Below are 273,944 nucleotides of genomic sequence, written 5' to 3'. Positions count from 1 at the left end.
GCAGGTAAGCGCGTCACGTTGCAGGTCTAATTACACAGGTAATATTAGGTGTTCACCTTGAATTAATTAATTGTCAAGATATTTTTCTGTGGGGGAATTCATTGACATCGTGCATGCTGTCATTGCATGCTGTAACATCGTGTATTTTGTGTTGTCGTTTTTGTGTTCGGCTTTGTCAATCTCTCTATGAGTCGTCAGTTGTTGACCGCGTTGTCGATTGCACAGCTGGTCGGACCGTCCAGATCAGTCCGGGGTTAAACTGGGTCGCTGTGCACACAGACCACCGGGCGGCATAAGTCATGACCGTACAACGTGGCCGACGGCTTCACAGCTGGCCGTGTGCCTCATACCGAAGAACATTCACGTATATAACATGTAAAATGCAGGCCTGTTTTACATGTACATACCAATACCATTGCTCCCTAGCACACATGTAGGCCTGCATGTTTGTACAACAAGCGTAGTATAACAAGGCCTTGCTTTACAGTGTTTAACTTTACTCATATGTACAGTAGGCCGACAACAAAATACAGCTACTGTATATTACACTGGAATGAATGTAAGTTTTTCTTACTTTTATTTTTCAATACAACCTATTTATATTAACGGCAACACATTATAGGGTGACTGGGAAGATATATAAGTCCTGCTAGATGGGCTCAAGTCCTGTTGGATGGGCTCGAGTTCTGCTAGATGGGCTCAAGTCCTGTTGGATGGGCTCAAGTCCTGCTAGATGGGCTCAAGTTCTGGATGGGCTCAAGTCCTGCTAGATGGACTCAAGTTCTGCTGGATGGGCTCAAGTCTTGCTAGATGGGCTCATGTCCTGCTAGATGGTCTTGTGTGCTATTTTAAAATTCTTACATTCACACTAGTTGATTCAATACATGGACTAATGTTATATAGACTACATGTATATATTTGATTTACATGTACATATTTTTGGAGTGTATTTTTCTTCTGTATTTTATTTATTTTTGTATTATCCAATTTTTAAAATTATCATTACATGTTTTATTTGGGTGGTGGGGCACATATTTTCTTTAGTCCGATTAAACTAACCTGCATTTCATGTATGCCAATAGGAAATACCTATATACATGTACCAAGCTGTACCCTGTAGCCAAGCAACCATTTAGTCTATGTATGCTGTAAAGCCTTAATATACTAACTCCTAATCCACATATTTTACAGTATGAAGGTCACGCTGACTTCATAGTTAGTCATCAGAAAATCTATTGTACATATACATGTCGTGACTAGGATTAAACTTAAATCAATATCTGTGTTAAATGTAAACAGTTTGGGCCTGGCAGATAAAGATCATACACAATGTTTCAGGCATGGTAAGTAAACTGATATATGAGAACAGTTGATTACTATAATGTAATTTAATTGGAGGTAAGCATTTTCTGACTTTTTTGAGAAACTTGACTTCCACCAGTATGGCAAGCAATTAAGTCTGTCAGTAACTTTCCTAAGGCCAGTGGTTTACTCCAAGCACTCTGGTTTCTTCCACCCATAAAACTGACCGCAATGGTGTTAATAAAAATTGTTTGATTGTGGCAATTAATTAAGCAATGAAGAAAAAAAAAACAGTTTACCTAGTATAGTACTGGTAACTTACAGGCTTTATATCACCTTGTTTTACATACTAGATCTACAGTACACGTACTTGTATGCGGACATCTGTGCGTATGTCTATTAAATCCATAAGCCGTTCTAATTCTGCTGACCATGCCTAGCTTATCTCATACTTACACATTTGTGATGTGTAAATGTGAGAATCTGCAGTGTTTGTAAATGTACGTAATGTATAAGGCTGCTCCAGACACCGGTAAGTGAAGTTATCAGCCCCTAGCCCCGATCCCTGGCCAGTTATTCTGGTCACTCACTTGACCACTCTCAGTCTCACTGTGGTTTAAAATCAGGAAGTTTGTCTGTCTCTATAAGGAGACATATCACCTTTGAATGTTGGAGCTTTGTTTTTATTTAAAGACACTAGTATACAGTTTATAGCACATTCAATTCTTTTCTGATTTTATGATTTTTAAGACCAATGCTCATCAGTTCAAATTCATATGCAACTTTAAGAGGCTAATGTCTGGTAACTGACAAGGGGCAGCTGGTTTCCTCCAGGTACTCTGGTTTGTACCAGGTACTCTGGTTTCCTTCAGACATAATTTTGGCCGTCATCTGAATGAAAAGTTATTCAGTAGGGCATTTAACGTCTCTGAGATAGGCGATAAAGTGAAGATCAGTGTAGCCTACTGTAGTTCTAAAGCCTTTTTACATGTTTGCAAGGTATTCATTTCAAACATATTCAGAATTCATTATTCTGTGTGTAGACTGATACAATTATACTTTGTGTGAAGCCCTAAAATTGACCAGTTTTGTCTCCAAATTAAAAATGTGCAAAAATTGAACTGAAAGTTGCCCTTTCATATGCAAAATAGTTGAGGAATTAGCATCATTAGAGTAGTTAGGTTAGATACACAAGTATAGATATACATTTTTTATGAGCTGTTGTTTGTTTCTGTTTCAGGTTACTATGTGAATATAGCTAAAAAGTGAATGGAGAAGAACTAACGACAGTCCCGCTAAAACATACCAGAGTCCCACTTAGGCCACACTGAGGTTGTCCTGGATACAAGCATGCTGCACTTTATTACCTGTATTCTTTAGCAACAGTTCTATATAAACAGCACCGGGACAAACTCTGACAAGCAACATGGCCACAGTTTCACAGACAGCTCTAAGTATCGAGAAAAGACGCCGCATTAAGTCCTTCCAGCAACATGCCTGCTACGTCCTGAGTGAGGCAGAGAGAGAGAGGTTGTACAAGGCCCTGAAGGAGTATCAGAAATATCGGCGTGTAGATAAACTGGTTCACAGCCTCAAGGTGCTGCTCAACACACCCGAAAAACAAGATCTGACGCTAAAGATCCGTGAACTGATTCCACCTAGTCACCTGGGGCAGTTTGACCACTGGGTGGGAAAATCTCACCTGGCTAACATCAACCCAGGAGCCCTGCATTACCGCAGCACTGAGAGCATCAGCAAGCCAAGGGTGCTGATGTCCAGCAAATCCTCCACCCTTCCACGGAAACAGACGAGACAGGTGGCTAGCCTCAACAGACACAAGTACTTTCAACATCCAGGTATTAAATTTATTAATCAGTGGTATGGTGATCTATTTGCTAGCCATTCTGTCTGTACATAGATCTGTGTGTCTGTTTGTCTGGTTGCACTGTTTGACAGATAGGCTTATTCGCAATCTTGAAAGCCCAGAATTGATTTCTTAAATGTGGGTGCAATATGTGCCCAATAAAGACAGTATACCCACAAACTGGAACCATACATGTGATTGCCTTGTTCCACATGGCATTCAAGGTTGCTCTGACATGTTTTACACGAAGACCTGTCTGTATGTAACATGTAGAAAAGTTTGTCAGTAACTGCTCAAAGTTCAGTGGTTTACACCAGGCACCCCGATTTCCATAAAACCATAAAAGAACAACAGTAACAACAGTAGAGTGTTAAACAGTGGGTTGATTATTCCACATTTTATTTCTGTGGGTTTTGAAGCGGGGTACAAGATAAATTGTAAACATCTGTAACAAGTATTAATTATGTGTCGTGAATATCGTATTCCAAGATATCAAATTTCTGTTTTCATTTCTTGACAGGAGGAAAACAAGAAGAAGTGGAAGATGTGAGAGTGATAACTATAACCAAGAGCGATGATGAGAGTCTGGGGTTCAGTGTGAGGGGTGGGTCAGAACATGGTCTGGGGATATATGTCAGTGAGGTGGATGAGGACTCTGTGGCAGGTAAGGAACAGAGGTAGATATTAAACCCGACAGTTGAAAAATTCTTGAGTACTTCATTCAACTCTAAACTGGTGAGAAGCTCCTTAGGATTCTCAGGCATTGAGGCCCAATTAAAGGAATATTATTCGGTTTTTGTAAAGTGTTTTGTACATTTTGTGTTGAAAATCTGTATTGGATGACGCCTGTGACGTCTTTTTTTCCAGTATGGAATTTCAACACACATGGACATACAATACCACCCCATATGTACAAAACACTTCACACTGACCTATTTATTAGATCACCTACTCTGTGATCTCTCACCTACTTTCTCTTTTTGTCCGCTTCGGGACCGGTAGATCCAGGATCAATCCTTGGTCGAGTCACACCTAAGACTTTAAAAGAGGAAGTTGTAACTTCCTCGCTTGGCGTTCAGCATGAAGGGGATAGTGCAACGACTGGTTGACCCGTATCAGTATAATGGCTCGGGTGGGGCGGCTTACTTGCCTTCGGTAATTCGTCTCAGTGATGCAGCACTAAATAAAAGAGCGGTGGAAATCCGTCCTGCACAAGGAGGCACATTACACGTGCATGCACCCTAATGATTCCTTCGTCGTCATATGACTGAAAAATTGTTGAGTACGACGTTAAACCCCAAGCACTCACTCACTCACTTTCTCTTTTCGTACAAATAACAATCACAGGTATGCATACAGATTCAGCTGGCCCAGAGAAAGTTTTTCAATCTCAAGGTTCTCATCTGGCAATGCACTCTGAATATTACTTTTGATCTTTGCTTTATTATTTTGCGGAATTTGGAAATTTCCTTATCGGTGCTTATACAGAAATGCGGAGAGCAAATGATAAACACCACAGTGTTCATGAATGCTTTTAGGTCATAAAGTTACATGTATATCCGTTTGCTTCCATATAAGTTGAAAAAATTATGGCTTTGAAGGATCCAATATCACTCCAAGTACCGGGCACTAATAGGGTACAATTTAACTGATTTCATTTGTAGGTATATAATTTAAAAAAAAAGCATTTACACCATGTAGCCATCATTATATACATCAGACTGCTTCTATTTGCAGATTTTGCTGGTGTGCAGCCAGGAGATCAGATACTGGAGGTCAATAACATAGCAATGGATGGTCTACCATCCAGTAGCGCTGTCAAGATGCTGACTGATAACAACCATCTTAAACTGCTGATTAAACGGACGGGGAAAGTACCTGGCTGGAGATACTCATGTGAACAGATCTCATGGTAACTATTGGAGACTTCATGGACCGATTACTCCAAACCATTCAGTATTTAGGATACTGAACTCCTTAGACCGTAGTCCGCTTCGGTAACGGTAGATCCAGGGTAAATCCTGGGTAGAGTCACACCTTTAGACTTTAAAAGAGGAAGTTGTAATTTCCTAGCTTGACGTTCAGCATGAAAGGGATAGTGCAACCACTAGTTGATGTGTATCAGTATAATGGCTTGGGCGGGGCATCTCAGTGAAGCAGCACTAGATAAAAGAGTGATGGAAATGGCTTGGGCGGAACGTCTCAGTGAAGCAGCACTAGATAAAAGAGCGATGGAAATCTGTCCTGCAACAAGGAGACACATTACATGCACTCTAAGGATTCCTTCATCGTCAAAAATGAAATTGTTAAGTACGACCTTAAACCCCAATCAGTCACTCCAAGTACAGAGCAGTAACATGATACAATTTAACTGATTTCATTTATAGGTATACAATAAAAAAAATTCAGGGGCCTCCGTGGCTCAGTTGGTTAGTGAGCTAGCGCAGCGTAATGACCCAGGAGCCTCTCACCAATGCGGTGTACACCAGACAGTACAGTGTTGTGTTGATTCAGTTCTGTCTGTCTTTGTCAGCCTACAGTACATGTGTCACAGCCTGTCTCCAAATTCCAAGCGCCATGATGAAGTTTTATATTAAGTCCTTTATGTTGAACATTGTGGCATGAAGTACAGAAGTAGTGGGGAAATACAACAGGAACTGTCCAATCCTTTGGTTTGTTCATTTTGTTCAAGTAAATGCTGTGAAAGGACTACTTATAAAATTACAGATAAATGCACGTGCATGTCATTTGATCATGTTTCCCTATTATCCTTTAGCTGGTATGTGGCAAAGGTCAGTGTTTTTTTCAGGCACATTGGTTTCTCCAGGCACATTGGTTTCTCCAGGCACATTGGTTTCCTCACCCATTGACCTGACCATTAATTATATTAAGAGAAATAATCGTGTATACAACATTAGAAATAATCAAGATGTCGTCTTCTTTCCTAAATGTCACCTTTTGTCGCGATATATTCTTATGACATATAAAACTGCAAGGAAATTCATATATACATATGATGGTTATTATAAAATTCATTATTGTTACCTAGGTATGATACGGAGCAGCAGAAGATTGTAACAGGGGACATGCAAGAGTATAACTCCCCTGTTTCCAGCCTGGGGCCATTCCTAAACGGGATATCAGAGCGCAGAGTCAATTTGAGTGTGAAGAGGAAGGAACTGAGGGATGGGCTTGGCTTTAACATCCGTGGGGGCAGCGAGTTTGGACTGGGCATCTTCGTCTCCAGGTATAATATACTGTGCCTAACAGTCATGAATTATTCCTGTATCATATCTATGTTTGAATAACAAATGATTTATTATATGTTATATATGGTACATAGGCCTACATACATGTAGTAGGGGTTTTTTTTAATTTGTGTTTTAATCTCTTTATTTTTATTTCATAGTAAGAAACCATATCAAATAACACTTGTTTCTTTATATTTACTGAGCATTAACTCGTTGAAAGTTGTCACCCATTCAAAATGAAATCTGGAATTTAAAAGGAGAGATGCCGCATATGTACACAACACCTCTGAACGACCCACAGTTTATAAGGAAATTTTTTTTTTGTAATTTAATACTTGTAAACATTTGCATCTTGGTCCTCAGAATTAATATTTTTCATCAAAATCATTAAAAAATCTAAGGTATTTGAAACTTTGACACTAATTCCGTTGCTCCGACAGAATTGACAAGGGTGGCCTAGCTCAGCAGAAGGGTGTGAGGGTGGGGGATCAGATCCTCAGCGTGAATGGGACATCATTTGAGGGCCTGACCCACAGTGGGGCTGTCAATTTCCTCAAGACTCAGTCGCAGCTTATTCTGACTGTCAGGGTAAGAGTGGCATTTCATAAAAACCACATTTATATAGTACTTGTAGGTGTTAACATGTGTTCTCTTTTAAAACTGAGATAGTGGTTTGGTTATTTTAATGACATCACCAGATTATAACAAGAACCATGTTCAGCTTTTATTAGAACATTTTACTCTTGCATTTTTCTGTGTATTTTCATGTCTAGTGAACATTTAGGTAGATGTTTTGGGATTTTAACTGAATCAATGCCCCTGTAGCATGGGGCATTCCAAACGTTTTATTGTTTTTTGTTTGATGTCAAACCACAAGAAAATTATTCCTTCTGTTTTTATTTTGAAAATAAATTTTGCTTGTATGTGTGTCAGTCACTGATGGGTGAATGTTAATCTGGTGTTTTTCTTTCATATTTTTTGGGGGTGAATTTTTTGTGATTTAGTGTCATAAAATCGTCACGAAGTAAAAGTCACGGTCCTCAAAAACTTATAATGTTTTTCATAGGATTCAGTTACAAAGCAGGGTATAAAAAAACTTGCTTTTGCAGAACGGTTAAACTTAAATGTTGAATTCATTGGTTGCAGTATATGGGTCGGTTCCCAGTGTTTAAGGAGATGTATGCAGAGTACAAATGGTTAAATGGTTACAAAGGATCAAGGTCAAGTAAGTTCATTATGTGCATGTACAGATATAGTTATAGTTATGTGTTGGAATAGTACCAACATTACTTGTACACAGAGCTATATTTATCAGGAATGACACAGCATTGAGAAATAGTTGTAGAACTTGGTTAAAATATTTATACGACATACTCCATATGACCATATAAAATTTCGTCCATGATTAACTTTTTTTGCCTGATTCTGAGATCTTGATTTTAGAAAGGTGTTTTGAGGTTTGCTTGGAACATAGGACGATATTCTGCTCGAAGATAGAAAGTTTCAGCACCAAAAATAATATTTGGTGACATTTATTTGCCTGTAAAAATGCTCTTTAGGTCATGTAAACCACCATCGTCTGAGTGAAGATTCCTGAGTTTATCATTAAAAAACAAAACAGTCATGATTCTAAAACAACACGTCGTAGTGTACCTGTACACATACATATTTGTCCGAAACCTATGTATAGGTAATGTTAGACTTGTGTCACAAAACTATTCATCAATTTTCAGGGCCTCAGAGTCGTGCTGCCTCATACAGCGAGTTCCCCATGGGGCGTGTGAGGCGGGTGCCGCTGGAGAGTAAGATTGAGGTGTACACCCAGACAGATGACGAGGATTCAAGTCAGTTGAGCCTGGACATCCACACTGAGCAAGTGTTACCTTTACAGACAGAGATCCTCATGCCCAGGGACTCCTCCCAGTTCATCCTCAGACACTCCACACTCAACAACAAACTCAACTCCTCCGGATCCGATCTCGAGGATCTCATCCTTGATGATTTCGAAAATGAAAATGAAAACTCTTTGTACGGAGAGCAAAATTTAGATGTTTCTGTGGCCAGGTCATCAGAGACCGAAAACAACAGGGATGTGTCACTGGACCTAGGTATGATACATGTATATCTCAATACCCTTGTGCTTCAATACACGGCCTCTGTGTCCAAGTTGTTACAGTGTTAGCGCAGCACAATGACTCAGGAGCCTTACACAAATGCTATTTGTTTGATTTATTTTTTTGATTGGTGTTTTACGCCGTACTCAAGAATATTTCACTTATATGACGGCGGCCAGCATTATGGTGGGAGGAAACCGGGCAGACCTCAGGAGAAACCCACAACCACCCGTAGGTTGCTGCAGGACCTTCCCACGTACGGTCGGAGAGGAAGCCAGCATGAGCTGGATTTGAACTCACAGCGACAGCATTGCACAAATGCTATTGCCTTGAGTTGTAGTCCATTTCATCTCATGTTCTGTAACAGAACATATATATATATATTCCATGTTTTCTTCTCCTTATAGGACACATTCAAAATATTATTTTCAATTATCAAGCTATATAAAGATAAACATTTGTTCTGTTTTTTGTAATGAATATTTCTTTATTTTTTTCAGAATTTCCTATTGAGAGAAGGGAGAGAAAACCATCCAGTTAGTATTCATGTTGATATGTGTTTGTATGCAGCATTAAAAAAACACATTCTTATTATGAAATTGTGCATGTAGGTGAACATTAATATTTGCCCCAGTCTGTAGTAAAGAAACAATGAACAACACTTGATTCTGGAAAAAGGATTCTTTTTCAAGTATCGTGTTTGTAGTAAACTATCAGTTCTTGTTCTAGAATCGTGCGATATCTTCTCAAATATAAAAAAAATGTTACATCATAATTAGTGTCAAGGAATGCTCTTTTATACTGGCTTAGCCGCATTATTTCCCTATTTGAAAATAATGCATAGCATGGTTGATCTTTCGTGATGGTGTTACATGAAGTTTTAGTACAACAGTGATAGAGCTTTTAGCGGATGAGAGTTCAGGCGGTTGCACTCTATATATTAAGTGCATACACTGTGTGTGTAAGATTATGGAGAGTGACTCGGTCTATGATTAGTTATGCGGGAAAGTAGATCTGAATTGATTGAAGCTTAGATATAATCTGGAAAAGTCTGATAGTAGATTATACAATTTCTGTAACATTGACAGAACCAAGCCTCGAGGTATCCAAAATGTTCGTGATTAGGATGCCACAAATTAGACCCCCAGTTCATCTTAGTACAAACTTTGTTTTGCTGTTCATATTTGTGTCTAAGAGAATTTTATTTATTTATTTATTTATTTAATTGGTATTTTACACCGTGCTCAAGAATATTTCACTTATACGGCGGCGGCCAGCATTATGGTCTCTATGAGAATTGATGACACCACTATGCCTTTTCTCACATTGATGACACCACTATGCCTTTTCTCACATTGATGACACCACTATGCCTTTTCTCACATTGATGACACCACTATGCCTTTTCTCACATTGATGACACCACTATGCCTTTTCTCACATTGATGACACCACTATGCCTTTTCTCACATTGATGACACCACTATGCCTTTTCTCACACTGGCCACGTTTAGTGTATTTGAAGTGAAGCCATAGAATGAAATTGTTAGAAAATAAGGTTCACATTGATCAGAAACCAAAAGACCCTTCATATATAACATTCTTTTGATCGGTTAGACAAAGGATTGACGTCACAACAAATGTTTAAAGTCGTCTGAAAGGAGAAGGTTGTATGGTCTTCCCTGACAGCTCATTGGGATATTGGAATGTTTTAAAGCCTTATGTGCATGGGTTTGGATCCCAATCTACCTTACACAAATCAGAGGCGGGCTCAGGTGGTACAAGCCGTCGCCCATCACCACTCAAACCACAAACTCACAAGTGCAGATTCTTGAAAAATAATCAACTGCGGAGACAATAGTGTGTGTGTGCACATGTGTGCGGTATTTTAAAGGAAGCTTTGAATGCTTCCAGTTTACCATAATAGTGTAACCAAAATCACAATAAGTCAAATCCTGCACTTCGTTGTGTAATTTCAAATTCAAATCTACTCCAGTTAAGCACACCTTATAACTGTATAAATTTTTCTGTTTGTAGCATCAAGTCGAAAATCTCGAAGCAAGAAAGGATCCACAGGAAAGAAGAAAAGCACAAAACATGAGGACACAGCATGTAAGAGTTGAACTGTGTATTAATCCATGGGTAATACATGTGATAAAGCATCGAGAACATTGAGAAAAATTATTTCAAAGATGATAAACTGATAAGTTCTTGACTGCTTGGTGCTAGTGTTAGGTGTAGTGCCAGGTCTGAGTATCTCCAGTATGTCATTCCAGTTTCTCACACCAAAGTAAAAAAGAAAAAAACCATGTGCTTTTTTCTTTATGCATGTAAAATATAGTGCAGTATTTTAATTTTTTGCTGTGGCTTGTACACTAGATGTGCTGGTATCCACATGCATCTCTGGCTCTATGGTATATACCTATACTATTAATTTACATCCTAAAAAATTTATTTATTGTATTGTTTTTTTATTTTTTGCAGCTTCCTATTCCGGGTCGATCAGAAAAAGAGGAGTATTTGAGAAGTCTTTTGGCTCTCAGATTATGCACCGTGGCTCCATTGGGGGATCCAGTATGATGGAGGTAGAGAACCGTGCCAGATCTACGCTGTCAGAGGATGAGGCTACTGCAGTTATCAGACACATACGCACCGTGAGTACTGTCAGTATCAGACATACATACACACTCTGATCAGATGTGTTCTGTGAGTATACTGTCATTATCAGGCAGAACGTATGTGTATTCTGTAATTATCAGACACATACGCACTGTGAGTACTATCAGTATCAGACATACATACACACTCTGATCAGATGTGTTCTGTGAGTATACTGTCATTACCAGGCAGAACGTATGTGTATTCTGTAATTATCAAACACATACGCACCGTGAGTACTGTCAGTATCAGACATAAATACACACTCTGATCAGATGTGTTCTGTGAGTATACTGTCATTACTAGGCAGAACGTATGTGTATTCTGTAATTATCAGACACATACGCACTGTGAGTACTATCAGTATCAGACATACATACATACTCTGATCAGATGTGTTCTGTGAGTATACTGTCATTATCAGGCAGAACGTATGTGTATTCTGTAATTATCAGACACATATGTTCTGTGGGTATATCGTCATTGTCAGACGGAACTTATGCGTTTTCTGTCATTGTTACATACATTCTGTGAGTATACTGTCATTATCAGACAACGTGTGTGTATTCTGTCATTATCAGACTCATACATTCTGTGTATTTACTGTGATAATCAGACAGAACAAATGTGTATTCTGTCATTTTGAGACACATAAGTTCTGTGAGTATATTATCATTATCAGACAGAACTTAGGTGTATACTGTCATTATCAGACACATACATTCTGTGAGTGTACTGTGATTATTGGATAGAACATGTGTATACTGTCATTATCAGATACGTATGTTCTGTGAGTATACTGTCATTATCGGACACATATACTGTGAGTATACTGTCATTATCAGACACATACATTCTGTGAGTATATTGTCGGACATGTCTGGGTTTATCATACTGTAGTTTGTTCCCACTTTTTCAAAAGCAGCCAATTTTTGTCGGGCAAACCTCTGAATAATTGCCTAATTTGAATCTCAACACCTTAGTATGGAACTTTCTCTGATGTCCCCGTACTGCTTTAACTGTCATTATCAGACCAATCCCGTAAGGAGTCATTATCATAAATATCCGTACTGTATGTACTGAGACAGTACAAACTGTACGTATGGTCATTATCAATCATGTCTGGTCTAATATAGTTTATTGGATGTGCTGCATGCATATCAGTTATCATGCAGAGTTTTGTGACAGATGTCGAACAATGCTTTTTGAATGGTATTCGATAAGTTTGTTGTTTACACAAACATATGTCGGCATTGTGAGCCACAGTTTATGTGAACCAGACGTACACTGTGCTCATGTGACAAAGTTAATTGGTGCGTTAGGCAGGCTGGGTAGTATTGATCTTTCTCAGGTAACAGTAGATGTACAGGTCAGTGGTATATGTAAATACAGACTGCACACGTCACTCTACGTTGTTATGGGTACATGTTTATATTCTCATTTATAGGCAGTGAAAATGTAAAACTCACACAATCAACACTGCATAAACCTTTGTCTGCAATAACTTTATTAGTTATCTTTTTTTTATCTTTTGACAAAATCTTAATAAATGCAGGTAAATGTTGAAATTTCTAAAATGAGTTTTATGGAACATGCTGACATTATTTCTTTATAATCATTTCTTTGCCTTAGTCTTTATAATTCAGAAGCTTTTTGTATTTTATTAAAACATTGTACTATAGCAGCAATAATGAGATTATAGTTCTCTTTGTGGATATGATAAAAAACACATGCGGGTGTGAAGCTTGTGTTACATGCACCATTTACAAGAAAGAGACAACAGCATCATGAAAGTGCCATAAAGCGCAGTGTCTTTTTGGCAACTGATGCATTATCTATTCATATATTATAGACAGTATTAGAGATAGTTTGTCGTCATATGACTGAAAAATTGTATAATGTAAAACCCCAAGCATACATGTGTAGGCAGATGGTACGGTGACATCATGGTATAAGCATTCTATGGGTTAAGGTATGTAAGCTGCATTTGAGGCTGTAGAAAAAACACTTAACCAAACTATGTCTGAAAGAATGAAATGGAGAAATAAACTGGTATGTTTTAATCCTACTTCTGAAGCCTGTGAATTCATGTAGATATCAGCGATTGTAGTCTTTATGAGGTAAAGTATGACCTACAAGTGTTTGAGTCTGACCTACAAGTGTTTGAGTCTGACCTACAAGTGTTTGAGTCTTACGGTTTGCGTCCTTTTCGGTGTTTTAGTACAAAGAGACAAAGGATATAGAGAGACTGGTACAGGTATTACTGGTGATCCTGGACAAGCCAGAGAAAATCCTGCTGTTCACACATATCAGGTAGGTGCTATAAGTGTGTTGTAATCAGCAGTGCTGGATGGACGCAGTTCAATCAAGCTTTTTTAAGTGTGCGTTAGATAGTACACCAGAGATGTGAAAATAGACAGTGTAAATGTACATGTATATGTACTTCCCGAACTTGAGACTTACTACCACTATGGATTGGTCAATATATTGTGACTTGATGGATGGTCATTTCTGGTGTCTTGCACTATGGCATTTCAGTGAGACAGCACTGTAAGATGCCAGACATTGAACCAGACTGTTCCAAGGATAGACCTCTGTGTGGCAGTTGAAATGTTGAAACTGAAAGCAAGTCAATCAACAATATTGCATGTATATGTGAAAATGTTGTCAGCTGGTTGATAACATTTTTACACAGTAAATAAATAAATAAATAAAAAAAAAAAATGTTTGTCTAACTGCCCACCATCATGAGAGTGAAACATTCTTGAGTAAAGCATAGAACAAAATTCAGGTAAATACATAAAATATTCCTGATGTAAATTTGATGGAGTATATTCAACATTAAACATTGGATTTTTTTCTACAGGCAAATTTATGACATAAGAAGCATGAGAAGATGAGTTACAACAGTTTCTTTTCTTTCCATTTGTAATTGGCATAATTTATTTCTACCTGTAGAAGAACTGATCAAATCACACCTATGACACTATTAAAAAAGTAGATCAAAAAGTAGATGGGCTCGAGAACTACACCAGAATTACTGACCTGACTGTTAATGATCTGAGGGGAGAGGGGATGGGGGGGCCTCCGTGGCTCAGTTGGTTAGCGCGCTAGTGCAGCGTAATGACCCAGGAATCTCTCACCAATGCGGTCGCTATGAGTTCAAGTCCAGCTCATGCTGGCTTCCTCTCCGGCTGTACGTGGGAAGGTGTTCCAGCAACCTGCAGATGGTCGTGGGTTTCCCCCCAGGCTCTGCCCGGTTTCCTCCCACCAAATGCTGGCCGCCGTCGTATAAGTGAAATATTCTTGATTACGCCATAAAACACCAATCATATAAATAAATAAAAACTGATGATCTGTATGTGTTGTTGTCATCGATGCTGTTACAGAACGGTGGTACATCCGACAGATATCGGCAGGTTTGACAGTATGGTATCCCGATACGAAGATCAGGCTCGTAATGAGCTGAAAACCAGTTCTGCAAAGTCTTCACCTGTCCGTCACATCAAGGAGGACCCACCTGGCAGAAAAGTCCTTATGGATCCAGTCATGGGTAAACTTTCTCTTGTTATCTGTAAAATCTCCTGAGAATAGAAATGGTTTGAATGATACAAAATTGAGCCAAAAAAAAAAAGGGGTGGAGAAAGGCATATCATAATACAGGTACATGTACACTGCTCATTTTAATGGTCCTGCATTTTAAATATAAATTTGTGCTAAAGAATCCCCAACATTATACCAGGAATAATTAGCTACCTATTAACAGAAAACCATGAAGGATGTACGCTGGTATTGTCCATTTACTTATCTTCATGTCCAAGTTCACACCATGTTTCAATAATTTTGGCCTTTTGCAGGCTTTTGGCCTGAGTTCTAAGTAATAAAATTTTCTATAGATTATACTTTAAATGTGGGTATTTATTATGTCTGATTTTCTTGTTAGATGTTTTTTTTTTTGTTTTTTTTTTCATCTAACTCATTTTATGTTGATTTTCAATATTAGCATTTTTCATATTGAAAACCATCCTGTTTTCAGACTCAACATATTCTTGTCACGACTTGGCTGAAATATTGTGTAATGTTCTAGCCATTCGTTCATCCCATTTATGTGTTTATGCAGACCTCCATGGCAGTTTTCATCTGGAGGAACACGGTCAGTACACCAGCAAGTACAGGACTGCGGAGGCGCGTCAACGCAGCCGTGATACAGCAGACTACAGCAGCGACTCTGATGTCAACAGTCCAGAGACATCAGCCAGACCAGCATCAGCCGCCAGCCCACATAAACAGTCTGATGTCATCTTTGTGAACTCTGGGAGGCGATCACACACGCCATTCTCAAACTACCAGATGAACAGTGCTTACAATGGGTAAGGAATTCATTGTTACGTGACTTAAAAAGTATGCATAACCCTACTTTAGTTATGTGAGGGTTGAGCCTTTGCTGACTGAATGGTCTAGAGTGGATTACTCTGCTTTATGTGAATCCATGAGCCCCAAATTAATGAGTCTCCACCCATGAATCCGGTGTATTTAATATTTGTTTGATTAGTATTTTCACTTTAATATATGTGCCTGGAGTAAACCACTGCCCAGCTGAACCATCAAGAAATGGATTTGAGTGTGATACCTTAATGGCCAGAGGCAGAGCAGTTGAAACCACTGATCTAGCAAAGGCCCATGTAACGTATCCAGTTTATAGTGTGATATAATGTTATGGTAATGGATTTCTGCTGGGCTCTGCCCAGCTTCCTCCCACCATAATGCTGGCCACCATTGTATCAGTGAAATATTCTCGAGTACGGCAGGGCCTCCTTGGTCAAAGTCGTTAGCATGGCAGTGCAGCACAATGACCCATGGGCCTCTTGCAATGCCGTCGCTGTGAGTTCAAGTCCAGCTCATGCTGGCTTCTTCTCCGGTCGTACGTGGAAAGGTCTGACAGAAACCTGCGGATGCTTGTGTGTTTCCCCCGGGCTTTATCCAGTTTCCTCCTACCATAATGATGACCACTGTCGTATAAGTGAAATATTCTTGAGTATGGCATAAATCACCAATCAATAAATAAAATAGATAAACTGAGTATGACATAAAACTCTGGTGAAATAAATAAATTTTCTTGTGATCTGCATGTACAAATCTATGTTAAATACCAGTATTGAAAATAAAACACCAATCAATAAATAAAATAGATAAAGTGAGTATGATATAAAACTCTAATTAAATAAATAAGGAAACAAATTTCCTTGTAAACTGCAAATACAAATACAGGGAATGAAAATAGTGATGTGACCTGGTCCTAATGCAGATGTTATGGGACCCATGCATTTGAATTGAAGTTAGTATACCTAAAAATGACTTAAATGAACATTTTGCCTTAGGGAGAAGCATTTCTTTAAAGGCCAGGAGTTGGAAAACACTGTTTTTGGAGATCATTTTTAATGATGCTTTAGCTTATTTGTTTTAGATGTTTTGAGCCTCATTTTTAAATATTCCTAATCCAATATCTGATATTCCTTCAACCATAAACATAATTCCTTGGTGTTGGTGTAAGTGAAAATTTCTGTATGATGATATGATGATATACAATCAAAATCAAATTAAATGCCAGTGTTTGATAGAAGAAATCTTTTATAAAAAAGTTGTGATAAAAGTTTCAAGTATTGTGTCACTGTAAACACTGTGATATGCAAGACTACTAACCAGTCAGTTGCATTGTAGTTTGTTGCAAAGGTTTACAAATGTCTTGTTGGAGTTGCTACATGTACCAAAAAGGATTCATTCTTTCATTCACTTTTCTCTCTCTTCAGTTTTGATGACCATTTGGACAGTCTCTCTGTGGACTCTGCCTGTAGCTCTGTATCATCTGTGGACAGTGTGCCTGTTGCCTTTGATGACCCTGACCTCCCCCCAGGCTGGTTAAGGTCAACCAGTCAGAGGAAGATAGAGGTGAAGTCTTATGCACTGGTGGAGGAGGGGGAAAACAGCGCTGCTGAAGAATCAGCCTCTGTGACAGCTTCCCGTGATATCAGTCATGTGAACCACCTTCCTGTGGATGGGAGTCCCTCACGGGCAAGCTCCTCACATCAGCAAAGCTCAGAGTCACACAAGAGTCCATCTCACAAGACTCTCTCGCAGCAGAGTCCTTCCCGAGCATCTTCAGAGCGAGCATGGCAGGGCTCCTATGTATCCCCAAGTCGCTCCTCCCTTGCGTCAGAGAGAACGCGCAGCCCTATCCGGTATGTCACCTCCATGATGGGGTCGCCGTCAGGGTCCCCACAGAGACGTGAGATCTCCTCACCCCCTCCTCCCCTTCTCATAGCCACAGTGCCTGCAGAAGGGCCACCAGCACTGGAGTTATCTCCCCTATCTCCACCTGCCACGTTTAAGGATCCTGCCCCGAGATCCAGGGTTATCAGTCTCTCCAAAGCAATCAGCACACTAGGTATACACATTGATTTCTTCTACAGCTTGATGTTAATAGAATTTGTGTTTCTAATCAGGAGGTGATGTACAATAATACATACATTAAACATTATTGTTTTTATAATTAGCAGTCATGGTTATACATGTAAGCCTAAAAAAGCAGTAAAAAATTCTTTAGTCCACAAAATTTCTCATCACAAGGTCTGAGCATCTCTGGGGGTATGGAGAGCAAGTCTCAACCAGAGGTCAAAGTTCAGAAGATCTTCCCTGGAGGGTCGGCAGCTGCGGAAGGTTCACTTCAGGTGAGAATTTAGACATCATTGTCGTTGTCATTATCATTTTTGTCAAAGTTATAGTTATGTCACATGGAACAACTTGTTAAAGCAACATTCACATTACCGAAGTGACAATAAGCCATTATCATTTATTCAGTGACAATACGCCATTATCATTTATTCAGTGACAATGAGCCATTATCATTTATTCAGCGACAATACGCCATTATCCTTTATTCAGTGACAATAAGCCAGTATCATTTATTCATTAGTATATTCATTCTTTTTGTCACTTTGTCAGCTAGTCCATTACAGAACAGTATTCCTGACTTTTGAGGGGGGGAAAGTAGTTCATAACATTGAATTGAAACTTGGTCATGTGATGAGTTAAAGATCGGATAAGTCATCATGAAATTACCCCAAAAGATGTTCTCAGAAGTTTAATTGCCTTGTACACCGGTACAAGTACTTCATGAAACAGCCACATTCATTGTTTTGGAAGGCTAAGAGGCTAAAGAATTGCACCTACATCTACATAAAAATAGGTTTGTGATAACCCTTGTTATTGATAAGAATACATAAGGAAACATATTATAACATGTATTTAACATAAGTTTAATTTTGATTCGTCCGGCCAGCACTTTGCGTGGGGACGTATCATTATCAGAAGAATAGGAAGCAGTGTTTACTACTAATATATATGGTGTGTTGGTTAATCGAAGATGGATAGCCCAGGGAGAAGCTATATAGATCAATACCTCATACACTTCTCAGAGAATTATGCATATTACAAAACCGCTGTGGTGGCCTATATGTTTGGAGCATCCACATCAAAGCTAGGAGACCTGGATTCAAGCCTGGGTCAGGTCATATCAAACACTATGTACTTGTACATGTAACTACCTCTCTTTGGAATCTTAACATCGAATATTTTATAGCCAATGCAGGGCGTCCATAGCAGAGGTGCAATGACCCAGGTGTCTCTCTAGCTTATTCTGTGGGAAGGTCTGGAAGCAACCTGCAAATGGTTGTGGGTATTCCCCAGATTCCACCCACCAGAATGTTGGCCATCCTTGTATAAGTGACATTTCTTGATTGCAGTGTAGAACACAAACCAAATAAATTAGTAAATAAATATAGCCATTTGAAGCCAGATTTAGGTAGCTGATAATGTTGCCAAATTTGATTTAATAAGTGTATAGCATTACAGCTCCTACAAGGTAAAATTGAGATGGTTGGTTAAATGCTCATAAATTTTACACATATTTACTGCTGTGTATATGTATTGTGTTGCTGGAAATCACTACATTTAATAAATGTTAGTAAAAGTAAATGAGGGGGAGCCACAGTGGGGTAACTGGTTTGAAACAGTAAGATCTACCTGTAAGAGCAAACATGTAACATTTCATGTGGACCAGACCTGTATATACTAAGGCAGGCTTGACATGCTTTAGAATCAGCTGAACAAAGCTCAGGATTTTTTACACTTACACTCCAACGTATTAAATTTTTTAATCTTGTCAATCTTTCATGCCTTCATACAAATATGTATTGTGTGAGTCAGTTGGATGTTGTGTATGAAAATAGATTTGATTTTTTCATGAAGTTGACATGGTTAGCAACACAAGCCAGCTTTTGTTTTCAATAAAATGTTTGCCAGATTTTTTTTGCCAGATTTTTCTAATTTTCCTAATTTTAAAGAACACTATTTAATAGATATAATAGATGAAAAGGTATTCTAAAATGAAGAATAGGCCTATGGTTTTAAGGGTGATGCAAAAATTTATGCCAATGAAAAAACATCCCTTTTTGTGGCATATTTTACATTTTTAATAACCCCTCTGTTTTATGCATGTATCAATGATTAGTAATTTGTGGTGATATTGTCATTGATAAACTTAGAGGCAGTGCTGGACCAGCTTAGCACCCCTCCATTAGAGCTCTTAATTCCCCTACCCACACATAGTTGTTTTGGCAGCTATATCGCCAATAGCATCATGAATGTGCGCTACTTTATTATTTCCAGATAGCTTGACCACTGGGCCTTTGAAAAACTTTTGAAGATATCTTTTCTCTCTCCCAAAAGGAAAGCTAAGCATTTTGTTAGTATGTCAGGACATCTCCTAAATTGTGTATTCAGAAAAAAAAGATTTCCAGTATTCTGTACCCACAATCCTTTGCTTGTGGCTATAAATTGTGCTATTCCAACTTTAAATGAACACGGTGTAAAAAAACATCTAGTGACATTAGAGTACCTGCATGTATACACCACTTATATGGTTCATATAAAATCCCACCATAGTATTAAAACATCTCAGTGTATCTCACGCTCTCTAAAAAAATGGTGAGTCTAAGACTCACCATACACAACAGTTCAAACATACTGGGTTTGGCAAAGGTTGTAAATTGAATGATGTGAGTTTGTTGCCTGTTTGATTTGTAGAAGAGTGATGGGTGGTCTACTTGTGTTTCTTTTGCTCCATGTTTCTTTTGTGTCCTTTTTCTTTTTATGACAACTTTGTCTGCTGCACAAATCAATACACAGAAGTGGTTTTGTTATTAGAAACATATTGTTCCCGGGGCAGATATCTCTATCTATAAGTGGGAAGCTAATTTTTACATACGTATATATGAAAAAGAGAAAAACTCCTGTGTAAATGATGCGTAAATATTGCCCATTTCCTGTTTGCTATTCAAGTTTCTGTTGTATATGTGCAAATAATTAATTAAAACCAACTGAAAAAAATCTGAACAAAGTAGACACAATGGTAGAAATTCCAACCGGATCCTGTGATATGGTACCATTTGTATATTATTAAAATTGATTATTAAAAAAAGAAGCAGTTTTTTTTTTTTACAAATTTGTAACAACTTATTAACTTATTCGAGATGCATTATTTGTATTTGCAGGCAGGGGATGTGATGTTGAGCATAGATGGTGAGACCTTACAAGCCGTGACACACGCTCAAGCAGTAGACATCATTCGCAAAGCCTGGAACAACAAATACAAACCTGCCTTGGACATAGAGATACGAGCGACAGATTAATATGCGGAAGGCGTATGGGTAGCAGCTAGATTGTTGCTCGGCTGTAGACAGATTTTCACAGGAGATTTCACAGGAGTGAGGTTTAACCATGCATGTCCATCACCTGTTACATGTTAGTCATGCAAGTCCACTTACACACAGCCGTACAGCAGACATAGCATAAGGGAGGAATATTTGTATAGTGGAACAACCCATTAGTGGATTTAATTCAAGGGTGTGTTTGCTTCTAAGGTTATGCCAAATGGAAATTCACATTGCCCCATTATTAACACGATTGAAGTTAAAGTAGTGAGGTATATAAAGTGTTCTTTGCCTTTTACATACTTGTCCATGTAAAGCAGATGTAGGAATATTTAATTGATGGAGCAATGCATTAGGGAATTTTAATGCGTTTAGTCTGTGTGTGCTTCTAACACTATGCCAAATGGAAATTCACATTGACCCATTGCTGATGCCAGTAGTCAATATATTCAAACCTGTTGGATTTACGTGTAGAAGTGGTACAATGTTTACAGAAGGAATACACATGTTGCATGCTTCTTGTTAAAGAACATTGTCAATGTACGCTTTTACAGCTTGGATGAAGATTATGCAAATTAAGGCAATTTTTGAGGATTTAAAGTGATGGCGCTTCATGTTTGTACAAAATGTAGTGGTTAACTATAGATTTATTTGAAATACATTTGAAATATTGAGCGTGATAGGATCCCTGTTTTATACTGTACGTGCTGACGTAAGGACATGGCTTAGTCATTTGTGGTCACATTGTGATAGGGGTAGATAAGTGAATGTGGTTGTTATGAAGTACATGTAACCTATGGTGTGAAGATGGCGCAGTCAGCTTTTAGTTGTGTGTATTAAAAACAATACAGCAAAAATTCTAGAGAATGGTGGTAATCAACAATGGTTCACTCAAACAATATATCAGTGATATACTCTCATAGCTTAGACACTTGTGTGGATCACTTGATACCTAAATGTCTATAATGTATGAGATAACAGCGTGTTTTATTTACATACCTGCATACACATACATGAGTATTTACATACTCTGAACCCTAAGTCAGCTCACTGACTCAAATGTCCTGATACGTCCTTGGGACACGGCTTGTTAAAAATGCATCCAACTATATGAAAAAAAAATAAATAAATGAATATACTGTCAGCAACATGGGATTAATTTAGCGTGAAGTTCACATTAGTTTGAAAAAAAAATAGAATACTGATTGTATGTCAAAGCTGGTTCTATTATATACTAGTCCCAGGTCAGATTTATACACTTGCTTAATAGTAGTTCTATGGTGTGATGGTCACAGTCGATCATCATGCTTGATTTACTTTACCTGCTATAGTTTAGGGTCTGTTTTATTTTAATCTTTCTGAACAAAGATGTAATGAAAGGCAGGCCTGATAAGATGTACTCCAGTTCACCTGTGGTGAATGACCTTCAGTTTTACCCAGGACTAAACTGCGCGCTTTGCCTGATTCTAAGAGTTCTATTCAGGTTAAATGGTGTTCTGTTGTTTGCTTAGTAGATAGAATGTTATCCTACTGAAAACATGCGAGTTTCAGCTCCAGAAGTAATATTTTATGGTATTTATTTGCCTTTGACCATTCATTTTTTTAAGGTCATTTACTTTTTGTAACGTTTTCAGGTTGGTCACTTAAGAGTGAGTCATGTCCACAGATCTTTATCTCTGTCCAAAAGTGTGTTTTATAGACCAGATTTTAGGTGATATAGATGTACAGTATTTACATTGAGGACGTATGTTATTTATAGTCTGTTCACATTCTTTTATTGAAGTAGTATATAATTAATAAATACATGCACATGAATTTTACACTCATGAGGTGTTTTGTTGAAGAGTATTGTAAGTCTGTTCTGGGCTGGAAATATAGTTTCCCTTCTTTAATTGGGAATAAAACAGTGTGTAAATAGCCATAATTTATGCCAGTTTGTACATCCTGTATAGTCTCTAATCAGTGTTAAAGAACAGATGTGTACATGGAATGTAATGTGCAATACTATGGAGTTTTAAGCGTTGGGTTTTCTTTGTAGTATGTTTTATACATCTAGATTTTGGGGTTGTATTTTTCTACCCTTATCTAATTAGTGTGGGCAGACTATCAAGGCTTTATTTGCAGTTGCACATTTTTTATTGCTTATGTATTAAAAGTGTAAATTCGTGTATAGTGAATCACCTATCATTCCATGGAGAATATGTGTCATTTGATCATGGCATATACACAAGCCAGTACAGGAAGTACTGGGATGAGACATTTACTCTTTTGTCATATTATTTGTTTACATGCCAATCCCACATAGACCTTTACTATATTAAATATTTGTTTTGAGGTTATTTATTTCATTATATTTAATGGACTTTTTTGTGTTGTTCATCTCATACATGTTATTTATTTATTTATTTATTTATTTATTTTCTTATTTGTTTATTCTTATTTATATTTGTGCATTTTCCTTATACATAAGCATCATAGAAAGTGAAATAAATTGTGCAATCCATGCAGCTGTATGAAATACAGCTGTTCATATGAAGAGCATAAATACAGTTTTTCTTTCACTAGCAATGGCTAGCTGATCATAGATGTATATGTAATTTATTCCATGTTCCTTGGTACATTTTCTAGTCATTGTTGTAACAGTTAACACCAGATTGTTGCATAGCAGCAGGTATACATTTTACACTGAGCACCTGTTTAAATCCATCTGAAATGTATTTGGATTTTTTTAGTAAATCTTTCTGTGAACATATCTTAAAGTAAAAGAAAACTGAGATATGAAGTAAGGTTCATCATAAAGACAACTGAAAACTATTGAAATACTTCCAGTTAGTTTTTCTGATTTTTTCGAGAGTGTTGAAAGGCATTCAAATGTTTGAAAATTATGGTGAGTTTTATGAGTCATACTGACGAAATCGAGGAACTTTCAAATCACATAACCGTTTTTCCTGATGTTAACCAGAAGGAAAGAATTTTTGCGAACATTATTTCAGTAATCTTTCACTCATGGGAAACAAAAGAGTTATTCCAACATTCAGTGTGATGGTTAGAGTTTGATAAACTTCCTGTGACGTCAGAGTTATTAACATAGCGTGGTCCATAAAGCCCACCCTAGAAGTCATATGTTTGAGCGCCTTTAACTAAAAGTGTAAAAAAAAAATAAATGAAAGTATTTTTATGCATAGTTTTAAGGGGTCTACTTAGAGATGTTTAGTCTTTTCCTTTAATGGCAAAAAGGTGTACATATGTTAATTACATTAGCTCGGAGTGTTGTGAAGATTTGGTAGCTTTGAAATGAATAAATAAATTTGATAGATAGATGAACTGATGGAAGTAATTTATTTAGCCATTCTGTTGATCGACATATAGGTTACACAAATTGCATTACAGGCTGAATTATATGCCTCTGGCACTTCATTTCAATATTTATCTTCACTTTTATTCAGCTGACATTTAGACATGTAGACCGTTGAGATCGTTAGACTGCAACATGTGGTTTGTCTGGATTTACAATTTATTGCAGTAAAGGTTATACGTCTAATCTCTGTATCATCGGTGTTCTAAGTGTTCAAACATATATGTATGGATAGTAATCTAGTCGTTTTTGTATTGTAGACCCTTTCTATGTGAGGAATAACCTAAGTTGCTTGCTCACCCTTAGCTCTCTATTAATGCCAGGAAGAACAAACTATGTTCCAACAAAGCAACAGAAACCGCGCGAAGCGCTTAAACCTGAGATCACAGATCACAGATCTGTGTTTCCCTTTTGAAATAAAGGTAGTTCTCTCCAAGAAAATCTTTTAAATTTGACAGAAAATCTGTTATCAGAACCATGCTATAAAATTGTTATTACAGCAGATTTTTCTGTTAAATATAGCACACATACTCTAATATTTTAGTATAAAGATTTTATTAGGTTACTAGGATATGATGTTGAATATAACACAGTCTAGCTACACTCAGTCAACACACTTTCTGTTAAAATTAACAGATTATGTTTTGTGTGTACATTTAATCTTGAGTAGGGCTGCAAAGGTAAAACGGGCTATTATGTGGGTAGTATTGTGCAGTGATTATTAAGATAGCCGTCTCTAAATAGCTTCGACTCAAAAGGTGTAATGTGCTCAGTCCCAGATAAATGGTGGAAACCATCGACATTTCACAAGCCTTGGTGCCTTGGTGGTATTTAGTGGTCACAAGCCAGTATTAATGGATAAGATTTTTAGAAGTGGGAGATCGCATAAAACTGCAGCATCAGTGTGTGAAGCACTCGCATATTTTGCCAAGCTAGCACGACACCCTTTGATGTTTTCTCGACTCCAGTCGCGAGGTTTCCTTTGTATACTTGCGTCCTAAATCTTGTATTCGCACGATCACTGGGCCCTTGCGATACAGTTTGCGACGCGTCTTCTACGGGCTTACGGCCAGTAAAACTTTCCAGGACACTTCGGAAAATGTTTTACTCTGCATTGAAAGTTCTTTATGCGCTTTGCGGCTAGGAAAAAACGCTAATATAGGCTATATAACCACGGAACCTTTGTGGACGCCCTGAGATCTTTTTTTTTTTTTTTTTCAAAAGGACACGTTTAGGCGTTTTATCTTGAATGGCGGATATGGTATATAAATACATCCAGACGTAGCAGTGCGTGAGGCACCTTATCCCGAATCGGTGGATATGGCCTTAATACATCCAGAGTTAGCAGTGCATGTGGCACCTTATACCGCATCGGCGGATATAGCATAAATACAGCCAGAGGTAGCAGTGGGTGAGGCACCTTATCCCGAATCGGCGGATATGGCATAAATACAGCCAGATGTAGCAGTGCGTGTGGCACCTTATACCGCATCGGCGGATATAGCATAAATACAGCCAGAGGTAGCAGTGCGTGAGGCATCTTATCCCGAATCGGCGGATATGGCATAAATACAGCCAGATGTAGCAGTGCGTGAGGCACCTTATCCCGAATCGGCGAATATGGCCCTAATACATCCAGAGATAGCAGTGCATGTGGCACCTTATCCCGAATCGGAGGATATGGCATAAATACATCCAGAGGCAGCAGTGCGTGTGGCACCTTATCCCGCATCGGCGGATATGGCATAAATACATCCAGAGGTAGCAGTGCGTGCGGCACCTTATCCCGAATCGGCGTATATCGCATAAATACACCCAGAGGTAAATGTGGTCCAATCGATTCGTCCGGGGGCCGGATCTGAAGCGGGTCAGATATAGCAGGGATAGGACAAGCTGCCGTTTTGGTCATCATCGACCGACCAGTACATAGGCATTTTGCAGTCGAAGGGCCATTTCACAAAACAATGTAAGTTGTATATTTCTCATAATTGTTTCGTAAGCAACGTTGTCTTTATTTTAAAGCGCCGTAAAAAGGCGTGCTTTACCAGAAAAGTTACGAAACGGAAAAAAAAGAAAAAAAAAAACGGTTTGTGAAGTTTTGCGAAAGTGGCCCCAGATCTAGCTAGCATATAGGCGTTCATGCATTCAAGAAGGGAACAGTCGCCGGGATGGCACATGTGACGCTTGCAGACAAAATTACCGCCAAGAGAGCTTATTTGCGCGCAAATTAATACAGTAAATATGTGAACCGCCTGCTAGCGCCGATCTCTATCATGTTCATTCCTGTAATGTACTAAATTGGGTATTGTTAGGGCCGGCGAATTGCCCACATAACCTCCATCAATTGGCGGAGCCCGTTTGTCTCTTAGCAAATTTGCTGAAAAGGTTATGGACGGATTTGGATGAAATTTTGTGCAAAGCTTAACTGTCAAAGTTCAGTAATGTATTTAACATTCCTGGTGGTCCTGACATTCATGGATAGGAATCCTGAATATTTGACACGATTTTTTTACCGCTGTCAAGTGTTTGTTAACAACTTTGTTAACAACAAGTTGTGAAACATATATAATGTACCGTATACATATTTACAGTAAAGCTGTTCCGCACGTATAAAATAAACCTTCCGTATACACAGTAAACCTGATCCACATAGAAAAAGTACACCTGGTCTGTATGTGTACAGCAAACCTGATCCATATAGACAGTAAACCTGTTCAATGTATACAGTAAGCCTAATCCGTACATATTCAGCAAACCTGTTCAGTAGATACAGTAAACCTGTTCATTAGATAAGTAAACCTGTTCAGTATATGTACAGTAAACCTGTTCGGTATATATAAAGTAAACCTGTTCCGTACATACAGTAAACATGTTCAGTATATATACTGTAAACCTGTTCCGTATATACGGTAAATCTGTTCAGCACATACAGTAAATCTTATCCGTATATGTACAGAAAACCTGTTCCGTGTATACACTAAAGCTGATCCGTACATATAAAGTAAACCCGATCAGTATATATAAAGTAAACCTGTTTCGTATACAAAGTAAACCTTATACGTATATATAAAGTACACATTCTGTACATACAGTAAATCTCATCAATGCATATATGCAGTAAACTTGTTCAGTATATACAGTAAACATGTTCTGTATACATACAGTAAACCTGATCGTACATACAGGAAACCTGTTCTGTGTATATAAAGTACACCTGTTCCGTACAGTAAACCACGTATAATTTCATGAAATTTTCCCCCAGCTAATTACTCTACTGCACCAAACTGGTGAAAAATCATGTCATAAAATTATATTTCATTTATGGTAAATCACATAACTTTTTTCACTAATTTACTACAGCATTATAACAACAGTTCGTACAGCGGGGTGCTGGATTGAAATTCGATGAAATCATGGATGATTTACTGTATATCTATACAAGGAAACAGACCTAAAAGGCCAAAGACGTTTCTATACTCACGTGCTTGGTAACTGAAAATTAATCAGCTTTTAATGAGGAATTCGCACGGGGCCATGGCAAGCGCTTGTTAGAGCAACCAAAGACACGTTTTATTATATTTTATTTGATTGGTGTTTCACGCCGTGCTGTACAATATTTCAATTATTTGACGGCAAGCAGCATATTATGGTGGAAGGAAACCAGGCAGAGCCCAGAGGAAACCCACGACCATAGGCTGGTTGCCGGCAGACTTTTCCACGTATGGCCGGAGAGGAGGTCCGCATGATTTTGGACTCGAATTTATAGCCACCGCATTGGTGAGAGGCTCCTCGGTCATTGCGCCGCGCTAGGACGCTTACCACCTAGGCCACGATGAAAATAGTTCGTCCCTGGTTAGTTAAAACTCATAAGATGGTGGCGCTTTTGATTTGCACAGTTTGATTACTTTAAAATGCGATATCTAGGTTGTACTACATCACAAAAACAAAAAGTTATGCTTTTAAAACTTCCTGTTGGACACTTTATTGATACATATATCTTTGGTCTAGTTTTCTCTTTTCTTTAAAGGAAGTTCAACGGGAAGTGTGATGTTATTGGATGCTCTCACAAAACTACTGGGGCGTGTATAGCCTACAGCAATCGTCCTGGCCTCATAAATGTATACTGTACGTGTGACCTGTCCATGGTTATACGCGGTTTCTGGGGTGTACAGATGCATATATCAGAGCACCTTATGTAAACGTGGGGACGTCAATTGCACTGAACGACCTTTGGTCGAAGAGAACTTTGGTCATCGCACGCATGATAAGTAAGCCGCTCGTTTTAAAGTATTTGCTGGACGTATAATTGATATGTTGATTTCAGATTTCTGTATGAGCAGAAGCTAAATGGCGTTCAGACAACTCAGGGCTTATATCTGAAGTGCTGACAACTATTGGCTTATCGGTCCTAAGTATATTATTTTCTTTATCCAAGGTTAAAGCTGCCTTAAAAAGTATTGTCTGAACAATGAAAAGTTCTGATTAAAAACTTATAATTATATATGTTGTCAGCCTGATAAAACAATTCTCGGTTAGCTAGAATCTTGGAAAACGGGTGTGTCTGTTTTTTTTTTAGCTTAGTTTGCAATGAATCTGTGTTGATTAAAAACGTGTCAGTGGGCGTGAATCCAGTCAGATTTATGTTGGACCTAGTAGGTGCTTCTCATGCTGACTTGTAGCCTGCTAAACACAAAGCAACACCTGATTCTTGCATGTCTGTAGACACCGTTTTGACAGAGTATACTCTAAATTTAAGAACTGAAAACATATACCATACTTTTTACCATTACTTTATTGCATGGGAAGGTCTTCCAGCAAACTGCAGATGGTCGTGCATGAGTTTCCTCTCATGATACTGGGCGGCGTCGTATATGAAATGAAATATTCTTGAGTACGACTCAAAACACCAAAGGAATAAATAAATAAATATAAATTTAATCAACATTTTGGCTGTCGTTCACGATGAAAAGCATTTTAAATGCTAGCTTAATGTTAGCTGTTAGAAATACTAAGTCTAACTGGGAACTGGTGTAATTTAACCTTCCGCTTTTGTTAATAAACACTTTGGGCCTAATAAGTGGTGAAGACCGCATTAGTGAAAATGTTAAAGATGTGTTTATGATGCTAACCATCATATTTCCCAGCACTGAATATGTTGCATCATTTTAACCCTTGAAATGCAGACATTTTAACATCTAATTATTAAGAGAGATATGTGTGTAATTTAACGGATGTACCCTCAGTGTAGCAATTTATCTGAAATCAGATAAATGAAGATAACTGACCTATCCATTGAACTGTTTAGAAAGTCGTTATATGCAAAACGCCCACTCCCCACATTTCTAAAAGGCATATTAGTTTAATTTCCGTTCCTAATTGTGAAGCTACTCCCATCTCCTCTGTCGGTATAATTATTTTCATTTTTTATCAATGTTAGATGCCTTCATCGTCACGATTTGTTGACGACTTCCGGCTTTTTTTTTTTAAAAAGTTCATTGACAGAGCTCTGGATACGATGACATGATGGCAAACCATATTCGACAACACTATAGGCTAACGATGTTTTTCTCCGTCCAAATAACTACATTTAAATATGCAATCATGAAGAAACCCTGGTAAGTTAAGGGTCATATTCACGGAATGTTTAATTCCACCCAAATATAGTTACATTTACATGCAAAGTGGCGAAGCAGCGGTCGCTGTGATCAAGTCACGTTTTGTGGCGGCCTTGGCAACTTCTGTGTTATATCCGTGATCTTTGTTCACTCGTGCAGAGCTTCATATAGCTTAACTAATTAGCACACAGCCTACATGTACAAGTGTCAAATTCACATTCTGTCAATTCTGGTTTGTTGCAATATCTCACGTGAATACATTTATTTATTTATTTATTTGATTGGTGTTTTACGCCGTACTTAAGAATATTTCACTTATACAACGGCGGCCAGCATTATGGTGAGAGGAAAACGGGCAGAGCCCAGGGGAAACCCACGACCATCCGAACATGTGGATACAGATAAGTCCCCGATTAATAAATAATCGTCACAAAGTACATCCCTGGACAGCTCAAGCATGGAAAGTGCTTTCCTTGACTAAAAAACTGTTATACAGAATGTTGCAAACGGAATTAAAAGCTGTATGCTAAACCGTCGGATGCAGACATGTGATTTCAAATCATGCAGTGATGCGAAATTGATGCAGCTCTTGCTTGGCGGATCACCAATATATTACACGCGGTTTGCTGGAAATCAAACGACGAGGTCGCAGGTTCAAACCCCGCTTCCTAGCCGATTCGTTTCTTTCCATGGTTCCCTCATCAATTCATTTTTTCTGCTTTGTTTATTTTATTTATTTATTTTTTTAATTGAGAAAGCAATATTGAAAAGTTGGCAGTAAGAGATAAAGATGTACAAATACTCCAGATGACACATCTGTCATTGTAAATCCTTTCTTCCAACATCGGCAAGTATATGTCTTTAGCTAACCTAATAAAGTTAACACAAGATTTGGATATTTGCTTATCTGTATACCGATTAAGGTATTGGCAACTAATAATTTAGGCATTAAGTGACTGCTTTCCCAAAAACGATTTTGGACATCCTTACTGGTTAAATTCAAAATCGCTTTTTATAACCTCATCACTGTTCTTTGAGTGTGGTCCCATAAGAACTATCAGTTGTCATAGCTTCGTCTCCATTTAACACTTGTAAAATGGATGTAACTAATATCCAAAAATAAATGTTACAATTACGTATTAAGGGCTAACATAACCAATACCTGATTTGTGGACTAGATCGCTGGTTTATAGTAGATTTATAAAATGGACGTTTTTTTTTTCAGTGCGATGGGGAGAAATTGGACTCAAAAGGGTTTGATGAATGGGGCTATGATGATTGTTTAAGTGAATGTTATACGCCGGTAATAGAGGTCAACAGAAAAGACACATATAGGTTTTGTGTAAATCTGCGGATGGTCGTGGATTTCGCCCTGGCTCTGTCCGGTTTCCTCCCACAGTAATGCTGACCGCCGTCGTATAAGCCAAATATTCTTGACAACTACAATTAAATAAGTAAATAATATATCTCTTGTTTTGAATTTTGATCGGAGAATGATGTGTGTTATGTAAACAGGCCTATACGTGTATTACTAAACACATTTTGATCGCCTTTGTTATTTCATCATATACATGTAGGCCTATGCATAGTATATGTATACATGTATTGTATATACGTACACAATACAAATATGTACGGCAAAGCGATAAATCCTATTTTCCTACTCTTAAAACATTGCTGTGGAAAAGGGTTTTTTTATGGAATTGATTGACAGCAAGTATATAAATAAAACGTCGATTACATGCATGTACACATTAAACTAGTGTTTCGTTCATAAACATATTTTTATTATACTTAATAAAAGCGTCTTGATTTGATTAGTAATCAAACAGGTGTTTTTCAAAAGAAAAAAAGACCAGTAAACATGATTTTGTGTTAAGTGTAACAAGTCAGGACGCGTTTATGAAGTGTAACAAAAATGTGTTTATAAACAAAACACTTTGTTTTTAGTGTGTACAGTAGCTGTATTGGACGATTGTAGACAATGGTTTTAGGTACGATTTACTCTCATATTCATGGACATGTAGTACGAAGTACAAGTACGCTTCGCCTTTTGCATCCATCGGGTGATAATTAATTATTATAAAACGCTGCACCCGGATTATGTGACGATACCATCTAATATTTCACAGTTATGAGAGAAGTAAACAGGTGATTAACCTCAGGATGCTTGTCTGTCAGTGCCTGGGCTCTTACGCAACGTTTAACGCACTCCATCAGCTATTTGATGAAAATGTGAAAACGTCAGATGAAAGGAATTATACCCCAATTTAGTCTACTATTAGACGCCTTCTACAGATGGCCCTACCTGCACGCCAAAGCATGATACGGACATTAGACGGTAATGTTACCTTAGATCTCAATGACTTTAAATGACAACTCTTTCGTCACTTCATACATTTTTTGGCTAAAAAGTGTACTTGTAAGTTTGTTCTTTTTGGAAGAAAATTAGCGTAATGCACGTCAGACAAGAGACCTCCATTAAGTTGGAGACATCCATACGTCGGAAATATCCCTTTCATTGCATATATTTACAATGCCATGTTCTTGTAACATTGATGGTGCCGTCTATTGCGTCACCGTTACACAACACAGGAAAGAAGGTAAAGCGGTTAGGCATCTGACATTTTAGAATGTCTAAGTGTATACATCTTTGTAATAAAGTGTCCATTTTGCATCGTTATAAACAACTGAAAAAACGCCACAATCTTCAGTTCGGTCAGTTTGATGCAGTTTTTGGACCCTTTTAAATTGTGATTTGAGGACGAGGAAGTTGTTCCTTCTTCCAGTAATTTTTTAGTCCAAATGGTACATGTCCACGTGGGCTATGCTTTTCAGTTTCTGCAACAAGGAAGTCCAACACAAATGTCAAGAGCAGTCAACAGATTTCACTCGTGTTGGCGTTTTTGATCTTGTTGTCATCTGCATCAATCAATGAATAAATCGATGAGAGTATAAACTAGATAGAAATTGTGGGGTCACATGATCTCGAATGAATCACGTCTGACGTGTTTCGCCGCTGGAGTCGTCAAACCTCGGCAACAAATGATATCCATGTTAGCCGATAATATCACTAAGCCAGCAGGTACACTTTGCTATATAAAGCGTTCGTTGTAAATAAAGGATTAGGTTTTCGTTTGCGGCTTTAGGTCAGGGGGTTTGTCAAGTACCGGGCAAATGTTGGTGGCTAACTCCTTGCACTCTCTATTTCCTCCGCCCGTTTGTCAGATACTGGGCAAAAGTTGGTGGCTAACTCCTTGCACTCTCTATTTCCTCCGCCCGTTTGTCAGGTACCGGGCAAAAGTTGGTGGTTAACTCCCGGCATTCTCCCTTTCCTCCATCCGTTTGTCAGGTACCGGGCAAGTGTTGGTAGTTAACTCCCGGCACTCTCCCTTTCCTCCACCCGTTTGTCAAGTACCGGGAAAAAGTTGGTAGTTAACTCCCGGCACTCTCCCTTTCCTCCGCCCGTTTGTCAGATACTGGGCAAAAGTTGGTAGTTAACTCCCGGCACTCTCCCTTTCCTCCGCTCGTTTGTCAGGTACCGGGCAAGTGTTGGTAGTTAACTCCCGGCACTCTCCCTTTCCTCCACCTGTTTGTCAAGTACCGGGCAAAAGTTGGTAGTTAACTCCCGGCACTCTCCCTTTTCTCCACCCATTTATCAGGTACCGGGCAAAAGTTGGTAGTTAACTCCCGGCACTCTCCCTTTCCTCCGCCCGTTTGTCAGGTACCGGGCAAAAGTTGGTGATTAACTCCTGGCATTGTCCCTTTCCTCCGCCCGTTTGTCAGGTACCGGGAAAAAGTTGGTACTTAACTCCTGGCATTGTCCTTTTCCTCCACCCGTTTGTCAGAAACCGGGCAAGTGTTGGTGGTTAACTCATGGCACTCTCCCATTCCTCCGCCCGTTTGTCAGGTACCGGGCAAAAGTTGGTGATTTACTCCTGGCATTGTCCTTTTCCTCCACCCGTTTGTCAGAAACCGGGCAAGTGTTGGTGGTTAATTCACGGCACTCCCCCTTTCCTCCACCCGTTTGTCAGGTACCGGGCAAAAGTTGGTAGTTAACTCCCGGCACTCTCCCTTTCCTCCACCCGTTTGTCAGGTACCGGGCAAAAGTTGGTGGTTAACTCCCGGCACTCTCCCTTTCCTCCGCCCGTTTGTCAGAAACCGGGCAAGTGTTGGTGGTTAACTCATGGCACTCCCCCTTTCCTCCACCCGTTTGTCAGGTACCGGGCAAAAGTTGGTAGTGAACTCCCGGCACTCTCCCTTTCCTCCGCCCGTTTGTCAGGTACCGGGCAAAAGTTGGTAGTTAACTCCCGGCGCTCTCCCTTTCCTCCGCCCGTTTGTCAGGTACCGAGCAAAAGTTGGTAGTGAACTCCCGGCACTCTCCCTTTCCTCCGCCCGTTTGTCAGGTACCGGGCAAAAGTTGGTAGTTAACTCCCGGCACTCTCCCTTTCCTCCACCCGATCGGCGTCACATAAGTAAAACAAATCTTGACCAAGGCATAAAACACGAGTCATTCAATCGATCAATCAATATAAGAATCAGGGATTAGGACTAATCTTATTCACTCGTGTTAAACCAGCATAAATTTTAGTCAAACCAAACTCACACATGTGTGGAGTAAACCATTTCAATTGTTTGTATTATAGGCTCACAGGTGTGTAGAGTGAACCATTTCACGTGTTTTATTACAACTCACAGCTGTACAGAGTAAACAATATCACGTGTTTTATTACAGCTAACAGCTATACAGAGTAAACCAATTTGCCTGTTTTAATACAAACTCAGAGCGGTACAGACTAAACAATTTCACCTGATTTTTCGACAAACTAACAGTTGCACAGACTAAACCATTTTGCCTGTTTTATTACAAGCTCACAGCTGTACAAACTAAATCATTTCGCTTGTTTTATTACAAACTCACAGCTGTACAGACTAAGCCATTTTGCCTGTTTTACTACAACCTCACAGCTGTACAGACTAAACCATTTTAACTGATTTTATTACAAGCTCACAGCTGTACAGACTAAACCATTTCGCTTGTGTTATTACAAACTCACAGCTGGACGGACTAAACCATTTCGTCTATTTCATTACAAGCTCACAGACGTACAGGCTAAAACCATTTTATCTGATTTAAACTACCAACTCAGAATGAACAGAATGAGTCAGTTTACTAAAAATTCATAGCCATATGCAATTAAAAAAGTCTTCCGACATGTCTTATTACGAGTTAACAGCTGCACAGAGCATGTCATTCAGCACTGGATATCCATTCACGTACGTTTGTCTGATACTATAATACCTTAATACTACGAAGCTCGAATATCCGTGCTTTTAAATGACTTACACCTTCAAATCTTAATTTTGTTCCTTTTTTGTATATACTTGCCTTTGAAAAAATACTGAAAGAACTGACACGTAAGTGACGGCTGAGAACATATCCGAAAATATATTTCAAATCTTTTGATGAGATTCGAGGAATTGAGCAGCTAGAAATCTTCAGAGTCCATCATGCGATTTGTTGATAAAACTGACAGTCTTGACAGATATTCCAAAACTGCTTTTCTCGATATGACGTACATGTATGGCCATCAGTTCAGTCGTTAATTAGAGGATTTTTACTACTCAGTTATAAATATTTCCTTTAAATATATAAAGACACAAGACGTTAATAAAGTTCTTAAAAACTCGTGCATTTACATATGCACAAAGAACTTAATTAGGCACCAACGCAACTCTGGAGTAATGTAGCAGTTTAGTTAACCCCGGGTCTTCCTTTTAAATCAGCACAATGAAGAGTTCCAATGATTGACAAAAGTTTATTTTTCTGGGCGACGACCCTCCACTGTTCCAAACAGTTTAATTAGGGTAAAAACTTACTGGTCAAAGAAAAGAAAGGAACCATTACACAAACGGTATGAAAGGTGAGAGAAAAAAGGTAGTGGAATCTGAGCAGAAACGTTCAATGTGTCACAAAGTGTATGCGCTATACTACTAATTTTGATCAGAGACAACTTGCATTTTACACGGCCGAAAATCTATAAATGCACTGGCGACAAAGGAGCATAAAACTTACACAAACTATCCCATTTAATAACAGTAAGAACCAAAAGAAATCAAAGAACAATGACAGTGCCGTTATTAAAGCTTACGTATCCGTGCATTTAAATCAACGATAGCATTGCGCAGTTGTTACAGCGCTAAGCTACACTACGCGGACCTACCAGTCATCTACGTTATAAAGAATGAAAATCATGCAGGAACAAGTACATGCATAAAAATACAAGTACAAGTATACATGCAATGAATTTACGCTGTGCATACCGCATCTTTCACTGGGAATCATGTAAGAAAAACTTTTGACGGTTTGTGGCGAAACCAGCTCATCTTGTGTGACTGGCTGACAAACGTACCAAGCCAGGCAGAAGAGTTACACAAAAACAAATTGACGTTACCATGTACAACATTTTACGTTCTTTTGATACAGAAGAACATTAATCGCAAGTGTACAAAATCACCACAGGGGTTTTTTGGTTGCTTGCTTAATTAAGTTCTTTGTGTATAGTTGGAATAAACAAAATTAAGGTGACACAGACGTTAGGGTTGATTCAGTCAATTTGGCCCGCAAAAGCATCTGAGCGAATTATTATTGTTCAGTTGACGTAGTTTGACAATTCATCGACGCCATCGCTCATTGCTGACAAAGAAATGTTGGTGTAGATCATTCCATATGGGAATTCATCAACCGTGTTCTCTTTCTCCGATGACAGCGATGAGCCGTCTACTTATCTTCTGTAGATTTCTCTTGACAAAGTTAAAAAAAAGCCTGACTACATGTTAATGTTTACTTCTTTACACTTTCTTCACAAATGCCTTCGTGAGGGCCTTTCTTCTCTTAAGTGAACCTCTCGGCAATCTGTTTTGGAATTCTTCATTATAAGACGTGTCTAATGTTGAATGCCTCACTACCAAAAAAAGAAAAATAACACACGCTTACACGCTTTCTTGCAACCTAATATAGGCAAACAAGTGTCTTATATTCCACACAACCTTTGTGTGCGTGTGTGTGTGTAGGGGTGGGTCTCACACTCATACATGTGAACCCAGAAAACTCTTACCCAAGGAGTGGTAAATGGCTCTCTTTCTCTCATATCTGACAAACCTACTTCAAACAGAGATACTCAATACTTTATATACAGCAGGTCTTTGTTTGAATAACTATATATATATTTTTATACATTCGTACAGTGTACCTTAGGCGTCACTGAAATATAAGACGATGTTTTAGTCTTACTGTGACCAAGAAATTAGCCTACAGTATATGTACATGTAATTGTGCGACATGGAATGTACATGTTGGTTTTTGAGTCGGATGCCGAATCTGGAATTGTGTTTAAAACGCCTGACCTTAAAACAAGCAATTGTATACCCTGAATAGTAAATATCAGCCAACAACTGCATCGCTACCCTGAGATTTTAACCCACCTCAACTACTACGCTGTCTGTCTGTACAGATCTGTTATGTATCGAAACTCTGAGTTCATTTGCAAACACAAACTTACACACATGCGTGAGAGGTAGAAGGAACACGAACACACGAAAAATAGAAAAGGGGATGATATTACGTATCGTTGACAGAATGCAAAAGTACAAATACACTGGAGGATAGAGGATAAACTTAACCATATGTATAGCCTACATCGGAGGATAGAACCCAAATATAGATTAGTGAACACATACACGTGTGCATGGGAGGAAATAAAACAAACTTTCCAGTACATGAGGGATACACAGGAATCCGAAATTAATATTACATGTACAAGGCAGGGTGGAGACAAACTTAAACATAGATGGGAGGATTGGAGTAAGAGTGCATGTATATGTAGGATTTCATATTCTGACTTGGCGGAAATTCGAATTCAAAACATGATCCACTTTGATCGACTTACTCGATTCAAAAGTGTCAAAAGATGACTTACAGATGCTGGCTTTGACTTATATACACTTTGGATGACTTAAGGAATCGGAGCAAATATGATTACGGGCTCGACATATTTTTGGTGCCCGTGGAGGTAGATTGGCGCTATACGTTTGTAATGTCTCATCTTACTTTGCGGTAGACGTGATAAGTCATGAAACGTCCATCTAGATGATATCATAGTTGCTAAAAGGCCTATGTGCATGCATATATATACCGTACAAATCACACCTATAGATCTTGTGGCCTACATCCAAACTGAATAAAATACATAACATACACGTAGGTAATTATCTCGTAGATAATAATGTTATAAATTTAATTGTTATTTGTTTATTTATTTAATTGGTGTTTTACGCCATACTCAAGAATATTTCACTTATACGACGGCGGCCAGCATTATGGTGGGAGGAAACCTGGTAGAGCTCTGGGAAAACCAGAAAGGAAGCCAGCATGAACTGTACTTGAAATCGGAGACCACATTGGAGAGAGGCTTCTCGGTCATTGCGCCCAGCTAGCAACTTTTCAGTTTTTCAGATGAGTCTGTAAGAAGAGTGGAGGAGATAACAAAAACGTTCATTATAGTTGTTTCCGAAAAATGCGGGCCCATTTTGATGCAAAAATCGTGTAAATTTAGGCACGCAATAATTCAGTTTTAACCGTTTCAGAACAAGGGCCATACATATATTACAGATGCATCAACAAATTAAGAGTAAATGGAATCCGAGTTCGAAAAGTGAAGTGGTTCAAACTGGCCGGTAGTTGGAAGTGAGGGTAGCAGAGACAGTTATGCCGTTATACCTGAACTGTCCTTTTTTTGCAAAGTTTATAAACGATTAGGTCTCAAAAACTCCCAATGTCTTAGTTTTCAATGGCATTCTTTGTAACACATTTTGCTGAAAATATTTGGTGGATATGAATAACTATCACTTCGCATTTTTCGTATTTGTACTGGGGCTCGCATAGTCACGGCTCGGTCCCGTTCATCCCTGAAGGAAGCATCGGAAAATTTCGGAAAACAAGTCGATTTCTAATCTCCCTCGTATGACCAGTTACGCCTTTACAATACTTAGGGTCTAGAGTGCCAGACAGGTAACATCCCGAGATGTCAATCACTCCAAAGGCAGATATCTATTCATATTTCAGCAAGTTCAACTTATCTGTTGTCTTGAACTTCACAGAGATGGCCACCCATCATATACACAATCCGGGTTTCTGGACCACGCGTTCCCAACGTTTGCAGTCGCGAGGTCCCGGAACCAGGATATTCATCGTATCATAACAGACGGAAGACAACAGCCATTTTTGCAAGTTGGTATCAGCGGGCAGATTGAACTTGCTGAAATATGGATGGATATTTACCTTTGGGATGGTCGACGGCCCGGGATTTTGTCTGTCTGGCGGTTTTGGTATAATCAACTGTTTTCCGAAAGTTTCGCATTTCAGGGGCGATTCAGGGGTGAATGGGGCCCAGCCATGGCTATGCGAGCGCCAAAAAAATATTAAAACGTGAAGTGATAGTCACCAGGGCTAATTTTCGCTATATTCGTATTCAGCAGAATGTGATAAACCAAAGTTACAGATTTGTTAGTTACGATTTCATTAGTAATGTTATGGGTGGCTATCATTTAGTCACCCTGTTTACTTCGGTCAAGTTTCCACATAAACTACAAAATTTTAGAACTGTAAGCTGATTCAACGTAACTGTGTTACAATGAAAGTAGGCAAAAATAATTCTAATGGAGCATTTAATGTCCATTAAGTACGCAACATGAATATCACCCTATAGCCCAGTTGTATCGTATCTCGCGTAAGAATCTGACGTTGAAATCTCGGTTGAAGATGCTTCCTGAGAAAGTCTATTCAGTCGTCTGTACTGCCTGCTGATGCTGACAATCTCCTGAATAGGAGGTGCGAAAATGACGAACGCAGCCGCTATGAATGTCCACACGTGACAGAAACGCACCCAGTGCGTGAACTGCGACTCTGTCATTACGTACAGACTTGACATGATACCAGGTAAGATGAACATCAACACAATTATCCCGGACAAACTGCCGACGAGTGCGATAATCTTAGCTGATCTGAACCGTTTGCCCATGTCCTTATGATCTGGTATGTAGCCGTCTCTTACTTTGGGGAAGTCCTCGATGAATGTCAATTCCCATGGTTGCAGCGGATTGCGTATGGCGACGGTTTTCATCCATTCGTCGTCAGCATCCTCATCCTGTTTGATCTTGTGAGTGCACAGTGAGACGATGATAATAAGGATGAGGCTGACGCCGAAGCTAGTACAACAGCCTCCCAATACGCTGTAGTCCTGACCTGTGTTTGTCAGGAAGTCGGATAACCCGCCATCATAGGTTGTCGCCAATCCAAGAGTGACGGCGATACCAGATATTAAACCGACTATTCCGCCTGGTACATACAAAGAAAAAGATATTGAACGATTTAGGATTATGTAGTACTATGTTTGGTGATGCTGATGTGCTCTGTCAAAAATTTTTTCAAGGTACGCCACGTAACAGTGATAACTGTGCCCATTCTTTCGTAGTCATGGGAATAAAAAACGGACACCCAAAAATTTAAGAGATGAACAGCACTTGGACTAGAAGAACGATACTTTTATGTAGTAATAAAAGTAGAGGATCTTCCATGAAAAAAGTGCGGGGGGGGGGGGGGGGGGGCGCTGTGTGACGTTATGTGTCTTGGTAGGGTGCCCGCGATCTGCTTTTCGATGATTATTACACAGTAGGAGAATGTACCAAAACACTACCTATGTGTGTATTTGCCAACAGCTAGCATACAGATACCATGCATACGGAACGCTACACAAATAGAATACAAGTTATTATATTTGTGGAGCAAATCCATGAATCACATGAAGGATGATATGCCGAATAGTATTTGGTTTACAAGCGTGGAGCGAAATTGTAATAAACAGAATGTTTAGATATGACACGATAGAAGACGTAGGAGTTAATATTCAATGAATACAAAAATCAACAAAAGAACCATTATATCCAAATAGGAAACCCGAAACCTGAGGACAGCCAACAATGACCGAGGTGAGATAATGTGATATGACATGTGTAACACATGTCAGAAATTCAACTCTAAAACTATAATGTGGAATTCAAAAAATGTATGGATCTTTGTCACGGATTCATGGACTGGCAGATGAGGTGCAAACTTCTACCTCCCCGCCCGGTAAACCCATAGGGAACTAATTACGTTAAATGAAGTGAGTCTTTAACCCGACCTTGGAAAGGCACTTTGTAGATTCTCACGCTCTTACTGTTTGTAAGGTCTTGAGAACGATAAGAGAACGTTTGCGCAATATAACCTTTAAAGACCGTTTGTATTCCGCCATTATGGTGTGCATATGTGTTCCTCACATGTAGGGACGTTCGTCAAAAACTTTCCAAAGGCCAGTGGTTTATACCCCGGGTACCTCGATTTCCTAAACCCATAAAATTGACTGCCACTGTACTTCAAAATAGGTAATAAAATTCGTAAAATTTATTATGCCGGTCACTTTATAAGTTTTGTTTCTAAATTTAGAATAATTTTAACATTACAAAAAAGTACATATATGAGTCGGATATTTATGAAAGGCATTAATTTGAACTATTTGTTGTAAATAGAGAAAATTTGATTTGATTAGCCGATAAGTATTTTTTCCAAAAATGTCCGGGTAAAGCCTGGCTTTTTGAACAACAATCAGATATATAAATAAATCTATGTTGTTATCACTATAGAGGGGCTTAGACTTCTCATAATTCTGTTAAAGCTCTTACCTATTGTTATTGCAATGCCAGTTGTTTTGACCCAGATGATGCAAAGGAAGACGGCCGGACAGAACCCAATAGTGATCACACAGCCTGCGGTGAAGGCCCAGTTCAGGTCAATGCCCGAGGTAAAGACTAACAAGCCGAAGGGGACGATGAGTAAAGATACCCAGACGATACACCAGTCCTTGTAGCGGATCAGCGTGTCCTGGTAGTGCCGGTATCTCCCGTGGGTCGGACATTGGTACGCCTTGCCGTAAAGCCGTGTGTCAGACAGGTCTGTCTTACATGCCTCACAATGGTCTACACGGACGCAGGAGCAGGACTGGTCTTTGCCATCATCCATGTCGGACTGATATCCTGTTTGGTAATTTCCTTTGTTCGACTTTCCACACAGTATACAGTGCCCAGGCGGCAAATTGCGCCTGGAACCAAAACGGGCAGTGTTACAGGTTTTTCACACATACCAGTGGGAAAACTGACTTGGTTATACCAGGGATCTACACGTTTATTCTTATGGGCAATATATCACAGATTGTAGCTGTGGCCATAAATCAAAGATTTATTGAAGGTACCGTACTTCACAAGCACTGCAGAATGATGTGTTATTTACACTGCTTGGAACCGACGTGATTAGGGAGGCAATGATCTTCATTAAGGCCATCGCCACGATATGGCTGAAAAATTGCCGATATCGCGTTAAGCCCCAGTTATTCACTCATTCATTCATATAAGCGATACTGCAGTTTTTCAGTTGCTTTCTTTATCTGTATATATTGATGTTCACCAATTTATAACGATTTATTCGCTATTCCCTATTCCAAAAATGGGGTGTAATCTGTTTAAATCCTTTAATTAAATTTAAAAAACTTCTACGCTTTAAATTTAACAGATGGTTTTTCAAATGAATGTTTTATCAGCGTGAGAGGTATTAGTGCTAGTATTTGCATATTAAAATGAATTGGAAAGTCAAAATAAGCATTACACTCAACAATCAAATTTGGGATGCTGGTAATGTCTGCATACCTGTATGGTCTGATGTATTTCTGGAAGATATCGTACACGAGAATTGACGATACTGCCATGACCTCTCCTGACCCCGTAGACATGAGCGCCATGGAGACCATGGACAAAACCATAAAGGCACCGGTTTCACCCAGTAGCCGTGACGTAATAAACGGTGTGACGAACCCTACAACAGGAAGAGCTGGGTTAAGATTTGGTCCGCCCAGAATACGACTGACGAAAAGCAATGAGTCTTATGCATTAGTAAAGCGTTTTGGAAAGGGGGAGGGGGTGTGTGTTATAGCGAATGACATCATGATGTTAGATATGTCAGGGTGTCGATTTCCGATCTGCTTTATCACAGAAAATGTATCTAATGAAACTGACTGAAGCCGACCACGCGCGAACTGCATTACAAAGGTGCAACGTTACGTGGTTTTAGCCAGTGAGGGTAAAGGTAATTATACATGAGGTATAATGACAGTTCATGCTGCAGGATGAGACATCAAAAATTGTCAGTTCGAGAGAAGTGAACATCTATTCGCTCAATTTATACATTGATAGCGAGGCCCGGCTCTTTACAAACAAGCAGACATCAGAGAACATACAAAGAGAGGTAACTGCTGGAGAATAAACGCACGTGATCGTTGGATACTAGCCCCAAGGTCGTTGGCTATTGCCTCGTGAACGCTGGATATTACCCTGTGAGGGGGATGTTGCTTTCTTTAAGCACGTGATCGTTGTCCATCATGCTTCGCTAAATATAATGCAATGGCCAATAGAAAGCATGAATCACTCTTATGAAGTATGATAACTAACACTGTCTGGATTGTAAAAACGTTAATGTGCAGCGTCGGTGTCTCAATTGCCAGTGTCCGCATCACAAAAAGGTCAAGATGTTTTCTAGGTACCCTTCACGATAAATTAATTGTTTGGTTTACTGGGAGGTAAGTGACGACAGAGAATTATGTATTATTCACCCAAATCTGTTGATTCCATCTACTTGATGGCCGATGAACTATTAGAATTTGTGGAAGAAAAACAGTTTCCAAACTAAGAACTAAATCTAAAAGTGTTAGAAATCTTTTAGTATCATGTTTCAGACATCATGTGTATTCGATGTATTCCATAATGACAAAAAATTGTAACATTAGACTGAAGTTTAAAATATACTATTGACAAAAAGTAAAGGTTATTCCACATCCATGTTGAACATATGCGCTGAAAATGTCCGTCAGTTTCCTTACATTCAACTGATAAAATCGCGATTTAAACTCCATGTATCCTTTCCTTCATCAGATGTTTCAATTGTATTGATAAACTATTTCTCTAATTAAAGAGATCGACTATTTATAGCTGTAACTGTGGTGTACACAGACTGTGTGCTTTATTTTTTGTTCATAGTGTATATCTGTACTTGGAGTTGGTTATGGCAGTTTTTGTTTACCTTCGTTAAGTTCAGACTCAGGGAGGAAGTAAGACCCTTGCTCGGAGCTGTAGGCTATGTAGGCCATTCCAGTAGTGGTCGCCAGCGTGGATGGAATTGCATACCAGATGAAGGCGGCTATCAAAAACCCTAGGACCCCTTGTGTTGGTTTGGCTGCGATTCTACTCTGCCAAGACGCCTGGTCGCAAAACGTCACTGAGGATGCCAGAAAGATTCCAATGACCCCGAATATGAGAGAACCTTCCGAACGAAACGTCAAGAAACTTCTCCCTTCATTGCCTTCCGGTCCCACCGTGCAGTTGAGGGCGGTGTACATTTTATGAATAGAACCCAAAGCCCCGCCGTAGTCGTTATCCAGGTAGAAAACGTTCAGGATTAAAATCATTAACATAACGAATATCAAGGACGCATTGAAGTAGGATACATAGAAGGTCGTGCCGAGCCCGCCGACGAAGGAGTAGGATCCGAACATGATGGCTAGAATGATGACGACCATCTCGTCCGAAGCGTCGGCGGTCAAGGAACGAATGGTGGCCCTGGCGGCTAGGACCAGACATGACGTTATGACCACGTTTGTCACCAGCGCGAAAATCGTGTAAGTGATGTGAGGGACAGAGCCAAATCGGGCTTGAATGATCTACAAGCAAAAAGCAGTCATTTATTATATAGCGGTAAGTGCAAACAGTGTTGTTGATTCTAATATCTTTGTTAAGGTTTGAGGTTAGAATAGCTATCTTGATTTACAGTAGTTCATTTTAGTACGCTGCGTTTGTCGAGGACGTGAATGAACCAAAGGTCTTTAAAATAATGACATCAGAATATTTTGTGATATTTTCGCTTGGTCTGCGGCGAAACGGAAAACTCAGAATCCGTTATTGAAAGACAAGACATATTGTAATCCCTGTGTCTCTAGATTCTTGGAGTTTTAGTTGGCATACTACTTAGACTACAACACGGTTTTAAGTGATGATTTCACGGTAAATCAGGGATAATATTTGGACACTGGCTCAGTTGGTTAGCGCGCTAGCGCAGTGTAATGACCCAGGAGCCTCTCACCAATGCTGTCGCTGTGAATTCAAGTCCATTTCATGCTGGCGTCCTCTCCGACTGTGCGTGAGAAGGTTTTACAGCAGCCTGCGGATGGTCGTGGGTTTCCCCAGGCACTGCCCGGATTCCTCCACTATAATGCTGGCCAGTTAACACCAATTAAATAAATAAAAACTACATAGCACTTTCAAACTTTTTCATTCCACTTCTTTGATGTCGTTTAAAATTTTGTGTAGCCAAATTCTACTACCCCGTCCCATCTAGTCTAGCCGTGTTACCTGTAGGTAGGTCTTAGCCCCTGGAGCCTTTGTCTTCACCTCCACTGACAGCAAAGGAAAAAGCAACACGTTGATCACAACCCCCACAGAATACCAAAGAGGCCCCGCCAGTCCATTCTGTAGAACAAACAAAGTGCAGTGGGTGTAAGGGTTTGCACCAACTGTATTGCAACTTTTACGTACATATAAATCCCTTGCCTGGGTTAAATGAAGTGCACTTATACCCATCTCTTTTTCATTGAAAAGGTGCCTCATGCTACATATCAGAACTTCAGCTTTGTGCACCTAAGAAATCACCTGTAAGTGCAAGAGAGAAAAAACTGGTAGTAATAGAAGTACTACAGGCAAATAGCTCATGTGATGAAGTACCCCTCCAATGTCCTTGCAAAACCTTCAGGAGTTGACCGTAATGTATATACAAGTTCTTGATGGGTGTATTGAAATCAATCTCAGCTCAGACTAATGGAGAAAGCTCAAGACCAGATCCGACCGCCATACTTGGCATACACGAATTACACCATATTATATCATGTTAAATGGCCGTACGTGTCAACAACCTGCGGGTGGCCGTGGGTTTTCCCCGGGCTCTGCCCGGTTTCCTCCCACTATAATGCTGGCCGCCGACGTATAAGTGAAATATTGTTGAGTACGGCGTAAAACACCAATCAAATAAATAAATCAATGAAATCATTTTAAATATGACAACCGATTTATTCCCGGATTTTTTTAGCTGGTATCTTGTACATGCACGTCCTAATAAATACCATGTACATGGGTCACTTTGGCTCTGACCGGAAGCGCTAAGATGGCGCATGCCTCAACGATCATCACAATATGGCGACATGGTATAGATTTATATACTTTGAACGAAAACATCCTCAGTCTGACACTGTTTCTCGGGATCTTTGGAACACTTCTGAGCTCATGGGGTAATATATACGCTTTGTATGGTTAGATAAATAACAATTCAGATATGTTACTTTTCCTGCCCAATGTTTAGTCGGGCCCCAGGCTGACTTGACCCCTGTTCTTTTGCAGTCAATGAGTGCTACGTCAGCACTTCAACCGCAAATCGTCATCGTAAAAGAAGGATTAAATGGCAGACTACATAGCTTGGACAAATTTGCTGTAGGCGGAAAAGGTTCCTCGTTTATTTTGTTACATCAGTCAATAACTTTATGTAGAGCCTGTTCTAAATTATGTTATGTGTTTGTGTTGTGCGATATAGTTAACATTGTATCTATATTGGTTCTTTCCTTGAAATTTAGCATTGGCTTTTTGCATTTCTTCAGGGTAAACTCACCACTATCCGTACGTAGTCCTTCCTGTGTACGAGCGGACACATAAATCTTACGCATGGCTTCATTTCACACTGAGCGTGTCGAGAATAGGCAATACCGTCTATTCTCAACGAATGAACGAGACCAATAGGTTTGTAACAACACAGTGCACGTGATTACTACATGTACATATATATACCTTAGTAGCGACTGTTGCACTCTGTAAGAGGTCGGCTGGCCAGAGGAGCTGTGTAGCCACAGTTGTAGCCGTCAAGCTCAGGGTCACGCGGCCACCAGCGTCAAATGTGCTGTCCAGGTTTTGAAAATCCTTGAAAATATGCTTCCTTATGGCATTGTACAGTAGAGCGAGGAGTAGAGAGAATCCGCAGAAACCCAGCAGAAGCAATAAGTAGGTCTGGAAGCGCTGTAGTGGAGGTGTATTCCTGGAAGCATATGAGCGCCGATATCATTTATTTATTTATTAGGGGGAAGATAAATGGTTCTGAACAAGCGTTATTATACTGCTCAAACGGTCACGCAAGCGTCGTCGCACCCTACTGTTACCAGTGCCATAGAAGAGTGAGAACAAATTCCTTGTTCAAGGCCAGTTTTGAACCTGTATCTTGTGAATCCTGGCCACTGAAAGGCAAGAACGTCTAACTACTAGTCCATGGCCCGCATTCGAGTGCTGATGTACTGACAGAATTTTATTATACTGCACAGATGGTTGGGGGTGAATCAAGGCATACATTTTGAGAATTTTATCCAATCAGAATGTTAGTCTCAGATTGCGCGGCCTAAGCTACCAGGTAGCCTTTACCCATTCACTTCTTGAAGTGATGTGGATAATTACTGCATAAGACATCATTTTGAGATTGTTTTCAACGATTTAGTTAAGTGTAGCCGAAGTGTCATTTTACACAGTTATGTTGTGGGACAGGCCTGTGTCATTTACCGACCACCACGGACATAAAATCAATTGATATACCGTGTAATATTCAGCGACGGTATCACAAATTATGTCACACAGCAGCATATCGTCTTTGCCCACACCGCATTCAAAAGTTATTTATGTTTCATCTAACAGGATCGTGCCATTAAGATATAAAGCGCAGACATCTTTAGCAAACGCTGATTTTGTGAATACGGATGCAGCTGTGTTGACCAACTGCTTAACAAATATGACACATTGAAAGGCTAAGCACGCTGAAACCATTAAGCTAATGAACATTTTAAACGGTACTTCCAGTGCAAAGATTCACTGTCCATATACGCATTCAGTTAAGTCAAATGGAAACCGTTTCACTGGATAATAATTCTTCTACTTTTTCTTCTGTACTTCTTTCTAACTGCAGGAAACGAATGTTTACATTGTAAACTTATAAACTAGAGCAGTGCAATGTTTGTAAGCACGGTCCATTTCATTTTTTTAGACTAGCATTGCTAATTTTGGCGACAGACGCGATATCAGTATGTAATGTATCATGGTGCATATCTCGTCATATCTGGTGTCAATAAGACAGTACTTCAAATATATTGGCAACAGGACCGGCGTACTAAATGAAGAGGGCGTCGTGGGAGGACAGAAATAGTGTGAAATGCGAGTTTAAGATCTCAGCAACCATTTGGCACATATAAATCGTGAATCGCGGTGGGTCGATCTGTCTGTCGGTGGTCGAGTTGGTGGGTACGTTTGTCTGTCTAATGTTCAGATTTTCATTTTCGCTTGTTTTAACTTAACTTGATGGTGCTAAGAAGCAATGTCCGTGGAACTGAATCGTGTATATGACTTTTTATCGGCAGAAAGCTGGTCTTTAATGCATCCTTTTTCAACGACATCATGAACGACCTCATAACTGATATGTGTTCATCACATCCGCGCATGAATATCGATAAGATGTGGCGCCTACACGACTATGAAACAGCTGCAGGTATCTCCCGTACATTACTTTACAAAAGTAAAAGTTGGTGGGAGTTAGCAGACATAACAACCTCCCAGCTTTGACGCTAGTAAGACTTAAGTAACATTGTTTGATGACAACTTTTTGTGACAATGACAGGCCTTTTAACTTAAGATTACATAATGGACAATATAAAGACCGTAGATTGCACCATTGAACTCTCGGCTCATTGTCTTAACATGACTGCAACACAATGCAAATATAGGAAGTCAGTGAGTGAATATCGAAGCATGGTTATCGATATCCAGATGAAGCCAGATGAAACTTCCTTGGTACATTAGAGCATTTTCTTGGCGATAAAGTGTTGTGGTTAGAGGGAGATCCAAAGTACAGTTCCCAGAGGCAAATATCAGTGACGTACTGTAATGCCACTTTTCAGAATAATTTGTTTATGTAATTTGAGCTGAACAATATTCATCCAGTTTTAATTCTAATTCATTCAAGTAGTGGTTATTGTATACGCATATGCAGAGGGTACCACATTTGAACAAATATGGTTGTAATGTATAAAACCACCGAAAGGAACTATTTTTCCTAGACAGAAACAAGTGTACGAAAAAGATGCATGAAAGATCAATCATAGTAAAAAAAAATCAAAATCGCCGATAAAAAGGTCATTAATATTATTCAGTTAACGGAAAAAAACCTCAAAAATCGACGTACATATCACTAAATAGACCACTTAAAACTATACATAAATATACTTTCATTTATTTTTATAGGTTTTTGTGAAGAGAGTGAAAGACGTTCAAACATTTGAATTCTAAGATGGGCTTTATGGACCATACTATCAGAGTTTAGGAACTCTGACGTCACAAGAAGTTTTTCCAACTCTAATTACGACACTAGGTGTAAAAATAACTCTTTCCATCCATGAATGAACGATTACTGGTATAATGTTCCCCAAAATTCCTTCTTTGTGGTGAACATCACGTAAACAAGGTGATATGAGGTCATAGTTCCTAGATACCGTCAATATGGCTCATAAAACCCACTACAGGATTCAAATATTTGAATGCCTTTCAAGACTCTTTAAAAAAATCTGAAAAAATAAAAAGTATTTTTACGCATGGTTTTATGTTGTCTAGGCTATATGATGAATCTTACTTCATATTTTTGCTTTCTTTTATTTTAGCCAGTTCACGGGGCGTTACTCCTCAGGACCATCAATACAGAAAGCGGCCCACCGACTAGAAATACGGAGTGACCCGTACACCTTTCGGCCGACAAATACCACCGAACCTCCGCATCCTGGTAGTTTGTGTGCTTGCGCAGTATAATAACCCAGAAGCCTCTCACCAGTGCGATCGCTGTTTGTTCAAGTCAAGCTCATGGCTACCTATGAAGGCGTATATAGGAAGGTTTTCCAGCAACGACTACGGCCAGCATTATGATGGGACTCCCACTGGCTCTGCCGGCTTTCCACTCACCATAATCCTGGCCGCCGTCGTATAATTGAAATATTCGTGTGTAGGGCGTAAAACTCCAATCAATTTAATACTAGTAAATCAACAGATTGTGAAGAAAATAAAATAACACTAAGCTAAGTAGTTATTTGTCAAGTAGTATAAACATTGACAGAAACTAAACGTCAGGTGTATACCTGATAAATGTCCTAATTTAAAGAGGATATACCTCATAGTTTGGGCCAAAAATTCCCATTCGCTGATTACATCCATTTTTCCCTCTTTTCCAAGAATAGCTCAAATTATACCCTTTCAAAAAAATATCTGACTCCTGTACTACAGTTATAGAGGTGAAATGATTCTGAAGTTTCAAAACGTTATAAAGCGACACGCGTCATAAATTTGGTGACCTTTATTACCGATTTCGAACGGTATCACATGTATAGACGAGGCTGATATATTGTAAAAAGTACCTATTTGGGCTATTCTAAAATCATAGCAAAAACTGGACAAAATTTACCAAAAATAATCTAGTGTCCTTAAAACCAGATTCAGATCTGTAACCTCGTTTATAATCGGCTCGAGGGGCAAAGCATAGTGCTCATTTAAACGCCATAATGTATCTTGATCATCGAGAAATCTGATAGATATATTTTCTTTATATACAGGAGGATTTTTTCATTTTTACGATGGCGTTCAGTGTATTGTGGGCGGAAGAAATCAGAGTGCCCAGAGATGTCAAAGGGCCATGCATGGCCAGGTCAAACTGACGATCTATGAATAAATTGTCACACTGGTGACAGGCAACAGATCTTCGGCCAATTCAAGGCATGACTACAAAATACGGCAGTGGTATAACTGAGAGAGCGTTTCCATTCAAATGAACAATGTGCGTCATTGAGGCTATACTCAAGTGAACAACGTCAACCGCTTTATATGTGAACAATGAAAGCACGGAAAAAAACCGATTGAGAACACATTTATACCTTTGTAGCTAATATTCCAAACCTTTTAGGCTGATGAACATCTGGTAAATAACAGTTACTTGAGGCAGCTGGAAAATTGGGCATTGGCCATTGAACACAGGCAAAAGCTTTTTTCAGTTGTAATTGTACGGGTATATGGTGATTGAATTAAAACCTGTTTCTTTGTTAAAAAAAAGATCAAATTGAGAAATGTTTTTGTCCTATACATGACTTAAAAACATGCCTGTTGTGGTATGATGAGTTTGTGTTTTGTTGGCACATAATTTTGTTGAATTCGTCTACAAGTGAAAAAAAAAGACTTGCTACAACGTTACTTTTACATCAAAGAAATTGCAATCTCGGTTCTATGCCCCATAACCTGCAAGTTTGCTGCGAGGTGCCTCGGTCTACTTCTACTATGCGTGTGCGCGTTTTCATCTTCACATTACGCAAGGATTATTAACATTCCAAAAATCGAGTGCACACAAGATAATGCGCAATTACAACTTGCAGCAAACTATTCTGACCTGCGCATTCAACCGCTCCGCTTGATTACAGTGACATAATTGTCCTCGATCAAGGTCAGACGAGAGGCGGATCGTTTTTCATGCTGTTTTACGCGACTGCAGTTTAAAAAGATGGCGCCAATGAATTGTGCAGAGTGTTTTAAATCTTCTGCAAGTCGGTCATATGTCTGGAAGCCCGTGAGGCCATCGTGTCATCAATTTGCATGTATGCTTACGTTCCACTTAGGAATTTTGGGGTCACGTCACGACGACAAATCATTAGGTGTGTGTACGTATACTATGTCTTCGTGTGGTAGGACGAGTTCATATGCTGCCTCCACTGAGCTATCATGTCTAAGATAGCACACATGACATCTCACCCACTCACATTATACTGACACCCGGCTTCTCAGTTCTATTTCCTTGCTGTAACCTTTGAGTGCAGTGCGCCTAGCAAGGCAGCAGCAAGTACCAATTTTGAAGTCTTTGGTATGACCCGACCTGTAACTGATCCCAGGTCTCCCGACTTCGATCCTACCATGATCGCCCATCGTAATATCTCAAGACAGTTGTACGACGCAATGGGAGGCCAAAACTACCCTATACTGTATACACATTACAACGCATGGACCGCTTCTTAGTTTGTTTTGGGGGATGGGTTTGGGTAAGGGTGGTGTTTGAACAGGAATCCTTGAATAAAGTCAAAGCCGCTGGGGTCACACTTACGGGGCAGTGAAGTGACTTTGAACCTAAAAAACCCTACACTCTCACACAGTTCATTGCTGCTGACACTTAATACCTATATGTATTCACTTTGAGGCCTACAACATTCTAATGGACATAACACGTAAAGCACTTCTAGGGATGAATGTTAATTATGGGCCTAGGGAGAGGACATACGTGGTGAGGCGAACCATACAAAATAACGTCCTAAATACAGGCCAAGGGCCAAGGGGTGAAACATGCGCTGTGAGTAGTACAGGCCCTGATGCAGCTGAAGCAAGCCATAGGATTGGAGCACGCGCTGTGAGTGAGTGAGTGCTTCGGGTTTAACGTCGTACACGCGCTGTGAAGAGTATGCGTCGTTATATAAAACGAGCTTAGGGCGCAGTGTGTGCGCTGTGAGGAGTATGCGTCGTTATATAAAACGAGCTCAGGGCGCAGTGTGTGCGCTGTGAGGAGTATGCTTACAGATCTGACCGATAGGTTCATGAAACTTACTTGAGCTTATCATAGCCTTACCTTGATCTTATCTCTATGCTAAGAATATTCTGGTGGACAAATAATCAATGTTTTTTATCTTCTTCACCCGAGATGGTCACAAGCTAAAAAAAAATTGTAATATTTGAATCCTCGTTAAAATCTAGCTTCTTCACCACATTCTCAAACATGTTGCGCAACAGCTGGCGATTTGGTCGAGATTTAACAGCGTCCTTATATCTTGCCAGAATTTCCTATATCCTATATCTCAACCCTTCCTGAGCTGATTTTACTTTAAAGAATCAGAGCAATAATTTCCAGCAGACCATTCGCCAAATTCGTGTTGAAATTAAGAAATATAGGCATCATTCCGACGAGATTAAGAGCATTCATCTACTGGTGGAGATTCACAGATTTGCTCGAGATAATGGAACGAGGATTTCGCAGCGAGATCACAGCGCGTGAGGAGGCGAGATGCAATAGCAATGTCATTCCACAGTATTCTATTGTTACTCCCATACATGCGAACCAATATACCTCTTACAAATTATAGGTTAATTATTACGTGGAAGCGTACATGGGGTATACATTTCTTCTCTTACTCACGCTTAAACCTGAACACTGGTACATACTTTTCGAACTTAATGTTCATCGCACCATATACGATCACAAGAAAAATTGAATGTTGGAGGCACTAGATATTCTTTGTTGTTGTATATCTAATTTCGCCCTGCCCCGCACCATATAGACGCAACACATGTAAAGGCAATAAAACATTACTGAGGCATGTAGTTACGCGATGTTCATTTGCTTTAAACTGATACAAGAATATCGTTTAACGGAAAAAGCCAGGATGTAAACAGGTTCATGCATGTGTTACGGATTCTGATACATATGGATTTGAAGCTGTAGATGTCATAAACCTTTGTCTTCCCAAAGTCACTGAAAATTGTTTCTTGCTTCCAATTTTACAGCATGGTTGTATCGTGTAAGCAGTAATCAAGATCAGAGTCCTCGTTTTGATTACTACTTGTTTACTCACCAGCATATTCATACATAAGACATAAAAAAAGAAAATAAAAAATAAACATTTAAAAAGGCAGGTGACTGCCATTCGCGAACTTTTGTTCTGTCCTGTTTGAGTTGGTATAGAAACAGAATTATATAATATCATATAAAAAAACCACTCTTAAGAAGCACATAAACAGCTTTCGTTCAAGTCTTATATTTTTAAATGTACGTATATGAATGAATCATGATATTCTGTTAATGGCACGTGTTTTGGGTAAATTAACATTAGACTTTGTTGGGAGCGTGCGTAAGGGCCGGGTAGGAGGCGTTATAGGAGTATTCGCATTCCTTTTACCAATATACCTCTTATGAATTATAGGTTAATTATTATGTGGAAGCGTACATGGGGTATACATTTCTTCTCTTACCCACGCTTAAATGTATGTCCTCTAGTGCATACATATTGGAGATTACGATTTTGTATTCAAATAAGAGGAGTTATTACCTGAATAGAAAACTTGTGCGGTCTCACGCATACCTTTACCATGGTAATTTACGAAAGGACAGTTATCAATAATCAACAAGTTATCAAAACGGTTAACTTTCATGTGAAACAAGTCTCTCTCTGTTGTGTGCTCATTTAATCGTAAATGCGGGGTAGAAGAAACCTATTTATATACTCACGCTGACTGCGGACCGGACGGCGTTATGTTCCTAGGGCAGCCTGGAAGTCCGCTCCCCACCGTTTGTTCACACTGGTGATTAATAAAAGCGAGAAATAACAGCACAGCAGCAAAACTTGAACGAATCATCATCTTGTGGATGTGATATATATATCCCGAGAATTAGATGTACACCCGACAACCCGGCATCTACCACAACCTACACTCATGTAACCCTGGGGTTATTTAAACGTATTCACGGATGACCGACATCTGACGTCGCAAGCGAAAATGAGACAATCACTGTAGTGTAACGTATACTTCATTTCCCACAGCAGAAAAAAAGCGGCACTCTTTTGATATATGTTTATTTTTGATATATATACAATAATACGAAATCTATCTAAAACTGCTTGAGAGCTAGGAGCTTGTCAGTGAGGGTTTTTTTAAATAGTCACAAGTTTTTCATTTATTTATTTATTTATTCATTTATTTATTTATTTTTTGATATTTTATATTTAATTATGTTGTGTTTAGTGAATAGGAGCTAGTTGAGTGAGTCTAGTAGCTAACACAGGTGTTTTGACAACAGCTGTATTTATATTCATAGGGGCCTCCGTGGCTCAGTTGGTTAGCGCGCTAGCGCAGCGTAATGAGGAGTCTATCACCAATGCGGTCGCTGTGAGTTCAAGTCCAGCTCATGCTGGCTTCCTCTCCGGCTGTAAGTGAGAAGGTGTGCAGCAACCTGCGGATGGTGGTGGGTTTCCCCCGGGCTCTTCCAGGTTTCCTTCCACCACAATGCTGGCCGCCGTCGTATAAGTGAAATATTCTTGAGTATGGCGTAAAACACCAATCAAATCTATGAAAATAAATATATTCATAGCTTTGAAGGCGTGTCATATGGCTTCTCTTATCCAATCATAGGCATTCTCTTTGGTCATGTGAGGAGACTAATGGAGGTGAAAACAAAGCGAATTTAATGAAAAAGGCCTTGAACAATATTTTACCATAAAATGAAATTTAAAGCTTTCAGATAAGGAACTCTTTTTTGAAACGTATAATCAAAATATAACGGCCTTTAAATATGGTAACTGCATTGCTCGATAGTACATAGCATTTGAAATCTGGGGAAAAACAGACACATACGTTTGGGACTGAGCTGGTCAGTTCAAAGTGCCAGGGCAAGCTGTCCGTGACATCAAAATAAGTGTCGGGGTTAAATGTATGCACGTCCGTGAGCTGGGTAAAACTTCGGAGAAGTTTAATTGGAAATTCTCTAATTCGTGGCATTTTACTACTTTTTCGAGATCTACTAAGAATTCCGTCTCGTGTATATATATATGCTGATGATCTAAGCTAATTATAGGACATGTACAGTTTACACAGATCCGATCACAGTTGTCCACGTGCCGGATCACTGACCAGTGAGGCAGGGAGCCGCCTCAATATCTAAGATGCATCACGATCTAGAATATATCATAGTGCCAATGAAGTATGTGGCATTAAATTCTATTATTACACAACCCTGTGTTTAGCAGGTCATTATTTTATGGAATCAACGTTAGTAACGTTTTGAGTTCATACACATGTCACAAATGTACACTTGTAAAACTATGTATGTCACTCACTTTTATCGGGACCGGTAGATCCAGGATCAATCCTTGGTCGAGTCACACCTAAGACTTTAAAAGAGGAAGTTGTAACTTCCTCGCTTGGCGTTCAGCATGAAGGGGATAGTGCAACGACTGGTTGACCCGTATCAGTATAATGGCTCGGGCGGGGCGGCTTACTTGCCTTCGGTAAGTCGTCTCAGTGATGCAGCACTAAATAAAAGAGGGGGCCTCCGTGGCTCAGTCGGTTAAAGCGCTAGCGCAGCGTAATGACCCAGGAGTCTCTCACCAATGCGGTCGATCTGAGTTCAAGTCCAGCTCATGCTGGCTTCCTCTCCGTCCGTACGTGAGAAGGTCTGTCAGCAACCTGCGGATGGTCGTGGGTTTTCCCCTCTGCCCGGTTTCCACCCACCATAATGCTGGCCGCCGTCGTATAAGTGAAATATTCTTGAGTACGGCGTAAAACACCAATCAAAAAAAAAAAAAAAAAAAAAAAAAAAAAAAAAGAGCGGTGGAAATCCGTCCTGCAACAAGGAGGCACATTACACGTGCATGCACCCTAATGATTCCTTCGTCGTCATATGACTGAAAAATTGTTGAGTACGACGTTAAACCCCAAGCACTCACTCACTCACTCACTTTTAACATAATGCTGCATGGCCGCCGTCGTATAAGCGAAATATATCTGGGTACGGCGTAAAACACAAATCAAATAAATAAATAAATATTTTTTAACAAATCTATAGACGTTTAAGGAAGCCATTTTATAAATTATCGACATCTTTTGACCCAGTCTCATCACACTGTTGTATCGCGCGCAAATGTAATCTGATAACCTACTCATACGCAGGTGTTAAATGTAACAAGAAGGTTAAACGGAGGTTATATAACAATGAAGTTATATGCCGACATGCACATGTAGGCCTATGCAATACAATGCAGCCGTATTTTTCTAAGGGCTGTGCTAGACTCTACGTCCCAGAATACAGTGTAAAGAGTAAAGAATTCCCACACCTACCGCCTGGTCGTACTTCTGCAGCCATGGTGCTCAAACTCCTAACAGTCGCATCTAGCCATGCAGAGGTTTAAACGTCTGAGTGACAGGCAAATGCTAACAAGTGCAAAATCTTGTCTGTCAGTCATCCAGCTGCAGTTTTAAACATACAAACATACGGTTTCAAATACACACGGCCTGTTAAGAGTGACATTGTCAGCGACGTATCACATCGCACCAGTATGAGGGGAGACGACTTTAGCTAAAAATTATTGAGCTTATTATAAGGCGTGCAAAATTGCCTCCCTTGTAATAAGTCATCGTGAAAAGATTTATTTATTTATTTATTTATTTATTTATTTATTTATTTATTTGGTGTTTTACGCCGTATTCAAGAATAATTCACCTGTAAGACGGTGGCCAGCATTAAGGTGGGATGAAACCGGAACAACCTCCGGGGAAAACCAACGACCATCAGCAGCTTGTTCGCAGACCTTTCCACGTACTGAGACCTACAACATTGTGAGATATTATCATTTAGGCTTATTTCGTTTTTATGAACCTGATAAGGCCTTCCGAACTAGAACAAATCAAGATTAGCAGCTTTAAATTCGGTTAAAAAATCATTGATATTAGTATGTTTAATGGCAGCAATTCACTTATCGATATGAATAAATGAATGATCAATATTTATATCGAACATTCAACGGGCCTTAAAGCCTAGTTGTATGCGTACCGGTATTAGCTTCTCCTTTTCTGACAGTTTTCTCCATCCCACAGTATTGAAAACTGGTAAATTCACTGATATAACGAAAACCCATCAGATGATATATGAAAACGGAGACAATTAAGAAAATCAAAACAACTCTTTCCTTCCCGAAACAGGCTGCTGTCACCGACTGTATTCGGTGACAGACTTTTCACAGCGGTTCTTATTGCGAATGTTCTCATGACTTCGTTGTTCCCTTTGACGTTACCGGCTTTCTCTCCGGCAGGGGCGTGGGAAGGTCTTCCACCAACCATCAGATGGTCGTGGGTTTCCCCTAGGCTCTGCTCGGTTTTCTCATCTCATAATGCTGCCCGCCGTCGTATAAGTGAAATATTCTTGAGTATGCCGTAAACACCAACCAAATAAATGAATGAATAAATAAATAAATAAATAAATAAATAAATAAATAAATAAATAAATAAATAAATAAATAAATAAATAAATCGTATTCACGAATTTGGCCTTATGTCTCTGTAGATTTGTCAGTAAATGAAATCTACATAAACAAGTTCCAGCGAGCATGGGGAAATAGAGGATCGATACAAGAGTGCCATATGAAACTACACACTCAAAGCTTCGTGCTTATCAGGCTGGAAATCATTTAGATCGGGCTTGAAGTCATTTAGATCGGATCACAAGCTCTAACTGATCAATGCAGTCGCTATTCCGTGGACCTATAGTATTCATCTGGGTTGATGGTCGGATGACGTCAGCCGGTTTCCTCCAACCACAAGGCTTGTCGTTTACACGTAAATTGAAATATTCTTGAGAACGACGTGAAATAATAATAATAATAATAATAAATGTTAAATCATAATAAAATAATAAATATTCAATTAAATCTGGCAGAGACTGATAAAGGTCGAAGCAAGAATTCGCCGTGCAATTAAATGTATAGAAAGAGTAGAAAACGTTGAATATTGATAATGCGGAATAAAATAGCACCTTCCGAAACAATGAAATGCCTTTATAATGTAGAGCAGTATCAGGAAGGAAACATTCTACAGTGTCAGGAGAGAAATATTCTACATTGTCAACAGGGAAGCATTCCCCAGAGTCAGAAAAGAAACATTCTGCATTGTCAAGATGAAACTAAACATCCTACAGCGTGAAAAGGGAGCATCCTACAGTGTCAAGAGAGAACACCCTACAGTGTCAGGAGGCTATCATTCGTCAGTGTCAACAGGGAAACATCCTATAATGTGAGAAAGGAACATCCTACAGTGTCAAGAGAGAACACCCTACATTTACAGAAGGGAAACATCCTACAGTGTCAAGAAAGGAACATTCTCAAGTGCCGGGGAGGGGGGGGGGGGGACATTCAACAGAGTCAAGAAGGAAACATCCTACCATGTGAGAAGGGAACATCCTATGGTGTCAGGAGGGAAACATTCTTCAATGACTGAGGGAAACATTCTTCAGTGTCAGGAAGGAAGCATTCTACAGTGTCAAGAGGGAAAGATCCTACAGTGTAAAGAGGGAAAGTGTCATAAAGGAAACACCTCACAATGTCAAGAGGGAAAGATCCTACAATGTAAGAAGGGAACACTCTACAGTTTTAGGAAGGAAACATTCTTCAATGTCTGAGGGAAACATTCTTCGTGCTAGGAGGGAAACATTCTACATTGTCAAGAGGGAACCATCCTACAATGTGAGAAGGGAACATCCTACAGTGTCAGGAGGGAAACATTTTTCAGCGTCAGGAGGGAAACACCCTACAGTATCAGGAGGGAAGCATCCTACAGTGTCAGGAGGGAAACATCCTACAGTGTCAGGAGGGAAACACCCAACAATGTGAGAAGGGAACATCACACAGTGTCAGGAGGGAAACATTTTTCAGCGTCAGGAGGGAAACACCCTACAGTATCAGGAGGGAAGCATCCTACAGTGTCAGGAGGGAAACATCCTACAGTGTCAGGAGGGAAACACCCTACAATGTGAGAAGGGAACATCACACAGTGTCAAAAAGGAAACATTCTACAGTGTCAAGAGGGAAACATCATACAGTGTCAGAAAGCAAACATTCTACAGTGTCAAGAGGGAAACATCCTACAATGTAAGAAGGGAACATCCTACAGTGTCAAGAGGGAAACATCACACAGTGTGAGAAGGGCACATGCTACACTGTCAGGAAGGAAACATTCTACAGCGTCAGGAGGGAAACATCCTACAGCGTCAGGAGAGAAAACATTCCACAGTGTCAGGAGGGAAAGATCCTACAGCGTCAGGAGAGAAAACATTCCACAGTGTCAGGAGGGAAAGATCCTACAGTGTGAGAAGGGAACATACTACGGTGTCAAGACCGACCTTCCAAACAAACTTCCAAACATATTTCTAAGATCAACAGTACTCTGAAATTCAGGCGTGATTAACTTAGTCATGGACAACATTTAGCTCAAATACATTAGCAGTAAGTGGGAAGGTGTTCCAGCAACCTGCGGATGGTGGTGGGTTTCCCCCGGGCTCTGCTTGGTTTCCACCCACCATAATGCTGGCCGCCGTCGTATAAGTGAAATATTCTTGAGTATGGCGTAAAACACCAATCAAATAAATAAATAAATAAACATTACTTGTTTATTTATTTGACTGGTGTTTTACGCCGTACTCAAGAATATTTCACTTACGGCCAGCATAATAGTGGAAGGGAAATGGGCACCATTCACAGGTTGGTGGCAGATCTTCCCATGCGTGGCTCGAAGAGGAAGCCATCATGAGACGGACTTGAACTCACAGCGATCGTTACTGCGCTATCACGCTAACCCCTGAAATGCCGTAGGTACGATGTTCGAATATCTGCCTACCAAATGTAGCCCTAACCTATCCGAAAAACAGGACTACAAAACCCCACTCAACCTATGGACAACCTGCTAAAATTTTATTTAGCTTTTTAATTTTGTTGAGTTCAAAACTGTGTAAATGTTTTTTCGTAAATTATCTGTAAAATATCTGTAAAATGATATCACCTAACGGCTATAGGCCTAACCTATGCTTTGTATTTTACTAAATAAAAAATAAATGAGATAAACTCACGAAGTTTTGCTAAAAATGAAGTCATTAGATAAATGAAATTTATATTGACAACTCAGTATAGATTTTGAGTCATGCGGCTAAGAGTGAACGTGCAGCGTGATCGGATATGTATAGCTATGCAACCACTCGGTAAAGTGATTTTTGACAGTTTGTAAGCTGCTGGTGTTGGTGGGCTCGTCTTTACAAGCACGAATTGAAACAAACACAATTTACAAAAATAAATTAATATATAAAACATTCACTCAAGGTGAGTAAGCGGCTGATAAAGTCGGTGAACAGACAAATGCACGCAGTGATGCACGTAGTTTTGAATACATTTATATTTTGCTTGGATTTCAACTCGCAAACAATTCGTATAGGGCCATGTCATGCGAACATAGTTGAACATATTTCGTTCGATGTAAGGTCTCGCAATTAGTTATGCGAAAGGTACATGTGTGTCATAAAAGGTCGCGAAATAATTGGAGGTTACTAATGACTAAGGTCAGGTATGAACTATGTGTCTGTGCCGGCCTTTACCGCTTAGCTTACCGTGTTCAATAGAGCTTACAGTATACGCATCACGTATAAGCGACACAAGGCCTATCGAGACTAAAGTTGGGCTAAACAATCGATTGTGTGGAGTCTCACTTTGTGTTGGAGAGCCGTTGGAAAGATAATCTATTGTGATGTATGACAACAGCTGTTGTATGTGCACATAACTGTTAGAGCAGTTCAATACCATTGTCCCACTACAGAGGCTAACGGAAACTTATTCAAGTAACTGGATAACTAACGGGATTTGTAACTCGGCACAGCGACAATGCGCAACGACGAACGCTGCAGGCTCTGATGAAAGTGTTACGCCCTGTTAGCATTTCTGTTTTGTGGGACGGTGAATTGTTTGTGTCGGTTTCACGGGGTACGACCTATATAATACAGGGTGAACGACTGTCGTTATTGTCAAGGCTTCCGGTGACACGCGGGTTTTAAAACTTTAATGTTTATCCCGTTATCAACCTTAGCTACCGTCCACGTCGTGGTGATCGGGCAAGGCCGTGTGAGAATGTTCCAATCAACAGGTGTCAACCTTACCTGAGAAATAACGGGACTGCGAAGAAAATGTCTGATCCACAGGACGACTCAGGGCCGTCCTCTGGGGCTGGGGACAGGGAGATCTTAACCTCGCCCGATGTACATGAGTCCCCAAACGTAGCAGGTCACACGGAAGGGCAGAGTGAGCCTACCCCGTCCACAGGGCAGGGCTGCTCCTGTTATATCCCCAGACGGTATATCATGATTGGCATGATCTGTATGGGCATGACAATCATCCATGCTATCCGTGTGAACTTGGCCGTCACCGTGATAACATTACTGGATATTAAAGCCCATGAGAAACTGGGAACAATTGAAGCTATTTCAAATGTAAGTACATGCACTGACATAGGTAATGTTGTGTTTTAGCACTTAAAAGATTGAACGGTTGAAAAATTATTTTAAACCACAAAATCGAACGAGAGTAAAGAACAATAGGCCTAAAGGTGAGTAAAATTATTTTAGTTATACATTCATCATAACTATAAGCACTATAATTACGCTAATTATGCAAAATATCAGAATAGTGAGAAGATTGCGCTTTATTCTTTCACGTAGATGTATACAATTCTGCAATACAGTCAACCCATACAAGTAATACTGTAATCAACACAGACATGTATACGTGTTAATTATACAGTATTACATATACTTGTTGATCATATTATTAGGCATGTGATTTAATTCCAGCATAACCGGTAGCCTACTTGTTGATTACAATATTGTCGTGGGTTTCCCTCGGGCTCTGTCCGGTTTCCTCCCACCATAATGCTGATCGTCGTCGTGGTGTAAGTGAAATATTCTTAAGTACGGCGTAAACAAGAATCGACTAAATAAACAAGTACAGGTACTGCTGAAACCTATAATGTAATCTACATTTGGAGATAATACCGGAATCAACACGTATGGGTTATGGTGTAATCATCAAGTACCAAGTACTTGGTAATAAACACGTATAGGTAATACTGTAAACAACATATATATGGTATATGGTATATATACTGCAATCAACGCGTGCGTGTCTACTGGTAATACGGGGTGCAAAACATATCACTAATTCATATGCCAACAACCTGCGGATGGTCGTGGATTTCCTCCGGGCTCTGTCCGGTTTCCTCCCTCCATAATACTGGCCGCCGTCGTATAAGTGAAATATTCTTCACTATGGCGTATTACACCGATCAGACAAAAAAAAAATAAATAAATAAAATAGTGTCGTAAAAATTTACATGCAATAATATAATTTTTTCAATTTCTTTGTGATTGAAGAAATTGTCAGATGACCATTAACAGTAACTGGTTTGCTATATGTATACGTATAACTGTTAATACAGCTATGTTGGTACTGAGTGAAAATATGTGACCAGCTTCGCAGGATAGCAGGCTCTGTACATACATGAACATATGCTGTCTCCTGTAAGTGTATCTGACTATATCGTGGAATTTTACAGTGTGTATGTCGGGGATTAACACAGTAAATAGTGGAAGTGTCTTTCATGACGGGCATACATGTAATTATACAGACCCGTAGGCAGTAATAATAATGATTAATTAAGCTGCAGGGAAGCCCGTATATAACTGGAGATAATACATCTGCATCCCAGTGGAGGGCGGGTCTATCTAAAATCTGGATCTAGAACACAGAGAGCAATCAAAAAACTGAACATCCGTGTCAATTCAGTCCGTGAGGTGTTTTCATCCTAGTTTCGAGATGCCATGTTAAATTCTTCTGTGTTTTAAAAGGCGCTTGATTATAGCCTGCATGTGCACAATTACATTTTCTTTGGTTCAGATATTACTCATTTTATACCCTGAATGAGTTAAAACGAAAATGTTATTGTCAGAATTAAACACTTAGAGACAAAAAACACTTATGACAGCACCTGAATCTCATATAAAACTATATTTATTTCTTAGATTTTGTTTTTCAGATATAAGTTCAATGAAAGATAGCATCACGAGATTTTTAAAATTTTTGTCAGAGGCACTAAATGTTCAACTTGTAAAATGAGATTTAGTGATCATATATTGATAAAGATTTTAGCTGCAGCTAAGTATCTCTGTATATGTGGGTTGTGCCGACTATGTCTTCGGTCAGTTGGTAGCATTTTGGACATGGGCTTCCCATCTTTTAATATGGGTCACTCCCTTACAGAGAGTCTGGGTGCACGACGACATGAAATCCGCTACGGAGATACTGCAATTATTATGAATTTGCACTTGTTTCATTATATCATCATTTCTGTACCTGCTATCTGTATAAAACAGGATTGCCTGTTTTATGTGTTTAGTTACATATAATTTTACATGAATAGCTATCCCAAAAACAAGTTTAGGTAAAATATGACCCTTAAAGCCCGTTACTATCAGAACACTTAAGGGTCTCCTGATGTCAGATATCAACAAATTTACTTATCTTGGTTTATGCTAAATATAGAACAATAAAGGCTCAAAGTAATCGTTATGAAATAGTAAATATATACAACATGTATAAAACCACCAGAATTTAAGCTGTATTTAATCATGTTCAAAGACAATGTTATGTATTAAAACATGCATATGTCTTTGTATTTCTCATATATACATGTATAACCTTACATATAAAACAACACTCAGTTGTTACTGTAGGTCACCCCACTTGTGCTTTTTGAAAAAATCATATTTCATATCATTAAACAACTAAAGAAATGTAACCAACATAACCCGTAATCTTTGCATGATTAAATTTAAAATTTAGAAAGTTCTGCACGTTCTTTCCCATGCCATTGTCTTTCAAGATAATGCCATATAATTAGAAAAGGTTTAATAAGTGTATAGCTTTGATATGGTTTGTGTACTCTATGTGTTACATAGAGGAGTGATTTGATGGGGTGGTTTATGTGCTGTGTAAAACAGAGACAAAGATGCTGTCAAATACAGACATGAACATATGCTGGCAAATTCCACAGAAGGAAGCCCTTAACTGCACTTAATTTCTCGTTAAAATATTTTGAAAAACATTGTATATTCTTTTATACAGTTATCCATGATCTTTCTGACCCTTGGTTGGATTCCTTTGGTTGTCCGCCTCTGAGCCATACTCCCGTTGCACATATCCAAAAAAAATAGTGCAGTCTGGTATGTTTACATATATGCTGACGTGACGCATGTATGAAATAGTATCTAGGGGGTTAAACTTCAATATTATATATTCGGGATGACTATTCAGCGTAAAACAATACGACTGACTACACCTGACGTCAATATATATATATATATATATATATATATATATATATATATATATATATATATATATATATATATAATAATAGAGGTATTACTAATTTACACTGTTTACCGTTGTTGAAGGATTAGATGGACCCAGATTTTTTTGTCTGCTTCACTGGGATGTCGCCAAGTTTGTGTGTATATAAAATATTAACATGGTCTGAGTGATAAGAAATGGTCTGTGTTAGACAAATGACTATACATGCCCTGATGCTGGCTTAACGTACTATGCTGTACACTTTGTCCTAGAGATAATGTGAAGAATACAGCATTTATTATATAGAATTATTCGTATGACGCCTGCATACATGTAAAAAGTCCAGTTGCACTGAATGTTTCTGTCTTCAGAGATACTCATTTTGATCACTGTCTTATTCATGTACAGTGTCTCCGTTGCTCAGTTGATTAGCGCGCTAGCACGGCGTAATGACCCAGGAGTCTCTCACCAATGCGGTCGCTGTGAGTTCAAGTCCAGCTCATGCTGGCTTCCTCTCCGGCCGTATGTGGGAAGGTGTTCCAGCAACCTGCGGATGGTGGTGGGTTTCCCCCAGGCTATGCCCGGTTTCCTCCCACCATAATGCTGGCCGCCGTCGTATAAGTGAAATATTCTTGAGTACAGCGTAAAACACCAATCAAATAAATAAAAATAAATAAATATTCATGTACACGTTTGTTTGTATACTGGCACCGCAATTTTGTGGGTTAATTCGTGTGCTGATTCAAATTGATGGAGATAAATCTTTAGTCATATCCAGGTATCTGTCACTATCCAGAAAAATACTTAAATATAAAAAATATATAAAAAACCAGTAAGCATTAGTATTGTTTTTCTGAAATGGAGCGTTGTAAATGTATACCATCTGACATAAATTTACCTCACTTTAGCTAATATTGATATGACGTAGCATTTGAAAAGAAACACTTGAGGCTAACACAAGTTATTACAATCGTTTGTAGTTTATAATAGAGTCTACCCTAAAGCCTTGGCTTACTTTTATGACTAACAAGTAGGTTTAATGGAGAGGCTGTAAATGTGATTACTGGATGGAATGGCAACTTTATTACCAGATGTCTTACCTTATATGTACTCTTCACAATCTTTGAAATACTTTATACATATTGGTTTCTTTGTAAAAATGTGAATGAAAAGAAGATTCAGACTCTTGAGCCCATATATCCCCACCCCCCCCCCCCCCACCACCACACACACACATACACACCTTTCCAGTAGTATTGTGACTCGTGACGGTCATTCCCAAGGCTTCGAAGTCCATCTGATGTACTGTGTTTGTACAGCTTTAGTCCTTTATTCTGCAAGAAGACACAAAACACAAAGGATAGATTTATTCAAGGAAAATGCAGAATATGTGCAGCATGAATATTGACGTGTAGAGTACAACTGATGCTGTAGAATCTAAACCAGTTTAAAAAAAAAATCCCACTCCCCACCCCCCCCCCACCCTCCCACCCCCACCAACCTCGGCAATCTCACTTTCATGTTTCACCCAGACCACACAGACCATCCGTGTTGTCCTATGTTTCAACGGGGCTGCGTTGGCCGTTGTGCTCTGTCTTCTTTCATCGGGACCTCACTGACCCCTGTGTTCTGCCTTGTTTCATTGGGGTCTCACTGACCCCTGTGTTCTGCCTTGTTTCATCGGGAGCTCACTGACCCCTGTATTCTGCCTCATTTCATCGGGACCTCACTGACCTCTGTGTTCTGCCTTGTTTCATCGGGATCTCACTGACCTCTGTGTTCTGCCTTGTTTCATCGGGACCTCACTGACCCCTATATTCTGTCTTGTTTCATCGGAACCTCGCTGACCCCTGTGTTCTGCCTTGTTTCATCGGGAGCTCACTGACCCCTGTATTCTGCCTTGTTCCATAGGAACCTCACTGACCCCTGTGTTCTGCCTGGTTTCATCGGGAGCTCACTGACTCCTGTGTTCTGCCTTGTTTCATCGGGACCTCACTGACTCCTGTATTCTGCCTCGTTTCCTCGGGACCTCACTGACCCCTGTGTTTGTCTTGTTTCATATGAACCTCATTGACCCATGTGTTCTGCCTTGTTTCATCGGGACCTCACTGACCCTTGTATTCTGCCTTGTTTCATCGAGACCTCACTGACCCTTGTGTTCTGCCTTGTTTCATCGAGACCTCACTGACCCTTGTGTTCTGCCTTGTTTCATCGGTACCACACTGACCCCTGTGTTCTGCCTTGTTTCATCCGGGCCCCCATTGACCCTTGTATTATGCCTTGTTTCATCGGGGGCCCCATTGACCCCTGTGTTCTGTCTTGCCCCAGCGTGACCTCATTGACCCCTGTGTTGTTCCTTTTTTCCCTAAATGGCTCTTGGGTTCTCCAATGTTTCATGAGAAACCCATATATTCTCCCATGCCTTATCGCCTAATGATTAATTAAATGACCCATGGTTTCTCCCATCCTTCATCAGTAAATCATTGGCCTCGCAAGTTTAATTGGGGCTCACTGGCCCATCTGTTTTGCTAATTATCATTTACATTTCAGTCGTTACGTTTGGCATGTGTGAGGCAGTAGCACTGAAATGTCTTAGCTAACGCTCGGGACGAAAAAGCTATTGTGTACAAGATGTTTTTATATTTCACTTTACACATGGGTCTAATCCCATGTTTTCTATCGTCCTCCGTGACTAACTTTACGATTTCACATTTTCCTCCCATTCCTCGCTATTCCAAAAAGAAACACTTTCGTTTTTGTTTTACTCTAATCTCCCAGTATGTTTTGTCAAAAATGTTTTCCACTAACCACTAACAAGTTCCTGATAGCTTTGCTGTTTCACCAGACGCTGGGTTCTCGTTGATTAAGTTAATTGCTTATGTCGAAATGGCTTTTAAGCTAAGCACTACGTAACTTGCATCTACATTTGTAGATGCCGCTTATGTTAAACAAACACTTTTGCTTATAAGAAAAGAACACATTTATATAACCCATACCTTAAATGAAAGAGCTGTACAAACCGTATGGAATTCTGCTTTTCATAAAGTTTTCGTAAGAAACAAAAAGATAACTCGTGGGTCCAGGGGCCGATTCCTCAAATCCATTTCTGACTTTGAAATCTTAGAATTTGAAATGCGATCTTAAAGCTCTTATTTCGCCTTCAGAAATTAAAATGTTGTTTACCTCATCAAAATTATCTTAAGACAAATGTTTCCAAATTTCAACTTCCATTACTAAAAACTAAGCATTGTGAAGATGTTTTAAAGTTTACAAGTAAGAAATGGCTTTGTGGAATCGGCCCCAGGCGCAGTACATACTTTACTGATTCCCTATACATACACTCAAAGTCTACCACTGATTCTTACTGTTTCATCTTTCAGCTACCAACGGATATCTGGGATCCCAGCATGGCCGGTATCATGCATAGTATGTTCTACATCGGCTTCTTTTGCACACACATCCCGGGCGGATTTCTGTCAAAGCACGTGCCTTGTCACAGGCAAGTATATGTTCATCTCCTACCTGCGTTCAAAGCCCAGTTCACAAAGGGACCGTGAATCGAAGTTTATAGCTAATTGCAACTACCATTGCAACATCTGTCTTAACATCAACAAATCTTAATTTAAAAATCAAACATTTTGAAGTCATATTGATTTTCTGCATAAAGCGAAAAACATTAATCAAATAAATTAACATATGGCCGATGTAACAAAAGAACAGAAACCTGACATCCAAAATTGATATGGCGACTCAAGTGCTAGCTGGCGTTGAGGTTGAAATCTAAAGGCGACAGTGTAACTTTTAAGATAGTTTTACCGGTTGAAGGATCGCCTTTATTTAACCTTATTACAATACCAACCGCTAAACTCACAAGGCAACGCAGTGAGGGACAAAAATGCAAAAATGCGGTTACCTGAGGGAAATCAGTTAACCACTGCTGTTTCTTGTCGGTCGATTTAAATTCCATTAAGACCACATGCCCATGACAATGCCAAGTCCACGTGATCCGTTCCAAATCCGACAGGAGGCTGACGTCATCATGTTCGAAGATTCTTTGCTTAATAGGTCATACGATTTTATATGTTCCGCTTGTCAACGTTTACCTGAAAACGTTTACCTGTACATAGGGCATTATGATATCCACACCACCTGTGACCCTCAACGACTGCTTTAATACTATACGAAATTACATATTCTGTATATATTAAATAAAACCCCAAATGCAGTAAACAGCCCACTGTAGTAAACAGTGATCGACCACATTCTTGATTACAGGTACTGTGTAACCTCACTACACTGAATTCCTCAAACCCACACACTCTATACATATATAAATATACACTTATATGGTTATCCCAGGTCATAACACGTTTAAGAATTCCATACTAAATCCATATTAAAGCCAGCAGTGTGCAAAAAGTGTGCAGTAATGTAAATTGCACTGCTTCGGCCTGTTTGATGGATTATGGTATTGAATTTACTTCGTACTGAATATACTGTAATTCGCTTTATTCTGCCTTGTGTTTATGTAGTAATTTTCGTTTGCATTAAGTTGTTTGTGGCAACTGTATACCCTTTACTTAGTAGCATTGCTTGGTAGATGATATATGACAAATATATTAATAGATTAAAGCGATCGTGTATTTCATATATAAGATAAACAAATTTATAATTTAGCCTCCTCCCTCCCTCTTCCCCCAACTAGAGTTTAGACACGAAGTGGTACGGTAACATCTAGGCTCGTTATTTCCTTTTCATATTAACACACGGTATATGGGTTGTCCCATTAACACGCACGTGTAAACCATTTTCTGTTGATTTTAGCCATGAATACAATAGTTGTTTTTTTTAAAGTCAATCAATATTTCGCACAGATATATCGTGTGTGCTGAATTTTCTTCATTTATCTGCATGAGATGGATTTTACCATATGTGTACAATAACATTTACTTACCCACTGATATCAGCAATGTTGTTGAAAGCGACGTGTATTTGTAACCCATACTGACGTACACCGCGGTGAAGAGAACTCTGGAGAATATACCGTGTAAATGTAGCAAGTAGCAAGTTTTCACATACACTGAAAAAATTAATCCGTTAATTTTATCAGCATGTCTGCATGTGATGCTAGGATGTATTCTGTTATTATTATTAGCATTATCCACATGTCACCATATACAATAAATTACACATGTGATTCTGTATTATATGCTGTGTGTTGCATCTGGTGCAAACATCACAGCCTACAGATATTGTACACCATGTGTGGAGAATGTCTTGTTAGATAGACATACATGTACACTGTGGTTTCAGAAAAGTTCACCATAAAGTGTGGTTACAAAACACACGTATTTTATCAAGCAGAAAGACTATATACGCCTGTGGTTGGATGCACAGCTTGGCTACAAAACATTTCACCATATCTAAGGTGTGGCTACAAACTACACGTATTTCATCAAGCAGAAAAACTATATACGACTGTGGTTGGATGCACGGCCTGTCTGCAAAACATTTCACCGTATTGACAATACGTGTTAGACGTACGAGATGGCTACAAACTATTTCACGTCGTCTTTTCACGTCGGCGGAGTACATGAAGTTTACAGGCTGACCACAAGACACTTTCCCATAAAGATTATATGGTAGAAGCAGTTGTATATATACACAATTTTTCACTTTTAATACAATATGACAGTGTTACACCCTAAGACAGTTCCACCGCGAGGGAGACTTACAATGCATGTATAAACAGCCTCACTACAAAATATTTTATTTATTTATTTAATTTGTGTTTTACGCCGTCAAAATATTTTACGAAAGAACTATACGTCCTTGACACACACTTGCAGTACAAAGTTCATTTTTTGTATATTTATAACATACAACAGTTATACAGACATATCGGTATATGCAAAATTTCAAAACAATATCCAAAAGGTTTGATTGGTCGTATGGTCTATAGGGGAGATGCATGATTGGATAGATTTGAGCATTACCATGGTAACGAACTATACGCATGCGTGTTTCAGGTTATTCGGAGGGTGTATCCTCATATCCAGCTCGCTCAACCTGCTGATTCCTGTAGCCATTTCCAACATGGGGTACAAATTTACTCTCGCTATTCGCTTCTGTCAGGGGCTGAGTGAGGTATGTATCCACTTATTGAAAGCTTTTTTGTCAGAATTAAGTTACCATTGATGGTAACATCGGCGTACATTAAACCAAAATGATAGTAAAAGTTAGGGAATTACTCTAATTTTTAAAAAAATTGAAATTAACAAATACATTCCAAAAAGTTTAGCGCATTAACATATTTATATTAGCACGAAGTAAATATGTTCATAAGCAGAAAACTCGCCGTATTTTAGTGTGAGACCTCAATGTTAGCGTTAGCCGCGACACAGCACAGGGTGCAAATCAAAACAGAAATTTGTCACAGGCACTGCTAACCCTTGGCTGCCTTTACTTTTGTTTTTTAGTATCATACCATATTGTTCTATACTTTGATGTTTGCGTTTAGATACAAATTGATGTGTGTATATAAGCAATATTACAGTTACTGCATTGAACATTTGTGTGTTACTTAAATGGACAAATAGTACGCATGGCAAGGGACATGACGAAGAGGGCACATGTACCGTTATCATACCGTTGTAGTTTTCACCTGATATGTTCCAGGGCCCTTTGTTTCCGTCCTGTTACGGTTTGTTACGTCAGTGGACCACACCCCAGGAACGAGGACGTCTAGGATCTACAGTTCTAACAGGTGAAAACCTTGTAACGGAGTGCATGTGTTTAAAGTACCTTGTTTTGGTTATAACAGGCCAGTATGTACAAAAACCGTAGAACGGACTGCATGTGTTTAAAATACCTTGTTTTGGTTATGACAAGCCAGTACGTACGAACACCTTTGGACGAACTACATGTGTTTAAAGTATATTGCTTCTGACATTCCAGGACGTGTGAAAACTTTGTAACGAATTGTATGTGTTCAAAGTATATTGCTTTGGTTACGACAGGCAAGTACGTGTGAAAACCTTATAACGGACGTCATGTCTTTAAATTACCTTGTTTTGGTTGAAACAGGAGTGAATGAAACCAATATCTTGATTTTGGTTCTGAAAGGCCAGCACGTGTATGTCTTGGTATTAGGAACACATTTTATCTTACCAGCCAAGTTTAGCTTGCTTATCTAGGACAACACTTGTGAAATTATAAACCGTTTAATCCTGCTCCTAAAAACGTCAAAATTTATTGCATATGTTATCATGAAGTAAAACAGGATACAATAATTGGAAAACATGTTTATAAAGCACCGTTACATCAAGGACATACAATATTGTCATGTAACAGACAATGATACCTGGTTGCTTTTGTTTCCGCATTTTGACCCACTCTTTGCTGTGGTTTCAGCTACAAAGGAGCTGAGCAGAAATGTATCCAATTTCATGTACGTCTTTTGTTGTACGTACGTGTATATATATAGGTTGAAGGAGAATGTTACACATAATCTCTTCCATAAAGTATATGCATAGATACATATCAAGAATATTTCACTCGGCCAGCATTATTGTGGGAGGAAACCGGGCAGAGGCCGTGGGAAACCCACGACCATACGCAGGTTCCTTAATGTACATTTTGATCCTGGTTGCGTAATTCTCTGTTTACAGGCCATTTGCTATCTTTATACTTTATACATAATGGCTATAGGTTATCTGAAATGAAAAATTAGAGTGATTCTAACATTTTGATACCACTGAGAGGTTATCGCAAGGAAACATGGGCATGTCATGTCTGGTGTCTTCGGTATGATACTTCAGTAGCGGCTGCACTTTGGCGACATGGACTCGCCCTGCCACAGGAAGACACAATATATGTACACACACCTAATGACTCCTCGTCGTCATATGACTGAAAACTTGTTAAGTACAACGTTAAACCCCAAATATATATACAGGCATACATTTTGATACTGTATGCATAATTATCTGTATAAATGTTATGTGCCGTCTTTATACTCTATACATAAAGGTCATATATCATCTGAAATGAGAAATTACTGCCATTATTTTAGCATGTTAACTAAACCAGTTATAATGTAAACCTAAACGACGAAAACAAGTTTTTATTAAACAATATGACGTCGTTTGCCGAAGGGGTTGATTCTGAGGCTCGTGTTATATGTAGGCGTATATTCTCCAAAACCCACCGTTATGCTGCCTGCCGTCGTGTAAGTGAAATATGCTTGAGTACGATGTAAAACACAAATCAAATAATTTAAAAATATATCTAATATTCTTCAAAAGTATAACGTGGAAAGGTCTGCCACCAACCTGCGGATGGTCGTGGGTTTCCCCCGGGCTCTGCCCGGTTTCCTCCCACCATAATGCTGGCCGCCGTCGTATAAGTGAAATATTCTTGAGTACGGCGTAAAACACAAATCAAATCAAAAGTATCAATTTCTTAATTTAAACCGGTTTCTCCATATATTTGTCCATTGGTAATTGATGTACGCCTACACAAAACCTATAGCTGCAGAGAATTTTAATCTTCCCAGGCGTTCCGTCACCTGAGCCTGATACTTGTGTGTGTGTTATTGTCATGAAAATATTGCATTCTGTTATTTGTCCACAGGTGCATACAGATCTGCTGTTCGTGTTAATGTTGTGTTTTATTATTTCTTGACAGGTGCATACGCAGGCGCTGTGATCGGGTTCCCTGTGGCCGGCTTTATCACCCATTATATAGGATGGCAATATGTTTACCACGTGACATGTACGTACTTAAGGATATCCATGTATAAACCTATACTATTCAGTTATATGACATAAAGGTTACCTAAAAAAACCGAAACACAGCAATCGTATGTTGGAAATGTCAACTGTTACAAATGGAAGATATTAGCTAATAATAGGCTTAAATGTATTATGTAAATATTCTATGTTCACAAGGGTCATTTCTTACATTGATATAGCCTAAGTAGATAATTATATGAAAGCATCTACAAAGTGATTAACCCAAGCTAAACTACTTACCGTTTATTGCTGTAATAAAAGTAATTGCGGAAATGTTCTCTAACTATGTAATTGCAGACTGGCTGTACACAGTACAGTAAATATACTTCAATAAATTTGGAAAGTTATGGTGTTATATATATATATATATATATATATATATATATATATATATATATATATATATATATATATATATATATATATATATATACGACAATATACAAATATCTATTTTTCCACGATCTGACTCAAATATTGCCTGAAATATAGTGTGGCGTTAAACCTCAGTGGTTCATTCAGACTGGTAGTGCTTTTTTGTGTGATTGAAGTGCTTTTTTGTGTGATTTTTTTGTGTGAAGTGTGGTTTTGCTGTTAAATTGTTTAGAGGACTTGTTAGGCAATTGATTTAAACGTCATAGCGTGTTGCATCCAATGTGCAGCTTTCAGTGGTAATCCTCTTAATCTACACCAATTAATACGTAAGTGCGCTACCACGGTTACGGATGTTTAAAACTAAATTCAACACACCCATATCAAACCCAATTCTGATATAAAATAAAAGATCTTAACTGCTGCCCAAAAGACTGTCAATATGGAATATATAATTTTCATTTACATGTAATTGTAATATAATTCGAAACGTATATACTTACTGGCTTATTATCAGAATGCATTGTTTTAATATCCGAACAAAATTGGTCAAATCCCTGTACACGTAGTCCCTTAATACTGCAAGACTCTATATAGACAGATGAATTAAAGAATAGGCCATTATTAGCACCCAGTGCATGTTTTAGACACTTTAATACCTAAAGTGTCTAAAATTTAAAATTTCTAAAATATTTAATACCTAAGCTTATGTGTACATTTATAAACTCCCGTTTGTGGAATTCAATCAGTCCTTGGGCGTTGACCAATTGTATAGTGTATTACTATATATTATATTAATTGTATCTGTTGTTTCTTCATTGTGTACTTACCAGAATTTCCATTTGGCTGTGTTTAATATGGCTGAGTGCATGGACATTAAGGGGTATATTTCATATAATTATACTATTCGCCTTTCATTGGAAACAGCTGGGGTGGCCATTTTATGGTATATCATCTGGCTTTTTGGTGCCCATGAGAGACCCTCTCATCACCCCAGCATATCTAACGAGGAGCTGACAATGATAGAGAAACGCCAGGGCGCCACCGTGATTGAATATGAGGTAGGTAACAGAAGTTATGTCTGAGAAATGGGCGTTTGTTACCCACAGTAATTATTGACTTATTCCTTGGTGATTTCTCTCCATACGGAAAAATATTTTGCTTGTGTGATGGAGGTCTGGTTTGTGAGTGAGCAACAGAGAGAGTACCCGCCGATGGAACAAAGCGATGCAAGGATAGTGAGAAGCGATGGGACAATGCTGGCATCGTTTCACATTATCGTGTCATCAATTCACAGTATCGTGTCATCGCTTCACAGTGTTGTTCTATCATCTTAAGACGGAACGATAATACAATGCTAGGGTGATGGCCTTAATTACCGGCTTCCGCTCTTTACGTTCACTGCCACCACTAAAAACATTAGAACATTACAAACAAATCAGCGCCAAGGTCAATGGGGTAACGGTGATGAGGCAAGAAAACGATGTCAGAAATAACAAAGCTCTGTTGCAACCTTTGTCTCTATTAATACATGCCTTATTTTCTTCTAAAGTATACAAAACATTATTCCAACGGACACGTGAAACGATTTTATTAATGAATACGGATTACATTGTCCCGCAGTAATGAGGCTAAGCCTAAGTGTGTCGTATTTATAGGCTCCATAGGTCAAACTAGTCGTTAAATTCCAAATATTCATTCATTCATTCAAACTACCGAAATGGTGTGAATAACATGATGTGAAGCGAGCGTGGAGATCGGCACATGCGCTGAAGGGGTCGTAGACAATGACATGCAGGTATATGACAATCGTCCTCAACTTCATAGGTCAAGGTCAATCTAGGTCAGTCTGAACTAAGAATGACTAAATCGGACCTAATTTTTGTAACTTGTTCATTCTTTCCTTGCGACGACGTTTTTTGTGCCAACTTGCAACTTAGTACTCATGTATTACAAGAGGAAAATGGCCAATCTCTCTATGACACTAGTTACCATTGGGTGCCATGTTGTTTATGAATTCGCTTCCTACACTGGTTCGCATACACATGTTCGAATCCAGCTCTCGCTGTTTTGACTGCGCCTTTGTCAGGGGGGGTATTAGGTACATTGCCATGGTAGATGGTTCACACCGTAAACTCCAGTTTCCTCAACTTGACCATGGTCGGGTAATAAAACAACCCTGGAATGTGGCGTTAAAAAACAAATAATCTATACTGAACAGTGTCTGCAGAGGCATGTGAAATTCATTGCAACAAGAGGCGTGTGAAATAATCTGTTGTTCCTCAACTCTGCCCAGATTCCTCCCCGTCGTCGTATAAGTGAAATAATCCTGAGAACAACGTAAAACGTAAATCTATAAAAGTTAAATTTTTGATGAAAACTGGTAGACCTTCGATTGGTACACCTTTGGCTGTATCCATGACATTAAACTCCTGATGTTTAATAGTGGTTAGTCACTGTGGTCAGCTGTCAATGATGATTGCCACAGTAATAGTGTTTTCCATTCCAGCAGGTGTGGTGAAGGTGGGATGGGGGTGTGGGGTGAGGGCAGCTGTATGTTTACACATACTTATTACGCTGAACCTTAAATTTGTGTTCGCAGAATGAAAAGATCCCATGGGCCTCTATCTTTACGTCACTACCTGTGATATCTCTATGCGTGTGCAATATCGCCCGTAATTTCGTTTTCATATTGATGCTGACCAACGAACCTTACTACCTAAACGCTTTTAACTACAGCATTGCCGAGGTAAGTACATAGTCCTTTTTCAGTGGAAAATCTTACATTTAGCTGAAATTATGTACATACATGAATCTACCGATATGCGTATTGGCTATATTATATAGTATTCTCTCCTGTCGTGCGTGTAAAGAACTGTAAGCAACCTGCGGGTGGTGGTGGGTTTTCCCCGGGTTCCCGGTTTCCTCCTACCATAATGCTGGCCGCCGTCGTATAAGTGAAATACTCTTGAGTACGGCGTAAAACACCAATCAAATAAATAAAAAAAATAGTATTCATAACCATGCAATCCATAGCTTCATGATGTAACTCAACCAGCGGCAATGTATGGAAGTAGGATGTTGCCATGTTTTTCTTTCGCCTATTCTCGCCTAAACCAGTGAACACTTCAAAAAAACTTCTTAGACAGTTATACATCCCTTTGTGAACAGACATATATATGGGCATGTTATAGCAATCTGTACCAGTAAACAAATGCATATTTTAACGATATGCATATTTTAGGACATTGTATCTCAGCTTTTATCTCAGTGTTGCCTCCATGAACGATATTGTTCGTTTTATTGCTTATGCCTCAGTGTAACCTCCACGAACCACATTGTTCGTCTGATGGCTTATGCCTCAGTGTAACCTCCACGAACTACATTGTTCGTCTGATGGCTTATGCCTCAGTGTAACCTCCACGAACTAGATTGTTCGTCTGATGGCTTATGTCTCACTGTAACCTCCATGAACGATATTGTTCGTCTGATTTCTTATGTCTCAGTGTAACCTCCATGAACAATTTTGTTCGTTTTATTGCTTATGTCTAATTGTAACCTCCATGAACGATATTGTTCGTCTGATTGCTTATGTCTCAGTGTAACCTTCATGAACGATATTGTTAGTCGTTATTCCCTATGTCTTATTGAAACCTCCACGAAGTACATTGTTCGTCTGATTGCTTATGTCTCAGTGTAACCTCCACGAAGTACATTGTTCGTCTGATTGCTTATGTCTCAGTGTAACCTCCATGAACGACATTGTTCGTCTGATTGCTTATGTCTCAGTGTAATTGTTAGTCGTTATTCCTTATGTCTTATTGAAACCTCCACGAAGTACATTGTTCGTCGTATTGCTTATTTATCAGAGTAACCTCTATGAACGACATTGTGCGGCTTATTGTTTATATGTAAGGGTAACCTCAGTAAACGACATTGTTCGGCTTATCGTTTATGTGCCAGGGTAACCTCAGTAAACGACATTGTTCGGCTTATCGTTTATGTGTCAGGGTAACCTCAGTAAACGACATTGTGCGGCTTATTGTTTATGTGTCAGGGTAACCTCAGTAAACGACATTGTTCGGCTTATTGCTTATGTGTCAGGGTAACCTCAGTAAACGACATTGTTCGGCTTATTGTTTATATGTCAGGGTAACCTCAGTAAACGACATTGTTCGGTTTATTGCTAACGTCTCTGTCTAATCTTGACGAACTTGATCTCTCCTACAGAACGGCATGTTGTCCTCGATCCCGCACATTCTCATGACAGTTGTGGCTTTTAGTAGCGGTTACATCGCTGACTGCCTCATGAAGGATAACATGCTGAATGCTACAGTGGTTAGAAAACTGCTAACTTGTGGCGGTAAGTGTTACTTAACTTTCTGCGGCCTCTATGGCTGTTCTCGCATCTTACAGATAGGCCTTATAGCGCTATGATTACAGTTTGTGTGTCAAAAGAAATGTAAAGGTGAAGTTTTTCACACGATAAATTTGCTTCAGTTTTATATAGGTCTAGGGTAATTAATTTAATACGGCGTCAGCTTCACAACAGAATGCCAGTAATCATAAGATAAGGAAGAGAAGCTCACTCAGCGGCATAAGTCACAAGTACGTACGTTTTACGTACGCTGCATATGCTCATTTTTGGAAAAGGTATATTTCACGACTTCTGCTAAATCGATAGGGTGTTAACTTATAATATGAACCTTAATTAGAGAGAATCAAGTTTTGTTCTTATTTTTCTTTGCTTCGCAGTTTTCATCACCTAAACACACATGTGCAGTTATCCATATTACTATATTCCCTGTAAGTGCAATAACTGGTAGACCGGTAGATCCAGGATCAATCCTTGATCGAGTCACACCTACGACTTTTAAAAAAAGGAAGTTGTAACTTCCTCTCTTGGCGCTCAGCATGAAGGGGATAGTGCAACGACTGGTTGACCCATATCAGTATAATGGCTCGGGCGGGGCGGCTTACTTGCCTTCGGCAAGTCGTCTCAGTGAAGCAGCACTAAATAAAAGAGCGGTGGAAATCCGTCCTGCAGCAAGGAGACACGTACATGCACCCTAATGATCGTCGTCATATGACTGAAAAATTGTTGAGTACGACGTTAAACCCCAAGCGCTCACTCACTCACTCCATTATGTAGTTATGGTGCAGCAAGGTGTTTTTCGTGGGAATGCTATTATTTGCGATGTAGATCACTCGGCCTCTACTCTTATGGCGCGTGCAACAATGGCGCAACAATGGTCAATGTCGTCTGTCTCTTTGAAAGATTTTCAAAATGGTGTCATCAAATCCTTCAGGCTGTTTATGGCGGATCATCGGAATGAAGGTTGGAAGATGTATTCTGGAGAGTATATAACACAAGTTGTATCTTAGGCCGTACCTTTATTTAACATGTGTGTTAATATAGGTATTTCTTCAACTCGAGTGTTGTAGGTATTTCTTTATTTTCTATTATGTTATGCTAAGAATAATTTTCGTTTCTCCCCCTACAGGATTTGGAGTGGAGGCTATATGCTTCTTTGTACTAGGCTTTCAACGGGTGGGCAAGGTAGTGATGATTTTCCTGTCCCTCGGGATTGGCTTCAGTGGTCTCACAGTCTCAGGTACGAAATCGCAAGGAAACACGCTTTTCCTCTATATTCATTATGTACGGAAGCCAGATGGTGCCATACTGTTTTTCGCATACCTCCTCAAAACCAGGAATTAACAGCGATATTCAAACGACACCGCTCGAGATTTAATCGAGATTAGAAGAACATCGTCATATTATGACCAAACTTTATCGAGATTCCAAAGAATCTTTAACGGCATTCATTCGAGAATTTCATGCAAATCTAGAATAAGAATATTCCAACAAGTACTCAAGATTCAGACAAAGGCGCGAGCTTCAGATGAATTCACGAGATTTTCACGAGATTCTCGTTGAATGTCGTTGGGAACTCGCTGGAATACCGCCAGAACGTCGTGTCCTTAATCCCGAATTAATCTCACAGCCTCATTCGAATATCGCTTTTCCTGGCTTGGGTAAAAAAAATAGGAGAAAAGATGGCCGCATCCGACTTCCATGAATTTGAATATTGTTACACAACCTTACAGGTTTCTTATAGTCCATACGAGAACTGTGACTCTAAATGACACACACCTTAACACACCCAAAAATTACCATACAATATCAAAATTCTAGTATGCACCAGTTTAGGAGCGTTTGAATAACTGTTAGTTTCATCCATAACGATTATCTTTCACTCCATCTTTCTCACCATTTTCAGTAGATCACAAAATACACTTAGACAATATAAAAAAATATTTTAGGCTATGGTTTCGATCACGAATTTTATTAAGTGTTAACTGTGCCGCTTGTGGACGAGGTTAAATCAGAAAAGCATTAATTCTGTACCAGGATGAAAGAAATTAGACTCAAGGATATAACGTTTCCCCATTTTAGTAATTCGCGGACTTCCATATATGTACATAGTCCTGTGTTTGGGATGATCATTTGTTGACGAAAAGTACACCTAGTAATTTTTTAGTACAAGACCAGTGACGTCTAATAAATTGCAATTAACATCACTGGTTTTTTTTTACCGGTACCTAATTCTACTTATGTTGCTAAGGGGCGTGTAAATTGCTGCTATTTATATATTAACATGAAAGTTATAATAAAAGCCTGAATGCGATAAATTGGCAAAAGGCCGTATTTCACCGCTTACTTAAGACCATTTGCCAGCTATCACCCTGTCGTTGCTGCTCTGGTTTACTCTCTATACTGCAATTATATTATCAGGTATGTTGCAATTCGTACTGGACTCAATTGGCTGTTGTGTGGGAAACGATACCCCATTTTGTGGTATTCTTATATAGGACTCCCAGAATAGACGCGAGGCAACATATGATAATTTTATATTGTGTTTTAAATAAAATAAATCGATTTTTCTCCTATTTATAATAAAGAACACTGTAGGACGTACTACTGGTTATCTATAGTGCCAGTAGCAGCTTTTATGCATAATTTTTTTGTGTAAATCATTTTGACAAATGTACTCATATGTTTACACACAACTGTTTATTCCAGGATGGCAGATCAACCACTATGATCTGGCTGCTCGCTATGCCAGTATTCTTGTCAGTCTCTCTTCGGCCTTGGGTACCCTGGGGGCGATCGCCTCTCCTCTAGTGGCGGGACACATCACTAACGCTGGCGATAAGGTATGGGGTCAACGTCCACAGTACACGTAATTACTTTTTTTCCACTGTGCATAATAGATTATGATAAATAATAATGTACGAAGGAACAAATTACGTGCTGTAATTCCATTAAATCTATTCTTAGGTGTCTTGATGGAAAGGGTTCGAGATAAACAGAATTCTTGATGGAAGTGGTTCGTGGAGGAAAATGTTCTCAATGGAAAGTGTTCTTGATGGAAAATGTCAACAAAAAGCGGACAGTTGTCCCTCTCTTGCCGATTGGCTAATACATGATTCTTTACTAGATGTCACGTACTAGTCCATAAAGATTCAGCTGGTTTATCTGAAATTCATCTCCTCCAGTGTCGATTGTGGGAAATATGTAGCTTAAACAATCAATATATATATAAACTTCATGTAATATATACTTCATATAATATATACTTCATATGATATATAGTATATACTTCATGGAACACCATAAATCTGTTTGATTCGGAATAAATGAAGTCTTTGGTTATGTGGTGTACGATGGTCAGTTGGGGGAGTATAAGACAGTGCGTGGGCCGTATACGCCCACAACAATTCAGACTCTCTGGCTATACTACGTTGCATCCCGGGTTTCTGTTTGCAGGATCTTATCTTTTGCTGGCACATTGTCTTCTTCATCACCTCGGGTGTACTCGCCTTTGCTGTCATCTTTTATGCTATATTTGGCTCAGGTATGATTCAACATCAAACAATTTTGCAGACTTCAACGCTGATAAATACTATTAGTTTTGTTTTACGTCAAAATTTTGACTTTTTAATTGCTTATTATCATTTTTATCGCTTATTATGATTTTTATCGCTGCATTTAATGATGAAGACCTATAGTAAGTGTTATGCCAAGGCAAATTACCCATTTGTCTATACTCATCTAAATTATATATGCACTGCACTTGTATGACACCTGTATGGCGATGATGACTAGCATTATGGTGAGTGAACTCTGCACAGCCCTGTAGAAACCGACGGCCATAATATTTGGTATAGAACCTATATAATTTACCATTTATAAATATATCTATAAATAACGGTACTTGTTCCAGGTGAGCCACAGCCGTGGTCGGAACCCCCTCCTGGACTGAAACTGGTCCAGAAGAACGACCCAATGGCCCGAAAACCGTACGTGCCTTATTTACAGACAGTCCCTCTTACCACACTAAACCCGGACAAAGACAGTGGCGGGGTAGATGCGGACCGGAAGTCGTATGGCGCGACTGCAGCCACAGAAAATGCGAAGGGCTATGGACTGGAAACAAGTGAGAAGAAAGGACTCACAGCTACATAAATCTTCAAAGGACGTTATTACATAAAGTGCAATATACATGGCATATATATATTTATGTATATAAACCTAAACTCAGGAGCGGTTAATTTAGTGAAACACATTTTTCAAGGCGAAAAAAAAAGGTTTTGGAGACAAAATCTTGCGTCAGCTTGCACAGAGTCCCATTTTAATTGACTAGCCATATTCTTAGTTTAGGCTGCAAAATTTTTTCGGCAATGTGATACAGCTTAGGAGGTCGATTTACAATGCCAAGTAGATTTGTTTCAATTCTTCTTTCTACTTAAAACGATATTTGTCTCTATTTATGTTTCTAGAATTCCAAAATCTAGACTAGGTAAGAAAGTTCATTTATGATACTTAATTGCCACAGAAATATTAGGCCAATATAGCCCATATCTGATTTCCCTCTGTTAGTGAGAACTTGTATATAGTATTCCGTCTCATCGCTATGCAAGTGCCAGTTAAGGATTTGACAATGGTTTGCATACAGCCCTGCAAAGTGGTCTTGCATGCGCACATGACCAGCAGATGTGCTGAAAGCTGAAACGTACATTTGGCAATGACCTGTTGAGTCTCACTGATCTTGCCCCTTGATGGGTTCTCGTTGCTCTTGTACCTCAGTGGGTTCTCGTTGGTCTTGTACCTTAATGGTCTTGTACGTTGATGGGTTCTCGTTAGTATTGTACTGTACGTTGATAAGTTCTCATTTGTCTTGTACCTTGATGGGTTCTCGTTAGTATTGTACGGTACGTTGATAAGTTCTCATTTGTCTTGTACCTTGATGGGTTCTCGTTAGTATTGTACTGTACGTTGATAAGTTCTCATTTGTCTTGTACCTTGATGGGTTCTCGTTAGTATTCTACGGTACGTTGATAAGTTCTCATTTGTCTTGTACCTTGATGGGTTCTCGTAGCCGTTGTGCTTTTGTGAGGCCCTGTTGCTCTTATCCATTGGTTCTCGTAGCTCATGTGCACAGGTATCATAAGATGTGTTTATTATAATACTTACTGATAACGGGTTTGTCCCAAGATCTGTCCAAATGTCTTTCATTGTTGTGTTAAACTGGGTGGGCATGGATAATGTTTGGTATGAGGGGTGGGGCGAATCAAACGATGTTCATAATAAAGGAATGACAGGGAAAACAAATTTGGTGGTGTGCATACAAAGGATGTCTTTTGTTTTTATTTTCATACGCATAATAACCAAGCAATATTAGTCCGAAAACATAGATTTAAAAAATATCTTTTTGAAAAGGTTACGTTCGCAAAGTCGGATATAAGCTACGCAGCCACTGTTCTTTTGTATGTGTCTTTTGTTTTTATTTTCATACGCATAATAACCAAGCAATATTAGTCCGAAAACATAGATTTAAAAAATATCTTTTTGAAAAGGTTACGTTCGCAAAGTCGGATATAAGCTACGCAGCCACTGTTCTTTTGTATGTGTCTTTTGTTTTTATTTTCATACGCATAATAACCAAGCAATATTAGTCCGAAAACATAGATTTAAAAAATATCTTTTTGAAAAGGTTACGTTCGCAAAGTCGGATATAAGCTACGCAGCCACTGTTCTTGTCATAATTACGAATAAAATGGCTCCACTTTTAATCCGTGGAATGTTATATCACAACGGTACATCAATTAATAGATCTATTGACGCATTGCTATTAGCCGGAATGGTTTACTGGATTTTGGTTGCATAGTGTGAAATCCCTGAAGATAAGTTCCGCAAGAAAGCTATTGCCGTCACAGACCATACACCATATTCGTTTATTTTGGTAAAACTATCTCTGGTGTAGCCTCAGTTAGCATACCGTGGTCTCATGGTTTTTGGTGTCAGGGTTATGTCCACCTGTTAACCTGGCCGCGGTCATATTCATGAAATGTTAATGAGTACAACGTGAAGCACCTATGACAGCAAGTTACATCAAATGGTTTCTACAGCTTATTCAGCATGCTAGATGTTGTGTCAAGTCAATCGAAATCCTCCCAAGATGTTGTGTTCCATTACGTATACAAGACTATTTAGAGCGAATTCAAGACAAAAGACCGGCGGCCAAAAGCCCCGGTGGACAAAAGCCTCGTCGTTTTCATTAACCGGCAAAACATATCCGACAGTCTAACAAACATGATGTTAAATATTTGTTGATGGGAATTCGTATAGTGTGGCTTTGTTTTCCATCTAAAAAGTTGTTATCAAATCGTATCCCAGGCTGTTATTCGGGTTCAACAGTTTTCCTCTCATAAGCGTTGTACACGTGCTTTTTTGAAAAAATGGCAAAAATGACTGTCTCCGATCTCTCTACTATTATTATCGAATGCTTTCCGTCGAGCAAATATAAGTTTATTCTAGGTAGTACCACTATACTTAATTTGTTTGGCTGAAATATTTCAGCATGGTATACATGTTATAGCTTGCTACGATTCACAGTATTACCTAGCGGATACCGTAAGGTATGCATGCACTTTGAGTCGGTTTACAGGCGTCTTATGCAATTGTATGTGTTCCCTATAATAGATGTATTGAGGCCTTCGTGGCTCAGTTGGTTAGCGCGCTAGCCCACCAGAAGCCTCTCACCAATGCTGTCGCTGTGAGTTCAGGTCCAGCTCATGGTGGCTTCCTCTTCGGCCGTAAGTGGGATGGTCTTCCAGCAACATGCCGATGGCCGTGGGCTCCCCTGGGCTCTGCCCGGTTTCCTCCCACCATAATGCTGGCAGCTGTGTTAAAAGTGAAATATTCTTGAGTACGGCGTAAAACACCAATAAAATAAATAATAGATAATAGATTAGAAATTAAAACCAAATCATATTATAGTTCACAAGAAAAATAGTATTTTTGTATTCTCTTAAAAAGAATAAAAAACATCTACACTCGAAAAGATCGAAACACGCACAAACCTAATGTTAAATATTTGTTGGCGGGAATTCATATAGTGTCACTTTGTTTTCCATCAAAATTTGTCACCAAAGCGTATGAACCAGTCTGTCACTCTGGTTCAACATCTTTCCTCTCATAAGTGTTGTACACATACGTTTACCATACTTGTAGACTTTCGTAGTTTTCAGATAAGCCTAGAATGGAGGTCGAGCATTCATGCCGCTGAGAGACATCTCTTTCCGATGTCGTCAAAAAAGGTTAGAATTCATGGCGATTGAACGAGTAAGAAGAGGTTCTATTGATTGCCAACATGCATTGAAATCTGAAACGTCACTTCAGGGAGAATGTTTCAAGTTTTTTCATACAAGGAAACAACTTCATTTTTCTTTTTTTTCATGTCATTTTTCATATATACTTAATACTGATCGAACGGCTTATGTCCGCCGGGACCTTCGTCCGCCGGGGGTTTTGTTCGCGGGATTTTTGTCCGCCCGGGCTTTGATCCGTCCCCTATTTAGAATATAACGTTGTCATACTGTGCTCACCAATGACACGTTTGTGGGCAAAGGCATTCTCTGAATACGATCCGCAGTACAATGGGCCCATTTGATAGTCACAGGAGACACCACTGTTGTAATACCGCACAATGGCCATATAGAAGGGAGCTTTGCAGCACATCGGCACACCTGCAGTAGACATCCTCTGAGTATTATTTTCATTACAATGGGCGTCTTTGTTGGTTACAAGATACCCTTGAAACACTGGGGGGCAACACTGCGGTACAAAGAACAATCTTGCAGTGCTAAAACATTATAGCAATACCATTTCCATCAATGCGGTTCACAAAACGCAACTGCTGTACAATTTGCATCCTTTGTAGTGCAATATATGCCCTTGGAGAGTCTGGAGACAAAGTGTAGATAGATAGTGTCCAAATCAACCCGTTATGAATAATGGATGACCTTAAGTACGATGGGAGGCCTTGATGGGTGGCCATACCCCTAAAAAACAACCCCCTCTTGCCGGTCTCCTTCCCTTTTACGCCAATAAAACAAGAAGTTTCGCACTTGAACAACACATTCCAAGATATTCAACTCTGACAAAATATTTAAGCAAGTATTAACTGGACACAGCGAATCCACGTTCCCTGACCTTTCATTGATTTAACCTTGAGATTTGTGTCAGCGTGTTTTGAGGTTTGGATGAGGTAGTTGGTGCACACGATAAAATGGTAGGACACTGCTATAGGAGAAGTTGACAACACAGTAAAATACCCAATGCGAGTATTGCCAAAAGAAAATCTGTAAAATCAAGGCACTGTACGTCTACATACTGAAAATGCGATAGCTGCATTGTTATACGCCAGTTAAATCTGTCAATTTGTAGTCGAGAGCTTTCGGAGGGCTTGATTAGTGCAACCCATATCAATTACATGTAAAAAACCGTAATAAATTTGTTAACGTCCAAAATCTGTAAAATAGAACCAAAACCAAACTATTTTATGCATAATGGTGGCACTGTGTAAATGACAATAAAATGAACACAAACAAATATTAATAAAACTAACAGCAACTTTATTAAATTACAAGCAATACTGAACTGACAAAGCTGGCAGGTTAGGTTCATTCAACACTAAACAGTCTTGCATAAAACATGGCTTCACGTGGAAGTTACAAGATTAAAATTTAACAGACTCAAGGCACGTGAATGTCTCTCTTAAGTCTCGTACATTTTCGACTCGACATTTTTTCAGAACCAATACACATACGCATACCTGCAAGGACACGTGTATCTACCTAACCAAGTACACGTGTACAGAATAAATCAACGATCAAAATTTAATTTTAGTAACGATCTACCTGAAGTTAGCTAGCAAAGCAATATGGTTGTCTTTTTTTAATTTGCAACATTTACATGTATTCACTAATTTCAGCTTTTATTTTTTTATTCACACATTATTTCTAAAATCTCAGGAAGTCACTTATTCCTTTACAATACATAGTCCGTAAAATGTTTTCGATAGCTGCATTTTAAGTTACATTTAAAGCTGTATTGTAAGTTACATTTTGGTGTTTTTCAAAAATGATGAGATAATTTTGCAAAGAGCCAGTAACTTTTAGTAGACTTTATTACAGCTCCTTGGAGAGAAAGTGCAACCACACGTGTCTATCCTACTTGTCCCTAATACATCTGGGTTGCCGTTTACAATTTGTGCAATTAACAATTCACTTTGTAATAAAATTCTTAAAACATAAATTACGAAAACATCTATGTCTAAAATGCTGTAACATCTGCGTGAAAAAAATTGAGGATGAATTTTCCATAAAAATTATTACAGCATTTATATAAAATTTCTGTGAGCGTAATCAATAGAGGTACAGAAAAAAGACCACATAAAGGAAAGGTACATATGCAAGATAATTTAAAAATATGCCTCGGTAAAAACAAGCTTGTGTATTTGTCTAACAATATACTCGGATTTCAGCAGTTTTTGAGATAATACTGTATTACCACAGATCAGAACTGTGATTGATGCAACAACAACGTGAACTTTACACTTGTATACCATGTCAAGTATCAATATGGAATCTAGATGCCAGTGCCATAATTATGAAATCAAATTCAGAAACTTTTTATGGTAGCAAACAAATTCTTTTTGTCTACACAAATATCAGGTGAAATACAACAGAAATAAAATGAAACCCAAGCACTTATTATCTGGATCAAAGAGCCATTAAAATTTTACCAAGCTTTTATAAAAAACATATTTAAAATATAATTTAAAAACCTTTTTCACAATGATACATGCAATTCTGTTCCCCTTCTGGAGGACACATCAGTTCTTTATTGGTTTTACATGTTTTTCACAAGGAAACATAATGTTTTTTGAAACTTGACAGTCAGCTGCATAATATCGGAAATCACAACAATAAGGGCAAAAATCTTAAATACCGAGAGAACGCCACCATGTGAAAAATTTTCCTATTCTCTTTTTTCACTACCAGAATTATTCATATTTTTGATCCAGCCAAGTAATAAATATTTTAATCACGTTGGTTTTCCGGACACAACTGTGACCAAAAAATGATTTTCTATTTAGTCTGGAACACATAGGAAACGAAGCAATATGTTTGTTTTTTAGTTATTGTAGTTTCTACGTGAATAAGGTACACTGAATACTATCAAACAGGATACCATTTGTTTTAAAATACATACACACAACATCCATACCCTCTGATTGTACTTGAGCTGCACTTATCACAATTTTTAAAATATAAAATTTTTAAAATAGTTTTGTTTAAAAAAAAATTGAAAATATCACAAAGCAACAGGTGAGTAAATGTATGACGTGAATTCGATGTCGTCATCATATGACAGAAACTTTATCTTGGTTCTGAGCCCGCTCGTACGAAGCCCTAACATTACGCGCACATAACTACCTTTGCTACCAGTGGTGTAAGCATTTCGTCGCCATTGTCGTCATGTGCTCATAAGAAGGCTTCTTACAAGAGGGCCCTGGTGTCTCCAGATCACCAGTACTACGTCTACCAAGACAAGACTATTTAGAAACTTTTCTATAAAATGTAAAAACTCAACAGCGAATGTGCAGAAATATGTTTGGAGGTTGAAGAATGGAAAGGCTTCAGCCCATCTCCACGGAAACGTTTGGCCTCTCCTTCTTCAGTTTGTCCGCCAGGGTCTGGACACCTTTACAGCCATACAGATGCAGGGTGCTTAAACTGAGATCAAAATGAAACATATTACTACATAATATTCACAACGAAATTTCAAAATCCCTATAAAAACGTGGGCCTGTTTAACAAAGGTGTGGCAACACTGTGTCGACTAAATTTTCCATGGTGACGGTATCTCTACACTACATATAGTCATGGAAGTCACACCAGGCGCAATCTGCCAGCGTCATAAAGAAAAAGGTTGCTGAAGTTCAAATTTCATTTATAATGTTCATGAGGACAATTTTGTAATTCAACTTCATCATGCAACACTGCAACGACTGTTGGTGCCGAATGTCTAATTACCTGGTGGACAGAAGCGGATTTAGTCTACATGTATGCTATTTTCCTTCACTAAACTCAACCACTACTGCAAACAGACAGCCAGCCAGCGTTGAAAACTGAACATGGACAAATTTTAAGGTGAGAATGTTAAATCCTATCTACTTTGGTACAGGCGCATGTGATTGGTCAAATGCTGACAACCCCTTTTCTAAAAGCTGCTACTGTTAGACAAATGTAGATATACAACACACATTTGATTGCCTTTGAATCACTGATACAAGCTGCCTTGTTACAGTATGCAGTGATTAGTGTAGCGAAGGAATGGCGCCTGTATATCCTTTACTCTGCAGGGTAATGTCTTATCCGGATGATACAAAAAAAGGGTGGTTTTGTGGTATTACAGTGTCAAACATGACTTTATCCAGAAACTAAATACCCATAATCCTGAATAATAAAGACAACTGCCTGAATAATAAAGACAAACTGCCTGAATAATAAAGACAACCGGCTGAATAATAAAGACTACTGCAGCTACAAGTATGTGAATATGACAAAACCTCAAACACAAAAATTTTTCACCTGTGCTTTCAAATTGTCCCTTTCGTATTCATGTCAATGGTATGATTTTAATAACACCTGTAACTACATGTATTTCTGGACACGCTGAAAGTTCATCAATTTTAACCAACTAAAATCTCACCTTGTACAAGCCTTTACTAGTCGTAGTATGCTGTTCTCATCAATATCAGATAGAAAATTCAGCTTAGCTACTTCAAGTTTCTTACTGCAGTGAGCAGCAAGGGCCAAAATGCTGGAAAAGACAAAATAGTTTTTGTTTACTTCCATTCCTGTAAGAAATCGTAACTTACAGGACAAGAATGTCATAGTAGATGCATTAAACAACAAAAAAAACATTAAACAAAAAAACTGGAAAGAAACTAACAAAAAAAAAAAACAAAAAAAAAAAATAACTCTACCAGAACCGAAGTTGAATAACTCTCCATCAAATATTGGGAAGAAACTTGAAGTAGAGGGATTCCCGCCACGCATTTTTTCCAAAGAAAACTGATTGCCCTCTCTCCTGTCTCTATCTTGTTGGACAGCAGTATTTATTTACATTAAAATGTAAGCAGGGTTGTCAGGTACCTCTCTAATGATGTGTGATTTTTTCCCTAGATTTCTTTTGCCTCAGTACAAATGAAACATTCTTTAGCACACCATAAAGCACCAGTTAGATAAAGAAACAAACTGGCCCTTTCCCTATTTTCTTATGAGGAAGAAAAGCTCAAATACCATGCAAAATCCTGTAATTCACCTGAAGTTTAGAACTTTTCAAGTGACACATTTCTTTGTTGATTCAATCACCTTATGGGGTCACTTCAACTTTTTTGTGGAGTTTGATTTAATTTCTGATCAGAAAATCTTAAAGTGTTGGCAAAAAAAGTGTCATATTAAGGCCTTCATGTGCTTCTGAAAGTGCACTTTTGCATACCAAATTTCAGTTGAAATACAATATCATTTGCTACACTTTCAAGTGCATGATGTTTGCTAGTATACCTTTTCTTTGTACAACTGGTAGAGCTGATATCCAGGTAGTACAGGTTAGGGCAGTTCTTAGCCAAAGTCCGCAGGCTTTCGTCAGTGATGTTCTTACAGCCACAAAGATCAATCCACCTAAACATTAACAAGAAAATTCAGAGATGTTATATTCCACGCTAAATGTTATTATGCAAAACTTATGCATGATTTTTTGTCAACATATTCTGAAAGATCACAAAATGTATCTGCACACAAAATTTTGACAATTAGAAAATTCTGTAAGCAGTTATCATTACAGAACCAATGACCAATGAGAATCATGGTATTCAATTAATATGAAAAACTTAACCACAGTGTGGCCTGGTTTTTTAAAAAAATTTTTTTTTGAAAATTGATAATATTTTTGACAGATAAAGCATAGAATTATAATCATGACAGACAGTTTTAAAGAAAAGCATGAGAATAACATCATGAAATTAATATAATTTCTGCTGCCTTCTCCAGCAATATAATGAAGTTGGATAAAAATAAAATGAATATTTATTTATTTATTTATTTGATTGGCAGTTTACGCCGTACTCAAGAATATTTCACTTATACGACGACGGCCAGCATTATGGGGGTGGAAACCGGGCACAGCCCGGGGGAAACCCACGACCATCTGCAGGTTGCTGACAGACCATAAAATTAATATAGATCCAATCTAATTCTGTGTACAGTGTGATCTAGCTCACAATGAAACAACATCGAATTGGAAACTAGATCAGTTTTAAACAGGTTTTACTGTTTATTGTAACTAGAAGTTTTTACGGTTCACACAGTAATCATTCAGACATAAGGAACGTCGTACTTCATGCCTGGCAGGTAGGTGGCAATTTCACTGAGAGCCACGTCAGAGATGTGAGGACAGTTGGCTAGGGCTATACTGCTCAACCGAGGACAATTCTTCACGATCTTCCGCACACTGGTATCTCTAACCTGAATAGCATCACCAAAAAGAAAAAGAAAAAAAACCCCAGCTGAATAAGGGGAATGAATATCCATATTTACAAAACAGCTACATTTATTAATAACATTAAACAGATAATGCATCATTACCTCAGTGACAAGTAGTACTTTTTTCAGTTTGCTTTGAAAGTGAAAATCCCTTTACATGTGACATACAGCAGTTTGATTTCTATTCCAGTACAAGACCATACACACAGCTCTTCCAGCCACATTATAATGACACCTGGACAACCTGTAGGGAATGGCATATCCCTTTTTACTGGGTTCACTGGCTGAACAGCAAGGAATTACAATAAATGTAAATTCTGAAGTCTCTGACAAGACCTATCTCATCACTGAACCCATGTTTGCTGTGTGCAAGACAAATGCTCTAACCTTCAGTCTGACATTACTAAATATCACCTAAAGTTTTAAAGCATTTTACAAGTGATATTTTGCTTGAGTCTCAATGATTCATCTACCTTACACAGTGACTTGAGAGTGTTATGGGAAGTCTGATCAATTTCCTATTAGAAAAATTTTAGAAAAAGTCCTTGGCATCAAACATAGCATTTTAAGGCCTTATGTGCTTCTCAAAAAGTGCATTTTTACATCATATTTATAAATATGACTTGTCCTTATGCAGAACTAAACAATATTTAACTTATGCGATGGCGATTTTTACACAATAAAGTTTAGGTCAATTACATCAACACACACCTGACATAATGAAGCAGGTTGCTAGTCTGGTTCCCTGCATACCTTGACAGTGACATCAGGTACATTACAAAGCTATCTCCCATACGAATCGTCATTTACATATAGTAGCACGTTCAACAAAGTACAACTATGAAAGGGTTGTTGTGATGTCTCTATGATTTGACCTAATGTCAAAACATGTGGTGTTACTAAGCTATGCACATAGAAAACAGGAACAGTTACATAAGTTGCTGTATCAGAAACAATGACGCTAGGTAAAAAGGTGAATTTGTATACTGTGCCTGCCCACTACATCTGGAGCGATTAGCGCCATCTGACGTCAGGGGGAGGTAACCAGCCAAGCAGGTTGCATGAAATTGTACTTAAAAGAGAAGCTTCCATGAAACTGACCTGTTACACCCTCTGATGTCAAGACTTTCAAGTCTGGGCAATGAACCAGTCACTTCTGCCACAGAGGAGTCTGTTAGCTGAAACAAACAAGCAACCCAAGCAAATATTAGTCAGCATATAATGTACTACTGCAGTTTTGATGTACTGGTTTCGCATTTAAATGTGATAAACTGAGGAGCAGCAGGATTCTACAACTGGAAGAGTGGCAGGTACACGAAGGTACAATAATCTCTTCAAGAAATAAAAGTGCACACTCGACAGAATCAAGCTTATAGATAAATTCTATATACATCAAGAAGGAATCAGAATCAGAAATGTCACTAAATGTCATTTTTGATAGTGAAACTTATATTTTTTCAGTAGGACATCCTCACACCTCCCAAAAAACCTCAACACACCTCTCTAACATTAAGCCAAATGTGCATTTTGACCTGGGAACCTTTTAGGATGCTCACAGCAGCTCTAACAGCGTATGAAGGAATGGTAGCAATTCGCCTACATATGTAGAAAATGTCACAACAGACATGGGAGCAAAGCTCTGGTTAACAAGTGATATCAGTAAAATTCACAGGTTATTGGTAAGCTATGTGTTGCATTAAAAGATAGTGTATGCAATAGACATATCTTACTTTATTCCATCATGTTTTTGATTATTTATTTGAGTCTTGTTTTACACTGTGTTCAAGAACAGTTCTCTTTTATGATGACAGCCAGCATTATGGTGGGAGGAAACAGGACAGAGCCCAGGAAAAGTCCATTTTCACAAATAGTGGAAATATTTTTTTACTTACTTATTTGATTTTATTTGAGTTTTATGCCATACTCAAGAACATTTCACTTGCACTACAATGGCCAACATTATGGTCGAGGAAAACCGGGCAACATTTGGTGGAAACCCACAACCATCCGCAGGTTGCTGAAAGACCACTTGGAAATAAGTTTTCATGCATTGCTTACTTTTGGAAATTGCACTGTTTTAGATAAAATGCCAGATAAGGATGAAATGAATGAGAACTGTTTTAGATGAAGATTGTATTAATGAGGTTTACGCTCCACTGAGCCTGGGATACTCACCTTATAGCACTGTCCCAGGTTGAGGGTAAGCAGATTGTGGCAGTTGTGAGCTATACTCCTAATCCCCGTCTGGTTGATGTTAAAACATCCGCAGAGCTCTAACACTCTCAGGCTACAATGGAGGCAGAGATCATGTTAAAACATCCACAGAGCTCTAACACTCTCAGGCTAAAATGGAGGCAGATATCATGTTAAAACATCCACAGAGCTCTAACACTCTCAGGCTAAAATGGAGGCAGATATCATGTTAAAACATCTACAGAGCTCTAACACTCTCAGGCTAAAATGGAGGCAGAGATCATGTTAAAACATCTACAGAGCTCTAACACTCTCAGGCTAAAATGGAGGCAGATATCATGTTAAAACATCCGCAGAGCTCTAACACTCTCAGGCTACAACGGAGGCAGATATCATGTTAAAACATCCACAGAGCTCTAACACTCTCAGGCTAAAATGGTGGCAGAGATCATGTTAAAACATCCACAGAGCTCTAACACTCTCAGGCTACAATGGAGGCAGAGATCATGTTAAAACATCCGCAGAGCTCTAACACTCTCAGGCTACAATGGAGGCAGAGATCATGTTAAAACATCCGCAGAGCTCTAACACTCTCAGGCTACAGCGGAGGCAGAGATCATGTTAAAACATCCGCAGAGCTCTAAAACGCTCAGGCTACAATGGAGGCAGGGACCATGTTAAAACTTCCACAGAGCGCTAACACCCTTAGGCTACAATGGAAGCAGAGATCATATTTTGTAAAAAAAAAAAAAAATACAACTGTAGTAAATTGGTTCATCATTATTGGCGATAGTGCATACAGCATTATCATGATAATGCATTTCACAAAATAAAGCTTAACATTTTTCACGTGACACATTTCCCTTGATTATGCTTGATTCATCCAAATTATATGGCTGCTTGAAAGTTATTTTGTGAAGTTAAAAAACTTAAGTGTTGGCATCAGAAAAATGATATAAATGTTTTCATGTGCTTCTGAAATTGCGCTGTTGCATACCAAACGTTGGAGGCGATGCAGTATATTAGTGCTGAGAGCTACTCAAGATCATTCTCTCATTCAAAACCATGAGTGGTCACGGTTTTCTCAAATTTTCAAATTAAAATTTCACCTGCAAATAATGATGATACCATTATCACAAGTCAAAACCACTTAGAAAAAAGTAATACAAAACGAAACCAAAACTGGCCGACTGTGAAAGATTCACAGAAGATTCTAAAATATTGATAGTTTGCAGACCAAAAAGCCTTAAAATTATTAGATCAAACATTTCAACATTTCTAATGCTTTAATATTCATCTGTTGGTCAGCACTGCACTGAGACTTGTTATCCTCATTCATTTCTGTATGTACAGGAAACTACATCTGCGAAGTAGTTGTAACAAACCTCTTCCCATGCTTGCGGAGCAATGTTTCCAGGCCATTGTTGGTAATTGACGGGCATCCATTTATACACACGCTCTCCAGTCTGCAACGAGCAATCATTCAAACATGGATTTAACGAAACATGCTAAAAATGACAAATGCAGTATGAGGACATCACATACATGTCCAGATAAGTTAATTTACTAAAATCTATTTAACTACTGTATTACTGTCCTATTCCAGAATATTTCATTCGTATATGAGTAGCTGGTTTGATAAAATCTACTGCAGCCCTCTACAAAACTTACAATCTTTAGACTGCTCGTGTACTGCATGTAACTGTTTATATAAACATAAAATTAGAATTTCCTGCAAAATTAGCACCAGCAGTGAAGACTTGGTGAGACTCAGTGTTCTGAAGATAGATAGTTGTTCACTTGTATGACTGATTTGTTCATCTGTATGGGCTGTTCACCTGTAAGAGTTAGCTGTTTACATGATACAGTGAGCTATACACCTGTAAACATGAGCTGTTTACCTGTAAAAGGGTGAACCGTTTACCTGTAAAAGTGAGCTAATCACCTGTAAAAGTGAGCTGTTTACCTGTAAGAGTGAGCTGTTTACCTGACACAGTGAGCTATTCACCTGTAAAAGTGAGTGGTTTACCTGGATGGGTGTAACTGTTTATATAAACATAAAATTAGAATTTCCTGCAAAATTAGCACCAGCAGTGAAGACTTGGTGAGACTCAGTGTTCTGAAGATAGATAGTTGTTCAATTATATGACTGGGTTGTTCATCTGTGTGGGCTGTTTACCTGTAACAGTTAGTTGTTTACTGGACACAGTGAGCTATTTACCTGACACAGTGAGCTGTTTATGTGACAAAGTGAGCTATTCACTTGTAAGTGTGAGCTATTCACCTGTAAGAGTGAGCTGGTACCAGTAGAAATGAGTTGTTTACCTGGAAGGGTGAACTGTTTGCCAGTGAGAGAGAGCAGTTAAACTGTACGAATGAGATGTTTGTCTGTGAGGGCGAGCTGTTGGTTTGTGAGGGTGAGCTGTTTTACCTGTGAGGATGAGCTGTTTACCTGTTTACCAATGAGGGTGATCTGTTCACCTGTAGGGGTTAGCTGTTCACCTGTTAGGGTGAGTTGTGAGTGATGGTAAGCTCACAAGCAAACAAGCAAGCCTGTGTGGGTGAGCTGTTTACCTGTAAGGGTGAGCTGTTTGCCTATGAGGGTGAGCTGTTTGCCTGTGAGAGTGAGCTGTTTGCTTGTGAGGGTGAGCTGTTTGCTTGTGAGGGTGAGCTGTATACCTGTGTGGGTGAGCTGTCTGTATGTGCGGGTGAGCTGCTTTTGCCTGTGCGAGTGAGCTGTTTGCTTGTGAGGGTGAGCTGTTTGCTTGTGAGGGTGAGCTGTTTATCTGTGTGGGTGAACTGTTTACCTGTGAGGGTGAGCTGTTTACCTGTGAGGGTGAGCTGTTTGCCTGTAAGGGTGAGTTATTTACCTGTGAGCTGTGGAGCAGATTGTAGAGAGACCGCTATCTGTCACATATGTCCAGCTGACGTCTAGGTGAGTCAGGTGTTTACACTGTACAGAGGCCTGCCTCAGCACCACATCCCCCACCAGTGCCCCACGACTGCACCGACTGATGTTCAGTTCCTGGTAAACACAAATGGATCTTGTGTTTAACAACCAAGGCAGAACAAGCTGAATATTCCAGTATTATTCATTTAAACATGATGATTCGCACACAGTTAACATGAGGTGCGCTTCCGTAGTTCATTTGAGTAAGACTTCAAACTGTACCTTGAAAATACTGCATCATAAAATATACAGTGTACAACCACACTGAAAGATCTCACTTTCTGCACACAAATAATATGTTGAAAAATGTGCATTCTTGTCAAACTAACGACTTCATTGGAATTATCTCAGGCATCACGAAGCTCAAAAAGCTCACAAAGCTGTCTGTATACTGTATTATACTGTAGTATTACCTGTGAAGTTAGATTTAAACTTACAAATTAACTCTCAATTTTGTTGAAAAGTTTTACAGTGACTCTCAGTATTAAAGTAAAAATCCCTTATGTTAGTCACAATATTAGCCAGCAATCTATTTTGAAGTTAAAACTAAGTCTGACTTTAGTCTATAAAGGCAGCTTGGTGATCCTAGGGTCAAAAACTTATTGCAAACTACTGTTTCAGATCTGTATCACCCATCTAAGCCATTTCACTCACTTCCAAGTAGCTACCACAATGCTGGAACATCCTCTGTAAACCATTAGCAGTGATGTTATTACCATGACACTGAATAAGGGACAAGCTGATTGGTTGGCGTCGTCCAATCACATCCAGCATATCATCTGAGAGATCCTGACGTTTTGTCATAGAAATACTTTTCCCTGGAAAAGAGAAAACCAGAGATATTACAGATGGGAACTGAGTTATCTTTCCACAAAAATCCCTTCAACCAACAATCAAACAATATTTTTGTAATATTTTTACACAAAGAAAAACAAATCTTGGAAAACACGATCCATTTTCTTTTGATGCCAGCAGACAATATTTATTCATTTTTAAGGGAATTGATGATCAGAAATAAGTCTGCAGTTTCTCAAGAAAGTCTGAAAATACCATACCCTATCTCCAAATTACATTAGCAATCACCTGTTCTTGTGAAATCACTTGCTTTTCATTTTTCAGACTTCAAACAAAAAAGTCTGAAATCAGCCAAATGGAGGAAAATTTAAATTTTAACTGACAGTATGGCTCTTCAGTACAACCTCTACTCCTAAATCTTTTTTTTAATGTGTACACAAACTTACAGAGAGACTGGTCCATGGCCACTCTATAGAACTGCTTACAGACCATGGCACACCTGGCCAGGTCTGCTAACGACAGGTGTGACAAGATGAAAAGGAGGATCTCATCAGGTATGCACAGCCAAATGGAAAAAGTGCCCTCACTGATACGTGGAGTCTGAAACAAAACAAAACCATGTAGTTTGGAATGATTGAATTAATGATTTATTAATGGGAAAAATACCACATTAGCAACTTTAGATTGAATTATTGTAAATATCATTTAGCCCCTTGAGTTTCTGGACAAATCCCACCCACTATCAAAGATGTGTCCACTCCTAGATTTCTTCCTTATAAGTTGCTGGTGTGGGTTCATAATTCTCAGTGCAAATGTATGTGGTCTTCCAGCATGTACGTACCACATAAAAATACAGACTTTACAAAAACTCCATGAAAGGCATAACTGTCTGACAAATGCATTAGCCAGATGTATACAGCCACATGCCATATAAGATCTAATTGTAGGCTGATTAATTAATTGCCCTAATTCCTCAACCTTTTTGCATACAAAAGAGCAACTTTCAGCGGAATTTATACATATTTTTATTTTGATTTTGGAGACAAAACTACTTTGATTGGGTTGGCCAATTTTAGAACTTCCAAAAAAAGTATAATTTTAGCAGTCTACACAGAATAATGCCTTCAGAATATGCTTGAATTAGCATCTTGTAAACAGGTGAAGAATTAACACCATGTTCAAGAGCTTTTTTTCTTCATATGATGGTGGTAAGTGCCTGTTTTGTGGGTAGGGAAACCTGAGGATCCCTGGGTAAACCACGTTTACTGACAAACTTTTCCACATAAACCACAAACGTGCAAGTCATATTGGTGGAAAGCAAAATGGTCGGCTATAAACGTCCTCAAACCTCAAAATGTCACCGCTGCTCCAATGAACAGTGAAAACCAGGTGTATGTACACACTCCGTGTCCAAGACCTAAACTTAAAAATGTAACTTAGTATGGGCCTGTTTACTCACCATAGAATGATACATGTCATAAGCACTTTGAGCCGTAACATGATCTGAAACACACCAGAGATAACATGTTGTAAGCATTTTGAGTTGTAATATGATCTGAAACACACCAGAGATAACATGTCCTAAGCATTTTGAGCTGTAATATGATCTGAAATACACCAGAGATAACATGTCATAAGTATTTTGAGTTGTAATGGTGGGTGGAAACCGGGCAGAGCGTAGGGGAAACCCACGATTATCCACAGGTTGCTGTCAGACCTTCCCACGTACTGCTGGAGAGGAAGCCAGCATGAGCTGGACTTGAACTCACAGCAACCGTATTGGTGAGAGGCTACTTGGTCACTACGCTGCGCTAGCGCACTAACCAAATGAGCCACGGAGGCCCCTGTAATATGATCTGAAACACAAAGATAACGTCAGATATACAGAAATGCTATCATCTGATCATACTACATGTGTACAATGTATCACACGAATATTAAGAAGTAAACAATGTTTTGTAAATGAATTTAAATGAAACTTCACCCTTTGTTCCACAAAAACAAAACCCTGCTACAAGATATGGTTTACATTGAATCTGGGTGTATGAAAACATGCTTCCTACACTGCTATCTTGGGAACTTCATGGAGGTCAAGGACAGTAAAATTTAAATCTATGAGTAAATTGATTGGAATGAATATAATGAAAATATGGAATATGGTATATAATTAATATATGTATAATGTTAGTTTGTATGTCTGTACTCCCTCTGGTCTGGTAGGTGCCCGGGGGAATGTTACTCGTGAGACACAAGACGATACTGAGGAATTATTTGAAATAATGTTCAATCTGCATGTCTCAATCAGCAATGTACTGTCAACTTTGCCGGAATGCATTGTGACACTTTCGCTTATAAACTTATTTATCTGATACATAATACATAATACATAATATACACACAGTATCGCAGCACATACCCACTACCCTGCTTTCCCGGATATGACCTAACCTACCTGGAACGCCAGCTGGGTGGGGAACCGGTGTGGTTACAGCTGTTTTAACGGGCACAGGGATAGGCACAAAGTCCTTAGGTTCCTGTTCCCCTTCAGCAGAGGCACTGATCCCACTGACCTCTGTGACATCGTCACTCTGTAACACACCCAGAATCTTACGCATGTTCAGGGTTCGGCTTTTCAGGTTAATGTCTCGCTGACCCTCCCAAGAGCTCTTCCTTCTGCCGCCTGCACTGTCTGGCCGTGTCTCAACTTTTGCTTTCCTGTTAAAGTGAGGATGGTGCTCAAATGTAAGAAACCTGAAACTCGCCATCTGCAAACCACAGATTGGTCCAATATTCTCTTATAATACATACCAGTCTCAGTCTATTGTGGTTACAAAATGGTTTTTAAACTACATAAAATAAGATAAGATAAGAGTCAATGACATCTGTTTTGCCCTGGTCTGGTAAGCTATCCCGAATATTGATTTTCTACATACCACTGCACAACATGTATATGATAGCAAAGAGTACTCATGATGATTCTACATGCCATCATGCCTGTTATCATGCCCACCTTCTGAGGATGTCAGCACTGGCAGGTCGTTTCTGGGGGTGGGGTTGTGAGCGCAAAGGGCTATCCTCGTTGGAGTCAGCAGATGAAGACCCATCCTTCTGAACATGTGCACTGTGTGACATCAGACCCTGGCAAGATTTCTGCCCTCGTCTTCTTCCCTGAGGCGGTAAAGATCTGTCCTTGCTTAGCTCCCCATGGTTGTAGGAAGACCAGGCAATGCTCGATCTCATCCAGTGACGTTTGGGAGGCTTGGCCTCTATGGATGCTCGCACAATGCTGGGGGTCTGGTTCTGTGGGAAACGTTTATCTCTTCCTGGGCTAGGTTTCACATTTCCTGGTTTTTTGATTTTGCCCTTTAGGCTCTTCTTCCTTTCACTGTTGGGACCCTTCACACAATGTACACTGACAACCCTAGGATCAGCTTGGAGCTTGTTGACTAAACCTGCCGACAGGGGGGCATCGCCTTGACCCATTTCTTTGCCCAGGAGTTCATCACCATCTTCATCTTCGTCTGTTAAGGACAGGTCCAGTTGTTTCCCTTGTTTAGCTTCCTCGTCACTGCTGAAGCCGAGGTCTAGCAGTGGAATCTCGTGACCGTTACGACTGACCGTGCGACTGCTCTGGCCATCTTCCAAACCAAACACTTCGATGTCAATGGCCTTGCCTGGTTTTTCACCTGACACTGGATCATTGGCCCCAGAGGTGGTAGGTCTAGCCTCATGAAGCCAAACATCTTGATTATCAATAAAATTGTCCATTTCCTCTGTACTTCGAGAAACAGCCATCTTGTTACTTTCCTTGTTCTGACTTCCGGATGTTGGAGTCTTCTTTCTTTGAATTGATGTCCCACATCCCCAATTCCGTTTTCTCAGGTAGGACTTCAGAAAACTCCGAATGACAGGGTCTCCTATGGACTGACAAATGTCGATGATTTCCTTGTCCATCCTTCCACTGTGTTGAGCCTTTTCCCTGTCTTCACCACTGGATGCTCCTCTTCCACTGTCTACAGTATCAAGCTTTTGGCCTTTCTCACAGCGCTCACTGCTGGAACTCTCAACAAGTCTTTCTGAATCTATCTCATGGATCTTTCTGAATACATGATTAAGGCCTTCAGCAAAGTGCACCTTGGGCTTGGGTGGAGATACCCGGTCATCAAATCCACTGTCTTCTCCCTCGAGCTGGACAGGAACCTGTCTGGGTTTTGAACTGACGACCATCGCCTCCACACCAATAAGCACCTCTCCACAGTTTCCACACCAGGACATGTAAGACTTGTTCAGGGCTGAGCACTCTGTACACATCTTGGCTTCATTTGGTTCAGTCACCGTCTTCTTTTTGGAGGAAATGCAGTTCCTCTGGCTGCTATCACCATTCGCTTCAGTACGAGGTAATGGGCAGTTCAGAAATGGGACGTCGATACCCAGTTCTTTCAGCCTCTCTGTGACCCCTCCTGCCTTAAGGTTGGTGATTGTACTGGCTACCAGTGTTTCCAGTTCCTCGTCCATGGGTGATTCTGTCTGGGCAGTTAAGTGCTCTTCATCCAGACTAGTAAAACTCCTACCTGCTTTTGGTACGTAGTAGCTCTCTATAGACGAAAAGTATTTCTCTAGCCTGTCAACTGCATACTGCTCTGAGGAATTCAGTTCCTTAACATCTGTAGCTCCTTGTCTGCGCCTGAAAGTACACAAATGTACATGAATACAAGTGACAGTGTAAGAGAAAATAAAACATGTAATAATACTGCCTCTAAGATTGATTGTTTGAGTCATACACATGTAAGTTATGTTATATATTTATAATGGAACAAATATTTTCCCTATTTTATTTGAATGCGTTATAACATGTTTTCATTTCTTTGCCTCAACAGATGTAGTTCAAATGCACGCATCATACTTTTTACACACACTTATTTAGGACACACCTGTCTACGTAGACAGTCTAGACAGAGCTGACCAATCAGATCACATTTCTCTTCATAACAGTCCTTTGAGGATTGGTCACCCAAAACTAAGACATCGGTTAACTGTAACCATGCCTAGCCTAACAGCCTACAATGCACAAGACATCTTTGGCAGCATTGCTTGCGTAAAACCCACATATAACCTGTATTTAAATGAAAGTCAGTGAAAGACAAATGAAAGACTGTTAAATGTCACAGTTGACATGAGTTCAATAAAATAACAAACATAATGCCTTACCTATTTTCATGAAAGTGACGCACCCCGTCCACATGTTCCCTGTGCGTGTGTCTGACAGCGGGCATGTGACCAGCTGGGGGGTGGGGGATGGGAGAATCAACCGTGTAATTCGCACTGGGGGTCAGTCCATCTAGTTGAGTTCCAGGGACGCAGATGTCCTTGTGGGCAGGCTCGAAGTGCTGACCATTGACCAAAGGCTGGTGATGGTACGATTCATGCCTGTAACCACAGGTTCTGTGATGGTGTGATCCATCTTGTGGCTGAGTCAGTGGCTGACTTGTCGGGATGTAATCGTCTGAGGTCTGTCCATGGGGTGGACCCCAGGGTGGCTGGGGGACTGGGTGGTAGACCTGTGGGCTTTGGTGTGATGACCCACTGTAGGGATATGACATGGGTACATTCTGCGACATAGTCACAGAACCTCTTCCAGAATGTGGTGGGTGGGGAGAGAATGGGTGACGGGGACTGGCGAAGATGGTTGGGTGTGGAGAATGTGGCATCATGGAAGAGGCCGGGTGGTTTGGACTAGAGTAAAACATCATAGGCTGTCCATACATGTGATTTGGCTGGCGCTCCATGTTCACGCACCTGTAACTGGGAGCTGGGTAGCCTTGATACATCAGAGTCTCTAAGTCCCTTGGGGAGAAAGTTTGTGGGGTGCCCTGGTACATGCCATTGTAATTCAAATACGGGTTGTGCGGAATTTCATCATAGGCCTGCTTGTAGATCTGGTTACTGGAATAGACCACGTTTGGGGACATTGATGTCTGATCATAGTTCCTCACTCCGTAATCCTTATGAGCTAGTGGCAGTTCCCTGTCCAGCTCACCCCTAGACTTCACCACAAAACTGGACACCAGGGCGGGGGCATGTTTGGGTCTGTTCAATCTCTGTGGGAACAGATCCTCAGACAGTTTAGAATTATCTCCCTTTTTGAAATCCATACTTTCTTCCCTCCCTCCACTGTTGATAAAGTTACTGGCATTTTTGCCCTTGCGATCACTCAGTCTCCCTGGAGAGTTTTTCCTTTCCAGTTTTAAAGCCTCGATATCTCGTCGGGACTTTTCCAGGAATTCCTGATACTTTTCTTCCCCTAGCAACTGTCGCAGTTCGCTATCACACAGGGTATCTTCCAACGCACCCAGCCCTTCATTCACGACACGCCCTGTAGCTCTGGGGGCAGTGAAAGATTCTAAAGCTCTATTTCCTGTCTCTAGTTGTAGCGCTCTATTAGAATCAGGTCTGTGGGTGGACAAGCCTAACTGTTCTATATCAGTGCTTGCAACCATGTGACAATAACTGTTAGGAATTCCATTGTGTGTCAGACAATTCCACACTCCTACACCCTCCTGTTCAGAGTTCACCAGGGTTCCTTGTGATAAAGATGAAGGTTCTCTGAAAAAATTAACAGTTTTTGTGACTGAGCTTGCCTTAGTCGTGGAATGTGGCAGGGATTCTTTTTCTGACAGGGTGTCAATAATGTCATCCTTTTCAGATTGTCTCGGCTTTACATTGCCTCTTTTAACAACAGAGTCTTTACATGCAGACTGTTTCCTGAACGGCACATCCACACGCTGTCCTGCCTCTGGTCCTTTGTTGCCATTCTTCTCAGTACTTGACTCAATTGTCACTGGAATATCACTTTCTTCCTTGGACTGAGAGAAGTAGGCCAACCTTTTTTTCCTTAACTCATCAAGATCGGAATCTCGCACATCTTCACCGACACCTTTCATTGACTCCATCTCCTCTGTACTTTCATACCCACTCCTGAAAAAAATTCATAACTACATGAATATCTTATGACATCATCAGTTTCTCATATTTATTAACAAATTAAGGCTTTCCTTAAAATTTCAGTTCTGTTTTACAAGTCATGTTTAAAGCAAAAATCACTTGTACATTTGATCACATTTGTTTTCATTTACACAACTTTTTAAACTTCCAACCTTATTTTTAAAAAATACATTTATCTCAGAAGATTGTTATTTTACATGATTACTGCATCTTTATTCTCTTTCAATTCTTCTCATCCCACAACATACAGTACATGGATAAAGGGAGTTGTGTTTTTCTAATATTTTGTCTCAGATGTGAAGTTTGAATTATAAATGTGAATGAATGTTTTATATTCAAATCTTTCTGTGACATGAGGTTACCGTTGAATTGCATGCAACAGCTTCTTGTCTGTACATAAAACTAGCAGGTTACAAGCTTAGGGTAAAACCGTCATGGATTTTGGAAGTAGAATGAAATCAAAAATTTAATGACATCCTATCCTGAATAAATCTGTACATGTTAATCTTTAAAAAAAAAAAACTCTGTATAATCTTTAAAAAAAAAAAAAAAAAAAACCTGGCCATCTCCCACTCACTTGTTTTGTTCTCTGTACATGTGTGTAGGGGTTACAGCCAGCAGCGGGCTTAGGAAGGGTCGGTATTGGGCCATCTCCTGCAACCCTATTTCTGCTGGTTCGGACAGTTGCGGGGACAGTATGTATGCTTTATCTTGTTATACATATACATTGATGTCTGTTTGATTGGACTCTGAAGTTCATGTTTCCTATATATTGTTTTATCTGTGAAGGCCTTGGGGAATAACAGTTATACTGTAAATTGATTTGAGCTACCTTCATTAAATAAAGATATTATATATATATATATATATATATATATATATATATATATATATACACACACACACACACACATACATATGAATATAAAGGAACATGGTCACAACAAAACAGAAAGGCACACTGCCAGGTATGGTCTTTGACTTGCTACAGAAAGAAATCCAAACATACTCCAAAGCAATATAAAATGTAACTGGACATTAGGTATGCAAGCGGTTATGGACAATCGAATGTTAAGGGTGGATCCACAAATGCTTTATTACTTACATCATGTATTAAAATCTATAATCAGCACATACACACAGGAAGTGTGGTGATTGTAAAGATAAAGATCATCTGAAGACTGAACTTACAGTTAGTTACACAACGCTGAAAGTGAAAGAAAGATGCAGATACCTCTCACTAGTTTATCATTATCCTGACTGATATCCACTGTTCTTGGAAGCATGTGTGATATAGTATTACTACAGTGAGAAGACAAATATCTTAGTACTTATAAATATTGTACAAATATAGAGCCTACACTAAACCATATGCAATAATGCAGACATTTTCTTTCAGCTCCAACAAATTCAAGATTGCTTGCATCCAGGTATTTGCTGTTTTACTTGTGATAACATGCTTTACTCATGCAGACATGGTGGTGAAAGCACTGTCTAATGTAACATGTGAGTTTAATAATACAAAACTCCAACACATTATATGTATTTATTTCATTGGTGTTTTACGCCATACTCTAGAATATTTTGCTCACGCGATGACGACCTGCATTGTGGTGGGAGGAAACAACCATCTTACAAGGGAACTTACAACCATCTGCAAGCTGCTGGCAGACCTTCCCACATATGACCAAAGAGGAAGCCTGCAACTATCATGATGCCTATCACTTAGCCATGGAGGCCCTTTAACTTAAACATATTACAATTTTTGTTGTTAGCCACAGTTCTCAGAATATCATCCAAAGTTGTTCATTTCCCTATACCTTCCCATGCTATCTTACACGCCATCATCTGCTTGCTGCTGCCTCATGCAAGTTATGCAAGTGAAGCACGTGTATAAATATTTCTTCAGATCAGAGAATGAACAATATCAACACCCTATAAAACCACCACATGATAATTAACAAATTAAATAAATGAATGAATCACGTTGAACAACACAATGGCAATATTTCAGCCATAAGGTGAAATGAAATTCAACAACGAAGTATTGTCATGATATACTATTATGTTGTTGTTGTTGCTGTTTTCTTCGGGGCAAAATCTTATGTTTGGTAGGCCCAATGATGTGTCAAGCAAAAATAACCAGTTTCTCAGTGATGTAATTTTTTGTATATTCGCCATCCAAGTTAAAAAAAATGATTATATATTTTTTCCACGCCAGATTCTCATTTAATAACGCTCGTTTCATTTGGTACTTCCAAGGTAACCAGAACTATTTATTTCAACAACAGTCAACATCAACACGCTCAATACCTAGGGAAGAGAATAAAACCGTTTATAACGCGTAGAAGTATACCATCAGACACGGATAATGCCGTGGTTTACTTGAAGTAATAAATGGTATTAAAATTACTAGCTTACGCCTGTGCTCATAGATGATTACAAATTACATGTCAAATTATTTAAGACACCTACCCGCGAAACCATGTTGTTTTCCTTAGTACTGGAGGGAAGTTAGTTAACTTTAACAGCGACCGTTTACCACAGCGACCCGTAACCCGTTGCGCGCCACTACAGATGCGAAGTCAAGACTAGGACTGAAAATAGAAACGAACAAGGACCTAATACCAGCATACACTTAGACACGTAACACCTTATGAAGACTTTAGAAAACTAGTATCTACTGAAGCAAAAATTGTCCGTTACATTAGTATTCACCTTTCATTCGTAAATTCGGGATATTTTCATAAAACCAGCAGTCTAGATAAATCCTTAAGAAAACCATCCATCGATAAATTACCACCAAGAAACCTTTAGGACACTCTTTCAAAAACTCACATAAAATTTAAGTAGTGGTTGTACAGAGGTGTAATTTTTATTTCATTGGTAAATTCCGGATATTTTCATAAAACTAATACTGCTGACAAATCCTCTATAACACCTATTATCAACAACCAAGTAGAAACCTTTTGCACACTCTTTTAATTTTGCTGTAAAAATACTGGACTTGTGTGTACACAGATCCTCAAGAAAACTGTTTATCGAACGACACCAAGAAACCGTTGGTATGCTTTTCCAGTACTACCGTAAATACGCCACAAACACACATAAAATGTAAAAAGTGGTTGTACAGAAGTATAGTTCTGAACATCTCATTGGCGTTCGCATTAAGAGGATAGTGCAACGGCTGGTTGGCCCGTAGGCCTATCAGTATAATGGCTCGTGTGGGGCGGCTTGCTTCGGTAAGTCATCTCAGTGAAGCAGCCTTAAGAAAGCTGTTTACGGATCGGCACCACGAAACCTTTGGCACACTATCTCAGTACTACAGTAAATACGTCACAAATACATCTGATACTTTAAAAGAGGATGTAGAGAACTGAAAATTAATAACATTTAATTCGTAAATTCAGCAAAGTTTCATAAAACCACAAGTGCAGACAAATCCTCAAGAAAGGTATTAGACTGGCACCAAGTAGCCCTTTGTACACACTTTCCGTTTTACCGTAAATACACCACAAACACTCATGATCTCCATCTAATGGCTGTATGTCGGCTTAAGCACTAATCTCTCATTCGTAAAATTTTCACCAAACCGGTACTGTGAACAAATCCTCCAGAAATCGGTCGGCACCAAAAATCCTTTGGCACCCATTTTCATTATTACTTTTAAAAAACCCTCAGTCATGAAACATCTGGTCAGTATGTTTGCTTTTGGGTATAATTAATAATCTGTCACTCGTAAGTTTGGAATATTTTCATAAAATCGCCAGTGCAGATAAATCCTAAAGAAATCTGTTCATCGATCAAAACCAAGGAACCTTTGGCACACTCTTTCAGTTTACCAATTGTTAAGAAAACTGTTTATCGATTGCCACCAAGAAACCATTGGTATAAACTCTTACATTATTGCTGTAAATATACTTCCGTTGGGGTATAAGTAAAATAACCTCCCATTCAAAAATTCTGGATATTTTCATATAAACAACACTGTAGATAAATCCTGAAGAAAACTATTCACCAATCACCTCGAAGAAACTTTTCACACTCATTCAGTATGACCGTATATAAAATACACAAACACATGTCACAGGAAAAAAGTGGCTGTAGAGGCGTATCCATTTTTGTAGACAATTCGTCAATAACGTTTTTTTTTTTAATCAGTATATAGAAACCTCTGACACACACTTTCAGTATTGCTCACAACACGCCAAAAATGTAAAACATGTAAAAAATATTGCAGTGGGGTTCAACTAATAACCTCTGATTCGTAAATTATGGATATTTTCATGAAGCCAGTAGTGAAGACAAATCCTCAACAAAACTGTTTATCCTGCAAAACCAAGAACCGTTGACATACCTTTTTAGTATTAGCGAAATACGCCAAAACACACACCTCATATAGATAAATAGTAGTGTATAACTAATGACCTTTAGTTTCGTAAATCTGGGATATTTTTGGGAACATGTGGTGCAGGCAAAATTATTTATTTATATGAAGTTTTCTGTATCGACTAGCACCAAAGAAACCTTTGGTACACTCTTTCAGCATTACATACATTGTATGTTTGTACGAGTAAACGCGGCACAAACACACAATATATATATATATTATATGTGGGTTTCCCTTAGAGTCTGTCCAGTTTCCTCCCATCATAACGTTGGACGCCGTCGTATAAGTGAAATATTCTTGAGTACGGCGTAAAACACCAATCAAATAAATAAATATACAGAACATGGTTGCATAGCGGTACAAGTGACAACTTCTTACTTGTAAAATCGGGGTATTTTCACAAAATCATGGGCGTGAAGTTATCGCCAACAAATCTGTGTACAGGATGGCAAGAAGGCAGTCTCTTTCGGCAATACCGTAAATACGCCACAAATAGACGAGGTGTGTCCAGAATGATTGTATTTATGTATCGTAGGTATTATTCGTAAATTTGATGGAAATTATTAATCAGTCGGCACTAAGAAAAGCTTGTCACACTCTGTCAGTATATTACCGTAAATGCGTCACAAACGCACATGATATGCAGGCGTACAATCATTCCTAAATTCGGGATATTTTCATAAAACCTTGGGTGATGCAGTCGAACCCATACAGTAAGTCGGCCGCTCGGTGTGTATAGATCAGTATAAATAGTATATGTCTGATGTTACAATTACGCTTCCATAATTTACAATTTAACCGACAAAATCGCACTATTAATGTTCCATAGTTATGCTACTAAGCTTTATGTAATAACAGTATGGCACTATCGGTCTTCCATAGATAGCCTACATGATCGCGCAATTATTTTTTAGGCGAATCGCCCTCACATTAATAAACGTTGTACTGTTAGGCTACGCAAACATATTGATCGATGTATTTATGTTACTGCTAGTCTTCCTTGCAGACAAAGTAATTCCATGAATACCCTTATCTTTGACGTTTATCTTATCAAATGAAAACTTTCCATGTGAATTTATAAATAGGCGAACATATTTAAAATCGTGAAACAATATTCCAAAAACCTGGACATATGCTCTAAACGGGTTACCATACAGTTAAACTGCACGCCTGGGCTTGAATGAAAAGGCTTATAGCAAATTAAAACGGCTACATTTCCGTCCGCTAACAGCAGGAAAACATTAATATAACCACCGAATTAACTTTTAACAGACAAGTTTTTCTTCAAAAAAAGCTAAACATGAACAATAACAGGAAAAGTGCTCGGTAGCACACGATCGCATTTGACTTGATTATCGTCTGCATTAACGCTAACTTCAATTATGAATTTAACGTTTCTTTGTATGACTATAAGACACTTGCAACTCTTGACATACAAAAGTAAGCTGTGATCTAAGGGATAAGAGTGCATAAAATTTACGTATAAACAAATAGGAATTTATTCCATTATGCAAAACCTCAAGCGAACCGACCCGTACAGTATGTGGGCCGGTCGGTGCGTGTAGATCGCCGGGTACTACTAAAATATGGAGCTCACTAAACGGACAAGGACTGTGAGTTTGCTACAAACGTACATTCCCATTACAAGCTTTCACATTTTCTTTAGTATTGTATATTTTCAGATAAATCTAGTCACACTCTAACATACAGAGATTCATGTGACAACCTCTTGTTCCTAAATTCGGGATGTTTGTCAAAACTCATAGGTGTAGAGATATCCCCAAGATGTTTGTCATATGGAGCCAAAATGGGATATCAGTGGCCCAGAAAGTTGAACGTCCAGCTGGTCGATGTACTTCCGGTCCCCTGGTGGATGTAGGCTGACCAGTACGGTTGGTTTCTTCAGAAGTTAGTGACATTAAGCTGAAGACGCGTACCTTGCCACAGACACTTATTAAGAGTAGCACTGGGCAGCCTTGTTGTCTTGTTGACCAGACTGGCATCGCGAAAAATTACACACAAAGCATCTCAGTGGCGTAAACAAGTTAATTGTGTATTTATTTAAAGAGGATTGTATTTTTATATTTCCAGTCAAGAAATCAGGTACCAGTAATTACATATTTACTCTTTATTTAAATTTTGCCAAAGTCCGCGTCCGGAATATAATTAGGTGCATATTGGAATGGTTCGCTGACGATCAACGTGCGTTTTGTAAAGATACTCTGTATTTTATCCATTGTTTGTAAGTATGAAATAACGAGACTCTTTATGTAATCAAAGGGAAGGGAAATCCTGGTATCGTTTATGTTTGTTTCATTTGTTGAGGTAGACTCCACCACTGGCACAGTGTTCTGTCTTTGGTTTTTTTACAACAACAATGTTTTTAACAACAACAACAACATGCTTGGTTGGATTAGAACATTAGGGTATATAGTCACTGGACTCTGGAGCCAGTGTTAGTGTGGGAGATTAAGTTAGATATTCTGCATGTCCATGACAGAGTGTAGACCTAGTAATAGACTACAGGGTGGTCAGGGTCTTATTTTTCTTAGCACAAAAATTGTCCATTGTGTTGAGTCCAAAATTGAGGCCTCCAAAGTCCATCTAGATGGGCTCAGGGTACTACTTTAAAATTCTGACATTCATTGTAACACTGTCCATCAGTGCTTCTCCAAAAGCATGGTGCGGATTTCAAACTCATCTCCTCTCATTTATGGCAATTTAACTCACCTCCTCTGTTCATATGTATGTAATTTTATGGTGGAATCTCAAATATCACCCTCTTAGTTTACCATCCTCACCTATGAAACTTATTAACTCGCTGCATGGTGGTCATATTGACTCCAAGAACTTTGGCGGTACCAAGTGCCTCTTCGTCGGATGCCCTTTTGAAGTGTCACTTGACCTACTTCTGGATTTGTTCTTACCACCATAATTCTGGCCGCTGTCGTATAAGTGAAATGCTCTTGAGTACGTCGTAAAACACCAATCAAATAAATAAATAAATAAATAAATAAATACTTCTGGGTTTGAAATGCAACTGAGTTTTGGTATTGAAATCCCCAAGAAAACAATTTTATTTTCATTTGCAATTCAGTTGTCTGCAAGAACAACTTCAACCATCTGAATTCAGGGCACAAATGCATGAAAAAGAACTATTTTCAGTGCAGGTGAGTTTGGGTGCTGTGAGCGCAGATGTCTTCGAGATGTGCAGCGGTTTGTTTGAGAGGTGGCGATGGACTCAGTGTTACGATGAGTTTTAATTAGCACACTGAGTCCATCTAGATGGACAAGGACCTCCATAGCCTGATTTTTAGTGATCATTATGAGTTAAAGTTCAGCTTATGCTGACATCCTCTCCTGCCCTTTATGGGAAGATCCGCCAGCAGCCTGCAAGTTTTTGTGGGTTCCCAAGCTCCCAGATTGTGCCTGGTTTGCTCCCTCGGTAATGCTGGCTGCTGTTGTATAAGTGAAATATTCTTAAGTACGGCATTAAACACCAAACATTAATGACATAAATTTTCAGTGAGATATAATCATAGACAAGTCTTCCATTATCAAGTTGATGTTTATTGTTTAAAGAGTGAATTTTAGATTTGTTTTCTTATGGTCTAAAATATGAACGAATCTTTGTTTTTGTGGTTCCAACTTGACATATTTGACATTTTTGTTTTTATCAGCTTGGAACAGCAGCACCTCTCCGTGACTGGAGAACAGAGTAAAGTTGTTTATTGTAATAATAGTGCAAAATGTAAGAATGATTTGCTAAATGTGGTCGTCTCTTAATTTTATTCTATTTTTCAGAATTTTGTAAAGACAGAGTAACTCCATCATGGATTTCCAGCATCGAGCTGGAGGGAAAACTGGGTCAGGAGGTGTGGCCTCCGCCTCCGAGTCCAATCGTGACCGCCGGGAGAGGCTGAGACAGCTGGCTCTGGAGACTATTGATTTAAATAAGGTTTCTGCTGTTTGGTATTTCATGTTTAGAGAAAGTCGGGTTATATCAGTTAATAATGAGAATGCTTTTATAAATAAAAACAACACGGCGTTTGATATTTTATATACATATGTTCATTTAATTTCATGGCATCATTTTATTTGTAATGAGCGATAAAACTGCAAATGTGAACCTTATCAAAGGATTAAACAACATATCCATAGAGGTTATAGCTTGAAATAGAATTACTAAAGCCTGCTTTTTCCACCCTTGGACTCAAGTCAATGTGTATGTCTTGATGTACAAATTTCACCCTGAAGACGTAACATTGTGGGACACTCACACTAGAAGCAAGATTAAACAAGATTAAATTAATCTTCTAAATAATGTGTTTTTCTGAGAGTTGGTTATCAAATTTCAAAATAATGATATTCAGATAAACAGGGATACTGCCCTGCTGAAAAAAAGCAAGTAAAACAGATGTCATTTATCACTGGGATGTCACTCATGGATATCACTGTAATGTCTTTGTGCTTTTCATGTTCTTATTGTGAACTTTGAAATATTGTAAAGCCAATTTTATTTAGTGGTTCATTTATGTATTGATTTTTATTGTAGGACCCATATTTTATGAAAAATCACTTGGGATCTTATGAGTGCAAACTTTGTCTTACGCTACACAACAACGAGGTAAGTGAAATCTTTGGTGAAGGGAATTGAGCCATTTATCACAGAACATTGAAAATGGAAAGTTACAAATTATTAAATATACAACTGTATTACTGAAAGAAAGTTACCTGAATGTTTTCAGGAAATAGCTGATATAACTTATTTAATATGATGAATATTGGGGTTGAACATTTTACAATACACCTGACTGAAAAGTGTTAATAAATGCCCAAAATGCAAGAAAATGAAAATTTCTTTATAAGAATTTCTCTTATTACTGATTTGCATCGTTTGGCTAAATCACCTAATTTGTGGCATTGAGATTGCTCTTCATGCTTCACAATTGAGAACCCATTACTGATTTTTTCATATATGTGGAAAAGCAGCGCGGCGCGGTGACCTAGGAGCCTCTCACCAATGCAGTCGATGTGAGTTCAAGTCCAGCCCATGCTGGCTTCCTCTGCGGCCATACATGGGAAGGCCTGTCAACAACCTGCAGATGGTCGTGGGTTTTCCACGGTTTCCTCCCTCAACAGTGCTGGCCACTGTGTATAAGTGAAATATTCTTGACTAATAGAAATCAAATAAATAAATAAGCGTGTGGAAAAGTTTATCTTCATTTGATCAGAGGAATCAAAATTGCAACTATTTAAAAATACGCGATACCTTGAACAGTTGTGACAATTTTCTTTCCAGGGCAGTTATTTAGCTCACACTCAAGGGAAAAAGCATCAGGCAAATTTGTAAGTGTTATACTTATATTTTCTTAAATATTACAGTATGTAATGCCTAAATATAAAGGAAAATACTATTAAATAGTCTGCTAAAAGTGGGATGAAGTTTGTTTGTGAATGAGGTCTGTGAGTTTCTAGGCTATTCCATGATTTGTTTTTATTCAGGGATACGAGAAACACTTCAATTTCTTTCTGAATACAATATATATATATATGTATAAATATATATATAATATTTAAGAGTACAAAATAGCCTCTTAACTTTCTTTTTGGGCCATAAAAATGGCCTTAAAGTACAGTTTTCTTAAGGCCCCATTGATCAGTCCAGAAATTAACAAGCCTGCTGTGGTCACATCAGTGATGATAGCTGTGAAAACAGGTTCGTTAGAAGGAGAGCCAGAATGGGGGGTGCTGTGCTGGTCCCCCATTTCCAGTATGTTCATCGATGACTTTATTTCTGAATATTTTCAACTATTGAGAGAAAATATGTGAAAAATAGAGGAATCATTAAGAAATAAAAAATATGCCTCAAAAATGAAAAAAAAAAATTGTGGTAGCATATCTTTCTTCATTTTTCTTAAAACCATACATGCACTCATGGTTTTATAGACGGTTTGCAGTGGCAGTCATCTTTGAGGTAAGTTTGTGTATGACCCACTGGGTGTCTATTGTTAGAGGTGACCTAAACTGGACAGAGGCCGTTGGCTGGTAAGGGCATACAATGGGCACTATACACAAACTTACCTCAAAGATGTCTGCCATTGCAAACCATCTATAATACCTTTTCATGTATCCTTTAAGCAACTCACAACTTACTGCAAATTACAGTTGGATATAAAAGTCAAACCTAGAACAGGAAAGAAGTCCAGTTGTGCGTGGTACATTGCTCTGCAGTAAAGGATCAGTGTACAAATTTTATATGTCCTAGAGGAAAACATGTTTATGGTAGCTGTGTTTGAATTTTGGACTTAACGTACGAGACATTTGATAAAAATAGGCCAGAATCTTGCAGAGAGAATCAATATTGCACACAATTTAGCTTAAAATATGTGTTAAGTGAAATAAGCTGTCTTTAAAGCTCACATCAGGTAGTGGTCTTATATGCATTTAAAGGAAGTGGACAGAAAGCAAATTTTATTGTTGAGAATAATTTCCTTACGATTGCTTGTGTTCAGAGCTCGACGTGCAGCCAAGGAGGCTAAGGAAGCCCCAGCTCAGCCTGCTCCAGAAAAGCCCAGAGTTGACATCAAGAAATTTGTGAAAATCGGTCGCCCTGGTTACAAAGTAACCAAGCAGAGAGATGAGGAATCCTCACAGCAGAGTCTTCTTTTCCAGGTAATAAACCTATATCATGATGACATCACGGCCTAAATCTACAGTGCATTGTGGTAGTAGAAGTGGGCAAAGTGCCCAGAAGCATCATCCTACTGCAAATAAAAAGACGCCCATGTTTCAGTCTGCTATTACCATACCCCACAGGATCCGCCCATATCCCATTAGAGTCCACCCATACGTCACTAGGGTCCACCAATTCTCGACTGGAGTCCACCCATACTTCACTTGTGTCCACTTATACCTCACTAGGGTTCACTCAACACCGGGTAAGCTCCATCTATGCTCCACTAGTGTCCACTCATAGCCCACTAGGTTCTACCCATACCACACTAGGGTCCTCCCGGAACCCGCCATGGCCAGTCATAACTCACTGCGGCCCCACCCATAGCATTCTAGGTTCCACCCATACCTGACTAGGGTCCGCTATTAATCGACTGGGGTCCATCCATACCCCGTTAGGGTCCATCTGTAACCCTCTGGGGCACCTATGATCCACTACGTCCCACCCATACCCCTCTAGGGTCCACTCACACCCCACCAGGGTCCACTCATAACCCGGTGTGATCCACCTATAACCCGCTGTGATCCACCTATAACCCGCTGTGATCCACCACTACACCACAAGGGTCCACCCATACCCCATAAGGGTCCACTCATAACCCGGTGTGATCCACCTATAACCTGCTGTGATCCAGCCATACCCCACTAGAGTCCACCCATGCACCACTAGGGTCCACTCATACTCAACTAAGGTTCACCTATACCTTACTAGGGCTCACCACTCATACCCTGCTGTGGCCCACCAATACCCCAGTAGGGTCCACGCATGCACCCATTTTTCTGTACTCCACAGACTTTCTGTAATATTCCCAGTACCTTGTACGTACATGTGATCTGAATTACTTTTTACCTTAGCTCCAATAATGTCAAGATATGAAAACTCTGTATGTACATGACATTCTGCAATGCATATTAATTAACAGTCAGTTTTGTCAAATGTCAGTATTAAATTTCTGTGTCAGATTGACTACCCTGAGATAGTGGAAGGGATCACCCCCAGACACAGGTTCATGTCTGCCTATGAACAGAAAGTGGAACCCCCAGACAAAAAGTGGCAGTATTTGCTGTTTGCAGCAGAACCATATGAGACCATTGCATTTAAGGTGAGTGTGACACTACTTAATACTGGCAGAATTGTGGCCCTGTCATGCCTGTGTTAGGAGTATTGTCAGGTGCCTGGCATAACTTGGGGGTTTGATTCACCTGTAAGCCTGACCACCATCATAAGTGAAATATTCTTGAATATGGTTTAAAACATTAATAATCAGACACACACAGATGAATACATCTCGATACTAGAACAGGGGCTCTTAGAAGTCTTCTGGACGAGCCTGTACTTGGTCCGTGGATTGACTTAAAAAACTCAGTAACTGGTTATATATATTCAATTTGAGGTTGTTTTTGAAAGAAATATTCAAAATTTTACATAAATTCGGGTTAAGAGTTATTTCATTTTTTGGGAATTTTTCATGACCCTCTCCATTGATGAGATTTAAGAAGGCAATTTTTGGAAGTAGAGGGGTGTATGAAATCTAACTGACGCTTCTTTGGTCTCTGCCAACTCGCTCCTCGGCTTACCTACTTTGGCTTCTGATTGCTCTGTTTTTGAGATTAGCGTAGCGCGGATAACTGCATGCGAGTGCAGTTTTCTTCCAAGTTTCGTTTACGGGACTCTGAAGTTTTATAAATGGCTTATTATAGCAGCGAAATTAAAACAGATATGAACATTTAGCAGCGACATCGATTCGCTATAAAAGAGAGTTTTTTGTTCAAAGACTGAACATGGAGATGTGTGCCAGGCAGGACTTTGGGTTGTTGAGATCCAGGCGTATTCCACTATTGGTCATGGAAAAAGTGACAATTCATTGATACATAAAGCACATGATGATGTAGCCTTGTATTTTAACTCTCTAAATATGTGGCCTTTGGATTTAAAAATCATAGTAGTCTATACTTCATCAAGTAATCACTATTTGTGGATCCCTTAATTTTCATTACCGGTGGCTGATTTTCACAGTAAATTCGTGTGACTAGTACCCTATCAAGTCAAACTTCCTTTTTGAACTGATTTCGTTGATTGAAATCTTCGTTCATTTTGACAAGTAATGACAATGTTTCAAGAGAATTTAGATAGTGCACAGAACATTCATCTGGATCCACTATTCACATTAGTTTCTAGTATACATGTAAGGTGTTGCATGATTTTGATTTTCTCAAATCTTTTTTTTTTTTCTTTAGATCATTTTTGACATTTCCTTTCAAAAACTGAGAGTGACAACCACCTATTCCATAAGCCATTAATGCATGGCCCCTCTGTCTGATTCATGACTTGAATATTTTTTAAAGGTGACATCACAACCAATTGCAATTGCTCATGTTGTGAGTTTCAGTCAATCTAGACAACTCTAGGTTGTAAGCTTTCTGGGCAGGTCTTCACACTTCACTGAACTAGTATCCTGAAATACATGTAACAATAACTGCAATGTGCACGGGTTATCAGTTGGCAGTATCAACTAGGAGACAAGCTTAAGTTCATGTACGGGGAGTGATAATTACTCTGATATAGTATAGTACAAAAATATTCAATTTTAGTATCTCGAACATTCGGTCAAAACAAAAAACAGATCAATTTCAGCTGAAACAAAAACTCAATTTCGCTCAGACAGTGGTGATCGGTATGTGCAAAAATGACTTCTATGAACCCCAGTAGAGTTGTCCTACTGGACATTTCACCACCTTTGTGTTGTGGTCACCTTTATGGAGAGAGGTATGCAGTAGATCAACTATGTAAAACCCTTTGCAATCAATTCTTTGTTTCCCCCTCGGTTTCACCAAAATTTCCTCCTCAATTTATGCTACATTTCCTCCTAGAGTCCTACTGGGATTCCTCTTTTTCCTCTGTCAGTTCCTCTCCTCATGTTAGCCAAGTTTTCAAGATGACCAATGCAACACTTCCTCCTGGAGCCCTACTGGGATTCCTCTTGTTCCTCTGTCAGTTCTTCTCCTCATGTTAGCCAAGTTTTCAAGATGACCAATGCAACACTTCCTCCTAGAGTCCTACTGGGATCCCTCTTGTTCCTCTGTCAGTTCCTCTCCTCATGTTAACCAAGTTTTCAAGATGACCAATGCAACACTTCCTCCTAGAGTCCTGCTGGGATCCCTCTTGTTCCTCTGTCAGTTCTTCTCCTCATGTTAACCAAGTTTTCAAGATGACCAATGCAACACTTCCTCCTGGAGCCCTACTGGGATTCCTCTTGTTCCTCTGTCAGTTCCTTTCCTCATGTTAACCAAGTTTTCTAGATGACCAATGCAACACTTCCTCCTGGAGCCCTACTGGGATTCCTCTTGTTTCTCTGTCAGTTCCTCTCCTCATGTTAACCAAGTTTTCAAGATGACCAATGCAACACTTCCTCCTGGAGCCCTACTGGGATTCCTCTTGTTCCTCTGTCAGTTCCTCTCCTCATGTTAACCAAGTTTTCTAGATGACCAATGCAACACTTCCTCGTAAAGTCCTACTGGGATTCCTCTTGTTCCTCTGTCAGTTCCTCTCCTCATGTTAACCAAGTTTTCTAGATGACCAATGCAACACTTCCTCCTGGAGTCCTACTGGGATTCCTCTTGTTCCTCTGTCAGTTCCTCTCCTCATGTTAACCAAGTTTTCAAGATGACCAATGCAACACTTCCTCGTAAAGTCCTACTGGGATTCCTCTTGTTTCTCTGTCAGTTCCTCTCCTCATGTTAACCAAGTTTTCAAGATGACCAATGCAACACTTCCTCCTGGAGCCCTACTGGGATTCCTCTTGTTCCTCTGTCAGTTCCTCTCCTCATGTTAACCAAGTTTTCTAGATGACCAATGCAACACTTCCTCCTGGAGTCCTACTGGGATTCCTCTTTTTCCTCTGTCAGTTCCTCTCCTCATGTTAGCCAAGTTTTCTAGATGACCAATGCAACACTTCCTCCTGGAGTCCTACTGGGAGTCCTCTTGTTCCTCTGCCAGCTCTCCTCATGTTAGCCAAGTTTTCAAGTTGACCATTAAAGCAACATTTCCTCCTAGAGTCCTGCTGCAATTTTTCTTGCTCTGCCAGGTATTCTCCTTTTTGGCCAAGTTTTCAAAATGACCATCAATGCAACATTCCCCACTAGAGCGTTAGCTGCGGTTCCTCTTGTTTCTCCTCATTTTAGCCAAGTAGTTCAATACACCAATTCAATAAATAAACTGTCCGCTGTGTTTTCAGGTGCCAAGTCGAGAAGTGGACAAAGACTCTAAAAAGTTATGGTCAGTTTGGAACAGGGACACAAAGCAGGTAAATCAGCATTTTGTGAATATGATCTGTCATGCAGAGATGGTCTTGTATGAATTTTCATTGTGAGCACCATGATTATGTTGAGAATGGGGTTTAAACTGACATTCAGACTTTGCTATTCTGTAATATAGCAAGCTCTTGTGCATTGAACATCTGGATTGGATTACCTGCTGTCGATATTTGTGTTGATAGCCTGGGAATTTCAGAGATCTCTTAAAAGTTAGGCAGTGATTGTGGAAAAGATAATTTTATAATTTATTGTAAGGTGAAATGTGAGGATTTCCCTCACTGATAAAAATAATATTCCACTCAGTTTGATATCACTTTTCTTATACATCTTCATACAAGCTTTGTAGTCAACTTAAACATTTCTTTTAACATTTCTATGTCCCGCAATAAGACACAATCTCATGAAATACCTCATGTACGATGTCACGCTCTGTACACTAGTATGTGAAGGTCGACACCTAAAAACAGTGTTCAGATGCACAAAATCATGATATTGTCATAGTATAAGTAATCAATAGAATAATGCACGGTGAATGTTGGTGCTTCAGGTCTTGTTTGTTATCATATCCACCTTTCAGGAGAAAAAAATATTTATGGTGTTCAACTGTGCAATATACTCTATTAAACCCTAGTGGAAGTTGATGTAGTTTAATGTGTTGTATTCTCTTGGAAAATAATATATACTGTTGTACTGGAATATTGCTACATGTAGGTTTCTTGAACAAGCTGATTTTTGTAAAATTGATCAATTTCTGTTACTTAATGGACGTCATTTGCTATTAACATTACTGCACATGTATGTTAACATGTAGCATGTTATAATTTTGAATATTTGCTTTCTCTTTCAGTTCTTCCTGCAGTTTGCCTTCAAGTATGACCCAAAAGCTCTTCAGAGTTCTCTTCCCCAGCCTCCACCCCCTCCCATACATACTCCAGGAGCCCCTAACTTTGGCCCAACCCCTCCTCGCCCAGGCATGCCTCCTCCACCCAGACAGGGTATGCCACCCCCTCCACGCATGCCACCCCCTCCACCTGTACCCCCGATGTTGGCAGGAGGTCCACCCCCGATGAGACCGCCTCCACCCATGCCTCCTCCTGGTGGCCCCCCTCCAGCTCCTCCCTCCCACATCCCAACCCCTGGCCCTCCACCACCATCTGCACCCCCTCCCCCACCTGTACCGCCACCGGTACCACCTCCAACATCAACGGGCCCGCCCATGGCTCCACCCCCTCCACCACCCCCATCATCATAGTCAAGTTTTTGTCCACCCTGTTTCTTAGGGTCATAACAGATGAGAAGACTTTCGATAATCGTGTTCAGTGAATTCATGAATGTTGACTTTCAGATATGTTTTTATTTTGTCTGAAATTAAAATTTTATTGTCATGCATAGGAGTCTGTTTTTGGTAAATGTAACAGTTCAAACACTGATTTACAATGGAAAATGTATGTGTCTATACATGAATCATTATTTGGAACATCATAAACATGAATAAAATTTTATCGAACTCTGGTGCATTTTGTATGTATTGTTTCATTTCCAATGAAACAGGCTTATTGTCTTCCAAAACTGTACCATTAAATTTTATTTCATAAAATTAACTCAAATATTGATTGTTCTTTTACTGAAATTGAAATTGAAGTATGATCGATTACATCTATCTTGGCAACAGGTAGAGGAAGTCACCAGAAGTGTGATGTGATTTCTTCAGAACCCAGGCCTATGGTGTTCACTGTAGACTGCCATAGAACTTGCCGTAAGATAAGTTAAGCTTGGTTTCCTCGGAGGCACTATTGCGCAGTCTGTTTCCACACATTGCACAGTATTGTTTGTGGAACATTCAACAGAGATGCAGGCTTCCTTTACACGAGTTGAGTTTGTAGGCTAAGGGTACTTACGATTGTGGACTAGAAACACTGATGTCTCCGGTCTAGTGTAGCCACTGTTCACTGTTTAATATTGCTAAATTGATTTTAATGCAAATGACAACCATGTTAATTAAATTTGGCATCGCCTTTGGTGCATTTCTCGTAAGTTTTTGCATAAAAAAAAGTCTTAAATAATAGTGCCAAGAGGCAATATGGTTTATCAGAAAAATTGTAAAATTATTTAAAAAATATATTACTGATAGGTGAAATCACGAAGTAGGTCAGAAAAGCTCCATTTCTATCTTTCTCGTATAGGCCGATCTTTTCATCACTACTACACAAAGTGTCGGTTCAGTCTCAGCCACTGACAGGACAATCATTGATAGGCGTGTTCGCACTTGGGGCTATGGTGATACTTAATTGTGTCATGATTCATGTAGTCTTGCATGAAGTTCATTCGAATATCACTTACCTTCCACCAATAGGTGTACACTTCATGACATGTAAGCCTACATCACAAGGGTGAATTTGGTTTACTTCAGTTTCCTCCAGCCGTAAAACTGACTGCAGTCGCATATGTTAAAAGTTTCTGAGTTCGGCATTACACAATAGCCAATCGACAACGCTAGCACACTATATATACAAAGGAAATGAAGGGCCTGTATGTGACAATATGTTCATTGTGACAGAATGCCAGTATGCATGTATATCTTCGTCATGACCATGCATTCCAGTCATGGTAATTCAGTGAGGCAGCACTCATGATTGATAAATAAACTAGTTCTATGGAACTGATGTACGTGATACATTGATGTGACCAAAATGATGCCAGTGGTGTTAAATGTCCAGCGATAAAATAATACGGTATTGCCAGGAAATCAAACATATCCATCTAGATGTATCTTCTCACTGTGTGTTCCATGGCTACAATTTAATCTGTCAACAGTGTGATGTTGCCTGTTTTTTCAGTAGCCTACAACAAAGATAGCCACGACCGTAGTGCTTTGCATGGTTCCCTCCCTTGCCAGCTGCATGTTTAGCCGTGTAGGGGCGTCACACGACGGAAGTTGTCCGGAAAGATAAACATGGCCGTCAACGGTCAGAACTTTGATCTTCCCCGACTTATCAGGTCTTACTGACGGGGAGAGACAGCAGGTCATCGCGGTCATGCAGCGCGCAAAGGTGAGCAGTAAGATTAAGGTCAAAGTCATCAACCTGACGTGTTCAACGAGTTGTTTTTAACGAATCGTTCCGTCACGAAGGGGGCGTGTGGTTGTTGTTGTCTGTGTCCGTCAGTGTGGAGTGTGAGGATAGTTCAGCACTGCCTCAACAAGTTGGAATTTCACTTTTGGCGACCATCGATCGGGCTGTCTTTTGATTCTTGTCAATGATAGAATCATTGCAGTATCTGTCATTTATGGTAACCCATTTGTACTTCTCCCAAGTCGTTTTAAATGTCAGTCAAGTAACCGGAAAGACTGCACCCAAACGTCACATGTGCCCACATATTTGTACATTATGCACACAAACTTTTGATGTGCAGTAGGTCTGTTTCTGTCTTGACAGTGACATTGCAGTGGATTGTCTTCATATTATATAGCCTTAACACTAACTTTGTAGGGCTGTGATTATGTATACTATCATAGCCTGTTCTGTTCCATAAGCTTACTTTGATTACCTAGAGCTGTGCTTCATGTGCTGTCATCAGTATACTAATGCTTTCTGCCAAATAATGCATCATTACCTAATTCTGGTCCATTTCCATGTATGATACATTTTTTCCCTCACTATACTCTTTCTGTCGTTAGAACAGTGTAATGGTGACATAATACAACTTCTGCTCTATGTCTTCGATAATGCTCAGGGCCCAGCTGTTGAATAGTGTGTTAGAATTGAGTCCCGTATTTTAAAGTTAATTTGGAGTGAAATCTCATTAGTTTTATGTTAAAGGAGGACTGATTTTAAGATTTACATGTATACCTGACTTAACATTTATTACACTTTTGAAGAAGAGACCTCAGAAATGGGTACATTGACTGAGTGGGCAGCAGGACCTTGACACCATTTTATTGACATTAGATATTCCTCTCCCAGCTCATGAAGATGTCATGATGATTAGAAACTGATACATTGCTACATTATAGATGATGCATTACAATCCATTTTTGATGTAACACTGGCTCAAGGTCCATGTGCACACTAGTGCCATCTCACAAGTTTAAAAAAATATGCTGCCTCCCCACTGGAAAGAATCAGATGCTCCGCACATGTGTTTGTCATTTATCTACTTCTCACTCTCAGTTCTGTGTAAAAAGCAGATTCTTTAATGCATTGATATCGCGCATTCACTCACTCACTCTATGGCCTATTACTCCTTGGCTGTAAGGTTACCAATAGTGCAAATAAATTAAAAGTTTGATTGGACTCTTATTTCAATAGTTTCTGATGTTTAACTGCCTCATTGGATAATTTCCAAACAGAAAAAAATCATATAATCAGGCTATTCTGCAAAATATGTTGTGATAAAACTGTGATATCTAACTGTAAAGGAAGAATTCTCTTTGTACACCTACATCAATGTATGTCTGTATTTTCTCCACAAGTGATCAACTTCAAACTTTCGTGGTGTATTACATAGGACCAAAGGAAATGCTGTTTCAAGTGTTGAAGTAATGTTCATTGTGAGCAAAATGTGCATTGCCAAATACAAGTTAATGCATTTAATAAATGCATATTGGGTGTGCAAATTAGACAGTGATGATCATTACAAAAAGACACTGCACTAGTAGGGAAGGTTATGTCATCATCAAAAACCGTAGTTTTTAAAGTATGGCTGTAAATCATTGCTTCAAAATGTGATAAATTAACTGTATTGAAAAGTCTAAGGGATTGTTTCTATAGAGATAGCTTGACGTTGTCACAGTAACATGTCTACACAGTTAGGTCATTGTCCCCAGGGGAACCTTACATGTTCAGCTGTGGAAAACTCTCAGTGCTAATTTCAGTGTTTGTCTAAACCACAGGTATTCAAGCACTGTATTGCTGACAGTTTGGTACATTTACATTGTATTTGTTCCTGTTTTGAGCTGATTTAAAAAGTACATCATGCACATGTAATTAACAGGAATAACAATAGGATGGAATTTTCAAGAATCGTTTACCAGAGCTCAGGTTTATTTTGTAGTCACGTACAAAATCCAGTAGATCCACTGATGTGTTTCATGTAATACACAAGTAGTGTAACTCTGAGAAACAAAAGCTTCATTTTGACTCAGTATTTCAGCATTTTATGCCATGATGGCATAAATAAAATGCTGAAATATTGAGTCCAAAAACGAAAGCTTCATTTTGACTCAATGTTTCAGCATTTTATACCATAAGTAAAATGCTGAAATATTGAGTCAAAATGAAGTCTTCGTTTTTTCGAGTTACACTACTTTTGTATTACGAGTCACATACGTGTGTACACATGTAGCCTGATAATGCTTCAGTCTGAGACTATTATATATAGTCCAAGCTTTCAGTGTAGCCATTAATCCCAGGTGTCACATCCAATCTCTGCTTATATCCCGAATCATTTGGCAGCAGTCTTTTTGCGACTTCAAAAAGATGCTGTGTAATATCAGTAAATCCAAATGGAATTTTTTTTTTTTTTTTGGATATAATTTCCAACTTATTGTAATATAAACATACCTTGTTACTTTAATTTACTTGAGCTTTATTTTGTAAAGTCTACGTGTACATCTACTTACCCTAATTCTTCAGCCTTTTCAACCACCTCTGCAACCAATATTTTGAAACATTCTGAGAGAACTATGGGATGAAATAATTTGCACAGTTTCATGAAGTTCGCATGAAGTTGGCACAAACAAGTCATATTTAGCATCATTTACATAATAAATTATGTCCAAACATTCCACTGAAAATAGGACTTTAAAGGTTGAAAAGGTTGAAGATTTACACAGTACAAATACTGTATAAAACAGAATTTTCATGGATACCATTAGATTTAGAAACGTTTTGTCAGAATGGTTTGAAAATAGATTCCAACACCAGTATCAGGGTTTCTAAGTATACATGTATATTTGCCCACAGTTGTATCTCTTCATGTACAAATACATTAAAAGTGTGGGTTGATCAGGGTGGTGATCACATTAATTACTTAATTAACACAACAGCTTGTCCCTCCTTGATAGCATGAACTAATCAGCTGTGATAATCAATATTTCATCTTGGAGTAGTATATTTTCCGCAGCATTCGTGCCACATACATGTGCTTGACTGTCTGCTCTACACATGGCAGTAGTATATGTTTATATGTATGTATTATTTGGTGGCATTCGACTTAATCTTACGCAGGTATGTAATGCATATCAGCATTTGATACATTTATTATGAAGGTTCGTATATCTCATGCTGTAGGTCAGTGACCTTGCTTGTACATTTCCTATCGTGCTTGTCAGGTCAAACTGGAGAACAGGCATATACATGTACAGAGTATATGTAGATATCGAAGGTACAGATATTGGCCAGGCCAGCAGAGCTATTTTTACTTGTGAGGTTTATGAGGTTGTGAGTCTCACTATGATATCTACTAATTGAGAAACAATTTGATGGATATTTAATGAAGATGTATTAGGGTTTTTTGTTTTATTTATTTATTTGAATGGTGTTTTACGCCGTACTCAAGAATATTTCACTTATACAACGACGGCAAGCGTTATGGTTGGAGGAAACCAGGTAGAGCCCGGGAAACCCAAAACTATCTGCATGTTGCTGGCAGACATTCCCTTGAAGATGTGTTGTGATATGTGAACATCTGCATGTAGTTCAACTGATGAACTTTTCATCACATTTTACTAACAAGACGCCTCACATGTGTATTGTTTTTGTTATTCGTAGGAATTTGAAGTTCAGGAAGAAAGAACGATGAGGTAAGTGTCTTCTTTGCTTTGTTATTTAGCTTGTAAGACATGGGCTTGTTTGTTGTTCATGTTCAAATAAACCATTGTTGTAATTCCAGCTTTGTTAATTCAGTGTACTGTCCTCCTACATGAACTACATACATGTGTACTTGTGTCATAGTTGAAGATGTTCTTCATGTAGATTTGTGATAAGGGCATCCTTTAAAACTTCTTACCTTCATGTAGGTGTAATGAAAAAAAAATAGGGTTGGTCAGGCAGGGATTATTTTTTTTTTTCTTTATTCTGGTTAATGAAAAAGAGAGGGATTTTAAAGAAATTAACATTGTGAGAAAAATATATAAGAATTTAATTGTCAAAATCTCAATAATAACTAGGAGATATGCTGGTATTATTATTGATGGGCTTAGTGATGCTCATCATCTCTGTATTGAATTTACAATGGAAGTGTTCCATTTATGTGTGAATAATTTTAATAGTGGTATATGTCTAATGTTATTGAAGCCTAGCATTTACATGTATTTATTACCAAAACAAAATTGCACATACAGACATCAACATCCTGTCTGCAAGCCTTGGCAGAATGCCTGCACAGTATATGTTGGGTGACGTGTGTGGGATATGATATAGTAGTATAATACTGTTATATCGTGTGCTATGAACTTGCTGTTTTGCAGAGGTAAGGAGCAAATCATGGCCGAATGGTTAAAATGCACTTGAGGGTGTGAGGTCCAATCTTGGCCTGATATTAATTGAAAACACCTTGTCTTCCACCAGTATGGTGTGCAGATCTAAATGATTATATAATTCATAATTTCATGATTATGTACTGTATTTCACTCACTGCCATTCTGGATGATAATGATGCAGAACGAATCTGATATATTTCGGATCTAAAATAATCATGTTGGCTGGCTTAAATTTTTGCTAAGGCCATGGCCCTGAAGAGCTTGAACACTGGTGTCTTCCCTTGTATATATATGTGCCTTATACTCGATGCACTGTACATGTGAATGTTATCAGTTGTTCTGCCTTCACCTCGATCGTTACACCTCCACGGTCATTATGGCAACTGTTTGGGAGGAAGCAATCATAGCATGGTGTCATAAACCAATCAGAGAGATAAATAAATGATTTGCCATGTTTTTGCTAGCCGCTCAGGCAGTGGCTGCTGTTGGTGTTTGGTCAATTGATTTTCTGGTGGCTACCATTGCTTAACTGTACTAGTAGGAGCATTGAGTCGTACAAGGATGTAGCCAATTTCGCAGATCAGTTTCATCACAATCTCTATTGTGTTGTTTATATCCGCGCCATTAAAAGTATTGTGCAATTGTGTGTAAGCATTCTGATAAGCTTTATATTGAATTTCTATTAAACCAATAATTTGTGTGTATTGTACAAAGATATGCACAAAAGAGATTTTATGTTCTGGGAATTAGAACCACGTACAATTTTTGAGGAACTGGTAGTTAGTATACCCATAGTTTGTGGCATATATAACAAGTAAGATGAATATGGAAAGACATGTAATAAAGTGTTACTTTACAGACATATATTGTGTTCATATAGACAATCTACATGTATTATAAAATGATGTATAACCTCTTCGGTGTCCGCCTCAAAGTCGGGAGATCCCGGTCATACCAAAGACTTGCTTCTACCTCACTTGGCGCTCAGCACTGAGAGGTTAGAGCAAGGAAATAGGAGTGGTTGGCCCGGTGTCAGTATAATGTGACTGGGTGGGATGTCATGTCTGGTGTCTTCGGAATGATGCTTCAGTGACAGCAGCACTTTTTGGCGGCATGGACTCCTCATTGTCATATGACTGAAAAATTGTTATGTGCGGCGTTAAACCCCAAGCATACAGCACAATAGCACAGTAGTCTCTCATCTGGGCTCTGTCCGGTTTCCTTCTCCCATAATGCTGGTTGCCATTGTATAAATCTCCTAACTATGTTTAAATTCCACTGAAAGAAGTGCTGTGGTGGTTGAAGATTTACAGTTACTTGAATATAATCAAATAAAGCCACTCATATAAAGATAAACTTTGTCATGTGCAAACATATACATGCTAGATGTAAGACGATGAACATAAAGCTACATTTCAGAAAGATTGCTATTCAACATGTTCAGGGTAGGTGTAGGTGCAGGGCTATATCTAGATTCACTTTGGTTCTGGAAAATGTTTGGGCTCCCAAACTGTTGGTTGCCCAAACTAAACAAGCTGTATTAAAACCAACAAGTAAATTAAATGAAAATATGATGGTTTACCAATAAAATGTTCAGTTTTCATACAAATTCCTTTCTTTCACAGCAAAAAGTCTCTTAGAAAGCATCATTTGAAGTTGCATTCTTTAAATTTCCTCATGCAAAGTCACAATGCCATCATAAAGGGATCAGAACCTTTAATGTTTTGCTAGATATGGCCCTGAGGTGTGCTAGCGTATGACTGCTCAGGGAAAATGTTTTGAATTATTTGAATACATGTACACGTATATATGTAGCTTTATTCTTAGTACATGTATTCTGAACATGTATTATGAAGGTCCTTTCAGAGTTCAGATCTGGATTTGGTTGTGTACACCTTAATATCTTGTGTGAAATAAATAACATGTCCATGTGTATGTGTAATGCAGAGACACAGGTGAAATTATAGATGTAATGGGATTATGGTACTCCTGTCTGCATGTACTGGATACATATGAACTTAACATACCCAAGTTTATAGGAATGAGCTCAATGTCATGGGGGTTATAATAATACATATAAGGAAAGAAAAGATTGAGTAATTGTATTAATTAGCGTTAAAGTCTCTTTTCTCTTTCTCTCTCTCTCTCTCTCTCTTTCTCTTTCTTTCTTTCTCTCTCTCTCTCTCTCTTTCTCTTTCTCTCTTTTTCTCTCTCTCTCTCTCTCTTTCTCACATTTTTTGTGCGTGTTGTATGTATTCCTCCTTTTATCAAAATCATCTGTGATGGAACGCATTGGCAGTTCAGAGTAGCTACCTTATTTCGTCTGAAATAAGGGACACCTGGTCATCTCATTTTAGCCAATATATATGTAATTCTAGCAGAAGTTGATTTTTTCTCACATGATTAGACCATCTAATGAACGAAATACTCATATGTTTACTTTTCCAAAAGGCTGGTAAAGAAATGTAATATTTTGCTTTCTACACTACTGATACCTGTCCCAAATTTTAAAAATATTAGGGTATGTGTTCCAGCATACATGTACATGTAGTCTAAGTCTCCCTGAGGAGTTTCTTTCATTAGGAAGGTTATTCATCTTTGATGACTGTTCAGTTGATTTTCCCTGGATAACCACGTACATGTAAGTGAAATCACTTTCTGATTAGAGCGTCAGCAGTTGAGGCTCAATTTTTAAAAGTACAGAGTTACCAGTTCTTCGCCAAGTATTGCCTGACTTGCACATTTGTATACATGCACATGTAGTGCAACTCAACATGTTTAAAGCTGTGGAACACAGGTGTTTTAGTTTCAAACGGAACATGGCCTGTTACCTGGTTTCATGTACATGTGTGTTGATGTTAAAATTGCAACATAAAGTTAGATAAAGGTAATTATGACAGCAAATCAGTCCACTGCTTTTCTCTCTAATTTATGAAGGTGATGTTCATTTTTAAAATTAAGAGTAGGATTTCCTTGCATCGTGTACATGTATGTTGGCCTGATAGGTTCAATTGCCTAATACATTAAATCATGTCTTTTACATGAAGGTATAGATCAACCTTTGACTTATCACCCACTTGCACCTTCACCATCACCCTCCATATCATTTTTCATGTATAGTTTTATAGATGATCTCGAACTAAAGTACAGTGCAGTGAGTTTTGAAGAGTTGATCTGCCACTCTTCTCTTGGTAACTTTATCTTCTAGAAATAATGTTTTGACAGTGATTAGCATTTTTATACAGTGTAGTGTACATATCATGTATGGAAATTGATGCATGTTTTGTCCATATGTGTTCATATTTTTGTGCCATTTCATAAAGTGGAACAGCTTTCATTGGCAGTGTTAAGTTCAGGTTTGTACAAAAAGTATAATTTTTATATCGAGCCGGACAGGGCAGTTGCCTCAAAAGTACATGTTCATGTAGGCCTATGACTTTTGCCATGATTCTGACTTGCATTTTATGACCGTTTATGTATTCGTGTATGTTTGTACACCTAGAGTGTACATAGTATTTTGTATAATGTTTTTTTCGGATTGGTCATTTATGCCTTTACTTTCATGTTACTATACACATATTATTATGATTAAATTCCGCCTTCACTGGCAGCGATCAGGTTAGTAAGTCGAGGAAGCTGATCCCGTGCATCCTAGCTATGTAAACCTTGTCTAACCATCTGTCTCATCAGGGTCTGTGGCATCATGCTATGTAACTGGTGACCTAGGTGTGTCAGTGGTCAAGTCCTACTGTCTATATATGTGTATGAATGCATGTAGGGATGGGCCCTGGTATACATATAACCATTAATCTGACTAACCATGACTTTCATCTACATGAGTGTAGACATACATTTCAGTGCATATTTATTTTTGAATGATATAAAAGATTAATATTTTTATGTATCTATTGTATGCATTTTATTTGTGATAAATGTGTATTTCATCATTCGTATTCTAACTAATTGTGGCCTGGTGTGTGTGGTGATTAGGAGTGGGGTGGAGACGGGGGAGTCCTCAGTGCCCAAGGCGGGTAGCACACCATAACCCAGGAACTTCTCATAAATGCTTTCGCTGTGAGTTCAATTCCAGCTCATGCTGGCTTCCTCTCTGGCAGTACACTAGAAGTTCTGCCCAGTTTCTGGCTCTGCCCGGTTTACTCCCACCATATTTTGGAGTCCGGCATGACACACCAATCAAATAAATAAGTAAATATTAGCGCATGTATTATCATTTTGTCATTACAATCTCTCATTGACTGTATACATAGCAAAAGTCCCTTTAATATCTCTTTAATATTTTATACCTTGATCTTTATTCTGTAAACTTCAACGTCAGTTGTCTTTTATGATGTTTTTTGTCAGTAATTCCTGTTTGTTGTCTACTCCTATGGGCAGTTCAAAGCCAATGTTAATAATGTGTCCAAACATTAATTCTATGAACATCCTATTTTCATGTTGTCATGTTACAATACATTTATTGACATATAGCCCTTTGCAGATATTTGCATAGGGTATTAGACGTTATTTGTCATCCATGCACATAATTGTTGATATTTGTCATTTTTCTTTTTAACCTATAACTAAAATTTTGCATGTAACTTGACTTGTTTATACCCATAGTTAAAAAAAGTTTGCTTGTTAAATTCTCGGCTATACATGTATATTAGACTTTTATCATTAATTACTCTTTATGTATACCTACATGTGTAATTGCTTTAGAGACGTTCATGTTTCTTTTACGTTGAAATTTTGCTCTTGTTTCTATTTCATCTTTGGATGAAGATGTACCCAATGTCGCAGGCTTCAGACTGATGGCAGTCGCTCTAGGGTTATTCCACAACACTTCAGGTGACCTGTCATTTCCAGTTTGCCTTAGATCTCTCTGCTTGATCATACTTGTTTATAAAATATATATTGTGCTGATTTTAACATGCATGTTTGCTACATGTAGCTCTGCTTGGGAGTTAAGTCAGTGTTTCAAGCATAGGAATTCCACAAGTCTGCACCTTTAGTTGTACATGTACATTGGCTCGGTTAAGTTTTGACAAGCATGTATTTCGTTCATTTTTTTTTTTCCATTGGTACATGTATCTTTCGTTAGCACAGTTGATGACTGAACCAAATTTCTTAAATCCCGTTTGTTTTACATGTACTGTATTTAACATTTAAACATTTCAAACTATGTTAAAGTCTAATTTGTTCATTTTCCTCCTGAAGCATTTGCATGTTATTGAAAGCATAATAATTGTATATATTTATTACATGCATACATACATACATACATACATACATACATACATTTATGTTTACATTTTGGATTCCATTTTAGCAGTTTTCTCATGTTACTTAGAATTTCTCCAACTATAAAACTGACTGCGGCTGTACATGTATCAGTGAAGCTGAGTACATATATATGATGTTCACCAACAATCAGTTTCATGTAAGGCCACACCAATTTAAATTTTTGTTTTATGGCAGAATGAATGAATCTTTTTCCAATAAAAATAAGACTGAAAAAGTCGTCTTTTTTGTGTGAAATGTAGACTTTCCCAGTAGTTGTACCTATTGTTTTAGGCATAGTTTCGTGTATGTGATCAAAAAGCCTTGAAAAGTAGGAAAAAATGTGAAACATTAAAATCAGGAACAATAAAAAGGTTTTTTGATTTTTGAACATCTGCTTGCTCATAAAACACAAAATAAAATTGGTGTCGCCTAAATAAAAATAAATATGTTATCAGTGTAGCCCTAACAAGTGCTGTTGTAACCTACTGCACATGTATGTTAAACCCTGTATGCTCTGTATTATACAAGGAAAGTCACGTTTTGTAGAAGCAAAAATACGACTCTACATATAGCTGTGTCCTGTCTGTTTCACACATTTGTCATACATACTTAGATGTACTTTCATATGTTTGGCATCATTATGACTAATGTGAAAGGGTGATGTTCACAGCATGTGGAGTGGGTTTTTTTCTGGTTATACTACCAGCACTACCAGTCATACGGGACATCCATGCATGTATGTAATTGATGGACTAATTTCTAGACTTACATGTATTCATGGACTAATCAGGTTATTCAGATAGATAATCCTGCTTTGTATGGTGACCCATCGTCATGGTGATGATAAGTAGATCGAGTACAGACAAGCACATGTAGTGGTAGTTGTTATGCGGATTCCTGCCTGGATGTTATATTTGTGTGTCGAACATTAACCCCCTTTGTTGTGGAAAGAGATCATAAAATGTTTATACATATAAATCACATTTCTGTGTACATGTACATGTATAGTTAGTATATCCCTCTGGCTTTCTACATGTAGGTGGATGTGCAGAAATAATGAATGGTGGTAAATACATGTACTGTATTTCACTGAAGTGTAACGGTTTTCAAATGAATTGACTGGATTCTGATTGATACATCCGTGCCATATAGGACCATGCTCTTACATGTAAGAAGTTTGCTTAGAAAGTGGTAGCTTTGAACAACAATAGTATCAATTTTAAGGCCTTCGTTTGCTTCTGAAAGTGCATTTTGACGTACCCATGTACCAAATTTTAGGCGAAATACAGTTAGTTATGATGAAACAAATGTCAAATTAAGACAATCAAAATAAAAGGACATTGCGTGAAATACTGGATTTGACCTAAGATTTCATCTGTTACTATCAGAAGTTAGTCATTTTGCATGAGTCTTGAAGAGTTGTAGTGATCTTAGAAAGGTGTTTTTAGGGTTGTTTAGAGTGGATGAGTAAATGCTTGGGGTTTAATGTCGTACTTGACAATTTTTTAGTCATATGACAACGATGGAATCCTTTGAGTGCATGTAATGTGCCTCCTTGTTGCAAGAAAGATTTCCACCGCTCTTTTATCTAGTGCTGCTTCACTGAGACGCCTTACCGAAGGCAAGTTAGCCATCCTGCCCGAGCCATTATACTGATACGGGTCAACCAGTCATGCTTAACTTCTTGGGTGTGAACGTCTTAGGTGTAACTCCTTGTTTAGAAGTTAGTATGGTATAAACCTGCAGGTATGTATAATGCATGTATATTTGAAAAGTGTGAAATAGCATATACTGATAGCTCTATATTTGTGTAAGGTATTAAAGATACAAGTAAATATGAAAGATTGATACATGTACATATGCTGTATATGAGAACTTACACAGGTCAAAGCGTATTGGAAGTCCATAAATCATCGGATTTGATCCAACACGTTTCAGGCAGTGCTCCCAACTTGCAGTTTAGAAAGTAAACATTACCCAGTTAGCATGTGGAAAGCATAATGCATGTACAGTGTGCGCATAGATTTAGCCAAGATTTGAAACCAGGTTGTCTCATTTCAAATTTTCTCCTATTTTCACCCATGTCTCCCCATGTTAATTTTGTCAGAATAGCTGAGCCCAAGCTGACAAACAGACATTTATTATGAATGCCCCAAATATTTTAATTTAATGATTTGAATGAATGAATGAATGATTTATCACAGTTGTTGGTCTTTAATTAACAGCTGTATTTCCACAGTGGCATGGCACAAACATGCTGATATCTTAAAACCTTACATAATAATTTGCTGAGAAGATGAACGATGCAAGACAATTGAAGTTGAGAATAAATTGTAAGCTGAAACAAAGGTAAATGAGCTAAAATTTCACCCATGACTAAGCAGCACATTTTGCCTGATTCTGAGAGTTGTATTGATTGTCTGAAATGGAGGTGTTGAGGTTTGTTTGCAAGGCACGGTGATGTCATACTGGAAAGATGTCAACTTTAATACCAGGAGTAATATTCATGGCCTTTATTTATCTCTAAAAATAATATTTTGCAGGCAATTTTTTTTTTTTTATGTACTTGTAGTTTTATAGGCCATAGCATTTTTGTGTTGAAATTCAGACTTTTATAACATGTATGTATTAAAAGTTATGTTGCCTTTAAAATATCTGGCCTTAAGTTGTATTTTACTCATACAGTGTAATAAAAGCATGCCAAAACAGTCAGACACTTGATGTTCAAGCTACATGAAAATTGCATTCCCACAGCTATGTGAAAAGTGCATTCCCACAGCTATGTGAAATTGCATTCCCATACCTATGTGAAAATTCCTTTCCCACAGCTACTTGAAAATTGCATTCCCACAGCTACGTGAAAATTGCATTCCCACAGCTATGTGAAATTGCATTCCCTCAACTATGCGAAAATTGCATTCCCTCACCTATGTGAAAATTCCTTTCCCACAGCTACATGAAAATTGCATTCCCACATCTATGTGAAAATTGCATTCCCACAGCTCTGTGAAATTGCATTCCATAGCTATGTGAAAATTGCATTCCCTCACCTATGTGAAAATTGCATTCCCACAGCTATGTGAAAATTGCATTTCCAACTATGAGAGTATACATGTCGATGTCAGGCTACCTTTGATTGGGAACAGTATTATGTAGCCAAGGGCATCATACCACATGTCACTAGGAACATTTCACTCCAAGGTGTTGGCTCTTAGCAGATTAATCCAATATTTGGCATATTTGGTCCATTGCTGAGGTAATAAATGGATCGATTCATTTATCAGTACATGTACATGTATATGGGTTCATATGTGTGAATGTACATGTGTGTGTGGCTTTGCTAGTCCTCTGTGGCACACTGTATAACGCTGTAGTCATCACCTCTAACCTGGTTGACGATGCTGGTTCTATATCATGTGGCTAGACACACCATACTCCCAGTGGACTTTGCTAGGTCTCCCTCTTTATTTAATTATTTGCTGAGAGATAAGTTTTCAGATTTACCAAGTCTAAGTTTAGCATATACTATAAATGTATACTGATATACGTATATGTAGGTGATGTATGTATAGTATGTTGTTCTAGCATTCTCTGTGCATCTATTGTGAACACATGTTGCTGAAAACTGAACACTGCTATTTGTACAAGGAACACGAACATTGAATACAATCAAAAGCCATTTCTTGACACACTGAACAAGGGTACATACATGCATGTATGTGGTTGTCCATATAAGGAAAGTGACATGGTATAGCGATTTTGTCACATGCTGCCATGATAACATTTCTCATTTAAAAAACAAACTAACTACTGCTATTGGTACAATAAACATGAACATTGAATAAAGACGGCTTTGTGACCCACTCAACTAGGGTACATACATGCTTGTATTTTACATGTTTATCGATCTAATGAGTTTCAGTACACTCTTTTTTATACAAGTAGGCCGGTCTTTAGGAGAGAGCAGATTCATACACTTTGCACGTGATTTTATAGTTTATACGTCAAAAAACCTAAAAAATATTACAGTCAATCCTTAATTGTTTAAGTGTGCTTAAATGCTGGATATTTCACATCTATAGTGTGGGGGATTTCTCTCTCTAATATGGAGGTTTTCAGAGCCCCTCTAATTTGTGGGCACGTTATCGGTCTCAAGAATAGCATGTTTGTTTCTCTGAATAGCCTGTGTACAGTATGTGTCTACTACATACCAGCAGATGGGAATATACATAACTGGCCATTTACTAGGTACACCTGAACTCTTGTTGGTGTCATATTCCATATGTACAAATATGTGAAGATCGGAATCTGACACCTGTCAATATAAAGAGTTATGTGAATTTGAAAACTGCATTTGTGGCATCTCACTTTGCACATTGTACATACTTAGAGTTTAATTTCTGCTCTTCTTTTCATTTCTAACTTACGTTGTATGACCTAAATTTTTTCTACTAATTTTGGGAGTTCTGTTGATGTTAGGAAGGTGTTTTGAGGTTTGTGTGGAGGGTTGAATGTTATTCCACTGTACTGACATTTTAAATTTCAGCTCCAAAACTAGTATGGTACTTCATATGATGTTTTTTGTTTTCCTAAAAAAAAGCACTTTTTGATTGAAAGTTTAGGTTATATTACTGTGGTCTGTGCAGAAATATTTTAAAGTGCTTTCATCAGGATTTAGTTATACTAGCTATATGTATACTTGTCTGACCTTTTTAACAGCACAGGTGAAAGTTGTCAGTATAATTTCAAAGATATTCTTGATTCCATTGTATTGATGTCAAAATCTGCAGATATATTAATGTGGATGATGAGGAAGCTACATCATGTTGTATGAATTGTGCATCGTTATAAATGACATCCTATGCTGGAACCAGCCATTATAAATGTTTTATCATAAAGAGGTTGGTAAAAGTAAATATGTATTATGATGTATGGAAACAATTCTATGGTGTCTCCAAACAGACTGTTTTCCCCTCATTTTTATCACTATGATGTTGATGAACAATAAAAAATGATATGTGGATAGTAATAGGAAACGAGGAATCAAATGTGATTGGCCTAATGCAGCCCAGTGAGTTTGAGGCATGCTGTCACTCTCCCGTGCTTTCTCACTCTCCTCTGCTTTCTCACTCTCCTCTGCTTTCTCACTCTCCCTTGCTTTCTCACTCCTGAAACAAAATCTAGGTAGACTATACATGTAGTTAGATGTACACACGTTTTTCTCATATACTGTAATTCTTCAACCTTTTCTCATGGTTGCAAGACGTGTATTTAAGCATATTCTGAAGGCATTACTCTATGTTGATTGATAAAATTATACTTTTTGTGAAGCCCTGAAACTGGCCAGACTAACCAATGTAGTTTTGCCTCCAAAATCTTGCACTGAAAATTGCTCTTTCATATGCGAAAAGGTTGAGGAATTAGGGTATTTTATCAAGAGCCTGGCTAGTATGAATCTAGATACATGAACAAATCACGCAGGTTTTAAGTTTTCTAAGACAGTGGTGAAGTATTATTCACAAATCTGCTCAAAACTCAAAATGAACCTCTGAAGATGTGTTAAAGGACATGCCGTGTAAGCTGAGTACAAACTCATCTCCTGTGAAATAAGTGTCATTTATGTCTCATATCTCAGTCATTGTGTATTTTGCGTATATCCTAGTCTATCTAAAAGGGAAATAAGTGTCATTTGTGTATCCCGTGTACATCCTAGTCTATCTCAAAGGGAAATAACACTGATATCTCACTGTGTCATTTGTGTATTCTGTGTATATCCTAGTCTATCTAAAAGGGAAATAACAGTGTCATTTGTGTATTCCGTGTACATCCTAGTCTATCTCAAAGGGAAATAACACTGATATCTCACTGTGTCATTTGTGTTTTCTGTGTATATCCTAGTCTATCTAAAAGGGAAATAACAGTGTCATTTGTGTATTCCGTGTATATCCTAGTCTATCTCAAAGGGAAATAACACTGATATCTCACTGTGTCATTTGTGTATTCTGTGTATATCCTAGTCTATCTAAAAGGGAAATAACAGTGTCATTTGTGTATTCCGTGTATATCCTAGTCTATCTCAAAGGGAAATAACACTGATATCTCACTGTGTCATATGTGTATTCTGTGTATATCCTAGTCTATCTAAAAGGGAAATAACAGTGTCATTTGTGTATTCCGTGTACATCCTAGTCTATCTCAAAGGGAAATAACACTGATATCTCACTGTGTCATTTGTGTATTCTGTGTATATCCTAGTCTATCTAAAAGGGAAATAACAGTGTCATTTGTGAATTCTGTGTATCTTAGTTGTCTTACATAATAACGTAATATCTAAAAGGGAAATCACATAACATGATAACAGTATGATTCTGAAACAGCTTAATGTCAGTCTTTTTCCTTGTTTTTTGATGGGAGTTATTTGTCATCACAGTATGAAGCTGTGAATTGTGTATTATTACTGTATTTAGTAATTCAGTGATTCAAGAGTAAAGTTTCAAACTTAATTACCCATTTTAAATAAAATGCTGTACTTCACCTAAACTTTAGCATCTTTCAAGTGAGACATTAGCGTTGATTCTTATTGATTGACATCCACCGTATTTGGCAAGTGAGGCCTTTTTTGTGAAGTTTCATTATAATTTCTTATCAGAAAACGTAAATGTTGACATCAAAAGTAATATCTTAATGTCTTCATATGCTTCTGAAAGTTTATTTTTGCATAGTAACCTTTATGTGAAAGACAGTGATTTCAGTTTGATTTAACTCTGGATATGACCTTCAGAAAACTAATCGTAATACTGACCAAATATACTATATAGGTCTTGTCTAGACAGGTGAGCAATATAGCTATAGCTAGAAGTGTGAATTATGTCACTGTATTAAGCTTGTTCTAATAATGACAGTTAATATGAATTCTGTGTGTTCATAGGAAGCCCCTGGAGGGTCAGCTGTACAAATACACCAATGTGATGAAGGGGTGGCAGTACCGCTGGTTTGTGCTTGATCCTGAGTCCGGCATGCTCGAGTACTTTGAGGTTGGTCTTAATATTAAGGCAAAAAATATTATACATGTACAGGTAATTTTGTGCTGATAAATTTATATAGATTAAAAGATTTCATTTTGGTATCATAAGAAATATATGTCACTGTAGATTCAAATGGTTAGTCATGAGAAGTATCAATGGTTTTTGAAGAAGTTCTACAACCCATCAGAAATGTTGACCAAAATAGTATTCAGTACCACTATAAAAACAGAGCAAGCAGCCCCTGTACATGTTATGAAGCCTCTCACCAATGCAGTCATTGTGAGTTCAAGTCCAGCTCATGCTGGCTTCCTCCGGCTGTACATGGGAAGGTGTGGCAGCAACCTGCGGATGGTCGTGGGATTCCCCTGGGCTCTGCCCGGTTTCCATTCACCATAATGCTGGCCACCGTTATATAAGTGAAATATTCTTGATATATTCAATCAAATAAATAAATAAAATCGATGTCTACTGGCTCAGCTGCAGCTTTTCATCAGGAGATGTCTTATGGAACATAAACCTTGCAGCTGGCCCCTATGCTGTTAACAAAGCTAATAGTTCACTCTTATTTGCTATTATGGTGTAAATATCTAAATATTTTATTTCCATAAATATGGAATATAACGTGTTAATAAAGTTATGTATAATATGAGATATGGTAAGAACCTACTTTTTTCACTGCAGAAAGAAGAACACAAGAAACAAAGAGCAAGAGCTTCAGTGCACCTGGCGGTAAGTTGACTCTCTGCTGGCTTCCTCTCTGACCATACATGGGAATGTCAGCCAGCAGCTTTCAGATAGTTGTGACTTTCTCTCAGGCTTTGCCCGGTTTCCTTCCACCATAGTGCTGGCCACCTGTGTATAAGTGAAATATTCTTGAGTATGCTGTAAAACACCAATCGAACAAATAAATAAAGTAGACTGGACACGTTTTGCACATGGCATGTATCAGAGTGTTGTGCGTGTTCTCATCCTAAGTTCTTAAGAATAGCAGACAGTGGGACTTCAGGACCAGTGGGTGTTTGGTCATCTGTCCATCACACATGCATCCAATCCATACATTAGCGTACAAACATGATATACATTACTGATGCAGCTGTTCAGGTGAACTCTGAACTTATATACAGTTTGTCACATGTTAATTCTGTAAAATTTCGTAATTTCTGTTATTAAACAATAAAACAGATGCATTTTACTGTGAAACAACCAACTGTGTGTTACTGACACGGAATTCCCTTACAGTACTGTTTGAGGCGTATTATTTTTCCCTGTTGAAACAAAAATGAAGTACTTCTCGTGGGCTCAAGGTGTTGATGTGAATGAATACATGGCATGAGTAGGAACTACCCAGGATTTCTTGTAGGATTTTTTAAAGGCAAAGAAAACACAAATATCAAGTATGTATCTGATGAAAGACCACTGGAAACTGTCCAGAAAAATGCCTGGATTTATTATTTTTACAATTTGTTTAACGTAGTAAAATGCATTGGATTATGTTATGCTTGGGTAGCCTTTTCTGACCGCAGTGCCACCAGTGACATTTTTGCGACTTAACACACATTAGACTGCTACATTCCATCATTCAAGATGTACATACTTACAGACCTATGAATGCATTCGCCGATTTGACCTTGAAACAAATTATTTCAGGCAAAAAGTATGGATGTGACATAATGGATACCTTCTGGGTCACAACCGACCACAGTAGAATTTGGTGTTTTAACACAATTTCAATTTCTGTTAGAAAAATTGTAAAAAAAAGTTTTCCTGGACAGTTTTTTATGGTCTTTCATCTGTCATATACTTCGTTTTAGGGTGGTTTTGGAAGTTGTGCATGAGTGCCTTTGTTGTGTTGCAAGTTGAGACACATTGTGGAGACGTCTGCACTTGTATGTACTGTATATGTTTACTTGTATGTGTGAGGAATGTTGTTTTTGTTTCAGGGAGCAGTGATCTGTCCATCTGATGAAGATTCCCAGACCTTCACAGTGAATGCTGCAAACAGTGAGATCTACAGATTGAGAGGTGAGCTAGAGGTGTTCATACATGTACTCATATTGCGCTAATTGCTTGTTTCCATGGACATGTGATTTTGTTTGTAATTACTCGTCCGATAGTTCTCCTGCGAGTTAGATTTACATGTTTCCACAGAGCAAATAACAGGTAACACATTTTTAAATATAAAAAAAAAAACATAAATTCCTCTGGTGCTTTTACCAGATTTGTTATCATTTTTCATTTCATTGTGTGGACTAACTCTGTTCTCCTGTAAATGCAAGATAGCATATTGTGGGTAGCAATTTGCATATCAAAGATCACTCCATTGAGTTGGTGCTCAAACTTCACCTTCAAGGAAGTTTTGTACAGTATAGCTCAATATTTGCTCAGCCTTTCAGAGGATTGCATTCGCCACCCACAGTACACGGATTGTCAAATACAGTTTGTGATTTGCATATCAAAGACCACTGCCCACAAAGTCTGTTACCATGGTAACAATACACAACTCTGTTTAATTGCATACAAAGTCATGGCTCTGCCATCTTTATGCATATGATAAAGAGTCATATTTGTGGCTATAATAATTTATGTTTATTTTATGGCAAGATCTTGTCACTATCTAATTAGAGAATAATATCTGTGTATGGCTGTGTCTTTTTCGAATATATTTTTTCGTCTGATTATCACACGTCTGTTTTGGCCTGCTGAATATGTTGTAAAATTAATTTTGTTAATTTTAAGAATTGTGTGAGGTAATTTTTTTCTTTTTTGTTTTTCTTTTTTTATCCCAAATCATTTCTCATCAGGACTAAATGTTGAAATGATTGTGTTCATTCACTTACATTCTTGACATGTATATGGCTTTGTGTAACCTAAGTTGAGAAATGAAAGGCTAAATTTTGTTACTTCCCTTTTTGTTAAATCTCTTTGTGTGTTTTTTTCTCCTCTCTTGTAGCCGTGGATGCCAAGCAGAGACAACACTGGGTGGATCGTCTGAGAGCCACAGCTCAGCATCATACAGCCACCATGGCACAGGTCCGTTAATTCTTCCACCTGTCAGGGCCAAATATAAGAATACTTTGATACCCTTCACATGCATCCAAATTACAGCATACCTTAAAAAAGCCCAACTTATGGAGAATATTTCCTGAGAAAGTTCACGTAAATGTTTTTAGAACTTTGTTCATATATTAATGTAAACTGACTGTACAAAGATTTATAAGTAATATTGACTCTGGCATTTGGCTTAGAAGACAATAAGTTAAGGTTTCTTAGTGTCTGAAAATATTTTAGCCCAAATGAGTCTGGGAAAAGGGCGCCCTAATTAAAAAACTGTATCCGGCCCAGCTCTTTGGATAATTTGGCTTTAATTTGAGATTGCTATACTTCTTACCTTATATTACTTCTGTTGTTTGTCGTTCCATTAAATCACAGTAGAGTAAATTTTGTTTTTTGAATAATGTGGTACTTAGATGCATTATGTCTTCTTTGTCAACATGCATGAGGAGATCAGAATTTAATTTATGTTGGAAATTTTGACTTGACCAAACAATAGTAGACATGGTAGGCCAGAAACATATCCGGTTATTATTAACATTGCTGAACTCTCAAATATCACTGCTGCCTGTACACAGTAGCCTAGGTGGGTAATCAGAAAACAGTACCACTGAGGTACTTGAAATGTTTGTTTTCAATACATATTTGCATGTGTCTGATGATGTATAAGAGAGAGTTAATTCTGTTTCAAAAGGTGTGAGAAACCCTGTGTTTTCTGACTAGTCTAACCAGGTAGTGTGTAATCTGCACTTCTTATTTATACACAATTATTGCTGATCGGTGTGATTTGCGTAATTTTTTTCAGGGTGCTCTACCTGTCAACAGAGAAAACTGGGGTGTGGCCGCACCTGTCACAGGGGACTCCTTAGCCAGGAAGAAGCACACCAGCTCACAGGATAATTTACACATGTCTGGTGCCACACATGTGCAGAGGTGTGTATATGTGCATGTCTAACGTAGATACAGAGGAGCTCTGTGTACTTTGTGTTATACAAGGGAACAAGTTTGTTGCAGTGCAGCTAATGTGCTTCCAATTCATATCGCTAGGTGATAGGAAAAGTGGGGTCATTCCCATTCTTGGACAATAATTTTTAAAATTCATCTAAGGACCTTGGTGGCAATAATCATGATGTTCACTGGAGATTGAACTTGGCCATAGAAAACCAGCACCATTATAAAACGGAACAGTTCTTGAGTATGCTGTTAAAATGCCAATCCAATAAATACATGTAGCACCTGTCTCTGTTCCTATAAGGAAATAGGATGTTGCTCTGGAAGCTTGCATTTAACATGGTATACAACTATATATGTGCTTTCTAAAATATGCTACTTTAAGTCTTCAACTTTTTTGCATATTTGCAAAGTGTTGATTCAAGCATATTCTGAAGGTATCATTCCATGGATACTGATAAAATTATATTTTTCTTTAATTCTTGAAATTGGCCAATGTAGTTTTGTCTACAAAATCAAAGCAAACGTGCACAAATTGCACTGAAAGTTACTCTTTCATATGCGAAAAGCCTGAAGAATTGGATGCCAGGTGACAGGAAGCTGTAAATCATTTGTACTTTTAAATCTGTGCTGTTTTCTTACTTGTCGATAAACCATACATGTGTCGTGTTTAAATCTGAGGTGTTTCCTTGCATATACACAAGCAGTAATTTTGCTTAAACCTGAGATGTCTCCTTACATGTACATAAGCTGTACTTGTGTTTAAATCTGAAATGTTTTATTACATAAACACACAAGCTGTACTTGTGTTTATATGTCAGATATTTTCCTACAGGTACATAAGCTGTACTTGTGTTTAAATCTCAGATGTTTGCCTACATGTACCTAAGCATTACTTGTGTTTAAGTCTCAGATGTTTTCCTATATATACACAAACTGTCCTTGTGTTTAAATCTCAAATGTTTTCCTATATCTACACAAGCTGTACTTGTGTTTAAATGTCAGGTGTTTTTCTACATCTACACAAGCTGTACTTGTGCTTAAATCTCAGATGTTTTCCTATATCTACACAAGCTATACTGGTGTTTAAATCTCAGATGTTTTCCTACATCTACACAAGCTGTCCTTGTGTTAAATCTCAGATGTTTTCCTATATCTACACAAGCCGTACTTGTGTTTCAGATCTCACCACAAACCCCCTGCTGCACATGTGGGTGTGGTCAGTCCAGATCTCTTCACAGACTCACGAGAACACATCCATGAGGCCGAGGACTATGCAAGCAGTTTGTCTGAAAAGATTGAGGTAGCGTCATTCGTTTACGTTTTCATTCGTTTACGTTTTCATGTGTATTCGTATTCATGTATCTAATGACAGCATATAGAGTTCGGAAGTATTAGCTTGCTTAATTATGGCTTTTGATCAAAGGAGATGGTTAAGATGGATTGCTTGAGTGGTACATTGACGACCAGATTCTGGGAAATTAAACCAGTTTCTCAGTGGAATGAGCACTGTAAAGTGTATGTTTTGTTTTTTTTTTCTTAAAGGTAAGGCTGGGGGTTAGGAAATAAAGCTTACATTGTAGCAGTTTTAATTCTGAGTTCCGTGTTTTGGTGAATGAATGAATGATTAGGTTTTACTCCACATTGGAACTTTTCAGCTATATCATGGAGAAATATCATTTGAATATAATCGCTTTGAATTCTTCATTTCCAGCTTGACCTTTTGACATAGAAATGTAGTAATGTTCAGCAATCGAATAAATAAATGAATTGCGATGATCTGTTGGATGTGGCTAGCTGTTCGAGACCCCTGCAGGCATGTACAGGTATCTTTAGCTGTACTGTTTTATGATCTGTTGCAGGAACTGCCATCATCCAGCCCTATTCTGAATCCACTAGATAAGGTAAATAAGACACAACACCCTGTCGCATTACACTAATTCCACCACCTTTCGCATATGAAGTGGCAATTTTGGTGCAATTTATGCACATTGATAATTTGATTCTGAAGATAAAAATTACATTGATTGGGTTGGTCTATTTGAGGGTTTGACAGAAAGTATAATCTTAGCAGTTTACATAGAATAATGCCTTCAGAATAGGCTTGAATAAACACCTTGCAAATAAATAAGATTGAAGAATTACATTACTCTTGTTTTAGGTTAAAATTGTGAATTGACTGTTCCTCTTTGTCCATCTGTAAACAACTCTTTGGTAAATGCCTCAACAGTATGATCAGAGAACCATATGTAAATCATCGTCTTTGTGTGAAATGTTGTTCTATATAAGTGAAGGATCTTTTTGTCCCTTTTACATTGTTATTGAATAAGTAATTCTGAATTAGTTCCGAGCCATGTGTAGATATACACATAAAAATGAAATAGAGAGGACCTTTCAAACAACATCAGGCACAGGGACATTTACTTCCCCAAGTGTTTATGATCTGTATATACTGTAATTCCTCAACTTTGCGCATATGAAAGATCAACTTTCAGTGCAATTTAAGCACATTTTGAATTTGAGTTTGGAGACAAAATTACAATGGTTTGATTAGCCAATTTCAGGGCTTCACAAAAAGTGTAATTTTATGAGTAAACACAGAATAATGCCTTCTATATCACTAAACCCTTTTTTTACACACCCCATCGAATCTGCGGATTTGACTAGGTACAACGTAAGGTTCATCGGGGTCGGGTTACACAGCAAGCACCCACCACTACAGCGGTGTTGAACCCTTAATCTCATCTGGATCAGTGTAGTATGCTTTTACCATCTGGACATGTTTTGTCTTTTCTTGCAGGACTTGTTACTAATGAAGGCCACCTCCGTGGTTACATTGCAGTGCCTTTCCCAGTGTCTCTCCATCCTACAGAAGCGGCGGGTTAGTCTTGATTAAATGGACAAGTGCTGTTCCTGTGAATAATTTAACATACTAGTAGAATTGAATGCCACTTGATAATTGTATTGCCAAGACAAATCTTCATCAATACAGTTGGCCATGTCGTATAAAAGTGCCATTGCATCGCATGCACCGAGCAGCTACAAATTAATGGTTTTGTTTTGTGACACCCCAGCTGTTCCAGTTTGACTTATTAATATTGGCATGGTATTGATTACATAATTATTATGAATGTAGTTCATTATAAGCCAGGGCCTCCGGGGCTCAGTTGGTTAGTGCGCTAGCGCAGCGTAATGACCCAACAGTCTCTCACCAATGCGGTCACTGTGAGTTCAAGTCCAGCTCATGCTGGCTTCCTCTCCGGCTGTACGTGGGAAGGTGTGGCAGCAACCTGCGGATGGTCGTGGGTTTCCCCTGGGCTCTGCCCAGTTTTCTCCCACCATAATGCTGGCTGCCGTCGTATAAGTGAAATATTCTTGAGTACAGCGTAAAACACCAATCAAATAAATAAATAAATAAATCATTATGAGCCAAACTGACAACACCTGTAAAAGTATTTATGGTTAAAGTTATAATTCTGCCTACATTCACTGTGTGTTCAGACTTACGGCACATGACCTAAAGCTTCGCACGCGAGTTACTGTTGTTTACTTTTGCATGATCTGAGTTGGCGAGAGAAGAGAACGCGCCACATGGGGTCAAGTCACTGACAGCGAGGTGTGCAGGTCTCCCGACTCGAGACCCACACGTGCATCTCTAAATATACCCGAGAATGAAATCGAAGAAAGTATCAAGATATGTGATGTCTATTACAAACCTTTATATTCCAGACACTGTCTGAAAACATGACCACACCAAACAAGGAATATACATGCACGATGTACGCTGCAGATGAACTGATTAATCGGGTTAAGCCTGCGTGGAAGTCACCTCACACCGTTATCTGGTGAACAGTTGTCTGCTAAAAGTCCTCATTATGCATTGAATATGTATACAAATGTATGTCAGCTAATGATTTTCACTGAGAAATACGTGTCATCAGCTTCCTGTGTCCATGTAATTCCAATTTCATATATCAGTCTTTTTTTTTACAGTCGGGACGTTTATATCATATGCATATTTTACGATTTCCTGTGTACAGTTTTGCCCAGATGTGATTTACACGTAGTCAGCTGCTGATAAGATTATTGTTTTGCCCTTCGCCAGCAAGAATCCTGTGATGGATGGGTAAACACAGGGAAATTTCGAGTCCTGTGATGGATGGGTAAACACAGGGAAATTTCGAGTCCTGTGATTGTTAGTGGCTTGTATCTGCATGTAAATAATACCAGTCTTTATGACTGACATTTCATCTGAGGAGGCTCAGATAAATATTCAGTAAGTTAAGCATTCATGTTTATGAAACATGGATGGAAGTTGACAGTTTTTTAATTTACACCAGAATAAACAAGAAATGTTATTAGCTGCAGCGGCGCAAACTCACATGTCTAAGTGTCACTTTAATCGCAGTTTAACATCTTCAGATCATCTCGTCTGCTGGTAGGCCTAGTTTGCAACTGTACAATTGCGGCGTGCAATATTCTGCTACAACTTTGCGTACTGATAGCCCTGCAGTTTAAAAAGGGATATTTGAGTCGACACTCCTCATGCGTAAAGGTACTGGGTAGTCACGCTTGATCTCTTTTCAAATTCCCATGAATCATTATGATTAAAACTGAGGAAAACATGAACCTTTGGTGGTAGGTGCATAAACTGACTGCTCAGTAAAGCGGGAGCTAGCTCATTACGTTCTTGAACTGTCAGTATAATCCCCTGACCACCTCTGATCCTCTCCCGTGGCATCCAGTCAGTAACAACCACAATCAATGCAATGAATCCTGGGATACACTGTCCAAGTCCCAAGGCGAAACTTTATGTCATTTACCGTATATGGCCTTACTTGATACACACTTTTCCGTCATTTCTATTCATGAAACTGTCACTCTTCAGTGTGTTGAGTGACTGCTTTCGTCAGAAAAATACCCCTATATATTTGGTTGTAAATGTAGTTGGTGTTACTAAGTAAGTAAGAGTTTGCCTTTGTTGTTACCAGACAACTTCCATTTCTACTAAAGCCAAGTTTGCATGTAGTTAAGAATGTCTTGATACAGGGAAGAATTTTAGACAGTGGGACATATATAGAACAATTGGATGAAATTGAAAGCTTAAAACTCTTACCACATGTCATGGAAAACATATGTTTAACTTAATTATTAGAGATGTCCAACCAATGCTACATACTCTGATTTCCTGTTTCACTTTTTCAGACAGCTTTTGAGTCTGGGGTAAATCTGACGAACACTCGACCTCAAGGACCTGCTGAAGTTCATCCAGTGGTGTAAGATGATTTCACATGTATCTATTATTGTCATAGCTGTTTGGACCTGAATCCTGCTTACACCCTATCCTGGCCTCCTCTGTTTAAAACGAGACGGAGACTGTTTGTTAGCAGATTTGTCATATTATTGGAAGTAACAAAATATTTGTTCCCAGGTTTGATGGGAAGCATGAACTGCCTAAAACAAATTAGTCCAATCTGTGTTCTCTCTAACTATTTAATTTATGTTTGAATAGATCACAGTTAGTTGTACCTGTGAAGCAGAGGTAGTTGAAAAGCACTGTAGTGTAACAGCTGAGAATGATGCGTTTTTATACAGCTTGGAACTGACTTGCTTAGGTGGGAATTGGTCACCATTGTGTCAAATTCTACTGTAAAGGATTTACTGTATGGTAAAGTTGTCAGCTGGTACAATCTCAAGGCAAGGCTTGCCTGACACCTTCCAGTCAGTGATTGTTGTACTTCTCTGGCTTGAAACTTGGCTTATGGTAAATGCCCTAAAATTTCATATTTTTAGATTCAAATAAATGTCACAAAATATTATTTTTAGTGCTGAACGATTTTCCAGGAGAATGTCATCCCGTGTTCCGAGCAGACCTCAAAACACCTTTCCAAAATGAATAGAACTCTCAGAATCAGGGAAAATGGGCAAGTCAGTCATGGATGAAATTTATGGTCATTTTGGGTAATTTTAAAAAATGGGCCAGTTCTGACAGGTGTTGTATTTTGATTGGGTAGGGCTTCATGTCTGGTGGCTTCAAGTCTGCGCTATAAACCCCGTGTAAACAAACATGTTTACCCTGAATAGCTTTGAGAACCACACAGATACACCACTCACACAAACCATCCAAGCACGTTTGTGTTATAAACAGCAATCTGTACGTTATGCCCTGTATTGTTGTACTGTAGGTTTATAAATCCTGTCCTTCTGTCGTTGGTTCTACATCTCATGTCCTTCATCTTCTCCATTTATCTGTGTTACAGAGAGTCTGCTGTGGCTCCAGCAGAAGCAGTTGTCAGTGATCCAGCCTCACTGGTGCGTAGTCTCAGTTCTGCCAGCTCTATTACCTACCCAGTGGCAGATCCAAATCCTCCCGGTAAGAACCTCACTCAGTTATCTCCCTTACTCTCACAGTAATTAGTTCTCTGGTAGCAAATTTGGGTAGTCTCAATTCTGCCAGCTGTTAACATAACCAGACACACATCAAAACCCTCCAGGTCTCATCTCTGTTTGGTTTCATGTTGTAGTTGTGAGCTCATGTTTTACTTGTGATCTCATATTGTAACTGTGAGCTCTTGATGTAGTTGTGAGCTCATTTTGTAGTTGTGACCTCATTTTGTAGTTGTGAACTCATATTGCAGTCATTATCTCATGTTGTCGTTTGATACTCTTGGTACAGTTTCATTTTACATTAGTGGTCTCTTATTGCTGCTGCGGTCTCATATTGTGGTTGTGATCTTATGTTACTATTGTAGTGTCATACTGTGGTGATGGTCTCATTGCAGAGCAACTGAACCATGATGAAGAGGTCGAAGACAGTGAGGAGTACAAAGACAGTGACCTGGAGGGAGTAGAAGAACACAAGAGTATCATTTTACACCTCTTATCTCAGCTGAAGCTTGGCATGGATTTGACAAAGGTACACATAGAGTTTTATTAGGTTATAAGGGTGCCTACGTGGCTAAGTGGCTAGCATGCCATTGCTGTGCAGAGAATTTGGAGTCTCTCACCAATGCGGTGGCTCCCATCTGGTTTCTCCCCACCATAATGCTGGCCGGTGTAGAAGTGAAATATTTGTGAGTAAGGAGTAACACACCAATCAAATAAATAAAAACATGTCATGTTACTGTAGTTCTTCAACCTTTTTGCACGTTCACAAATGGTTTATTCAAGTATGATGTGAGTGCATTATTCTGTGTACACTGCTAAAACTGTGCTTTTTGTGAAGCCCTTAAATTGGCAAACCCAGCCAGTGTCAACCAGTTTTGTATTCAAAATTTAAAGGGTGCATAGATGGCCCTGTAAGTTTCTCTTTCAAATGTGAAAAGGTTGAAGAATTATGGTATTTTCGCTTAATAATTCAGATTCGGACTATTTTGTGCTTCTACAATGCATTGAGGACTACTTGAACCTAAAATCACATGAATATGTACATATGGATTTTTGTCTGACTCAGGTGGTGATTGCTGGATCAACATACTCTTACTACAATGTAGTAAATATTGCTGATATCTTGTAATCATTCCTTCATTCCATCAAATCCATAGTCAAATCTACATACACAGGATAAAGCCAATTCTCTTACTGTTCAACTGGGGGCTGTTTCTCAAAGGGGTCGTAACGTTACTCTGGCCTAATCACCATGACGTCGCATACTGATGGCATAGGGCGCCTTGGTATTTGTGACCGACATAACGTTACGACCCCTTTGAGGAACAGCCCCCCTTTGAAATAGACTGTTTGTGGGTTTGTGTGTGTGTTAGTTTTTTTTGTTTTTTTAGTCATACTCAGATTCATGTGACAGTATTTAAATTGTATGCGGGGGTTTAAGGTGTGCATAATGTTGAACATATACACATGTACCACAAGTCTTCAGTGTTACTACTGCATCTTTCAGGTGGTTCTGCCGACGTTTATTTTGGAGCGCCGGTCGCTGCTAGAGCTGTTTGCTGATTGCATGGCTCACCCAGACATCTTTCTTAGGTTAGTGTCGTCCAGCACCGGGAACCGATCCCACAAAGCCATTTCTGACTTTAAGTCCAAATTTTAAAGTTTGAAAATGATTTGGAGCCTATTTAGGAATTCAGAAAAAAATTCCTGGACCATCTCAAAATTTCAACTGCTAATACCCAAACTTGTAAGGCTTTATGAGAATATTTTTAGATTTTGACAGAACGTCAGAAATGGATTTGTGGAATCGAACCAAGGTTTTGTTTCCTTCAGAGTCTTGCACATGTATATTTTCTTGAAAGACAGCCTGAGGCCTGGGTGGCAATAAGCGGTGGTCAGTGCTTGTTCGTGCAGTGTTATATGAAGTTTTCTGGAGACTACTTGCTTTATCCCAATATAATATACATGTACATGTATGCCTAATGGTGAAAAGGTCAGCAGTATAACTTGCCAAAGTGTGGTAGTTCATTCCAAGCACTTGCAAAAAAAGAAGTATGGACAGCAGTACTGACGTGTATGCCTAATGGTGAAAAGGTCAGCAGTATAACTTGCCAAAGTGTGGTAGTTCATTCCAAGCACTTGCAAAAAAAGAAGTATGGACAGCAGTACTGAAGAAAATTGAAGAAGAGTAACGAGTGGCCCACATCTGTTACACTCAAACACCAATCCTAACGTTTTATGCCTTGTGGGATTCAAATTTACATACCTGGTAGGTATGAATGACTTTGAAATTTTAAAAGTGGCATTCATTCAATTTGGTGAAGATTATTAAAGTGGTAAGCTACATTGCAAGATAATCCTGCAGCATACTCTGGACTGTCCATAAAATGATTTTTATCTTGTTTATTTAGAATACCAGATTTACCAAGCGCCGAGAGTCGTATGCTAGCTGTCCTTCAGTGGTACCTTACATCTTTCCATGCTGGCAGACAGGTACATTTTTAAACTCTTATTCATGTTTTATTTTATCAGTTTGCCCCAAAACAGGCAACAGTAGATGAAAGTTTTACAAGGAAACACTTGTTGTATGGCCATAGAAGTCTCACGGCAAATTAGATCTTGGTGGTTTTGTGATGTCTACGTCATTTAGCTTGGTTTGGTTTATGAAATAAATGAAAATTTCTTCAGGACTGTGTTTAACACCAATGGGGAATGGGTTGTAGTGAAAAATGGATCTTGCACTCTGACCCCATGTTGTTACGCTGAATGGCCCATGTTAAAAGGTAGTGTTAAAAGACTGACAGAATGAGTGACTTACAGTACTGCAAGCTGCAGCTCACAATTGCGTGTGTTATAGATGTAGTTGTCAGGGATAAATTGTAGATGTTTGGTTACACTGTGCCATAGTGATGCTAAGATTACAACTCCATTTGCAGGGATCCGTGGCTAAGAAGCCTTACAACCCAATCATTGGGGAAACCTTCCACTGTTCTTGGCGGCTGTCCCCGAAGGAGATTCAGGACTGTGAGCCCGTGCAGGAAATTACACAGGCGACCACAGGCAAACCAGAGCCTGTGTCCAAACCTGATGATAAGCTGCATGGGATGGGGGATAAGGCGCCCAGCAGGGAGAAAGCTGCAGATAGGCATAAGCAGACAGAGACGGAGACATCTCGGGTGTCAGCCAGCTCCAGCAGTGGGCCTGTACAGCTGACGTACTGTGCGGAGCAAGTCTCCCATCATCCACCCAGTGAGATGACTGTCTTGTTTGTTCAGCTCAGGGCTCATATTTATCAAGCATCTTAAGACTTAAGTTATTAGTTGCAAGTGCTTAAAAACTCAAACTCAGAACAGGGAAAAAAAACTCAAAATCGCGATTTAGTACATTGTCTTGCAGTAAAGAATCAATGTACAAATTTCAAACTTTCGAGAGCAAAATATCTTAATTGTTGCAGTTTGAAAGGACTTAAATCTGAAGACATTTTAATAAAAATGGGCCTTGATATAGTGTACAGTTGTAGTTGCATGGATGAAGGTCTTCATAAGGTACACATAAGCTTTAGCTGTCACAGTTGCAAACCCTAATGTTTTTTCTGACTTGTGCTAATTGACTTGGCGGTTTATGGAAGTCTTAAATCCATCAGGTCTTTGAATACAAGGTCAATGGAATAGAATCATTTTATGTCATGAAAATTTGACATGTAGCATCATAAACAATTGACACCATACAGCTGTACATGTATGTAGATATGCTTTTGGGTTTTGATGATAGCTTTGATGAATAGAGGATAGTGGACAGTGAAAGGCTTCGCATCTCATAGGTTAACACTTCCATCTCTTGCCAGAGCAATATTTTTATTATTATTTATAATATTTTTTATTTTCACCCTGTAATTTTCTGTTTATTATATATACTTTTGATAGTATTATGATTTTGTGTATTTTAACATTTATATATTGAATGTTTTAACTTCAGGGCTTCACAGGCATGTAAATAGTGTGACATCTTATATGACATAGTGTGATGTCTTGTATGACATAGTGTGACGTCCTGTATGACATAATGTGACGTCTTGTATGATATAGTGTGACGTCTTGTATGATATAGTGTGACATCTTGTATGATATAGTGTGATGTCTTGTATGATATAGTGTGACGTCTTGTATGACATCATGTCTTGTTGCATGTAACAATACTAAACATGACTAAACTTGTATTATATAACATCATACTGCTCAGATTCAGACGTTAAAAAAAGTGAAATTTCTGTTATGATGTCTGGGTGTGAAATATCAAAATGCTCTAATGAATGTGATATTTAACGAAGTAAAATATCACTTTTATCAGTGAAGGAAATCCAGATATTTCATATTTATAGAAATATTAAATTGCATTGGTGCCCCTGCTTACAGGATGCAGTGACACTTCAGTGGATGTTTGCACTGTCTAATATTGCTTCAAGATCACTTGTCTTCCACCAATATGATGTGCATATCTGTACATCGCACCTGAGAAAGTTTATCAGTCACATACCAGTGGTCGGTGGTTTACCCCGGGCACTGTTGTCTCCTTCACCCATCCAACTGACAACCGTTGTATAACTGAAAAGTTTGTCAATAGTGCATTAAACAACAAATAAATCAATAAGTGAATAAATCAATCAATAAATAGCTTGTACTGTGTAGATCTGTAACATGATTTTCTTGTTTCAGTTTCAGCATTTTATTTCGAGTGTCCGGAGAAACAGATGTGTATGAATGCCTCCATATACACAAAGTCCAAATTCATGGGCATGTCTATAGGACTGGTCATGGTGGGCAAAAGTAAGTTGGGCAGAGCATTCAAAATACTGTGCTGTAATCGCACCTAAAGTTTTCAAAATCTCATATCTTCCATGGTTCTGATGTACTCATCCCCCTAAATGTGGGTCAAAAAAATATCATTTTAAGGTTTTCTATGCATGTCAAAGTGAATTTTGGGGGCCTCCGTGGCTCAGTCGGTTACCATGCCAGAACAGCGTAATGACCCAGAAACCTCTCACCAATGCGGTTGCTGTGAGTTCAAGTCCAGCTTATGCTGGCTTCCTCTCCGGCCGTAAGTGGGAAGGTCTGCCAGCAACCTGCGGATGCTCGTGGGTTTCCCCCAGGCTGTGCCCGGTTTCCTCCCACCATAATGCTGGCCGCCGTCTTATAAGTGATATACTCTTGAGTATGGCGTAAAACGCCAATCAAATAAATAAATAAATCAAGGTGAAGTTTTACAGGCCAAGATTAAATTGAAACACAGAAAAACAACAGTGGAATTGTAGTAACTCGTTAGAGCTCAATTAACGACGAAGCTCTTAGAATCCATAGGGGTCCTTGTGACCAAGATGGTTAACATTCCAGGGTGGCGCTATGACCTTGGAACCTCAAAGCAATGCGGTTCATGTCCAGCTCTTGCTCGTTTCCAGTATGGTCATTAGTGCGAAGGTCTGGCAGCAGACTATGGTAGGTCGTGGATTTTTTGGGAGTTTACATCACACTGTAATGCTGGCCGCGGTCGTATAAGTGAAATATTCTTGAGTATGGCGTAAAACACAATTCAGATAAATAAATAAATAAGAAGCTTCATGTATTTCCAAGGCAGATTTGTGCAAATTCAAGGAAATCTTTTGGTAGTGCGAGAAAACCTTTTTATCCAACTGGCATATTTCATGGATGTGGAAGGGATTATGTCTATTAGTCCATTTGTAAAGACAATGTAAATAAGAAAGAAGTTATATTATTTAGATAGGGTTTTCAGATATGATATGTCTGTTTACCTCACACCAGATGTGAACTTTTAAGGCTTGTTTTCATCAAAGCTGCAAGGAATTACTTAATATTGCCAATCTTCATATTGGTTAAGTTTACACTGGGTATTGTAATGATATGGCCAAATTATTGCCTATTGACGTTTGCAGTAGTCATTCATTCATTCATTCATGAATTGGTTAAGCCTTTTATTTGTTAAAACATCTGAACAGCTTCTTACATGCGTACTAAAACATTTCTGTGCAGTTTGCAAGTTAAAACTCCTTTTCACATAAACTCATTTATGAACATTTGCTTGTTGCAGTTAGTTTAAGGTTACTTGAGCATGATGAGGAGTATGTGTTTGGACTGCCTAGTGTGTACGCACGTTCCATTCTCACCGTCCCCTGGGTGGAGCTTGGAGACAAGATACACATCAGCTGTCAGAAGACCAACCTTTCTGCTGCTGTCACATTCCATACCAAGGTAGATAACTCTTCCAACAAGGAAGTATATGAAATATATGGTGCCAGTAAGTCTCATATTGGGCGGAGTGTGAGAAAAGCACAATATGAGGGTTATTGTCACCATATATATTTTTCTTACCTGTCACTGACAAATCATGTAATGAATTCATCCTGCAAAAGACCCATCAATTCAGCTCAAAAGACTGATGTATAAGCAAATCACTTCAGTCATGTCACCATGGTTGTCACAACAGAGTGTAGGGCGATAACCTAGTCAGCAGACACGTATGCTATAGGGAGATATAAAAGTATGCCATGTGACCGTTGCTGTCCAATGAAAACCAGAGTATTTTGTCTTATGCCTGATATGTGTGATATCTGGCCAAGTAGAAATGTGCATGTATCATAACATGTATAGGGTTTCTTGGTGGTCTCTGCCTGGTTTCCTCCCACCATAATGCTGGCCATGATCGTATAAGTGACATATTCTTGAGTACATGTAAAACACCAAGAAAATAAGTAAATAAATAAATATAACATGTGTACTAATAGTCTTTATGCTGACAGTCAAACAGTTTTGACAGTTCAGACTTGATGATTAAACTGTCTGATCATGCATTAATTGTAACATGAACATTACATGTTAAGGTTAACTTAATATTGCAGGTGTTACTGCTTAGACTGTGTACTTCTTACTGCAAAATATGACTTTGTTACAGATTGTTTGGAATTCATAAGTGGACATTGTTTTTAGATACTTTTGAGATTTAGCTGTTACTGTTTAAAACATTCATTTTATGTTTCACAATCTGCTGTTTGCTTTCAAACTGTACGTTGTTATGATTTAATTTTGAAAACAAAGATACATTATTGTGGAAATTCCCAGAAATCACTAGTTAGAGACGGATTTATGGTTATAATGTAGTATGAGTGTGAATGGTTTCTCTTGTAGCCATTTTATGGAGGAAAGCTTCACCGAGTGAGTGCAGAGGTGAAGGATAACCTGTCTGGGACTATCACCTGCAGGGTTCAGGGAGAGTGGAATAAGTCGTTTGAGTTCTGCTACACTGATGTGAGTTTATTCTACAGCAGATAATACTATTCAAAAAAAAAAATGAGAATTTTGAAGATTTTAGGAGGAAGAATTCAGGTGCCAAAGCAGATAAAACTCTATTCATGCCAAGACATTAAACAAATTTAACTCGCATGTTTGACTTTTACGATAAATTTGTATTTATCCCAAATTTGTGATAGGTAACTCTTTTACATCTGCCTTCGTATGCCTGCATTTCTAAGAACAGGAGGTAAATACTAAATTTAATTTAAAATTAAATTAAAATGGATTTGTCTGTTTTTGTGCCCAAAATCTTCTAATGCATCCCAGCCAGATTTACATGCACACTATTGGTGTGTTTTTAGTGATTATCAAGGCTTGTCGTGAAGAACCTTTAGTGTTACATCTAACTTTATTCATTCTCTTTTACACTTTGGTATTTTCGAGAAATGTAAACACAGTTTATACCCTAATTTGAATAATGTATGACATGATACAATAATGGCATTTCCAACAGGTTGATGGGGTGTTCATACAGGCCTGAAGAACCTGCCAAGTGTTTCAACAGTGGTGTAATGCAGAACTTTTAAAACTCCTTCCCACCAGTAATAAAAGCAGTCCAATCTGTTAACTCCTTTATTACGTGACAGTAATCCGTGTATGTGTGCTCATAAAACACCTACTGTAACTCTTCAACATTTTTGCATTTTTATTCTTTGTAGACTGATAAAATTATATCTTTGGTGAAGCCCTGAAATTGGCCAATCCCACCAACATACTTTTGTCTCCAAAATATAGTTACATGGCAACATGTAACTGTATTTTAGTTATAGCAACATCACGGAAGAAAACTGTTGTTGCAATTTTTACCCCTTCTTATAGATTTTTTGTACTTTGTGAACATATGTATGTAGAATTGTTTCCTCACATTTGTCGTTTCAGGAAGAATCTCAAGTTATTGATGTAGTGGATTTGAAAGTGTACAAAAAGAGAGTACGACCACTGGACAAGCAGGGAGAGTATGAATCCCGCCGACTGTGGCAGCATGTGACCAACGCTTTGGCTGTCGGAGATGTCAACACTGCAACAGAGCACAAGAAATTTGTAAGAATATATGTTGTATGTGATGAATATCACCACATTTAGTGAAAGTCACTGCCTTCTTTCAGAATGTATTTCACATACCGACATTTTTTTCCAAAGTTAGGAGCATTTTGAACAGAGATTACATTCCTATTGGTTTATGCGTGTGTATATGGGAAGTTGCAGTGTGCATGCAGCTACCGTCTGTAACGACGATTAGAGCTAATAATAACGAGCGCTGGTGAAATTGGTCTCCGAATGCAGCGAAAAATTGTAGATTATTCATTTAAACATTGACTTTCCAGTTTCAGTTTTTATTTTATTTTTTTTCATGCAGTGAATCCTAGATGATTTGCTTTCCCAATTTTCCAGCAATTCCTTTATGTATAAATTTTGTTGTTTATATATGGAATTCCTCCATCCATAATGCTCACTGTGAGTTCAAGGCCAGCTTATGCTGGCTTCCTCTCCGGTCGTAAGTGGGAAGGCCAGTCAGCAACCTGCAGATGGTCGTGGGTTTCCCCTGGGCTCTGCCCAGTTTCCTCCCACCATAATGCTGGCTGCTGTGGTGTAAGTGAAATATTCTTGAGTACGGCATTAAACAGCAATCAAATAAATAAATAGATAAATCCATCCATAATGCTGGTTGCTGTTGTGTCGGGGAAATATCCTTGAGTTATTTCTTGAGTATGGCATAAAACATCACTCACATAAGTATTACAGGTTTTTGTTAGCTGATGCTGTTGTTTGTGTTGCGGAATTCTAACTGGTGTCTTTTTTCACAGCTTGAAGCCCGTCAGCGAGAAGGAGAGAGACACAGAAGAGAGACTAACACAGAATTCCCTACAAAAGTAAGTTTGGAATTCTGTTTCTACACTCTTACCACGCTTATTTGTGTGTTTACCACACGCACACAAAAGCAGATTCAGGCTACGTGTCTTATGGGTTGATGAAAGTTTCTTTTTCCATTGCCCGTGTTGATGCCTGAAGGTATGTAATTACTATGATTTTGTGTTTGTCTGTCAGTATCTCCATCTAGATTTCCTTTACTTCCATGAACTCTGGAAATGGTGGGTTCATTGCCACAATCAAATTCTAATTTAAAAAGTTTTTAACCCTTTTCAGAAGATTGGTTATAGGGATGAATGATGTTTTTGTGCTAATATTATGTAGTAATATTGACAAGATGCAACAAGTAGTATAGTATTAACGCGGGACTGTTGTGAAGGTGAAGTTAAAAGTGAATCCAACCTAAGGCCACATCACTTTAAATTGTTGTGTTTTATGCAGGCTAAGTGTTGTGCAATGTTGAAGGCAGGTTTTTTTTTTCTTTTGATTTTAGTGTCACAAAAGAAAGCCATAAACACAAAATAAAATTAGTGTTTTTTAAGTCACAAAGTGTAAACTTTCTGGTAATGCTGTTCAGAAAACTCTAATGATTTTGTTGTTTTATTGATCTGGTTTTTTTTTTTTTTTTCATTGCAGTTTTTCCATAAGGAAGGTGATACCTGGGTGTACAACAACATGCTAAAGCCAAGACAAACTAAGGGTACATTATGACAGTAGCATGTGATTTAACCTAGCACCTAACAAATGTTGAATGTAGAGCCAAGCAATATGTTGCCGTACGTGATAGCCATGCAGAAGAAAAACTTGAAACTACACATGTATATTATCTGTGCATTATCTAATCAACAGATTTTCAAGGCGCTTGATCATGTGTGCTGTAAAATGTCAGATGTATATAATCATAGGATGAAATATATTTACATATATATATATATATATATGAATGCGCTAAATAATGGACTTTTATTTAGAATTCTGATGACACAAAGCGATAATCATTATGGAGACATATCTGGTGTAACATTGTCAAATAGTGCTATTTTAACCAGTAGAGTATCATGTTAGTATTTATGAAGGTTTTTTTGTGTTTACCTGCCTAAGTCACTGCTTCGTCGTATAGCTTGTATAGGGATGTATGCATCTTATTCAGAGGTCATTAACGGTAAATTTCCAGTGTAGACAAACAAGAGTTCTAAGTATGAAAGTGATTATCTCTAAACTTCTCTGAGATAAGTCATAACGAATTCTGATTTTCAATGTGCAATGCAGCGTGTGTGTGTTTGTGTTTTTATATTGTTCACATAGAACTTATTGTTGAACCAGGTTAAGGGAAACTTGTGTGGTATACTATAATTTGCTGACACAATCAGATTAGCTCCAGCAGAGTTGAGTTAGATCTTGTCTGTATTAATGGACTCCATTTATAGAAATGACCCAATTTAAAAAAGAAAAAAAAAAATATTCTGCCTTTATTTACATACTGTATGATGTAGTACATTTTTAGACCATTATTAAACGTAGAAAGGCCCAGGCCACATAAAATTGTCACTGACGCAAGTACAGATATCATCCATCACATATTGCACAAGACGGAAATCCATTTCTGTCCAAAATTCAGGTTGTATTGATTCCTCTGTCACATTAAAGCCAAAAAAAAAAAAAAAAAATGGTTGAGAACTGTACATGTAGTTGGAATGAGTTCCCATGTTTCCTTTTAAATAATGAGACTTTGCCAAGCAAACCACAACATGTCACTAATCGTCCATTTCCTTGTTTAACTTTGGCCGCACCACCCTCCCACAATCTCTTGACAGCTATTATTTGGAAGGCCGAACATGCCAAGATTATTGGCTCATTGTTTGATAGACACCTGACAGCTTAGGTGATTATTCATGTAGATTGCCCTGTAGAATGCTGACTTAAGGCATTATGGTAGAGTGTCCTAAAGCTGTATTACCTAAGTTTCTGTGATCTTGATTAGCTAACTTAGCAATCCATGGATGGTGTTCCATGTACTGAAGTATGCATGCAGAGACACACTAACTGTGCACATGGTACCTTATAAGCTGTATTTTCAGCAGGCTATGTCTAAGCAGGTTATCACCCCACTGAAACACTGTAAGAAAATAACCCGAAGCCCGCCCTAACAGCCTGATTGATCAGTGTAAAAGAAGACAAAGTCAAATTCTGAATATTTGCCACATCATTCAAAAACATGAATGGCGACTTGCACTCAAACCAACTGTAAAGCGAATGGCTATAAAGTTGAATATGCAGCGTCAAATATGTTATCGACCGATTGACTAACCAACCGAAGGACAAGCAAAACCACTTCAAGAGCTGCTTGTCACAGTTCAAAATCAAAACATTATAAAAGTAAATGAAGTTGGAAACTTTTATATTTGAATCAAGGATCGTTATTGTTTGCACAGAGGAATGGTTCTAGTCAGGTAATCAGAGATGCTCCTCGTACTTTCCCAGTATTATATGTATCTTGGCTTGATACACACATTTAAGGACCACTCAAACTAATAGTTAGTCCATTATTAACTTAAATGTTGGCAGACGGTGCCAAGCCCTGGAGATGGCCAAACGGTGTAAGTTTTTGACAATGTAGGAGATTGAATTTAGACATTCAGGCATTCAAATTTATAACTTAACCTTACTGATTAGCGTGCTTTTTGACTCATTTGTACAGTTTAATAAAACTGTCAAGTAGATACACCTATGAATAGTGTCCACAATATATATGATGTTTACTGCAGGTTTGGAAGTTTTATTTCAACCTGGATGTAATGTCCACACTCCCCACTCTCATCGTAAGGAAAAATTGTCTTGTAGTTTGTATTTATTTATTTCTTCAGTCTCATGCATAAATATAGTTATTGCATATGAAAGACGGAGACCTATACAAATGCATTTTTTTTGGTACATAATGCCCTTGGCTTGACAGGCAGCGAGCCTGTTGAAGTCTCAGACGAACACATTGGCATGTTATTATCTTTATTGTGCCAAGGCATGGTATACTATGTACCAGTATCCAATGATCCTGGTACAAACGTGTATGTTATGATTTCTGTGTAAAGCGGCCTTACAGGCCAGAAGGTCAACTGATACCCTGAAGATCCCCACCATGCCGAAGGATCAGAGACTGGCAGAAATAATGGACCAAAATATCGTGAATTACAACATTGTATGGCTAATTCAGGCAGTAGAGCAGACGCAGTAGAGCAGAATTATAATTATTATTATTATTTTTTGTTTTGTTATTTTTTCTTTTTTGTTGTTTTTTTTATGAGAATACTTGTAGAATCGGCTGGAAAGAAAGTATCAGTATTTGTGTAACTTTTTAGTTTTGGTTAAAATTTGTTTCTGGTTCTGTATACAGCCAATATGGAATTGGAATCGTACAATAATTCTACTTGACGCCCTACTTCTTTTGGATTAAATTTTATACCACTTCTCTCTTCCGATCTTAATACTGAAACGGTATGCACTCTACTGTTTTTATTGCCTAACTTGCCGCTTTATCGGAAGAATTCGCAACGGTGTAACCGTTATGAAATCTATTTTCTTGAGAATGTATCTGATGCAGGAGAGCACAAAATGTTGGTTAAGGACCGTGGCTAGGACGAACCATTGTTCACAAATTGTACATTTTGCGCTGGTGGCACTTCAGCACATTTTGAATATCCTATATAGTTTGTAAAAAAAATTGTTTTGGAAATGTAAATGAGACGTTTGGGCTGGTCCTCGCAATAAGTGTACATATGTGTAGGTATGTAAGCGCTTGCTTTCCAAATTGAAGTAATTTTTGTCCATGTTCTAGCTTGTCATTGTAGGCCTATGTGTTAGGTTGGAGTAGGGGAAGGAGCTATATAACCATTGGGAACACGCGTTGTCATGTGCCATTTTTGTAAGACTTTCCAGTCGTAGAACTTCCTGCGTAAATATATCCATATGGTTTGTGTAAGTGGAAGAATTCAACATGTGATCAAAACGAGAATGAGATTGGTGAAGTTACGCCGTGATAGGCAGTGGAACCCGATTTCAAAAATTTGTTCTTGACTTTTTGCAGAGTTTAAGACGACCGTTGATTGATATTTTTTTATGGGCATTGCACTTGTGAACACAAGTGATGAGACAAATGTATAGCACAATTTCATCAGCCTTGACCGTACATTTTAAAAAGATTTTTAAAAAGCCTTACTAAAAATCTTTCGGGATTTTGATGATAGTAGAGAACGGCCTCAACAAATCGGTTTTATGTAGCTTGCAGGTAAAGGGAGTGGCGTTGATGAATGAATGAATGATTACGCCTGTCACTGCGATGAAGAGCCGTTGTTGTAATGAGCTTTAAAGTAAATGTCGTGTGTGTCGATGTTTCGTTAAGTCCCCCAAAAGCGACAATATTTACTGGCACCTTTACCAGAACTGTTATAAAGCACCTGTCCAACTGTTTCTATAGATTAGGATAACAATTAATCTTAGCTATGTGTGTCTGTCCTGTACACTTATTTATACGTGTATAAGCCTATGAGAAGGACATCCACATTTTGCTGGTGCTATACCCGTTGATAACGTAATAAAGACCTCTCACTCTGAATATGTGATATGCAGCAAACGTATTTTGTCTTCTGTTTCTTGTATGTTTTTTCCTCTTAGAGAACATGGTCAAAGCTGTCCGAAATCGTCTAAAAGTTAATACAAGAAAACAGCTCGCTAGAAAATATAACTCCAGGTCAAATTTACCTGCATGCGTCCTCGATGCGTTTGTCACGTACTTTGCGATGCACGGTGGTTCTCTTCATCCAGGTTTGTCACGCACTTGGCGAGATGCGATGGTTTCCTCTTTCTCTGAATCGTATAGAGGTTTTTCAAGCGCTTGACAAGGTGTGAGGATTCCTCCAGCCATAATCTGTGAAGAGGGGTGTGATACTTTGGCCGTTTGCGCAGCAAAACGTTCGATGGTAATCACTCTTCAACCAGTAGATGTAAGTCACACGTCAGAAAACAAATAAAGAAAGTGCTCAAAAATAATTTATTTAACTCATGACAAAATGTAATGTTTTGACAGGTAGTATACACCCTGAGCTGAGCCACTGCTGAAGCAGCGAACAGTCAAAAGTGTGTGAAAGTGTGAAAGTACATTACGTCTTCTCCTAGCTTGTATCTCGACTTTAAGGGCTGGCTATTATATGTTAAATGAATGGAAACTAGTTGTTTTGGGGCTTACACCTTTTTTGCATGGCAATTATAAATACACTTATAGGTTGCCAGTAGCGAAAATATTTGAACCAAGTACAAGTCTACATTTTACGAAACCATATCGAACGATAAACGACCGTTTCTTTGGCTTAATGGTTAGAGCGTCCGCGTCGAGGTCGGGAGATCCAGTGATCAAACCTGTGTTGGGGCATACAAAAGACATACCAAAAATTGCTGCTACCAGGCTTGGTGCTCATCACTGAGAGGTTACAGCAAGGAAACACGACTGGTTGGCCCGGTGTCAGTGTGACTGGGTCGGGTGTTACGCCTGGTGTCTCGCCCTGCCACAAGAAACGCACAATATGTACACACCTAATGACTCCTCGTCGTCATATGACTGAAAAATTGTTAAGTACGGCGTTAAAACCCCAAGCATACATACATGTACTTCGAATGATAAACTGAAGAGGAAAATAAGACTTCCAATGAATGTTGATGCCACGTCGGCAATACCACAGCTATATACGTGTGGGTATTATATAGAAGAATTTTATGTATGTTCATGTGCATTACGTATGTATATATGCCCTTATTGTTGTATGTATACCCATATCGGTGTCAGCGTTATTTTGACATTAAATACCTCTCTTTGGACTCGAGTGCCCATTCGTGCGTGCATGATAATCGCGACTATCGCGTTTGATATGTATAAAGAGAGTAAAAAATTCGCACAATGTTCGACACTGGAGTATCTCTATGTACCAAATCCTCTTTTATCAGTGAGAGAAGGCTGTTAAGAATAAATTTTGTGAATAAAATTATTATTTCGTATATTCACGACTCATATATTCATGGTGAAAAAACGACATTCAATCGTTTTTGGGGTGAGATATTTCTGTTCCTGACTTTACATTAACCTACGCTGATTTAAGTTTGTAGTATAGTGTATAGTATAGCAGTTCTGGTTCATTGAGCTGGCCTCATGGTGGCAGGTTTAAACCTATCCAAAACTACTTTTCACATGAATATATACGGCGAACCGGTTTGGAGATCTTTTGTAGTATTAACCAAGCATGGTTGAGTATGATAAGGTTTATATGCACCGTTCAACCCATATACACCATTGCATATCACGACAGTATGTCTATAGCGAATAAACGTGTGCGTGTTGTTTGTTAGTAACCCGGATAAGTTCGGACTATGTACACTGGTGTATATTCGGATTTGGGGGTTACACATGCAGTAACATCTAGGAACAAGCCAAGAGAGAAAACAACCGATAGTGTAAAGGTAACGCCTGCTGGTGAGTCTACAAATTTTGGCCAACAAAGTTTAAAAAACTCTTCTATTAACGACTGTAATATTTATAATATTATCTCAGTCTTAACGCGTGGTTTACCCTGGTCACTCCGGGATATCTTCCGTCCAAAATGCTGACAGCCAAAGTGTAAGTGAAACATTATTGACTATGGTGTTAAATAGCAATAAAATAAATAAATTACCTTTAACTCGAAGGTCTGAAAATCAATCACGATTTGAGTCAGTAATGTTTTCATTCTTCAGTATATACCTGTTTATACCTTTATGTAAGTTAAAATGCTTTCGAAAAGCTGCTGATCAAAATGATTTCTGAAATATGGTGTTATAACGCTTTTATTTTCATCCATAGTGACTTTGAAGATACACGCCTGTCTTACTTTACGTTATAGTTTACCGACTGTGTAAGACCAAATTGAATCATGGACCGACCCCGGTCACGTTCAGGTTGGAGAGTGCTCAGGCGCCGCATAAGTGGACTGACCCCGAGGACCGCGCCGGCCCTGCCAGGGGAAACCTCCACGGATGGCGACTACGTAGTCCTGAGAGAAATCAGAGAGGTAAGGAAAAGAAAAAACAAACAAACAAACAAAAACAAAAATAAATAAATAAACACACCGGAATAGGCACACAAAAGCAACCCTGAAAAGGTACCTATGTCCAGTTTGCTGTCACATTTGAAAGGCTATCTGAATGGGAAAATATTTAAAAGAAAACATCTTATCCTTTTATTTCTTATAACAATAAGATAAGTAAAAACCCAAAAAATTTAATGTTAGAAGTAAATTTCCTGATTTAACACACACACGAGAGACCCTGTGTGTTACTTTACGTGTTGTTATAGTTCTATTGTACTTACATCAAAATCAAAAGTCGAATACGCTCATTCTGATCCAGTAATTTACATGTTCATTAAAATATCTGTTAAAAATAAATCTCTTTTTTTTTCTACAGAAACGGAAAGCAGAAAAGAAAAATACGAAATTCGCAATAGCAGCTATTACGTCGGACACCACTACCAACAATATTGCTGGGTCTTTGTCGGGCATCCAAAACGCAGCCTTTGAAGCCATCGAAGAAACGCCTGTCCAAGCCGAATCGAAGGCTGGAGCCGAAATACGGGATAGGCTTTTACTGGAAATCAAAGCCGACAACGTGGAAATGGTCAAGCAGATTGTCAGGGAGCTTCGATCCAAGAGAATAACGGGCACTGAGGACTTTATGCTGACGTCCCACAGAATGAATGCTCTTCACTATGCCGTGGAGAACGACGCCAAGGCATCAGCGCGGTATCTCATCCGCCATGGGCATCCCTCCTTACAGACACAAGAGTTTGAAGTGGTCGTCAAAGGCAGCGTGGCCTCTCGGAACATTCTACACTTACTAACACTGAAAAATAACGTAGATGTGGCTCAACAGGTGCTGGAGCAGGCGACAGATCGAGACGCCAAGGGACGTCTAATGTTGCACGAGACAGCCATGGAGATCGTAGGGCAACGACCTAGGACATTTACGCCCTTCCACATTGCCGCCTTTCAAGGTTTTGTGGAACTTGTGAAGCTGTACCTCAAACATGGTATATCAGTGAATCATCTCAATAGTAAAAACGACACAGCGTTACTGTGGGCTTCTCGGTGGGGCCATGTGGATGTGATCCGCACTCTCATAGCTAACGGAGCCATGGCAAACATTGAAAATGATAAAGGATCCACCGCACTGTACTGGGCTACCAGATACAACCACCCTGAAGCAGTGAAACTTTTAGCTAACGAGGGCAAAGCGAACGTTAACCAAGTAAGGAAAGTCGGCTTGGTTGCTCCAATTATTTTGGCATCGGCCTTGGGCTATGCTAACATAGTTAGGATTCTTTTGGAAAATGGAGCGGATGCCAACATGGAGATCCGAGGCGGAGAAACTCCCCTCATGCAGGCCGCTCGAGAAGGACACATTGCCGTGGCAAGAGTTCTCTTGGATTTCAAGGCTTGCATCGATAAACAAGACGAGCGCGGTGACACTCCGTTGACATTGGCCGCCAAGTTCAGCAACGCTGACATCGTCGAATTGTTGTTGCACAGAGGAGCCAAAGTCACGCATAAGAATCATGAAGGCCACGGAGCCTGGCATTACGCAATCAACACTGAGGGAAATGACACTCTCGTCACACTGGTCAGGTTTTTAGCAGATAAGTCCGCGCCGGTGTCAATGGCGAACAGACTTACAAGAAAACCTCCACTGTGTATCGGAGCCTCCCTGGGCGCGTCTGAAAAGGTCCAGTTTCTGATATCTCTGGGATTAGATCCAACTGAAAGCGACCCTGCTGGCAACACCATGCTCCATCACGCCGCCATCAAAGACCACGAAGAGGTGATTAAAAGTTTTCACCAACAGGTTGGAGTTGATCGTCAAAACAAGACTGGCGATACTCCACTCCATATTGCCTGTTTGCACGGTCATTGTGACTGTATTTCTGTTTTGTTGCAGTGTAAAGCCAAGGCGAACATCAAAAACTCCAGGGGCGATACAGCTCTCCACGTCATGGCGAGGTCGGCGAATACGCGACCGTCGTCTGTAGCAATGTTGATGGATTATATGATCAAGACTCACGCTTGGGACTCTCTTCATGAACAAGATGCGAATGGAAACAGCGCGCTACATGAAGCAGCCGCTCACGCTAGTTGTGAAGTTCTGTGGGAATTCCGTGGTTTGAGTTTCAAACAGAAAAACTCCGATGGGAATACCCCTTTACATTCCGCTGTGCGCCCCAATCATCCGGAGGTGTTGGACACAATGTTAGATATCTTCGAAACAATGACGAGAGACGCAGACATCAATGAGCGTAACAACAACAGAGAGACGGTTCTTCACTTAGCGGCTCTTCAGGGATTTGCGTCGACCACGAAAAATCTGATACGATTCGGAGCGGATCTATCAGCCCAGGACAAGGATGGTAATACGGTGTTTCATCTCCTCACCGTCGCCATAGCGAAGGATGCAGAAAACGCCAAACAATATTTAGACGTGATGGATGTTTTGTTTGAGGAGCTGGTAAGATGGTGGTGCCTCTGTAAGGAGATTATCTATCCCGACGACGACAAATACCTCTACCGGCACATCAAGAGGAAAGCCGTCCATCATCTGACGGCCGCTATATCCAACGAAGACGGTTTGTCGGTATTAACTCTAGCTTCTAGACTGGGCGCAAAACATGTACTGAACAAAATTCTTATGATGCCTGATGTCAATTTTACTTCTAAGAATGGAAAAGCACGAATGGATATTACACATCTGACGCCACAGACAAGCAATCCTGCTACAAGTGGCCGAGGTTCAAGCAAAATTAGTCCTTCGGTGTCCTGTATGGAATGGTTGGTTAGTATGGAGGACCCCCATAAAGCAGGACAGACCTTTGATATTCCCACTCTAAGACAGATAGAGAAAATCTACGGTGACATTTGTGCGTGGACTTACAGCATGTTAATGTTACTACACTTGATATACATGGCAGCGTTTAGTGCCATAACCATAACTCTCTTGTCGAAGCAGAGGGAAAATGCGTCTGACTTATACGCCATCCAAATAGCCATGTACGTGGTGGTTCCTATTGAACCTGGAATTATTCTGCTGTACATGCTTTATTTGCTGTTTCGCTACACGCTAACAAGTGACTTTTCGCGACGTTCCCAATTGGTCAAGGGACAGAGAGGTTTTGTGGCGTTCCAGACGATGGTCAGTAGCTATTTCCCGATCGTGACCGGGGTCTGCTACGCGATATTGGTGATCATCTGGGTGATATTGTATCACGTGCAGTTTCAGTTCCACGACTACATCCTCGCCCTTTCTCTCCTCTTGGGATGGCTCTTCAGCATTTCCTTCACTCGAGGTTTCAAACCTGTGCACTATTTCTGGAAGATGCTCCAGCTTATGATTGTCCGAGACGTATTCAGGTTCATCTTTGTCTATGTATTCATCTTGCTAGCATTTTCCTTCGCCTTCCATGTTTTGTTCCAGGTGTCCGATGGAGTGGCAAGCCTCTATCCCAACGCCCTGGACACAATCTTCACCACGTTTAACACCATGATCGGAATGGACTGGCTGTTCGAAGGGGAGGTACAGGCAGGTTTAGCCGCAGTTGGCAGAAGCAGTGTCCCGCTAAAAGTCTTCCACATTTTGTACGTGATCCTCACAACAATTATCTTGCTTAACCTGCTTATTGCCATGATGAATGACTCTTATCAAAATATCAGAGTGAACCAGACTGTCACTTGGAGGGTTGATTCCGTAAGACTCGGACTGGAAATTGAAACAATGCTGCCTTGGTCGTCTTCGCTCTTTAGTCATATCCGAATCAAGAAAGGAGACATTCTGCAGCCCGAAGATGTAGACACCGGACGGGTGTCCCCGGATTCCGACGACAGTGGGGATGCGGACGATGTCCAAGCGCTGGTGCATGAGCGCTGGTACGTAGAGGTACCGCTGGTCAACATAACCGTTGACGGCAACACTAACGAGGACGACATCTCACATCAAATTGCCGCCGTGTCGCGCCGCCTGGAAACACTGGAGGCAAAGCTTACAGACACTCTCCAAACCGTGCACCAGTCAGTAAGAGAACTTCAGAGCAAGGTCACGGGGGAACAAACCGATTTGTGAGGAGTGGAAAAAAGAAGAAACACAAAAGCACGGTGCCTGAAAGCTTGAAGTGATACAGAATCGACGCTTGTTGCGTAGAATGTAAGATATAGTCCAGGTCAAGCCTAAGCTGAGCTGAAGTTCTTCAACATTTTTGCACATCAAGTAGCAGTTTTCTTTGAAACTTGTGCTCCTTTTAAATTCTATTTTGGAGACAAATGTGCTGGCCATTTTCAGGACTTTCAGTCCAAGTTTACCTGTCTACACAGAAAATATGGTGGAGTAAACATTCGAAAAGTTTAAAGAGTTACAGTGTGGCACATGTATTCAAGTATGGTATATTTCAACTCAGGAAATCCTATCAATACTGTTAGCCAAATAAAATCGACTCTGTAACCGTTTAAAGGGGTACAGAATCGTCGCTGATTTCCTCGTATAAAGGATAGACAATTCAGGCCTTACGCTATGAGCTGAGTTCAATTCGAGGTAGTTATTTATCTCATCAATTTATTTATTCAAGATTGATCAATACTGTAGGATTTAACCCAGGAAGGCATATCTTCATTGTCAGTAAGCATCGATTTTATCCGGTTTTATGAAAAACTTGGGTGAGGTTCATGAAGCGTGCTCAGTGTTATATCGCCCTTACCTATATAGCTTCATATATCTCCAACATTACACTGTAATAGCAATTAAGGGCTTACTTCGCACTTCATGAAACCCGCTGCCGATCCCACAAAACCCAAACTGACCTATGTCAGAATTTGAAATATGATTTTAAAGCTTATTTTTGTGTCTTATCAATTACCTCTTAAATGTGATCTTAAGACAAAGGTTCCATTACAACTTCCAGTGCCAAAAAATAAGCATTGTGATGAAGTTTTCAATTTTGACATGAATGAAAAATTGGCGCTGTGGTATCGACCCCCGGGGCCTGAAGTTTAGCCTAGTATGGCTCATATCTATACAGTACACTTCGTCATGGTAGTTAAGAACTTAATTAAATAAGTGCTATTCGTGAAACCGGCCATTGATGACCTCGTAGGAATGACGCAGCACATTGCAGCACGCATTATATTTGTCTGAAGTGCGCAGCCATGGTTCCAGTAAGGCTGAGTTTGGGCTTATCCCCGCTGACGTCAAGTGATGACAACATCACGTGAAAAGGCATAAATTTGAGACGAAATACCATGTACAGATGTACATATATTTTTGAAATGAATATACATGTAATCGCGCAATACTGAGAAAATGTTTTATAGGGCACCATTTGTTGTTTTAAATGCCCCTTTTGGATACATATATATATATATATATATATATATATATATATATATATATATATATATATATATATATATATATATATATATATATTATGAAAATATGTTGTTATTCACGATAACATTTTATGAACTACATTTACGATTCATTTTTGTTAGAATTTACACCGCTGCGCCCAGTTCCATAAAGCGGTGTACGACATTTTTTGTCGTACATTTGTTGTACTATATTTTGTACGTCACCATTACCGTAACATTGTCCTATAAGTGGCATTATTGTACCTGTGTGGCTTATGTGTGAAAATGGGCTCAGGATGTAATAGGTGTTCCTTCATGTTTATTTAAATACCAGATTTTTTCAACTCACACCTGTTTGTTTGTTAAGCCTGAAATAAGTGCTTCAGGTTGTGTTTTTGGTACTTATAATTAAAAAGGGGTTAAATGTTTCCGTTTCGTCCTGTAAACAATATGATGTTATTATGTAACTGTGTCCAAAATGGTGGACTTGGTAAACATCCAATTTGTATCATATAACTGCGTCGTTGCATTGTTGTTTATTGTTATCGTGTTGTTTGGTTCTACATATATGTATATTATATAAGTGTGCGCCAAAACATACACTGGACAGAATCACTTTTGTACCACATAACTGCGACCTTGCATTATTTGTTATAGTGTTGTTTGGTCCTTTATTATTATTGTTGTTCTTCTTCTTTTTATTATTATTATTATTAATATTATTATTATTATTATTGATGATTCGAGTTTGGCACAAGACGAAGTTCCAGAGACATTTAATCGGAAATATATTGACTTTGCATTGATATGATCATAAACATAAACACTTGTATAAATAATGAAAGAAATGTACCCCTGCAAATAGTCAAGGGTGAATTTTAATCAATATGGCAGTTTGTTATTACATGTATTTCGCGTTTTTTTGCGACAGTCGAGGGATGGAGGTTTGCGTCAATATATATATACATGTAGGCTAACATGTACGTTTCTACGTCTGTTACGCTTTCGGTTTACCTCAAATAACGTGTTCAGTTCTTGTCCGATTTCGACAATTATTTATGTTCACATTCTTTTTGTGCAGACGGAGACCATGTTCAAACATCCGACTAATCCGTGTGTCAGTTTTAAAAATTGTCATCGGACATCATAGTTTAAGTGCAATAACAGAATTTCAAATGTTTCCGCGATTTCCTTGAAATTTTGTCAGAAGATTCATTTTGTGATTCCTTAAAACAAGACAAAAATAACTCAGCATGATCCATGCCTAAGTTTTACCTATTTGCCGTAAGATCCATGAATTAGCTTGGTCAGATCGATTCGATCTAGCGGGCTATATATAAACCCAATCTGCATTCCCCCGGTTCCACATGTGAAGTCGTATTAAGGGCTGTATATATAGTTCATAAGTATTCTCTATTCTTATTCCAGCTGTAAATCCTGTGCACAGATCAATACCTGAACAATACCACATTATGCTTTCACGAACTTGTACTATAAAGTAAACCCGTTCTGGTTTTCTTGTATGGTCTCTTTTCCATCGATTCTGTATTGATTGGTTTAATCGATTATTTCCGATTACAACGCGCCCACTCCGAGTGTTGATAGCTTGCGCTAAGAATTATTCTATAGTTTGCGCGTGCATAGGCTATATGCAGTTTATCTCTGCAAGTTGTACATATGTATACGTGATAGCATGAAACAACGTGACAGCAACAACATGACATTGTCATATAACACCAACGCAAAGCTTTCCCACGAAACTAGAACTTAGGTGACACGCCGTCACAGTGTTACCACAATGCCGTCACTTTGGTGACATGTATATATGGAGCTTTACGTGACATGATTTTATGTACAGTACAACAGTTTATGATAATCATATGTACATTATATCATAAACTCTGTCTGTACACATACAGTAGTCATATCGCAGAACATAGTTCATGATATTAATGTGCTTGATTTCCTTAAAGTAGGTGCCGTCCATCCGTGCGTCTGCTTATCCTGGTTATCCGGTTGAATATTCATTCTTCCGTGCCTCTTGGTGATCCTCATTCTTCCAGTTGGGTTTCCGTCCACTCATGCGCCTGGGGGTCTGTCGTTTTTTCCGTATTGGCTTTCGTCCTAACGTGCGTCTAGGTGTCCGTCCTTCCGTTTGGGTGTCTCTCCATCCATGCGTCCATGTGTCCTTCCTTATTCAGTTTTGGTGTCCACCCATCCATCAGTGCTTCTTGGTTTCCGTCGTTCTTCACTCTGGGTGTTTGTTCTATGCGCCGTCATTGGCTCCCGTCGTTCAGTTGTTTAGTGAAAAGATGCTTTAGTAGATGGCTCACACATTAGCTGGGGAGCGAGCCGTTTTCGAATGGTTAAATGTGCTTGCTTCCATGAGGAGCGGCTTCAAACCCGGCCTTGGACAGAGATTTTGTAGATTCACACGCTCTTACTGCGTGTGGTCCTATGATTTTTTTTTTTTTTTTTTTTTTTTTTTTGCATTTGTAATCACACTTTCCGCGTTAACGAGGATAAGATACCATGCAAATGGCGGGGAAAAGGTCTGCATTGGATTTGAACCTATTGCCTTCTACCCCCAAGTGGCTCTACTATTTGTTTCTGGTTAATTGACTACAGTAACATTCAAGACAACTTGATGTCTAGGGAATTTGAACCCCTCACATTTATCAACAACTGTTGTCAACATAAGATTTCTATGAAAAAAGAACGGTAGCTTCAGAATTGATTCATTTATTTATTTATTTGATTATTTGAAGTTTATCAACTGCGTAAACAGTGTACATGTATGTATGTATGTATGTGTTTTCAGTCTTTTTCAGTCATATGACGATTAGGAGTCATCAGTTGATGTGAGTACATGTATATACTGTATCTTCTTGTAGCAAAGCGAATCCATGCTGACTGTACCGAAGACACCAGGCTATGACACCTCCACCTAGTCACATTATGCTGACAACGGGCCTTTTTCCTTGCTCTAACCATGCATATAGTCCTTTTTCCTTGCTCTAACCATGCATATAGTGCCGAGCGCTAAGCGAAGCAGCAGGAAGTACCATTTTTAGGACCCGACCCGGGTTTGATCCCACGTCTCCCGATTAGCGTAAACAGTGTTAGTCTACCATGCACTGAAAAAAAAAAACAGTCAATGTATTTGACTGGTATCATTATATACGGTTGCAATAAGATGGCGGTCGACATGGCGTTATATTATATTTATTCAGCGACAATACACCGTTGCAAGTCGTAACAACATGGCTGAATTATTATCATTGATGCCATAATTATTCATTATTGTATCGTGTCTTGACTCTTGTAGTCTGTATTTTTAAAAGTTGCTTCTATTTAGTGAAAACCAACATTTTAAGGACATGCAAAAGAAAAACTGGAAGATATGTAAAATATTCAAATGCCTAATTGGCCAACCCAGATGCCTTATCCAACGACTTCAGAGAATGCTTATCCAGTCACCACTAGCTTTGTCAAAACGAGGTCCAATTGTACAGTTGCCAGGTAAGGCAGAAAAGAAAAAATCGCTACATCAAAAACCCGAGTTAATTCTCTGTCACTTGTTGGAGAATCCCTCCAAAACCGCGGATTCGCAACAGAGGAAAGGGAGATAATCCAGCAATCCTGACGACAAGGTGCACAGAAATGACACCAAACTTACTAACGTAACTGGAAAGGCATTTCTGTGGGAATGAACAAATTCCAACCATCGACTGAAGACGGGATAAATTTTTTTGTCCAACTTACACCAGACTGACAAGGGATACAGCGCATTAGTGTGATCGTGCTTTCCGCTTTCTTACAGCAATGGCAAAAGCTTTTGATCTAAATTTCTGATATATGGTATTCATCTCTGAATATGGACTTCCTGCCTGCAACAAACCATCATATATTTTATTTCAATGGTGTCGCAAGCAGGTTTAGATTCAGTTCTTGCTGGTTCAGGTCCTTTTTTAAAGTCAGGTGGCTCCGGCAAACTCGGTGGTTCGCCCTGGTGGTGTACTATTTTGTGGAGGTCTGCTTCCAGAAATATCTATAATAATTTTTTGAATTTAGGATAAAAACTCACATGGTGCACATGTACAATGCACCTGGATTTTAAAACTACGAGTACACGCATTTTTTTTTATCTGTCTTTACTTTCTTTGAAGCGTCAGATTTGATGATCAACCTTTCGTGAAGCCTAAAAGTCAGTTGAATCATTATAGACTATATATGACGTTGTGGTGGCGACTTTCACTCATGGAACTCATGGTCACCGACAACTGTCACAGTAAACATACACAATGATATTTGAATTCATGAAGTCGACGGTCAGTGTATATTTGTATACAGGTCGTCGATACACTACTTACCGGGTATATCGATGGAGGAAGGTTAGTCATTACAGTTTTTTTCGACCTCATGTCGGACGGCAAACAGGGTATATTTTTCTGTTTCACCAGCGATTTACAGCATGTTTGGTTCAACCAAAACAGGGGGATATACTCCATGAACCCTTCGGTCATGCCTTGATCATTAAAGTTTATAATCAACTGGTTTAGTGAAAACCAACATTGTGACTACATACGAAAGAAAAACTGGAAGACACAGTACTCTTAAAGAAATAGTACTCTTACTCGTAGAGACTATCGCCGAAAGAAATTCAGAATTTTGACTTGGTTCAGCTTAATAAAATAAATGAGTAGCATTTGATTCCTAATTAAACCTCCTTGACCTATAGTTTCAGGAAAATGTTAATTAAGAGAATTATTAGGTGAAATGCGTCAGTGGTTTAAGCTGTCCACTCTACGAGATACTTGTAACATGCAAATGAGACAGCCCAAGGATTCCCACAATGCGACGTTCGCTCGTGGATCGCACATTTAAACAATGTGATAGAATGGATTTTGGATAGACAGCCAATTATATGTCTATCCAAAATGTGTTATAAAGTATTCGCAACGACCTATAGGCTACAGCAGAACTGAAGTTACATGGTAGGTGGCATAATTACAATAGAATACCGTGTCTAACATTTGAAGTTCGCTAAAACCTCCCGTCATCTAGACAACAAGAGGAGGTAACCTAGTCAAATAAAGTTTTCGGCCATGTTTCTAAACATAGCGACTTGAGTGAGTTGATGGTCGAAGGGAATCCGTGGATACACCTGAACATTTGATTGTTCACTCAAAGTCAGATACATATCATTAGACATTTGGAAGTCTCAACATGTAACGTTGTGCATGCTGATTCTGCAAAATGGTTCCGGAACTGGAGACTTTAGTAACAGGATACCTTAGTAACAAGAGTTTAGTAACAGGAGACCTTAGTAACAGGAGACCTTAGTAACAAGAGTCTTTAGTAACAGGAGACCTTAGTAACAGGAAACCTTAGACCGTCGTTAATGAAACAAATCTGTTCCCCTAATGTTACAGCATACAAAAATGGCTGTATTTGTATCGCTGTCAGCGATAGTGTATTCGTTACATTTGTATAATTTTCAAAATTTTCATATAGTCTGAGTATTTCTGTAGAACTTACCTGATGTTTTTGTATATTCAGGGTTCACTGATTGCTGACGGATTGCATGGCAAGTATGGCAAAGTATAGCTGGTGTAGATATTTATTTATTTGATTGGTGCTTTACGACGTACTCAAGAATATATCACTTATACGACGTCCGCCAGCATTATGCAGGGACCCACAATGATAGGCAATTAGTCTCGAATATATGACAGTCCTATTGAATAGATGCTAAGCAAAGACTATATTTTTAAATTTTTCAAAAATTTACTGGGCAGATTTCCAGACATTCTGCTTCATCCTATTGGCGTAATCCTGAGGTTGTTGCCGTAAAAGCATTCCAACTCAATTGGACTAACTATAGATTTTCGTGCTTATCCTGCTTTCAGCATAATACAACGAAGTCTTCGGAAACTTTGCAAATGACAGGTCTGCTAACCGCTACATCAGAAACTCAATTAATTCTCTGTCACTTCAAGTCGTCGGGGAATCCTCCAAAATCGCGGACCTTCAGCAAAGGCAAGGGGAGATAATCCAGCAATCCTATTGTCAGGGTGCATGGACAGAATATTAATGTGAATGCCGTACGTGGAAAGGTGTACCAGCAACCTGCAGACGGTCGTCGGTGTCTCCCTGGCTCTCTCCGGTTTCCTCCCACCCAATGCTGGCTGCCGTGGTGTAAATAGAATATTCTTGAGTACAGTGCAAAACACAAATCAAATAAATAAATAAATAAATAAATACTAACGTAAATGGCTACAATATATGTCGTTTCTGTGGAAATAGAAAAATTCCAACCATCGATAGAAGGCGATATCACATACCTAACCAATTTATACCAGACTGCCATTGGATAAAGTCCATGAAATTGAGATGGATGTTCTCTACTGGCGGTTATTTCGTTTAAAAACGGGAGAACGTTATATATGCCCCGATTTGTTAGTCGGTTTTTTATGAGGTATCTTCGTATACAGACTTCGTATGATTCCTGTAACCACTGGCAGAACTGTGCTTTATAGTTACTGTCAGAGAATTTACCTTTCAGCAGATTTTTCTGAAGCTTTGTAGTGCTGCTGTGGACAACATATGCAGTTCGTCATTCTTTGACTTATTCTTTCAAAGTAGTCTTAACCACTGTTTGCCGACGGAACCTATGTTTGAAATATGAGAAATGACAGTATATATCCGCGACAGCCACGATAGGTGTCCGTGTTATTGGGACCGTGGAATCCAGGAGGGGTAGCTGGTGGGTGGTTTATGGTGGTTAGGCAGCCCTGTCAACCAAATACATTTTGAAAAAACAGCCAAGTTTGTTAGGCAAACCTATGGATCATGACCCCCCCCCCTCCCTCACACACACACACACACACACACACAAGCACACACCATTGGAACTGTTTCTCCGGCCCCTGTGTGCATTTTATTTATTTATTTATTTGATTGGTGTTTTATGCCGTACTTAATAAATATTTCACTTTGTATACTTTTTAACAATTCACCTACTTAAAAGTTGGTTGTAAAATGTACATATATGTCCTGGAATGTGTCTTGTTGTTATTGCAGATTTTTGGGTTAAAAGGCCAGAGGTATATTTAAGCCCGCGTGATTTGCACTGTTTTGTTTACACCAACTGTAAATTAAGTTGCTCATTCAGCAGAGGTTCTCTAACAACTGTTCCCTGATTCTGACAAGGTTTTATTTTTCTAAACTGGTAGCTGTCAAATTCTGAGCATCCAGCTTCAAATATCCTGAGTAAAGAAGATTGAAATTTCGAACGTCCACCCGAAATCTCTATGTGGTCCCAAAGAGATAGCCAGACACCCTTCCCTTACCCTTCCCACTCGCTCCCAACCCCCGTATTTCTGCCTACACTCGGTCGAGGGCGTACTGTACTTTATCTAAAATAAATCTAAATTTTTCAAGTAACACATTTTGCTTGATTTTTATTGATTCAGCCACCTTTTAGGACTATTTATCCTTTTTCTTATCAGAAGTGTCATTTTAGAGCAAATGCTACTGAAGCATGGCATGCAGTATGGCCCATAAATCCCACCTTGTAGAATTAAAAAAAAATGAATGAATTGAATTCCAAAAAATTATTGGTAATCTCTCGCTGTGCTTAATTTGGTTTTGAGCGGCCTTTCCTTTAAACAAACTATAATGGAGATTATTAGTTTCATACATTTGATCGGGATTGTATTTCCGCACCCGTATTATAGTAAAATCCAGTAATGTATAACAATTATAAAACTCTGGATAGCAATTGCAACCGCGGTGATGAAACATTACTACATTTTGGGCGGCGAAGGATATAATAATTATGTTGTATTACATCTGTAGTTTTTTTTATACATTTCGAACCCTAATATGTAACAAAATTTATTTACATCTAGGTTAATATATTTCTGCAAATACAGTTCTGTTTACAGTACCTGGTCGACGTAGAATTTACTGACTGATAGGCGTAGTCTGGGCTCTCGCTGGCTCGGTCATCTAAGCCGTTTATCGTCGATGTGAATCACAAACTTTTAACCTGTGAAATGTCATGCTCTCATTCAGCTTCTGCTGATTTCACTGTCGCTTTACATTACTTTTGTACGTGGGAAAGTCTGCCAGCAACCAGAATGGTCGTGGGATTTCCCCGGGCTGTTCCCGGTTTCCTCCCGCCATAATGCTGACCGCCGTCGTATGAGTGAAATATTCTTGAGAACGGCGTAAAACAGCAGTCAAATAAATAAATAATAAATACAATTCTTTTTCTGGAATCTGTCGAAGTGGTGGGGTTTCGCCTAGGCTATGCACATTTTCCCTGAACTATATTTTTCATACAGCAGAATGTGTTCATGTTTACCTTGGAGTATACACATGATCTATACGATGTCTATATATATATATATATATATATATATATATATATATATATATATATATATATATATATATATATATATATATATATATATATATATATATATATATATATAATATATATACATGTATATGACGGAAACAGTAATTTATTAATTTATTGTAAAAATATATACAGCTGTATCTGTAAAAATCCAACCCACGGTCGAAGGTAGATTTTTAGTTCGGATACATATTTTTAATATTATTGCAAATTCGCTCAATAACAATTGGAATACCGGTTAATGTTTTGGCTTTTTGTGCAAAAGCCAGCTACATGTTTGGCACTGTTGTTTTTAACCAGGGTTTGTTTGGCAATTTTATAAATATATATAGTTTTAAAATGGCATGATATATGTATAATTAACTAAAGTGAAATATATTAACAAGGAACCCTCATAAGCTTTAACATCTCTGTATATGCATGTCTGTATATAAAACCTCCACCGCGTGTGATATAGTACATTGCAAACATGTAAAATACCGCTCTTTTAGTAGGATTTAAGTGGAAAGACAAATGCAGAAAAATTATATTGCAAAAATCTGACATCACAAACATGTATTTTAAAATGGCCGTCTTAGATTTTTTCACATTGAAGACTTTAATGCAAATAACTATCACAAGAAAATTGCTAAAATCGAATTCATCTCGGTGTTACTGATTAAAACGTTTAACGAAATAGTAAAAGAATATGAATCCTTATTGCCGGATATAAGCCCTCCGACGGAATTAAGCAACGTGCCGATGTTCTGTGGTATTTTGAGACCTGGACAATGCATGAACTGAATTACTACTAAATCTCAATTCTTCAGAAACCGTTCCGAAATTTACGACATTTCATGAGAAAATAGAACACGCTAAATTGATCTCACAATACATAAGCGGGATTGCCGCTCAAGTGTGAACAATTTCCCATCTCAATGTTCAGACATACCCGCAAGGAAAAAATGCAAACAATTTTTTAGGTGATGTCACATACGCCTTCGAGACCTTCTTTAACGAACACATGAGTACCCTAAATGATAAATATCAGCGGGAGGTCTCAACATTGAAAATGAAGATAAAAGAGTTGTTTATTTCTATTCGACCGTTCTTTAACACCATTAAGAAAAGGAAATATACAGTGTACCTGCTAGTGCAATTCAGTTTTTATAGTTTTGTTTTTGATTGGTGTTTTACGCCGTAGTCAAGAATATTTCATTTATACAACACCCCTACCACCCCTACGGCGGAAACCGTACAGAGCCATGTGGAAAACCCACGACCATCCGCTGGTTGCTGGTATAATGACACTCATAAGTCTAATGTGATACTGACAATGTGACAGGTCTGTACATACACAGTGTTAGATATATTCCTGCTGAAATCATCACACGTATCTGATTTTGTTGCGTTTGTCAATGCTCCTGAGTATGTCACTGCCCTGAGTAGATTAACTCTTAATACCGACGGCCATCTGTATTTAATTCCTCGTTATAATATGACGCCATATGCATTACTTGGACTAGATCAACTATCTTTGCCATATTTCACTTAATGTTTAGCATTGTGTCGGCATCAAAGGTATCAGCAGCGTAATGATCCAGGAGCCTCTCACCAATGCGGTCGTTGTGAGTTAAAGTCCAGCTCATGCTGGCTTCCTCTCCGGCCGTACGTGGGAAGGTCTGTCAGGAACCTGCGGGTGGTCATGGGTTTCCCCCTGGCTGTGCCGGTTTCCTCCCGCCATATTAAGTGAAATATTCTTGAGTACGGCGTAAAACACCCATCAAATAAATCAATAAATCAAACGAATCATTAGAAAGCCTATAGAATGTACTTCTGAAAGTGTTACTTAATAAACTTATTGTGCCATGCAGAGGTGCGCTCTGTGTATATGGCGTTAAGCAACAGACAATACATAGATAGAAATCAAATAATTAATTCATGAAAATTTAAGACATGTAGTTTAAAATAAGAAAATAGGCATTTATACTTTCACAACTATTTTGCTCAAATATAATATTCGCTTATGGAATTTTAGCATACGACATCGTCATTTCGAAATTGAATGTACATAGTCTTGTACATGTGAAAGTAGCACACACCCATTACAATGAAGGAAATATACAGTATTAACAAAGAGCATTTGTAACAGTAAAAATTTCATCTTATATTCTTTCATGTTATATACAGCCTGCATGCAAGTCATGTAGACTACACACATGTAGTAAATTCTAGGTTTATATGTTATGACATCTATGCATGTACATTTTACTTTTTATACAAACCCATACTGAAAAATTGTGTTTTGGTCAACATTTTCTTAAGTGGATTTATTATACTCATGATAATTTGTAAATGAATTAGATATATGCAGACATATATATATACACGTGTATCAGTGTTTGGCATACCCCACATGTTCGTACCTTAAATACATGTACACTGTATATGTATACTGGTTCTTATAGCGATGTATAAATATTTATCTCTATCTGTCTAATGCATATATCTGACAATCACACACTACACATGTACACGATGAATCTCGAGTAATTGATTGATTTGGTGCTTTTCTCATTACAAAATTCGGTCTGTTTTTGTTGTTTGTTTTTTTTTGGCCCTGTAATGAGGTAAGTATAGTTTTCTCAGGCATATTCGAAAGTTAATATTCATATATAACCAATATACGGGTAGTAACTACAGTTTTCAATTTTTTTTTGTGACAAAAAAGCGGTTAAAATATTTTTTGTCTTAAGAGATATCGATAGAGAAATGGCAAGTCTACATGTATCTCTCCGGTATAATTATTGATTTATTTACTTACTTATTTCTTTAATAACTCGTCCTGATATAAGTAATTGCGGTTATACAAAACTTGCGTTTTCAGTGTAACACTTGTAAGCTTTACTATAGAGATTCAGAGAGAAAGAAAACTTAAGATGATAAAAACCAAAGTAAGTAAACAGCTGTGTTCTAAAGAAGCTATATACCGGAGAGCTCTGGTAAATAAAAATCAAGCAGTACAAATCCAATCAATGCAAATAATTATACCTTTCACAAAATATTAGCCTCGTCTGTTACCGTTTTACCGTTCCAAATGGGTAATTTCTAATAATTTATTAAGCAGATATAGCATTATGACTTTTCCAAATATTAGGGCCATTTTAACACTAAATTATACAGCTGTGAGTCTGATGTTTACTGTATGGCAATAATTTGAGCTATTATTGGTGAATACAGAGAACTAAATTTACTGAGTGAAGATGGATTTTTTTGCCCAAGCTTTCCCATATGGCCTTTTTAACTGTACAGGAGAGCCTTCACCGCAGCATTAGATCCACATGGTTGAATCGTCATAACCACTTCTATTTCAAACACTGGCTTGTGTGGTCATAATTAAGCGCACAATTAAAACCGCAAACATCATCATTGAAAGAGAGGGTGTTTTCTCAGCCAGGTACTGTTTCAAGTCGATATCTTTCATTGCTTTCATTGCCCCAGCGATTACGGGCGGTTAAAGACCCGTCTACCCCTATGGCGAGGTATACACAGGTATATACCTCTAGGTGTTCGGCACAAAATCCCCAAATGAGCAAAGTGTGATGATCGCATTGGGTGAGAGGCGAGTGGGCTTAGCCCAGCTGTCAACAGCGTGAAGTGTGAGGCCGTGTTTGTGTTAGTGCACCTGAGGGCCCAGTCAAAGATTAGGCCGGTATTGTACCTTAGGAAAACACAGCTAGTCGCCTATTACGGGGGGTGGGGCTCAGCCTTATCGTAAATGGCGAAACTGTTTGCTTAAGAGTGGGCTTGGTTTCAGGTGATCGGTTTTTCCATTCACGATCTCCCGCCGCACGGAGATCGACTGTTTTTAGCGGTCTTTTCCTATAACCCGGGGCCCCAACCGCCCTCCCGATCGGCGACCTTAAAAGAGATTTTACCCACTTTAACTGACGATGTCATATCGGCTAGGGACAGTCGAAGATACCCAAGCCCACGTGGTTGGACGGGGAAAGCTTTAAAAGCAGTATATGCGAGAGCGTTATTCAGTTACGAAATTTGACTTTCATTTGTTGAATTTTTCACGGTAGAGCAAAAACATTCGTTTTTTTTTTTTCCTCCCCTTTGTGAATTCTCTATCCTTGATACACGTTTGGTCATTACGTAATGTTTCTCGTCACTGTGTTTTCTCATGGATTCTGCTGATACCATCCAGTTGGTCACATCTCCCCAGCGATGGACATGCTGCCCTTAACACCCATGCTGGCAGAAGGAATGTTCGATACGGCGGGACATCATACGGGCTTTTCTTACTGCAACTCACATCAGACCCCGGGCTACTGGTCGGAAGCACGAGGACTGAGCAACCCCGACTCACGGGACCCCGGTAAATCAGAGAAACGGGAGAATGTGACAAATCCCCGCGGAGGGGAAGATGCTAAGGGAAAGGATTCCATCACAGAAGCCCAATGTAAGTAGGATTTAATGATATAATTATTTGATTGGTCAAGAATATTTCACTGATATGAAAGCTGGCAGCATTATACACTTAACCTCGTCCGATGTCTCAGTATTTTAAATGAACTGTTGATGTAATAAAATATATAGAATATTACGTCATTTATACAGAACATAGCCAATTTGTTTTTGAATGGTGTAGGCCTATATATATGGTTAATTGTATTGAAAGAAAATTAGCTGATTGCTACAATATTAAGCTATGACTGAACTAGAACAATTCTTGAAAGAGTTTTCCAGATTTCTAACCCAATATGGACAATAAATCAAAGAATCCATAAGAATTTAAACAGAGCCAGTTTAATTCAAAAATTTTAAATTTATTGTTGACCGTTTATGTTTGAAGAAATTCGGCCTTTATTTCCATTATTTGAATTCTCTGACAAGTTGTTTCCATTCAAACAATGTAGCAACTTTTAGTCACAGTCCCTGAGCCATAAAGCTATTACTGTAAAATATATAGTTATTACATCCGTTAAAAGTTGCTCTTTTGTTTTCAATTCATGAATATTGAATTACAATATGGATAGCTAAGTAAACGAGTGTAGACGCAATGCCGGTAAAATGTTAGTTAAAGTAGCTGCGGCTTTTTATCATGAGGTTTATCAGCCATTCCATAAGGGGCTATTTTTTTGTTCGGCACCTCGTGCATGAGTTTCTTTCGCCGTCCGTCGATTTGATTTGCTTGGCCATTATTGTGCACATAACTGTGAAATTAATCAGTGTGGCGTTAAAACCCAATGCATCAATAAATGGATAAAGTGTTTTAAAATTAGGAGAAAATTATGTCCATTGCTTTGTATATCAAGTCGAATCACATAAACACATCAGTGAATAAATCTGATGATAACATAGAACATTTTCACATTTATGCACGAACCTTTTAAAAGTACTCTTTCTTTTAAATTTATTTTTTTCTGAAACAGATTTTAAAAGTATTTATTTATTTATCTGTTTGATTGGTGTTTTACGGCGCACTCAAGAATATTTCACTAATACGACGGCGGCCAGCATTATGGTGGGAGGAAAGCAGAAGAAATTTCGTGTCTTTTTGATTGTGTTCTTCAAACACAAATCAAAACAGCATTAGATTTCATACTTATCTTTCGACTTGGTCATTTTTCTTAACGGCACTATTTTGAACGTTTCCAGGGCTTATTTCGACTGCATTAGCTCTGCTTAATTTCATGATTTATCATCATCTCATTAGCATTCCATATGTTCGCCTCATGAGATTAACAAAACAGTTATAAATAAATATAGTATGCAGTATGGATACAAAAACATCAAAAAGTCGAATTAAGCTCGACCAGATTTTATACTTTTAAGGTAAGATTGCTATTTTCTAAAAATTATTTATCATTGATTTTCATAAGAAATATTTTTATAATGTAACATTATAAAATATTTAAAAATTCTTAAAAAAAAAATTAAAAAAAAATGATATAAAATGTAAATATTAATGGCTAATAGACAATTCATAATTGGCAATTCATTTATATATAGATCTTCATTTCATTTGCAAATACCACCCAGGTTTCGTGATGTCTAGGGCGAGATGTTATTTGATGCATAAGTTCTTGTGTGGGTAAATACGCCACGTCTGGAGGTCTGTGTGTACGAGACAGGAAAAGGATCCGATTAAAGGGTATAAGATGACGGGTGTCAAGAGCCCCGGGGCACTCCTCTTTGCCCACATGCGGGTCAAGAGGTATATACCTATCCGAAAGGGTGTCATAGTGTGGGTACTGGACCTAGATCGGTCCATGTACAAATGTATTGTACGGAAATCTTCTGTATACTGTTTGCCATTAGAAGAAAAGACAACAAAAAATATAGCCTGAGAAGAAAACAGGCCTAATCGGCCGCCCATTATTTTGCTGACGTGTTTCGTAACTCGAGAAATAACGAATTCTTACGACACCATTGGTTTCAAACGCAAAACAGGGTTGGGATGAGGTAAGCGGAAATAACTGGACCATTGGGTTTCAGTAATAACTGCGATATCGCGGTTGAAAGACATCACAAAATTTGCCTTTTAAACATCCAGTAGAATACTTTAAAATATATAGAGGTGCACAATGTTTTCATCAGGGGAATCTAAGTTATAAAAGACATCAGCACAGCAAGAAAAACCATGCCGATCAGCGACGATTGTACACTGTATGGTCACTCGTAAGTCCGTGATAAATGGTATAATAGTATTTATTTATCTTCAATTTTCTAGTTTCAATTTACAATTTTAGACATTCCCTTCATTACGATTGTAAGAGCGTGGTAAGAATAAATTTTGTTTCATGTTGTGCTCAATCTTACACTCGCTTAGCAAAAAAATTTTCATTGGTTTTCTGATGAAATCGTTACGAAAGAGTCATAAACTTTGCCCGCATGCAGCTTAGATTTTTAAAGCTGTCATTAACTGACGGATGTAACGGATAATAATTAAGAAATGTCTGCTCGAGATAAATTTGTATAATAAGGCAATTACACATGTAATTGTTAAAATTTTATTGCAACTTTGTTAGTTTTAAAGAAACCTAATGTAAAGGAGGTCACACAAAGTGCTGGTTCTAAGCTATCCTCAGACAGGGAATTTTCTATATCCCCCCACTTCCAATGGTGGCGATAAGCTGTCGGAGGTGCTGTCTCGTGTAAGTCTAACATTTCTCGGGAGACAACCTTCCAACAATATGACATATGTCACTGGCACCCGTGCAAACTTCGTCATTTACTCTGGCCATTCTGGTCTGCCCCACCCATAATATCCCGATATTAAATTGGAAATCGGCAGAGATTGTGACCATTGTGACACAGGATTAGTGTTAGATTGTAACACATCACTAACTGTAAAGAACCTTCGGATTAGTGTTACGTTGTAACACAGCACTGGCTATAAAGAAACACAGGGTTAGTAGTGGGTTTTATCACATCACTGACTGCAAAGAAACTCGGGAGTAGTGTTAGCTTGTAACACATCACTGATTATTAAGAAAGACAGGTTTGGTATTAGGTTGTAGCACATCACTGACTATGAAGAGATTTTTATCACATCACTGACTGCAAAGCAACTCAGGAGTGGTGTTAGGTTGTAGCACATCACTGACTATGAAGAGATGTTTATCACATCACTGACTGCAAAGAAACTCAGCGGTAGTGTTAGGTTGTAGCGCCTCACTGAATGTAAGGAAACACAGGGTCAGTATTAGGCTGTAACACACGACTGACTGTAAAAAAACACAGGGTCAGTATCATGACTGACTGTAAAGAAACACAGAGTCAGTATCATGACTGACTGTAAAGAAACTCAGAATTAGTGTTAGGTTTTGATATATGACTGTAAAGATACACAGTGTTAGTATTAGGCTGTAACACATGACTGACTGTAAAGAAAATGAGGGTCAGTAAGGGGGTTGTAACACATGACTGACTGTAAAGAAAATCAGGGTCAGTATTAGGTTGTAACACATGACTGACTGTAAAGAAAATCAGGGTCAGTATTAGGTTGTAACACATGACTGACTGTAAAGAAAATCAGGGACAGTATTAGGTTGTAACACATGACTGACTGTAAAGAAAATCAGGGTCAGTATTAGGTTGTAACACATGACTGACTGTAAAAGAAAATCAGGGTCAGTATTAGGTTGTAACACATGACTGACTGTAAAGAAAATCAAGGTCAGTATTAGGTTGTAACACATGACTGACTGTAAAGAAAATCAGGGTCAGTATTAGGTTGTAACACATCACTGACTGTAAAGAAGTCAGGATTAGTATTAGGCTGCATCACTCTGGACAGAAACACAGGGTTAGTGTTACGCTGTAGCACATCACTGACTGTAAAGGGAAAAAAAACACAGCACTATACCACATGTGTATATGCATCGACAAAGTAACTCACAAGAAGTCACAATGCTTTTTGGCATACCTTTGTATTTTTGGAATGCTGCACAACCGAGATATTGCAATTCAAAACAAGCAAAATCGCACACAATGAGACAGTTGAAAGCACCGCCATCAGAAGCAAGTAATCTTATACTCTGAGGACCACGCTGTTACTGGTTTCGTCACCTATATCCTGTTTTGCCTTTTGACCGTTTGGGAGTGGACTACGTGCGACGAGAAATCGAGTGTTTGGCTGTCGTTATACGCCTGGTTAGCAGTAACAGAAAGCCCCTCGTTCTATTACGTAACTGCGTACCAGGTGTATACCGACGATCAAACACTTCAACCAAATGGCGATAGCCCTTACGTGTATCGAGCTTATTTACACTTCTCCCATCAAAAGCTAGCATAATTTCAATCCATTACTTTTCCTTTTAATTTGTGAATGAACAAATCAGAAGTAATCGATAGTATAGTTGTTCCATTGATTAAATGGTTTATAAAAACGACATACAAAAAGACGACCAATCACGTTACAATATCAAAGTGACTGCATAATATTCGTTATTGTAAAGTACCTATGAGTCGGACTGCTTAGAAATAATAAAAATGGATCTTAAATATCACCATCATATTGTCGACACACAAATGTCGATGAGGAAACCCATCAACCTGCAAATGGTTGTGCGTTTCCCCCAGGCTATGCCCAGTTTCCTCCTACCACAATGCTGGCCGCCGTTGTATAAGAGAAATATTCTTGAGTAATCCAAGAATCAATCAAATAATCAAATAATCAAATAGATAAATCAAATGTCAAATCATCGAGCATACGAAATGTGGCACTTCATTCGGGAGTCCTAATTATATATGGGCAGATAAGATGACGGTTAGGAATATTAGTGTGACCGTCTCGACGAAGAACCTATTCTGGGTACTTCTTTCTGGCTGTGTTTCCCAAAACGCACTTTCTGTTTCCGGTTCTAAAGACGTAAGCCACACTGTGATTGGTCAGTTAATATATTGGTTCAACTGGAAGCAACTCTTGTGAGGTTGGTTTGAACAGCCATGGAAATGGTATACATATAACATAAAAGGCCATAGGTAACAGATAAGTATATCGGCTGTAAACAAGACTTCTATAAGCCTTTAAACTCACAGATAGTAGGGCATATTGATCACAAATGTCACGAAGTAACCACGCCTAATACTAATCTAGGGTTGACGTTCAGGTTAAGGTAGGCCACAGGTGCAATGTGCTAGTTTATCTTACAAATGGCCAACCATGTCATAACACAGATTAAAGGTTAAAACATCAAAGGCTTTAGCGGAGATTTGCCGCCTCTGACTCACTGATAACTTACAAGGGAGGTAACTCACCGATATCGATCTTCTGTCAAATCTACTACAGTGGACTGGCATAATAGTTATACACAAGTGCAATGATTTACTTTATTATTTATGTAATAAATTAGTAACATTGAACAAGTAAAAGTAAAAAAACTTTTGCATGGTACTATGTCATGTCACCACGTGCACTCTGCATTTTCATCTGCAACCTAGCATGACAACGATTTTTTGTAACTGTTACTGCTGGAAGTTAAGTTACATGTTTATAGCATTTTGTCTCCAAGGTAACATCCACGTGTGTGTGTATGTTCACTTCTATTCAAAACAGCAAAAACAGATATATTTTAACTACGTGGAAAATAACGGTATCGAAATTTATAGTGTATAGGCCTACCAACCAATATCGGCATTGTGCTTCAAACACAATTCGCAGGAAATTCTTAATCTCAAGTGCATCAATGGCGCATGCGTAGTTTGTGTGCTGGGATAAATTTCCATGCAATGACATTAAGATATAATGGAAAACTCAATCAAGTTGGCTACCAAATTTTTTTAGACGTAAACGGGCAAAATATTGCTAAATATCTGGTATCAGAGGCGTATTTAGGGGTAATAAATTTCATATTTGTAAGAAAAAAATATAAGATATTTTGCATACTCATTGACTATAAAATGAAAAGGTTTTTTTTGCTTTTAATCCAGAGGTGTCATTGGCCACAAATCATTCCTTCTTTCGTTTTAAATGTGTTAGCATCCAAATACTTCATAAAATAGAGATAAACTTGGCATATGCATAGACCCCTAAATCTGTCAAACATCAAAACATTTCCTCGTGAATGTGTAAAGCTGTCTTTATAAATGAGGCGTTTAGATTTTGGAGTGAGTTACAGAGTAGACGCTGTCCACGATATTATAGTTGTTTGGATATTTCGTATCTGTGTTGTTTTGTTTCGTGGCTCGAGGCCGTCATTTATTCCTGGATGGATCAGTTTTAAAACTAACAGACGGAGCGGCCAGCCGATATGAACTGTGGACGGTGGTGTCTCTTTACTGATAAAGTTTGACAGGACTGTTATTAAACTTCATCTAGGGTTTTATCTGCAGAATTTAGTGCCAGTGATTTATCACCTTCTGTGACGATGTTTGTCTTGACGGCTCCTCTTATTGAAAGATACCGCAGATATCAACAGTTTTGTTGAGCTTTAGAAAATAACGAAAACAGTATAGATTATTGGGAATTTTAGTAATTTTGACTGAATGGAATCTACAAACATAAAGAGGAATGAAAGAAATTGAACAAAGTAGTATACAGAAACAACCATGCCGTAAGTAAAACAGTTCCTAAATTTTGCTGAAATGGAGTTTTGCATTTGAATACATCCATGTATTCCCATCAAAGTGTCATTGTACTTTATATGTTCATGTCATTATATATTTATGACTGATATAATAAAGTCTTTTCAATTGTCTTGAATGTCAATTAAAATAGATAATGTGTATATTAATATGCTTTTTATATCCAACATAATGAAAATTTCTTGAATATTAAAATATTGGAAGTTATATTCAGTTTTGTTTCATTGAATTCTAGATACAAAACATTGGCGAAACAATTACAGAAGCGTTCACCAAACATAATGTCACTGCCAAGCTAATCTCTTTATTTCAACTTACATGCTTTTTGCTGTCATATGTTTTCATTACATGCTTATATCTATACACCTAACCCTTTGCGAAGCGTAACATTAAGTCAAGCGTCAAAATTCATCAAAAAAGGCAGAAATCTGAATTGAGTCATTGAACAATGCATGGTAATGTGTAGAAAGATGATAATAGCTCTGTACGATGAATATACTCGTATAAGGATTTGAGTGCAATGGACATACGTTGATCTGGGATAGATAGGCCCAATATATAACAGGGGAATTCAGGGGAATTCAGTCACGTCTATCTGATTGCTCTGTGTGCAAAGTGAGTTTCCGTGTATATTATATCCAATTCTCAAATGCATGACTGCTGTAGAAGTTTGGGAGACGGTTATGACGACATCATGTCTGTCACTGATTATGGTGGCTGACTATGTGGTCCCGACCTGTATACACAGTAAATCACCTATATCATACAGGATTGTTCTGTATACACAGTAAATCACCAATATTGTACAGAATTATTCTGTATACACAGTAAATCGCCTATGTCATACAGGATTGTTCTAAATACACAGTAAATCACCACTGTCATACAGGATTTTCCTCAGACTAATGACCCAGCTGTACGAATTGTACAATACAGAATTGGTGATCAGATGGTGAAGTATGGTGCAAAGTTATTTTCTGATTTACTGTTAGTCAGATTGTACTGACTTGATTGTTCAGCATCTTGGTATACTGTGGTATGATTAGTCCAGGAAATTATAGGTGATTTACTGTTAATGAGATAACTTTTTCACCAGATTTTTGACCACCTTGGCATATCGTAAGTTGATTAGTTAGTTAAAAATTCCATGAAATTATAAGTGCTTTACTGCTAATGAGATAACCTTTCACCTGTTTTTTTCACCACCTTGGTATCAGGCGATTAGTTAGTTAAAAATTCCATGAAATTATAAGTGCTTTACTGCTAATGAGATAACCTTTCACCTGTTTTTTTCACCACCTTGGTATCAGGCGATTAGTTAGTTAAAAATTCCATGAAATTATAAGTGCTTTACTGCTAATGAGATAACTTTTCACCTGTTTTTTTCACCACCTTGGTATCAGGCGATTAGTTAGTTTAAAATTCCATGAAATTATAAGTGCTTTACTGCTGATGAGATAACCTTTCACCTGTTTTTTTTCACCACCTTGGTATCAGGCGATTAGTTAGTTTAAAATTCCCTGAAATTATAAGTGCTTTACTGCTAATGAGATAACCATTCACCTGTTTTTTTTCACCACCTTGGTATCAGGCGATTAGTTAGTTAAAAATTCCATGAAATTATAGGTGATTTACTTTTAATTAGAATATATTTCACCTTTTTTTCACCACCGTGATATACCGTAGGGCGATTAGTTGGTTAAAATTTAGTGAAATTTTAGATAACTTACTGTATATGCCAGTATGGTCACTCTCAAAATCTGCATCACTAAATCAGCTCTACTAATGGTTGAAGGTACAGACCATGACCCTGAGGACATTGAACAGGACTGTCACGGTGCAGCCGCCGACCTGAATACACAGAAACAATCACAAGTCGCCTCCACACTCAACTGGTGAGTAAATCGGAACAGAAGCTCTACGCGCGCACAGTTGTAAAGGTTGCAAGTTCAATTCCAGCTGTGATAAGTGATGTCAGTGATAAGAAGCTGATGTTAAACTTTACACCTGATTTAACTTCTATAGCAGCACGCTGATCGGGATGCCTCTCAATGCTGTGGATGGCTTCCTCTCTGGTTGTATGTAGCAAGGTCTGTCAGCGATCCGCCGGATTGCCGTGAATTTCCCCATGTGTCTGAGTGGTTTCCTTCCTCTATAATGGTAGTCACTTCGCATAAGTGAAATATTCTAGAGCGTAGCATAAAACCCCAAATAAATAAATAAAAAAGGCCATCACATATTAAGCAGGCCATCTTATACTAGCACTAACGTAACCCTGGACTGTTTCAGCTCATTTAATTATAATATCAGAAATACGTTTTATTGTTATAAATGTAAATGGAATATGTAGCTGGGAGAAAATTACTAATATACTTCGAGACAAGAAAGAAGAAATTGTATACACGTGCAAAATTCGGTCAGTTAAGTATCACATTTACGTTCATTTGTACTTGCGCATTTGTTTTAGCAAACGAATAAAATTCATTTCCCAGAAAAGAGTCCCCTATGTTCACAGTTTTGAGAAAAATAAAGAATTCATAAATTGTCATTCCACACGATGCGCAGGAAAACATCATCGAATTTAATATGAAAAGTATCTTTTGCTCGCCAGTATATCTAAGAATAAGGGAAGATATTTTATACACATCGCAGTCAGAACAGGATTGGTACCGTTCTTAGTTTCTCAAGGCTTTCATATCATTTTGTTTAAAATGGCTTAAATTTAGTTTGATACATGTAGCATGTAGCTTTCAAGACACTCGCAGCCGTATAACTCTAGTGTGTTTGAGACTGGTATTGCTTTACACTCTTAGAACTTAGTCCATTTCACAATCTTTACAAGATACTTCTAGGGAATATATCTGCAATAGCGTAGATAGAGCAGCTTGCAGCCATATGTTCCACTCCAAATTTCCCAAGGTTTCTGTCTGACCAGAAATCTTTGGTATTGAACGCTCGTACACAAAAGTCCGTGGAAAGCACGTTACCTTTAGCAAATGCTGTCACCTTATCATGGGAACGAGTGCCAACGTGACGGGATAATCCGTCCTAACGATCGATCCGGCGTTAAAACAAAGGATACAGAGCCGCTCTTGATAGATAAGACACGAGAATGCAATTACTGAAGTCGCCAAAACCCTCAGAAAAGAGCCCGCGCTTTCTAGATACCGGTTTCGACGCTAAGACTCCACAGAGAAGTCCACAATATTAAATGAGCTTCAGTGCTACAAAGGTGTATATACGCTACAGAACAAAAAAAATCTGCGATGAAACGAATGAATTTTCAGTAACTATCAGAGTTGGTTTCCAGGCACACGTTTAGCATAGTTAAGCCAATAAGCCAGTGAGTGAATTTGGCGTTTTCCAAGCCCTGAAAAGGGATGATGCACGTCGCTCTTAATTGCATTACTATACTACATTACTAGAGATAACACTCTAATAAAGGGGATGAGGGTTGGGTGAGAGTTTGAAAAGGCGTAAGTTAAGAGGTAAGACGCCAGACATTAATCTGAAAAATAAGACATCATGTCGTCTTGGAGATAGGTTTACATAATCACTGGAAATAGAAGGTTGAAATTGAAAATAAAAACGATCCTTATTCGTTGTATCCCACTCATTCTGTCAAAGCGAGTAGAAGTATAACTTAACTTCGTTGAACATCTCTCGACATGATAGCGTGTAAGAGACAGATATATTATTCAGCACAAGCGCCAATAAGCTATCTTTTCTCCGTGCAAATAAGGCTCGGGTCCAAGCTGGCTTGACTACCTGTCGCAAAGCTTCAGTACCTGGTTGTCCTCAAAGATCGGAATGAGATACAGACTATGCGCAACCAAGGCCAGACTTTAGGGGGAAAATGGTTCATCATTTAGATTATAATGTTAACAGAACATTATGTCAAACCTCGTGATCTGAATATTTAATAAACGCTTTTTGCCACAGAACTGCTAAATCGCATTGTTAAATCGTTAGAGTTTCAGGAGAATTTGTTATTGAATCTATAATTAAATTGTCTCTCCTGAGAAAAGATGCCTTTTCCATGCAGCAAACAAAAGACGTGCAAAGCGCATTCTGCCTTAGTCGTAAAATTGCTTAAATAAATTGATGCGATTATTTTCTGTATTTTGCCTGAAGGTTATCGGATAATTACGAGCGAGCAGAAGGGGTGTGTTTACCCAGGTGTGTTCTCTACACACACTACCTGGATTTTTGTAAGAAACATCAGTTCACCCCTGCTGGAGCGGCTACATTTGGCAAGGTAAGGAGACGTTATAACTGTCATGATGATAATTTAAATGACTTACATTGCCAAGGTGCATCAGCGTAAAACATTCTACGGTGATAACTCATATAGATTTACCTTGAGAAGGAGGGTAGGCGTTATGTATGTCATGAGGATAATTTTATGAGAAAGACTTACATTGCCAAGGTGAACCGACGTTACATATTCCGTTATGACGACTACAGACTTTTATCGAGTTGGGATGGATGGATTGACTTGGGTGGGGGAGGGTGGGGGGGGATGTCGTGTTGGCTTTAGTTGCTGTTCTATATTTCATAATGATATAGACTAATATAGCCAAGGTGAACCGACGTTATATATTGATAGACTTGCCATGAGAATTAGGGTTGGAATTATGTGTCATTATGCTAATTTATGTTTGTGACTTAATACATGGTCAAGGTGAACCGACGTTATATTCCATGATGATGGACTTACCGTAAGGATGAGGGCTAACATTATGTGCCATGATACTATTTACTTGTAGGATATAATACATGGTCAAGGTGAACCGACGTTATATTCCATGGTGATGGACTTACCGTAAGGATGAGGGCTAACATTATGTGCCATGATACTAATTTACTTGTAGGATATAATACATGGTCAAGGTGAACCGACGTTATATTCCATGATGATGAACTTACCGTAAGGATGAGGACTGACATTATGTGCCATGATACTAATTTACTTGTAGGATATAATAGATGGTCCAAGGTGAACCGACGTTATATTCCATGGTGATAGACTTACCGTGAGGATGAGGACTGAACATTATGTGCCATGATACTAATTTACTTGTAGGATATAATAGATGGTCAAGGTGAACCGACGTTATATTGCATGGTGATAGACTTACCATGAGGATGAGGGCTGACATTATGTGCCATGACACTAATTTACTTGTAGGATATAATACATGGTCAAGGTGAACCGACGTTATATTGCATGGTGATAGACTTACCGTGAGGATGAGGGCTGACATAATGTGCCATGATACTAATTTACTTGTTGGATGTAAACGTAATCCATTGTCAAGGTGAACCGGTGTTATATATTCTATAGAGATAACCAGTTTAGACAGCCATGCATTCCCCCTGAGAAGGAAAACTGATGTTGTACATTTCACGATGACAATGTGTGATATAGACTTGTCTTTATGGCAAATCTACGAAAGATAATACACATGCTGGACAAACTCTGTTTCGCCGAACACTTCTTTTGACTGTATTTTAAACAAGTAACAATAAGTCTTTCCTGACCACCCCCCCCCCTTCCTGTGTTATCAGAATAAACCGTGTACTTTGACACTTTGCTTTGACTTTTGAACACTAGTTTACACAGCGTTATTTGAAGTGTCGTTGTTCAAGTCTACGCCTTTAAAATATGGGTAGATCTAATTAAAAACTTAAACATGTACTTTATCGTGGTAAAAATCTATCACACTTTGACTTGATAATATTGGGGAACAAAAATAAGTATTGCAAAACTACGGCGGCCAAATGTAAAAGTTTATCACGTTTGTACACTGATCAATATAGTGTTACTCTGTTTAAGCGCCAAAGGCATGTTTCCCACACGATTGTTTGCTAATGGATAAAAATGTCAATACTCGTCTGACTCAGTCTCATCTACAGGGGCCGTATAACTCAAGTGTGTTTGAGACTGGTATTGCTTTATATAATCATTGGGGGGGGGGGGGGAGCTAGCGCAGCGTAATGACCCAGGAGTCTCTCCCCAATACGGTCGCTGTGAGTTCAAGTCCAGCTCATGCTGGCTTCCTCTCCGGCCGTACGTGGGAAGGTCTGCCAGCAACCTGCGGATGGTCGTGGGTTTCCCCCGGGCTGTGCCCGGTTTCCACCCACCACAATGCTGGCCGCCGTCGTATAAGTGAAATATTCTTGAGTACGGCGCTATCAAATAAATAAATAAATAAACTCATCTACCGGGCCATGCTCGGTCGTATAGGAAATTACTTCATGCGTTATTTTACATCCTGTCATTTAAAAGTTAAAAAAAGGAAAAAAGAATGAATAAGCATCGCTGAAAATGCAACAGATGATGATGTGTATGGTAAAGATATACATCACAATATTCATTGCTATAATAGAACTCTAGATAAATATCCCCTAGATGACGAAATTCTTTCACTATTTTTGCACCTGTTAAGTTATGATTTTTATTTATTACTGTAAAATAAAAGATTGTTCTCCAGTAAACAAAGTATATTCGAATTTCAGACGATTCAGCTTGTCAACCGGTAAAACAATATCTAATGTCAAATTCCTAAAGACCAGTTTCATTATTCCACTTAGCTACCCAATCCCTTGAAATGTAAACCACATTAACAGGAAATCGTCACCACGTGGAGGGTAGATATAGTATACAGTTTTCCATAATGTCGGAAACACACGTGTATAAATAAATAAAAAATCTTTGTTGCATGTATTGGTTTTTCTCGGCAATTCCACAAAATACTCAATATTTCCTTGGCTGTCACACAGTTGATATGAGCCTGTTTGATACTCATATTTCACGAATCTACATTCCTTAAAAAGGAAGGACGTTCTATCTGAGCTTTTTATACTTTACTCTGAACAGAAATTCACGTCATATCATATGTATTTATCGGATTGGTATTAATTGCCACACCCAACTTATTTTATTTATAAATAAATGTCTGTGTTCGGTTGATGGCCGGAAAACTACCTTCAGACATGCACTGTCATCTTATCACTACCGAATATACTACAGTTAAGTATTCATTGTTATAATACCCAGATCATACGCCAGAGATTTCCAAAGTTAACAACGCGTCGTTTGGGAACAAGAGGGCAGTCGAAGTAAGTATTGTCGTCAATGATGTCTCTTCTGTTATGTATACAAGGCTACAATTTCCTGCTTTCTAGACCTGCTTAATCAAGGGTAGTGTTTTATGTTTTTGTTAAAAAAATCACAGATGACAATAAAAATATTGACAATTAATTGCTTTACGTCTTCACCCACATCTTACCCTGTGCCTGTTGCCCTAATGTAGTATTCAAAACCTTTCCATAATTAAAGCCATAGAAAGTATCAATTAAGGTTCCTTATACAGACAACTGAAAAGTATGTGTAAAAATACTTTCTTTTTAATTTTTAAAATTTTTCTTAAGAATGTTAAAAGGCATTCAAATATTTGAATTCTGTGGTGGGGTTTATGGGCATACTGACGGTATTTTGGAATTCTGACGTCACATCACCTTTTTTTCATAGTTCCTATGAGTTAAAAGATCTATTACAACATTCTGCGTCGTGATTAAAGTTGGAAACACTTCCTGTGACGTCAGAGTTCCTATACTCTAGTATGGTCCATAAAGCCCACCTTAGAATTCAAAGGTTTAAACGGCTTTAACTCTCTTCACAAAAATCTAAAAAAAAAAGTAAATGAAAGCATATGCATAGTTTTAAGTTGCCTGTTTGATGAACCTTACTTTATCTTTTAGCTTTCTCTTCCTGTAAGAATCAGCTTATTTGGATAAAATGAAAGTTTATATAAAAAATGAAGAAAACAACTTTGATTTGCTTATTTCTACTTTGAACCATTCTGTAATTACTAGTCACCAAATGTTTTCCTCCTTATTTTCTGATTTATATATATCATCCTTCTTTTTTGTGCAGATACCACTATTATGGGATTGGGATTAAGGAGACATCTATATATTATCATTCTGTGTACTCCGGAAAGGGACTCACCAGGTATGCTACCATAAACATACAGATATAACGGAGGATGCTCTTAACAGACCAAAATAACCTGTTAGTACATAAATCACGCTTTATGATCCGGTTATATGTCCATGTTACTATATATTGTTAAATGCATTATTTTTTATTAAATATACGGATATAGACAAATGTTATTCACTTGTCATCACAAATACTTTATTTCTGTGTCCACCAATGTACAAAGTGGTTTAATTGGCTGCAGCCAATATCCTGCAATGCTGTACATACTGTGTATATATAGGTTCTGTGTTCATCATTGCCAAATACTTACTAAACAACCATTGTACATGTTCACTTAAATGTTCGATGTTTTTTTATGTTCCACATTGTCAAAACCCCCTTTAATGTTTGCTTCCTGTGTTGTTATAACTGATATCCATAATTCAACGTGTGTTATTGTTTGATTCTTTTTGATTGCAATAAGGACAGTTATTGTAGTAATATCAGCATTTAATCAGTGTAATCCCCGGAAACGTATATACTGTTTCTTCGTTAGAGTGCATTGTGTTTACCTTTCACTGTTTTGTTTTACAGGTTTTCTGGAACGAAAATTAAAACAGAAGTAAGTTAATGTTATAACCGATAATTCACACCTTTATATAACCTTTAGGCAATGAATTACATTCTACGATAAAATGGTCAGTGGATAAGCTGTTTTGTTTCATCACATCCGCATTTAAGTTATAAGAAAATGACAAATGAAGGTCTGCATATAAGAGCACCTGATATTAAACGGACAAAATAAATGACTTGAAAAGATTGATATAAAAATTAGATTAAAGTTTCCATTCATCTATGGAATTGTATTCAGGTAAGCTTTAAGTCCCGTTAAAGGTCGGGATTAGTCTATTCAGCCTATAGACGGGACGCGAGCGTTTAAACAAGCCTGGGATATCAGGGTTTGTGTGGAGCCTTTATCACATGTGAAAATAATTAATTGAACAAGATGCTATACAGTGGTCGTGGCGGGTTTTCGAACACACGAGCATATTTAGATCTCCGTTGACCTGAAATCCCTCTCGTTCAATTTGCACGCTTTGAGGACCTGTAACCCGGCAACAGATCACCGCGTCTGGTATGGACATTTTCTCCGTCCGGTCGACGACGTGGCGGCTTTGGAACGCCGGCAGCCATCGCCATTGTTGGCTTTCACGTTAAGATAATATTGACCCGGGTTCACAGTCAGCTGTTCTATACACCCCAATACCTAGGCTCATAGCTTAAGCTTTCCAGTAAACACTTGGTCAAAAAGTCATATTTGTTCCGTAGATTAACTCGCTATTTCCTGTGGTAGTTTATTGTATTTCACATCTTCTGAGACGAAAACTATACCCAGAAAAACTGAATGACTGGCCACGTGCGAGAGTGTAAAAAACAGTTTAAAGTTTTTTTAAGGACAAGGTTTTTACAGGAAACAACTTAAGTATCTGCATGTGGCTTTAAAAATAAAAATAACAGAAATACATGTAGTTACTGTAATAAAGCTTGCATACGGACAAGTCACGTGCTCGTAACTACTATGGCGACCGATGCCAAAAACATCAGGTTACTTGTGCTTTGTGAAACTGATCAAAGGGCCGTGTGTGGCCTAAAAATAGGGTACCAATTTACATGGCTATCACTGTTTCAGGGATCCAGTAGGAAATACTCACTGAGTTCGAAAACCGGGACTCTTCTCCCAGAATTCCCCGAGGCCAACAATTTATTTCTGCCCAAGGGCATGGACAAAGAAAAGGTGCGTGAGGCTGTAAAAGATCACTACAGGATTTATTTGTTAAACGTATTTTTCTTTACATCGTTTATTAATTCATCATTGTATGTTAATCAGATTTTATCTGGTTTTTGCGTACACTGAATTATTGGACACAGCCATAAAGGAAACCAAAATATGAAGTCAACATTTTGGAACATCCCATCCCAATTTAGGACTGTTTGGGATTAGATAGATATATCTCTTAGCTGAACCACGTTTCAAGTCCATGTTTCTCATTTGGAAACACTATGGTCATTTATAGGAGAGTAATCAAGAAGAAAAAGTATGTTCTTGCTATCTCACGCAGAGAAAAGCCTGAGTTATTAATTAGGATCAGTCGGTCTGTCTAGCTATTTGTCCGTTTGTCACTGTTTTGTTTTTGTACAATATCTCTTTCAATTATTGTCCTAATGTTATAAAAAATATGTGCACCTTGGTTCATTTTGTGTAACCCTCAGCCGGATCTGTATATATTTTTCTTAGTATTAAACGATTTGTTTTTGATTGGGTGTTGTTTCCTTTGTAATAAATGCTTTAAATGATGTCAGTTTTTGATTGAATTTTATTCATTTTGTGGCAGTTTGATTTATGCATAAATTCTGGATATTTAGCCTGGGGAACACGTTTTGAATTTCCTTGATTCAGTTTCATCATTTTGCTTCCAGTTTGAAACCTTCATAATGATGTATCGTACTCATTGTCAGCGCATTCTGGATACAGTCATTAGCGCAAACTTTGAGGAGGTAAGTTGGTGTTTTCTTTTTTGGGGGGTGGGGAATGGGTAAGGGGTGTTTTAGGGTATCGTGGGCAATAAGTTTATGACATCGATTACTTGTCTAGATTCGCAAATGTTCCGTTCGAGGGGCCTGGGTAATGAGCTATGTGTACCTAAACTTCTTTTTGTCATTATAGTTAGTATCGTTTATTTTAAGTAAATTGCCTGGAGAAAGAGATTGGTAATACGTGCCTCAAACAAGGGCATTTGTGGCGTTAAAATCCAATCAAATAAATAAATAAATAAACAAAATAAAAGCACGTACACCTACACTTGATTTCTGTTCTTGGAAGTATAGTTACACACTAACATATTGCTATTTTATAGTTCATTGAACGTGAAACTGTATTCTGAGGTTTTCTGCCTGTGTCATACTTTAAAATTGTGGCTACATATATGACTTCATAAATGCATAAACCGTCAGCCTTATTAAGCATTTAAGTTTAAGATATGAACTGTTTAGATATCACACGTCATATTGTATAAACCCTGCTACATTTGTAGGTGCAAAACTTCTTGTTACATTTCTGGCAAGGTATGCCGGAACACTTGTTGGAGCTAATGGGGGCCAGTCTCGTCACAGATCTGGTGGGCCTCTGTGACTCTGTTCTGTACAAGGTACGTAATGCCTTACTTGTCTAATGGGGTGGGGCCTCCGTGGCTCAATTAGCGCACTATCGCAGCGTAATGACCCAGGAGTCTCTCACCAATGCGGTCGATGTGAGTTCAAGTCCAGCTCATGCTGGCTTCCTCTCCGGCCGTACGTGGGAAGGTCTGCCAGCAACCTGCGGATGGTCGAGGGTTTCCCCCGCGCTCTGCCCGGTTCCCACCCACCATAATGCTGGCCGCCGTCGTATAAGTGAAATATTCTTGAGTACGGCGTAAAACACCAATCAAATCAATAAATAAATAATAAATGCTTATCTAATGGAAGAACGGGCTTGTTGTACAGCAAACGTAGACAATGGGGGCACACCTATAGCATTGTTTGCCCATCACAATTCAGAGAAAATTCTAGGCTTCTCATTGCATGGTCCATTTGCCTTGGATAAGTTACTGCATTTCGCATAAGAGGTGAGATATAACCTTACGCTTTGAATATTTTTGATGTTTACCCACGGTGTCACAGACGCATGCACTGATCAATGGTAACGCTCTTGGACAATGTGCAAGTCAATAACTTTTACGAGGATGTGAAAATACTGACCTTCTCGACGAAATATCAGACCGTTCATATAACTAATAATATTAAAGATTTCGCCGAATTTATCTTCCACTTGAAAAACATGAGTTTGAACCCTAAGGTTCTCGTTGTTATAATGCAGTTCTAAAAAGACAGGGCTTCCATTCTAACTAAGTTCTCAGCGTGGGTCAAATATTTAATGACCTTTTGTTCAACAATAGAGTGAAAAATAGCTCAAAAACAAGAAAGCGTCTATGGAAAGAAGACTGAAAACTATAAATATCTGAAACTACGTTTATTCATTTTTTTTAGATTTGTTCAAACGGTGGGATTAAATATAACAAATAGTTGAGTGAAATAAGTCTAACGGGACCTTATAACTGGCAGTGTGAACCAATGGATTTTGTAGAAAGGTCGTGACAGATCATGACCAATGAGGCCCTGTGGTCGAATCCAACTTCTGCTTGTTTAACTGTTATTTTACGTCAGAAGTTTGGCATAGTATAGCCAATCAGGGCTAGTCATTTTCTCAGGATGCTGTCCCGTTCTGTCCCCTTATAGACATGGCCATAATTACAGAAATATTCTTCAAAACGGCAGAAAGCATCAATCAAATTAATAAACACATTTGATACAGAAAAACATCAAAATATTAAGTACACCTGATTTACGTGTAGTTATCAGTATCATAACGTTTGACTTCCATTTGCTCTTGCCTATCATGCAACTGCAATTCTTCACCTTTCTCTTATGTGTAATCTGAACGTTTGCGCTGTTTAAGAAATTTTAGTTCTAAACTCACATAAATTTGCTGTCTATTTGTACCATAAATTATTAAAATTGCTTGTGTATATTATTATCTGCTTAATGAATCACGATACCCATTGCAGTAAAACATCTGACAAATGTAAGCATATTTTTAATCAAGTGTGTCTTTCTCAACTCTGCATTTTCGTGGTGTTTTTCAGGTACTGATAGATGTGTTAATACCTTCTACAATTCAGGACATACCTGACAGGTGGGTTATCCGTGTAAAAGAATGAAAAAGCAGATTTTGGTTTGTTTGTTTTGTTCGCGGTTTTACGACATCGCTTTACCCATTATTAGTGGGCGTTAATGGCCTACACAGGTGCAACGTATAGCTCATTTGCTTATACATGCAAACCGTCGTGTTGAACACCTGTGGTATGTACAAGAACAGTTCATAGTTTCTATAAACATGTTTTCGAGCAAGTGTTTATTGAGTGTATTGTCTTCATCGATATTACAAAAACAGTCCATATTATTACCTGCCATATTTCTGGTTTGATTTATTTATTTGATTGGTGTTTTACGCTGTACTTAAGAATATTTCACTTACACGGCAGCGACCAGCATTATGAGGGTAGGAAACCCACGAACTTAAGTAGGTTTCTGCCTGAACTTTTTCTAATTTCACCAGTGTTCCTTGTTATTGCCGTGTTGATGTATTTACATAAGGAATTAGATTGTTAAAGCATATATGTCAAGGCTCAACACCTTCCAGTTTTTTGACGATTCAGTTTTAGGTGATTTTAGGTTGTTGCGATCAAGATAATACTTCTGTAGATGACCTGGGTCTGACAGCATGCGTCTTCAACTTTGACCTCTTTTATGGGATGCTGTTCTAAAACAGAATTCATGAAGATAAATTTCTGCAAAACTGTATATGTTCTAATGTTAGTGGAAACGCATGTAATATTGAAAAGACCTGCATGCGTTTTGATTGGCTTCCATGGTGTTTCCCTCTTAGTCTAGAACATTACATTTCATTACTATATAGGTTAGATGTTAGAACATGGGAGCCCAAATTAACATTTCATCGAGGTTTATTGATATAGATAAATGTCGATAATTGTTTACCGATAGCGATAAATATTTATCGATAGTGATAAATATTTATTGATATCGATTATTCATATATTAGTATCTATAAATTATTTATTGATATTGACAATTCCTTTATCGATATCGATAATTCGTTTTTTTGATATCGGTAATTCATTTATCCATATCACACAACATCTCATTATCAAAAGCTGATCGCACGTCATTAATGCAGAACGCCTACACTACATTATGCTTTTATATAAGGTTAAATTCAGTCTCGCTAGCGAGAACTGGACTCCAACATCAGACATAATGGTCAACGGAATCTACAAACTGCTCAGTTAACGGCGGCCATTACATTCTGAGCAGTGGCTTAATTCTAAGTGCTTTAGTGCATTTAGTGCTTTCAAGTTTATTCATTTCAATGCAGTAAACATCCATGCTAAATTAAAGACATAGCGGTAAAATCGGTTGTGTTTTACTCGTAGTTTAGCTATAAAATGATCAAAGTTCACCATACCTTATCTCAGTGCTTTAGTTGTCTTCATATGGCTGCAGACACAAACAACACATATTAAAACTATCTGAATACCGTCATGTGTGGTGCAAGTTAGGCTCAGGTGTGGTACAACTTAGAGGCTGGTGTGGTGCAAGTGAGGTTAAGGTGTGGTGCATGTGAGGCCCAGGTCAGAGGTATTTCACTTCTCCAGGATGGGCAGACACAGGTGTGATACAAGTGAAGCACATGTGTGGTACAGGTGAGGTTGAGGTGTGGTGCAGTTGAGGCTGAGGGATTGTGCATGGGCCAGTACGGAATTGCTTTTTTTTATACATTGACTGAAATCAGCATTTTCTCTGTCACTGTGTATGTCTTGTTTACGATATTTCACAGTACTTTTAGAACTGAAACAAGACTAAATATCTGTGACATATCTAAGATGTAAACTATGCTTATTTATTTACTTGATTGCTGTTTCTTGCCGCAAAACCACATCTTTCAGTCAACTTCATGTCAAAATATATGTGGGTATAAGGCGAGAAGTAATCCCTTCGAATTGTTGGTGCTTAAAGGATACATTAAAAGTAATTCTGAAACAAAGACTATAACACACAAAAAACACTTGTGTTGAAATCTAACACCACAACTTGTGTCATTTTCATTCTACACAGAAACGTGTTACCCCAACACAAACATGTGTTAAATAAATGTGAAATACACATGTTTGTGTTACAAAAAAATAAAACACAATCTTGTGTTGAACCAAAATGAGGTAATTTGTGCAATACAACAAAAACTTGTGTATGCTGCAACAAGTATTGTGTATAACATCCTACGTATCTTGTGTTCATTATCACAAGGCTTTTGTCGGAAAGAACACAAGTCTGTGCTGATACAACAGAATTTTTTTTGTGTAAAGTTTAAGGGAAATGTTTTTATTTTCATCATAAAGGTGTATATTTATCTCTTGATTGCCCTTCTATTTTATGCATATCTTTGGGCGGAAATTTTTGTAGGCTCTTCCCAACTATCACAGATGACGTCAGTACAGCTCTTCTACTTACATGTAATTTCCGGACTTACCACTGTGATCGTGGAAAAACTATAGTTAAATGGCATATTTGCGGCTCAAGAGAAAAGCTAAGCAGGCTTTTTGTTACCTTTTATATAATAATACACATCATAAACTGCATATTAAGAAAAGTAAAAACTAAAGATTTTATGAATCATTTAAGGATTTCCCAAGTAGTCCATTTTCTGGAAATTTATATACGCTTTTATACCCTTTGAAGGAATGTTCTTTGATTTGTGTGCTTCGTTATGTGGTTAAAGATTTGAAACTAAGTTTCAAATCCAAAAAAGATTCGACATGAAGTCACAAAATGGTCATGTTTTCACTTAGGGCCAAGAATCCAAGTTTCGAACTAAACAGTTGTATACTAATCTCAAATCAAGATGGACATTTGACGTTAGTAATCCTAGACCAATTTCCCAAAAACTCCAAAAAGCTTTAAAGGAGAATCTTTAATATTTTTTTCGATTTTTTCTTTCAGGAGAAAAAGGGTATTTGAAAACATTTTTGTGATGGTGGGTATTTGGAACCGACTCTTGGTCTATATTGTCTTTGCATAATAATGTTCTAAATAAGGATGTGATGTATGCCTAATACATTTATTTGAATGTAAATTTATTGTTGGTATCCACACACATGCATTTATTCAAAATTATTGTAAAATTTGTGAATATATTAAAAAATACATGCATGATCAAAATCCAAGCTGAACACATGAAGGTGAAAAGACCAAATTCTAGTGCATATATATTTGTTAAACATGCGTTACATCATCATTTATAACATTTTTACGCAAAGACAATATATACCAAAAAGTGGTCCCAATATCCACCATACTTAAAACATTTTCAGGTTTTTTTTTCTCTTCAAAAAAGAATCGAAAAAATCTGTTGATCATATTTACAACATTTTTTGCACTCTTTCATCTAAACTTTATGTAATTTTTATGTTTTCTCCTACTTTAAGTCAAATGGATTTCGAATACTGGACAAAGGTCAATGGTTTACTTTGCGCGTACAAATCCCTAGCATCTAAATCTAATCGGCATGGTGTAAGTAAAAAAATTCTCGATCGCGGCAATCGTTAAATCAATCAGTTTCCTTAACAACATTAAACACAAACCGCCACAGGAGTAAAAAGTCCATGAAGCAAAACGTTAGAACGGTTTCTTGTAAAGAGAAGCTGTCAAGGCTTTTCAATAATGGAAAATCAGAGAAATATTTCAAAAAAATAAATTTGATCATCATCCAAATGATGTACCATGCTACATGTAGACATGTAGTTGATACAAATCATAGCATCTTAGTTGCAGTTGCGCTTTGCGTGCAACGGTTTACATATTCCCCGTGGCGATATCATTCAGCACCATGAAGATTTGGACCATGCAGCCCCAGTTTAAGCCGAATTAGTCATGAATTAGTCAAGTATCTGCAGCTGAGCGAGACACTACGTGCATACTTACTTGCCATACACTTGTAATAGACGTACTTGTAAAATTGAAGTAATATATGGAGAAGATGAGATGGAATGTTTTGGACACCTGTAATAAGCTGAGACGTTGACTGAAGTCGTCACACAAAACACATGGTCTACATTATTATCTTCGAAGTTGTTGTGATCTTGTGGCCTGTTTCACATGTTTTAAATATTTATTTATTTGATTGGTGTTTTACACAGTACTCAAGAATATTTCATTTATACAATGGCGGCCATTTTTTAAATGCAATTTTTACATATGCTTGCCTACTATCTACACCAACCAATCACTAAATTCGATCATCTTTCAAAGCTGAATATGTACAGTCAAAAATAATTTTTCATAATGACCGCAATTGGAAACCGAATGTTATCGCTTTCCAAGGCAGTAATAATCAGAACTCTTCTCTGCTATAAGTGTTTTTTGTCTGACGTCTTCACCATACGATACACTTGTTTTCTTTCCGCAGCTTAAGTACGGAGATCAAATGCTTTATCCGCCGTTTACCGATGTGGATAGACAACGCTTTAGAAACCATACCAGATCCTTTGAGAATTAAGAAAATGGAAGGTAAGAAGAACTGGTACCAAGGTGGTAACAGGTTATCTTGTGAGCCCTGAAATGATAATAAAAAAATGATGTGATGATTTGACGAGTTTCATTTCATTTTCATTACGGAACGGTAGATTCAGGGTCACTCATGGGTCGAGTCACACCAAAGACCTTAAACGGGGAAGTTGTAACTTCCTCGCTTGACGTTCAGCATGAAGGGGATAGTGAAACGACTGCTTGACCCGTATCAGTATAATGGCTTGAACGGGGCAGCTTACTTGCCTTCGGTAAGGCGCCTCAGTGAAGCAGCACTAGATAAAAGAGCGGCGGAAATCCGTCCTGCAACAAGGAGGCACATTAATTCTAAGGATTCCTTCGTCATCATATGACTGAAAAGTTAGTAAGTACGACGTTAAACCCCAACCACCTACTCACTCACTCGTATCATTACAGTTTGTAGCCGTATAAAGTAAAATCAAAAAAGAAAAAAACAGGTAGAAATTTCTCAAGAGCCTTTTAATAACTGATGTATTTCACCTAAATTTTAGCATTTATCAAGTGACACATTTTGCTTGATTTTAACTGATTCATCATCCCTGTAGACCCACTTAGGAGTTTTTTTGTGAAGTTTGAATGACTTCTTATTAGAAGAATTTACGTGTTGACATCAAAAATATCATTTTCTGATCTTTATTTGTTCTGAACGTGCATATTTATAAACCTATCTTCACCTGAAATAGAATAATAAACAAGATCGATTTAAACAATAATTTATCAATGATCATGCATGATTATTACATGATTTGCACATGAACCTAAAGTCACGCTGTGTGACTTGTATAACCTTAATTGACACCAAGGACGGCCTGCCATAGTGACTGCTTTTACACATCGGGTTAGTTAGCATCTTTTTGTTTGTTTCAGTTGTCCGGTGGTTTGTAAAGATGACACGCAGGCAGATGGCATTTGTGCACCTGGCACAGGTAAGACATTTTTCGTACACGATTTTCAACTGTTCTCCGAATTCAACATATACGACATTTCACAGATCACACGTTGATTTGATTTATTTATTTTATTGGTGTTTTACGCCGTACTGAAGAATATTTCACTTATACAACGGCGGCCAGCGTTATGGTGGGAGGAAGCTGGGCAAAGCCTGGGGGAAACCCACGACTATCCACAGGCGGCTGGCAGATTTTCCCACTTACGGGCGGAGAGGAAGCCAGCATGAGCTGGACTTGAACTCCCAGCGACTGCGTTGGGTAGAGGCTCCTGGCTGCACTAACTCGCTAATCAACTGAGCCACGGAGGACCCGATGCGTCATGTGCACATAGGAGGCGTGAGGACGTGATCTCGTGTTGTTGTTGTTATTGTAGACAGTTCTAAATGTTTGCTAAATGAGCTGTCATAAAGCCTACGGGATCCCATCAGCATAATGTGTGAAGCATTGATCAAATTAATATATAAATGAAAAATAAATTGCACTTTTTATTTTGATTTTGATAACGTTTTAATTGTCTATTACCGTCATACGTCGATTGATTTGAATACTCCGAGTTGTCTGTCATCAGGTTTTCATGAATTTCGGACACTGCTAAGTAAGCAGGCGTCGGTGGAATGTTACATTGAATGGGTGGATACGATGGTGGATCGCTGTGTACTTAAAGAAAAGCAGCAATCAAATAAATATATATACTATGTAATGCCTTAATTCATTTGGCCACAATTACCAATTGCCACCGTCAGATGTTCTAATTTTGGACACCACTAGACCAAATGTATAAATGCATCGCCGAAGTATTCCAGATGAAGTTTTAAAACCATACACCTTTTTTACTTTTGTCATGTTGCATAACCGGGATATTTCCATCCGAACTAAGCAAAATCGCGTATATCGAAAAAATTGAAAGCAATTCCCAGTACTATATCTAAAGACGATCAACATTACGGATCCATGTCTCTTGAAAATCTCTTGCTCCTCAAACGTGATTAGTGTGCACACTTAATAGCCACATCAGTTTGTGTGATCTCGTGCTGTTGTTGTTGTTCTTGTTGTTGTAGACAGCCCGGTCGGTGCTACTAAATCAGGAGACTGTATCACAGATGATTGAAGACATATCAGCCGTTGACTTCACAGGCTTGTGCTGTCAAGCAGGATTTACCCAGTTCCAGCATACCGTCACCCATCAGAAACTGGTAGTTCAATGTAGGCCAAAATTGTGTTTTTGTTTCTGCAATCACGCTATGAGCAAACCAAGCAGACCTAATGTCTTTTCTATTCTGTAAAGCTTTAATTTTAACTGTTATTTCCTCGGGACCACTTGAGATCCCTATCACTTCTTTGGGATCACATGGGATAACTGCCACTTCTCTGGGATCACTACCTCTCCTTTGGGATCACTTGGGATCGGGGCCTCCGTGGTGAGGAGAGTACCACGTCAGCGCGACGTAATGACCCAGGAGCCTCTCACCAATACGGTTGCTCTGAGCTCAAGTTCAACTCATGCTTGCTTCCTCTCCTGCCATACGTACATGTAGGAATGTTTTCCATCAACCTGCGGATGGCCCTGGGTTTCCTCCGGGTTCTGCCCGGTTTCCCCCACCATAATGCGAAATATTCTTGAGTACAGCGTAAAACACCAATCAGATAAATAAATTAATAAATAAATCACTTAGGATCACTATAATTTCCTTGGGATCACTATCACTGCCTTCAAATCACTTGGGATTACAATCACTTCCTTGGAATCACTTGAGATCACATGGGATCCCCATCACGTCCTCGGGATCACTATCATTTCATTGGGATCTGCATATTTGAATTAAGCAGTTTGCAGTTGTTACCATATGCCAATCAATTTGTGGATTGTACTCCTCTTACTGTTCGTTGGGCGATAAAGAAGAAAAGTAATTGACGATTCTCGTGGGGCCGTTTGCTTAGTCTAACTTTCGTTAAAGATTGCTCCCATTAATATGTCACACTTGAGAAAGCTGGTCAGTGACTTGCCAAAGGGCAGTGGTTTATGACGGAGTATATGGCGTTAAGCATCAGTCAGATTAATTAAAATGCCACGGAACATTTCTAGTCCTGTGGAACATTTCTGCTTGCTGCAGTGCGACTAAAGGCAGATCTATTAGCCCCTCCACACACTGATCCACACCTAAATTAAGTGAGACTTCTCTTCCAACACACAGGCGAAAGGACTCGATTGGTCAAAAGGCCAACGTGATGAGAGAGTTTAAGTATAGTTTAAGGCAAGTCGGTATATATAAGAAAGGTTACTAGGTCTGTCTGTAGTCATTCTGTGTGCCTCCCTTGATCGATGATAACCCTCCCTCCCCCCATCCAACACTAAATAAAAACTTGATTGATTGAATCACTGATTTGTATTTGACGCCGTGTGCTCAAGAAGTACCTTATAGCCACAACGGACCCTTGCTTTAATCATATGAGCCTAAGGGATCGTAACAGCATAATGTGTGAAGCATTGATCCAATAAATATATAAAAAATAAATTGCACTTTTTATTTGGATTACGTTTTAATTGTCTATTACCGTCATACGTCGATTGATTTGAATACTCCGACTTGTCTGTCATCAGATTTTCATGAATTTCGGACACTGCTAAGTAAGCAGGCGTCGGTGGAATGTTACAGTGAGTGGGTGGATACGATGGTGGATCGCTGTGTACTTAAAGTAAGTATAGACCACACTCCTTACTGCGCATGTACCGCTCTATACACTAGCATTACATCTCTGCCACTACTAGGTAAGTTTGACCTTTGGAGCCTGTGTGATGTACGTAGGGTTGTTTAGGCTTAGCTTCACCACTGGTGTCCTCGTGCGTTTAATCACCATTCTTCAATAAAATCATTTCAGATGTTGGTTACATGTTGTGCATACTTTATGCATAAAGAGAATGAAGGTGGATCAAGTATATTGTTTGTGTTTTCTGATATCACATCCTGCCTCGTCAAAGTGACCATAGTGACCTCAGCGTTGTTCAAGATATCTGCAAAAAAATTGCTAGTGGTGACAGTGATGTAACGTGAACGTAGAGAACGGCGCATGCGCTGTATGAATATAGCCTGTGACCTGTATACCGTACCTGCATTGTTTTATTCATATAATCGCATGTCACTAGCCAGTACCACACAACCTCAGTAAGTACAGTAATCTAACCACATGTTGGGAAGAATCCTCATGGTCGATATTCATACATATACCTCAGATGACTGCTACTTACACTGTTTGTATAGTCCGTTATCTCTGCAACGTCCTTGTCCTCAAAGTGCTTTTGTATTCCTTTTCCATTTGCTAAATACTGGTTACTAAGTGACTAGAACAACAAAACGCCGTTTGCACATGTTATACAACACATAAGCATACATGTATCTACCGAGGGAAGTCTTTTCCCAACCTCTGATATGACGCTTCTTTTTGCGATGAAGTCATTCTGTGTTCCTTTTGCTAAATATCCTCAGTGACAGAGCAGATCGTAGGCCTAATATACATGTACAGTGTATGGAGTGATGTTATGGGTATGGATGTCTAATATACATGTACAGTGTATAGAGTGATGTTATAGGTATGGATGTCTAATATACATGTACAGTGTATAGAGTGATGTTATAGGTATGGATGTCTAATATACATGTACAGTGTATGGAGTGATGTTATAGGTATGGATGTCTAATATACATGTACAGTGTATAGAGTGATATTATAGGCATGGATGTCTAATATACACGTACAGTGTATGGAGTGATGTTATAGGCATGGATATCTAATATACATGTACAGTGTATGGAGTGATGTTATAGGTATGGATGCCTAATATACATGTACAGTGTATAGAGTGATGTTATAGGCATGGATGTCTAATATACATGTACAGTGTATGGAGTGATGTTATAGGTATGGATGCCTAATATACATGTACAGTGTATAGAGTGATCTTATAGGCATGGATGTCTAATATACATGTACAGTGTATGGAGTGATGTTATAGGTATGGATGTCTAATATACATGTACAGTGTATAGAGTGATATTACAGGTATGGATGTCTAATATACATGTACAGTGTATGGAGTGATGTTATAGGTATGGATGTCTAATATATATGTACAATGTATGGAGTGATGTTATAGGTATGGATGTCTAATATATATGTACAGTGTTATAGGTGCGGATGTATATACCATGGAAAGATCATTCGTAATTTATATAGTATGACACTACGTACATTTTTATGCTCGTCATTTTGTGTTTCTTGCTTCTTTGCTGCGTGTACTAAGTTTCTAGAGAAGCAGAACACTTCAAAGCATATGGTACACCGGGGGGAGCCTTTATGTAACCGATAATATGACTTTACTGTTTACGCTAGTCATTTTGTGTTCACTTTCTCTGTCCTACACAAGCACTGAATATGGGCCTGATATACAAGTCACAAGACCTGGTATATATACATACTGAGCATAGAAACCTATTCGCAACCTGTGGATTGATCCTATACTTCTTTTGTTTTCCGCTGAGGCCATTTTGTGTTGTATCTGTTATAAATTGGGCGATGAGAGCAGAAGGACGCCTTGGAAGGTTTTCTCGCAACCTACGACGTCACGATATTTCTACGGTAGTCTATGCGGGGCCTTCACATGCCCAGAGGTTAGAATTCTAGTGAAGCACAATAACGCAGGAGCCTCTCACCAATGCGATGGAGTCTATGCACGCTTTCGCTCCGATTGTAAGCGGGAAGGTCTGGAAGCAACCTGCGGAAGGTTGTGGTTTTTGTCGGGGTCTGTCCGGTTTCCTCCCACCATATTGCTGGTCGTCGTCATAAAGTGAAATATTCTTGAGCACCGGTACGGCGTATAACACCTGGCCCAATCAAATAAATGGAGGCTGTGGGCTTCCCCCGGGCTCTTCCCAGTGTCCTCCCACCTTATTGCTGGTCGACGTCATAAAGTGAAATATTCTTGACTGCAGCGTAAAACACCAGTCAGATAAGTAAATAAATCAAATAAAAGCAATAAATACATGCTACCTGTAATGGGTGGATACGTATTTAACACAGGCCTAATAACAGTACCATAGTACACCATGTTCGCTCAGCATACATGTGCATCCTGATAACACTTTTAGCAACCTATGGCATGACTTATAATGATTTGATAAAGCCCAAGGGTGTCTTAATTATAAGACGCGTCAATGTAATGCCAATGATTGCCTGTCATTGCGGACATATAGTAACACGATCCCGTCTTGCACAGATAATTCGCCCTGTACCTTGGCTTGTTGACAATAAACCGTTCACGACGCTAACTGGGCTATGTAGTTTTTCTACCAATATGGTGTGTATATCTGTGCTTGACAGGTGAGAAAGTTTGTTAGTAAATTTTCAGAGGTCGTTGGTTTACCCTCTGGAACCATGGTTTCTTCCACAAACAAAAATGACCGCCATCGTAGAAGAGAATAATCCTTGAGCATAAGTAAATAAATAAGTAAATAAATAATGAATTCAATCAGTTACTCATCTGGTTGAATGAAGGATTTATCTGCAGTCTTTCAGGAGTGCACAGGATGAGTCATCCTTTTGGATAAGACGGTGACGTATGTAACTACTTATGTCACGTAAGCACTGTTGGCTGTCGCAAGAGCTGGAACGTAGGCCGCGACGTGAATACATCGCGTGACATGGTTAAAATTATATCTGCATAATGTACCGCCAGAGGACGATTATCATTAATGCCCGGAATTATCCTATGTTACAAATAAACAAACGTGCATGACGTGAAATGTACTTTTGAAACATTAATTTGTCTAGCTTAATATGCCCAGAGGATGAGGTTAAAATTGATCAGACTTTGAATGTAATAGGTCATACTATCCTATCCTAAGCCTTCTTCCATCTGCGGCGTAGTCTTTTCTCGCATCCTTTGATGGAATTTACCCATTTCATTGCATTTCTTTTATCTGTTTTTATTTCCTATTTCGATCTTTTTCTTTCAAAAAAACAAAAAACAAACTAATTCTCGAATAGTCTTTAGTGTTAAGAGCAATCTGATAGCTTTTATTGTTATGTGGTACATTCATGTTAAAAGCTATTGTCGAAAAATTAATGAAAATCTAATGGCGGTGGTTGTTGATATCTAATACAAGATGCCATTCTCATGTAGTATTCTTGTCAGTAGATAGCCTCCAACCTGCTTCAGGACTGTTTGAAGAGAAGGGAATTTACATATTAAAACACGTTAACGAGGCTAACGCTTTTTCATTCAGACCAAGAACATATCTCTGTAACTCGAGATTTCCCAGGAATTTTTAGATTGTAATATTAAACCGGGAACGAATTCATACAATGCTAGGCACTCGCAGGGTGTACAGCTATGGTATAAAGTACGTTTGCTTTAACAGACCGAAGATGAGTGAAAAACGATTTGGTATGACAATCACCCATACTGATATTGTAATGGAAACGAGACCAAGGTAAACTCCCGTATAGCTAAACATTTAAACAATTTAAGAAAACAATGTACTACAGCAAATTTACCAAAGCCATAGCAATACAAATGCAAACTATACATGAAAATTGGGTTTCCAGAGATGTTTTGGCCACAATTATCTCTTACGTCATTAAGGACTCTGGTAAGGAGGAAAGCGGGGTAACTGTACATTCCTGGATAGGAATGTACGAGGGGCGAAGTTCCAACGACTTTGTTGGAACATAGCACGGAGGCTATGTTTTAGCTCTGGTTCTTTATGTATGGCGACATTACCAAGGTAATCTGCCGAATCACGGTTTCTGAATAATGACTGATAGCCACGTTGAGATTTACAATTTTCGTATTGCATTGACTTATCTCGACTGTCGGTCATATATTATATAGTTGAGTAGGGATACATTTGAGACCGTCTTAACATACATACATACATAGTGTAACAAGAATTCCACAATTAAAGAAAACACAAGCATTTTTCTGTGCACATTAGAACACAGAGATTGCAGAAGAATAATAATAAAAATACATCTGCACATAGAACTTAAACAACCTTTTTTGTTTTCTGTTTTGCAGCCTTGTGAGGATCGAACCAAATCTTTCCAGGACAAAGCTGCGGAATTTTTACTTCAGTGGGCCGTATACAATTCTTTTATTATGAGGGACCTAACCTTACTCAGCGCATCAAGTTTTGGTAAGCAGTTTTATGTGTTTAAACCCTTATTATTTTTATATTTAACAAAAATATTGTGCATACATAGCAACGGCAGGAGAGCTATTTTTTTTAATTGTTCCATTTACTTTAAGAGCTGATGAAAATTTGATTTCTATTTTAACACATACAACTGCATGCATGTACATGCAACACTGTAGCCATGGCGTACTTTTTTCCCGCGCAATGGCGCCTCAAGTTAAAGTCAGATTGGTCATTGTTCTTTAATAGTACATAAGTACTAGGTATTAGCTTTTGGCGCAATGGCTCATGCTGAACTCCTCTCCGGCCTTACGTGGGAAGGTTCTGCAGCAACGTGCGGATGGTTGTGAGTTTCCCCCGAGTCTCTGCCCGGTTTCCTCCAACCATAGTGCTGGCCGCCGTCGTATAAGTGAAATATTCTTGAGTACGGCGTAAAACAAGTCAAATAAAATAAATATTCTAATTGTTCCTCTAAATGATTAAATATTAGCAACTTACACGCCCACTAACACCATGGCTTAAACGGAAGTAAAAAATGCTGTGACGTTAAGTAACATGGAAAAAGAGCAAATGAGATGTGGATTGAACTGCTCTTGAGTAATCTATTAATCAACTGATTGCCAGGTTCCTTCCATCTGATACACATGATGTTGGACGAGTATGTGTTCTTGGTGATGGAGACTCAGCTGCACCAGCTCAAGGAGGCTGAACTGTTACAAGCTGTGCAGCGACAGATGAAGCAAGCAGGTGAGCTCATTAAGTTGAATCGTTGCATCAAATCACGGAGCCGAGCACAGCGCGCTTTAGTCTCCCATTAGAACAGTTGCTACTTTGCCAACCTTAACTAGGAAGGGAGACAACCCGTATCTTACGATTAGTAATGAATTTCACATTTAGTACAATCATGGTTATATTGATTATTTGTTTCAGTTTATTCAAGTTGATAAGTATAAATGTGCAGAAATGTCAACACCGTCACAATATATAGAACCAGACCAGTCCTGTGTAGTTTCAGAACACACTGGATAAATTTAGTAAGCTCACGCTGGCTTCCTCTCCGGCCGTATGTGGGAAGGTCTGTCAGCAACCTACGGATGGTGGTGGGTTTCCCCCTGGCTGTGCCCGGTTTCCTCCCACCATAATGCTGGCCGCCGTGGCATAAATGAAACATTCTTGAGTACGGCGTAAAACACCAATCAAATAAATAAATAAATATAAATTTAGTAAATAAAGCTGGAAAATAATGTGGAACAGCTTTTAACAGGATATGTACATAACAATAAGCTTACTACACTGTGATTATATTGAACTTAACTGATGCAAATTAAAGTTTATATTAAACAGAATAAAACAGTCTTATATAAAACAAAGCTGACTGATTTTCAGCAAATTATGTTTGTAATAATAATAAGAAAGGTCTGTCAGTAATAATAGTAATAATAATAATAATAATATTTATTTATTTATTTGATTGGTGTTTTACGCCGTACTCAAGAATATTTCACTTATACGACGGCGGCCAGCATTGTGGTGGGAGGAAACCGGGCAGAGCCCGGTGAAAACCCACGACCATTCGCAGGTTGCTGCAAGACCTTCCCACGAAGCCAGCATGAACTGGACGTGAACTCACATCGACCGCTCACATCGATTAATAATAATAATAATCATAATAATAATAATACTAATGACCATAACTGTGATAAATGCAGGTGAAATCAACATGAAAGCCAAGGTGAGACTTCAGCCAAGCAAGCTCCAGAATTCCCCAAAGTCACGGAAGAGGAAAATAGAAGATCATTTTGAGAGTGACGGTATGTCTGGGAATCTTGATAGCTGCCGTATGACGTGTAGTTTCTGATTGAAGGTGTTAATCTCTATCTTAAATCTCTTTCTCAGATACATAATCTATCATGATTGGCTGGCGATGCCATGTCTGAGCTGAATTTTTGGTATGGTACGTTTATTCCAGCGTGACTAACGCTGCAAGATTTAACCCTGGGAAGCATATTTCCACTGTCAGCCATTCAGCGTCGATTCTGTATTTCTTTAAAGGAAAGATGAAAGGTATTGTAAAACGAAGGGTATCATTTTGAGGAACATGAACAAACGTATGCCAAAAATGAAGAGAAAAATTTTACTTTTTATCAGGCATAAACTGCATTTCTTAATAACACCTATAATTTATGCATAAAATGCGGTCGGAAATATTCGGAAATGACGTCATCTATGGCTATGATGGGAATGGGGACCAGCTTAGCGCCCCCAATTCAAACTCTCCCCTCAACAAAGTTGTTTTGATAGCTTTCATCGTTGACGTCACCACAGCAGGCCACTTAATTTTCGGCCTGACCTCGGTGACGTTATGAAAACAATAGGTTCAAGACATTTTTGCGCCCCAAGAAGAGAACTGATAAGATTTTTTGTAGTTCTACATCATATACTACGTAATAAGAGATGAAAGCCAAGCGTTTCATGTATCCTTTAAATCAAAATGGTGTGGACATGTGATGCTTTTATTTAGGTTAGATGTACACGTATCTTTTGCTTTCATAATTCTACCTCTTTAAATGGTTTGAAGATATCAGTTGGAACAGTACATATCTCAGTACCGTACTCATATTTTTGTGAATCCACGCATATCACGAGGACTGTGTATACTTTATTTTAGCTCAGTTTTAGAAATATTTTGTGGATAAATTATGTATTTGTAATGTATCTGAATGATTCTTCCTTTGTTCAGACGAGGCTGGTTCAGCATCCCCGGATGAAAATCATGCGCAGGTCTCCGGAAGTAGACCATGTATTCAAACCAGCGGAACTGCTTTCTCGCGACCCATAATTCCCGGTGATCGCCAGAGCATGGCCTCCAGCTTTCCAGAGGACAGCAATCGCGGAGTGATGCACCATAACCACGTATCTTTTTCTCCAGTAAAACTGGCAAATCCTTCTTCAAGTGAGAGAGGACACTACTTTCCTTCATTCGGCCTAAATTCCTACGAGTTCGTGTCCCCTAACAATTCCTTCTCTTCAACCCGTGTTCCTGCCCTTGCGGACTCTCATCATGTACATTCTCAGGGATTCGGGGCTGTGTCATTCGGTGGCGCAATGGCGCCTGTTACAGGGCCATACTGGACTGAATCCCGCCAGCACCCTTCACTAGGAGATCCCTATAATGCCTACACCTACAATAAGTTTTCACCGTCGTACGAAAATTACAACAAGCCAAGCCTTATTAGGAATAGTTCGTATGGAGATGCCTTGAACCGATCAGCATTTGAATCATCGAGAGGATGTTACAGTAGGCCTCACGACAGTTTCCAAGGTAAGACATAATCGGGTATGGATTATACACAGCAAAAACTTTTACCGCACGGTGCTATACGCTTTCTGCAGGGTGCTGAGCAGAAAGCTTATAGCACGGCACAGCATCACACAGTTATAACCCTTGTGGTGCTACACAGTAGTCGTTCGGTATTGCGTGACAGTTGTATTGTGTGGCTAAGGCACGACACTGTACGGTTACTGTATGGTGCTGAGCAGAACGGCACGCGCATAGTATCACACAGTAAGCCTCGTGGTGCTACACATCAGTGGCTCGGTATCACGTGTGTTTGTACCGCAATCAGGATTTATACGGGAGAATAAATGAACTCTGCTGCGCGCCCACTGACTGTGTATTGCTAACATGAAATTACCACATAGCGCCGAGCGGCTGACGCATATGTGCTGCACGTACCTGAAATTTTCAGAATACCACCAATAAAAGAAGATTTTACTTTTTGGAGGTCAGAGCCAAGTACCTATTAACACAAACCTTCACATTGTGAACGGTTTATGCTCTCTTTTGGGGCAAGCACATGCTTATATTCGGTACTACATAACTGCTTCAGTACAACTACAGTCATGTTAGTCTGAAAGGAGTCCGTCCAATGATACCTCTCGGCACAGATAACCATACTGATCTAAATCGATGGTACTTGGCCATTGTCTTGTGCACGTAAGGCAGGCACAACGATTGGTTGCAACAACTCCTTCTATCTGATACTTCATTAGTCTAACATGCTACACAGAACAAAATTGGTAATTATACAACTGCTGACACCTGACCAGAAAACTGAAAAAAAAAGTCGGTTGGCCAATTGGAAATTGACTACCGCTTACAAATATAGTTCTATGACATATCTACGCCATTAACTTGTTTTTGTTTGATGGAAGATGCTTATCTACATGGAGCTTTTCGCTACATTCAAGATTCATAATCTCTATACCATTCTGCCACATTACTAACGTTTCCCCAGAGGTAATTATATAACGTGTAGCTTCATTTTCATTCCCTTCAGCGACATCCACCACTGCTGTAATTTTACATCTGTTGTTCATGTATAGCTTCTGTTTTCATTTCCTTTAATTACATCATTCAGTGTTGTAATTATACATCTTTAGTGCTTGTATAGCTTCTGTTTTCATCCCTTTGACTACACCATCCAGTGTTGTAATTATATGACTTTAGTGCTTGTATAGCTTCTGTTTTCATCCCTTTGATTACACCATCCAGTGTTGTAATTATACATCTATTGTGCCTGTATAGCTTCTGTTTTCATTTCCTTTAATTACATCATTCAGTGTTGTAATTATACATCTTTACTGCTTGTATAGCTTCTGTTTTCATCCCTTTGATTACACCATCCCGTGTTGTAATTACCCAGCTCTGTACAGCTTACGGATTTCATTTGCTGATCCGCACTTTAGGACACCGCCTAAATGTTATACGGTTTAATCACGATATGGCCGAGAAGTTGCCTTCTTAACGACACGACTATCTGACAAACATAAACTTCCCCTCAAAGGACAGAAATGGTTACCTTTTTTTTTTTCATTTTTCAGTGAGTACGCCATTGTCCGTGGGAGGATACAGTACCAACTTCATGGACATTGCGCCCCCAAGCGGCCAGTATGGGCGACAGGATCCTGTACTCTTTCAAGACGAAATATTTCCAAATAACATAGGAGCAATTTCTGCATTTAACAAGTCCTATTTAACTGCTTCCTTCCGGTGATAACTGAAAGTCAATTGTCCTTTGCTGGCCTATAACATAACAAATTCTCTCTATAGGCTGTGAAGGTCGACCCCGCAATGTCACCACTATGAAAGTGAGAAACAAACTTTCATAAGTAAGGCAGTGTAATTTCTAATATGCATGTATAGATTAAAAAATTTGGAACATTCATAATTATCTTCCTATCTGAGGCTTTCATGTTGAAGTGATTTGATACAACTACATATTTTGCCATTGACACTTTATGGTTTCAAGGTGATGTGCATGTTGTTTGTATGGGACATTTGTTCAGTGTTATGAGGTAAATCTAAGGGAGATAATACTAGTCAAACAGTGTGAGTTATAGCTGTGCAATATGAACAAATGTAACGAGTATCAAGTAAATCAAATTCCAACCTACGCGTGTTATTTGTTTGTTATTAGAAGCCTCCGTGACAAGTGACTGTCTTCAATTCACCCATTGATAATGGACATGCGAACAGATGCAATCAAAGAGCAGTAGCAACTTATGAAGTGGCAGATTACATGATTTGGATACTGATTTCACTTAGGACATTCCTTGCGATTTCTTTTCATCATTGGAAACGACTGCTGCTTCTCATAACACGAATCCGCCCATACTGCCTGTTTTCATGTCTAGATTCAGGGAACTTTCTTATTCACGATGTATCAGGCTCAACGAAGTAAATGATAAGAAATGTTGGTGGCACGTTTTCAATCTTGTCATCATTAAGAGAGGGTTGGTTTTTTCCTTATGTGATATACATAGTACAAGGGCAGTATCGGCCGTGTTAATTCCTTCATTTCAGTTCTACGAAATCAAATTTGATGACAAAACTCTCCATATAACTGTTTTTATCTATTTCGTGCAGAAGTTTTGCTGCACCATAAAAATAAATTAAAGAAGGATAACGTACATCTTTTCAGAGCACATTTAAGTGGTCTGACGTGACATTACTTTTACAATATCCTTTAATGGATTTCTAGGCGCTTAAAATATATGTGAAAAAAACGCCTTTAAAAAAGGTTAGTTCTTGGTAGGAAAGAAATGTGAGAAAAATATTTCTGAACATATTTCTTAGCTGCCTTTCATTTGAGGCACACACTACCTTTGCCTTAATGTAGCCTTAACATCAAAGAACGGCTCAGACTATGCACGATAAATACACACAGGTGTTTATATTTCGTGTATATCAACCCGTAGCTCTTTTTCGCGTAGCCCGATTCGTACGTCAAGAACAACAGTGGTTTCTGTGTAATACGCATACACCATTCTGTGCAATCCCCTCGTAATAAGTTTCTGCTGTGTTGAGTAACTTGCAATTCGACAAGGTGTATTTACACGCGGCAGTTGACAGGAATCAGTGGAAGATATATAATCCCGATGGTTTATATACGATTAGATAGGTGGAGAAATCAATGGCTATCCGCGATAAATCTTCAAGTTTCGGGACAACGTGAGCTCATGCCAACGTGACTTTGTGTCAAAAATAAATTCCAGAAAATTACAGTTAAAACCACAATAACTGCCAGGTAACAAACCAACCCTGCAGATGTTTGTGGCGTGGCGATAACACGTCTACGATTAAGTTGTGCCCGGCAGATAATGGTATATACCTGGTGAAAGATGTTCACCAGGAGCACAGGTAAATGTATACAGTTAAGGTCTGGGAAATCAATGGCTCGTCTGCCCGTTAGCTTTGTGCCGATATCCTCTACAGAAACACCGGGATATGCTGATTTGCTGGCGCCTGAATGACAGTCAGGATAAATGTGACGTGCAGTGTGGCAGAGTCTGTCAATAGCTTCGCAGATGTACAAGCCTCGTCAAGTAATTAAGACCGTCGTTGATTCCAAGGCGACGTAATGATGCCCGCAATACGCCAATAGTTCGGTGGAAATGGACGTCATCGGGTGGCATGCTACTTTAGTTGAAGTGATACTGGCAATATGCGGAATGTGAAAATGTGATGCAGCTGTTATTGTAAATCTGAGTGAAGCATTCCAAACAAATCCATATATATTATCCTAATCTTAGGGCCGTGAAAATACTTCTGGCGCAGTATACATTTGTTCAATGCCCGAAGTGTAAATATCTTTGACTTTTTTTATCGCTCTTAGAACTACTTACGTGGGAAGATCTGTCAGCAACCTGCGGATGGTCGTGGGTTTCCCCCGGGCTCTGCCCGGGTTCCTCCCATCATAATGCTGGCCGCCGTCGTATAAGTGAAATATTCTTGAGTACCAAACACCAATCAAATAAATAATAAATATAACTACTTACATGCCTGACACAGAATCACTTCTCCACAATGTTATATGCTACATTCTTTGCGAGCATAATCATCCTGCATCGACGAAAATGTAACCGATCAGTTTCCTGCTGTATCAAGGGCTTCCGTAAAGCGTGTGATTCCAAACTGCTAAACTTTCCAACTGTGTATGGAACATCTTCGTGTACCGTGGTGATAGCGTCACATCACTAAGTCAAAAAGCCACGACGTCTTGCCGCTTGAGGGTCTGGTGTATAGTTATAAAATGGCAGACTATTTCCTTACTTTGAAAACTTGAGCAACAGTAGAGAATGAACACTTATTTGTATTATTTGTTGAAGAGCGTTTTACCATGACCTGGTTTTACTCTCTATGTAGTAAGTCTTTTGTTATAATGTATTCCTGCATAATTCAGGATTCTGCTAGTGGACTAAGCGCACCCCGAGGTCTGGTCCCTTTGCAATGTTTTAATGTTACTGTATGTTAAATACTATCACAACACAGTATTTTTAGTAATTCTAAACAAGTGACGTCTAATAAATTGCAATTAACATCACTGTATTTTTTACCTAATTCTTTTTAATGCCTTGGGACTAGAGCACGTGTAATTTGCTACTATTTAAGCATTTGCATGGACAGGTGGAACAAAACCATTACCGAGGCAAGCTTACAAGAGACTGTATTTCACCAGTTACGTGTGGCCATTTGCCAACTAACGGTTGACGAAATGTCGTCATTGCTTTGGGCTTATACTTTTTGTACTGTACGTCTTTTGTTATATTTGTGCGGAGTGTTCTGGAAAAGGGATCAGGGAATGCACACAGGGTGTGTATATTCACGCAATCATGATTACAGCATTCAATTTCCCTGAAAGTCCAATATGTAAATGTACTAGTCAGTATACATGTATTAACATTTTACTAGCCATAAAATTGGAGAAATGAATGTAACTATCATATTATCAGTGGTTGGTTAAACATTTAACGACTCAACCTCGAGTAATTGAGACTCATTATTCCGAACAGTTCATATCGATCTTTGTAGACATTACTGTATTTCTGCAACACCTCGCTCGCCCAAAGCCAAACTGATGGTATGGGCGTGGAGTGGGGCTGGAGGAGAGGTGGGGAGGACGAGGGTTGCAATGGGACTGAAGACGAAATCAATGACAGGTCTTCAAGCTTTATGTCGGGTACGTGGTCGACTAGTTGACGACTTCTCCTCCAACCATAAATCAGTGATCTGGGCACAAATAAAGGCTTTGAACACCGATAAAACCATAAAAATCAATGTGCTGATTTATCGCTTAAGCCCTAATAATCTGAACGATATTTAATAAATGTCTTTTTGAGTGTTCACACGTTTGTGCTGGGGTAACACATTTCTGTGTTGAATGATACAGCACAAGTTGTAGTGTTAGATGAAGACTAGTTGTGAAGACTTACACCTATACGACGACCGTGAAGATTTTATAGAATGATGGAATCTGATCCTCGTTGCCTGGCCCCTTCGCATTGTTTGATTGATATTGCATCTTATATATGACGATAACACAGCGTTTTTAGTAACTCTAATACAGTCTAATAAATTGAAATCATTCCATCCTTTTTACCCAATTCTGCTTAAGCTATGTTGCCAGGGGGCGTGTAATCTGAATAAGCCAAACTATGACACAAAACAATCCTCGTGTATCCCTCTAGGTCAACATAAGAACAGTTTTGGAATTTCCTAATGATATCGTTGTCAAATCAGTTTTTCAAAGTTTACTGTTTATGTCAGTTACAATTCTATAGCCGGAATAAAACATATTTCCAAAAAGTACAGGTGTTGTGCCCTAGATTTACATATAGGAATTTACATGATAGCTTGTACATATGTGTGGAAAACCCAAACAGATTTGTTGGTTTAGTCTATTCCATGGTCTATGCCAGTGGCACAAAATTAGATTAATCTCAATTACTGATAATGTTATATACCTTGCATATATTCGGTGTTTGATAAAGATAAGTATGAGTGTTTCTTCACTTTGTTATACTTAGCATACACCAATATCTGAATGAACACAAAACTGTAGATATCAGACATTACGAGATCCTCAAATGACTAAGGTAAAATGAAGAGGTCGGAACGGAAAGTTTTGTATATTACAGGATGTCAGGTGATGAAATGCCCTAAGGAGGAAAGGTGGTTTTACGACACCTGGAAATGACATCAAGGAAAAGATAGATAAGTATTCCTCACATCCGAGCTCAAACTGTGAGGAACACCTGCTCGAATGAGAGCTGTTTGTTAATAACTGTAACACAGCATGATTTCTGCATGCTTTGATGACGTCTCTAGTAAAGCTATCAACACCCCACCTTTGTTAACGTTGTATGCACTGAAACGTCTTCAAATCGAACAATTTGATGCAAATAGCTGGTCGCGCGCGAAAGAAAAGAATAAATCATAGACCTGTGCTTAGTCAGCTGTTCTCAAAAAGGCTAGAAGTGTGTGTATTATCTTCATCTACGCTACATAGCTGCAAGTGCTAAAAGCCTTTATTTTTTCCTCGAAATTGTCTCTTGATGAAATGTTTGCATAAGCGGAAACGCTCATGCCAGGGATCAATCTTATCACCTGGGAAAAGCGCTTCTACTCGACAGAACCCGTTTCAGTGTATTAATAAGCACAAAGCAGTGGCCTGAAGACACAGGATGCAAAGAGATGCAGTGAATAATTTCAACATCATCAACTCTAAAAATTTCCTGTGACACATACATCCACGCATTTACAATGTATGTCGTCCTTTCAGGTTCTCACATGTCTGGATGATGGAGAGGTCGTTAGTTGCCAAGATTGGTGGTTTAATCAGGACCATCCACCTACTTCCAATAAATTTAGTAAAAAAAAGTAGTAAGTACGATATTAAACACCTGTCAAATATAAACACAAATATATAAATCTCAATGGAAATTGAATTAAGTTCCTCTTCGGCTATGCTGTACGTAGGAAGGTCTGCCAGGAACATGAGTATACATGGTCGTCGGGTTTCCCTCGGGCTCTGCCAAGTTTCCTCCCACCGTATAACGTTGATCGCTGTAGTATTAGTGAATTTGTCAGCGTAGAGTACAGCTTAAAACACCAATCAAAAAATGCAAATAAAATGAACTAAAGCAATCTCAAAAGCAATAGCTTGGACATCCCTAAAAAGTCGATGTTGGATTGCACTCAGACCCTTGTTTTGTGAAAGGTCCACGTTAGAATACTTTCAGAGCTTCCAGATAAAAAAAAAGACTGAACATTTTGGTATGCACTCCACGGTTGACGATGGTGCGTTATTTCTGCGATTTTACCAGCCTATACCACAGAAAAAAATGCGTCTATAGGATTCCAAAATCGATGTAGTTGGCTGATTTCATGTTTTGATGAATATTGATAATGATTTATGTTTAAAAATCCGGTCACGCCAAACCATATGACCATCTACGATCTCTGCGATTTGCCCCAATTGAAACCCAAGAAATTGTTTGCAGTCACAGAAGGTGACCCATCCACCTTTGCAACTTATCCACGATAATCTTGCAAGTCATAAAACCCAACAGATTAAGAATATAGACAGAATTTATGTAGATCGCAGCTGGTTTTTTTTTGCGAGTAAATAAACACCATCCGCGACCAGTCCGACCGCCTCACGATCGCTGGTGATATCAGATTCTTCGAGATCCGCCACTACTTATCGTACGATCAATTCAATACTTAGGAGGATTATATACCTGCGATTTTGTCGCTCGCAGGTTGTCCTAAGTAGTTGTAATAAGTCCAAACATTTAAACTAATAACTGAAACATATCTAATGCTAATGACAATAATTAACGATTGCCACGCGTTCTTATACAGCCGTAGATGTTATATAGAAATAAATATCTATACATATGTTATATTTGCACACGACATTAATCCATCGTAGACATAGCAGAGAGAACTACTGCGCTGGAAATGAGTAAACCTATATATTTTGCGATATATGAAAACATGAATTCTGTCTGAGATGGAACAGTAAGTCAACGTTTCCTTATTCAAAGACATGGTATATTGAAAAATGACAAAGTCTTTCCGGGTTTATATATTTATGAACGTTGTGACAAAGACACGACAGAAATCGTTAAATGATGGTCTTCACTAATCCTGTAGAGAACTCGATCCATATCCAGCGATGTTCTATTTGCTCGCGCATTCAAGAGCTCCAACACAGTATTCTGTACGTATACCGTTGTTCGCACACAGCGACGCGCGCCAGCTTTGTGTGCAAAAGCGTAGGCTATATCACAAATATGTAGAGGGCATCGCGGACGATAGCGGCCAGGCAGATTTCTCTACCAAAGGCGCCCTGTTAAAAGCCTTCACCGGAGAATCAACCTTTACATCTGTACTGGCGGTAGATTCCATGACTCCGACAAAGTTCTTCTTTCCGAAAGCCGTGGCAGTAGTAATGGCGTACGTGTTACTCCTATAGCACTTCATGGTTGACATACAGAATACTTCTTTGCATCCGCGTCTGAAGTTCGAGTTGTAACGCAGATAAATCAGTGGCTTAGCAACGCTCGTGCTGAACATCGCCCACGTTGCCACAACAAAAATTGTGGGTTCCACCCCCAGAGGGTTTGTGGCGCAGTACCACACTTGTGTCACATAAAATGGTAGAAAGGCTACAACTGTGACAGTGCTTACCAACATCAACATTTTCACCATTTTTACTTTGGCTCGTGGGACGGGGTTCATAGTCCGTGTAAACGTAGGCCCCGGGGATCCTGTCTTCCATATATATCCGAATAGTTTGAAATAACCAAACAACGTCAAAAACACAGGGAATATAAAAGTTAATAGTACAAGGCATATTGTATAGAATATCCCTGCCCAGTCCAGCACCGGGATGTACGTCGGACAAAACCAACGTTTTGCGGAGGTATCCTCGAACACTTCGAAGAAGTAGAAACAGAAACCGGCAATGGCTGCTGCTATTATCCAGCTAGAAAGGATCATCCTCTTGGCTGTTCCTCGTGTCACTTTGAAACTAAGCGGATAAATAATTGTGTAAAAGCGGTCGATGCATATAGCCACGAGGACATACATGGCCGAGCCGGGCAAAGCGTACTGGATGAAACGGACGGACTTGCAGAGGAAGGATCCAAACACCCAACTATGAATGAGCAGCCGCCCCAGGATAAACGGCATGTTGCAAACGGCCATGGCAAGATCCGATACCGCCAGAGAAACGACGAAATAGTTTGTGGTCGACTGCATCCTTCTGCTTTTGTAGATGACGAGACAGACGAGGCCGTTGAAGAGGACGGAGATAGTCCACATGACAACGAGTATCAACGTTTCTAGCACCACTTGCTGGACTGGACGTGGCACAATCAGGCCGGAATCGGGCAAATTCGAACTATTGTCAGCGCTGCTGACTGACGGTTCCATAATTACCCGGTATATGGAAGATGATGACGACTGGTGGTCATGACGACAGCTGCAACCACTGTGATCTTAAGGCTCATCTGTCCATATCACATACCTATATAAACAAAGACAAAAAGTCGGTTGATTATCATGAGTAATGAGCGATTTTCACTTATATCCTATTCACGACGTCACTTTTTGTCTTGTACGGACAGACAGGACTGAGGATGACGCTCTCATGTTTAATGTAATTACAGTGCTTTCATTCAGGAAGGAACCCTCATTAAATCAACAGACATTTGCAAAGTAATTACAGTTGGATCCATTGCCACAGCTGATATGTGTTTGGGCATAGTGAAGATAGCCGGAAACAATTAATGCCAAGATCTAATGGAATTAGCAGTGGAAATAAACCACGAACTCATTTATAGTTCATTGGAATGGTTTTCTGTTAACATCCAGCACGTGGTACCCAACAGATCTTAAAACAGAGTTTCGTATATATAACAGCACTATATCCTCCAGCATCTGCAATCATATACTGGATTATTGATTTTACATTCTCCAATATTTATTAAATGTTTGATGATTTGTATTTTTAGTTATCTATAAAGATGCCGTATTGGCATTATATGTGGAGAACAGCCGGGGCTTGAAAATTTAAATATTGGTCTGTTGTTGCGGACGAAAACGAACAGACAATATCGATTGGTATTTCATTCACGTAAGGTTAACGTTACGACTTTATAAACAACACTATAGGATTCATTTTGGGTTTGGCTTTTATAATTAACCTTATTGAGGAAAACAATCACATAAGTCTTTTTTCAGATTTGGGTGGAAAAAATGGGCATTAGCAAGCATAAGAAACACCTATGCACGTTTGCGGATATTCTGGTGCGCACGTGAGATGTCCTCCACCATTGTTTTTCGAAAAGGTTGAAATACCACAAGACGATTAGACGTTACTGAGTTACATATAATAAATAATATGATTATAGACGTACAGTACAGAAAGTGAAGCAAGAGCAGCGACGACAGTGTGGTCACCCTTAACCGGTGAAATACGGCCTCTTGTCAATATGCCTCAGTCAGGCTTTTGTTCTAACTGTTCAAGTAAATGCTCAAATAGGGGCAAATCCCCCCCACCCTCCCCAGAACAATGGCGTAAGTAGAATTAGGCAAAAAAAAAAAAAAAAAAAAAAAAACAACTGATGCTAATTGCAATTTATGGTTTATAATTATTCACAATTACTCATAAAATCATCAGTCACCGTCGTATAAGTGAAATATTCTTGAGTACGGCGTAAAACACCAATCAAATAAATAAATAAATAAATAAATAAATAAATAAAATCATCACTACGAAGCAGTGTTTACTTCGAAGCCTCGCATTTCAAGGAGTACCATACCAAAAGCAACAAATAGCAGAAGCTCATGTGAACCATTAGGACTTAAAATCTACTCCGCACTGGTGGCTGAAAATGTTACAAGTGCTTTGTAAACTACACGCAGATGAAGCTCGGACACGTAGTTAATATTTTAAGGGTCTTCCACCCAAACTCGCATCTCTGTTAGAGACAAATTGATCTCTTGGGATCAAAATAGAAACTGTAAAAGCCCGTCAGACACTGCGCATCGATGGGTATATCAGCGAATAAATATTCCGATGTGTAACCATGGTAACCCATCGTAAGTTTGCGTCTTATCTTGAAAAGCTAAATCTACAGGAACCAGAAAAACAATGCGGGCAGAAATCCGCTTTCCTTTCATTCACAACTGTCTAGAATTGTACTGATCTCCGCAGTTGCAATGGTCATCGATGGTGATTGCAAATGTATATCCATTTAAATACGAAACAATGGTTGGCTGCTATGGCAACCAGAGAGAAATGCTGTGCATCTCACCTTTGAATAGCGTTTCGCTGGCAAAAAGGCAGTCATCAAGCATTCAGATGAAGTTGTTCACAGTAAGGAAACAGTGCTAACAATCAAAAGGTATAAAGAATAACAACCATGCACGACACAACACATAATCAACCAACCAAGCAAGATACAGCATTATAGAGAATAAAAACTCGTAAATGTACATAACGTAATGGAAAGAACAAAGCCTATTAAGCAATCTTGAACATAGTCTAAAGCATTTTAGATACGATTTAATCACCCTGGGTCGCTGTAACGCTAACTTAACTTAGTCAATGAATAGAAATTTTTCCCTTTTTACGCAACTATTTTAGATGTCTTACATCAGTTTGTAATAAATCACTTTTTCATATAAATCTTAAAGCGTGATTTAGAACGGGAATCGTTGAACCGAAAATGTACACTGTAGTAATACGAAAGATCACAGAGAATAAACCAAAGCAGTGACGGCAATGTGATAGTTGGCAAATAGTGAAATTCGTCCATTTTTACCTCAGTTAGGGGTTTATTCTAAATGTTCATGTTGATATTATTAAAACGCAGCAAATTTCACTCCCCCTAGCACCTTGTCTTCAGTACAATTCGTTAAAAATGCAGTGACAATAGTTGCAATTTAAAAGACATCATTGGTATAGAATCAATCTAAATGCTGCGTTGTCATCACATTTAATATGCGATCGGTTAAGCTCATGACCTCCGATATATACCTTCAGAGGCTTTTCACGCGAGAATACTGTTAAATGCAGTGACTGCTTTCCACAAAGGAATCTAATACATATCCCGAACATATTTAATATAGTACTGTTTCATACGATTAAATCAGGCTAGTTTATTCGACTAATAAAGTTTTAATTTCGACGTATTTTATCGGCCACTAACTAAAGGGGAGTTTAGAGTTCGAACTCTTTTATTGCTAAAAGAAGAAAAATCCATGTACTGTATCATGTAACCTTGTCAGAAATGTTCGGCCTTTGATCAAATTTACCACAACATAGACCTTTAAAAAGTTTAAGAGAAAATAATTTTGAGTAGACGAACGATGAAGAAGATTGAGAAGTTGAATGTTTGTGAATTTGAGATGTCCCGGAAGGAAAGAGGTGTCATTGTGGTTTCTGATACATGGTGAGACGGTGATCAGTAAGTTAATCTCAAACAAATGTTGCCTAACATTTTTTACAAGTTACATGGTACACTAGGACTGCATATATTACCTTAAACTACAAAAGAGTTCCAACTCGAAACTTCCCCGTTTGGATCGCCGGTTGGAATCCCTAGGTTACCTGAAGAACTTCACATTCCGTCACCCATAAAGCCGACCGGCGTTTTTTTTAATTTATTCTTTCTTTGGTAGGGCTTTAAGTTTAAATCAGATAAATAAATGTACAAATCAAGGTACAATAAATATACACGTGTGCACTTTCAGAAAGAGAATATTAATCGGAATGAGTATGGGTCTTATTCGATACACACAAAAACGCCGGAAAAATCGAAAAAAAAAATCTGATAGTAAAGCTGCCTGTAATTTGTTGTTCTTACACTCCTAAGATGATTCAGCAAGATGATTGAGGCTAGCTGTTCTTAATAACTGTCCTTGCCACTTTGCTCTCCTAATAACAACATCAAAGTAATTATTTCTTTCATGCTTATGGGCCCTTCCAGGTGAATATGCAAAGATGGCCTTTACTCCCCGAGATGAAGACGTCGTACAAACAAATCTCTTAGCGCTTACAAAAATGGAAGGTAGATCACTTTATACCCGCCAGCCGCGACGGACAATAGAGAGTCGATTAGTACACCCTGAGAGAAAATCGCTCGCAAGTGACAGATCTTTATGTAGTCTCTATGTGTAAAGTTTCTTGATCCTTTAACGCCATGGATGCACAAGACTGTTCCTTTATATGATGGCTGCCATTTTTATGGGTGGAGTTACTTGCTAAGTCTCTTGAGTGTGGCATAGATCATACTGATGAAAGGGAAGTGATCACCAGCAAACTTTATGCAAGACTGCACGTAAAACACATCGTGCTTTCTATCACTAAAGAATAGCAGTCGAATAAAATAGTCTATGCGCAGCACTGTACCCTAATTTCGTTTAAACCATGGTGCTACGGGGCGAGCGATTTGAGCATCAGCACCAACAGTTAGAACAGAACTGTATAGCCGTGGTGAATTGACAAGTGCCCGGGTTTCTCCGGTTACCACTGCTCTGTTTTTACTCTCCATACTGTAATCTTTCACATTGTAATCCTGTATTGTTTTCATGTGAATGTTAAAATAGGACTAATGACCACACAGTATTTTGAGTAATTCGAGATAAATTGCAAGTAACCTCACTGCGCTTTTTAACTTGTTTTACCTAACGCTACTAGGGCAATGGTGCTATAGTGGGCGTGTAATTTGCTACTATATGTGTATAAGAATTTACAAGAACAGTTAGTCACAGGACAACCCTATCTGAGGTATAGTGAGGTAAACGAGACCGGATTTCACCGGTTACGTGTGACCATTTATCAGCTATACATGCATACCACACTGTCTGTGCTATAGTCATTTATATTTTATTCCTCCATAAACCAGGATTCTGTGGTAGACTAAGCATTCCCCTCAAGGCCTCTTACTTTTGCAATGTTTTCATGTGAGTCTTAATTAAGTGTGATGACAGTACAACATCACGTGTCTTTCTTGACTTGACCTGTGGCATTTCATATAATGCAATTATTATAACTACATATTTTACCTAATTCTGCTTACGACATGGTGCTTAAGGAGCCATATTTGCTACTAAATAAGGATTTAAATGAACAGTTAGAATAAATCCCTGAAAAAAAATGACAAGAGCTCGCATTTCACCCGTTATGTGTGACCATTTGCCAACTATCACACTGTCGTCGCTGCTCTGTTTCTACTCTCCATTCTATAGTCTTTCATATTTGCAGATTCAACAAATATTTCATAGGCTATGACAGCAATACTGCCCGAATAGGGGTGGGGTATAAACTATCTATAATTCCGGAATGATAAATAGCTGAAGTCCAACCTACTTTCTACCTAGCCTTGAAGGGAGATTCTCAAACTAATGAAAATGAAGGAGAGCTAACATGTAAAGTAAGGTTCATCATATAGACGACTGAAAACCAGGCGTAAAATACTTTTATTTGTTTTTTTCTGATTTTTAAAGGAGTGCTGAAAGGCATTCAAATATATGAAATATTTGCGTTAAGAGCCATATTGACGTTCGCTAGAAACTCTGACGTCACATCACCCTTTTCCCCCGATGTTCACCATCAAGGAATTCATGGGAGCGTTATTTTAGTAATCCTTTACTCAGGTGTAAAAAACAGTTATTCAACATTCAGTGTCGTGATTAAAGTTGGAAAAATTTCGTGTGACATCCCTAAACTATGATAGTATGCTCCATAAAACCCACCTCAGAATTCAAACGTTTGAACGCCTTTAAAGTTTGAATCTTTGGCGGGAAGGACTGTGAAGTTTAGATAGCTCAGTGTACATCTGCATTGGATTGTGAGTTTTATGTCGCTAAATACAGTGAGAGTAGGTCAAAATGACGTTGAGTTTTAAATGTCGCGAGAAAACGACATTTCCTCCTTTCCAGTCAATGGTGTTTTAAATGAACATTTGATGTTCTGTAGCTATGGGTGCATAAACAACAGCTGTCCTTCCAGTACAGCCAAGAACCTGTTTCACGCTTGTAACAAAGATTTCTCGAGACAGTTCCCAGATGAGAATGGGAAATATAGAGCATTCATCGGAGCATTCATCAGGTAATCGATGAAGACAGGTATTTAAAAACGGAAAATAAATCATAGATATATGTATTTGATGACGAAATATATAGCATACACAGGTAACGTATAACGGTAAATGGGACAATTATCACGTAATCGGTGTACACAGGTATTTTAAGACGGAAAATAGAGCACATATAAAGTTGTTTGATGATGGAAAAAAAAGCATTTATCACTTTATCGGTGGATACTGGTCTTTAGAATAAAAAATCTGACTGAGGTAAATTGACAAGAAGACGTATTTCACCGGTTACGTGTACCCATTTGCCTGCATCTGCCAGCAACCTGCGGATGGTCGCGGGTTTCCCTTAGGCTCTGTCCGGTTTCCTCCCACCATAATGCTGCCGCCGTCATATAAGGTGAAATATTCTTAAAGCACCAATCAAATAAATAAATAAAATAAATAAATTTGTCAGCGATCACAGTTCGTCACTGCTCGGGTTTTGCCCTCTGTGCTGTACGTCCTTAATTATATTATGTTTGCGAAGACCGTTACAATGTATTACTTTGTCTTACAATAAACAGTGCCAAATAATGTTTAGCCGTAAGAGTACCAAAGTTTTTTATGTTTAACTGTACTTGTTAAAAGCACGTAGTAGGAATTTGTCAATGTTTTTGCACTTCTGTGTTTATTTTTATACGCATGATAAGACAAAGCCTAAATTTAAGTCAAAGAAATTTGGTTCAGCATACCATCATTTAATGTTCTTTATACCTTTTTGCATGGTGTTAGATAATGTGACTCGTTTCAGGAATTGTAAATACTTCGAATTCAGGTGAGATGCTAACAGACAATCAGTATTATTGTCCACAGGTGTGGTAAACACCTGAAGGGAGGCAGTCACAGAGGAAGACAGTAACAAGACTGAAAGGTGGCTGGAACTTAAGCAACTGTTGCAATGGCATATTTCTTCCACTGTGCTCAAGCAACTCTCATTGAGAAGATATATAGCTTTCCAAATGGCCGACACGTCTTCCAGGGAGGCTATTAGCGGAGAAACATTTATTGGAAAATGCAGTAGAATTTATGGCGGCTGTACACAATCAGCTGTAGTATAGCTCTTCCGGTGCTATTTGTCACCGTATATGCTAGAGAACGCATACCAGTAAAACAGGGTGTTATGGAGTAAGACATGGTGGTGACCCCAGCCGGGAAGCTGATTGTTATTCCATGAGATCAATACCTGAAACGGACTGACTTTCCCTGGCTGTATTTTGATACACCTGGTTGTGATTTTTAAAGCATGCAGGAGACTCATGTGACCGTGACGTGCCCAACAACTGAAGAGTGAATAGACAAAGACCATGACAGATTACATGCTATATAACGGACCTTGCTCACTCTCTGTTCTGTTGCTTATCGAATGTTGACTATCTATTGATCACAAACATTCATATGTAATACCCGTACACATCAAGTTGTCGTGTAAGACGTCTCTTTATGTCTAGTTATATATAAATACATACATATGTATATATTATGAATTAACCACTTACCGTTGTGATACGACGTTGACATAATGTTTAAAAAAAAGAAAAACAACTAAATTCGTGCTAGGATTGTGTAATCATTTATATGAACTGTTAAAATAAAACTCTGTTCGAGGCAGATTTGCAAAAGGTCAGATTTTAATGGTTGTACGTTTGACCATTTTCCCGTTATAACACCGTCATTGCTCTTGCTGCGCTGCGGCCCTTAATATTGGTGTTTTGATCAATCAAACAAAGTAAACAGAATCGAATTAACCAAATTGTTGATTGTTGCTTTGTATATACAACCAATTTTCTTCTGTGAGCACGCGGACATTGTGTTGTCGCTGCTACAAACACAAACACTCGAAAAAACTGGACCATTTTGAGAACGTTAGCAACATATTTTTATGGAATAATTAATGAATGAATCTTGTTATACCCTCTAAGGTACATAAATGTGCCTACCTACATTCGCCGAGGAACAGCCTTGTCACCGATTCGCCCCGTGTCACGTACAACATCGGTACATCTTCGTACTGACGACCTCTACACCATGGCCATACATGCTTAGGACAATGGTGTTTGTTTCGGGAAGAAGGCGGTTGAACAGTAACGATGATGACATCGCTGACCACGACGCACGCGAGAAGGAACTGACCAAACGCTGTTCTTTTCCAGGACGACGAATGACTACAGTGGTATGTCTGTAATTTACACTTGTAAACACAGCCTGTCAAACGCTCCGCATCACCTCCACCAATTAACATCGAATTAGTTTGGTCACATGGTCAACATTCGATAAGCATAACCGACGATGTCCAACCGGAATGCCTACAACACTGACAGTTACATTAAACGCAGAATCACTAGGACTCTCGCCTTGTCTCCTCTGAGCTAGCACTCTACTGGTTGTTGAAACCATGCGTTTGTCTGGCTTTGTGCGTTTGCCACGGTAACGCGTGTCGATGCCAGTGACGTTTCCAGTGATAACATGATAATTGATCAATCAGCACTTAGTTATGGCTGAACCGAGTACGTGCTGCGGGAGGCCGCCATCCCCGCCCATGACACCAACTATTACACTATGGACAACAATGATGTTTCAGTTCTAAATGGAGCCTCATTTTATACGCAATAACTATTGATTCTTTCACCAGTTATTGCTGATGATGGAGACTAAGATGAAGGCATATTGCTACTTTTTTTTTACATCTCTGCCCAACTGGTAAGTTCCCGTGATTTATGCCGTATATTAGACTATGTGCATATTAGGCTTTTCGTTTCGTCAGACAATTAGAGGGAATAACATTAATTCAGATGCGTTTTTTTTTTAATGCAATCAGTGATAGGCCTACTCTATATGTCAGTGGTCATATATTATACAAATGATGCTCTAAAATCCAGTACTGGCAGCTGGAAAAGCAAATGCGATTCACTGATGTGTATTTCGTCAGTAACATATAGATGATAAATTTAAGATTTGATTAATGCGTCTGCTCTGAAAAGTTTTTTTTTTATTGTGTATGGTTTGATTGATGCAATACTAGCGTAATACGCGCATCGAGGACTTGGGCGTAGGGTCTACATCAACGGTACAGATCGACAACTAATTTATAAGGGAAAATAAAACCGTAGTATAACAACTTTATCTGAATTGAAAGTATAATTATATCACCAGATACCAATGACAAACACACGGCAGATTTATTCAAGCGTGACCAACACACAGTAATATGCATGGAATAGATGGAAATCCTATCTTACTTTCAGTCAATCAGCGTCGATTCTGTATCCCTTAAAGTCGGAACCAAACCAGTCACTGACGGATTTGAACACGTGATTGCATTGGTCAAAAGCCGAGCTTACTCCATACTAAAGTATTAAAGGCTATTCATTGGCAAACACCGATCACATCACTTTTCGCTCGTGTCAGAAAACCGGATACAATGTACAGGGCCGTCGCCGGGGGGGGGGGGGGGGGGGTCGCCAGGTGCGAACGAACGAACGGAGAGAAGAAGAGAAAGATAAGGAAAAGAAACCCCAGGCCATTTAGTAAGAGAGGACCGATATTGGGGCCATGTCATTAGGGTATAGGCCTGACTAGCAGAATTCCGGTCCTTCGTGAGTTTGTCTGATTTGGGTTTAATATAGAGCTGCCTCAATGCAGGAAATAATAATATAATCGACTGATGCCGCATCTTATCACAGCGTTGTCCTGGGTATACAAAACTGCTGTCTTCAGCAAAGGGGAATAACTTCGTAAAAGACGAGTTTCACTACGCGCAGTGCTTAAAACGAACCAGTGTTGAAATCAGACACGTGTGCGATCAGCTTTTTTTTCGTCCAAAGATGTCAGACCCTGGTATACGGCGGTTCTTCAAACGAAAAGCTACTGACATAACTGATGAAGGTTAATTTTCTATCAAAAGTCTAGTACAGTAAGGTACATGAATTGCAATGCATAGCGGCATGTGTGACACACAATTACTTAAATGTTGTTGTTGTAAACGAATCCATGCTACACTGATACCCTTTCTAGTTGATTTATTTTTTAATAAAAACGAGTTAACACATACGGCCTATAACAGAAAGGTCAAATCTGTGACGACAGTGTGATAACTGGAGAATAGACAAATACTGAATTACGTAATGAACAGCTCTGTCAGCTGCCGCTTTTAGCCAGAAAGCTGTCAGATGCCTTACTCTGGGCACTCCGATTTCTCCAAAGCATAAACGTGACAAGCCGTCATACGAGTAAAAACAAAGTCCGAATAAGGCGTTAATCAATCAATCAATCAACCAATCAATCAATCAATATTACCTGGAACATAACTGAAGTAGACCCTACAATCTATTTGTAAAAAGAGTAAAAGAAGTGAAGAATTGCAGATTTTTATGTGACGCCACATTGAAAATATTTTGCCGTGGCTATAATAGAAAATGTTCACCAGGAATCAGTTATGGCTCTATAATAAACGATCTGATTAAATGCTGATGAAATAGGTCGTTTTTTTATTTACCCTAATTTCACACGACTATTGGTAGTCCCATGAACGTGACATTTTTGACCAGTTCAGTGCATTATCATTCAAGTTATCTCACCACAGTCAACCCAAAAAAACCACACACACACACACAAATAACTTTAATTGATATGGCGTTTAGTTATAAAATTTTGAAAATGAAACATTTGTTTGTTAACAGAGGTTTCGATGGTCGAGCCACCCGGTCATAAAGAACCTGCGTCCACAGATGAGCAAATTCCCATGGATGTTAACATGGCAGTTCCTTCTTCTTCAAAACAGCCCGAAGAATTAGATGAGCTGGCATCTGTTGATACCGGCAGTACAATCCGACTGAGTTATGACATTGGCAAGGTGTTGGCTGGAGGAGATTTATTGAAGGCAGATAACGTAGAACTGGCTTGTCAAAACCTGGAAAATATCAGCGCGGAAGAAAAATGTGGAATATTAGTAGGTCTCTTTCAACCTGATCATACATTCCAATTCCCCACTACTAAACAACATGGATGCAACAGAAGGTGCAGGTTAGACTACTTGGATTCAAACTTTAAATATAGCCAGTTTGTTGACGGCATTTTCTGTCTACCATGCTCATTACCAACTTCCCAGGACAAGCGATAATAGCTACAGCACTTTGTAAACAAGGGGTGCCGTTCTTGGCATAACATTAAAGAAAACCACTGTGAAACCAGATATCATCAACATGCCGTCATGGATTTAGAACATTTTAGAATAAGATTTGAAATCTTAGACCGTACCTCGTCTGATAAACCACGAGCTTCAAAACCGCTCAGAAAAGTACCGGGACATACTCCTGCGCAAGCTGTCCACTTCTGTGGTAGGCAAGGCATTGCCCTACGTGGACACAGAGAAGACGTTCTAGAAACAGACCCATACCAGAACCCAGGAAATTTCCTCGCCTTCCTACGTCAGTTTGCAGAGGAAGACGAATTGCTGAAGGGCCACATGACACAGCCTGCGGCCCGAAATGTCACATATCTATGAGCCGAATCACAAAATGAAATGATATATGTGATAGGTCACAGTAGTATCCAAGCCGACATTATAGAGAAAATCAGAAGCGCTGGGTTTCACACTCTTATGGTAGATGAGGTGACATCCAGCAACGTCGAACTCATGTCCGCATGTATTCACTTCGTTGATTCCCAAAATCAGATTCGAGAAGAATTTTTGGGGTTTCTGAACCTCCATAGGATCACGGGCGAAGCCATCTGCAGAGCTATCCTGGATTTTTACAGTAAGGTAGGATTGGATATTCAAATGTTGCGTGGACAGTGCTATGACGGTTGCTGTAGTAAGTCAAGCATGTAGGGTTTACACCACCATCGCTAGGTGTCATTAACTGACGACAAGGGCCAAATTCTATATTTATTGAAACGCGTTATGACAGAAATTACCTTCAACAAAAAGCAATCGACCCAAGGTGGCGATGAAGTCAAGAAAGATCATGTGTAATGGCGAACTGGGTTAGCGACAGGAGGCTGAGAGATAGATTCTACGGCTCTGGAACCGGTGCAGACTTTTTTGACTGAAAAACGCGGAGCACTGGCACGCTAACCACATCGGCCACGGAGGCTCAACATTAACAAAGCCATCGAGGCTTATTTGTCCAGTAGAAAAAAAATCGGTCAAAGAACTGTCTTGCTTATTTGCAAATATCCTGTTTATACCAACCGGCGAAGTCCTTGTACGACTGAACCGGACGTTTAGGATCGTGCAGAGCTTTGCACAGTTCTCAATTGTGGAAAAGTCGGTGGATATATGTTCTTCTCTAGGCGTGATACCCCTTGTAAATCTCCTGAAATTCGTCCAGGAGACGGATATACTCGGCTAGTCTGGACATAGACCCGAAGCCTTCTACGTCGATGTAGGAATCAGAGGAAGAACTCCGACGTTATCCTCTTCCAGCTACCCCAAGACAATGGTCACTGCTTTCCGTACAATACCACTTGCAGGACGACATAATTTTTTTATATTTTAACGAACGCTTGGGATACGACAAATAGCCGCAAAATCCGTAAATATCCATGGACAAATATCGTCTGATATCCTGAACAAACTATAGCCTTCCATTCGTGGTGTAGTTACAGATACTTATCTTTATCACTACCATGTAGTTACAGATACTTATCCTTATCACTACAAGTTTTCGGCTTCAGAATGCTGACAATTGTTGAGCTCTACACTATTCACTTGCAGTTTCAACCATTCATATTAACCACATCGCTGGTCGGGAGTCTCCTCTTGTCAACGGTCACGGGACATGTCAGTTATTGACCTTCACTTAATATTCGGGGTTGTATGCCCAGTAAATTAGCTGAACCGAAGTATTTAATCCGTACCAGAACACGCCTCGAAGGTTGTTTTTGGCCGTCTTCGACAGAGACACATTCGGGATGATTAGATTGAGGTCCAAGAACTTACCAGACTCTTTGTACTTATGTATTGGCAGTTCCCCTAGTTTTCATGCTTTAGTTCATGCTTGTTAGACTCTTTGTCCGCCGGCTTTGTCTCGTATTCAGCACACAGTTCTTTTATAAGGTGGAAGTGATTGGCCACCATCAGCCTGTATGAAGTTTTCCGGCCCATATATATGTGTCCGATGAAAACGACAAAATTACAGTGAAGTTCAAGAGCAACAGATGACACATGCGCTGACGCATTATTACCACAGACTGATGACAAAACATTGGCACTCATCTGCAGAACACAAAACGGATTAGTGTTCGTTTAATCACATGAGTATTTTATTTTTATTTGATTCTTATTTAACAACATATTAATTTTTATCTTGTACGATAGCGGGCAATATGACCGGTGGAAGAAACCGGAATGCCTGGGGGTAAGTCACCGACCGTTGACAACCTACTAACGAACCTTCCCACATATGGCATAAAAAGATATGCAAAACCATATTGCACGGTGGAAGACAAGCTTAATACAACGTAAACCACACCAAAAGTCCCCATGTACAAGCAGTGAAAACGGGAACATTATAAAGAAAATGTTTCATGTTTTGAAAATGACCTTGGACTACCTTCAAAGTACAAGTGTAAGATTTCTCACACTGCAAGATTGCTACCACTAGGGCTTTGTTGTAACTCGTTTTGTCCTAATGGCAGTTACAAAGTAAACCCCATAATAGTTTTGTCTCAGCCAATTTACAAAGGCGACCACAGCCGCACGTCTTTGATAAACAGAAAAGGCACGTTTCAATGTCGGTTTAGCGTTTCAATGGGCAAGTGTCAATAGAACTTACCTATCAACAGTATCAAGCTCGTTTGACAGACAATCCATACTATGTCGCAAGACATTTACGTATACATCATAGGCGTCGCCAAGATTTCTGAAGGGGGGGTCGACTATTCCCGCCAACAAGGCGAGGGTCTAGGGGCCGCCCTTGGGTACCTACATGGCCGGAGACGCAATCTGTCGATTTCCGGGCAATAAACAAGACCAAAATTTCAAACTGAAATACGTGTAAATTGTTTAATTCTGCAAATATGTTGCTTCATAAGTTTCATTATTTTTTCCCTTCTATTTCACCACTGGTGCAAATTCACAGCACACTGAAGACAAATTGATTAAATTAAAGCGGTACACGTATTAAACAAATAAGTTTCTGAAATGTGCTTATCTTCACCTGACAATAATTGTGATTAAAAGAAAGTACAACGGAGTGTAATTACACACCACCTGTGTCGGTACATAAGCCGGAACCCAACATGTGAAACAAAATCTGGGTACAATTTGTCGACAAATCATATGCAGGTAAAAGACCTAAATACGCGACAAGAAGGTAATGTGAGGTTTTACAATACATTTAGAAGACATATACCCTAACGTCCACATTTTATTACTTTTGACATTTACATAACTACATTTATATCAGGCAGAGACATTATTTCCATGCAACAGCAAGTCTAACAAAACAGCCATGTTTACGTGACTATATAGAAATATTAGTTAAGTACGTTTACCGCAGCTGTATGAGTAAATCACAAGCAAAACAGTCTCCTTATCAGTTTTGAGCTTGGAACAGAATTGCTGCGTGTACATGTTTGTAGCATTTAGAAAGGAATTATCTCAACATAACAGGATAGAGCGCACGTGTTAGCCTCTTGTTTTACTTATAATACATGCACGTATAAGCAGTTACTTTTGTTTAATTCTTTGATATTGTTCTCAGCCCAAAAACTGAATGGGTGTCCAATGTGAATGGGTTTTGTGACATTCGGCTTCACGTTGCAAATGCATCTGTATCGCCTTCAACTGAACAGAAGGTTTGCCTGCTGTATCTTGCGCGGATGGAGACGCAAAAAGAGGTCAACTGCTCTCTTGTAATTTACCTGGTGTCCACAATGGATATTCATCAACGCCGGGCCGGACAATCGTGGTGAACGCATGGTTGCTCGAAGATAACTTCTCAGCGGCGCATTGTCGAGAAGGAACGCTCAGACTCTGCGGATGTAACCCTAACGTAGCAGTGATTTGAAGTAGGACAGACAGGTTAGGATAATTCTCATCGCAGTATTTTTTTTATCCCAGGGCTTTTGCAAGACTGTTCGGTCGATCCTGTTTTGGATGACGATCCCAATTGCTTTTCCAACACAGAATTTCGATATCTGTGAAATGCGGACTTGGTAGGTCGTCTTTGTACATGTTAATGATATCTTGTGCGGTTTTCGTACCCGTGGTGGGGTCGCAGAGTACAGAAGGCATCAGGAAAAGCAGTTTAGACGCCATCTAAGACATTGGGCCGAATCGCGTTTGCAATTCCATGATGAGAGAATCAAGGAGACAGTTAGCTACTGTCCTGCGGAAGTAGTCTTCAGGGTTGTCAGCAGGAGGATTCTGGCGATTTTTCTGATTTTCACAGATACTTTCTCTGCTAATCTGACCGCTTGGGTGAAACTGCTCGTCAACATCATCCCGAAACACTTTCAAGTTAGACAGAGTTTCCTCCACACTAAGAAAAGCGTTTATGATATCCATCGTTCGACCCTGTAACCTCTGCGTGAGTCCATTGAGAGGATGGAGGAAATGGTAAAGGGTCACAAGAGTGACGATGAAACCAAAATCTGTCACGGCCTTGAGACTCACAGTGGCTTCTCGCTTCGACTCCGTATCCCATCCTTGAACGAATTCGTCTTCATATGCAGCGAGGTCAGGGTGTGTACCATTAATGATTTCGAAACACTCCACAAGGAACGGTAGAGCCAGGTAGAAATGTTCAAATGCCTTATCTCTTTCTGACCATCTGGTTTTATAAAGCCCCACGATCACTTTTCTGGTGCCTAAATGTTCAACCCGTTGTCTGGCTACCATCTCTAACAGGCTCTCGCGTTTGGGAGAATAGTTGATAAATATAGCTACATTTTTTATCGTGGCGAGAACATGTCGGATGTTAAGGTCCTGACAGCTGAAGCGATTGAAAGATTCAAAACATGAGCGTTACAGTGCGTGTAGGTAGCAAGAGGCGCTTGTTTTAGATTCGACCAGCAACACCTTTCTTCATAATTGACCTTGGCCTAATTTATGTAAATAGGCGTAAGCACGTCTTCCTTTGTAAAATGCCTGGCAGTCTCTCTTACCTGGTATTTAAGTGCACAATAGCCCCATTTATTCTGTTCATACTTACATATATACATTAGCTCCTGCGGTATAAGTGTTTTACTCAGCTGCTGTAAATATACAGACGATTTCTCTGGTGTCCAACTACATGTGTGTGTGTACATATACATGTCTGATAATACTGTTGTTCATATATCTAAGTCGTGGAACACTTAAGTCAGATGGTATTGTTTTCAGTTACGTTTCTATTTGAAACGATACTTTGATATCACCTTTTCCCCTCTTTGAATATAGATATGTGCACTTTGTGTGTTGTATATATTTATATTTCACCCAGCTATATATACACCTACTCTGTGTAGTGTGTATATTTACATATTGTTTTTTGCCCACTATGGATATATACATGCACGTACTCGGTATTGTATATATTTATATAATGGTTTTGATACCCTGCCCCAGTTTTTCCCTACACTCATTGCATGTTTGGTATGTTATATACACATACATGTACATGAGTGTGGGCTTTTTATATTACCCAAGTCAACTGCTGAACTGGTTTTTTCTTACCTAAACATATAGGCTAAACTATATATATATTAGTAGGAATTGAGTCAATCTAGTGAATCTCAAGTCTAACCTAATCACTTTAAATAGTTTCTCTAAATTGTAAATTTGGTACATTAGCTACAATATCCCAGCAATATTCCATCCTGATACCTGAAAAGATTTCAGAGACAACTTAAAATTTAGGAACTGTGGCGTAAATCGTTCCCTGGAAGGGGTAAACGCCACGTTAAAATTCTAATACTCCCCCCCCCCCCCCAATCTGGCCTCCAACTTGCCAGTAGTTTTAGGCGTAAATTTACAGCGGCTTTCGTAGTGTATGTTGAGAATACGACGTAACGTCATCCAAATACCCGTACACTGTTATTTTCCAGTTTGAAAAATATATATTTATGTCTGTGTTGGATGAAATTGAAATCTCTTTTCCCAGCGTTACTGTTCCCCCATAAAGGTGACAAAATACCGTAGCTTCATATCCAGCCACAACAGCTAAAATATGATGGTCATGCTAGGTTGATTTTTTAATATGTTACAGACAAAAGTACAAGCTGTATGTGATAGTATGGCAAAGCATCGTGTAAACGTTTATGTATACTTTTATACCAAACACAGTCACGTTTGCTTGTGTGCTGACTTGTATTTCTATGGCCACCTGGAACAAAAAGGTGAAACTTGCAGTCCTTAGGGAACTGGCAGCTATTTTAAGCCAATCTACACTTGTTAACGAGATATGGGTACGACTTGTGCTCGTAAGCTAGCCGAACTCGTGCCGCTGAGATGGAAAGCTATTACCTAGTTACTCGAATTATATGAGTATTAAGACCAGTGTTGTATTTTCATAAAGTCATAAATAAAGGACATAAATAAAGAAGGACTCACAACAGTAAGCTGTTTACAAGTTGACAGCACGAAAAGTTACATGAAAACTGTGGCATTGGCATGCGCCAATCGTTATCGCCGTTCCATATATGCATAAAGTACATGTAGTGGACAAATAACGTTTTATGGAATCAATTTTTCAGTTATTCCAAACAAAAATCGATATTTAAGATAGACTAATGTTTTATGAGTAGATCGATTTCATTTTTGGTTCATATCCAAAGCGATGTAACTCCTAAATATTGACGTGAAAAAGCATAACACTTTTTTTTTTATTATTTGATTTGTGTTTTACGCCGTACTCAAGAGTATTTCACTTATATAACAGCCCCCAGCATTATGATTGGAAGCCAGCATTATGGTGGGGAGGTTAGCATTATGGTGGGAGGCTATCATTATGGTGGGGGAGATCAGCATTGTGGTGGGAGGCCAGCATTATGGAGGGGAGGCTAGCATTATGACGGGAGGCCAGCATTATGATGATGAGGTCAGCAGTATGGAGGTAGGTAAGTGGGACATTACGAGTGAGAACTGTTCATAGTTCGTAAAATTGAGCAGACGGTGCGACATCAGTAAAGTTATTTAATCGGTATGCACAGAAAATATCTTTTTAGCGATGAAAATTCTTTGTTTTGTAATCGTAGACATTTTTTTCACATGGGAAATCATTTTTTTCACAAAGGAAATCATTTTTTATAAGGAAATTATTTCCTCGTCTGTTTGTGTGAGAAATTTTACAGAAGCAGCTTATCATCGACAAGTTAAAATGAAAAGTAGAAAACATCCAGTTTGCACATACAGATTTTTTTATTTATTTATTGGATTGGTGTTTTACACACTTATTTCACTTATTCGATAGCTACCATCATTATAGTGGGAGGAAACTGGGCTGAAACCCGGGGGAATATACATGTATATGACTAGCGAGCCTTTCGTGCAGTAAAATCAAAATCTTGCATAAATGTATCGAAGAGTTTTAGTGTGAAGGGCACGTCATGACAAGCATCAAACAAACTGTCATAATTGATTTACTTCCATAATAATAAAAATAAATGTCAGCAATTAAGCGAAACTGATTTGCTACATAGTCTGATAAGTCTGAAACAGTTTTCAAGTTAATCTTGCAAATGAGTAATGAAAGGTACTGTGTGTAGTGAAATTTCTTTCCCAAAAGTCTTGTTAATGATGCTTATTATTATTATTATTGTGCTTTCTTCGTCTTTTGTATGCTCTTTTCTTGGAATAAGAGAATAAACTGTGCATGAATGATTCGTCTGGGTTGATGATGGGGCCCAGAAGTGTCGAAAAGGTCAGCAATTCAAAATAATTGACTGTGTGAATCAGTAATTTGTGTCGTTCTGTCATATCAATAAATTAGCTGCCATGCTACAGAAAAGGTCAGCAATCCAAAATAATTGATTGTGTGAGTTTGTAAATGTAGACAGAGAGTTATCCTTACGCATGCCATGAAAATAGTCATCGTTGGGTATAATGATGGTGAGAAGCAAAGCCTTTGTGAGTAAAGCCGTTTTTTAACTTGCTTTTGCATTATAACCATTTGGTCTGTTTTGAATAGAACTGAAAACTGTCTTTCTCAGTGTTATTACCTACCTCCTGGAGGTTACCAAGGTAACAAAATGCTATGACCACTTCCAGCAGCCACAGCTCACGAAAGGTGGCCATTTTAGGTTGATTTTTTGACATGTTGTAAAAAAAGTGCATGCTGCATGTGGAGGTGTGGAATTGTACCACTGATAGGTTAGGGCATATACATTTTTGAGGTCAAATTTACGACATGTATAAATAGAATGGAACATGAATGTAACCGTGTAACCTTAATCAGAGAGGTAAAGTTTCTTTCACATCTTCGTCACTCAGCTCACAAAGCTTGCAAAGAGTTGTTTCTTATATAAGTGAAATTATTCAACGGAATGAGCAACAGCCTTTCAAACGGGAGGTACTTAGTTTAACCCTGGGTCGGGTCATTCATGTTGCATTTTCGAGAATGTGAACTGTTGAAACCGGACACAGAATTCATTTAAATATAAATTCATGCAATAACGAACACAACGGTTAATGAAAACAAGAAAAAACATTTAATATCACTTCATCTAACCCAACTTTGTTGGGTGAATAACTCTTAGTAGAGATTTTTAGAACTGTCATGCCCCTCAATCCTTCCCCGAAAAAGAGATACTCTTTATGTAAATGCGAATCATGTTGAGGAAGGTCAGCGCGTGCTCGAGTGTGCACGCTTGGTTTGTTTTTTCTTGAGGGTCAACAGGGAGAACTATAGTTACTTTTTTATTTCCTTGTTGCGACGATTTTCTAAGGTACTTTCTCTGTAAACATTAAAAGTTATTCAGAGAAAACAACGTTCATGAAAGACTCCGAAACTGGAAGTAATTGAACGAAATAAATTATTCGCTTTGCACAGAGTGTACTCGTTTTAACCATAGCAGCTTCGATGTTGTACCGAAATGCATTACATACTGCTTTAATCCGCGAAAACACGAAGTCGGGGTTCGAAATGAGCCCTTTCACCGGCCAAAGCTCAATTATGCCAACGCCAGTAACGATGCCGTGCAATTAAAATATAGAATCAACCGTGCATGAGCCCCGCTAAACACTGGCAATGTCAATACCCTCGATCACGTGTCAATGCACGTGCCTTGTTAGGGACCACATGGAACACACCTACAGGCTACAACAGCGGGTAGCCGGTATTGGGGTTACTCGCCTTACAATGCACGGTTCACTTGCTCCAAGGCAGTTTCAGAGTGTATCCTTCGGAAGATTTTAATTTTTTTCTGTTTTCTTGTAATTTTATTTTAGAATAATCTGAAAAAGCCAGATTCGTTGACGCCCATACGGGTTTGGTGTTTTTCTGTCCCATCGAGGGACTGGCACGGCACGAGGGACGGTAATACCGCAAACCCCAACAAACATACAATGCCCTCATCCAGGACAGGATTATATTTAAATGGAGAGTAACCTATTCTGCACACGTGGAGCCTATTCCACAAAACCATTTCAGGCCTTGTCGCAATACTTGGCTTTTGGTACTAGAGGTTGAAATTTTGACCCATTTATTGTACACTGTTAATTTTGCCGTAAACTTTTACTGAAAAAGGTTCCATCCGATTCAGTAAAGTTTCACTTCACAAAAGAGTTTATGTTCTCTTTTAGGTGAGTACTGTACAATTACATTCTTCCGCTGGTTGTCATACGCAGCCTTCGAGTTTATTACAAGAGAATGACGCCTCATCGCTAAATGGCTCGCGTACCCCTACATGGCAGTTTTCGTTCTGTACATCAGACATCATTATTTTTGCAATACTGGGCATCAAAGCCCACCCAATAACATAATGCAGTACAGATATCAAATCCGTTTCAATTACTTTTCCTCAGTTGGTTAGCGCGCTAGCGTGGTTAGGAGCCTCTCACCAATGTGGTCGCTGTGAGTTCAAGTCCAGTTCAAAATGCAGCAGAACACATGAAATCATTTTGCATCAGGTGTATACACAAACAAAGGAAAGACAACTACAGAAAGTATATAAGTTATAGCGATGTGGCCTCCCTGGCGGAAACAGAAACCCCAGAAGGCTTGTTTTATCCCGTTCAGGAGTTTATGTAAGGTTAATACGGATTTCAAAAATATAAGAGTATTTGATAATAAATAAATAAATAATATAAGGTCTTAAGTAGTCAGGAATGCTGCGTTTAGCTGGCTAAGAAAAGTCTTGAAAAAAGCAGAGAGGTTGTAGGTTTACTGCATCTCCATACCAAATCTTACTGAAGTCAGACGAAGCAGCCCAGACTGACTTGTTATTAACCAGATATGAGGCAACACGTCCGCGTCCATCTCACAGCCCACTGACCGATCTCTGTCTTGCGAGGTCACATAGCAATATTAATCCAAACAATCAGTCCCGCTTGAAAGATACCAGAACACGTTTCAACTATGGATACATGAAAGGAAAGGACAATTATTAATATCAGTCCAAATATTTGATACATAATACATAATGTCTCAGATATGGAAGTAACTATTCAAAAAAGACGATATCTACACCAATACAATGTTCGATTCAAAACATAACTGCGTAAAAATATCTGACAACATGTCTGAAGTAAATCGAACTAAGAATCAAAGGGACTTCATATCAACCTCTGTCCAGTTTGTATGTCGTGTATGCATATAATTTTTAATGCTAGATTAAAAAATAAACAGCATCAAATATCCGTCATCACGTCTCAAAATATGAACCTCAGAAATTTATAGGCGTCAAACAGTGAAAGCTCTCAAGGAATGTCTTTCTTGAGGTCTGTAGTTAGTGAAAAATCAGTGTACTATAAGTGTAATGAAAGACAGATATGCCTGATTTCATGCGACCTTGTTTTTCTGTAAATTCAAACTCTCCTCTGGCAATACAAACAGGTATTCAGCTGTTTTAATTAACCTGAAATTTTAATTGCTGTGTTCTAAGAACTGTATTGCGTAGGTAAACCTAAAAACCAATTATTACTGGATGTATACTTGTGTGATGCTTTTCGTTTAAAATTTGGCATGTTTCTTTGAAAATTGATTGCCTGCAGATTTTTTGATTGGTTGAGACTCGTACAGGAAGATGACATGTAACTGTATAAATATAAGTGTTAGTGATGTTACCCCGCTGAGACCCAAAGCCCTAACCGTAGGGGTAAAGATGATGTGGCGTTGGTGGAGCCTGCTGCTCTGCGGCTTGCTATTTTCCTGCAATTCTGCTCAGCTGATATGTCACGTATGTATATTTTTAAAGCGTCCTGATTTACACCAATGTAGTCATGGATCGGCAATGATTACTATTTGTTTTTTTCTTTCGATTTGTTTTTCTGTCGGCAATGAACTCCGTTGAGGCGTTATACTGTTTTATTGATTGGGTCATCAATCAACAGTGATTTCACTTAGACCTCATCATTTTTAATATCTGTTTATTGGTCGGCTATGAACTAGGAATAGGCGTCCTAATCTTTAACGTGCAGAAAATCCGAACAGACACCATGATCTTTATCAATTTGATTATTTATCGGAAATCAAAACTATCTAAAATCAACAGGCACGTACAACTTGGCACAGGCCGCTGCGCATTTCTGTAAATATATATTCTAATGAATATCATTATATTTTGTAGGACGGACATACCAGCACTTATGAATATAAGAATGAGGTGAAGTTGTGGGGTGAAGTCCAGCAGAAATTTGAAGTGTCCTGCTCGGTAGATGTCGACTGTAACGGAAGTAAGTATTACAATATCTTCTTTCTAAAAACATTCTACGTCATATAAGCATATTTATTGGTTTATTTTATTTGATTGGTGTTTTACTCCTTATTCAAGAGCATTTCATTCATACGACAGTGGATAGCATTATGGTGGGAGGAAACCGGGCAGAACCCGGGGGAAGCCCACAACCATCCGTAGGTTACTGTCAGACCTTCCCACATACATGCTGGAGAGCAGTCCAGCAAGGACAGGACTTACATCGACCGCATTGGTGAGAGGCTCCTCGGTCATTGCGCCGCGCTGGCGTGCTAACCCCCTCGAGCACGAAGGCCCCTCATATGAGGATATGTAAGATTTCTAAGAAGCGATATACAGTGTGCCTTTGGTGAATTATGTTTACCTGTGATCAGAAGCTCTATATGTCGTTTGTCGGTCAAATTTTTGACCTATACTCTTTGTTAACATGGTCTATTCACTTAATTAGGAACCTGTGCAAATGACAAAGACGATGGGACAACGCTGGCATTCCTAATTTACCATCGTTAAAAGTCGCAAGCGTCGTAATTTGCAATAGTGTGTGGGGAATTGTTAAAGTTTGTTTCATTTCTTAAAATTTTGACTTATGCTTTCAGACTCAACCCTGTCGACAGAGGCAGAACCGGCCTTTGACTTTATTGCTCATTTTATTGACCTTAAAGTGAAAGAGACGAATATCCGGTGAGTCAGACACGTGTACAGCTGTATATTGACAAACCTCGTTATATAGGCTCACTATACATGGCCACGGGATCATGAAGCGATCTTAGACTTAAGACAAAATTTCGATGATTAATCCTGGTGTTTCCCTTTCCGTTATTTTAGCTGAAATTTGTTTTACAATAATTCACCCGGAATTTACGTTGTCAGGCAATATTTTGACCTTGTGACGTACGAAATAACAGTTTTATTTTTGTGCTGGGTCAAATGCCAAATAGCTTCAGGTGCGAAAACCCAACGACACTCCACGAATGAGGTGGAAGGTTCGAGTCCATGCAGGGTGAATTCCAGCTGCGTTTTCAAGTTTTTAAGGAAACAAGAGTAACGTTGGCTTTCGGTACCAGATTTAACCACTATTATGGCCAAGAGTATCTTGATAAGCGCCATTCATATTTTTAAAATGACAATAACAATCACCTAAGTAGGAGTCATATATGCCCAATCATCATAATATATAAAATACAACAACATGGAGGGTAAAACCAGAACAGCGAAGACAATATAAGAATTGACAAATGTGCACACGTAACCGGTGAATACGTCCTTATGTCAGTTTATTCAGTTAGGGTTTTATTCTTACTCTTCATGTAAACAAATAAATGTTTGATAATTAGATATAAAAAAAACAGCGGTGATGTTAATAGCAAATCGTTTAGTGATCTAGAATTACTCAAAAGCAAAGTAAATGTAAACAGTGTGATAGATTGAAAGCGAATTATAAGTCTAGTAAACCAAATACGATCTTCCTTTCTATCGATAATATGTTTTAAGGTATTCTCAACTATCAGTACGGCAAACATGAAGTTACAGGGTAGGCCGCACATTTATAACAAAATGCCGTGCCTTACATTTCACAGTTCGCTGAACATCACCGGTCGTCTTGACAACAAGGGGAAGCTACCCAGTCAATCGGCCATGTTTCTATCTAAAGCTACTTGAGTGAATTGATGGTGGAAGATAAAACTGAGTATTCCATTGTCACTCAGAGTCAGATACATGTCTGTAGACATTTGGAAGACTCAATTTTATATAGATGCTGTCTAAATCAACAGCACAATATTTTCGCCGTCGGTAATAGGTCTCTTTATAGACTGAGGAAATAATTTCTTTTGTGTTTTTCTTGATGGATAATTAAAACATTGAGACACACGCTGTTTTTATTTTGTGCGCAGGCCTCAGGATGCTCTCAAGTTGTGTCAGACCTCACGGGTAAGTAGACAAGAATGGACCTGATCGGTCAACATATCCCGCCTACTTTTAACGAAAACAGCAAAATAAAGTGTTTATCAGATGTAAGACCATTAAACACTGGTCATAAAAATAGTCGATTTTTTTTTAGAATTTTTTTTGCAGACTAAAGTGCATTTAAAACATCGGATTCTCTGGTTGTCTAATGGGACCCAGAAAGTATTAGTGACGTCACAGCAATATGTTTTGCTTGTAATAGTTCGTTTCAAGGTTCATTTGTTGAATGCATTCAAAGCTCTAAATAAAGATGCATTTTGAATGATTAAAATATAGCAATCTATGAATGTGTCAAGTGGTAAAAAGCTGGTTCCAGACTGTATAAAACATATCACTGCTTGTGGACGATACCTTTTTTCATTACAAGCGCTACAATAAAAAAAACAGTGACATTGTGATGATCAGAAAGGCCTACAGCAGAATCTAAAGTTTCAAATGCATTTAACTAGGTCGAAAATATTCTAAAAAATTAAATCAGCATAGTTTGCGGGGCAAAAATGACAAAATAAGAAGTTGTCATCCACGTCATTTTAAAAAAAATAGATCTCTTTCATTGTTTGACCACATGTATACATATCATGTGTTAGCTCTTATAAACTAACCCACAGAACAGACTATTCTCTGGAGTTCCTATCCTTACCACTTCTTACAGAACGCGAACTCGATATGCGCGCTTGACAATCCTTCAGAGGAGGATAGTGAGAGGGACACTGGTTCACATGACAATGCTGGAACGCGTGTCGTCCTTGACAACGGACTGTTCAGCTTACCTGTCGTCTTTACCCAGACATCCTCAGGCAAAATCCTCCGTATACAGTTTATGGAGAAAGATCTGGGTGAGTTTGTCGTCTGCTGATTTAAATAAATCTGATAGAGTGTGTTAGGCATATGATGATACAAATATACGAATTGCCAAACTCACACATTATCGTATCACATCATATCATCTCAAGACATTTGCATTCTGGGTGTGGTCTTTTTCCGGGTGGTGGGGGGTGGGATTTTTCAAATATTCAGTTAATAGCCGCATGATCATTCTCACACTTTGCACCGAAGCTTCTCTCTAATGCAAATGTTTTTATGTGCTTTCATAGTCTGATCGGGATAAAACACAATTTGTTAGTTACAATGCTGTATTCTGGCAATTGGATGTGATGCTTGATAAATGCTCTGTCATTTATCGTGTGTCCTATTGTCCAGTGTCAGGTTGATTTGGACAGTTGTGAATGGCAAATATATTACACGATTTCATATTGGACAAGATGCTGTCAATGTCACATACAATTCAGAATATTAAAGTACGATGTGCCAATCAACATCAGTGTACAGAGTGTCACTGTCAACACCAATCAACAGTGTTATTGAAAGTCAACCAACAGTGTGTTAACAAACACTGTCTGTTAACATCCACATAGACTGTGTCACTGTCAACATCTGTATACAAGTTTTTTTCTCAGCATGATGCAGTCCGCTGTAGTGTATAAAGAGAAGTATTCTTGAATGCGGAGAGAAGTATTTTTGCAGATGTCAGATAAACATGCGCATTGATATTCTTTTCCAGAAAATGTTGATGTCGTGAAGATGAAGAGAGGTATCATTTCTGCTTTACAAACCCAGATAAACGCAAACGCTGAAGAGGAGGAAGTTGATGCAATTGGAAGACACAAAGTCCGTTACAAGTAAGTGATCTGAGACTGGTAAATGTAAAGCCACCTTACCAGCTCTGGTTTGGACATGAAGCAGACTCGTGAAGCCATGGTATAGTCTCAGGTTTTGAACATCATGCATATGGAGTTACTTGATTGTTACTTAACGCCATACTTAAGAATGTTTCAGATTTAGTTCGACAAAACGCAGTTTTACTTACTTATTTACGCAATACTCAAGAATACTTCTCTTTATACACTACAGCGGACTGCATCATGCTGAGAAAAAAACTTGTATACAGATGTTGACAGTGACACAGTCTATGTGGATGTTAACAGACAGTGTTTGTTAACACACTGTTGGTTGACTTTCAATAACACTGTTGATTGGTGTTGACAGTGACACTCTGTACACTGATGTTGATTGGCACATCGTACTTTAATATTCTGAATTGTATGTGACATTGACAGCATCTTGTCCAATATGAAATCGTGTAATATATTTGCCATTCACAACTGTCCAAATCAACCTGACACTGGACAATAGGACACACGATAAATGACAGACATACATGTAGACTTTATGCAACACTTTACAAACACTATTACTTGTGTAATGTATCGCTGGAAAATGACTTAATGAGCATCACTCTTTAATCGCAGCACATCGACATCTGGCGATGAAACTGTGATAGACAAAGAGTTCAACACCAAAGATGACGTAGACTCTCCAGTCGGTTTACAACCAGCTAACGTCCATGTTAAAGGCCGGACAACGGTCACCCATGGCGACATTACGTCCGTTGAGGGAGAGGCATCCAGTCAACCGGAAACGGGGGTAGGTTAAAGGAAGTCTGTGGCACGTTTCAAATGATTGACATGTATTTATTCAAAAGGTCAGTTGAAGTTCTAGCTTCCATGTGTTACTGTTCCTCAGGTCAAAGTATGGTTAAAAGGTGCAGTCGAGGACTGATATGCGGTTGTTGAAGACTACTTATCTGCCACCAGTATAGTGTGCATATCTGTAGATCACTTTTGGGAAGGTTCGTGAGTAACTCGTCAAGGTTAACGCTGGTTACTCCGTCTATTAAGAGGACCGCCATCGTAATGCACATCTCAAATCATCTATGATAAAATATAGTGAAACGATACTGGGTCCACTCTCACAAAGCCTAGACAAAATCTTATTGGACTCTGGATGTGATCACGAAATATCATTTTCAGTGATCCTGGACTTATGAAGTCTGCTGGATTGCAACTAACATCCCTGTCGTACAAGAGACGATGTGCCGACTATCACACTGTCGTCACTGCGATGGTTTTTGCTGTCTGTGCTATCGTCTTTTATAGTCTATAGAATTTGTTTCCTTTTAATAAAGTACTACAACGACACAATATTAGAATTATATATTTACAGGCAGATGACATCCCCCCAGATGTCGCTAGTGGCATTGACGCTGGGGATGTGTTGAAAAGTGCATCCAAGTATAAACTGAGCCTAAAACTGAAGCAGAAACGGTCCACTCAACGTGTGAAGAGGATGGCAAGCTTTAAACTTACCGAATTTATCGACTCTTCCATCACCATGGAAACAACACAACATCTCCAAGGTATCGTATTTAATTACAGTGTTTCAGTAAAATAGCGAGGTAAAAATGTAAGGGAGATTACCTCGGAAGACAACTGCCCCTTCTACAACTACAAGGACTAATTGATAGTGAAAAAGACAGTTATGCAATAATTGCGAAATAATGCAAAGATAGACAGTGGGGACATTTGGATAACGTTGTACGTTACAGTATTAGAAAAATACAATGCACATCTTTTAATATTAAGACATCATCTTTAGTATTATTATCAGATCATTTAAGAGTAATAATCCTTGATATACGATGTGACAAACTGACATTTTTGTTGCACAGATCGCCTAGTAAATCGACTGGGTTTGCTATACAAACGATTACAGATGACCTCACTTAATACGCTTCTGGACATATTCATACAATCTAAAGACGAAGGAAATCGTAAGTTTGTTTGTTTGTGTGTTTGTTTTTTAAAATTATTTTGGCACAGTTCACTACTTAAAGAAGAACAAATCTATTATGAATAAAAACTTTCGCTGTGATTTAAGAAACAGACTACGAATACTATCTTAACGGGATTTGTACGCTTCGCAAAATAATAAAAGTTTAGATGGAATATACAACTGATAATCCAAAAAGATGCCAAAAAATCGTTAAAAAAATCTCGGAACTTTTCCGCTATGATTCTTTTAAATTTCTTTGAAACTATGACATCTATAGCGTATATTATACCACTGTGGAAATGCAAATGTAAGCAGATAAACAATACACGTGCATGCGGAAAACAAACTCCTCCGAAAAGACTTACAATAATTTTGAACTCTTAGATGATGTTTCCACGTTGAACTAGTATAACACACCGATTTACACATATACCTGTCATTCAGGGCCCAGTTGTTCGAAAGTGTATTAGCTAATACTGGTATTACGTCACTTAATGTTCAAATTTTGGCCAAATTCAACAGCCAGTGCAGTTGCCCAAGTCAGCAGCAGATTTATATTTCATATTTAATGTACTGCTAAACAACTATTTTTATCAAAGCATTAAACTGAAGACTTGGCTTAAAGTTAAACCAGGTATTAAGTTTTAAAACAGTTTTGAACAAATGGGCCTTGCTTACCTTTACTTTTTTTGTACTAAGTGGACCTACTGAAAGAAATTGTGGCTCTTGAGGCAAAGATTGGATATGACAACGTCAAGGTCAAACTGAGACGAACCACTCCACCCCTTATGAACACATTAGTTCCACGTACATACGGAGTGAGTATTCTGAAGGTGTTGGGTCCTTCATTGAAACCTATTCAGTCATCTTAGCACGGTTTGAAATGTCTTGGTTTTATGTTGCAATATTACTGATGATTTGAAGTTATTGAAGGATTCTTAATATGATTGTTTTGATCAAGTTAACACCAACAAACACTTGTCACGAATACACAATCATGGCACTCTTGATCTTATTGTAGAATTCTTAATATGATTTTGGCCAAGTTAAAACCAACAAACATATTGCACGAATACACAATCATGACACTCTTGATCTTATTGTAGGACTCTTGATGTGATTTTGGCCAAGTTAACACCAACAAACATATTGCACGAATACACAATCATGACACTCTTGACGTTATTGTAGGACTCTTAATGTGATTTTGGCCAAGTTAACACCAAAACAAATTATTTTACAAATACACTGAGTTCAGCATGCAACAAACTGTGATGTTTTTCAAAAGGAAACTCATCATTCGTCATTATAATTATAGTGCCTGGTAATAAATGGAATATGGAACTGAAAGCAGAATATGTTCACTTCTGGTGTAACACTAGTCATTCATTCCTTTTTCCCCATGTTATTTTCAGATGCTCGCTCAATGTCACTTGACATGGGACATCTGTCAACCAATTTTGTCCCTGTACGCGCAAGGCGGAGGTGGTCTTGTTGAACAGGTTAGTTAAACTGTCTGACCCCCAAAGCTGAATGTTATAATAGCACATCATTAAAGCTGAAAACAGAAGGCACAAAGCAAACTCGTACACTGCTGAATTTGCAAACTGCACACAACAGACAATGGCTATTATTCTACATTGTCAGTGTCGAAGAATTACTTAAAAATTTATTGTTTGGGATTTAAAACCATATCATAGTGGTCGGTTAGCGCGCTAGCGCAGCGTAATGACCCAGGAGTCTCTCACCAGTGAGGTCGCTGTGAGTTCAAGTCCAGCTCATGCTGGCTTCTTCTCCGGCTGTACGTGAGATGGTCTGGCTGCAACCTGCAGATGGTCGTGGGTTTGCCCCGGGCTCTGCCCGGTTTCCTTCCACCATAATGCTGGCCACCGTTGTATAAGTGAAATATTCTTGAGTACGGCGTAAAACACCGATCAAATAAATAAAAAAATAAACATATCATAGTGACAATATACTGGCGGCCAAGCCGTGCCCACAGCTTTCTCTAAATCCACTCATAACTGTTTCTGTAAAATTGTGGACAGACAGAAACAGATCCAAAAAAGGCCTCAGAAAGTTAAATTCCATGACTGAGGTTATATTTGCATTGTAACTGTGGTAGGCCAGAGGCTGGTCATACATGGACTACAACATACGACAGACCAATTATTAGTTGGCTTGTGGTGAGTACAATATGCCATGGCTAGTGTCTTTGGCATATGGTTCCATTCAGGCAGCATATGCAAATCAGTACTGGGAGCAGACTTTCGTGAACAGACATGATTTATACCCCAATGTAGAAAAATATGTAGTAATGCATTATAAATGTCGAAATCCCTCTGCAAATAACCAAGCTCAATCTTCACCCACGTGACTTTTGTTTTCATGGTTCGCCATGTCTGATGTTTATGCCCAATGTTGACAAATATGGTGCTCCCTTCACAGGTGTTTCAGTACATGCTGTCAGAAAAAAGCCACCTCACCAAAGAGCAGGTTTTGCACGTGATTGACACCATGTCCATTTTGGTGAATCCCTCAGACGACTTCGTCCAAGTTTTGATTCATTTGTACGGGTCAGAGCCCGCACGCTCAGAGGAAGCTCGTTCCTTGCTGCTGGTTATGGGGACGTTGGCAGGACTGGACTCAGTATCAGACACTGTCAAGTCGATCCTCAGAGAAATTTTACTGACACAGCTAGATGACATTAAAGAGGGAAACTGTCCAGAAGACACCGACCACATCGACGCTCTGGAAGCTGCCGGAAATATGGCAGACGAGAAACTACTGCCAAGAGTCTTGGAGATTGGTTCAATCTGTGAGACGAGCGGAACTCTGAGGATAGCCGTGACGCATGCGGCAAGGGGTTTTGCTGGCAAGCCCGAAACAGTAGACTATTTTATTCAGATTCTCGAATCAGCGGACTGTGAAGTTGTAGAAGAAGTGATACATCTGCTCACGGACATCATGGCTAACCAAAAATCCGAGAAGAATCTCTCCGAATGGCCTCTCATCGGACTGAACGACTTTGACAGGACTTTGTTTCATTTGCTTACACAAACGGACAATCTAAGTTGCATTCATAACACCGCTAAACGATACTTCAAAAAGAAATATCAAACAGATGTTGTTATTGCTAGGAAAACTGCAAATGAATGACATGTTTTCGCCTTCTCAGACAAACAACACTGAGAGAATACTAAAGCGAGATGTTGAACATTCTACATGTTCTCGTTGGAGCGACTATAGTGGAAGATACAGTGACATACAGTCCTCAAGCACTTTCCAGTCTGATGTGAGAACGTACAACAGACGTCGCCACTGTCTTGCTCACTTCCGCATTGGGGGATCAAAGGCCAGTGCTGACCTTTATGGTGGATTCTTTGCTGGATGTGACACCAGTTCCTCGAGGGCTAAGCTGTTCGCCAGAGGTGTGGCTGAGGGAACGATCTTTTCGAATACGTATACCATTGGAACAGCTTATGCTTACTTCTTGAATGAATACCGGAGAATTTCGGCGAGATTTTATGTAAATGTAGCAGGGAATACTTTGGTATCCACTGATGTCCGGGTTCCAGATTCTGGAAGTACCAGAGTGTTTTCGGGGTCATTGGCTATACGTCTTTTTAGCATACAACTTTACATTACGTCTATAGATATAGTGGTACGGATCACGCCCAGCCTTGATTTGGGATACAAGCTCATTTCCTGTGAAGAGTCAACCACGTGCCTTGAACTGACCCCGAAAGCCATAGCACGCGCGGCAGCAGGCGCCTCAATCAATCTGGTAAGACACATTGCCTAGAACTGTATAGCTAAGAAGAAATCTGTAAGAGCGACAACTTTGTCTGTTGGCTATTATGATGAAAAATGAACCAAGTTTTCTGTAACTGTACCTTGCAAGAAAAATATAGGGGTATCAGATATTGAGTCAAAGCGTATGATCCATTATTCACTTTGTTTATGTAACCGTTGTTGATTCTAATGACTTTTACTGAAGTTCAGCTTTCTGTAAAATTTAGTTACATGTTATCCCTGAATCACATGCCATTTAAATCCATCGTGTGTTATTTTACTTTGGCAGGCTGTTATTCAAGGCGGTGCCGATATTGGATTTAACCTAAACTACTACCTGAAGGCGGAGACACGAGTGTACTCGAGCTGCAGTTGGCCCTGTGTCTCACTGTCACATGGTCACGATCGAAACAGCATCAGCATCGAATTCTGGTACCAGTTACGTACTAAGATAAGACTCAACCTTTGGCCGGTATGTGTATCAACTTTTCTAAATGTCTTCTTACGTTTCAGCCTGGTGCAACACTGTAAACAATGAATACTGTAAAATATTAGAGACAATTTTTAACATGACACTATATTGCCCCTTTGCTCTATGTTTCATTTATTTATTTATTTATTTGATTGGTGTTTACGCCGTACTCAAGAATATTTCACTTTTTCTACGACGGACAGCATTTCGATGGGCGGAGACAGGGCGGAGACAGGGCGAAGGCCGGGGGAACCCACGACCATCCGCAGATTTCTGGCAGACCTTCGCACATTCGGTCGTCATTGCTCTGTGTGTCAACATATGTATACATAATATATGAAATTGGGAATTTCACTCTTTAACATGGGCACGCATTCATAAAGTCTGTTCACACGCTCAAGTGCTACCTTTTACCATATTATATCTATATGAACATAGATATCATGCTGGCTTCCTCTCCGGCCGTACGTGGGAAGGTATTGCATCAACCTGCAGATGGTCATGGGTTTCCTCCGGGCTCTGCTCGGTTCCCTCCCACTATAATGCTGGCCGCTGTCGTTATTGAAATATTCTTGAGTATGGCGTAAAACACCAATCAAATAAATAAATAAATATATGAAGATAATATATCGAGGTTTGTTTCACCTACTTTAAATTGGGCGGCTGGGGGATGGATGTGAGGAGGTTGTAGGGTAGTTGCTTACCTATAATAACATTTCACAAATTTTTTATCATTATATTATCTAACGTTATTTCCCTGTAAAATTTTAATTATTTATTGATATATTTCATTGATTTTTGACGTCATAAACAAGGACTTTTCACATAGATGACGGCTGTCAGGTGAGGGGAGTCAGAGAGTGTGGAAATAAAAAAAGTGTATAGCAGGCTCTACATGTTTATGTGGCGCGTATGACGCTTTCATTGTTAACAACTTGACTTGTCCACATTAATAATTTTGTATTATAACTTAACAACTTTGTATTTGTAGCCATGGAGAATTCGTTTCGAGTGGGGTTGGGGAAATAGAGAAGTATTCAGCCCGAGCAGCCTCTCGTGGAGCATAGGTTCTTCTCGTGAGCACATAATTGGCTCATATTGTCCTGCATGAAGCGAACTGTAATTATTTCTGCATACATGGCCTATAACATAGAGATGGAAACCAAGCAAAAGCCAGATGTCTCTCCTAATTACAATTTATTGGTGAGATAATGAAAAAATTTGTATTCAGACAGCATTGGAGAAGACTTAGTTTTGACTATCCTTCTGAGCCTGTTGTTCACAAGTGTATTAGAAATTAAGCAAGACTTAGATCATTCTTGTTCTATTACAAAAGCTATTGGGCTTTAGTCCAGATTAAAGTCAATAGGCTTAACCGCCTATACACTTTTGAACAACTGGGCCCCAGGCCACAGGTTTCGTTCAGTTCTACAAACACATCTTTTATAGCGTCCCCTGTTGACTGAGATGAGGCAGTAGACTTACAAAGCTATTTAGAGGATTCTCTCCTTGAAACCCTTTTAAGCAATGACTCTTTTTTTTTGGTTATAATTCCTAATTACAGATGTTTAAATAAATATCCTCTCATCTCTTCAATGTCTCCTACTTTGTTGATTTGTAACTGCATTTTTAATATCATTGTTTCATCGAGTGAGTGAGTTATTAATTTAGCCAGCCTTCATGTATGGCTCGGCTTCGAAATAAAGGGGGTTGCAAATATTTATTTATTTATTCATTTGATTGGTGTTTTACGCCGTTCTCAAGAATATTTCACTTATAAGACGGCGGCCAGCATAATGGTGGGAGGAAACCGGGCAGAACCCGGCGGAAACCCACGATCAACCGCAGGTTGGTGGAAGATCTTCCCACGTACGGCCGGAGAGGAAGCCAGCAAGAGCTGGATTTGAACTCACAGCGACCGCATTGGTGAGAGGCTCCTGGGTCATTACGGGTTGCAAATATACTAGGCTCCCAAGGTACTGTGGTTTCAAGAGTGTGGTCTGTCCAGTTTCCTCTAACCAAACAAACAAACAAACAAATAAACAAATAAATAAATAAATAAACAAACAAACAAACAAATAAATAAATAAATAAAAAAATATGGTACACATAGCCCTATATAGCCTAGCGGTATCATTAGATTTCATGATCCCCGGTTTCCTCCTACGAAAGCAACCGCCATTGTGTAAGGGAATCCATGTTGAATATGGCGTTAAAACAATTAAAACTAACAAAACTAGTAATTTGTTTAGAAAATAGTAATATTATCTGTCTATGAAGAATTTGGCCTCGTGAAAGTCTAAAGATCTCCCCTGAAGTCTAAAAAGGATGATGTATTTTCTAAGTTTTCCCTAAAACACTGTCTGTGCTGTGATTGTGTGTCAGGAGGTTTGTTAAGTATCTGATCCTTCATTAGTAAGGTCTGGTGCCAACGCTGTCTGGGTTATGGCTGGATGTCAGGGGGTTTGTCAGGTACCTGGTCATTAACCAGTAAGGTCTGGTGCTAACCCTGACTGGGCTGTGGTTGTGGATCAGGAGTTTTGTCAGGTACTGATCCCTTACCAGTAAGGTCTAGAGACAACTGTTTGGGCTGTGGTTGTATGTTTGCAGTTTATTCAGGTACCTGGTCATTCACCAGCAAGGTCTGGTGCTAACGCTGTCTTTGCTGTGGCAGTGCGTTACAAGGTTTGTCAGGTACCTTTTCATTACCCAGTAAAGCCTGGTGCTAAAGATGCCTGGGCTGCGGTTGTGTTTCAGGAGGTTTGTCAGGTACCTGGTCATTCACCAGTAAAGTCTGGTGCTAAAGCTGCTTGGGCTGCGGTTGTGTTTCAGGAGGTTTGTCAGGTACCTTGTCATTCAACAGTAAGGTCAGGTGCCAACGTTGTCTGGGTTGTGGTTGTGTCAGGAGTTTTGTCAGGTACCTGTTCATCCAACAGAAAGGTTTGGCGATAACGCTGTTTGGGCTGTGTTAGTGTCAGAAGGTCTTTTTGTGTTGTGGTTGTGTCAGAAAGTTTGTCAGGTACCTTGTCACTCACCAGTACGTTCTGGCGCTTACGCTGTCTGCGTTGTGGTTGTATGTCAGGAGGTTTGTCAGCTACTTGGTCATTCACAGTAATGTCTGGCGCTAAAGCCGCCTGGGCTGTCGTTGTATGTCAGGAGGTGTGTCAGGTACGTGGTCATTTGACAGTAAGGTCAGGTGCTAATGCTGTCTGGGTTGTGGTTGTGCCTGGACTTTTGTCAGGTACCTGTTCATTTAACAATAATGTCTGGCGATATTGCTGTCTGGGCTGTGGTTTTGTAAGAAAGTTTGTCAGGCACCTGGTAGCTCTAAAGTAAGGTCTGGTGCCAACGCTGTCTAGGCTGTGGTTGTACGTCAGGAGGTTGTATGGTTACGGGTTGTCACATAATGTATGCTTCAGTTATACACCAATCATTTTGTGCCAAGTTTAAATCTTTAGTACGATTGATCCTATAGTTGTTCCCAGAGTTGTTAATCAGTAGGTTTTTCAGGTACATGGTCAGTCACAGTAAGGTCTCGTGCCAACGCTGTCTGTGTTGTGGTTTGTGTGTCAGGAAGTTTGTTAGGTACCTGATCATTCACCAATATGTTCTGGCACATGTGTCAGAGGTTTGTCAAGTACCTAGTCATTCATCAATAGGGTCTAGTGCTAACGCTGTCTGGGCTATAAATGTGGGCCAGTAGGATTGTCAAGTGTTTGGTCATTCACCAGTAAGGTCAGGTGCTATCGTTGTCCTGGCTGTGGTTGTGGGCCAGAGGGTTTGTCAGATACCTTGTCATTTACCAGTGGGGTCTAAAGTTAAGGCTGTCTGGATTGTGGATTTAACAGGAGTTTTGTCCGTTACCCGGTCATTCATCTGTGGAGTCTTGTGCTAACGCTGTCTGAGCCGTCTTCGTTGTGGGTCAGGAGGTTGTCAGGTACTTGTTCACCAGTAAGGTCTGGTGTTAACATTCTGTGGGTTGTGGTTGTATGTCAGGATGTTTGTCAGGTATCTGGTCATTCACTACTAAGGTCTGGTGCTAACGTTCAGTGGGTTGTGGTTGTCTGTCAGGATGTTTGTCAGGTATCTGGTCATTCACCGCTAAGGTCTGGTGGTAACGTTCTCTGGGTTGTGGTTTTATGTCAGGAGGTGTGTCATGGTAACAAGTAGGTTATGGTGTTAACGCTGTCTGGGCTGTGGTTGTATATCAGGAGGTTTGTCAGGTACCTGGTCATTCACAGTAAGGCCTGGCGCTAACGCTGGCTGTGCTGTGGTTGTGTGTCAAGATGTACCTGGTCCCACACCAGTAGGGTCTGGCTGTAACGCTGTCGGGGCTGTGGTTGTATATCAGGAGGTATGTCATTAACAATTAAGATCTGGAGCTAACGCTGTCCGTTTTGTAGTTGTGTGTTAGGAGGTTTGTTAGTTACCCGGTCATTCAACAGCTGGGTCTTGTGCTTACGCTGTCTGTGGTACGATTGTAAGTCAGGAAGTTTGTCAGGCACTTGGTCATTCACCAGTAAGGTCTGGTGCTAACGCTGTCTGGACTGTGCTTGTTTGTCAAGAGGTCTGTCAGGTAGCTAATTATTCACCAGTAGGTTCTGGTGCTAACACTGTCTGGGCTGTGGTTGTATGTCAGAAGGTTTGTTAAGGTACCTGGTCATTTCATGGTAATGTCTGGTGCTATCGCTGCCTAGGCTGTTGTTGTGGGCCAAGAGGTTTTCCAGGTACTTTGTCCCTCACCAGAGGGAGTCTGGTGCTATCGCTATCTGGGTTTTGGTTGTATGTCAGGAGGGTTGTCAGGTACTTGGTCATTCACAGAAAGGTCTGGTGCTGACGCTGTCTGTGCTGTGGTTGTATGTCAGAGGTGTGGTCATTTACCGGTACTTTCTTGTGCTAACGTTGTCTGTGCTGTGGTTGTGTGTCAGGAGGTTTGTTAGGTACCTGATCATTCACCATTTGGGTCTGATGCTAACGCAGTCTGGGTTGTGCTTGTATGTCAGGAGGTTTGTCACGTATTTGGTCATTCACCAGTAAGGTCTGGCGATAACGCTGTCTGTGCTGTGGTTGTATGTCAAGAGGTGTGTCAGGTAAATGGTCATTCACCAATAAGGTCTGGTGCTAACCCTGTCTGGGCTGTGGTTGTGCATTAGGAGTTATTTCAGGTACTGATCACTCACCAGTGAGGTTTGGTGACAACGCTGTTTGGCCTGTGGTTGTGTGCCAGGGGGTTTGTGAATTACCCGATCCCTCACCAGTGAGGTCTGGTGACAACACTGTTTGGACTGTGGTTGTACGTCGGGAGTTTATTCAGGTACCTGGTCATTCACCAATAAGGTCACGTGATGACGCTGTCTGGGTTGTGGTTGCATGTCAGGAGGTTTGTCAGGTACCTGATCATTCAACAGTAAGATCAGGTGCTAACGCTGCCTGGGTTGTGGTTGGATGTCAGGAGGTTTGTCAGGTACAGTAAGGTCTGGCGATAACGCTGTCTGGGCTGTGGTTGTGTCAGAGGGTTTGTCAGGTATCTGGTCCCTCACCACGAAGGTATGGTGCCAACGCTGTCTGGGCTGTGGTTGTATGTCAGGAGGTTGTATGGCTAGGGGTATGTCATATAATGTATGCCTCAGTAATAAGCCAATTATTTTGTGCCAAGTTTAAATCTTTCATACAATGGATCCTGTAAGATTCCGAGAGTTGTTAATTGAACTCGATAAGCTCGCGTGTCATATTCTATTGTTAACCTGCATAGGGACTACACCACCTCGACTTCGTTGAAAAGCATGTGATTTTGCCTTATCTTTTCTTATTTTGCCTTGTTTTCTAAGGGGTCGCGTTTTGGATTGTCATGGCTTTCACATCAGGTGCAATGGATTAAGTATGGCATCGTTTGTCCAAAACTGGATAGTTACCAATAACTATTAGCTTCATAATACGAGACAGATAGTTTCAGCAGTGTATATGACATTCTGGCGCAGGGCTGGCTCCGAGGTACACACAGCTCCCACGTACATAACTAATTGCCACAAAACTTATGTAGACAGACGCGCTCCGACGTACATAGTGTAGTATATGGTTCTGGGCCACCCCCCTGGCCACCACCGGCTAGGGCACGCCCCACCCCCGTAGTCCAAAGCAGGGGCGCGTCTGTCTACACAGGTGTGCATGTACGTCGGGGTGTGTTTATTTCCGCAATTTTTTTGGGCTCCATTTAGATATTCCGGCTATTGCTGATATACCCTTACAATTAACACAGTTAAGGGACACAACACATGCAAGTGGCTCACCTTAAGCTTAACAGAGCTCTGGGATTAAAGTTGCCTTGGGGTTTTTTGTAAGATTAACCTAGCAAGACTTCGTAAGGGCTCATGCACACAGCCTTGCCAAAGTTGCAAGGTCGGCGTTACAAACAAGCAAAGGCTCTGCCTCGCATGGGGATATTATAAGGCGCGGGAGCGTGATAAAAGGGCACTGTAGAAAGAATTTGCACGTCTGGCCACCATTGCAATTCCCGTTTAGAGCCGGAATTCCACTTGGTAAACCCATCCAGCAACGGTGGATGAATACATCGATCAGCTGTTGGCAGAAATAGCAGAAAATCCGACTCTCCGTAACGTAGTCCAAACATCCTGGATGACCCCATTCCTGAGGCAGTCAAGGAACGATTGCTATAGCCCTTACAGCCTGGGAAATATCGACATTTCCCATCAACACGCAAGAAGATGGGTAGGAAGAGGAAGGTCATTGAGGAAGAATTTGATCCAATTCCTCGATCCAAAACAAGGAGAACGACTGCCAACTACCAGAGGGGGGTTCTAGGGCTGTTCAAGGATGCCACGTTCCTCCAGACCCCACGGGTTTTCGGAAATTATCTTTGTTAATGGCAGGTGAAAGTGCTTGAAGGTCACCCGCACGGTGCAGACCATAGAGCTTTCTTTTAAGGGATGCGCCCCCAGATCAGGGGAAAGCTCGAAGAAGAGATACAAGCCCTTAATGGTGTGAAATTTCAGTTCGCCCTCTAAGTTCAGTTTCGCAAAACCGTAGGTGAAGAGTTCACAGCCCTAGTCCTCAGCTACAAGCAGGAGGCCCTTCAGCAAAACAGTGAAGTTGAAGAGGCAGTTCACAAAGCTTTCCCTCACATCTTGGAAACCCTTGAGAAATGGACACAGAGAGGGTCAGAATGGATTGTCCATCGAGTGGAAGCCCTTTGGCTGGACATCGCTCGATACCAGCCGCTGAGAGTTGGCTCCTACATTCCACTGGCAGCAACTGTGAGGAACAAGGTGGTCGTCAACGTGAAGAACAAGGACGACCACTGCCTCCGATGGGCACTCCAGTCAGCTCTGTTTCCTGCAGCCAAAGACCTGCAGAGGCCCACCAAGTACCCAAACGACGATAACCTCAACCTTGAAGGGATTGACGTCCCAACACCCGTCTCACAGATCCCAAAAATCGAGTGGCTATAAACGTCTTCGGCTGGGACAACAAACAGTCAGGGGACTTGCCCTGGATCAACCTGCTGTGAGGGTAGAGATGGTACAAGAGGGAAAAACAAGTCAGCCTCCCAGAACCATCAAAGGCAGCTGCCGACCCCTTGTATCATCTACGCAAACTTGAGACTCTCACTACTGTCGAGGGCCCAGAACAGGATCCCACAAAAAGCAACACCCGAAAAACACAACAGCATGAGGCTTGCAGCTACTGCTACATCGTAGTACGGTGTGATGGGCAGATGAGCCGCCAGTTGAACATAGCGGCCCAAAGGATGGAAGCGCTTCACAGAGCGTAAACTCTCCAAAAAAGAGGCTTTCTACAGCAAGCGCTGTGACACACACATCGGCAATGAGGATGATACCCATGCACAACTGGTCTGCAAGGTCTTCACATGCACTACCTCTTCAACCGCACCGATGTCCTACTGCTGGCGGATGTCTTCGAGACCTTTCGGAAGACCTGCCTGAGGCATTATGGCCTTGGCCCCGCCCACTACTACTCCAGCCCAGGCTTGTCTTGGGATGCTCTGCTAAAGAAGACTGTAGTGGAACTTGAGCTGCTCAGAGACTATGACCAGCATCTCTTCATCGAGAAATGAATGCGTGGTGGCATCTCCATGGTGTGTAAACGGCATGCCCAGGCGAAGAATCCCCTGGTCGAGGGTTATGACCCTGAGAGGCCGAGCAGCCACATTCTCTACATTGACGCCAACAACCTGTACGGCTGGGCTATGAGCCAGCCACTGCCAACAGATGGCTTCTATTGGGTGGTAACTGCGATCAACTCACTTGAAGTGGTCGCCGGGCTCCAAGCGAGCAGCCCTGAAGGCTTCATCCTTGAGGTGGACCTTGAGTACCCGGAAGAGCTTCACGAGGTGCACAATATGCATATCCGCTAGCACCAGAGCGCATGGTGGTCCAGAAGGAGTAGATGTCGGAATATCAGCTGGATCTCATCGACGGCATGTGTGGCAACGAGGTTGAAAAGCTGGTACCCAACCTCCGCGACAAGAACCGCTATGTGACCACTACCGGAACCTGCAGCTCTATTTGTCTCTCGGCATGCACCTGAAAAAGATCCACCGCGCCCTCAGATTCTAACAGAGCGCCTAGCTGGAGCCCTATATTCGGATGAACACGGACCTTCGAGAAGGACCTCTACAACCTCATGAACAACAGTATATTTGGGAAGACGATGGATAACCACAGAAAGCGGGTAGATGTTAAGCTGTTGCGAGCAAGTGAGGAGGACAAGCTGCGCCGTTTGACAGCAAGCCAGGCCTTTGCCAGAGCCAACATATTCGACGATAATCTTGCAGCAATCCAGGTCCACAAGAGCCACCAGGAACTCAACTGACCCGTTTATGTGCGTATGAGCGTCCTCGACCTCTCCAAACATCTAAAGTATGACTTCTGCTATAACCAGATGAAGGCTCAGTACGGGAGCGTTGCCAACTCACTCAACTTCCAACGAAGAAACCCACTCGGCGGACCATCCAACAGATAGTACAACACCATTTCATTAGGTTTGGTGAAAAACCGATACACGCTTAGAGACCACACAGGGTCAGTTAATCTGCGGCGGCTGCCATCCAGCTCTCCAGGTTGGTAGAGATAGCGATAGCGATAGCCGGCATCTGACGGGATCCTTCGCTTGTCTTCCCCGAATGGTCGACGAGGAATCACTGAAGATGGTTTTTGTGCCACAGATCTTACCCTTGTGGCATTTCTGGTCTTTTTTCCGGAGAGTCGGGTGACTTCCCCATTCAAGGCAGCAACGACTGCTCGCAAACAAGCTACCCACTCTGTCGATTACTTTCCGGGAGGGAGACGCATCTAGGCATATTTATGGCACTCAGCCAGGGTGCGGTTGAAACGCTTCACAATGCCTTGGTCTCCAGTAGCCCTTGGGGCTATAGTAGATGCTTGACAGCTTCCGATCCATCAAGACTTGCGGGATCTTTAAGCAGCTCAATCAATCTTAAACAGGCAACCGCCCGATCGTCGCCAGGAGGTTGGTCGGGCCTGCCAGAACCATAACTGCGAAATGTATGGCGGTTATTTTCATCCTGCCGCCAGATTTTGAGCGACTTTTGGGTGCTATCGATCATCACTTTGGCCAGAGGGCCGGCAATCTTGTGGCGGCGAGCTTTGTAGCCGACCGCAAACATCGCCAAATATAGGTCTTCGGGCAAAGCCATCGCAAGGTCCGATATATCCAAGCGATTGATCTATCCAAAGAATACATCTAAAGGGCAGAGAAAAAAACTGCCGCCTCACTACTAAGGTTGTGTCGGCACTAAGGCCCTCAAACACGGTCTGTTATTTGACTAGAGCTTACTAGCTATCCCACAGCAGACAAGGCCAATCAAGCATATTTTCATGATGATGAAAGTAATCTCGCGGTGGTTTTGGTCTTCTGACCGAACATTAAAATCGGAGACCTATGGTTCTGTGCCCAGCAGCACATCGCGTGCATCGTATGAGAGTGGTTTGCCCGTGGCTGTAGTGTACTCGCGGATTGCAGCGTCGACATCCCGGAAAGTTTAAACGGCATGGCCCTGCCGCCGGAGATCTTCGTTGATCCAGGATAATCGCTCACATCGTTTTTGGGTCCATGCTGCCTGAGCGGTTTAGAGCTGTTCTACTGCTTCCGCTCCAACACCGGCAGCCATTATCATCGAGAGGAGAAAGTTTGACCATGAGATGGCTAGAGCGTTTACAAGCGCGCCGCTCATCATCATCGCGATCGAAGACATTGTTACTTCATAATATCCGCAGGAAGGATCTCCTGTGTAATTAGCAGGTCTTTCGTCTGCATACCCAGGCCGAAAAAAGGACCATTCCCATGTCTTGGGCTGTGGTGTCTAGCTTTGGAATAGGTGCTTTCAAGAACATCTTGCCAAGACGAACGTACCCAGAGACCAGGAGAGTGACTACTGCTGCGTGGTAGGCCGTGATGGCCAGTATCTTTCCATCACTAACGGGAGAAGACATCGTTATTGCATACAGAAATGGTCAGGATAAATCTTCTGGGGTCATTGGCACGTTTGGCTACTGCTCTCCGCTGTCACCCTCTCATCCTCTTCCTGCTGTTTCTCCAAAATAGTCTCTGTACTTACCTTGTTGATCATCAGATGACATATTTCGAGGGCACTTGTGTTCAAATGAACAATACTTAGTAGTGTCAGCGCCATCTCAGGACAGCCCCGTGGAGTAGCAGATACCGGGAGTCGGCCGCGTACCAGCAGCGATCGCACTCTTGATACACTACCGGCACCCCCGCCAACTCAATATCCCGCTGCCATTCAGCGCTCGCGCAGGCACCAGCCCGATGCGCCGCTTCGGCCAAGTCTTGGGGGGGGGGGGGGGGGGGGGGGGGGGGGATCATCGTCCGTTACGATGCGTCGTAGCAAAGAAGCAAAGAAGATAAAGCTATAGAAGCTAAAGCAGCCAAAGCTAAAGCTAAAGAACTTAAAGAGCTGTAACAAATAAACTAAAGAAGCTAAAGCTAAAGAAACTAACGAAGCTAAAGCAGCTAAAGCTAAAACTTCGCACGGGTTCTCCATAATAGTCTCTAGTCATCGTGTTGATCATCAGGCCACATATTCCTAGGGCACCTGTGTCTAAATGTTTGATTAGGGGTCAGCGAAATGGTTAACTAGATCTGTTTCTCTATAATGGTCTCTGAACTCATGTTTTTGATCATCAGACGACATATTTCGAAGGCACCTGTGTCCAAAT

At 39.1% G+C, this 273,944-nt stretch overlaps 9 protein-coding genes across 11 annotated transcripts; 6 read left to right on the top strand and 3 right to left on the bottom strand.

Moving 5' to 3' along the window:
• Positions 1-2,728: 2,728 nt before the first annotated feature.
• Positions 2,729-23,319, top strand: LOC135467468 (PDZ domain-containing protein 7-like). The gene is made up of 16 exons (XM_064745241.1): positions 2,729-3,158; positions 3,687-3,830; positions 4,904-5,078; positions 6,216-6,413; positions 6,858-7,005; positions 7,564-7,642; positions 8,151-8,525; positions 9,032-9,067; positions 10,569-10,643; positions 11,016-11,185; positions 13,411-13,502; positions 14,579-14,742; positions 15,310-15,559; positions 16,997-17,631; positions 17,814-17,914; positions 20,798-23,319. The coding sequence occupies exons 1-16, from the start codon at positions 2,729-2,731 to the stop codon at positions 20,933-20,935; spliced, it is 3,210 nt and encodes a 1,069-aa protein (XP_064601311.1). The 3' UTR covers positions 20,936-23,319.
• A 15,987-nt stretch (positions 23,320-39,306) lies between these two features.
• LOC135469145 (uncharacterized) lies at positions 39,307-54,688 on the bottom strand. The gene is made up of 7 exons (XM_064747684.1): positions 54,486-54,688; positions 46,952-47,195; positions 45,473-45,589; positions 44,148-44,784; positions 42,722-42,887; positions 41,705-42,120; positions 39,307-40,322 (listed from the first exon to the last, which is right to left on the bottom strand). Exons 1-7 carry the CDS (start codon positions 54,614-54,616, stop codon positions 39,688-39,690), a joined length of 2,346 nt encoding a protein of 781 aa, XP_064603754.1. The 5' UTR covers positions 54,617-54,688; the 3' UTR covers positions 39,307-39,687.
• Positions 54,689-61,967: 7,279 nt separating this feature from the next.
• Positions 61,968-84,168, top strand: LOC135467467 (vesicular glutamate transporter 2.2-like). The gene is made up of 12 exons (XM_064745240.1): positions 61,968-62,270; positions 68,568-68,686; positions 71,217-71,334; positions 71,866-71,953; positions 73,876-73,962; positions 75,282-75,415; positions 76,957-77,103; positions 78,585-78,717; positions 79,859-79,969; positions 81,439-81,572; positions 82,186-82,273; positions 82,643-84,168. The coding sequence occupies exons 1-12, from the start codon at positions 61,968-61,970 to the stop codon at positions 82,882-82,884; spliced, it is 1,704 nt and encodes a 567-aa protein (XP_064601310.1). The 3' UTR covers positions 82,885-84,168.
• Positions 84,169-87,323: 3,155 nt separating this feature from the next.
• Positions 87,324-105,951, bottom strand: LOC135466488 (uncharacterized). The gene is made up of 15 exons (XM_064743990.1): positions 105,833-105,951; positions 103,462-105,228; positions 101,264-102,937; positions 100,706-100,968; positions 99,713-99,756; positions 98,700-98,853; positions 98,113-98,276; positions 97,379-97,533; positions 95,894-95,974; positions 94,491-94,602; positions 93,413-93,493; positions 92,170-92,297; positions 91,338-91,454; positions 90,481-90,591; positions 87,324-89,501 (listed from the first exon to the last, which is right to left on the bottom strand). Exons 1-15 carry the CDS (start codon positions 105,904-105,906, stop codon positions 89,405-89,407), a joined length of 5,022 nt encoding a protein of 1,673 aa, XP_064600060.1. The 5' UTR covers positions 105,907-105,951; the 3' UTR covers positions 87,324-89,404.
• Positions 105,952-111,704: 5,753 nt separating this feature from the next.
• Positions 111,705-122,295, top strand: LOC135468667 (splicing factor 3A subunit 2-like). 3 transcript variants are annotated; one of them, XM_064747042.1, is made up of 9 exons: positions 111,705-111,748; positions 112,743-112,815; positions 113,450-113,603; positions 114,201-114,272; positions 114,948-114,994; positions 116,161-116,320; positions 117,343-117,483; positions 120,616-120,684; positions 121,542-122,295. In XM_064747042.1, the coding sequence occupies exons 3-9, from the start codon at positions 113,478-113,480 to the stop codon at positions 121,944-121,946; spliced, it is 1,020 nt and encodes a 339-aa protein (XP_064603112.1). In that variant the 5' UTR covers positions 111,705-111,748; positions 112,743-112,815; positions 113,450-113,477; the 3' UTR covers positions 121,947-122,295. The 3 variants fall into 3 exon arrangements, with proteins under 3 accessions (XP_064603112.1, XP_064603111.1, XP_064603113.1); XM_064747041.1 differs by lacking the exon at positions 111,705-111,748 and adding an exon at positions 111,829-111,887; XM_064747043.1 differs by lacking the exons at positions 111,705-111,748; positions 112,743-112,815 and adding an exon at positions 111,835-111,887.
• Positions 122,296-123,648: 1,353 nt separating this feature from the next.
• On the top strand, positions 123,649-161,000 carry LOC135467466 (oxysterol-binding protein-related protein 11-like; the record flags this gene model as incomplete). The annotated part of the gene is made up of 23 exons (XM_064745239.1): positions 123,649-123,744; positions 127,465-127,496; positions 132,957-133,022; positions 140,386-140,491; positions 141,164-141,211; positions 142,423-142,504; positions 143,433-143,512; positions 144,339-144,466; positions 145,667-145,787; positions 146,347-146,388; positions 147,285-147,365; positions 149,690-149,760; positions 150,745-150,857; positions 151,267-151,400; positions 152,379-152,464; positions 153,283-153,364; positions 153,808-154,120; positions 155,584-155,694; positions 156,971-157,131; positions 158,065-158,184; positions 159,109-159,270; positions 160,035-160,100; positions 160,735-161,000. Coding segments are annotated over 23 exons (2,376 nt in total), but the record flags the coding sequence as incomplete, so codon positions are not given.
• A 5,507-nt stretch (positions 161,001-166,507) lies between these two features.
• Positions 166,508-172,511, top strand: LOC135466513 (uncharacterized). Its single transcript, XM_064744036.1, has 3 exons — positions 166,508-166,609; positions 167,016-167,183; positions 167,578-172,511. Exons 2-3 carry the CDS (start codon positions 167,046-167,048, stop codon positions 171,271-171,273), a joined length of 3,834 nt encoding a protein of 1,277 aa, XP_064600106.1. The 5' UTR covers positions 166,508-166,609; positions 167,016-167,045; the 3' UTR covers positions 171,274-172,511.
• Positions 172,512-185,199: 12,688 nt separating this feature from the next.
• Positions 185,200-222,529, top strand: LOC135467464 (DNA-binding protein RFX6-like). Its single transcript, XM_064745238.1, has 19 exons — positions 185,200-185,434; positions 193,862-193,961; positions 196,201-196,324; positions 199,130-199,191; positions 200,009-200,086; positions 200,651-200,678; positions 201,747-201,851; positions 202,535-202,612; positions 203,149-203,262; positions 204,796-204,845; positions 209,193-209,293; positions 210,200-210,258; positions 211,341-211,485; positions 212,882-212,976; positions 217,355-217,472; positions 218,097-218,219; positions 219,182-219,283; positions 220,213-220,794; positions 222,357-222,529. The coding sequence occupies exons 1-19, from the start codon at positions 185,200-185,202 to the stop codon at positions 222,527-222,529; spliced, it is 2,472 nt and encodes an 823-aa protein (XP_064601308.1).
• A 6,448-nt stretch (positions 222,530-228,977) lies between these two features.
• Positions 228,978-230,259, bottom strand: LOC135467463 (probable G-protein coupled receptor 19). Its single transcript, XM_064745237.1, has one exon. It carries the CDS (start codon positions 230,257-230,259, stop codon positions 229,108-229,110), a length of 1,152 nt encoding a protein of 383 aa, XP_064601307.1. The 3' UTR covers positions 228,978-229,107.
• Between the last annotated feature and the right edge of the window lie 43,685 nt (positions 230,260-273,944).

The sequence above is a fragment of the Liolophura sinensis genome, chromosome 6 (genome assembly GCF_032854445.1).
Source record: "Liolophura sinensis isolate JHLJ2023 chromosome 6, CUHK_Ljap_v2, whole genome shotgun sequence".
NCBI lineage: Eukaryota > Metazoa > Mollusca > Polyplacophora > Chitonida > Chitonidae > Liolophura > Liolophura sinensis.
The sequence above is the reverse complement of the archived record's forward strand: the minus strand, read 5'-3'. Positions and strand labels throughout refer to the sequence as shown.

Coding starts and splice junctions, on each gene's coding strand:
- LOC135467468 (XM_064745241.1), top strand. CDS start 2,729: ATGGCCACAGTTTCACAGACAGCTCTAAGTATCGAGAAAAGACGCCGC. Junction 3,831..4,903: donor GGATGAGGACTCTGTGGCAG/GTAAGGAACAGA, acceptor TTCTATTTGCAG/ATTTTGCTGGTGTGCAGCCA. Junction 17,632..17,813: donor CAAAGCAATCAGCACACTAG/GTATACACATTG, acceptor TCTCATCACAAG/GTCTGAGCATCTCTGGGGGT.
- LOC135469145 (XM_064747684.1), bottom strand. CDS start 54,616: ATGATGATTCGTTCAAGTTTTGCTGCTGTGCTGTTATTTCTCGCTTTT. Junction 45,590..46,951: donor GTGCAACAGTCGCTACTAAG/GTATATATATGT, acceptor TTTGTTCTACAG/AATGGACTGGCGGGGCCTCT. Junction 44,785..45,472: donor GGGCTAAGACCTACCTACAG/GTAACACGGCTA, acceptor TTTTGCTTGTAG/ATCATTCAAGCCCGATTTGG.
- LOC135467467 (XM_064745240.1), top strand. CDS start 61,968: ATGTCTGATCCACAGGACGACTCAGGGCCGTCCTCTGGGGCTGGGGAC. Junction 62,271..68,567: donor CAATTGAAGCTATTTCAAAT/GTAAGTACATGC, acceptor TTCATCTTTCAG/CTACCAACGGATATCTGGGA. Junction 79,970..81,438: donor CAGTGGTCTCACAGTCTCAG/GTACGAAATCGC, acceptor TGTTTATTCCAG/GATGGCAGATCAACCACTAT.
- LOC135466488 (XM_064743990.1), bottom strand. CDS start 105,906: ATGGCCCAATACCGACCCTTCCTAAGCCCGCTGCTGGCTGTAACCCCT. Junction 102,938..103,461: donor CGTCACTTTCATGAAAATAG/GTAAGGCATTAT, acceptor GTGTACTTTCAG/GCGCAGACAAGGAGCTACAG. Junction 98,854..99,712: donor ATGACATGTATCATTCTATG/GTGAGTAAACAG, acceptor GTTTTGTTTCAG/ACTCCACGTATCAGTGAGGG.
- LOC135468667 (XM_064747042.1), top strand. CDS start 113,478: ATGGATTTCCAGCATCGAGCTGGAGGGAAAACTGGGTCAGGAGGTGTG. Junction 113,604..114,200: donor AGACTATTGATTTAAATAAG/GTTTCTGCTGTT, acceptor TTTTTATTGTAG/GACCCATATTTTATGAAAAA. Junction 116,321..117,342: donor AGCAGAGTCTTCTTTTCCAG/GTAATAAACCTA, acceptor TTTCTGTGTCAG/ATTGACTACCCTGAGATAGT.
- LOC135466513 (XM_064744036.1), top strand. CDS start 167,046: ATGGACCGACCCCGGTCACGTTCAGGTTGGAGAGTGCTCAGGCGCCGC. Junction 167,184..167,577: donor TCCTGAGAGAAATCAGAGAG/GTAAGGAAAAGA, acceptor TTTTTTCTACAG/AAACGGAAAGCAGAAAAGAA.
- LOC135467464 (XM_064745238.1), top strand. CDS start 185,200: ATGGACATGCTGCCCTTAACACCCATGCTGGCAGAAGGAATGTTCGAT. Junction 193,962..196,200: donor GTCGCCTCCACACTCAACTG/GTGAGTAAATCG, acceptor TTTTGCCTGAAG/GTTATCGGATAATTACGAGC. Junction 203,263..204,795: donor GTGACTCTGTTCTGTACAAG/GTACGTAATGCC, acceptor GGTGTTTTTCAG/GTACTGATAGATGTGTTAAT.
- LOC135467463 (XM_064745237.1), bottom strand. CDS start 230,259: ATGGAACCGTCAGTCAGCAGCGCTGACAATAGTTCGAATTTGCCCGAT.